This window comes from Ranitomeya imitator, chromosome 8 (assembly GCF_032444005.1).
Source record: "Ranitomeya imitator isolate aRanImi1 chromosome 8, aRanImi1.pri, whole genome shotgun sequence".
Lineage (NCBI taxonomy): Eukaryota > Metazoa > Chordata > Amphibia > Anura > Dendrobatidae > Ranitomeya > Ranitomeya imitator.
This window is the reverse complement of record NC_091289.1, coordinates 44,766,587-45,002,090: the sequence shown is the minus strand read 5'-3', so window position 1 is coordinate 45,002,090 and position 235,504 is coordinate 44,766,587. Positions and strand designations below refer to the sequence as shown.

The 235,504-nt window shown below is 47.1% G+C and overlaps 4 protein-coding genes and 2 non-coding genes across 13 annotated transcripts; 4 read left to right on the top strand and 2 right to left on the bottom strand.

The window, feature by feature from the left end:
• Positions 1-23,069: 23,069 nt before the first annotated feature.
• Positions 23,070-150,075, bottom strand: PBRM1 (polybromo 1). Of its 8 annotated transcripts, none has more exons than XM_069736835.1 (31): positions 149,918-150,075; positions 137,606-137,761; positions 137,429-137,526; positions 136,496-136,643; positions 134,256-134,402; positions 133,386-133,502; positions 129,388-129,456; positions 129,202-129,300; positions 123,124-123,209; positions 106,376-106,467; positions 101,329-101,551; positions 94,212-94,353; positions 72,582-72,682; positions 65,362-65,638; positions 64,103-64,208; positions 62,354-62,996; positions 60,530-60,741; positions 59,799-59,984; positions 58,434-58,591; positions 58,065-58,331; positions 57,501-57,646; positions 56,345-56,502; positions 55,167-55,350; positions 53,293-53,503; positions 50,338-50,541; positions 49,713-49,914; positions 44,965-45,135; positions 41,088-41,237; positions 31,534-31,604; positions 23,868-24,084; positions 23,274-23,591 (listed from the first exon to the last, which is right to left on the bottom strand). In XM_069736835.1, the coding sequence occupies exons 2-31, from the start codon at positions 137,744-137,746 to the stop codon at positions 23,419-23,421; spliced, it is 5,199 nt and encodes a 1,732-aa protein (XP_069592936.1). In that variant the 5' UTR covers positions 137,747-137,761; positions 149,918-150,075; the 3' UTR covers positions 23,274-23,418. The 8 variants fall into 8 exon arrangements, with proteins under 8 accessions (XP_069592931.1, XP_069592930.1, XP_069592932.1 ...); XM_069736827.1 differs by having other exon boundaries at positions 59,799-59,981; positions 149,918-150,074; XM_069736830.1 differs by lacking the exon at positions 50,338-50,541 and having other exon boundaries at positions 23,070-23,591; positions 149,918-150,074.
• A 257-nt stretch (positions 150,076-150,332) lies between these two features.
• GNL3 (G protein nucleolar 3) lies at positions 150,333-171,155 on the top strand. Its single transcript, XM_069736826.1, has 15 exons — positions 150,333-150,428; positions 150,995-151,053; positions 153,219-153,359; positions 153,522-153,629; positions 154,713-154,793; positions 162,845-162,977; positions 163,176-163,279; positions 165,300-165,438; positions 165,733-165,820; positions 166,098-166,272; positions 167,549-167,691; positions 167,778-167,908; positions 168,827-169,023; positions 170,587-170,617; positions 170,879-171,155. Exons 1-15 carry the CDS (start codon positions 150,416-150,418, stop codon positions 170,965-170,967), a joined length of 1,632 nt encoding a protein of 543 aa, XP_069592927.1. The 5' UTR covers positions 150,333-150,415; the 3' UTR covers positions 170,968-171,155.
• Positions 163,019-163,092, top strand: LOC138648515 (small nucleolar RNA SNORD19). The gene has a single exon (XR_011315128.1). It is a non-coding gene; the product is annotated as a small nucleolar RNA SNORD19 (small nucleolar RNA).
• Positions 165,586-165,660, top strand: LOC138648514 (small nucleolar RNA SNORD19). The gene has a single exon (XR_011315127.1). It is a non-coding gene; the product is annotated as a small nucleolar RNA SNORD19 (small nucleolar RNA).
• Positions 171,156-194,695: 23,540 nt separating the features above from the next.
• Positions 194,696-210,385, bottom strand: GLT8D1 (glycosyltransferase 8 domain containing 1). Its single transcript, XM_069736825.1, has 11 exons — positions 210,286-210,385; positions 209,438-209,489; positions 204,292-204,350; positions 203,616-203,714; positions 203,252-203,456; positions 200,935-201,040; positions 200,767-200,851; positions 199,730-199,842; positions 197,949-198,115; positions 195,716-195,828; positions 194,696-194,995 (listed from the first exon to the last, which is right to left on the bottom strand). The coding sequence occupies exons 3-11, from the start codon at positions 204,305-204,307 to the stop codon at positions 194,805-194,807; spliced, it is 1,095 nt and encodes a 364-aa protein (XP_069592926.1). The 5' UTR covers positions 204,308-204,350; positions 209,438-209,489; positions 210,286-210,385; the 3' UTR covers positions 194,696-194,804.
• An 871-nt stretch (positions 210,386-211,256) lies between these two features.
• Positions 211,257-231,250, top strand: SPCS1 (signal peptidase complex subunit 1). Its single transcript, XM_069736824.1, has 4 exons — positions 211,257-211,413; positions 212,518-212,577; positions 220,339-220,425; positions 230,870-231,250. Exons 1-4 carry the CDS (start codon positions 211,378-211,380, stop codon positions 230,984-230,986), a joined length of 300 nt encoding a protein of 99 aa, XP_069592925.1. The 5' UTR covers positions 211,257-211,377; the 3' UTR covers positions 230,987-231,250.
• The last annotated feature ends 4,254 nt before the right edge of the window (positions 231,251-235,504 follow it).

Genomic DNA, 235,504 nt, shown 5'->3' with positions numbered 1-235,504 from the left:
AAATTTCTGCACCATTTCTGCATCTCTTGGCAGGAAAAACACAGCGTCAAAATACCTGTTTGTGCCCTGCATTTTTGACTGATTTGAGTGAAGTCAATGGTGAAAAACACAGGGTAAAAACGCAGAGAATTGACGCGCTGCAGATTATTTTCTGCACCAAATCTGCAAGTCACAAATAAGCAACGTGCGCATGACACTTCAGGTTTCTCATTCACGTTGCTGGCATCAGGTTTTGCTTCAGGTTGTCACAAATCTGGCCAGAAAAAAACACTACAAAAACGCACCAAATCTGCAACGGGTGCACACAGCTTAAGGCTGGTGGCCAAAGCCTCCTCACCTTTAGAGGTACCTTTGGGACCAGGGATAGTTAGAGCCCCAGTTCTAGTGACGGTTCAGGGCTCCTTTCCCTAATCACGAACAATCACAGCATAACACCCCTAGAGGAGTTCTTTGAGATGTGTAGTTTCCAAAATTATTATTATCAGTTATGACTTGTATTGTTTAAGATTATTGTACTTGTTTTCATTATGTATACCCCTCCTCACATGTAAAGCGCCATGGAATAAATGGCGCTATAACAATAAATAATAATAATAATAATAATTATTTAGTTATATAGCACCATTGATTCCATGGTGCTGTACATGAGAAGGGGTTACATACAAGTTACAGATATCACTTACAGTAAACAAACTAACAATGACGGACTGATACAGAGGGGCGAGGACCCTGCCTTTGCGGGCTTACATTCTACAGGATGGTGGGGAAGGAGACAGTAGGTTGGGGGTTGTAGGAGCTCCCGTGTTGGTGAGGCGGTAGCTCCGGTAGTGATGAGGTGGCAGCGGGGTCAGTGCAGGCTGTAGGCTTTCCTGAAGAGGTGGGTTTCAGGTTCCGTCTGAAGGATACGAATGTGGTTGATAGTCGGATGTGTTGGGGCAAAGAATTCCAGAGGATGGGGGATATTCGGGAGAAGTCTTGGAGGCGGTTGGGTGAGGAGCGAATAAGTGTGGAGAGAAGGAGGTCTTGGGAGGACCAGAGGTTACGTGAGGGAAGATATCGGGAGATTCGTTCAGAGATATATGGAGGAGACAAGTTATGGATGGCTTTGTAGGTTAGTATTAGTAATTTGAACTGGATACGCTGAGGGAATGGGAGCCAGTAGCGAGGAGAGAGATGAATTAGTCGGGCAGCAGAGTTAAGGATGGACTGAAGAGGTGAAAGAGTGTTAGTATGGAGGCCACAGAAAAGGATGTTGCAGTAGTCAAGGCGGGAGATGATGAGGGCATGCACAAGCATTTTAGTAGGTTGATGGTTGAGGAAAGGACGGATTCTGGAGACATTTTTGAGCTGGAGGCGACAGGAGATGGAAATGGGGTCACAATTGAGGGTTTCTGCTGTTTTGGCATCTCAAGGGCTCTGCCAATGTGGCATGACAATTTGAGCAAAAATTGTGCTCCGTAAGTCAAATGGTGCTCCTTCCCCCTTGAGCCCTGCCATGCGCCCAAACAAGAATTTCTGACCACATATGGGGTATAGGTGTACATAGAAATTGCTCAACAAATTGTATGGTGCATATTCTCCTGTTACCCTTGTAAAAAATTAAACATTTGGAGCTAAAACAACATTTTGACAGAAATGTTCTTCTACATTGCTTTAATTACTGTGATGCCCCTAAAGGGTTAATAAACTTCCTGAATGTGGTTTGGGCACTTTGAGGGGTGCAGTTTTGAGTGTCATATAGGCCATGAAAGTCACTTCAAATGTGATGTGGTCTCTAGAAAAATAGGTTTTGTAAATTTTCCTGGAAAAATTAAAAATTGCTGATAAAATGTTAACCCTTCTAACTTCCTAACAAGAAAAAAATTATGTTTCAAAAATTATGCAGATGTAAAGTAGATAGGTGGGAAATGTTATTTATTAACTATTTTGTGTGTTATCACAATCTGATTTAAGGGTATAAAAATTACAAGTTTCAAATTTTTGATGTTTTCATAAATAAATGCAAATCATATCTACCAAAATTTACCAATAACATGAGGTACAACACGTCACGAAAAAGCACTCTCAGAATCAGAGGCGTAGCTATGGTTTTGGTTCAGGGGGGTGAAGCTTCTGAGTGGGCCCCTAACCAGGTAACCTTGATTACAGATAGGTGATGCGCCCTAGTAGTGGAGGAGAACCTCAGCAGATGACCGCGCTATTACTGAAGATAATCTCTATACAAAGACCAACATGGATATTACCGCCATATGGTCAGTGGTAGATACCAGTCCTACAGAACATGTAAGAGATCACTGCACAGTTATAGATAATGACTTACTGCTGACGTCCTTTCTGATGGAATCGTTCACTTTTTCCGTCTTTTCCATCTGGCCCAGACCAACATGACAACTTCTTCCAGCCAGGACTTGTCTGCAGAGAATACAACAAAGACACATTTCATTTCTCATATTCCTGCCCCATCACCATCTATACCCAACCTGCACAAACTCCTCATCCTGCTGATACCCCAATACTGAGCTGCTGCTGCCGTATGTGTCCTATTACTGCACCTGATACCCCAATACTGAGCTGCTGCTGCCATATGTGACCCTATTACTGCCCCTGATGCCCCAATACTGAGCCGCTGCTGCCGTATGTGTCCCTATTACTGCACCTGATGCCCCAATACTGAGCCACTGCTGCCGTATGTGACCCTATTACTGCCCCTGATACCCCAATACTGAGCCGCTGCTGCCGTATGTGTCCCTATTACTACACCTGATACCCCAATACTGAGCTGTTGCTGCCGTATGTGTCCCTATTACTGCCCCTGATACCCCAATACTGAGCCCCTGCTGCCGTATGTGTCCCGATTACTGCCCCTGATACCCCAATACTGAGCCGCTGCTGCCGTATGTGTCCCTATTACTGCCCCTGATACCCCAATACTGAGCCGCTGCTGCCGTATGTGTCCCTATTGCTACACCTGATACTCCAATACTGAGCCGCTGCTGCCGTATGTCCCTATTACTGCACCTGATTCCCCAATACTGAGCCGCTGCTGCCGTATGTGTCCCTATTACTGCACCTGATACCCCAATACTGAGCCGCTGTTGCCGTATGTGTCCCTATTACTGCACCTGATACCCCAATACTGAGCCGCTGCTGCCGTATGTGACCCTATTACTGCACCTGATACCCCAATACTGAGCCGCTGCTGCCGTATGTGACCCTATTACTGCACCTGATACCACAATACTGAGCCGCTGTTGCCGTATGTGTCCCTATTACGGCACCTGATACCACAATACTGAGCCGCTGCTGCCGTATGTGACCCTATTACTGCACCTGATACCACAATACTGAGCCGCTGCTGCCGTATGTGACCCTATTACTGCACCTGATACCCCAATACTGAGCCGCTGCTGCCGTATGTGACCCTATTACTGCACCTGATACCACAATACTGAGCCGCTGTTGCCGTATGTGTCCCTATTACGGCACCTGATACCACAATACTGAGCCGCTGCTGCCGTATGTGACCCTATTACTGCCCCTGATACCCCAATACTGAGTCGCTGTTGCCGTATGTGTCCCTATTACTGCCCCTGATACCCCAATACTGAGCCGCTGCTGCCGTATGTGTCCCTATTACTGCACCTGATACCCCAATACTGAGCCGCTGCTGCCCTATATGTGTCCCTATTACTGCCCCTGATATCCCAATACTGAGCCGCTGCTGCCGTATGTCCCTATTACTGCACCTGATACCCCAATACTGAGCCGCTGCTGCTGTATGTGTCACTATTACTGCACCTGATACCCCAATACTGAGTAGCTGTTGCCGTATGTGTCCCTATTACTGCACCTGATACCCCAATACTGAGCCGCTGCTGCCATGTTTCCCTATTACTGCCCCTGATACCCCAATACTGAGCCGCTGCTGCCGTATGTGTCCCTATTACTGCCCCTGATACCCCAATACTGAGTCGCTGTTGCCGTATGTGTCCCTATTACTGCACCTGATACCCCAATACTGAGCTGCTACTGTCGTATGTGTCCCTATTACTGCCCCTGATACCCCAATACTGAGCCGCTGCTGCCGTATGTGTCCCTATTACTGCCCCTGATACCCCAATACTGAGCCGCTGTTGCCGTATGTGTCCCTATTACGGCACCTGATACCACAATACTGAGCCGCTGCTGCCGTATGTGTCCCTATTACTGCACCTGATACCCCAATACTGAGCCGCTGCTGCCGTGTGTCCCTATTACTGCCCCTGATACCCCAATACTGAGCCGCTGCTGCCGTATGTGTCCCTATTACTGCACCTGATATCCCAATACTGAGCCTCTGCTGCCGTATGTGTTCCTATTACTGCACCTGATACCCCAATACTGAGCCGCTGCTGCCGTATGTGTCCCTATTACTGCACCTGATACCCCAATACTGAGCCGCTGCTGCCATATGTGTCCCTATTACTGCACCTGATACCCTAATACTGTGCTGCTGCTGCCGTATGTGTCCCTATTACTGCCCCTGATACCCCAATACTGAGCCACTGCTGCCGTATGTGTCCCTATTACTGCACCTACTCTGTGGTTCTCTGTGCCGTCTAAATTCTAAAGCACCCCTCTATAATATAGTAATGCCGGGTGCAAGTCCCTTAGAAAACAGTGCCCATATTTTGCCCCCTAGAAAGTAATATTGCCCTCTGTGTGCCCCTTTGAAAGTCACAGTAACCTGAGTTCCCCTATAACAATAAGTGCCCACTTTACATTTAATAATGTCCTGAGTCTCGCCCTGTACATTTCCCCTATACACAGCATGATGTTCTCTTATACACAGTATAATGCCCCCTCGCTGTATAGTACCACTCACACAGTATACTGGCCCCTTAGTAGCCTCCAAACTGTTTGATGGCTCCAACGCAGTATGATGGCCCCATCACTGTAATCTCCACACTGTATGATGGCCCCCTAGATAGCCTCCATATAGTATAATGCACCAGATCATTCTATAGTATAATGCACTCCCCATAGGCCTCCATATAGTATTATGCACTTCCCATAGGCCTACTATATATTGTAACATGCACCCCCCATAGGCAGACTCCATAGCACAAGGCAGCACCCATAGGCAGACTCTGTAGTATAATACAGCACCCCCTATAGTATAAAACAGCACCCCATAGGCAGATCCTGTAGTATAAAAAAGCACCCCTATAGGCAGACCCTGTAGTATAAGACAGTACCCCTATAGGCAGATCCTGGAATATAAGGCAGCACTCCTATAGGCAGATCCTGTAGTATAAAACAGCACCCACAGGTAGATCCTGTAGCATAAAACAGTACCCCTATAGGCAGGCCCTGTAGCATAAGACAGTACCCCTATAGGCAGACCCTGTTATATAAGGCAGCACCCCTATAGGCAGACCCTGGAATATAAGGCAACACCCCTATAAGCAGACCCTGTAGTATAAGACAGTACCCCTATAGGCAGACCCTGTTATATAAGGCAGCACCCCTATAGGCAGACCCTGGAATATAAGGCAACACCCCTATAAGCAGACCCTGTAGTATAAGGCAGCACCCCTATAGGCAGACCCTGTAATATAAGACAGTACCCTTATAGGCAGATCCTGAAATATAAGGCAGCACCCCTATAGGCAGACCCTGTAGTATAAGGCAGCACCCCTATAGGCAGGCCCTGTAATATAAGACAGTACCCCTATAGGCAGACCTTGGAATATAAGGCAGCACCCCTATAGGCAGATCCTGTAGTATAAGGCAGCCCCTCTATAGTCAGATCCTGTAGTATAAGCCAGCCCCTCTATAGTCAGATCCTGTAGTATAAGGCAGCCCCCTATAGGCAGATCCTGTAATATAAGGCAGCCCCTCTATAGTCAGATCCTGTAGTATAAGCCAGCCCCTCTATAGTCAGATCCTGTAGTATAAGGCAGCCCCCTATAGGCAGATCCTGTAGTATAAGGCAGTACCCCTATAGGCAGACCCTGTAATATAAGGCAGCACCTGTAGTTTAAGGTAGCACCCATAATAAATAATAATCTCTCTTCCTCCGCAGCTCTGGCCGCCCACTCATCTCCTGACAGCAGGCGCCGGCTAGTGACGTCATCACACCCCGTCAGTGTCTGCGTCAGTGACGTCAGACGCTGAGAGGGCGATGATGGGAGAAGGAGCGCAGCGCTCAATGCCGGTACAGCTGATCTTCCGATGAAGGCGGGGGGGCCCACTGCTGTCATTATATACTTATAATAATAATAGTAGCCACCTTTTGCTTTGATGACTGCTTTGCACACTCTTGTCATTCTCTTGATGAGCTTCAAGAGGTAGTCACCGGGAATGGTCTTCCAACAATCGTGAAGGAGTTCCCAGAGATGCTTTGCACTTGTTGGCCCTTTTGCCTTCTCTCTGCGGTCCAGCTCACCCCAAACCATCTCGATTGGGTTCAGGTCTGGTGACTGTGGAGGCCAGGTCATCTGGCGTAGCACCCCATCACTCTCCTTCGTGGTCAAATAGCCCTTACACAGCCTGGATGTGTGTTTGGGGTCATTGTCCTGTTGAAAAATAAATGATGGTCCAACTAAACGCAAACCGGATGGAATAACATGCGCTGCAAGATGCTGTGGCAGCCATGCTGGTTCAGTATGCCTTCAATTTTAAATAAATCCCCAACAGTGTCACCAGCAAATCACCCCCACACCATCACACCTCCTCCTCCATGCTTCACGGTGGGAACCAGGCATGTAGAGTCCATCCGTTCACCTTTTCTGCGTCGCACAAAGACACGGTGGTTGGAACCAAAGATCTCAAATTTGGACTCATCAGACCAAAGCACAGATTTCCACTGGTCTAATGTCCATTCCTTGTGTTCTTTAGCCCAAACAAGTCTCTTCTGCTTGTTGCCTGTCCTTAGCAGTGGTTTCCTAGCAGCTATTTTACCATGAAGGCCTGCTGCACAAAGTCTCCTCTTAACAGTTGTTGTAGAGATGTGTCTGCTGCTAGAACTCTGTGTGGCATTGACCTGGTCTCTAATCTGAGCTGCTGTTAACCTGCGATTTCTGAGGCTGGCGACTCGGATAAACTTATCCTCAGAAGCAGAGGTGACTCTTGGTCTTCCTTTCCTGGGGCGGTCCTCATGTGAGCCAGTTTCTTTGTAGCGCTTGATGGTTTTTGCCACTGCACTTGGGGACACTTTCAAAGTTTGCCCAATTTTTCAGACTGACTGACCTTTATTTCTTAAAGTAATGATGGCCACTCCTTTTTCTTTACTTAGCTGCTTTTTTCTTGCCATAATACAAATTCTAACAGTCTATTCAGTAGGACTATCAGCTGTGTATCCACCAGACTTCTGCACAACACAACTGATGGTCCCAACCCCATTTATAAGGCAAGAAATCCCACTTATTAAACCTGACAGGACACACCTGTGAAGTGAAAACCATTCCCGGTGACTACCTCTTGAAGCTCATCAAGAGAATGCCAAGAGTGTGCAAAGCAGTCATCAAAACAAAAGGTGGCTACTTTGAAGAACCTAGAATATAAGACATATTTTCAGTTGTTTCACACTTTTTTTTGTTAAGTATATAATTCCACATGTGTTAATTCATAGTTTTGATGCCATCAGTGTGAATGTACAATTTTCATAGTCATGAAAATACAGAAAAATCTTTAAATGAGAAAGTCTGTACTGTATATTGCCCAAACATTTTGAAAAATACATTTAACACGTCAATATGATTCAAACAGTAAGTAATTTTCTGATGATTGCTTCCTTTTAAAGGGAACCTGTCACCTGAAAAAAAAGCTATTAATCTGCAGATATGGGGTTAATCTGTAGGTAATTAGCATTATAAACCTGCCCTGCACTTAGACACCTGCTGTCAGGAGGAAATTAACTTTATTCCCCCCAGCAGCACTCGTGATCCCGTCATAGGGGAGGCACCGGCGTGGGTTCAGTCACCGTTCTGTGTATAGAAAGTGGCGGTGGTAACCGCCCTCGGCACTGACTGAAGGCTGAGGACAAAAAGCTCAGAACCTTGCAGGTTAATGGTCTATTTTGGATCAGAAATTTAGGTCAAAATTAATCCACTTGAAAAGTAAGAGAAACTTGCACTACGTCAAATTTGACAATATGTAGTAAAAAGCAAAGAGCATTTCTACAGCAGGATGGAGGGACAGAAAAACAGGGCTCCTGAAAAAAAAACAAAAAAAACCAACACATCCATCGGATGATGGATGAAGATAGCACAAGATTAAAACTCAGACCCTAGCATGACAGGCCAGCACTTTTGCAATCAACCACAGGCTGCACTGCTAAGTTTAGGAGTATTTTCTCTGCCTAAAAGAGGTCTAAATGGTATTTTTCTTTTTCTACAGGTATATTGTACTGGTAATTTAAGATACGTCTATATACCATTAGATCTGTATATACTTCTATACTAGACGTAAAAGAAACATTTCCCTTCAAAATTACTACAAAAAAAAAATAAAAATGATTAATTATGATTAGAACATTCTTTACACACTTTTTAGAAATGAATATCAGAAACCAGTAAATAACACAGGACATATTTAGTATCTCTGTAATTATAAGAACCAGAACAATACAGTGACATTAATTTACGGTGATCGGTAAATGGTGTAATAATGTCGTGAATGTCTTATTTTGTCCATTAAATTTATTAAAAAAGCAGAAATGTAAAGGTACTGTCACACTAGACGATATCGCTAGCGATCCGTGACGTTGCAGCGTCCTCGCTAGCGATATCGTCCAGTGTGACAGGCAGCAGCGATCAGGCCCCTGCTGGGAGATCGCTGGTCGGGGAAGAAAGTCCAGAACTTTATTTCGTCGCTGGACTCCCCGTAGACATCGCTGAATCGGCGTGTGTGACACCGATTCAGCGATGTCTTTGCTGGTAACCAGGGTAAACATCGGGTAACTAAGCGCAGGGCCGCGCTTAGTAACCCGATGTTTACCCTGGTTACCATCCTAAAAGTAAAAAAACAAACACTACATACTTACCTACCGCTCTCTCTCCTCCAGCGCTGTGCTCTGCACTCCTCCTGCTCTGGCTGTGAGCGTCGGTCAGCCGGAAAGCAGAGCGGTGACGTCACCGCTCTGCTTTCTGGCTGCCCGGCGCTCACAGCCAGACCAGAGAAGCAGAGCGCCGAGGACAGACAGCGGAAGGTAAGTATGTAGCGTTTGTTTTTTTACTTTTTAGGATGGTAACCAGGGTAAACATCGGGTTACTAAGCGCGGCCCTGCGCTTAGTTACCCGATGTTTACCCTGGTTACCGGGGACCTCGGGATCGTTGGTCGCTGGAGAGCTGTCTGTGTGACAGCTCTCCAGCGACCAAACAGCGACGCTGCAGCGATCCGGATCGTTGTCGGTATCGCTGCAGCATCGCTATGTGTGACGGTACCTTAAGGCTTACATTTGTGTCTGGCAAAATGGCACTTCGAAAACAACAGCTCGTTTGCTAAAAAACAAGACCTCATATAGTGAAGCTGACGGAATGTGAACATGTGAATCACAAAAATGTCCTTGTTCCTGTACATGTGTTATGTGCATGTGTGGATTTTAGATATGATTGTGTGCATGTTTGTACAGTTGTGACCAAATGTCAAGGCCGATACAAATTTTGTCCGGAGCTGAAAGTGTCCGCCCCGCCCCAATGCATCTGCAGAGTGACTGGCCACGGGGCTCCTGACCTGGACTTGACCGCTTCATATTTGAGGATTGACCACAGGTTCTCCATGGGATTGAGATCAGGGTAGTTTCCTGACCATGGACCCAAAAATGTAAATGTTTTCTTCACCGAACCACTTAGTTACCACCTTTGCCTTGTGACTTGTTCTCCGTCATGCTGGAAATAGCATTGTCCATCTCCAAATTGCTCCTGTTACCTGTTTTCTACTAATTATCTCTATAAACAGAGGCTTGGATGCCAGAGGCAGGGGAGGTCCCGGGGTGCCAGTGTTGTGCCAACAACTCTACAATAAAGCCACTGGACAAAAAGTACATTTCAGAGAAATCCCATGTCGTATTAGTTCGGGTTTAGACAGATTTTTTTTTTGTGTTAAAAAAACAAGTTGATAGCGGTATTTTTGTACCAGAGATTTTCAACATGTATTGAATAACTTATGAGGAAAAAAAAGCCTTATGGAAAAAATGTTATTAACCCCCAATTACCATTTGTCACTAGATTTCACAATATAAATGGCATATATTATTAAGCATATGTTAGACTTGATGGGGCCAATGTACTTACTTTGAAAATCCAGGTCAAAATAGTTCTGTAATTCTTTCTGAAAGATTGACTAAAGTTGCAGATATATATATATATATATATATATATATATATATATATATATATATATTAATGTGTCCTATTTTTAATGCATATTTAATAAAGACATAATTTTAAGCAGGGAATTTTTCTACGTTAGTTAAAGGTGAAGGAAAGCCTGGCGACACTGCAGTAAAGAAGAACTCTGCCAACTTGTCAATAGTTTGGTGACGTGATGAATAGGCATTAAAAAGCTGACAAATTACCGGGTATTTGGGTGATATTTTCCTTGTTGCTGTCCTGCCCCCAGTGACTCCGGAGCTTACTTTATAATAAGTTTATGGCTTATTATGAACAGAGCTTGTAACTGGGGTGAAATAATGGAAATCCTGAAAGAACGATTATTAAAAATAAATATTTATTTTCATTCATTGTGTAGGAGTTTCATTGTGGAGTTTCAGCTTTGGCCTTTTGCGTCCATTAAAGCTTTTTCTTCATACCTTCTCTCTGACTGGCGTCTTCTGTACACGTCATCTGAAACAAATCAGATCCTAAAATTAGAAGTGAGTACTATAGATATGGCAGCTGGGAATGTACTGATGCCATAGCTGAAATGGATGGCATAAATCGCGAGGGTATGTACACAGGGGTCGGTAGAGGACAAGCGGAAAACAGCACCATGAAAAGAAATGTAGTTTATGAAATGGTATTCTTGCTCACAAATTGTGGAAAAAAAAAAAAACATTTTCATCTTAAAGGGACTCTGCCAGCACAAAATGACTGTTCAAACCAAGCACAGGCGCTGGGTGTACCCTTGGTGTGACCAAACAGTTTTCTGCTCGGCCACGCCAAGGGTGCACCGAGTGCCTGTGCTTGGGCTAATCCCTTTAAGGATTAAAGATTTTTTTGTCTCCCTTGCATTATATCAGGCGTAATTTTGTGGCACATACAAGTAAATGATCATTAATAGTGCAAAACTTCTTAGACAAAAATACAAACTAAGACCTCATTCAAAGATCCGTTTGTTTTTCTATTGTGTACACAAAAGAACAGATCATTTTTCATGGGATACATTTTTCATCCGTTTTTTTTATCCATTTTTCTGGATTACAAGAAAAATTAAAATAATAATAACAAAAAATCTATGCTTCTATCACCCATTAAGTAGTAAAAAATTGGCAGCACTTGGATGACCTCTCGGCGCTACCCGCGTTTGTCACTCATCTATTCGCTTCAATGGGCGGGTTTGATACGAAAATCGAATAAAAAAAATGAATGAGATTGTGAGTGATCGGTCTGAAAAACAATGGACACGTGAACATTATAATGAAAAAACGTGGATAGAACGCGATCATGAAACACGGACGTCTGAATGAGGCCTGAAGGCTTAAGGAATCTGTGAGACAAGTTGGATTTTCAGAAATCCCGCTGTGATGACGAGGGTGCTTACAAAATGTTTCTTTGCCGATTCGAATATTGATCATAAACCATTCCATGGCCCCTCCGAGGACGAAGAAGAAAGGTAAGAATCGGTACATGCCGAATCTCTTCTTCCCCGGGACCATGTCCATCAGCGTACTCAGCGTGCTTTTCTGCCTCATGGCTGCCGATCTACAAGAGAAGGAACATGTTCACATTAACACTTTATAAAAGGCAAGAGAAAAGTATCTGCGTTCAGGGACAAGTGACGGTGGTCGGGCACTGGGGCATTCCCAGCTCTCCTGCGCAGTCGGATGGCTAGGGGTTCAATGTGAGGTGCTTCATTTTAAGGAATTGGTGGTGGTGTCACTGGATGGACGGCCACCGATCACCATGCCAGCACGTGCATAGCAAAGAAGAGAAATGGCAGGTGCTCCTAGTGTAGATCAGACAGCTGATGTGGAATATACAGTGGGTACAGAAAGTATTCAGACCCTTTGACATTTTTCACTCTTTGTTTCATTGCAGCCGTTCGGTAAATTCAAAAAAGTTCATTTTTTCTCATTAATGTACACTCTGCACCCCATCTTGACTTAAGAAACCACAGAAATGTAGTAATTTTTGCTAATTTATTAAAAAAGAAAAACTGAAATATCACATGGTCATAAGTATTCAGACCCTTTGCTCAGAATTGAGTAGAAGCCCCCTTTTGAGCTAGTACAGCCATGAGTCTTCTTGGGAATGATGCAACAAGGTTTTTACACTTGGATTTGGGAATTCTCTGCCATTCTTCCTTGGAGATGCTCTCCAGTTCCATCAGGTTGGATGATGAACGTTGGTGGACAGTCATTTTCAGGTCTCTCCAGAGATGCTCAATTGGGTTTAGGTCAGGGCTCTGCTGATTGGCATTATCAAATCATTGGATATCTTTTTGTATCCCTTTCCTGTTTTATACAGTTTAACTACCTTTTCCCGTAGATCCGTTGACAATTCTTTTGCTTTCCCCATGACTCACAATCCAGAAATGTCAGTGGCTGGATGAAAGATGCAAGAGTCTGTCTGGATCCCAGAAACTCACTCAGCTTTTATGCACACACACTGTTTACAAGAAAACAGGTCACAGGTGAGGATGTTACCTTTAGTAGCCATTCAAATCCATTGGTGTCAACTTCTGTGCATGTTATCAGGCCAAAATCACCAGGCTATGTGAACTTTTGATCAGGGTCATTTGGATGTTTTGGGTTGTCATTATGAATTAAAAAGAGAAAACACAGTAGTTTGACAATAAATGGCTTCACCCAACCACTAACCATGAGTGGACCACTAACCATGAGTGGAGAAAAAGTTTTGGTGTTATCATTCATATTCTCTGAAAAAAAGGCCAAGAAAAATTCTGCTGGGGTATGTAAACTTTTTAGCATAACTGTAGATGCTCAGTAGTGACCAGTGCTGTGGGGTCGTAGTTGAGATGAATCTGAGCAGCACTTTATGTACATGCTCAGTAGTGACCAGTGCTGTGGGGTCATAGTGATAAATCTGTGCTACACTTTATGCACATGCTCAGTAGTGACCAGTGCTGTGGGGCCGTAGTGGAGATGAATCTGTGCTGCACTTTATGTACATGCTCAGTAGTGACCAGTGCTGTGGGGTCGTAGTTGAGATGAATCTGAGCAGCACTTTATGTACATGCTCAGTAGTGACCAGTGCTGTGGGGTCATAGTGATAAATCTGTGCTACACTTTATGCACATGCTCAGTAGTGACCAGTGCTGTGGGGCCGTAGTGGAGATGAATCTGTGCTGCACTTTATGTACATGCTCAGTAGTAACCAGTGCTGTAGAGTCGTAGTGGAGATGAATCTGTGCTGCACTTTATGTACATGCTCAGTAGTGACCAGTGCTGTGCAGTCGTAGTGGAGATGAATCTGTGCTGCACTTTATCTACATGCTCAGTAGTGACCAGTGCTGTGCAGTCGTAGTGGAGATGAATCTGTGCTGCACTTTATCTACATGCTCAGTAGTGACCAGTGCAGTGCAGTCGTAGTGGAGATGAATCTGTGCTGCACTTTATGTACATGCTCAGTAGGGACCAGTGCTGTGGAGTCGTAGTGGAGATGAATCTGTGCTGCACTTTATGTACATGCTCAGTAGGGACCAGTGCTGTGGAGTCGTAGTGATGAATCTGTGCTGCATTTTATGTACCTGCTCAGTAGTGACCAGTGCTGTGGAGTCGTAGTGGAGAGGAATCTGTGCTGCACTTTATGTACATGCTTAGTAGTGACCAGTGCTGTGGGGTAGTAGTTGAGATGAATCTGAGCAGCACTTTATGTACATGCTCAGTAGTGACCAGTGCTGTGCAGTTGTAGTGGAGATGAATCTGTGCTGCACTTTATACACATGCTTAGTAGTGACCAGTGCTGTGGGGTCGTAGTGATGAATCTGTGCTGCACTTTATGTACCTGCTCAGTAGTGACCAGTGCTGTGGAGTCGTAGTGGAGAGGAATCTGTGCTGCACTTTATGTACATGCTCAGTAGTGACCAGTGCTGTGCAGTTGTAGTGGAGATGAATCTGTGCTGCACTTTATGTACATGCTTAGTAGTGACCAGTGCTGTGGGGTAGTAGTTGAGATGAATCTGAGCAGCACTTTATGTACATGCTCAGTAGTGACCAGTGCTGTGCAGTTGTAGTGGAGATGAATCTGTGCTGCACTTTGTGCACATGCTCAGTAGTGACCAGTGCTGTGGGGTCGTAGTGATGAATCTGTGCTGCACTTTATGTACCTGCTCAGTAGTGACCGATGCTGTGGGGTCGAAGTAGAGATGATTCTGTGCTGCACTTTATGTACATGCTCAGTAGTAACCAGTGCTGTAGAGTCGTAGTGGAGATGAATCTGTGCTGCACTTTATGTACATGCTCAGTAGTGACCAGTGCTGTGGAGTCGTAGTGATGAATCTGTGCTGCATTTTATGTACCTGCTCAGTAGTGACCAGTAATGTAGGGTAGTAGTTGAGATGAATCTGAGCAGCACTTTATGTACATGCTCAATAGTGACCAGTGCTCTGGAGTTGTAGTTGAGATGAATCTGAGCAGCACTTTATGTACATGCTCAGTAGTGACCAGTGCTCTGGAGTTGTAGTGGAGATGAATCTGTGCTGCACTTTATGTACATGCTCAGTAGGGACCAGTGCTGTGGAGTCGTAGTGATGAATCTGTGCTGCATTTTATGTACCTGCTCAGTAGTGACCAGTGCTGTGGAGTCGTAGTGGAGAGGAATCTGTGCTGCACTTTATGTACCTGCTCAGTAGTGACCAGTAATGTAGGGTAGTAGTTGAGATGAATCTGAGCAGCACTTTATGTACATGCTCAATAGTGACCAGTGCTCTGGAGTTGTAGTTGAGATGAATCTGAGCTGCACTTTATCTACATGCTCAGTAGTGACCAGTGCAGTGCAGTCGTAGTGGAGATGAATCTGTGCTGCACTTTATGTACATGCTCAGTAGGGACCAGTGCTGTGGAGTCGTAGTGATGAATCTGTGCTGCATTTTATGTACCTGCTCAGTAGTGACCAGTGCTGTGGAGTCGTAGTGGAGAGGAATCTGTGCTGCACTTTATGTACATGCTTAGTAGTGACCAGTGCTGTGGGGTAGTAGTTGAGATGAATCTGAGCAGCACTTTATGTACATGCTCAGTAGTGACCAGTGCTGTGCAGTTGTAGTGGAGATGAATCTGTGCTGCACTTTATACACATGCTTAATAGTGACCAGTGCTGTGGGGTCGTAGTGATGAATCTGTGCTGCACTTTATGTACCTGCTCAGTAGTGACCAGTGCTGTGGAGTCGTAGTGGAGAGGAATCTGTGCTGCACTTTATGTACATGCTCAGTAGTGACCAGTGCTGTGCAGTTGTAGTGGAGATGAATCTGTGCTGCACTTTATGTACATGCTTAGTAGTGACCAGTGCTGTGGGGTAGTAGTTGAGATGAATCTGAGCAGCACTTTATGTACATGCTCAGTAGTGACCAGTGCTGTGCAGTTGTAGTGGAGATGAATCTGTGCTGCACTTTGTGCACATGCTCAGTAGTGACCAGTGCTGTGGGGTCGTAGTGATGAATCTGTGCTGCACTTTATGTACCTGCTCAGTAGTGACCGATGCTGTGGGGTCGAAGTAGAGATGATTCTGTGCTGCACTTTATGTACATGCTCAGTAGTAACCAGTGCTGTAGAGTCGTAGTGGAGATGAATCTGTGCTGCACTTTATGTACATGCTCAGTAGTGACCAGTGCTGTGGAGTCGTAGTGATGAATCTGTGCTGCATTTTATGTACCTGCTCAGTAGTGACCAGTAATGTGGGGTAGTAGTTGAGATGAATCTGAGCAGCACTTTATGTACATGCTCAATAGTGACCAGTGCTCTGGAGTTGTAGTTGAGATGAATCTGAGCAGCACTTTATGTACATGCTCAGTAGTGACCAGTGCTCTGGAGTTGTAGTGGAGATGAATCTGTGCTGCACTTTATGTACATGCTCAGTAGTGACCAGTGCTGTGGGGTCGGAGGTTTCCCTTACAGACTCCACGCTGCCTATGTGCCACAAAAAAATATACTTAATCGTGTGAACATTCCAGAGAGAAAAAACATTCGAGTCATTAAATGGCTGGTCCTGAGGTTCTCTACCATTGATGACATGGGTTTTGTGACAGAATTACATGATTGCTTAACTAAAAATACATTTTGTAATTCAATTTCATTAACCATGTTGCAGAATTTGCCTTCTATTGTCTCTCCGTTGCTGGCTGCAGAATGAGTGAACTGAGAATCCGTCAGTGAGCTCCTCAGCTGATTTATGACCACATCACAGTTGAATGTGATGGAAACAAAGAGCCTGTAAAAGCCTAAAGGAGCCTAATACTGTCAATCAAGAAAAACAACACAACTGCAGCCTGAGACCCCCGAGCAGGGCCGTCACCGTCAGGGGACACAGCGGTGCGGCTGTCACGGCAGTGGTGCCAGGTCCCACGTACTGTGGCGGTCCATGCACCGGACACTTCCACATCCGCTGTCTGAACACACGTCTATCACTACACGTGCCGGCGCTGAGCCGTCCCCTCCTGGTGGTGGCGCTGTCTGCTCTTACCACAGTCACGTCCGGGCCGGTGTCCGTCCCCTCCTCCTATGTCCTCGTGCTGAAGGTCGGAGCCAGCATTACTATTCCCTGGGAAACGGCGACATAAAGAACAAACACGAGCTCACCCGAGGAAACAACACGCATGCGCAGTGTAGTGAAGGTGTGAGCGGACAGTCTCCCTGATAACCCCGGAGCTGTGGTTACGTCCTCGGTCATCTGTAATGTGCAGTGGACGCCAGCAGCATCCTCATCACACAGACCCCTGTAATAGTGGCGTGCGCCTCATAACGCCAGTCCAGGAGCCCGGTCACAGTGTATGCCAGCTACAGATGGTCTACCATACTAGTGTGTGCGACCACTGATGCCCCATAACAGTACATGCCAGCTCCCAATGCCAACCTGTGCTAGACATATTCACCTATAACAGTATATGCCAACCACTGACCCCCCCCCCCAATTACATGCCAACCACTGACCCCCTCCTGAATATATGCCAACCACTGACCCCGAGTATATGCCAATCACTGACCCACCCCTAGTAGATGCCAATCACTCACCCGAGTATATACCACTCACTGACCGCCCGAGTATATGCCAACCACTGACCCGATTATATGCCAATCACTGACTCCAAATATATGCCAACCACTGACCCGATTATATGCCAATCACTGACTCCAAATATATGCCAACCACTGACCCAATTATATGCCAATCACTGACTCCAAATATATGCCAACCACTGACCCGATTATATGCCAATCACTGACTCCAAATATATGCCAACCACTGACCCGATTATATGCCAATCACTGACTCCACCGAGTATATGCCAACCACTGACTCCAAATATATGCCAACCACTGAGCCCCCCGATTATATGCCAACCACTGACTCCTCTGAGTATATGCCAACCACTGACTCCTCAGAGTATATGCCAACCACTGACTCCTCAGAGTATATGCCAACCACTGACTCCTCAGAGTATATGCCAACCACTGACTCCTCAGAGTATATGCCAACCACTGACTCCTCAGAGTATATGCCAACCACTGACTCCTCAGAGTATATGCCAACCACTGACTCCTCAGAGTATATGCCAACCACTGACTCCTCAGAGTATATGCCAACCACTGACCCCTCAGAGTATATGCCAACCACTGACCCCTCCCTGAATATATGCCAACCAATGACCCCTCCCCGAATATATGCCAACCACTGACACATCAGGTACATGCCAACCATTGACCCCTCCTTGAATATATGCCAACCACTGACCCCTCCCGAATATATGCCAAACACTGACCCCCTCCCCAAATATGCCAACCACTGACACATCAGGTATATGCCAACCACTGACCCCTCAGAGTATATGCCAACCACTGACCCCTCCCTGAATATATGCCAACCAATGACCCCTCCCCGAATATATGCCAACCACTGACACATCAGGTATATGCCAACCACTGATCCCTCCTTGAATATATGCCAACCACTGACCCCTCCCGAAAATATACAGTTAGGTCCATATATATTTGGACAGAGACAACATTTTTCTAATTTTGGTTATAGACATTACCACAATTTGTTTTAAACAAAACAATTCAGATGCAGTTGAAGTTCAGACTTTCAGCTTTCATTTGAGGGTATCCACATTAAAATTGGATGAAGGGTTTAGGAGTTTCAGCTCCTTAACATGTGCCACCCTGTTTTTAAAGGGACCAAAAGTAATTGGACAATTGACTCCAAGGCTATTTCATGGACAGGTGTGGGCAATCCCTTCGTTATGTCATTCTCAAGCAGATATAAGGCCTGGAGTTGATTTGAGGTGTGGTGCTTGCATTTGGAAGGTTTTGCTGTGAAGTAAACATGCGGTCATAGGAGCTCTCCATGCAGGTGAAACAAGCCATCCTTAAGCTGCGAAAACAGAAAAAACCCATCCGAGAAATTGCTACAATATTAGGAGTGGCAAAATCTACGGTTTGGTACATCCTGAGAAAGAAAGAAAGCACTGGTGAACTCATCAATGCAAAAAGACCTGGGCGCCCACGGAAGACACCAGTGGTGGGTGATCGCAGAATAATCTCCATGGTGAAGAGAAACCCCTTCACAACAGCCAACCAAGTGACCAACACTCTCCAGGAGGTCGGTGTATCAATATCCAAATCTACCATAAAGAGAAGACTGCATGAAAGTAACTACAGAGGGTCCACTGCACGGTGCAGCCACTCATAAGCATCAAGAATAAAAAGGCTAGACTGGACTTTGCTAAAAAACACCTAAAAAAGCCAGCACAGTTCTGGAAGAACATTCTTTGGACAGATGAAACCAAGATCAACCTCTACCAGAATGATGGAAAGAGAAAATTATGGTGAAGGCGTGGTACAGCTCATGATCCAAAGCATACCACATCATCTGTAAAACACGGCGGAGGCAGTGTGATGGCTTGGGCATGCATGGCTGCCAGTGGCACTGGGTCACTAGTGTTTATTGATGATGTGACACAGGACAGAAGCAGCCGAATGAATTCTGAGGTATTCAGAGCCGCCATACTGTGTGCTCAGATCCAGCCAAATGTAGCCAAACTGATTGGTCGTTGTTTCATATTACAGATCGACAATGACCCAAAACATAAAGCCGAAGCAACCCAGGAGTTTATTAAAGCAAATAAGTGGAATATTGTTGAATGGCCAAGTCAGTCACCTGATCTCAACCCAATTGAGCAGCATTTCACTTGTTATAGACCAAACTTCAGACAGAAAGGCCCACAAACAAACAGCAACTGAAAACCACCGCAGTGAAGGCCTGGAAGAGCATCAAAAAGGAGGAAACACAGCGTCTGGTGATGTCCATGAGTTCAAGACTTCAGGCAGTCATTGCCAACAAAGGGTTTTCAACCAAGTACTAAAAATGAACATTTTATTTAAAATTATTGAATCTGTCCAAATACTTTTGGTCCCTTTAAAAGCAGGGTGGCACATGTTAAGGAGCTGAAACTCCTAAACCCTTCATCCAATTTTAATGTGGATACCCTCAAATGAAAGCTGAAAGTCTGAACTTCAACTGCATCTGAATTGTTTGGTTTAAAATTAATTGTGGTAGTGTCTATAACCAAAATTAGAAAAATGTTGTCTCTGTCCAAATATACATGGACCTAACTGTACCAACCACTGACACATCAGGTATATGCCAACCACTGACACCTCCTTGAATATATGCCAACCACTGACCCCTTTTCGAGTATATGCCAACCACTGGTCACAACTCAATACAAGTCTGTAAGAGCCTCGTTCTGTCTCATGGACATTGAACAGCCGCACAGCCAGCTCTTCCCTCTCCTAGTGTTCCATCACCCATCCCCTGCAGACTGTGAGCCCTCGCGGGCAGGGTCCTCCCTCCTTATGTACTCGTGTGCCTTGTTATCTGCTCATGTTTAATGTAATTGTCTATATTTGCCCCGTATTCACATGTAAAGCGCCATGGAATAAATGGCGCTACAAAAATGTATAATAATAATAATAAAATGGACTTGCACTTAGAGCTTGTGACGTAACATCTGACTTCCGGCCAGTCAGAAGCTGCACTCACAAGATGGCGTCGCGGGACCAGAGCGGCGTTGAGAAAAGGTGAAGATGCCAGAAGGTAAGTACGTTACAATCCACGGCACGGAAGCTAATCTCTCTGGTCGTGGACGGCAGCGAAAAACTGATGAAAGATTGCAGCACAGGATAGTCCGGATGGTGGATAAGCAGCGTCAATCAAGTTCCAAGGAAATTGCGGCTCAGGGTCCATCGGTGTCAGTGTGAACTATCCGCTAACATTTGAAGGAAATGACGCGCTCTGGACTAGCGAGGGGCATAGCAAGAACGTATCCAAGTACTGGAAAACTTCTTTAACCACAGACATTAGATGCTTTTCAGACGTTGGAGCCGATTACATTACTAAGGAAGTCACAGGATGGAGAGACATGTTAATTATTTGCAAATGATAAAAAAACAGAATTTTTTTTCCAAAACATCTCGATTTATTCAGTGTGGAGTATGAACTCCACGTGCAGAAATCCCCTCACTTACAGCCTTGGCTGCTATCAGTGAGGCTATGAATGAATGAATGATGATAAATGAAATTGGGGAAATCATCAAGATCCGTTGCTGGCAGCTCCTTTGCAATTGCCATCCAATGATGACACAGATGTTCTCGATGGAAGAAGAGTCCAGGGACGCTGGTGGCACATTTAAGGTCACACATGCTGCACAATAGCAAGATCAACATATGGCCTGGTGTTGTCATGGTTAAAAACACAGCTCCTTGGACACTTTGGAGAAACGGCCATAGCACGGTTTGCACGAGTAAATGAATGTAACTCTGAGATGTGGGTGCACCTGGAACAAAGACTAGAGGGTTCTGGCTACCCTGCATTATGCCATCCCCCCACACCATAATCCTTGGAGTAGGACCGGTGTGATGCTCCCTGGTGAAGGTCTCTTCATGGTGCTGCCCACGTGGGTCACATCAGACTCAAAAAGCAGGAGAGTAGTTATCTATTCAGTAAGTGAAATTAGGCGTCACATACCTATCCTAAGGCATCAAGCAGTGTCTACACAAACCATCAGAAGGCACTTGCACGGCATTGGGCTACTAACCAGACGTTCAGGTGTTACATTGACCACACACAACTGATCTCAAAGGCCATCATGGTGCAGAGCAAGATGGCAATGGAGGTGTATTCTCTTTAACGAGGACTACATCATGAAGAGCCCTTCATGAGAAAACATGAAAGTATTCCAGGAGCTGTTTCATCAACACAATGCCAGGCCTAAACGTGCTATCATGAAGGGCTGTGGAGTCGGTAAGCCAAACCTCCGACTCGGACTCCTCAATTTTCATGACACTGACTCAGACTCCACCAAAATGGGCTCCGACTCCGCGACTCCAACTCCACTGCCCTGCAGCATCTGTGGCGTTTTCTCCCCTCAATCACCGATGGAACGTCATTGGTTGGCAATTGAAAAATGGAGCTGCCAGCAGCGGATCTTGGTGATTTCCCCAAGTGCACTCAGCGTGACAGAACATTCCTCAGACAGCTATTAATAACCTGAACTGATAGCACCTAAGGCTGTAAGTGGGGGGATTTCTGCACGTGGTGCTCCTAACTCAATACAGAATTAAGATGGTTTGAAAATGTTGTTTCTAGTTTCCCATCAGTTGCTTATTATTACCATGTCTATCAATCCTGTGATTTCCATAATTCCACCACTTTTCCTTTTTGATCTTGGATATCAATGCTGAGGAAGGTATAAATGCAACATTCATGTTAGGTGGTGGACATCTCTGAACTCTTCCCCCTCTCACTGCTAAATCTTCAGTGGAACAGATACACTGGAGCAGCAGGGCACACGTGCGACCAAACGCGGTATTACTCCTACGCTCTGGTCTTACATTCTGGCAATCATCAGGGCGCCCAGTGGTGACCAACGTAGATCTAAATATTATTACTAGGGATGAGCGGACCTGTGGATGTTCCGGTTCGACGAACTGTTTGCGCACCAGAACGCAACCCGAACCCCACAGAAGTCAAGGGGGAACCAATCTTTGGTGCTGTAAAATAAACTTAGTAAGGGTTAGGGGGCTGCCAAAGAAAGCAGAGGGTCTCTCACTCTCCTCCCGGAACTCTGAACACTAAAACGGACTTCCGGGAGAAGTCCATGATTGGAGTCCAGCAGCGGACACGGTACAAACCCGAACTTTACAGTTCAGGTTCGCTCTTCTCTAGTGGATAGGTGATAATTTTTGCAGACTAGATTGGCCCTTTAACAACTGCCGTCCTAAGCATGTCCACAAAATAGAAGCTAAAAAAAACAAACAACACATACGGAGGCTAAAAAACGGTAGAATAGAAAAATAAAATCTTTCACTGATTTAAAAGGGAGTGTTCCAAAATTAAAACATTAAATAAAAGCTGATCCATTTCTGGGTTGACAGCCACTGGCACTCAGAATCATCAAGAGACTGCGGATCTCAGAGTCCCCTGTAGGAATAAACAGCGGATCCCTGCGGTTCCATGGTGAAAATGGATAATTTAGAGAATTATTATCTCCGCTAGATGGATAAAAGGAAGGTATTCAAAGTCCAACGTCATCATACGTGTGTGCAATTCTCAAATAAGTGAAATCCGCGCTGATGCGCAACTATGGGGAGTAAACGTACATCACTGCAGTAAGATCATGGACCAGAGTCACGTGGCAAAGACATTTAATTTAAAACAATGGCGGTGCGGGGTACAGCCGATCCCACTATAACAATAAAAAACAATGTATCCAACACACCCGCCATCAATGAGCATCACTGACACTAAACACCAAAAACACAACTGAAAAATATGTAAAAATGTTGCATTTCACAACTTTGACAAGTTAATAAAAAAACAAAACACAACCAAACTAAGCATTTTTTTTAAATGTTTTCATATCAAAACGCTCTTACAATGTACAGAAATGCAATAAAAACATTGGCCTCCAGTCTCTAAAAACATTAAATGATCCACAGAAAAAAAAATGATCTTGGTATGAAAGGGAGAAGAAGGGTTAGACGTTCTCGATGTTGTACGCCTGGCGAATGTTTAAGGTGTCTCTGAGCATGAGATCGCGGAGGCGCCACAACGCGTTCGCCATGGTCGTGTGGGCCCCTTTGCTCTTCAACCAATGAGAAGGCAGACGGCTCTCCTGCTCTTTGGATAAGTGGACATCTCGTCTCCGAGCTGAAAGGGAAATCAAGAGTTAGTAAGAATCAAGAGGTGACGTCTACGGAAGAACCTGGATTTTATACTCCACCCAATCCCACGGTTCACATCAACAGTCCATGGGGCATTATAGACCAACAACACCCCCCTAATGAAACCCGTCTTAGTCACTAAGTGTATGTCATGATACGGACACTCATGTGGTCACTTTTCGTCAAGGGTCAGAACGGGGGGGTGTAATAATATGCAATTATTCAGCCCCCTAAACAGAACGGATCTTCTTTGACATCTCACCTGACAATGTCTGGTCCCATTTGCTGATGCAATTCGATTCTGCAGTTAACCCTTCAATATATTTCAAGTAGGCTTCTGAGTGGAGTAACCTTTGAGTCCTGGGTGGGGGTGCGACAAATATTGGGGTTGTCGGCTGTTGTATGACAGGCTGGCTGCTTTGAGCCTGACCTGGGTAAGGTGGTGGCGCTTGCTGTCCTGGCTGGATTAGGAGACTCATCTAGAAGTCAAGAAGAAAGGTTATTGTAGGTAACATTATATAAAAAAATTCTTATGAAAGCGGCGTTCCCAGGATCACAACCTCCATACAATTCCGCACAATAGGTGATAAGTGCCCCACTAATCATGAGAAAAGGTGCTCCACATTCCCCCATATCAACAGCGCAGCAGTGGAGCATGTTCTGTGCCGTTACTCGGCTATCTCCGTCCACTCAGTGAATGTAGCGGTGGTCACCCATGAGCTTTACTGAGGACTCAGGGACCCCCATTGTCGAGAATGGTGGGTGTCCCAAGAGTGGATAGGTAATAGGTTTTGCTTCTGAAAACACCCCTTTACTATATCGGAAACCAAAATCTGACTTCAGAGATTGAACGTACGTGATCAGATCGTGCCGAGATCTGATATCAAAGTCTACAGAAGGAATACAAGCGATATATAATGTCCGTATATGTGTGTATATGTATGTACATGTGTGTATGCATGTACAGTCATGACCGAAAATGTTGGCACCCTTAAGCTGAGGGTGCCAACAACTTTGTCTGGCCCATTTTTGGAGCCTAGTGTGAAATTATATCTAATTTACCTTTTTCTGTTTTTTTTTGTGTTGTTCCAATACACGAAGGAAATAAGCATGTGTATAACAAAACGTGTAATTGCGATAATTTTCTGCAAGAAATACTTAATTTTCTGGAGCAATGTAAGGGTGCCAACACTTTCAGCCCTGTCTGTATGCATGTGTGTGTGTGTATGTATATGTGCATGTATATGTATGTGTTTCCATATGTATGTATATGTGTGTATGTAAATGTGTATATGTATGTGTATGTTTATGTGTATGTATGTATGTATGCATGCATGTGTGTATTATATATATGTGTGTATGTATGTATATAGGTATGTGTGTATATATATATGTATGTATGTAAATGTGTATATGTATGTGCATGTGTATGTTTATGTGTATGTATGTATGTATGTGTGTGTATTATATATATATGTGTGTATGTATGTATATAGGTATGTGTGTATGTATGTATGTATGTGTGTGTATATATATATATATATGTATGTATATATATATATATATATATATATATATATATATATGTATGTATGTATGTATGTACAGTACAGACCAAAAGTTTGGACACACCTCATTTAACCCCTTCATGACCTTGGGGATTATCCGTGTTGGTTTTTTGCTCCCCTTCTTCCCAGAGCCATAACTTTTTATTTTTCCGTCAATATGGCCATATGATGGCTTATTTTTTCCGAAACAAGTTGTACTTTTGAACGACCTCATTGGTTTTACCATGTCGTGTACTAGAAAACGGGAAGAAAAATTCCAAGTGCGGTGAAATTGCAAAAAAAGGGCAATCCCACACTTGTTTTTTGATTGGCTTTTTTACTAGCTTCACTAAATGCTAAAACTGACCTGCCATTAAGATTTTACAGGTCATTATGAGTTCGTAGACACCAAACATGGCTAGGTTCTCTTTTATCTAAGTGGTGAAAAAAAAATTCCAAACTTTGCTAAAAAAAAAAACAAAAACGCCATTTTCCGATACCTGTAGCGTCTCTATTTTTCATGATCTGGGGTCGGTTGAGGGTTTATTTTTTGCGTGCTGAGCTGGCGTTTTTAATGATAGCATTTTGGTGCAGATACGATCTTTTGATCGCCCGTTATTGCATTTTAATGCAATGTTGCGGCGACCAAAAAAACGTAATTCTGGCGTTCTGAATTTTTTTTCTTGCTACGCCGTTTAGCGATCAGGTTAATCCTTTTTTATTGATAGATCGGGCGATTCTGAATGCAGCGATACCAAAGGGGGTGATTTAAACTTATTTTTTTTCACATTTTTTTTACTTTTGCCATGCTTCAATAGCCTCAATAGAAGCTGGCACAACGCGATCGGCTCTGCTACATAGCAGCGATCATCAGATCGCTGCTATGTAGCTGAATTGCAGGTGTGTTATGAGCGCCGACCACAGGGTGGCGCTCACAGCAGGCCGGCATCAGTAACCATAGAGGTCTCAAGGACCTCTATGGTTACAATGCAGAAGCATCGCTGACCCCCGATCAAGTGACGGGGGTTGGCGGTGCGCTCATTTCCGGCCACCCGGTCGGAAGCGCCGGTTAAATGCCGCTGTCAGCGTTTGAGAGCGGCATTTAACTAGTTAATAGCGGTGGGTGAATCGCGCTTTCACCCGCCGCTATTGCGGGCACATGTCAGCTGTTCAAAACAGCTGACATGTCCCGGCTTTGATGCGGGCTCACCGCCGGAGCCCTGCATCAAAGAGGGGGATCTGTCCTCAGACGTACTATCCCGTCCGAGGTCAGAAAGAGGTTAATGATGTTTCTGTATTTTCATGACTATGAAAATTGTACATTCACAATGAAGGCATCAAAACTATGAATTATCACATGTGGAATTATATACTTAACAAAAAAGTGTGAAACAACTGAAATTATGTCTTATATTCTAGGTTCTTCAAAGTAGTCACCTTTTGTTTGATGACTGCTTTGCACACTCTTGGCATTCTCTTAATGAGCTTCAAGAGGTAGTCACCGGGAATGGTCTTCCAACAATCTTGAAGGAGTTCCCAGAGATGCTTAGCACTTGTTGGCCCTTTTGCCTTCACCCTGTGGTCCAGCTCACCCCAAACCATCTCGATTGGGTTCAGGTCTGGTGACTGTGGAGGCCAGGTCATCTGGCATAGCACCCCATCACTCTCCTTTGTGGTCAAATAGCCCTTACACAGCCTGGAGGTGTGTTTGGGGTCATTGTCCTGTTGAAAAATAAATGATGGTCCAACTAAACACAAACCGGATGGAATAGCATGCCGCTGCAAGATGCTGTGGTAGCCATGCTGGTCCAGTATGCCTTCATTTTTGAATAAATCCCCAACAGTGTCACCAGCAGAGCACCCCCACACCATCACACCTCCTCCTCCATGCTTCACGGTGGGAACCAGGCATGTAGAGTTCATCCGTTCACCTTTTCTGCGTCGCACAAAGACAACGTGGTTGGAACCAAAAATCTCAAATTTGGACTCATCAGACCAAAGCACAGATTTCCACTGGTCTAATGTCCATTCCTTGTGTTCTTTAGCCCAAACAAGTCTCTTCTGCTTGTTGCCTGTCCTTAGCAGTGGTTTCCTAGCATCTATTTTACCATGAAGGCCTGCTGCACAAAGTCTCCTCTTAGCAGTTGTAGAGATGTGTCTGCTGCTAGAACTCTGTGTGGCATTGACCTGGTCTCTATTCTGAGCTGCTGTTAACCTGCAATTTCTGAGGCAGGTGACTCGGATAAACTTATCCTCAGAAGCAGAGGTGACTCTTGGTCTTCCTTTCCTGGGGCGGTCCTCATGTGAGCCAGTTTCTTTGTAGCGCTTGATGGTTTTTGCCACTGCACTTGGGGACACTTTCAAAGTTTTCCCAATTTTTTAGACTGACTGACCTTCATTTCTTAAAGTAATGATGGCCACACGTTTTTCTTTACTTAGCTGCTTTTTTCTTGCCATAATACAAATTCTAACAGTCTATTCAGTAGGACTATCAGCTGTGTATCCACCCGACTTCTGCACAACACAAGTGATGGTCCCAACCCCATTTACAAGGCAAGAAATCCCACTTATTAAACCTGACAGGGCACACCTGTGAAGTGAAAACCATTTCCGGTGACTACCTCTTGAAGCTCATCAAGAGAATGCCAAGAGTGTGCAAAGCAGTCATCAAAGCAAAAGGTGGCTACTTTGAAGAACCTAGAATATAAGACATAATTTCAGTTGTTTCACACTTTTTTGTTAAGTATATAATTCCACATGTGTTAATTCAAAGTTTTTATGCCTTCAGTGTGAATGTACAATTTTCATAGTCATGAAAATACAGAAAAATCTTTAACCCCTTAACGACCGCCGATATGCCTTCTAATGGCGGCAGTTAATGGTACTGAAACCACAGTGCCGTTAATTAACGGCGCTGTGGAAAAAGTGTATAGCGCTCCCCAGAGTCAGATTTTCTCTGGGGTCTCGGTTGCCGGGGCTAGCCGAGGCCCCAGAGAACATGATTCGGGTCAGTTTTTACCGACCCCCGAGATGCGATCGCCAGTAATTAACCGTTTACCGGTGGTCGCAAAAAAAAAAAAAAAAAGGCAATTTGCCATTTAATTTCTCTGTCCTCCGATGCGATTGCACATCAGAGGACAGAGAAATGGCGTCCCCGATCGCCCCCCGATACTCACCCGTCTCCTCCGGTGCTCCTCGTGGTTCCCCATGGGTGCCGCCATCTTCTTCCGGCAAAAAAATGGCGGGGGCATGCGCAGTGCGCCCGCCGGCTGGCACCCGGGAGACGTTTAGCGTCTCAGCTGCCCGGGGTAGCCGAGACCCCAAAGAACATGATCGGGGGTCGGTTTTTACCGACCCCTGTTTTGTGATCGCCGGTAAATAACCGTTTACTGGCGACCGCGAAAAGAGGACAGAGAAATAGGGGGATCGGGGACCCTGTTATACTTACCGGTGTCCCTGGGTCCTCCTGCTTCTTCTTCTGGCCGCCAGCATCTTCCTCCAGGAAGAAAATGGCGGGCACATGCACAGTGTGCCCGCCGTGATCTGACGGCCGGCAGAGGAAGATTCTTCCTCTTGTTTTATTTTGGTCACTGTGAGATCCTATCACAGTGATCAAAATAAAAAAAATAGTAATTAACCCCCCCACCCTTTATCACCCCCTTAGTTAGGAACAAATAATAAAATATGTATGCATTTCCATTTTCCAATTAGGGCTAGGGTTAGAGTTGGGGCAAAAGTTCGGGTTAGGGTTGGGGCTAAAGTAAGGGTTAGGGTTGGGGCTAGGGTTAAAGTTAGGGTTGGGGCTAGGGTTGGAGTTGAGATTAGGGTTGGGATTAGGGTTTGGCTTAGGGTTGGCATTAGGGTTAGGGTTGGCATTAGGGTTACGTTTGGGATTAGGGTTACGTTTGGGATTAGGGTTAATGTTAGGGTTGGGATTAGGGGTGTATTGGGATTAGGGTTAGGTTTGAGGTTAGGGTTGAGATTAGGATTGGGGGTGTTATGGGGTTAGGGTTGGGAAAATAAAAAAATAGGGGCTAAAAAATCATTTTTGTGGAAAAAAAATATTTTTTATTTTCACGACTCTGCATTATAAACTTCTGTGAAGCACTTGGGCGTTCAAAGTGCTCACCACACATCTAGATAAGTTCCTTGGGGAGTCTAGTTTCCAAAGTGGGGTCACTTGTGGGGGGGGGGGGGTTTCTACTGTTTAGGTACATCAGGGGCTCTGCAAACGCAACATAACTTCCGCAGACCATTCTATCAAATTCTGCATTCCAAAACGGCGCTCCTTCCCTTCTGAGCTCTGCCATGCACCCAAACAGTGGTCCACCCCACATATGGGGTATCAGCGTACTCAGGACAAATTGCCCAATAAGTTTTGTGGTCCAATTTCTCATGTCACCCTTGAGAAAATAAAAAATTGCGAGCTAAAAAATTATTTTTGAGGAAAAAAAAAAAGGATTGTTTATTTTCACAGCTCTATGTTATAAACTTCTGTGAAGCACTTTGTGCTCACCACACTTCTAGATAAGCTCCATAATTGGTCTAGTTTCCAAAATGGGGTCACTTGTGGGGGGTTTCCACTGTTTAGGCACATCAGGGGCTCTCCAAACGAGACATTGAGTTCGATCTCAATTCCAGCCAATTCTGCATTGAAAAAGTCAAACGGCACTCCTTCTCTTCCAAGCTCTGCCATGCGCCCAAACTGTGGTTTACCCCCACATATAAGGTATCGGCATACTCAGGAAAAATTGCTCAACAACTTTCGTGTTCTAATTTCTCCTGTTACCCTTGTGAAAACAAAAATTTGGGGGCTAAAATCATTTTTGTAGAAAAAATGTGATTTTCTTATTTTCACGGCTCTACGTTATAAACTTCTGTGAAGTACCTGGGGGTTCAAAGTGCTCACCACACATCTAGATAAGTTCCTTAAGGGGTCTAGTTTCCAAAATGGTGTCACTTGTGGGGGGTTTCCACTGTTTAGGCACATCAGGGGCTCTCCAAATGCGACATGGCGTTCGATCTCAATTCCAGCCAATTCTGCATTGAAAAAGTCAAACGGCGCTCCTTCACTTCCATGCTCTGCCGTGTGCCTAAACAGTGGTTTACCCTCACATATGGGGTATCGGCGTATTCAGGAGAAATTGCACAACAAATTTTGTGGTTGATTTTCTCTTTTTACACTTGTGAACATAAAACAAATTGGTTCTGAAGTAAAATGTTTGCAAAAAAAAGTTAAATGTTCATTTTTTCCTTCCACATTGTTTCAGTTCCTGTGAAGCACGTTCCAGAGTTATAACCTCAAAAGGGACAGTGGTCAGGATTGTAAAAATTGGCCGGGTCATTAAGTACCAAATTGGCTCTGTCACAAAGGGGTTAAATGAGAAGGTATGTCCAAACTTTTGGTCTGTACTGTATATATGTGTGCGTGTGTGCGTGCGTGCGTGCGTGCATATACGTGTGAGTGTTATCCAGTGTTATGGGACAAAGACTAAGGGTACCGTCACACTATAACATTTCGATCGCTACGACGGTACGATTCGTGACGTTCCAGCGATATCGTTACGATATCGCTGTGTCTGACACGCAGCAGCGATCAGGGATCCTGCTGAGAATCGTACGTCGTAGCAGATCGTTTAGAACTTTCTTTCATCGCTGGATCTCCCGCTGTCATCGCTAGATCGGTGTGTGTGACACCGATCTAGCGATGCGATCCAGCGATGCATTCGCAAGGGACCTGACGGACACCAGAATGTAAGTATGTGCTGTTTGTTTTTTTTTAGTTTTACGCTTGTAACCAGGGTAAACATCGGGTTACTAAGCGCGGCCCTGCGCTTAGTTACCCGATGTTTACCCTGGTTACCCGGGGACCTCGGCATCGTTGGTCGCTGGAGAGCTGTCTGTGTGACAGCTCCCCAGCGACCACACTACGATTTACCTACGATCACGGCCAGGTCGTATCGCTGGTCGTGATCGTAGGTAAATCGTATAGTGTGACGGTACCCTTAAACTGTTCCTACAAAGTTGAAAGCTACAATTATCTAAAATGTCTTTGATTTCCCTTCACTGGAACTAATGAGCTGAGACCGACACCTGAAATACAGCCTCATTATCCCTCCACCATCAAATGTTACAGCGGGCACAATGCAGCCAGGCGGGTAACGATCTCTTGCCATTTGCCAAACCCAGACTGCTCCATCAGAAGCCAGCTAGAGACGTGTGATCTGTCACTGCCCAGAACATGCTTCCTCCAGAGTCCAATGGTGACCGCTTTACACCCCTCCATCTGACGCTCAGCATTGTGCTTGGTGATGTACGGCTGCATGCAGCTGCTCGGCCATGAAGCTTTTTAACAACGGCACATCCTGATACCAGACTTACCTGCTGATTGTAAGGGTTATTTCCAGCTGCCGGCGATCCCACCATGGAAGATACACCTTGTGCCAGGACTCCTGTGTTTGGAATGAATATACAGAGGATTAATTAACCCTATATAGTTATGAGGTCCAATATAATTATGCTTTGAATGCCTTAAATGGAATCCGCTAAGGCGACCTATCCCCTAAAGCAGCTTGTATGGACATCTAGCTCATGGAAAGATAATGTCATCCACATGTTTACTGATGAAATATGTTGATTTATGTTATAAATCTCTTTTATAATCCATATGTTAATAAGGTTTAAGTGCTCTAGGTGTGTCAAAGCACTTCCTGAGCCGATGCCTCACAGGCTCTACTCCCAGCTCACTGGCTATAGTCCGGCTACTGAGCTGTCAGCCAAGTAGAGGACGGTGGGGCTGGCTGGTGAATACAGCCTGGGAAGCAGAGGCTTGGTAAGAGCTCTGATCACACCCAGAGCACTTAAGGGTACCGTCACACAGTGCAATTTTGATCGCTATGACGGCACGATTTGTGACGTTCGAGCGATATAGTTACGATATCGCAGTGTCTGACACGCTCCTGCGATCAGGGACCCCGCTGAGAATCGTGCGTCGTAGCAGATCGTTTGAAACTTTCTTTCGTCGTCTAGTGTCCCGCTGTGGCGGCATGATCGCATGGTGTAACATATATCGTATACGATGTGCGCATAGTAACCAACGGCTTCTACATCGCACATACGTCATGAAATTATCGCTCCAGCGTCGTAGATTGCAAAGTGTGACAGCAGTCTACGACGCTGGAGCGATATTGTTACGATGCTGGAGCGTCACGGATCGTACCGTTGTAGCGATGAAAATTGCACTGTGTGACGGTACCCTAAGCCTATATGAATTTAAACAGCAATCTTTTAGTTAGAACCCAACAGATTGCATCAGTAAAGATGTGGATGAGATTACCAGAGTGGAACGTGACCATATGAAACTTTGGGGGGACTGGATCGTTCTGAAAGATTCCCTTTAAAAAAAAAAAAAGAGCTACTCCTGTGCTCCATTATAAGGTTTCATGCTGTTTGACTGTAGCTGTAATACAGGAACGGTTCGGAGACGTCTTGCTATAAAGCTATAGTCGCTTGTTCGGGTGCCAACCTGTCGGAACTTTGTGATAATGTTTTTTTCCATGAAAAAAAAAAAAAAATCTACAAATCACAGTAGATTTTTACTATAAGTACAATGAGCAAAAAGTAACAAGATGCAAAAGCAGATGGCTACAATTCCCTCCATTCACAGGAGTTATAATGTGTTTGATACACTGGCAGCCAACCTATGGGGAAGATATTGTCAACCTCTCTGGGCTGGTGATATAATGTGCGTCCTACGGCCAGTAATCCTGGCTAACCAGCTCCCACAGAGCAGCTAAAGAAGCGTTCACATGGCACGATGCTTGGGAATCGAGCAATCCTAGTGACGCTCATTCCCAGATCATCGCGCAGTGTAAAAAGGCTGAATGAGAAAATGCTTGTTCGTCAGGTGAAATGATCTTTTGGCTTGGGTCAAGAACAATGGCAGCCTACCTACACTGATCTATTAAGGTACCGTCACACTAAGCGACGCTGCAGCGATACCGACAACGATCCAGATCGCTGCAGCGTCGCTGTTTGGTCGCTGGAGAGCTGTCACACAGACCGCTCTCCAGCGACCAACGATGCCGGTAACCAGGGTAAACATCGGGTTACTAAGCGCAGGGCCGCGCTTAGTAACCCGATGTTTACCCTGGTTACCATCGTTAAAGTAAAAAAAACAACCACTACATACTTACCTACCGCTGTCTGTCCTCCAGCGCTGTGCTCTGCACTCCTCCTGTACTGGCTGTGAGCGCCGGTCAGTCGGAAAGCAGAGCGGTGACATCACCGCTCTGCTTTCCGGCCGCTGTGCTCACACAGACAGTACAGGAGGAGTGCAGAGCACAGCGCCGGGGACAGACAGCGGTAGGTAAGTATGTAGTGGTTGTTTTTTTTACTTTAACGATGGTAACCAGGGTAAACATCGGGTTACTAAGCGCGGCCCTGCGCTTAGTAACCCGATGTTTACCCTGGTTACCAGCGAAGACATCGCTGAATCGGCGTCACACACGCCGATTCAGCGATGTCAGCGGGAGAGCCAGCGACAAAACAAAGTTCTGGACTTTCTTCCCCGACCAGCGACATCACCAGCAATTTTTTTTCCAACAATTAAAAAAATGTAAAATATTAATCTTTTAATGTAAAAAACACATTTTTATTGGAACAAAATATGAAAAATTTAAAAAGTTCTCATATTTTCCACCTTTAAACACTAGGGGGAGCAGCTGCTGAAATTTGCCATGAAAACCTAGTGTACGAGTCGCATAATGACTGGGGTAAGACGCGCAGAGCGTATCATGTAGTGGGGTAAGATACACAGAGCGTATCACGTAGTGGGGTAAGATACACAGAGCGTATCACGTGGTGGGGTAAGATACACAGAGCGTATCACGTAGTGGGGTAGGACGCGCAGAGCGTATCACGTGGTGGGGTAAGACGCGCAGAGCATATAGCGTGGTGGGGTAAGACGCGCAGAGCGTATCACGTGGTGGGGTAAGACGCGCAGAGCATATATCGTGGTGGGGTAAGACGCGCAGAGCAAATCACGTAGTGGGGCAAGACACGCACAGCGTATCACGTAGTGGGGTAAGATACGCAGAGCGAATCACATGGTGGGGTAAGTCCCGCAGAGCGAATCACATGGTGGGGTAAGTCCCGCAGAGCGTATCACATGGTGGGGTAAGCCCCGCAGAGCGAATCACATGGTGGGGTAAGTCCCGCAGAGCGTATCACGTGGTGGTGTAAGATGCGCAGAGGGCATCACGTGCCGGGGTAAGACACGCAGAGCGTATCACGTGGTGGGGTAAGACGCGCAGAGGGCATCAAGTTGTGGGGTAAGATACGCAGAGTGCATCACGCGTCAGGGTAATAAGAAGAGCAGAGCACATTACGCACCGAGGTAATAAGAAACGCAGAGCACATCACGCGCCGGGGTAAGATGCGCAGAGCGCATCACGTGCCAGAGTAATAAGAAGAGGAGAGCGCATTACGCGCCGGGGTAATAAGAAGCACAGAGCACATCACGCGCCGGGGTTAAACACGCAGAGCGCATCACGCGCCGGGGTAACATGCGCAGAGCACATCATGCGCCAAGGTTATATGCACAGAGCGCATCACGCTCCGGGGTAAGACGTGCAGAGCGCATCACGCGCCGGGGTAACATGCGCAGAGCACATCACGCGCCGGGGTTATATGCACAGAGCGCATCACGCTCCGGGGTAAGACGTGCAGAGTGCATCACGCGCCGGGGTAAGACGTGCAGAGTGCATCACGCGCCGGGGTTATAAGAAGCGCAGAGCACATCACGCGCCGGGGTAAGATGCGCAGAGCGCATCACGCGCCAGGGTAATAAGAAGAGGAGAGCGCATTACGCGCCGGGGTAATAAGAAGCACAGAGCACATCACGCGCCGAGCACATCACGCGCCGGGGTTAAACGCGCAGAACGCATCACGCGCCGGGGTAACATGCGCAGAGCACATCATGCGCCAAGGTTATATGCACAGAGCGCATCACGCTCCGGGGTAAGACGTGCAGAGCGCATCACGCGCCGGGGTAACATGCGCAGAGCACATCACGCCCCGGGGTTATATGCACAGAGCGCATCACGCTCTGGGGTAAGATGTGCAGAGCGCATCACGCGCCGGGGTAACATGCGCAGAGCACATCACGCTCCGGGGTTATATGCACAGAGCGCATCACGCTCCGGGGTAAGACGTGCAGAGTGCATCACGCGCCGGGGTAAGACGTGCAGAGCGCATCACGCGCCAGGGTTATAAGAAGCGCAGAGCGCATCACGCGCCGGAGTTATAAGAAGCGCAGAGCGCATCGCGTGCCGGGGTAATAAGAAGCGCAGAGCGCATCACGCGCCGGAGTTATAAGAAGCGCAGAGCGCATCGCGCGCCGGGGTAATAAGAAGCGCAGAGCGCATCACGCGCCAGAGTAAGACGCGCAGAGCGCATCACGTGCCGGGGTTATACGCACAGAGCGCATCACGCGCCGGGGTAATAAGAAGCGCGGAGTGCATCACATGGTGGGGTAAGATACACGGAGCGCATCACGTGGTGGGGTAAGATACACAGAGCGCATCACGTGGTGGGGTAAGATACACAGAGCGCATCACGTGGTGGGGTAAGATACACAGAGCGCATCACGTGGTGGGGTAAGATACACAGAGTGCATCACGTGGTGGGGTAAGATACACAGAGCGCATCACGTGGTGGGGCAAGATACACAGAGTGCATCACGTGGTGGGGTAAGATACACAGAGTGCATCACGTGGTGGGGTAAGATACACAGAGTGCATCACGTGGTGGGGTAAGATACACAGAGTGCATCACGTGGTGGGGTAAGATACACAGAGTGCATCACGTGGTGGGGTAAGATACACAGAGTGCATCACGTGGTGGGGTAAGATACACAGAGTGCATCACGTGGTGGGGTAAGATACACAGAGTGCATCACGTGGTGGGGTAAGATACACAGAGTGCATCACGTGGTGGGGTAAGATACACAGAGTGCATCACGTGGTGGGGTAAGATACACAGAGTGCATCACGTGGTGGGGTAAGATACACAGAGTGCATCACGTGGTGGGGTAAGATACACAGAGTGCATCACGTGGTGGGGTAAGATACACAGAGCGCATCACGTGGTGGGGTAAGATACACAGAGTGCATCACGTGGTGGGGTAAGATACACAGAGTGCATCACGTGGTGGGGTAAGATACACAGAGTGCATCACGTGGTGGGGTAAGATACACAGAGTGCATCACGTGGTGGGGTAAGATACACAGAGTGCATCACGTGGTGGGGTAAGATACACAGAGCGCATCACGTGGTGGGGTAAGATACACAGAGTGCATCACGTGGTGGGGTAAGATACACAGAGTGCATCACGTGGTGGGGTAAGATACACAGAGCGCATCACGTGGTGGGGTAAGATACACAGAGTGCATCACGTGGTGGGGTAAGATACACAGAGCGCATCACGTGGTGGGGTAAGATACACAGAGTGCATCACGCGCCGAGGTAAGACTCGAAGAGCGTATCACGTTGTGAGGTAAGACGAGCAGACACATCACGCGCCGGGGTAAGACATGCAGAGCATATCACACGCTGGGGTAAGATACGCAGTGTATCAAGCCCAACTCTGTGGGTTGTATCACACATTATGAGTTTAAATACGAGCCTTGCAGGCTGTATCACACCTGATGGGCATTGGCTATGTGGCTCTGAGGATTGTATCACACATGATGGGCATTAGCTATGCTTCCTGCAGATCTCTGTAACACAGGGACATCTGAATGAGGCTGACACTGACATATCAGAACAACAGTTCGAGGATTACACTGCGGTGCTCAGAATACTGCAGACTAACAGTGGAGGTCAGCACACTGACATTGTAATATTACGGTCAGGCTACCGAGCTGTTCTCACCGCTGGAAGACGTCACCTCTGTAGTCCTGGCCTTGCCGCTGAGGGCAGTGCTGCGCAGTGACTTCTAGCTGTGAGAACACCTCCGTAGCCCAACAGCAGTATAATGTCAGACTGCTGCGGGGCTCAGCTCACCACCCCACGCATCCCGGAAACCTTATGTCACCACTTGTGCTGAACACTGAGCGCTGCCAGGAGGAAGCTGTAGCTCAGAGCACCGCTCTACACTACCAACAGGACAGACCAGATCACAGCTGGAGGCAGCCACAGTGTATGAGATTGACAGTAATGCATTTTTTTTAACGCACTCATCCGCATGCCTGCGCATATTTGACTGATTTTTGACACTTCCAAAAATGCAACAGGTTGCGTTCGCTGCACACCACGAAAAAACGCATGCGTACGCAAAATCATGCAAACGCATGTCCATGCGTACACCATGTTAAAGATAGGTACACAGGACGCATGCGGATCGTACGCTGCACACACAGATGCAAATGTGAAACCAGCCTAATTGTGGTGTTTCATCGGGCATAAAATGATCCTCCAGGCTTTTTTTTTTGCTTTTAGGTTATGTGCACTTTTGAACACCGTTTTGTATGTCGGACTTGTGATGTATCGCCTTAGGGTTTGGAGATTTCCTTATCTGCAGTTGTGCTCAAAAGTTTTTGTTTTTTTTTCAAAGGATTTTTTGCTTCCTTGGCCTTTTTTCAGATAATATGAATGATAACACCAAAACGTTTTTCCCACTCATGGTTAGTGGTTGGGTGAAGCCATTCATTGTCAAACTACTGTGTTTTCTCTTTTTAAATCATAATGACAACCCAAAACATCCAAATGATCCTGATCAAAAGTTCACATACCCTGGTGATTGTGGCCTGATAACATGCACAGAAGTGGATACAAATGGGTTTGAACGGCTACTAAAGGTACTGAGTGAGTTTCTGGGATCCAGACAGACTCTTGCATCTTTCATTCAGCCACTGATGTTTCTGGATTGTGGGTCATGGGGAAAGCAAAAGGATTGTCAATGGATCTATGAAAAAAAGGTAGTTGAACTGTATAAAACAGGAAAGGGATACAAAAAGATATCCATGGAATTGATAATGCCAATCAGGAGCATTCAGACTGTGATTAACAAATGGAAAATCAGGGGCTCTGTAAAAACAAAACCATGGTCAGGTAGACCAACAAAAATGTTGTCCACAACTATCAGGAAAATTGTTCTGGGTGCAAAGAAAAACCCACATGGTCGAGTCGCCAGAAGAAAGCCATTACTGCGCAAATGCCACAAAGTATCTCACCTACAATATGCAAAACAGCACACAGAGACAAGCCTCAAAACTTCTGGAGCAAGGTAATTTGGAGTGATGAGACTAAAATTGAACTTTTTAGCCACAACCATAAACATTATATTTGGAGAGAAGTCAACAAGGCCTATGATGAAAGGAACACCATTCCTACTGTAAAGCACGGAGGTGGGTCACTGATGTTTTGGGGATGTGTGAGCTAAAAAGGCACAGGAAACTTGGTCAAAGTTGAAGGAAAGATGAATGAGGCACGTTATCAGCAAATACTGGAGGCAAATTTGCACTCATCAGCCCGTAAGCTGCGCATGGGACGTACTTGGATGTTCCAATATGACAATGATCCAAAACACAAGGCCAAGTCGACTTGTCATTGGCTACCGGAGAACAACGTGAAGGTTCTGGAGTGGCCATCTCAGTCTCTAGACCTCAATATCATTGAGCCACTCTGGGGAGATCTCAAGCGCGCAGTTCATGCTAGACAGTCCAGAAATTTACAGGACTGGAGGCATGTTGCCAAGAAGAGTGGGCAGCTTTACCATTGAAAGACAATAAAGAACCTCATCCACAACTACCACAGAAGACTTCAAGCTGCCATTGATGTTAGAGGGGGCAAGACACGGTATTAAGAAATGGGGTATGTAAACTTTTGATCAGTGTCATTTGGGTTGTTATGATTTAAAAAGAGAAAACACAGTAGTTTGACAATAAATGACTTCACCCAACCACTACCCATGAGTGGAGAAAACATTTTGGTGTTATCATTCATATTCTCTGAAAAAAGGCCAAGAAAGCAAAAATTCTGACGGGGTATGTAAACTTTTGAGCACAACTGTATAAGCTTTGGGAGCCAGTAAAACCAACACATGTCTAAGCTTAGGGGAGCCTTATAGAAGACTATCTGGGGGCACCACAACCCTTTAGTTGATTTTTTTTTTAGATTGGGCTAAAAGAAAACTGGCGACAGACCTTTCTACCTAAAAGGCTACGACTAAAAATCAACCATGAAATCCTCCACTCATGAGCGCAGAGCTCACATGACTAGAAGGTTCAAAGCGGTTTACAAAAAAAGTAGCAACTTTACTCTTTACCCCAGTGTTTCCCGCGAATCCTGGGGCGCCTTCATTCCTGGTCAGGCGTTCCCCAAAACAAGTGACAAGGCCGATGATTCTCTTACAATTGAGGAGACAGACTGATTTCCGATTATTCTCAAAGAAGTAAATGTATCGGAGCCAAATGTTTACCCTGGATAATTACTGAACAATGTGTTACCCGCCCGACACCAAGCTTCTCTGGGGCGAGAAGGCATTGGATGTTCTCCAGGGGTGGAAATATTTTTCTATATGGTTCTACATAATCAAACTAAATCCATTTCTGATGACTTAGCACCTTGTACTACAATCATGACCGTCTCATTCCTGATCTCATTCTGATGACTAATATGAAAACTAAATAGTCACAGTGAGTCTATCGCCCCCAAAACGCACACTAAACTAAGGACCCCTCGCCTGAGAAATGTACTCTTCATTCAAATGCGGGGGCTTTGGTGCACCCTATGTGTGGCCGAAAGCTTATTGCACCATTAAGCCCCCTCAATTTGTATTTTGGGGTCCTCTGCTTCTGATTGACAGAATCACATCTAGGTGAATATGCATTCTGGGGGTGACAGACTCCCTTTACTACAGAAGTGTATGATGATGTAAACCAAAGTTTCTCCACCTATGGAACATGGGGTTACGAGAGGTTACATGGGGTTGTCAGAGGGGGAGAGGTCACTGACTTTTCGGCCAGTCTCACTTACACCTGTGCAACACAGATGTGCGCTTGTACTGCAATACCTGCTCCGACTTTGGTTTACATCGACTTACACTTCAAAAATCCAGACAATTTTGGGAAGTAGAAAATGAGGTTTTCTTCTAAAAGTCAAGATCGAATTAACAGGAGTTTGTTGGCTCCAAAATGCAAACTAAAGTAGCCGTGTAGGCAGGGCTGTGGAGTCCGAGTCGTGGAGTCCGAGTCGTGGAGTCCGAGTCGTGGAGTCCGAGTCGTGGAGTCCGAGTCGTGGAGTCCGAGTCGTGGAGTCCGAGTCGTGGAGTCCGAGTCGTGGAGTCCGAGTCGTGGAGTCCGAGTCGTGGAGTCCGAGTCGTGGAGTCCGAGTCGTGGAGTCCGAGTCGTGGAGTCCGAGTCGTGGAGTCCGAGTCGTGGAGTCCGAGTCGTGGAGTCCGAGTCGTGGAGTCCGAGTCGTGGAGTCCGAGTCGTGGAGTCCGAGTCGGAGTCGGTGCCATGGAAATTGAGGAGTTGGAGGTTTGGCTTACCGACTCCATAGCCCTGCATGTAGGTACAGTCTACTCATGGAGACTTTTATGGATTTTGAGAACCGTCTAGAGTAGACATCCTAAGTGATTTCGAGTATATTTGGTGGTCTGCATGCACAAGGGTCTCGTGAATGAAAGTGCACGATAAGGGTCGCCTTTTCAAAGTGGTCTGCTCATCCAAGATCTAATATCTGTGCTTGGATACAAATACAGAAAATGTTTTTCCCTTCAAATTTTAACCTGAGAACTCGAGAAAAAAAAAAAAAAAAGTGAAAATCATTAGTGAAGCGGTCACGATAAAGTGGCTAGCGGTGGTCGTGCGCACACACAAGCATCTGAGAGGTGGCATGGAAGAGAGTGAATGAGGCGATGACGTTCTTACCCTGCAGCGGGATGCCCGAGATGCCTGGTGGAAGGAGGTGTGGAGGTGGTAGCACCCCATGAAGATGAGGCGGCATGCTGCCCATGCTAATAATGCCATCAACTGGGCCCGACATGGGTGGCAGGCCAGGCGGATAGCCCCCTATCATGCCTTGAAGAACAAACATGCATCAATATCATGCGGTATAATGGATTAATACAAACGTGCACTACCATGAAACAAAATAAAAATGGCGTTAGTTTTGTGATATTAATGTTGTGAACATACAAAAAATAAAATACAGAAGTTAGAATTTTACCAACAAAAATCAAAACAAGTGACGTTAATAGTGACATGATGAGAGGATGGGAATTATTTCATGGGCTAAGAACGCTCCATAGGAACCAATGACTCAAATATATTAAGAGGCATAAAATGGGAAGATAAAGAAGCAGAGTCTCCCAAAAAAAAACAAACAACAACAACAACAACAAAATTGTAGTGTCCCAGATCATTCGCTCCGTTTCTACAGATTGGTCTTAGGGGGGAGTTCTGAATCTGGAACTCCTCAAACTGATAAGATTCGGATTGGAGTTCACATTGCCATTTATATTGGGCCAAGACCATCCAGGCAGCTTACTACAGGGTCCTGCGGTGATCGAGTTCTGACCTTAATCACAGTGACGGTATTAAAGGGAATCTGTCAAGTCGTATAATCCTATTAACCTGCAGTTAAAGGGTTAATCCGCAGGTTAATAACATAATGTAGGTGCATGGCTGCTGTACTGAAAGTGCAGCACCCGGGAGAAAATGAACTTTATTTCTCCCAGGAGCCGTCGGCTTTCAGTCACGCGCGTATGCCGGTGTGGCTACAGACACGCTCACTATAATGCGAGAGGTGAACAGCCCTGACTGACAGCCGGCTCAGCAGTACATAGATCGGAGGTGTCTGTCAGTCAGAGTACCAGGACGTGCTTACAGCGGCCGCTTACAGTAGAGTGAGTGATAACTGTAGCTACATCAGCATACGCACGTGACTGAAAGCCGGCGGCTCCTGGGAAAAATAATGGTAATTTTCTCCAGGGTGCTGCACTTTCAGTACAGCGGCCGGGCACTATATGCAGGTTAATAGCCTTATTCAAGCAGACGGGTTCCTTTTAAGCCTATATAGAAAGAATACTTTCCTCCTCCTAAATTTATATTCCTCTTTAACAGACTGTCAAACAAAATGGTCAACCCCCTCCTAGCATAACGAATAGTCTATAGGGCAGTAATGCACTAAACATTTCATATATTAAATGTTTGCATATATCTTGGTGCCCAGTATGCTCTTGAATTATAGATTCCCTTTAACAAGTATGTAAACTGTAAAAAAACAAAAAACAAAAAAAAAAACATAGAATCTGTCTTCTGAAAGGTAAAAATCCACAACAAAGGTGGAAGAGAAATGTAACTACAATATGTAACATTAGTCTCAAAGCGGCTCAATCAACAGATTTCACAATACAAAAGGCTTACATTGTACACCAGCTCTCTTAAACTTGATGAAGCAGGTGTACTTACCACATAGCCTGACTAACAGATACAGTGTTCACTAAGCTGAGTGAGATCACAGCAGTAGGAAGGAACACTGAGGAGCCGACAATCAGTCTAGGTGGCCGGAAATGTGGTTAAACTATTAAACAGCCATACTGACATGCATTTTCAAAGTAAGTATAATGGCCTCAACAGGTTGATGATCTATGTAAATAATGTATTCAGTTTGTATTGTGAAATCTGCTGACAGATCCGCTTTAGTTACTCTTTATTCAATTACAATGTGATTTTCTTTCTTCCACTAATGTGACAGTGTGACATCTGCATCAATCTGTAGACAATGGATTCAGCACAAGATCATTGGTTTCCTTCTGCCATAACGGAGACTTTACCCCAGATTGCTAATCCCATTATACAAGATATTCAACCATAAGACAGCAGCAATTACTGCCAACACAAATAGTGACACTGCAATCGGAAAGCAAAAATATTCCATGCTTGACGGGATTCGGTCACTGGGTTTTTGATATGTAATCAAAAAACAGCATGCTGTAGGGACAGAGACCCTTATTCCAGCGATGTGGTTTGCTTGCCGTCATTATGGTACAATCACTGTTTTCTCTGCTGCAGATCTAGCAGTTCTCTGAATGCTGAGCTGTGCATAACTCCGCCCACACCTCTGATTGGCAGCTTTCTGTGTATATTATGCATAGGCAGAAAGCTGCCAATCAGTGGTGTGGGCAGGGTTACCCACAGCAGTTGACTAAAGGTACCTTCACATTAAGCGACGCTGCAGCGATACCGACAACGATCCGGATCGCTGCAGCGTCGCTGTTTGGTCGCTGGAGAGCTGTCACACAGACCGCTCTCCAGCGACCAACGATGTCGGTAACCAGGGTAAACATCGGGTAACTAAGTGCAGGGCCGTGCATAGTAACCAGATGTTTACCCTGGTTACCATCCTAAAAGTAAAAAAAAACAAACACTACATACTTACCTACCGCTGTCTGTCCTCCAGCGCTGTGCTCTGCACTCCTCCTGTACTGTCTGTGTGAGCACAGCGGCCGGAAAGCAGAGCGGTGACGTCACCGCTCTGCTTTCCGGCTGACCGACGCTCACAGACAGTACAGGAGGAGTGCAGAGCACAGCGCTGGAGGACAGACAGCGGTAGGTAAGTATGTACTGTTTGTTTTTTTTTTACTTTTAGGATGGTAACCAGGGTAAACATCGGGTTACTAAGCGCGGCCCTGCGCTTAGTTACCCGATGTTTACCCTGGTTACCAGTGAAGACATCGCTGGATCGGTGTCACACACGCCGATCCAGCGATGTCAGCAGGAGTCCAGCGACGAAATAAAGTTCTGGACTTTATTCAGCGACCAACGACATCACAGCAGGGGCCTGATCGTTGGTCGCTGTCACACATAACGATTTCATTAACGATATCGTTGCTACGTCATAAAAAGCAACAATATCGTTAACAATATCGTTATGTGTGAAGGTACCTTAAGAAGCACCAGATACCTAGTCCTGAAATGATAATCTCCTGCTGATAAAACATTGATTGTACTAAAACAGCTCAGTAAGTGACACATGTAAACAAGAACCTAGCACTCAACTGATGCTTTAGTGCAGCTTTTATTGTAGTGGTACACAAAACGTTTCGGTCCAGTCTACGGACCTTCGTCAGTAACGTACTACAGAATTATAAGAGGGACCATAGGGTCAGAAGTCACTAAAGCATCAGTTGAGTGCTAGGTTCTTGTTTACATTGTACAAAGGTGTGGGAACCTAACCTTAGCACCACCCCTTCCAGTAGTGCACACGGTATATTTTGTACAGTAAGTGACACATGACTGGAATCAGGATTTCTGCCCCTACATCATTCTGCTCTCAGATTATATAACAAAAACCTGCTGACAGATTGTTTTTAAAGTGACTGTCAGCACAGAATTGTTTTTCCAACTATCCTCTGACTTGTAATCCCAGAGCTGTCAATCAAGGAATATGGGGGGTTGAGATAGATGCAAACAAGGAGGACACCCAATAAAGGGCTGCAACACCGATAATTTTAGTCATACCTTAAAGGGGTTGCTGAAGATTCGAAAAACGTGAATGTTTTCTTCCAAAAACAGCACCAAACATGTCAACAGACATCGGGTGGTATTGTAGCTCAGGAACAATGACTTGCAGAAAAAGAGGAGCTGCAGTACCAGGCAACATATAGATAGGCGCAGTGCTGTTTTTGGATGAGAGCTGCAATGTTTTTCTTATCCTAAATGACCCCTTTAATGGTGCCTATTTTTTTTTGTTGCAAATAAAGCCATGTACATCTGTCACTACACATGCTCATGGAGGGTATACCTGAAGCCGGTGCCATCTGTGGGTTCAGCATGCCCATGGGTGTTGGCGGAGGTACAACTCCCATTAGGGCTCCCACAGGAGTGCCCGCTCTGGGAGAAGAGTTCTGCTGCTGCTGTTGCTGCTGCGCGGCTCGCTCCCTTTCCTGCTGCTCGGCAACTTTGGCAGCTCGTTCTGTGAAAAACAAAATCAATCAAGTTTTATGTCCTAGGTTCTGAGCCAAAAGTGACCTGCTATGTTCGTGTACCCAATACAGAGGATCAAAGCCCTTTCATTGTGCTAATCCTCAGGAGCCCTAGGGTTAGACCCACACGCATCCTAAAGACAGGCAATCCTAGGAAAGCCCCTCATGTCAAAGGCCGAGACCCGATTCATCAAGCAGGTTTTATCACAAATATGGTTTGGAAAGTCATTTTTTGGCTCAATTATAGTTGTGCAAACATTTTGCAACCTTTGCATTTTTACGGCAGTTCCGCCAACTTTCTGGAAAGAGGGTAAGTGGTCGACCACGACCAAAAAAAAATTAACGAAACTTACGCCACAAAGTGGTGTAACCTACAATGGAAATGTATTCCAGTCCATGGCAGTGGAGAGATGCGCCATGTTCATCAGGAGGCCTGCTTATACTGAAGCCATAGTATTAAGCCTACTAAAGGGGCCATGGGACAGGTGGCAATGATCATGTCATCAGTGGTTCATCTGATAGGATCTCCACCGATCCAAAGAATGGGGCTCTGACATGGCAGGGACAACCTTCAATGTTGAGCAACTCCAATTATGATCTCGCAGCACTTGCAGAAGATCAGTGATTGGCTGCAGCACTGCTGATGTGGTGTCACCACTGCAGCCATTCAAAAAAAAAAAAAAAACCCAAACAAGCCATCTCCAAGAGAACGCCATAGGGCACCTACATGAGGCCCTTTTGCAAAACAATAAAAATGTTTCTTTTCTTCTAGAAGCTTTGGGCTATATTTTTTTTATACAGCAGAAATGCTGCAGATTTTCCATCCGGATTTGTGGCGTGAAAAGTCCAGATATAACAAAAACAGCAAAGTGGATTCCATATTAACAAATCTCATTACTCATTCACGTGCTACAAAAAAAAAATCTCAGGCTAACGATCCTCATCACATGACTTTCAATAAGACGACAAACCAAACATTACAGGAAGGTAAAGGAATCAAAACCACTACAATGTTTTGGTTTCTTTTTATCTTCACCCCCATACTACTCAATGTTTTCAAGTTTCCTGTAATCCCTCCACCAAGTAGTCATTTCTCCCTCCATCTCACCTCCTCCTCTGAACTGTTCCTCCACATACAATCCTTTTTCTCCAGGCACACACGGCCTCACCATGTCCTATCCTGCTCCCACCTTCTAACGCTCTGTCTGCTGCTCCTCATCTCTGGTGACTTATCCCCTAATCCTGGCCCTCCTCAACACATTTCTAACACCCTACCACGATCCTCTACACGTTTTCGCAATGGTGATAACCTCATACCCATTCATCCAGCCCCCACTCCCCTTACCTGGAGCACTATGGAACGCACACTCTGTCTGCAACAAACTGTTGTTTATCCATGACATCTGTATCACCAACAAACTCTCCTTTCCTTGGCATCACGGAAACCTGGCTCACCCCCTCTGACTCGGCCTCTCCAGCTGCATTTTCCTATGTGGATTCCATCTGTCCTACATCCCCCACCCCAGCAACAAACGTGGTGGAGGAGTTGGCTTGCTCCTGTCCAATACCTGTTCCTTTACCCCAATTCCACTACCCCCCTCTGCTACTCTCCCCTCGTTTGAGGTGCACTCCGTCCGCATCTACTCCCCCTCCAACCTCCAGCTGATTGTCATCCACCCCCCCCCAGAACTAGCCATCTCCACCTTTCTCGACCACCTCACCACCTGGCTACTTCATTTCCTCTCCGCTGACATCCCCACTATCATCATGGGTGACTCCAACAGCCCCTTTGACACTTCCACCTCAGCTGCCTCTAAACTTTTGTCACTGACTGCCTCCTTCAGCCTCACTCAATGGTCCTCCGCAGTCACTCACAAAGATGGCCACACACTGGACCTTATCTTCACCGATTCTGTTCCCTTACTAATCTCACTAACTCACCCCTCCCCCTGTCTGACCACAACCTACTGACATTCTCTTCCCTCTCCTCTCCTAGTGTGCAACCCCCACTCCACAAACTCACTCACCCTCGCAGAAATCTCAAACACCTCAATTTACAATCACTCTGAGTCCTTTCTCCCTCTTACAGCCATAGTTTCCCTTCATAACACAGATGCTGCTGACACTTTTTATAACACCACAATAACAGCAACACTTGATGCCGCCACCCCCTCACGCACAGCAAAATTCGTACAATCAACAGGCAGCCCTGGCTGACTAGCCTGACCAAAGAACTGAGACGGGCTTCCAGGATCGCTGAGAAGAAATGGAAGAGATCCCACTCTGCCGAGCACTTCATCGCATACAAGCAGTCCCTCGCCAGCTTCAAGTCTACACTCACTGCCACAAAACAAACTTCTCATCTCCTCCCTGTCTCACAACCACAAACAGCTTTTCAACACTTTCAATTCTCTACTCCGTCCCCCAGCACCTCCTCCCTCGCCCCTCATTTCTGCCGAAGACTTTGCCTTCTTCTTTAAGCAGAAAATCGATACGATCTAAGAAAGCTGTGGCCCACAGCCCCCAATGCCACCCTTAGCTTCTCAGCCCTGTTCCTCCAAAACCAGCTTCTCCACCATGACAAAAGATCAGCTCTCCACCCTCCTGTCAAGATCACATCTCACCACTTGCATGCTTGACCTGCTCCCGTCCCACCTCATCCTTAACCTCACCAGTCTTCATCCCAACCCTCACACCTCTTCGACCTCTCACAAATGATGTCTTCCCCTCATCCTTCAAGCAGGCCTCGATCACACCCATTCTCAAAAAGCCATCCCTCGACCCATCCTCTGTATCTAGCTATTCCCTGATATCTCTCCTCCCTTATGCCTCAAAACTACTGGAACAGCATGTCCATCTTGAACTTTCCTCCCACCTTTCTTGCTGCTCCCTCTTCGACTGCTTACAATCTGACTTCCGACCGCATCACTCAACTGAAACTGCCCTAACTAAAGTCACCAATGACCTACTAACCGCCGAAAGCAACCAACACTACTCTGTCCTCCTTCTCCTGGACCTGTCTTCTGCCTTCGACATTGTTGACCATTCCCTTCTGCTACAGATTCTCTCATCTCTTGGCATCACCGACGTGGCCCTATCCTGGATCTCATCATATCTAACAGAGCGAACACCCAGTGTCTCCCTCTCACACACCACCTCCTCACCTCGCCCTGTCTGTCGGTGTTCCTCAAGGCTCAGTTCTAGGGCCCCTGCTCTTCTCCATCTACACCTTCGTCCTGGGACAGCTCAGAGAATCCCACGGTTTACAGTATCATCTCTTCGCCGACGACACGCAGATCTACCTCTCTGGACCTGACCTCACCTCTTTACTGACCAAAATCCCACACTGTCTGTCTGCTATCTCAGTCTTCTTTTCTGCTCGCTTTCTAAAACTGAACATGGACAAAACAGAATTCATCATCTTTCCCCCATCTCACTCTACCCCTCCACCCGACCTATCCATCAATGTCAATGGCTGCTCACTTTCCCCAGTCCCACACGCTCGGTGCCTCGGGGTGATCTTCGACTGTGCCCTCTCTTTCAAGCCACATATCCAAGCCCTTGCCTCCTCCTGCCGACTCAAAAATATTTCCCAGATCCGTACTTTCCTTGATTATGAAACCACAAAAACACTAGTACATGCCCTTATCTCCCATCTCGACTACTGCAACCTCCTACTCTCTGGCCTCCCCTCTAGCACTCTGGCACCACTCCAATCCATCCTACACTCTGATGCCCGATTAACCCACCTGTCTCCCCGTTACTCCCCAGCCTCTCCTCTTTGCCAGGCCCTTCACTGGCTTCCTATTGTCCAGAGGCTCCAGTTCAAAACCGTAACAATGACATACAAAGCCATCCACAACCTGTCTCCTCCATACATCTGTGACAGGTCTCCCGGTACCTACCTACACGCAACCTTGAAACCTCAAAAGACCTCCTTCTCTACTCCCCTCTTATCTCTTCTTCCTACAACCGCATACAAGACTTCCCCCGTACTCTGGAATGCTCTACCACAACATATCAGACTCTCGCCTACCAAGGAAACCTTCAAAAAGAACCTGAAGACCCACCTCTTCCGACAAGCCTACAACCTGCAGTGATCCTTAGTCTGCTGAACCGCCAACAACCTGCCCTACCCTCTCCTAGTGTATCCTCACCCATCCCCTGCAGACTGTGAGCCCTGGCGGACAGGGTCCTCTCTCCCTCGGTACTTGTGTGTGCCTTGTTTTGCACGTTTATTGCACTTTTCTATAATTGCACCTTCCATGTGTAAAGCGCCATGGAATAAATGGCGCTATAAAAATGAATAATAATAATAATAATAATAATAATAACATTCCATTTGCAGATACGTGTTTCACGGTTTTTACACCTCATCAGTGCAAAGCAAAAGTGCTAGTTTGGCAGGATGAGAGGCCTCTGGCAAGTTAAATAAAGAAAATTTATCCTTGAGAAAAGTGGGGTCAGAGGAGGGCTGCATGGCACAGAAGTCTACCTACTTGGCACTCTCCAAAGCACTGATGAGGGGCAAACAACTCGAGACACGTGTCTGAGTTCTGTATTTTACCTTCGTAATCCGCCTTCTTCGTTGCCTCAAGGTTCCTCCACTCTGTTCCTACCAATCTGCTAAGTTCACCAAAAGAGTAGTCTGGATGTTGGGCTTTTATAACCGCCCTCATTTCACTACTGAAAAGGATGTAACCGCTCATGTTAATCTTCCTCTTGCCTCCTTCCTTCTTAGCGCTGTTCTTGCCAGACTTAGGCGTGGACTAGAATGGAGAAAACGTTAGATATTTCTTTCACATGCCCTAGGCTACAAATATTGCCATTATTAAGTATAATTATGTAGAAGTGCTGAAACCCAGTGAAAAAAGGACATATATACATATATTTTTTCGGTGGCTGTTGCTGACACCAGGCAGTCGTAGGCTATCTGTGGTTAGAGAGTGGACAGTTTCGGTATGGTTCTATGTTAGATGAGGTCTAGGAAATGGAGACACGTAAAGGAAAAAAATAAAACAAACCACCAGCAAGCTAGGAAGACATTCAGCAGAAACGCAAGCACAGCCACGACAAAGCAGCAATACCACGCAATCGGCCCTCCCACCCCAGAGAGAAGAGGTTACTAGCCATCTAAATACTGGAGAAAAACAAAAACAAAGTGGGGCCTGACCGTGGCGCTCCAAATTTACCTTTCCGTTGTCTAAACACTGTTTGGGTAATTTGCTGTCCACTGTCTCCCCTGGTTCGCCGTCTTTCGTTTGTCTGTCACTGGGTGTCTCAGTGGGCGCTGCCTCTGTTAGGTTTTCCCCTTGCGTCAATACGGAAGGGGAGGGCAGCCTGACCGCCGGCGTCAGGTCGTTGGTGCATCGGGGGGAGCTTGGTGGTGCGGCGGCCTGATTTAGTGTTTTAAAAACACCAATTGCAAAAGGATTAACAAATGATAAAAAATATATATATATATCTGCATTTGTCAGAGAGAAATTCTTTGTTCAGACAGGGAATAAACATATATAGGTATATATATACGTGGTATTGCTGCTTTTCTTTAATCTGTCCAAGCGGCAAAGCTTCTGCAAACCAGAAGTCTGCAACAAACATGGAACCCCCCCCCAACTTATAATGAGCAGAAAGCACCCTGCTAATGACAGCGCGTCACACAGAAAATGGAAAAGCTTCTTAAAAGGAATCTGTCAGCAGGTTTTTGCTATGTAATCTGAAGGCAGCAGGAGATAGAGTCTGAAACACAGAATTCAGGGATGTATCACATGTGGCTGTTTACTAACTGAAGGATTTATCACGAAGAGATGAACATTACAGTACTACACTAGTCAGGCAACGCCCTCTGGACTTTGTACACAGAGGAGAGCCTGGAGTGGGCGGGGTTAGCTGTGGTGTGGGCGGGGTTAGCTTCATCAGCTCTGCTTCATGCTAAATCTAAAAGCTCAGATTGTGTCAGAACGGCTGTCCCCGATAATCTAAGTGATATATCGTTGGAATCAGCTTCTCTTTGCCTACATTATGCTGCTCTCAGATGAGGTAGCAAAAAAATGCTGACAGATTCCCTTTAATTCACCAGTATTCTATATGCAGTTCTCAGTTTTTCTACTATTAAGGAATCACCACCCAACAACCACAGATATTCTGGGCTGAGCGGCCTAGGGACCTGTGCTACGGATATGAGTCTTGTTCATGGTCCCCATTATAAATTACGCTAAATGTAAGAGGATTGGGAGCCAGCACATCACTAACAGGACTCCTCTAATCAATGCTCCTCTTAATTCCCTAACTCCCTTATCTGCGCTTGCCTTTTCTTCATTTTCAGTCCAAGCACATGCCCAATTAAAGGGGTTTTCCCCTTTTGGAGACAACTATTTTTTTTTAAGTAGATTTATTTAGGGCTAAATGTTTACAATTCGGTTTCATTAAAAATGGTGGACAGTTTGCCTTAGCGTTTCATGGGTTAAAGACGACAGGTCAATCAATGTTATCCAGAGAAAGGCAAAAAAATAAGCTTCATATTAGGGGAACAATTCCCTCCCGACTCCACGTACGGAAATCAGAATAGTTCTCTGGATCACAGAATCTAGTGCCTATAACCTGTAATATTATATTCATCAAGAAAGGCCCTCTTGAACTTTTTTTTTTTTTTTTTTATAAACCAGCCAATATAACATTTTGTGGAAGAGTGTGTCATAATCTCACCGCTTCCATAGCGTCTTTTTTTTGTGCTGTGTATTGTTGGCTGCGCGATGAGTTAACGGAGAAAACCATCAGTGAACTCTTTCTTACAGAGTTTGTAACTTTTTAATCTGTCTTTTCCTAAAAGCTTCTCTCAGCTGTTTTATGATTATACATTATATCAAAGTGAAATAAAATGTCCGGAAAAGCAAAAAAAAATAAAAAAAAATGTATGAAACAAATTGCAAAAATATTTTTAGCCCCAACTATATTAATTTCAGCAAAACACATACTGGCACAAATTTTCAGAACAGGTATTTTTGAGGGGTTAGTAGATTTCGGAGCTTACACTCATAAAGCAAGTTAAAATTAAAAGGTAGAATACAGGAAAATACCTATATTTCTCTCACTAAAATAAAATCTGTTCCTGTATTAAAAGAACATTTGTGTGTCATTTATTGCTAGCTGGTATCATTAAGGGGTTACACTGTTAAAAATGCTTCTCATTACACTTCCTTCCCCTTTGGATCTCAGTAACTGCTGCAGTTGTGTAAACCTTGCTCTGGGGTTGCTATGGTAGCGATTTCACGTGTCAGAATGTAGGCGTTACTTTGTTGATTTTACCATAGTAACCTCCAGAGCAAGCACAATATGTATATATTACTGCACTAATATACAATGGACAACATAAAATCTAATCAGTAAGTATAGTAGGCATTAAAGGGACTCTGTCATCAAGTTTTTGCCACCTAATCTGAGAGTAGCATAATGTAGAGACGGAGACCCTTATTCCAGCGATGTGTCACTTACTAAGCAGCTTCTGTAGTTTTCATAATCTCCTGCTGATGATTTTATCATTAGAGGATTAGTAAACCTGCTGCTGGGTAGATCAGTATTATCCAACCCCCACCACTGATTGGCTGCTTTCTGTGTGCACTAAGCAGCCAATCAGTGATGTGGGCGGAGTTATACAGCGCTCAGCATTCAGAGAACTGCTAGAACTTTAGCAGATAAAACAGGGATTTTTCAAAACTGCAGCAAGCAGCCCAGTAAGTGATACATCACTGGAATCAGGGTCTCTCCCTCTCTATCATGATACTCTTAGATGGGGTAGGAAAAACTTGGTGACAAGACCCTTTAAAAACTGAGGCTTTTTGTAGAAGAAAAAAAAATACAATTAAAAAGTCCTTGGTCCATTTTCAGTGTGAGCGCGACAGACAAACACAATAAAAACGTTACCTGCACAATGAGTAAACAGGGGGAACAAAACATAGAACCATATCACTTCCAATATCTAATGTTAAGTCCACTTTAAGGTCCTGGGGGATAAACATATGTTAAACCTGGTCTGAAATTCCGACGGTAAGGTATCTGGACATTACAGAAAGTGCCTGATGAGGGCGACACGTGCTGCTCGGCAATGTAAGCCCATCTGTGTGTATTCTCCTGCGCGCCCGTCCCTTTACCTGCTGGGGAGGGTACTGCATGGGATCTAATTCACCGGCCAGGGGAGGTTGGAGCAGCGGATTAGAGGAGGCGTCCATCATATCCGTGTCATCATCCCCCATATCGTCTATGTCTTCATCTGCACCCTCCAGCTCGGCAAATTTGGCCTCTAAATCTTGGATCTTCTTTTCCAAGAGTGGAGAAGGTTCTTTTTGGGGAACAATGGGTTTCCTAAGCAGACAGACCGAATTATAATCAGAGTCACTTGCATCTGTTTCCATGACGGGAGTAAGATAATGCACTCGGGTTATAGAAAGGTCCACTGATTTGTCTACATTATGAGAAAGGTAGAAAGATGGCACATCTAAAACGAGGCACCACTTGTATGAAGAGCATGAACTTTTTAGGAGCAACTTCTAAAATCCAGCTGAATGGGGTTGTCCCCTTTCAGAAAATCCCAATTCCCAAAGTATATGTGTATGTATATATATATGTATATATATAAGCTCTATTCAATGTCCCCAGGTCCAATAGTGAGTACCCACCACCCCCATGTCGACAGCATGGCAGTCAGTGATCTCAGCAACTTTCAGTCTGCACAGGATGATTGGTCGCAGCGCTGTCGACGTGACGTCAGCACTGCAGCTAATACCAGACAGCGGGAGCAGCGGCAGAGACATCACGTTGGCTCCAGGGACAGTGAGTAAATTTTATTTACCGTATCTATTTATTTATTAAGGAAACTGCGCCCGAGGACTTTCTAAAAGCGGGCCACCCCTTTAAAAGACTGGTGGTCTTCAGTGATGTGAAATATATGTCAATCAGCTACTATATTGATTAGTTAGAAAATGTCATTGCCGAATATTACATGAACAACTAATCGGCTCCTGACATTTTAATAAAAGGGAGTTTGTCAGCACAAAATGACTGTTCAAAGCAAGCACAGGCACTTTGTGCACCAGCAGTTCAGGGCACCTTTCCATCTGTTTCTGTAAAGTCAGAACTGTCAACCAAGAAAAGGAAAGGGGAGATAAGATAAAAAACAAGTAGGTGAGAAGCCGCACTGCACTGTTGGCCCCACCAAGTTGCACTGAGCGCCTGTGCTTGGTTTGAACAGTCATTTTGTGCTAACAGGCTGCCTTAAAATACCATCACTCTTTTCCAGCCTAAGGACATACTGCAGGAGGGGCCTATTGTAACATGTCCACTCGTGATGCATCATCATTTTAAAGGGGGTAGCCATGCAGCCTATATGGATGACCTATTCATTTTAAAGGGGGTTTCCATGCAGGCGATACGAATGACCTCTTCATAGGGCAGATCATCAATATCAGATTGATGGGGGTCCAACCGATCAGCTATTAACAGAGTGAACACAGCCCTGTGAACTGCGTAGCAGTCGCTCTAAGGTGCTGCAGCTCAGCTCCCATTGAAGGGTATAGGACCCGAGGCGCCTTGTTGAGTCATAAGGAAAAAGTGTGTGTATTGCATGTGAAATGGTGAGCCGGGCAAGTACATCAGGTGCATGTTGGTGCAAATCGAGCCAAAATTCCAGTGCATGTAGCTTTATAAACACTGAACGTTGTGCGGCATCAGATCAGCAATTATGTCTACATTCACATTCATGGACAGAATTACAAATCTGCTGGGTAATTAGCATAAACTCAAAATATAAACCTCCTCCTAATACAAGAAAAGGGCTTTCATATCTCCCGATCATGGATACATAAACTCAGCCTGTGTGTAATTACTTAAGACCGATGTTTTGATGTCGGATCCTTTGTCCTTTGCATCCTGGAAAGTTTCAGAGAAATTCTGGAAAGTTTTGTGACATCGGGGACACTCACTTACACAAGGGCTGCAGGGAGGAGGGAACGCAGCGGGTGTATTTTACCTGAAATAATAAATTTCGTCATCCACCACTTTGGCCGACAGAGAAAACCTTTTCAGCCCTTTAAACCTCTTCATCTGCTTGTCGCTCTCGTTGTAGCGACTTTCGCACAGGAGCACGTCGTTCTCGGTGATTTCCGTCGGACGACAAGACAGGAAGTCCTTGAAGGATAAAACACCACACTTTCCTGGAAAAGACAAGAAAATAGTAGAAGCTCTGACAAAGGGAGTATCATCCCCCCAATCCAACGCACATCAGTATAGGGGAATTCGGCCCTATACAAGTCACCCCCGCTTCAGCTCCTTGGTGCACTCTTGGAGTTGCCGAGAGCTCACTGCACCGCTCCACCTGTCAATCAGCGTGCGCCGCACCTCCGCATGGCCTGATTGACAGCGCGCATGCATGCCGTGACCGAGCGCTGTATGAACTGAATTGCTGGCCCTGTAACGGCTTGCTATTGGTAAGTGAGCGCTGTCAATCAAGAAAACGTGCGCTGCATGCTGATTGAGGGGGCACGATAGCGGTCACACCGACAGTACACCAACAAGCCCTCATTTATATAAGAAATAAAAAGTTTTGTGTTTTTTTCCCCAGAAAAACTAAAAAAACTAAAAAAAAAAAAAAGTGAAATTTAATTTGTATTGCAGGTATGAGTTTTGTGGGAGCTATGTCCCTTAACCCTGCTGTTCTGTTGGTCAAAAATGACCGACTTTGAACTTCAATATTCTTTAAAATATTCAAGATGCGGCTCTGAAACCCGTGGCCGACCGACCCATCCTCATTTAAGTCAATCAACCACAAGTTTCAGAACCGCATCTTGAACACCCCAAAAAATACCAAAGTTCAAAATAGGTCTCCCCAGACCGAACAGAACAGCAGGGTTAAAGAAGTTTAAACTGAGTTTTGGGAGGAAACACATTGATCCTCCATCAATATGACAGATATCATTCCAGAACCTCCCTTTCCCCATCAGATGTTATAAGAAAAAGATGCAAATCGGGGAAGTGAAGTCAGCCAGACAGCCGGCGGGTATCATGTAAGCGTCCTATTCTAATACCCAGAACACAAGCAAGATAGCTGCAAGGCAACTGATGTGGTCTTGGTCACAGACCCACCTGGCCTGATGCAGAAACGAGAGCTGCTGCACATCCCCTTTAAGTAGAGGTACAAGGCATACTCACCTAAAATGCAGGTCATGGGGCAGGCCTCTTCTAGGTTACTCAGGAACACTTCTTTCTTGTAAAACATTTTGGTTGGTTCATGAATGGTCTCCTCGGGGTGAATAAATATTGGTCCAAAGAAATATGCTGCACCGTCTCGAAGCCACATTTTTTCGATCCTAAAAGAAGAAAAACAACAAAGTTTGACTGATTAAAGCTTTTTTGTCAAGATTCAGATATAATGGTGTTGAAATGACAAAAGGGTAAATCGGGTTCTTTACGAGATTTGTATAGCCTCTAAATGAGGAAATATTTAATACAGAATGTTATTTATCACACATGTAACAACACATCCCAGAAAGAGGACACAGCTGCTTCTAAAAGGCTGATCTGCAAAAGGAGGACATAACTGTATCAAAATGGCTAATCTTGAGCCGCTCAATATATACATACGCAGCCAGCGACTACGACAATTAAGATGGCTGGCAGGATTTTTTCTGAAGCTTCTAGACACTTCCCGCTGCTCCATAACACACAGCAATCCATCTTACATAACTACATTCAGCATCAAATAACACTGCAGCACAAATCTCCTGTGTTACATGCTGCACACTCAGCTTCTCACACTCGATAATATCTCTCTAAAGCAGGAAGTCTCAGAGCTGTCAAAACAGTGAAACAGTGGAGAGCCTGACTTCAGTCCCCCTTCTCTTAAAGGGCCACAGCTTTCATAATCAGACGAGATACTTACTTTTTTTTTTTTCTTTACTAACAATATATATTTTAAAAAATGTTTTATAATTTAGTTTTCTTTTACGTCATGAACTTTCCCAAAGGTCTTAAGGTTGGTTGTTGTATTCATTGAGGATAGGGGGCCGTCACCTATCACTTATCAGCTGGCAGCCTGCTAGTATCAGAGCCGCCAACCTAGATTGATGCAACAGTTTTCTCTGTCACTTTGAGCCTTTTATGTGGCCAGATGTAACAACATTTTGATGTAGGTCTTCACAAGGTCTGAATTTTATGCAATTCCTGGTGATGGAACCCTATGGAACTTTCTGCACGTATATTTTCGGCATTTTATAACTTTTTTTTTTAATCAACTAATTTTTTATTAAAGTTTTCAAACAAAACAAACACTGGCTCCATCCATTTTAGACACTACAGGTTTCTTTACCTGCCCACTCTTGGCCTTACTAATCCGTGAGACTTGATAAACACACAATCCCCAACCTTCAGCCACATGTCATTGTACCGGAGCTGCTCGTAATAGTAGCAACCAGGTTCTCCATTGGGCATATCAACAGGCACATCTTCTTTCTCCTGGAAAGAATAAAAATAGATTGAATATTGTAAATACTTCTATAGATGAGATTGATTAATATAGAGAGTTTTCAGAAAACCTGTCTGTTGGCCTGCAATTTGAATAAACTGCGCTTTACTCACCCTCCCCAGGTCCGTTGCGGTGTCTCCGTTCCTCCTCCCAGTGTCTGTTATTGGCTGCAGTGCTGAAGTCACATTGAGAGAACTGCAGCCATGAGTTGAAGTGAAGAGCCGCTCAGTTATTGACTGCAGTGTCGTCGATGTAACGTCGGCGATGCAGCCTATAACAGACACTGGGAGCAGTACAAGAACACCGGACTCGGGTGAGGCCAGGGGACGAAGGATTTCTCGAAGATAGGAAACCTGTTTACACAAATATACAAAAGGTTCCTCCAATCTACAGGAAGAGGACACAAACCTTTTCCAGGCAGATTGTGATATCCTCATCCTTAGTGTCCTCCATGTTTTCAGAGGCGGCATCTTCATCCACCTTATCTCTATGTGCAAACACCGAGGCCACCCTCACCACCGGCAGAGGGATGTCTCTGGGCCTGAACCGCACAGAACTGACGGGCATGGTCCACAACTTAATCTTCTTGAAGGATTTGGTCTTGGCAGAATACCGGGATTCACAAACATACACGTCCTCGTCTCTGAAGCTGTCGGGGCAGATTTTGAAGTATTCCTGTGCAGATAGAAAGGGATTACTAGTCAACCAAAGACAACAGCCCCTTGTAACTTTACAAACGCAGGAGCAGACGCCAGAGGAACGAGATGAAATCCTCACCTTCACAAACATCACCACGCATTTGCCGAGGATCTTATTTACAGGCACCTTGCTGTAATAATCGCTCTTGAACACTTCCTTCTGTAAGAACTTACGAGTGGCCAGATGAAAGGTTTCTTTAGGACGGTAGAACCAACAGCCGTACAACCACTTCTCACCTGCCAAAAAGAGATCATTTATTTATTTATTTTTTACACAATCACAGTTTTTCATGCTGCAGTTCTCTGAATGCTGAGCTCTGTATAACCCTGCCTACATCTGATTGGCCGCTTTCTGTTTACACTGTGCATAGGCAAAAAGCTGCCAATCAGTTCAAGGATCAGAGAAATCAGTAGTGACAAAAGACATGGAGGCCGATACACTATAAAGTGAGTTTTGTTGCAATGCTCGTCTCGTAAATATTATGTTGTATCATTGCATGCTTTGTTCTTGAATGTATATGCCTCTTCTGCAGTGTGTCGTGTCCTTTGACTAACCATGTATAAAAGCCCCTACACCCTATTCCGGGGCCACCACTTTCTTGTCTGGACACCTCACTGCCGTCTATATCTGCTCTGTTGCGTCTCTCTAATAAACCTCAATCCCTGCTTCAAGAACTATCTACAGTGTCTTCTAAGACTTTCCTACAATCTCCTCCTGATAAAGTACTGATTTTATTGAAACAACACATAGCCTAGTAAGTGACACATCACTGAAATCAGGGTCTCTGCCCCTGCATTATGCTGCTCTCAGATTACTTGGCAAAATCCGGCTGATAGATTCCCTTAATGTCAGCAATATCAGATCAGTGGGGGCCCGACACCAGGCAGCCCTCAGCGGTGGCCAGATGTAAGCAGTGTACGGAGTCAGACAGCACACTTCCATATCCTTTGTTGTGATGTGATCTGCAGTACCTGAGAGTGGAAACTACACAGTACAGAGCTGTGGTGATCCGGCTCTGTGTACTGTGCACTTCTGACCGTCACTGGACCTTGTAACAGGTGATCGGTAAGAGATCAAGGGGACATCGAAATCAAAGTTCTGGACAATGCCTCCAAAGGGTTATTTTAATTTATATTAATAGAAAATGGATATCTTGCTGATCACTGGGATCTGACCACTGGGACCTCCACTATTCCAGTGCCATGGACTCTGTACAGAACTGGTTCAGTGCATGCGCAGCAACCACTCCATTAAAGTGGGGTCCCTGTTCAGAAGGGGTCCCAGATAATGACTGCTAGAGATAAAAAAAAAAAAATTTTGTGCTGCCAAACATCTAAAATAATCATGCAATCTGAAAACAGCCCTTGAGTTTTCTGTAAAAGAGATATGTATCCCAGTATGGCCGTCCTCCTGTCTGGGAACGTCCATGACTGACTTCCGTACCTGCGTTGTCCTCCCAGAGGCGCTCGATGCAGACAATGTGCGGCTGGAGATTGGCCTCCGCGGGCTCCACATACACATAGTCGCCCACGTGGTACATGCTGTTCTTAAAGCTACAGTCTTGGCTATAGGTTCGGTATTGTCCAGACTGGCCAGAAACCCCTCCGGGATCTTCACTTTTTTCAGCTTCTTAACAAAAGGAGGATAAAAAAAAAAAAAAAAAGAAATTCGGAATCGCCATTATCGGTCACGTCATGAATATGCGGAAAGACTAACTGTTGCGTACATGTAAATGCTGAATCAATCCAGAGCCAAATAGATCTTATCTTAGATTTCAGGACCCCACTACATATAGTGATTATACATTGCATTAAAGGGCTTTTCATTTTCCAGAAAACCTAGTCTTCTGGCTCCAGTTTGCTAAAAAATAAAAATAAAAAAAACTGTGCTTTACTCACTCTCCCCAGGCCTAGTGATAAGTTGCTGCCACTGCTCCTAGTGGCTACTTTCTGCACTGCTGACACATCGACAACACTGCAGCCAATCAGTGAGCTTAGTGGCTTTTTATACTGGGAGCAGCAGTGGACCCATGGAGGGTGAGTAAAGCACAATTTTGGTTAATGGTTTGGTTAATGGTCTCTGAGCGTCAATTGTGGGGGTTTGCAGCCATGGAACAGACACAGACCTAGCAATGACCATGGTGCAAAAGATGGGCAATACACTGATGACTGTACCTTTCTTCTCCTCCTCTCTCTTGACCTTGTCTTCTTCTAATTCTCTCGGCAGCTTTTCTTTCTTCTCCTTTTCTACGTCATTGTGGAGGTGCTTGGTTGTGTAGCTCAAGGCTGGAGAAAGAAGGATCTCGCCATTTTTGCAAAGCTCGTCTCTTATTTTAATAAAGAACTGCTGAAGCTCCACAGAGTCCTCATAGATCTCAGAGTCCGTCCTTTGTAGAAAACAGGAAGGTAATAAGCACATTGAGGCCGCGCTATGATTACACCGGTCAGCGGAGAGGGGGGAATCCAGCACCTCTCACTGTCACATAGGGAGGTGACATGGTTTCTATGGCCACATTTCATCCTAATTACTAGGGTAAGCTTAAGATACCAGGGTGTGCAGGTGGAGAGGTGGCCACGCACACATGCAGATGGAGAGGTGGCCGCGCAAACAACAGGCAGCGAGGAAGCCGCGCAAACAACAGGCAGCGAGGTGGTTGCGCAAACAACAGGCAGAGAAGTGGCCGCGCAGGCGGAGAGGTGGCCGCGCAGGCGGAGAGGTGGTCGCGCAAACAACAGGCAGCGAGGTGGCCGCGCAGGCAGCGAGGTGGCCGCGCAGGCAGCAAGGTGGCCGCGCAGGCGGAGAAGTGGCCGCGCAGGCGGAGAGGTGGTCGCGCAGGCGGAGAGGTGGTCGCGCAGGCGGAGAGGTGGTCGCGCAGGCGGAGAGGTGGTCGCGCAGGCAGAGAGGTGGTCGCGCAGGCGGAGAGGTGGTCGCGCAGGCGGAGAGGTGGTCGCGCAGGCGGAGAGGTGGTCGCGCAAAGAACAGGCAGTGAGGTGGTCGCGCAAAGAACAGGCAGCGAGGTGGCCGCGCAGGCAGCGAGGCGGCCGCGCAGGCAGCGAGGCGGACGCGCAGGCAGCGAGGCGGCCGCGCAGGCAGCCGCGCAGGCAGAGAGGCGGTCGCGCAGGCAGAGAGGCGGTCGTGCAGGCAGAGAGGCGGTCGCGCAGGCAGAGAGGCGGTCGCGCAGGCAGAGAGGTGGTCGCGCAGGCAGAGAGGTGGCCGCACACAATGACCCTCGATCCAGAGATGGGCGCGAGTCCTAGTGGTGGGACCTGTCTTTAACAGACATTTGCCATAAATTGTTCCACTGACTGTACAGTGTTGACTATAGCCGCATGCCCACCCTCCACATATCCCACCCATCGAGTCTTTACTTTAATCATATCAAGCAACTAGAGATGGTCGCTTCTACTGGCGGGACCCTGAAGCGGCCATATCAATATTCAGCGGCCGCTATACAGGAGCCTTGCGATCTGCCTCCTACCTGCAGGCATCCCCGATTAACTGGCTGGTGTGATTCCACTGCTGTGGCGTCACGCACCCTCGCCATTGCGCAAGGCCGGATAATCAACGGGGATGTCGGTAAGTAGGAGGTGGTTGGTACGGGTCCTGGACAGCAGCCGCAGACCTGGTCCCTTCATCAGGAGCCTGAAAATCAATTCGCTCATCTCAACCATCAGATGTTTGAAGCGACTGACAAATCTCCTTTCCGTTCACTAAGCCTTATAATATACGAGGCATCTCTCCCTCACTGCTGCTGCAGAATCTCTTTGTCATGAATCACCCCCTTCACTTCAGAAAGGGGCTCGGCATCAGCTGCAGTGTCTTTTATAAAGCATGGTATTTGGTCCCAGCTGTTGTAGGTCTTTGAGAAGATGAAGGGGGAGTTTCATGTTCTATAAGGTGTACTATTAGATACAGCATAATGCCTTCTCTGCTGCATAACATCTTTGCGAAACGAGATGAAAAGATGTGCTTATATGTAAAAACGGCGACACATTTACCGATTCATTCGCCGAGCCCTTTCCAGAACCTCAAACATGTGCTCCTGGAAGAGATCGAGCCTTCGGTATCGATTGTTTTCGACATTTTTTCGGATAATCTCAAAAGTCAGAGGAGGCCTCTTCGGAAATTTCGCATCGACCGCAGGAATTTCCGCCAGAGAATCGCTGTAACATCGTCCTTCATCGTCTTGATGGCTCATCATGGACACAAACAGGTTGTGGATCAGCTCCTGGATGAGCAACGTTACATTAGGGACATGGGAGTCCTCGTCTCCTTCGATGTCCCTTCGGGTCTCCAGTAGGACCTTATGGAGGACTAAGGCGTCCTTGTAAATCAGGGACTCGGGCTCATTGTAGGTGCAGGCGTTATTAAACATGGTGACAAAGTCCTCGCACATGGCATCAATATCCTGGTACTTGTTGGCCATTATGTGACTCCGGATCTTTTCCATGTCGATGGGCCTTTTGATTGTCACATAGTAGTCCGGGAGCTCGGAGCGGGAAGGAAGACGCAGAAAGATGGCGCTGAGACGCCGGCCACGCTTGTCTGTGTAGTTCTTCACGGCTTCGCAGACTTCGTTCAGTTTCTGCTGCATGGGGCTCAGATATTTGGTTTTCTTTGGAGATACACCACTTTTTCTACCTAAATAAAAGAGACATTTTTACATTTTGGATAATAGTAGACATAAAAAATAGTGTTCCTGTGTAGAAGAAGTCGGGCGAGAAAGCGGTCGGCCAACGCATCCTCACCGGTCCAGCAGCAATAACATCACATCTGTAAAGTAATTGCTGCCGCCCATCACTGGCCTCAGACATCCCTCCTTCACGTAACACCCATGACCGCCTGCAGCGGTCACAAGAATCATGGAGGGAGAGCAGTACTTACAAGCTCTTTGCTATAGAGTTTGTAAGCGTTGCTCTAGAGCTGACCTTATAGTTCAGCATCGAAGGGTGCACAGTTCAGCCCAATGGTGCCGCCATGTCGTTGGCTCGAACTGTCAATCAGAATCACATTGCGGGAAGCTGGAAGGACTGGGGTGCCGTGAGATTGTGACGATACATTATGAGAAAACCCCTTTAAGGTTGTATTCTAGATGTTAGACCTGAAGCCCCCAGCACAGCTCTACTGAATCATGATCCAATCTGCCAGAAAAAAAAAAAAAACTTAAAAGAGAACTTGTCACCTTGAAAAACTAAATTTACCTCCAGATATGGGGTTAATATGCAGGTAAATAGTGTTATAATGCTGTCTGGCCGCCTTACTAAAACAATGGCTACTGGGAAAAAACAAAGTTATTTCCTCCCAGGAGCGCCGGCTTTCAGTCGTGCATGGAGCGGCTTAATCACCGATGACAGTGGCGGCTATAATAACACCTAGCACACTGATCGACAGCTTACTTTACATGGATGTGCTACAGAGCTGGCTTGTCAAAGATCAGGGGCGTGCTTACAGCCCCCACTCACAGCACGCCCGCGTGACTGAAAGCCGGCAGGTTCCGGGAGGCAATAATTTCATTTTCTTCCAGTAGCCGCTCTCCGGTACAGTGGCCGGTCAGTATCGTAATGCTATTTACCTGCAGATTAACCCCATATGTGCAGGTAAATATAGTTTTCCGCACTGACAGGTTCCCTTTAAGTGAGTTTTATTCTGGGACGCATTTTTACCTAGACAGCGCCATCTCTTCCCAATAAGGGGTCACACAATCTGTCTGATGACACTTTACTACAAAGCAAGCACAAACCACTCACTTAGCTTGAGTTTTGGGGATGCCATATCTTCGTCATCTTGTAAGTTACCAAGTTCCTTCCTTTTCTCCTTGAGGATCTTCTCCAAGAGGTGTGCATCATTGTAGACCTAACGTTGCAGTGACAGCATTTAGTGCTTCAGAGCGAAACTCTAATAAACACCACAGAAATGGGAAACTACTGGAGCGCGGTACAGAAGTGTGTTCTTTGCAAGGCAGATGGATTTACATTACACATCTGCACACAGTTCACTAACTTATCTATGACGTCACGCTGCGCTCAATGATATATGTGATGCCCCCATAACGATGCAATCACACATCATTAGCAAAGTCAGTCTCTATCTCCTTAATTGAAACGTATTTTCACCCCTCTTCCAAAAAAAAGGAAATAACGTCAGCAAGTTTTTGCTGTGTAATCTGACAGCAGCATTTCGAAGAAGCAGAGACCCCGATTCCAGCGATATATCACTTACTGGGCTGTGTTTTGCCGTTTGATTTGTATTGAATGTTTTATCAGCAGGAGATTATCATTTCAGGACTAGGTGTCTCCTGCCTTTTAGTCAATTGCTGTAAGTTTAACCACGCCCCCAACAAAGACTAAACCACAGAACGTTGCCAATCAGTGGTGTGGGCGGAGCTATACACAGCCCAGCATTAGAGCTCTGCTAGATCTGCAGCAGAGAAAATGGGGGTTGAATCACAACTGCTGCGCCCAGTAAACTAAGTGACATCACTGGAATCAGGGTCTCTGTACCTACATAATGGTGCTGTTGTCAGATTCTCTTTCAAACAAAGTTTTACATACAGTATTTCTTAGCTGATATCCTTGGAAAGTCAAGTCCTTGTTCTCCTCCTCCTCTCAATTCTATGTCTGGCTGTGAGACAACTGACTGCAGTCCCTAGCTACTGTAAGAATCAGTCCTCACATCCTATTTTATATCACATAATTCCAATTAGGAAATGCTCCAGATACGTGTATGGATGATTTTAGCGGAAGGTCTTTACTTTTTAGGATCTACTTTTGGAGCTCCGATACCAGTTATTGCCTTCTTTAAAAAAAAAAAAGTAATATGGGTCATGACAATGGATCTGCTAGCTCTTACTTTCCGGACATGTCTGCATTTACTGTGTGCTGTGCCATTTCTCTGCTATTCTGCCTGGAAATAATATGAACAGTATGTCCTTTACCCTGTCGGCACTCATTGGAAAGTGTTGGGCGCGCGCTCTACCAAGTGTTCGGTGGGTCTGAGACCATCTTACCCGTGAGCCTTCTTCGTTATAGTGCCAGGCGTTGCGGAACATCAGCTTCATGTCGTCCATCATGGCGTCTTCGGTGGTGTATTTGTCGCTGCGAATATTGTGTTCAATTGTTTTCAAGTCCATGGGCTCCAGAATGATCTTATAATAATCCGGATAGTCTTTTTTGGATGGCTTGAACATAAAAAGTTCACAAAGGCGACGATTGCTCATGGGCTCCCGGGCTTCCAGGACGGCATTGAACAAAATCTTCATCCGCTGTTTCCTTACATTTTTCTTGCTGAATAAAACGAATAGGATGGTTATGGACAAGACATTACAAATAACGGCTCAAGGGGAAAAGCAAAGTCACGGCGTCAGTGGTGCCAGATGACCCAATTTTGCAGTTTTAAGTGGTAATCATTTCTTATTAAGAAGGTATACTGCAAGATTATGTGAAAACTTGCTTAGTGGTGGTGACCTCTACCAACCCCGAGAAAGACGGAGATGCAGAGATAGTCTAGTGCTACATCCTTTAACCATTTCCCCGGCACAGTGGTGCTGAGCCCCTTATTGTGTCCGAAGCCGACTGCCCAATTGTCTCCGTGCAGGAAAACAGAGGATGACGCGCCATACTGTGGATCCTTTATTCCCAGGAGCGGTCGTGGTCCCAATAGTCCGACCCTGCCAATCAGTAAGTGATGCCAGGTGGATTTTAGCATTCTTCATACTTTGCCGGCAATGCACAAGCTCGCCAATGCAAATCAATGGGTCTGTGAAAAAAGGTAAAGCACTCAATGGCATCGGCTTGTCATCAGAGAAGTGTCCCATTTTTTTTTTACTTTTTAATAAATATAAGTGTGTATCATACAAGTGTGAAGATCAGAATTAATTCCAGAACGATGTATACAGACTGCCCTGCCATCTGCCACTATCGCACTCTAGGTAGCATGTCTATTTTCTCTACAGGTACGTCACTCAGCTTTCCACACAGACTTCTTACCTCTGCTCCTAGTATTCACTTGGTACTTTATCAACTAACTCCAGCTTTACCCCGGGGTTATTTATGACCTTGTTTACTTTGGCTTGATCATATGCATCTGGCCCACTCTTAATTCTCTGACCAAGACAAGCACAGACCACTCCTCTCTAATTCACACCGTGATCTACAGTCACTCTCTGAAACCCTTCTCCCTCTTACAGACATAAGTCCGCTACACAATGCGGATTCCGCTACACAATGCTGATGCCGCTCTATATAACACCACAATAGTTGCAGTTCTTGAATCGGTTGCCCCTCTCACACATACCAAAGCTCGCAAAATCAACAGACAGCCCTGGCACACCAGCCTGACCAAAGAACTGAGGCGAGCTTCCAGGGCTGCTGAGTGGAGATGGAAAAGATCCAACTCCAACGAGCACTTGATCGCATTCAAACAGTCCCTCACTACTTTCAAGACCACACTCGCCACAGCTAAACAAACCTACTTCTCATCTCTCATATCCTCCCTGTCTCACAACCCTAAACAGTTATTCAACACCTTCAATTCTCTCCTCCGTCCCCTAGCACCCCCTCCCTCCCACTCATCTCAGCTGAAGACTTTGCCTTATTTTTCAAGCAGAAGATTGATAACATCAGAAACAGTTTTGGTCGACAACCCCCAGAGCCCTTTCTCCCAACTACCCAGCCCTCCACCTCGAAAACCAACTTCTCCACCATTACAGAAGATCGACTCTACACTCTACTCTCAAGATCACATCTCACCACCTGTGCACTTGACCCGATCCCATCCCCCTTCATCCTAAACCTCACCACTGTCTTCATCCCAACCCTAACCCATTTCTTCAACCCATCACTAACAACTGGTGTTTTCCCCCCAAGCTTTAAACATGCCTCAATGTCACATATCCTCAAAAAGCCCTCTCTTGACTCATCCTCTGTATCTAGCTATTGCCCTATATCACTTATCCCCTATGCCTCAAAACTACTGGAACAACACATCCATCTTGATCTGTCCTCCCACCTCTCTTCCTGCTCCCTCTTCGACCCCTTACAATCTGGCTTCCGGTCACACCACTCCACTTAAAGGGACTCTGTCACCTGAATTTGGAGGGAACAATCTTCAGCCGTGGAGGCGGGGTTTTCGGGTGTTTGATTCACCCTTTCCTTACCCGCTGGCTGCATGCTGGATTGAAGTTCATTCTCTGTCCTCCGTAGTACACGCCTGCGCAAGGCAAGAGGTGAAGTGTTCGCTTTAGATAGTTTAGGTTGGTGGAAGGAGGCGAAAAAAGGAAAAAATTAGGAACCTAAAGTGGAACCAGAAGAAGGGAATCAGCCTCCATTAGTTCTCTGCAGCTATAAAGAAATCAATTAAACTGTTGGAGGAAAGCTAGCAATGATTCGCTGGGGCAGTATTTTTAGACAATTTATCTGGAATGGATTGTTGCATACAGACCCTTTTTTTTTCTTTTTTGCTATTTGAGATGCTGCAAATCTGGTAAGATGCAACAACACCCTTTACTTTCATGTTTTATTTCAGCTGCTGATATACACATAGTCTGCATTATTTCACCTTTATCGCTTGTCCTGTGGTGTTGGCACTACTGCATTTTTTGCTAATATTTTGCAAGGGAGATTTGTACTTGTCAGAAGCAGTGATGAGCGAACGTGCTGGGATAAGGTGTTATCTGAGCATGCTCGGGTGCTAAACGAGTATCTTCGGCGTGCTCGAATAATATGTTCGAGCACCTGCATGTCTTGCGGCTGTTCCAGGCAATTCATGCATGTGTTTCACCTGACAAACAGCTGCAAGATATGCAGCCACGGGGACTCGAACATATTATTCGAGCAAGGCTAATTTGTGGGGCTTATAGAGAAAATGTCACTAGCTCAATGACAACAGAGTTAAGATTCGAGGCATCCACTGCGTCTAAAGGGCTGCCAATACGCCCCGTGGATACATACCCTTACACATTGCAGAAGCTTGCATCAGCTACAAAAGGCAGATATGATCTCATTACGGGGAGGTATGAGCCTACCCTTATTGCCGCCGTCATATCTCATGGTATCGCGCTACCAATAGAGAGGGACAATCAGAGACTGTATAAAAGCCGAGGCATGGAATGCAGCAGCCATTTTAGGGTGATTTAGGATAGTGATGGGACGTCAGAGCTCAGATGAGGGTAAGTAATCATAAAACGGCTGTTACCCATTTCCACACCATGTAACTATCTTCCATTGTATTGTATGCATTTATTTTGGAAATAAAGGACGTTTTTTATGCAGCACGATTGGTGCCATAAGCCCTTCTCTTATTATTGCATATTTACACATGGATGCTCTTCTGGGGTCTGCTAAGAGCAAGAACTTGTTTAGGAGTTGTACTAGGGGCCTTATTTGTTATCTACAGGGAACTTTACAAATTGGCATCAACTTTGTTCCTTAGACGGTGATCTGACAAAGAAAATTTGGGGGCGAAAAATCAACTACATATTGTAGAGGAATGAAATGTCCCATATGTTCTCCCAACCTGGATGGGCGCTGGCTCTACTATTGGATGTAGTGCATTTGCTGATCTTTGATGATTTGAGGTATTGAACGTTGTGTCCTGGCAATAGGCGCTCCCAACCAATACCGCTACTGAAGTTTCTCAATCTCCTATACTGCTGTGTAATCCACGCGCACCACATTGTGCACTTATCTCCGCACCATCAGAGACATTCAATATGAAGGGAGAGGAAGCTTTAAATAGATTAGACTTGAAACCTTTATCCACCCATTGGCAATCATTTTTCGGAAGAGAAAGAAAAACTAATTTTAGGGTTCCAAGGTGGATACCCACCAAAGTAAGGCCTTAAAGGGACCCCGTCACCCCCAAAATGTCAAGTAAACTGCATAAACATTTATACAGTGGACGCAGCCACTATAAAAATCATAGCAGGCATACACAGCTTCGTGTAATGTTTGCAGACATGACCTATGCCTTGGTGCACCGTCCTGACCTCCTATTTGCAAATTAATGCCAGTTCCTCAACTTGATTGACAAGCTCTCTGCTGGTAGGAGTAAGCAATGTCAAAAATCAGTCTGTGCTTGCACACTGACACTGGAGTGCTGCTAGTGTCAGTGTGGACAGTCACACAATGTGGCTGCGGGCAAGCTCTGGTGCCTGGTTCTTGCCCGTCTGCGGCCTCAGCCGGATGCACCCAGGCGTTGGCTTTGTACCATGAGCTTGCAGTCTACATACTTGATCCTCGCTGAAGCCGCTCGAGGAGCGTTCAAAGACGGGCAGGAACCAGGCGTCAGAATGCAACCATGGGTATGTTATGCGGCGCCAACACTCACAAATGAAACTATTTTGGAGCGCTGTCCATCAAGACCATTGGACTGTCTGTAATATGGAAGGGTCCTGCTGCTCGCAGCTAACAATCTATAAGGAAATAGGGGGGAAAATGGGTAGAAAGTGCTCGTCATGTGAGGTCCAATCAGCAGTATAATAAATTGGGGTTATGATATAAAGCTGCATGATCCGATAATTAGCCGGTATATGTATAAGTGCAGTCACCAAGTGCTATTAGGTGCATGATAGTGCACTTAAAAATGTGGGAGCTAGGTAATAATTGGATTGTCTGATTGTACATACTAGAAAACTGATGCAGCACAAAAGAAATCATGGAGACGGAGGTGCAAGATTCAGATTATGGAGGATGTTTGTCTTAGATCAGTTGTGGTGCGGAGAGTACGGGTAGTGTGATAGATAGAGATGAGCAAGGAGATACAGGGTGGTGAACAGTGTGGAGGACATTGTGGGTGAGAGAGAGAAGTTTTTACTGTAATCTGTAGCAAATGGATAACCAGTGTAATGACTGGCAGAGGGTGGAGGCATCAGTATAACGGCTGGACAGAAAAACCCTGGCTGCCACATTGAAGATAGATTGGAGAGGAGAATGTTTGTCTATCGAGAAACCGATTAGTAGAGTGTTCCGTTAGTCCAGATGAGAATAAATGAGAGCGACACTATGCGATTTTTAAGTTCTATAGGAAAAAAAAAGGAACATGAGCGAGGGAGCAATTGGATATAGGGAGTAAAGGAAAGTTCTGTGTCAAATATGACCCCAAAACAGCGAGCGTTCTACTTGGGAGTTATGGTTGAACCACCCAAAGCAATTGCAATATTGGATATATATAGGTTAGGAGAGGGAGGAAAGATCGGCAGTTTTGGAGAGATTTGGTTTCAGATAGAGGGAGGACATGATGTTAGAGACAGTGGACGGACAATCCTTCATATTTTGTATTACGGTGGGGGTGATGTCAGGAGAAGAGGTGTATAATTGGGTGTCATCAACATAGAGATGGTACTGGAAACCAAATCTGCTGTCCAATAGGGGCTGCATATAGAGAGAAGAGGAGAGGGTCTAGGACTGAACCTAGAGAAACACGAATAGTAAGGGGAAGATTAAAGGAGTAAGAGTCGGCAAAAGACACAGTGAAGGAGCGGTCAGAGGGATAGGAGGAGAACCAGGAGAGAACGGCGTCCTTGAGGCCAAAAGAGCGGAGCATAGTGAGGAGGAGCTGGAGATCCACAGTGTCCAATGCTGCAGAGAGATCCAGGAGGATCAGCAGGGAGTAGTTACCATTAGATTTAGCTGTAAGTAGGTCATTAGAGACTTTAGTGAGGGCAGTTTCAATAGAGTGCAAGAAGCAGAAACCAGATTGTAGAGAGTCAAGAACAGAGTGATCTGAGAGATGGCAGATTACACAAAGCGTTCCAGGGAATACAGGGAAGATTAGAGACAAGTCTGTAGTTTGCAGCGCAGTTATGGTTGAGGGACTTTTTTTTAAAATATAAAATGTTTACATGTGACAACAGGCTGACCTAGAAGAACAAATCTCAGGCCAACACCATGCTGTTATCAGAGACGGTAGAGCAAGATATCAAGCTTTCTAGAAGCTGGGATTCCCTCACTCTGCACCAGCTAGTCAACCACTGGTACAACTGGTCCATAGCAAACTAAAGCGGCCTCAGTTCAGGGAGGCATTTAGAGGGTCCGGCTATCCCTGCCCTCCGACACTGCACAAGGAGAATTTCTCAATCAGAAGAGGTGGGCGAGGTCAGCACGCGGCACATGAATGCCGAGGACTCCTGACTCTTCTCTCACAAGCAATGCCTGTGGATAAAACTAAAAGATACAAAAAAATCAGCCTATTACTACTTTACGTTGCCCTTAGATAAAACTGTAAAAAATGTCATGCAAATCAATACCCAAACAATTCAAGAGCAGTAATACTATTATAAACTGGACAGAGCCACAAAATGAGAACACAAAGCCGCAGAATTCTTAGTCGCAGTACGCGCAGAGTGGCCGCTTCCTCGTTGCGTGTGCGCCTCTTTTTCTGTAGTAAATTGTAATTGTTTTAATAGTATTTTTTTTTAATTCAATTTGCACCTTTAAAAAGGGAAGGTGCCATCAAATGAAAAAATTTTCAGCAATTGAAAAAACGTAAAGAATTAATGCAAACATTTTCTTAAAAAAACTTTACCTGATTTTAGCGTTATTTCATTTTTATCTATATTTTTTATGGCCATGCTATTTTGGTTATCCAAATGTTTTAGCCCAATGCATCATTGCAATATGAGAACAAAATAAATTTTTTCTTTGCACACGTGTGCGACATTTTACAGGATTGTCCCATTTTTTTTTTTTACTCTAAAAAAAAGGTACAAAAAATAAATAAATAAATAAAATAAAATTAAAATACCCCCCAAAAAACAGCGTCTTTGAATTTGGGCAGAACTGATCAAACATTGTGTGCCTGATTTGGTGCAAGACCAGACAGAAAAAAAAAAAAAAGAAAAATATATATAAAAAAAGATTTTTTTTTTTTATTTATATATATATATTTATATATATATATATATATATATATATATATATATATATATATATATTATAAAATATAATATATATATATATATATATATATAATATAAAATATATATATATAAAAAAAAAGAAGCAAAATGATGAATCAGCGCAATAGTATTTTGCACGTAGGCTTATGCTTCCTGAGCTCCATGATGACCTGCTCGTTGTGATTCATGATACTATTAGCAGCGTTACCGTCCCCTTATCTGAGAATAAAGGATCCACCTCCGGAACAATTGAGTGAGACCCCGGCCTACGGGCTGCAGCCTGATGACAATGGATGCAGAGATCCTGGAAATTCCGGCGGTGGGAAACGTACCTCTTCCTCTTTGCGCTGCCGGTATCAGATGTGGCGGAGGAGATCATGCTGTCGCCGTCCTCTATGTCGAGGTCTCTGCGAGCCAGCTCTTTCTTTTTTGCCTGAAAATAAAGAACAAATCTCCAGAGTCAGCCTCGCTCTGCCAAACGTTCCCGGAATACATGAATATTAAACAGCTGCATAGATCAGTTTCACTCGGAAAAAAAAAAAAAAAAAAGGCTACAACTGGTGTCAGTATATAAATATTAAAAGCGTCACGGATCTGCGATACAGCAGCTTAGAAACATTTACATCTTGTCAGGTGCAACAACGCCAGCGCCGCTTGTCAAATAGTGGATTGTGTGCGTTGTGCCTCTCCTCCGGCTGCAGGCAAAGCCATAAAAATAACTCCCGGCTGACAAAAATCCAGAAAGCCTCAACTATTATCATGAAAGGGGGACTCCGGTCATGATATTGACGACCAATCAGCATCAATATCACACTGCTGGGGGGTCCGACACCCAACGCTGCCACCGATCATCCGTAAACACCGACTGGAGCTGCACTGCGCTGCTCTATTCAATGTGTAGCAGCCGCTGCCGAGTGCTGAAGGTCATCTCCTATTCTCCAGAGCGGATAATCTGAATCTGTCATCAATATCATATGAACCCTTTAAGAATGTTGCAAAAATAGAAAGAGCCCACTTGTCAAGGTGTTCACACAGAAAAGACCCCCAAAGCGCGACGCACAGCCCTGCTGGACATTGGAGGACACTGTGTAGTGGGCAAAATAACATAGTGTAAGTACAGAAATTAAATCCCCTTCCACAAAAACTGGATCAAAACGATAAATCTTTATTCCATTTTCATAAAAGGTAGTCGACATCAGCATAGGGTGATCAATGAGTGGAACAGGCTGCAACGAGAGGCGGTGAGTTCTCCTTCAATGGAGGTCTTGGGATGGGTTTAGTGACTCCTGCACTGAGAAAGGGGTTGGACACGATGACCCTGGACGTCCATTCCGACTTCACCTTTTCTATGATTCAATAATAAAAAGCACTGACGCGTTTCAAGCAGTCTCACTCTTTAAGATAGCGAGTAGAAGGTGCACCATAAGAACATGTGACCACCCCTTTATGTGTCTCCTACAGAGCACATCTTGCTCACACATCACACAGGATTAAAAGGGAAATTGTCACTTTGTTCATTCTGCCCAAATAACGGGCAGCATGAATAGGAGCCTGGCTATAGAAGGTATAGCCTTCCCTGAAACGCACCGAGGTTTCAGTCAGACTGTAGTTAAAGGATCGGGTCAGGGACCATAGCAGAGAGGAGAGAACACCAGCTGACTGATAAGGATCTCGGTATGGGAGAGACCTGTCAATCACCTAGAGCAGTGCTGGGGTGTCATAGGCAAAAATCTGCCAACCAGATAATTTCCTGCTGATAAAACAATGGTTTTCGGATATCTACAGCAGGCAGTAGAGTAAATGATACATCGGTGGAATCAGGGTCTCAGTCCCTACATTATGCTGCTCTCAGATTAAATTGCAAAAACTGGTGACAGATTCCCTTTAAACAAACACCAAAAAGAGTTATATATTTTTTAAATTATTGGTTCCTGAGAACCGTAGATTTACTTTTTTTTGTAATCAATGGAGCTGTGTAAGGGCTTTTTTTTTCGTAGTGAGGTGAAGTGTTTACTGATACTATTTTGGGGCAATACAATGATTTTGATCTATATTAAATATTCACTTTTTTTTTTTTTTTTAAATCAGAGGGAAGCGTAGTGACTAAAGAATGTCAATTGTGCAGTTTCTATTTATTTTTCCTTTACTGTGTTTACGCTATGGGTTCATTTTCTTTTTATCTATTTTTGATAGATCTTACTTTTATGGACGCGAAGCCCCTCCTGAGCGCGCTCCATACATCCACACGCAACTTGTGACAAACTGCACTCGAATCTCGTTACTGTCTTTACTGTTGAGCTCATGTACACTGTGGCCTTTATAAAACATGGAGTAAAAATTTATTATTTTAACTTCTGAATGCAGAACTAATTTGTGTTCTCAAATCTTTAGCCCCATGACATCTACGCAGAAGAAGGGACCATGAAAGGAGATTTCAGCGCTGAGCCGGCACCATTTCTTGTCCCTGTGTACAAAAGTCCCTTCTGCAATTTCTTATAATTCACTTTCTTGGTCGACTGTAATTCAGAGACATCAAGTGGTCTTGTACTCTTCCATAATAAGCAACTACAAGAAAACTACTGCACAAGTAATATCCAGCAAAGGAGCAATTCTTACATTATTAGGGTCCTATCCGCAGACATGGGTAGGTAATTCTGGACATATTGCAGATATGAGCATGATGGGGTGAGATGGGATCATGATGATGAATGGAGGGCGAATGAAGGCAATGGAAGGCGAATGAAGGGCGGTGGAAGACGCATGGAGGGAGGTGGAAGGCGAATGAAGGGAAGTGGAAGGCGAATGAAGGGCGGTGGAAGGCGAATGAAGGGCGGTGGAAGGCGTATGGAGGGAGGTGGAAGGCGCATGGAGGGAGGTGGAAGGCGCATGGAGGGCAGTGGAAGGCGAATGAAGGGCGGTGGAAGGCGAATGAAGGGCGGGTGAAGGCGCATGGAGGGGAGGTGGGAGGCGAATGAAGGGCGGTGGAGGGCGAATGGAGGGCGGTGGAAGGTGAAAGGAGGGCGGTGGAAGGCGAAAGGAGGGCGGTGGAAGGCGCATGGAGGGAGGTGGAAGGCGAATGAAGGGCAGTGGAAGGCGAATGAAGGGCAGTGGAAGGCGAATGGAGGGAGGTGGAAGGCGCATGGAGGGAGGTGGAAGGCGCATGGAGGGCAGTGGAAGGCGCATGGAGGGGAGGTGGAAGGCGAATGAAGGGCGGTGGAGGGCGAATGGAGGGCGGTGGAAGGTGAAAGGAGGGCGGTGGAAGGCGAAAGGAGGGCGGTGGAAGGCGCATGGAGGGAGGTGGAAGCCGAATGAAGGGCGGTGGAGGGCGAATGGAGGGCGGTGGAAGGTGAAAGGAGGGCGGTGGAAGGCGAATGAAGGGCGGTGGAAGGCGCATGGAGGGCGGTGGAAGGCGCATGGAGGGCGGTGGAAGGCGAATGAAGGGCGGGTGAAGGCGCATGGAGGGGAGGTGGAAGGCGAATGAAGGCCATGGAGGGCGAATGGAGGCCGAATGGAGGGCGGTGGAAGGCGAAAGGAGGGAGGTGGAAGGCGAAAGGAGGGAGGTGGAAGGCGGTGGAAGACCAATGGAGGGCGGTGGAAGACCAATGGAGGGAGGTGGAAGACCAATGGAGGGGAGGTGGAAGACCAATGGAGGGAGGTGGAAGGCACATGGAATGCGATGGAAGACCAATGGAGGGAGGTGGAAGGCACTTGGAATGCGATGGAAGACCAATGGAGGGAGGTGGGAGACCAATGGAGGGTGGTGTAAGACCAATGGCGGGCGGTGGAAGACCAATGGAGAGCAGTGAAAGACGAACAGAGGGCGGTGAAAGACGAACAGAGGGCGGTGGAAGACGAACAGAGGGCGGTGGAAGACGAACAGAGGGCGGTGGAAGACGAACAGAGGGCGGTGGAAGACGAACAGAGGGCGGTGGAAGACGAACAGAGGGCGGTGGAAGACGAACAGAGGGCGGTGGAAGACGAACAGAGGGCGGTGGAAGACGAACAGAGGGCGGTGGAAGACGAACAGAGGGCGGTGGAAGACGAACAGAGGGCGGTGGAAGACGAACAGAGGGCGGTGGAAGACGAACAGAGGGCGGTGGAAGACGAACAGAGGGCGGTGGAAGACGAACAGAGGGCGGTGGAAGACGAACAGAGGGCGGTGGAAGACGAACAGAGGGCGGTGGAAGACGAACAGAGGGCGGTGGAAGACGAACAGAGGGCGGTGGAAGACGAACAGAGGGCGGTGGAAGACGAACAGAGGGCGGTGGAAGACGAACAGAGGGCGGTGGAAGACGAACAGAGGGCGGTGGAAGACGAACAGAGGGCGGTGGAAGACGAACAGAGGGCGGTGGAAGACGAACAGAGGGCGGTGGAAGACGAACAGAGGGCGGTGGAAGACGAACAGAGGGCGGTGGAAGACGAACAGAGGGCGGTGGAAGACGAACAGAGGGCGGTGGAAGACGAACAGAGGGCGGTGGAAGACGAACAGAGGGCGGTGGAAGACGAACAGAGGGCGGTGGAAGACGAACAGAGGGCGGTGGAAGACGAACAGAGGGCGGTGGAAGACGAACAGAGGGCGGTGGAAGACGAACAGAGGGCGGTGGAAGACGAACAGAGGGCGGTGGAAGACGAACAGAGGGCGGTGGAAGACGAACAGAGGGCGGTGGAAGACGAACAGAGGGCGGTGGAAGACGAACAGAGGGCGGTGGAAGACGAACAGAGGGCGGTGGAAGACGAACAGAGGGCGGTGGAAGACGAACAGAGGGCGGTGGAAGACGAACAGAGGGCGGTGGAAGACGAACAGAGGGCGGTGGAAGACGAACAGAGGGCGGTGGAAGACGAACAGAGGGCGGTGGAAGACGAACAGAGGGCGGTGGAAGACGAACAGAGGGCGGTGGAAGACGAACAGAGGGCGGTGGAAGACGAACAGAGGGCGGTGGAAGACGAACAGAGGGCGGTGGAAGACGAACAGAGGGCGGTGGAAGACGAACAGAGGGCGGTGGAAGACGAACAGAGGGCGGTGGAAGACGAACAGAGGGCGGTGGAAGACGAACAGAGGGCGGTGGAAGACCAATGGAGGGTGGTGGATGGAGAATGATGATGAATGGAGAATAAAGGATAATGAAATGCACCAACGAACTCATATCTATGGAGACTGGCAGAAAAAAAAACTTACATCTGTCACTAAGGAAGATGGGCATCAGACAAAACTAACCTAGATATATGCATTAGTTTTACGTTGGGTGAACCTAACAGAATCGGTGGGACCCGCCTAGGCTTTCTAACAGAAAAACAGAGCAGTTGGATTTCAACATGCCTGAACATTTATTTCTAAGAGGAGGCAAGCCGTTGCTAAAAGTGTCAAAGGAGTCCATTGGTCAACTTCATCTGTCTTATCATATAAAGAAAACGAGAAAATGAAGGTGCACATGTATGGTGGATTCGAGGGAAATTACTACTGGTAAATAGTTTATTTTAAATCATATTTCCTGTTAATAGTGTTCGAAACCCTAAAAGAATCTCCAATCGGAGGCCGTGAAGCACAGACACGTGGTATATAGCACAGACACGTAGTATATAGCACAGACACGTAGTATATTGCCCAGCCACATAATATATTGCACAGCCAAGTAGTATATAGCACAGCCACGTAGTATACAGCACAGAGTATATAACACTGCCCATGCAGTATATAACACAGGCCACTTAGTATAGAGCACAGCGATGTAGTATATAGCACAGCCACGTAGTATATAGCACAGCCACATAATATTTTGCCCAGCCACGTAATATATTGCACAGCCAAGTAGTATATAACACTGCCCATGCAGTATATAACACAGGCCACGTAGTATATAGCACAGCGATATAGTATATTGCCCAGCCACGTAATACATACCACAGCCACGTAGTATATAGCACAGCCCACATAATATATAGCAAAGAGATGCTGCGCACGGTGGCGCAGTGGTTAGCACTGCAGCCTTGCAGCGCTGGGGTCCTGGGTTCTAATCCCACCCAGGACAACATCTGCAAAGAGTTTGTATGTTCTCTCCGTGTTTGCGTGGGTTTCCTCCGGGCACTCCGGTTTCCTCCCACATTCCAAAGACATACTGATAGGGATTCTAGATTGTGAGCCCCATCAGGGACAGGGATAATGTGTGCAAAACTGTAAAGCGCTGCGGAATATGTTAGCGCTATATAAAAAAAAAAAAAAATAAATAAAAAAATATATATAACAGCCCACGCAGTATCTAACACAGCCCATGTTGTATATAGCAATGTGGGCACCATATCCCTGTTAAAAAAAAAGAATTAAAATAAAAAATAGTTATATACTCACCTTCCGTCGGCCCCCCGGATCCAGCCGAGGCGTTTACCGATGCTCCTCGCGACGCTCCGGTTCCAAGAGTGCATTGCGGTCTCGCGAAATGATGATGTAGCGGTCTCGCGAGACCGCTACGTCATCATCTCGCGGGACCGCAATGCATGGATCGGTCACCGGAGAGTCGCGAGGAGCAGGAAAGGCCTCGGCTGGATCCGGGGGGCCAACGGAGGGTGAGTATATAATGATTTTTTATTTTTTTATTATTTTTAACATTAGATCTTTTTACTATTAATGCTGCATAGGCAGCATCAATAGTAAAAAGTTGGTCACACAGGGTTAATAGCAGCGTTAACGGAGTGCGTTACACCGCGGCATAACGCGGTCCGTTAACGCTGCCATTAACCCTTTGTGAGCGCTAACTGGAGGGGATTATGGACCGGGCACTGACTGCGGGGAGTAAGGAGCGGCCATTTTGCCGCCGAACTGTGCCCGTCGCTGATTGGTCGTGGCCGTTTTGCCGCGACCAATCAGCGACTTGGGATTTCCGAGACAGACAGACAGAAAGACGGAAGTGACCCGTAGACAATTATATAGTAGATGCTATTGAAATTGAAGAGGATCATTGTATTGTGCTATGAGGACCTGTTTTGGTTTTGTTTATGTAAGCATGGAATATTGACTTGTAAGCTGATATTTGATATACCATAGTGTGCTCTTATCCTTGATGAACAGTGAGGTCGACTAATGTGCTAATGATACATTGTCTAGGCCAGATAGTTTGTTGACTTTTAAAACAGAGGAAAATCTATGTATATAGTTTACATAAACAAGGCAACTTGGTCATCACCATTCTTCCCGTTATCTGTGAGGGTGGACTGAATAACACTGGGTAAATCTAAAAATAGGGCGAGCTTCCAGGGCTGCTGAGTGGAGATGGAAAAGATCCCACTCCAATGAGAACTTAATTCAAACAATCCCTCACTACTTTCAAGGCCTCACTCGCTGCAGCCAAAAAAACTTACTTCTCATCTCTCATATCCTCCCTGTCTCACAGCCCTAAACAGTTATTCAACACCTTCAATTCTCTCCTCCGTCCCCCAGCACCTCCTCCCTCCCCACTCATCTCAGCTGAAGACTTTGCCTCATTTTTCAAGCAGAAGATTGAGAACATCAGAGACAGTTTTGGTCGACAACCCACAACCAATCAGGGGGTGACGAAGGAGCTGTGCGTCCGAAACGCACGTCGGGGTGCACCATACACTATTTGGCAACCAGTCTAATCAGCCCATATACCCCAAAGTAAGTGGCTTCATATGTGAATCTATTGCACTTTATTTTTATAATCTTTTGAACTTTATGCAGTTGCACTTTTCCTTCAGATAGTGCTCTTATTTGCTCTTGTTCCTGATATGCACATTGTTGCACTTTATTATGAGCTTTTATATACACTTTTTAAAAAAAATTTCTTGCGTTTTTTTTTCACAAAGATTTTTTTTTATCATAGTAAGTCCTTACGGGTACTAACATACTTATATAATATTGCAGCCAAATAGGTATGGGCACTAATTTGATGTTACATACGGTACATGTATATTAAATGATATAAGTTTTTGGTTTTTAATATCAAAATAATATTTTTAAATTGATGTATACCATGCAATAAATAAAATATTAATGACACATCCTTTGCTGTGAATGATTTCTTGGGCTTAACATTACAAAAGATCGACTTTTCACCCTACTCTCAAGATCGCTTCTCACCACCTGTGCACTTGACCCGATCCCATCCCACTTCATCGCAAACCTCGCCACAGTCTTCATCCCAACCCTAACCAATCTCTTCAACCTATCATTAAAAGGAACCTGTCACCCCCCCAGGCGCTAGTAACTAAAAGAGCCATCTTGTGCAGCACTAATGCTGCATTCTGACAAGGTGGCTCTTTTAGTTATTGTTCGTTGCACTGCAGAAATAATCGCTTTTTAAATTTGTCCCTCATACCTTCAAATCGCCACGGGGGCAGGTCTTTCCTCCCTAATCCAGACACACCACATCCGTCACTCTGCGAGCTGGGCACTGCCTCCTCAGCGTTATTCAATTCTCCAGGCGCCTGCGCTGTCATATTCTGCCTTGGGCATGCACAGTTCGCGCTGCCCGACCACTGACATCACTTGATGTCATGCTTACTGCGCCTGCGCGCATGCGCAGACCGAGATCCCGCCCCCCAGTGTGAATAAATCATAAGAGACTGCGAGGCGGGATCTCGGGCCGTGTGTGCGCGCAGGCGCAGTAAGCAAGACATCAAGTGATGTCAGTGGTCGGGCAGCGTGAACTGCGCATGCCTAAGGCAGAATATGACAGCGCAGGTGCCAGGAGAATGGAATAAGGCCGAGGAGGCGGTGCCCGGCTCGCAGAATGATTGATGTGGTGCGTCTGGATTAGGGGGGAAAGATCAGCCCTATGGCGATTTGAAGTTATGAGGGCCAAATTTAAAAAGCGATTATTTCTTCAGTACAACGAATAATAACTAAAAGAGCCACCTTGTCAGAATGCAGCATTAGTGCTGCACAAGATGGCTTTTTTAGTTATTAACGCCTGGGGGAGGGGACAGGTTCCCTTTAATAATAATAATAATAATAATCTTTATTTTTATATAGCGCTAACATATTCCGCAGCGCTTTACAGTTTGCACACATTATCGTCGCTGTCCCCGTTGGGGCTCACAATCTAAATTAACATCTGGTGTTTTCCCTTCAAGCTTTAAACATGCCTTAATCACACCTATCCTCAAAATGCCCTCTCTTGACCCATCCTCTAGCCATCGTCCTGTATCACTTCTCCCCTATGCCTCAAAACTACTGGAACAACACGTCCATCTTGAACTGTCCTCCCACCTCTCTTGTTGCTCCCTCTTCGACTGCCGGTCACACCACTAAACTGAAACTGCTCTAACTAAGGTCACCAATGACCTATTAACCGCCAAGGCCAAGCGACACTACCCTGTCCTCCTCCTCCTGGACTTGTCCTCTGCCTTTGAGACAGTGGACCATTGACCATTACTACAGACCCTCTCATCTCTTGGCATCACAGATTTGGCCCTATCCTGGATCTCATCATACCTAACAGACCGGACATTCAGCGTCTCCCACTCGCACACCACCTCCTCACCTCACCCCCTATCTGTCGGAGTCCCACAAGGTTCAGTCCTTGGGCCCCTGCTCTTCTCCATTTACTCCATTGGCCGGGAAAGCTCATAGAATCTCACGGTTTTCAGTATCACCTCTATGCTGACGACACACAGATCTACATCTGTGGACCAGATATCACCACCCTACTAACCAGAATGCCTCAATGTCTGTCTGCTATTTCATCCTTCTTCTCCGCTTGATTTCTAAAACTTAATATGGATAAAACAGAATTCAGCATCTTTCCCCCATCTCACGCGACCCCCCAATGAACCTATCCATTACAGTAAACGGCTGCCCACTCTCCCCAGTCCCACAAGCTCGCTGCCTTGGGGTAATCCTTGACACTGATCTCCCTTTCAAACCACATATACAAGTTTTCCCCACTTCCTGCCGACTTCAACTCAAAAGTATTTCACACATTTGTACATTCCTCAACCAAGAATCTGCAAAAGCCCTAGTCCATGCCCTCATCATCTCCCGCCTTGACTACTGCAACCTCCTGCTCTGTTGCCTCCCCTTGAACACTCTCGCACCCCTCCAATCTATTCTAATCTCTGCTGCCTGACTAATCCACCTGCCCCCCGCTATTCCCCGGCCTCTCCCCTCTGTCAATTCCTTCACTGGCTCCCCATTACCCAGAGACTCCAGTACAAAACCCTAACCATGACGTACAAAGCCATCCACAACCTGTCTCCTCCATACATCTGTGGCCTTGTCTCCCGATACTTAGCTGCACGCAACCTCCGATCCTCACAAGATCCCTCTTATCTCTTCTTCCCACAATCGAATACAAGATTTCTCTTGCGCATCACCCCTACTCTGGAACTCTCTACCACAAGACATCAAACTTTCGCCTACCATCGAAACCTTCAAAAAGAACCTGAAGACCTACCTCTTCCGACAAGCCTACAACCTGCAATAACCACTGATTGACCAGCTCTACCCTCACCCATCCCTTCTAGATTGTGAGCCCTCGCGGGCAGGGTCCTCTCTCCTCCTGTACCAGTTATGACTTGTATTGTTTAAGATTATTGTACTTGTTTTTATTATGTATACCCCTCCTCACATGTAAAGCGCCATGGAATAAATGGCGCTGTAATAATAAATAATAATAATGCCTCTGTATAAAGAGACTCAGAGACAGAGAAAGCGAGAGACAGACGGAGATTCTGCCAAACATGCAAAGGTCCACAGACAGGACAGCAGGCATTTTACATCATAGCTCCATCATGAGGGACACAGATCTATCATTTTACAGGAAACAACCTAGGAGTTTTCGGCTCCGGTTGGAAGAATACAGGTCTGCTCCATTGACCAATGCCGGACCATGGATACGTTTGGAGAAAGCCAGGATTGGGACAAGTGGGTCGCCTGGCTCCATGCAGATGTTCGGATAAGCCAGGTTGTGATTCACGTGTCAAATCGCATTGTACCTTGTATGGACTCAATGGACGGTCATCTTCCTAAGCTTGTCGTTACCTCCTCTGTGTGTGTACCACTGGGGGGTAGCAGACACTGGGAGTTCTGACGTAACATGTGCCATTACCCTGGTGGGTCAGCGTAAGGGCGAGACTCTAATGTGCACCATCTTGAGGAATTTTGTTGGGACTGTTTTAAGTGTTATCTGCCTGTTTTCTGGTTCAGTTGCCACACTGTTTACCCTCACCCTTGTGTTGTCTGAGTAGCGTTATGCCCACGTTAACGGGAGAGCGGGCGTTAGGCGGGACAATCCCTGGTCCATGTGGTTCCGGCTAGCGGACCTGGGCGCCCACCGACAAGACAGCTGATATGTGCCGAAAAAGATGCTGGAGCCCACATCAAAGGGAGGATGTCTGACATCGGCTTACTACTACGCCCGATGACAGAAAAGGGTTAAAATAATTCTTTCTTGTAAAACCTATTTGCGATCCCCTGTTGTAATGTCTGTCTACTCTTTTCCTTCCCCCCCACCCAGGAGCTGTGGTATGATCAGACCATGTCCCTGTACGGTCAGACACGGCCATTACACAGTACACAGCAGGGGCACATTTATAAGATTATCTCAGCACAGGAATATTTTTTTAAAACACATCCAATTGTGGAAATTATTATTATTCCAAGAGCTATTGATTAAAATGAACTTTGCTCATGGGAAATCCCCTTTCAATGAAAGCTAACTGGATTGTCGAGATTTCCGTTGGAATATTTTTGGGGGGATCCTGACTTAGATCACTGTATAATTGTGAACCTGGACTAAAAAGCTACAAGGGTAAGTGACCGTGTGTCCAGGTTACACGCACAGTGATCACAACTGACCACGACAGTCTGTGACTCCAAAATGATCGGGCCTGTCACGTCCACCTAGATGGGTGCAGGAGCTGCACTGTTATTCTCTGTAAACCAAAAGCTAATAGTCCACACTGATTTTGCACGAACATTATAAATATTAATGGCAGCTTTTTTCTGGGGTCCCATAAAGCAGTCGGTGTGAAAATTACACATGTATCAGGTGTGGCTGCTTCATCAGAATAGGTCATCAATATGGAGATCGGTGGAGGTCCAACGCATGGGCAATGAAGGAGAGATTTTTAGCTGATTGGTGGTATGTTGCACACTGTCAGTAAACGCTGAGGGTTGGAAGCGGTGTACCTCCGAAGCGTCCAACCCGCAGCGGCCAGATCTTACAGCATAGTGGATGGGATTTCAAGAAATCCCATGCCCATGATGCCTCCATAGATGCCAGCGGCTCACCTGCAGAGACTGACATGCTTCCTTCCAGACCGCAGCATGTCTATTTATCTTGCGGAGACACTAGTCTCCGCAAGATAAATGTCACCTTTACAATGTATAGAACGCGGTGATTCCGATCGGTTCAGTGAACACATGGGAATCACCTGCGTTCCACAGCCGGCAGCAGACGTGAGCTGCGCCCAAAGCGCTGCTGATTACTGACCGTGTGCACACACCCTAATACAACAGAAAGCCTCGGCAGCTTTTATGAATTGTGTTGCTCCTCAACAGCACACAAACAGATTTGTGGCACTCTAGCCTTAAAGGGAATCTGTTAGTAGGATCAACCCTACTAAGCCGTCTATATGGGCATGTGGGTCATAGAAGGATGAATAAAATGATGAGATGAAATGATCCAGCTTCCAAGCTTGCAAAAATGTATTGGATTAAAAAATATTAACACATTCCATCATGAGTGTAGACACGGCTACGCGTTTCGAACATCCATTGCGTTCCTTAACAAGAACGCCAATAAATAAAAATGATACCTTGATATCAGAGATCCGATGTCTTATTCCAGCAAAATCCTTTCATTTAAAATAAGATCTATGTCCGGCCCATAGATCTTAACAGCTCATTTACATGCGAGGAAAAAAAAAGTGGATTTCTCTAAAATAAAATATCGGATCGTAGGTATCGATATATCATTTTATTCAGCTTCCTATGACCTACATGCCAATATTTATGGATTAGGAAGCTTGATGATACTGACAGATTCCCTTTAATTTGCACTTACAAATATTTTTCAGAAATGCTCATTCGCGATCATTTTTCAGTGTAAATGTAAGGGGTTGTAATATATGTAGCACCTTTTCCCCAACCCCTTGAAGTATTTTTGCCATGCTGCCATGATGTGTATATTTAATGTTACGGTTATGTAAAATGTGTATAATATGCATGTTATATTTAGGGAAAGTGCGTTCCTAGATGGGGCACAATGTAAAAGGGGAACATTGCTTCAGATGGGGAGTTGTGGTGCATAACATAGAAATGGTTAACATGTATTCTCTGCAGTGTTGGCACCTCAGGTGCTCTGCAAGTGTGACATGGCGTCAGAAATATATTCCAGCCAAAATTTGCATTCCAAAAATCAAAATTGCTTTTTCTTCTTACTGAGCCCTGTCATGTGCCCAAGGAGCAGTTTATGACCACATATGGGATATTGCCGCGATAGGAAAAGTTGCGTAACAAATTGTGGGGAAAATTTCCTCCTATCATCCCTTGTGAATATTATAAGTTTGAGAGTAAATCATTATTTTAGTGTATCGGGAAAAAAAATAAAAAATTATATAAAATACAGAACTTCTAAATTTCCTTTAAAAAATGAAAAATTGCTCCTAAATTTGAACTCTTCTAACATCCTAACAAAATAAAAGAAATTAGAAAAATGACACTGACATACGATAAATTACATATCCCATGTGTCTACTTTATTAGTTTGTATGTTAGGACTATCTGATCTAAAGGGAATCCGTCAGCATGTTTTTGCACCTATTCTGAGAGCAGCATAATGTACGAACACAGACCTTGAGTCCAGCGATGTGTCACTTATGGGGCTGATTGCTGTAGTTTAGATAAAATCACTAATATATCAGTAGGAGACGATCACTAGTGGAGTAGTAAGCCTGCTGCCATGTAGTCCTCCATATTCATGAGCTCGGAATAACTCGGAACCTACCGCTGATTGGCAACTTTCTGCCTATGCACAGTGCACACAGAAAACTGCCAATCGGTGATGTGGGCAGGTTATATAGGGCTCAGCATTCAGAGAACTGCTAGATCCGCAGCAGAGAAAAAAAAAACCACAAAACAGGTTGACCATCAGGGGCTTATCTACAGCATTCTGCAATGCTGTAGATAAACCCAAGATGTAACCTGAAAGATAAGAAAAATAAGTTGGATTATACTCACCCAAGGGCAGTCCGGTCCGATGGGCGTCGCCGTGCGGGTCCGGCGCCTCCCATCTTCGTATGATGATGTCCTCTTCCTTGGTTCCTGTTGCAGCTCCTGCGCAGGTGTACTTATCTGCCCTGTTGATAGCAGCGCAAAGTACTGCAGTGCGCAGGCGCCGGGAAAGGTCAGAGAGGCCCGGCGCCTGCGCACTTCAGTACTTTACGCTGCCCTCATCAGGGCATATAAGTACGCCTGCACAGGAGCCGAGACAGGAAGCAAGGAAGAGGACGTCATCATATGAAGATGGGAGGCGCCGGACCTGAACCGCGGCGCCCATCGGACCGGACCGCCCCTGGGTGAGTATAATCCAACTTGTTTTTCTTATCTTTCAGGTTACATCTGGGCTTATCTACAACATTACAGAGTGCTGTAGATAAGCCCCTGATGGCAGTGGCCGCAGCTTACAGGCAAAAAATGGGGTAACAGATTCCCTTTAATATCTCATTTCCAAAAAACAGGATTTTTGGTTGCTTGATTTTTGGGGGACACAGGAACCATGGGTGTATGCTGCTGCCACTAGGAGGCTGACACTATGCACAAAAAAAGTTATCTCCTCCTCTGCAGTGTACACCCCACCGACTGGCATTCTGAGCTTCAGTTAGTGAGAAAGCAGTAGGAGAACAAACAATAAGGTTGAACATAATCTCAAACAAGAGAACTGTAAACATGAGAGCAGTCCTAAAACATAGAACAACAGAAACTGAATAATATGAGAGGGAGCAGTTTCCCTCAATGAAGGCTCCGAGAAACAGATTTTACGGTAAGCAACCAAAAATCCTGTTTTCTCTATCTCCTCATTGGGGGACACAGCTACCATGGGACATCCTAAAGCAGTCCCTGGGGTGGGAAAACAGACTTCCATCAGGTCAGAGGACTCACCACTGCCGCCTGCAAGATCCTTCTGCCTAGGCTGGCGTCCACTGAAGCGTAGGTATGGACCTTGTAAAATTTGGTGAACGTGAGGATGGAAGACCAGGTTGCCCCTTTGCAAAACTGTAGGGCGGAAGCCCTGTGGTGCACCGCCCAGGAGGCGCCAACTGCCCGGGTAGATTGAGCCTTAATCCCAGGAGGGGGCACTCTGTTCTTGACCCAGTAAGCCTCCAAAATTGCCGTTCTGATCCAGCGAGCAATATTCGCCTTGGAAGCCGGCAGCCCTCTACGCGTGCCATCAGTAATGACGAAAAGAGAATCCATCTTCCAGAAAGCCGGGTAGATCCTCACCGCCCTGACGAGGTCAAGCTTGTTCAACGATCGCTCCAGAGGAGGAGTCAGAGCTGTACAAAAGGAAGGTAGGACGATGTCCTCGTTGAGATGGAAGGTGGCTACCACCTTAGTAAGAAAGGAAGATGGAGGCCTCAGGACCACCTTGTCTTGGTGGATAACCAAGAAAGGAGGTCGACAAGAAAGGGCCGCCATCTCCGAAACACGCCGGATAGAGGTGATGGCCACAAGAAAGACCACCTTCCAAGATAGAACTGACAGGGAAACCTCCCTGAGAGGCTCAAAGGGAGGACCCCTCAGAACCTCCAGAACAAGATTAAGATCCCATGAATCTACAGGAGCCCTGTATGGGGGAACAGCATGGGCTACTTCCTGAAGGAAGGTCTTGACCTGTGGCCGAGAAGATAACGTCTTCTGGAAGAGAATGGAGAGCGCAGAAACTTGGCCCTTTAGGGAACTAGGGGCCAGACCCGCATCCAATCCTGCCTGAAGGAAGGCCAAAATGGAAGGAAGGGAAAAGGACATAGGTGAAACGCGGTTGGACTCACACCAACGGAAGTAAGCCTTCCAGGTACGATAGTAAGCCCTGGAGGACGAAGGCTTCCTAGCCTGGATCATAGTGTGAATCACCCGATCTGAAAGGCAGGACGCTCTTAGAACTGCGGTCTCAACAGCCACGCCGTTAAACTGAACGACCGAGAATTCGGGTGGCAGATTGGACCCTGAGACAGAAGATCAGGTCTGTCTGGCAGCCGCCAGGGGGCGTCTGCGAGAAGATTGACGATGTCCGCAAACCAAGATCTCCTGGGCCAATCTGGGCAATCAGAATGACCGGCACCCCCTTCCGCCTTGATCTTTTTCAACAGCTTAACAGCTTGGGAAGCAAGGGCAGGGGAGAAAAAAAAGATAGGGGAGTACGAACTGCGACCAAGGAATGGCCAGAGTGTCGACACCGACTGCGAGAGGATCGCGGGACCTGGGGACGAACCGAGGGACCTTCCTGTTCATTCGAGACGCCGTGAGGTCCACATCTGGAGTCCCCCATCGAAGACAAATCCGATGGAAGACCTCCTGATGCAAGGACCATTCCCCCTGCCGCGAGACCCTCGCGACTGAGGAAGTCGGCGGCCCAATTGTCCACGCCGGGTATATGCACCGCGGATATCACCGGGACCGTTGCCTCTGCCCAAAGGAGGATCTTGGATACCTCAGCCGAGGCCAGAGAACTCTGAGTCCCCCCTGGTGGTTTACATATGCCACTGCTGTGGTATTGTCCGTCTGGATTCGAATTGGCAGACCCCTGAGAATCCTTTCCCGGTGAAGAAGAGACAGAAAGATGGCCCAAATCTCGAGGACATTGATCGTCAGAGATGAGTCCTGCACCGTCCAACGATCCTGAACAGTCAGGTGACGAAACAAAGCACCCCAACCGAGAAGGCTGGCATCTGTCGTCACCACCTGCCAGAGAATTGGAAGGAAGGACCTGCCCTGGGAGATGAGAGGTGACGCCAGCCACCAATTGAGGGACTGTTTGACTCGGGGCGAAAGCCGAATCGGGCGATCCAGGGAAAGGACAGACCTGTCCCACTGTGAAAGAATAGCCTGCTGAAGAGGTCTTGAGTGAAATTGGGCGAAGGAAATCGCTTCCAATGTTGCAACCATCCTCCCCAGAACCTTCATGGCCAATCGGAAGGAGGGAAGCCGAGGACCCTGGAGCAAGTGAACTTCCCGACGAAGAATGGTTCTCTTGTCTTCGGGAAGGAAGACTCTGGTCTGACGAATGTTGAAGAGCATGCCCCGAAATATGAGGCGCTGAGAGGGAATAAGGCAGGACTTCTTCCGGTTGACGAGCCACCCGAAACGGGCTATGGTGTTGAGAACGATGGACAGACTTTCTTAAGCATGAGAAAAGGACTTGCTGAGGATGTCGTCGAGGTACGGAAAAGGTACCAGGCCTCTGACCCTCAAGATGGCTATAAGCGATGCCATGATCTTCGTGAAAACCCTGGGAGCGGTTGCCAGGCCGAAAGGCAGGGCGACAAACTGATAATGCTCCTGATGTACTGCAAAACGCAGGAATCTGTGATCCGAATAGTAACCTGTGAACCGTTCTTTCTGGAACGGGAACGATTACCCCAGATTTGAGGAGGGAAGCGTTGGCTGCAAAGAAACCCGGAACTAGAGCGGGGTCTCTTGGAGGGCGGGATTCGAAGAAGCGATCCCGGGGCCGTGAAATGAACTCTATTTTGTATCCTGGGGATACAACTTCCCAGACCCATGCGTCCTCCACTGAGGAGATCCAGACGTCCTTGAAGAAGAGGAGACGGCCGCCCAGCTTGGGAGGTGCGCTGGGGTCTTGCTGTGAGTCATGCCGAGGGAGATCTTCCAGTCCTAGGCCTAGAGGATCTACCTTGGGAGTAGCGGGAACGCCAGGAAGGAGTGGGTCTAAAGGATACCTTCTTCTTCAAGGATACCTTATTCTTCTCTTAACTCGCCTGTGGCTTCTGATGTTGGTAAAAGGAATCTAACGCTGTGAAACGATGAAGAGGCCGAAAGGACCGAAATTGCCGCCTAGGAGGAGGTCGGCGAGGTTTGGACTGGGGATTTTTTTTTTTCGAAGACAAATCCACCTGCCAGGCCTTGAGCCAAACGGTGCGGCGTATGGCAACAACATTACTGGACGCCTGAGCAGCACAAGAAGTGGCGTCCAGGAAGGCGGAAACCAAGTATTCCCCAACATGAGAAATCTGGGTGGCGAGTTCCGCCAGCTGTTCTGGTGGAGCTCTGGCCAGAATGCCCCGACGGAGTTGTTTGGCCCATTTGGATACAGACTTTGAAACCCAGGTGGAAGCAAAGGCCGGGCATAGAGAAGACGCGGCCGCTTCGAAAGCAGACTTCGCGAAGGATTCAATGATCCTGTCATTGGAATCTTTCAGAGACGCCCCTTCAGACAGCGGAAGTACTGTGTTGGTGAAAGTCTAGAAACTGGCGGATCCACAGAGGGAGAAGAAGTCCAGTTGGCGATGAGATCCGGGGAAAAAGGATATAAGACGCCAAGGTGCTTTCCTCTTTGAAAACGTCTGGTCGGATTCTCTCTTTCTCTGGCCAAAAGTTCATCGAATTCAGGATGATGAGCGAAGGCCTTGGGAGGTGGTTTAGACCGTCTAAACAAAAAACCACCTGATCTGCAGGTTCCGTAGAGGAATCTTTGATGCCACAGATCTGATAGATCGCTCCAATGAGACTCTGAACCATATCCCTCATGTTAGCGATTTGGTTCGAATCCAGATCTAATTATCCTCCGAAGGCGCATCAGAGAACGCCTCACCTGGCTCTGAGGAGGAGAACCGGGGAGATGCCGATCGCAGAGAAGGACCATGGGGCGAGATGGAACGGGAAGAAGACTCAGTCCGACGTTATACCAAGGAAGGTGACGGGCACAAGGGGAAATTCTTTGCGTCTGGAGGAGAGAAGGTTTTTCCACCAACATAGAAGAGGATTCTTTACTGTTAGGGCAGTGAGAATCTGGAATTGCTTGCCTGAGGAGGTGGTGATGGCAAACTCAGTCGAGGGGTTCAAGAGAGGCCTGGATGTCTTCCTGGAGCAGAACAATATTGTATCATACAATTATTAGGTTCTGTAGAAGGACGTAGATCTGGGGATTTATTATGATGGAATATAGGCTGAACTGGATGGACAAATGTCTTTTTTCGGCCTTACTAACTATGTTACTATGTTCCTGTCTGCATCTCTTGCGGCCTATAGTGGAAGGCTCGGACGGAGCTTCCTGCGACCCGCTGGCTACTGCGGGAGTCTGCAGGGGTAACCGATCAAGCATGGACACAAGGGTTTGGGACCCCCGTGTCAGATCCGCTACCGATTGTGACAGAGAGGAAGCCCAGCCTGGAGTGGGGTCTTCACTCTCAAGCGGAGCAGCGGGGGGATCCTGGAAGGTGGGCATAATGGGGTTGCTGCAGGCCGGACATAGGGGAGAGGACTGACCTGAGGGAAACTTGCAGTTACAAGACGAACACACAAAGTGTTTGACTATAGCAGAAGAAGTAGAGGAAGAAGTAGGAGGACGAGAGCGACCTCCTTTAGAATTAGACATGACGAACGGCCCCTGAGAAAAATGCCAGAAGGTTAGGGGACAGGAGGGCAGAGGAGAGTGTAAGTCTGCAGTGCAGAGCTACTCACGGCAGACGTCCTGTAGCTTCCCGGCTGTAGGGGCTGCGAAGTTAGCGCGGGTCCTGAAGAAGAATCAGCGCTGAATCCCACGCCGAAAGGGCGGGAGCCAACCGTGCGGTCGGGAGCCAAAATCGCTGGGAGACTCAAGTCCGGCGTATCTGTCTAGCGCTGGATTAAGGGGAAGCGGGGAGCTGGCCGCAAACACCCGAGCGACCAATAAGGAACTGCGCAGCAGGAGAGCCCGCATCTATGCTGTGAGGAGTGGGCGGGGCTAAATGCGAGGTCCGGGAGGACAAAGATGGCGCCGGTGAGCGGAGCTCGCCTAGATCATAGGAGGCGCTAGTCGGGCAGGAGAAAGCCCGCCCGAGGCAGAAAGGAAGGGGGCGGAGCCGGAACTAGACCCGAGCAGAAACCGGGGCCTAAATTAGAAAAACCGGCGACCGCCGGAAAACGGAGACAGTGCGGCAGCCGGCCGCCGATGAAGGAAAACAGCGCGGCCGCCTACAAAAATGTGTCCGCGCATGTGCAGCAGTGAACCCCCTGTGCGAACAGGCCAGAGAATCGCGGCGCCGGAACCAGGAGTAAGGCTGCCGGGGAGGGAAGTAACGCGGCTGCCTGCAAAGGCCGCCGCGCAGATGCAACGACGACCCCTGCCCGTGGAAAGTGGGCGAAGGAAGTTCACAAGCGGATCAGAAAAAGATAGAGCGGTACAGTGCCTGGGATAGCTCTGCGCCCCCTAAGTAAGACTAGAGCTCCCGGGGAAAAGTGCCTAACTTCCACATCTGGGACGGGCGGGGGCATATGAAATACTCACCTACATATCCCACGCCGTTAGCTAGTATGAAGGCCTGGCTGTCCTGAAGTCCTGAGAAATAGAGAGAGGTACCTCAATCTAGGAAAGGTATCAGACATCCAGGGAGCTGCTGATTGACATCCTCGTCTCCGTAACCGACAGGCTCTGGTGGGCGAGTGGGTGGGAGACTGAGCTAGTACCGGACTTCTGAGCACGCTTGTGTGCTAGAATCTTGGTCCTGCTGTGGGATCTATCAGGATACGGGGTGGCAGTACAAGCCGTACTCATAGACCGCATTGTGGGAATACAGATGTGACTATTCACACTGTATCCCTCCGGAACCTGAAAGAGAACGACGCACAATGAGGTAGATAAGGGTCTACTAAAAGACCCGTGTCCACCACCTACTGACGCTAAGCTAAACTGAAGCTCAGAATGCCAGTCGGTGGGGTGTACACTGCAGAGGAGGAGATAACTTTTTTTGTGCATAGTGTCAGCCTCCTAGTGGCAGCAGCATACACCCATGGTTCCTGTGTCCCCCAATAAGAGGCGATAGAGAAATAGTGTATTTCTATGGACTCAGACAATTGATATGAAGATTTCTTTGAAAGACAAACACAGATTAGGACTAGTGATTAGCGAGCATGCTCGGAGAGCGCTATGTGAGCATGCTCGGGTGTTATCCAAGTGTTTTAGGTGTGTTCAAGTCCCTGCGGCTGCATGTCTCGCGGCTGTTAGACACGTGCACGGATTGTCTGTGCTTCAGACAACCCCTATATGTGTAGCGGCTGTCGAACAGCTGCGGGAACTCGAACATATAACTCAAGCACGCCTGAGATACTCAGATAACACCCGAGCATGCTCACATAGCGCTATACCCGAGCATGCTCGCTCATCTCTAATAGGACCAAATAACATCATGTGCCCAAAAACTGAGAAGGTCAAATTAAACATATTAAACAAATAAAAAATATACATTATACAAATATGCACAAGTAGTCATCAGCCACATAACAAAGGGCAGAAAATAAATACTAATGGTGAAGCCAAGCCTTCTCCATCCATTTAGAGCTGCCATTTTCTAAACCACACGTACAATCACAATTATCTACTACGTAGAACATTTCTACTTTCACAAAGATTTTCTTATCCACATCAAAGAACAATTAGAAATACAAACAAGCTCAGCAATAACCACCTGAAATAATCCAATATGTTCCAGTCACAACAGCCAAGCTGACGGCTGGTTACAACAGCACATTTTAGCATTTGCACAGTGTAAAGGTGTCTGTACAGGTTGGGGTGTTGTGCCATGGAGCTTAGAAAACGGAGATAATTTACAAGTAAAAGCTGCGGTATTCCGGTGTGCGATTTTAGGCAGCGCAGTTCTCTTCCGTGCAACCCTGACCGCCAAGTGTGCGGACAGCTTCAATAAGCGGGAACAAATCTCCAGACATTACACAGACCTTTTACTTTCCATCAGTTGTGATACTAAGACTTGTGTGAGGTCGGAGGGGCGCTTACCTGCATCAGCTGCTGCAGCTTGAAGACCCGCTTGTAAATTGCAGAGTTTGGGACATTGTACCGTTTCGCATTTTCAAACATCAAATTTAGGTCGGCCTCCAGCTGGTCCAGACTATCATAGTCCTGGTTCTTTAGTTTAGTTCTGCAAAAAATATGGAAGACATCTGTAACTAGGAATTGCTGCTGTAATGCACATTACTTAAAGGTAACCTGTCACATTATACGTGCACAGCGCGGTATAGAGGAGACGCCGAGCTGAATACATAGGATTGATGGAAAAGATTGAGTTTAACTTGTATTTTATTAATTGAAGTCTCTGGTGTCAGTATATACGAGTCCAGTGGGCGGTGCCACTAAGGATTGACAGTTATAATAGCGCCATTTATTCCATGGCACTTTAAATGTGAAAAGGGCATACATAATAAACATGTACCATAATCATGAACAAGTCACCGACTGGTACAGGAGGAGAGAGGACCCTGCCCGCGAGCGCTCAGTCTACAAAGGAGGGGTGAGGATACAGTAGGTGAGGATAGAGCTCGTCGTGCAGTAGCATCATGGGGGGGGGGTCGGTGGTTACTGCAGGTTGTAGGCTTGTCGGAAGAGGTAGGTCTTCAGGTTCTTTTTGAAGGTTTCGATGGTAGGCGAGAGTCTGATATGTTGTGGTAGAGAGTTCCAGAGTAGGGGTGATGCGCGGGAGAAATCTTGTATGCGATTGTGGGAAGAGGAGAAGAGAGGGGAGTAGAGAAGGAGATCTAGTGAGGATCAGAGGTTGCGTGCAGGAAAGTACCGGGAGACGAGGTCACAGATGTATGGAGGAGACAGGTTGTGGATGGCTTTGTATGTCATGGTTAGGGTTTTTAACTGAAGTCTCTGGGTAATGGGGAGCCAATGAAGGAATTGACAGAGGGGAGAAACCGGGGAATAGCGGGGGGACAGGTGGATTAGTCGGGCAGCAGAGTTTAGGATAGATTGTAGGGGTGCGAGAGTGTTAGAGGGGAGGCCACACAGCAGGAGGTTGCAGTAGTCGAGGTGGGAGATGATGAGGGCATGGACTAGGGTTTTTGCAGATTCTGAATTAAGGAATGTGTAGATCTGGGAGATAGTTTTGAGATGGAGTCGGCAGGAAGTGGAAAGGGTTTGGATATGTGATTTGAAGGAGAGATCACACACAAGGGTTACCCTGAGGCAGCGATCTTGATGGCTCTCCCTGAAATACTTCTTAAATTTCAAGCCATGTTTAGGGAATTGACATGGAAAAGAGGTATAGGCTGAATCAAGTATGAGATGCTGGAGAAGGAGGGAGGTCTGGCTGTCGCTAACCCGTGGATGAACTATTTGGCCTCGCAATTACAACTTAAACTGTTACAGGGCTCCTCAGTTGCTATATGTTTGGATCATATGCAATGATTTCCAATTTTGCCCTTCCTGGAGTTGGGATATCAGAGTGATTTCGAGAACAAGCTTCCAACAGTAGTCCATATCATTAACCCCTTTACCCCCAAGGGTGGTTTGCACGTTAATGACCGGGCCAATTTTTACAATTCTGACCACTGTCCCTTTATGAGGTTATAACTCTGGAACGCTTCAATGGATCCTGGTGATTCTGACATTGTTTTCTCGTGACATATTGTTCTTCATGACAATGGTAAAAATTATTTGATAGTACCTGCGTTTATTTGTGAAAAAAACGGAAATTTGGCGAAAATTATGAAAATTTCGCAATTTTCCAACTTTGAATTTTTATGCAATTAAATCACAGAGATATGTCACACAAAATACTTAATAAGTAACATTTCCCACATGTCTACTTTACATCAGCACAATTTTGGAACCAAAATTTTTTTTTGTTAGGGAGTTATAAGGGTTAAAAGTTGACCAGCAATTTCTCATTTCTACAACACCATTTTATTTTAGGGACCACATCTCATTTGAAGTCATTTTGAGGGGTCTATATGATAGAAAATACCCAAGTGTGACACCATTCTAAAAACTACACCCCTCAAGGTGCTCAAAACCATATTCAAGAAGTTTATTAACCCTTCTGGTGCTTCACAGGAATTTTTTGAATGTTTAAATAAAAATGAACATTTAACTTTTTTTCACAAAAAATGTAATTCAGCTCCAATTTGTTTTATTTTACCAAGGGTAACAGGAGAAAATGGACCCCAAACATTGTTGTACAATTTGTCCTGAGTATGCCAATACCCCACATGTGGGGGTAAACCACTGTTTGGGCGCATGGCAGAGCTCGGAAGCGAAGGAGTGCCATTTGACTTTTCAATGCAAAATTGACTGGAATTGAGATGGGACGCCATGTTTCGTTTGGAGAGCCCCTGATGTGGCTAAACATTGAAACCCCCCACAAGTGACACCATTTTGGAAAGTAGACCCCCTAAGGAACTTATCTAGAGGTGTGGTGAGCACTTTGACCCAACAAGTGCTTCACAGAAGTTTATAATGTAGAACCGTAAAAATAAAAAATCATATTTTTTCACAAAAATTATCTTTTCGCCCCCAATTTTTTATTTTCCCAAGGGTAAGAGAAGAAATTGGACCCCAAAAGTTGTTGTACAATTTGTCCTGAGTACGCTGATAGCCCATATGTGGGGGTAAACCACTGTTTGGGCGGATGGGAGAGCTCGGAAGGGAAGGAGCGCCGTTTGACTTTTCAATGCAAAATTGACAGGAATTGAGATGGGACATCATGTTGCGTTTGAAGAGCCACTGATGTGCCTAAACATTGAAACCCCCCACAAGTGACACCATTTTGGAAAGTAGACCCCCTAAGGAATTTATCTAGAGGTGTGGTGAGCACTTTGACCCACCAAGTGCTTCACAGAAGTTTATAATGTAGAACCGTAAAAATAAAAAATCATATTTTTTCACAAAAATTATCTTTTCGCCCCCAATTTTTTATTTTCCCAAGGGTAAGAGAAGAAATTGGACCCCAAAAGTTGTTGTACAATTTGTCCTGAGTACGCGGATACCCCATATGTGGGGGTAAACCACTGTTTGGGTGGATGGGAGAGCTCGGAAGGGAAGGAGCGCCGTTTGACTGTTCAAAGCAAAATTGACAGGAATTGAGATGGGACGCCATGTTGCGTTTGAAGAGCCACTGATGTGCCTAAACATTGAAACCCCCCACAAATGACACCATTTTGGAAAGTAGACCCCCTAAGGAACTTATCTAGAGGTGTGGTGAGCACTTTGACCCACCAAGTGCTTCACAGAAGTTTATAATGCAGAGCCGTAAAAATAAAACAAAATTTTTTTCCCACAAAAATTATTTTTTTAGCCCCCAGTTTTGTATTTTCCTGAGGGTAACAGGAGAAATTGGACCCCAAAATTTGTTGCCCAATTTGTCCTGAGTGCGATGATACACCATATGTGGGGGGAACCACTGTTTGGGCACATGGGAGGGCTCAGAAGGGAAGGAGTGCCATTTGAATGCAGACTTAGATGGAATGGTCTGCAGGTGTCACATTGCGTTTGCAGAGCCCCTAATGTACCTAAACAGTAGAAACCCCCCACAAGTGACACCATTTTGGAAAGTAGACCCCCTTAGGAACTTATCTAGATGTGTGCTGAGCGCTTTGACCCACCAAGGGCTTCACAGAAGTTTATAATGGAGAGCCGTAAAAATAAAACAAAAATTTTTTCCCACAAAAATTATTTTTTAGCCCCCAGTTTTGTATTTTTCCGAGGGTAAAAGGAGAAATTCGACCCCACAATTTGTTGTCCAATTTGTCCTGAGTGCGCTGATACCCCATATGTGGGGGGGAACCACTGTTTGGGCGCATGGGAGGGCTCGGAAGGGAAGGAGCTCCATTTGGAATGAGGACTTAGATGGAATGGTCTGCAGGTGTCACATTGCATTTGCAGAGCCCCTAATGTACCTAAACAGTAGAAACCTCCCACAAGTGACACCATTTTGGAAACTAGACCCCCTAAGGAACTCATCTAGATGTGTTGTGATAGCTTTGAACCCCCAAGTGTTTCACTACAGTTTGTAACGCAGAGCCGTGAAAATTAAAAAAAAAAATCTTTCCCCCCAAAATTATTTTTTAGCCCCCAGTTTTGTATTTTCCCGAGGGTAAGAGGAGAAATTCGACCCCAAAAGTTGTTGTCCAATTTGTCCTGAGTACGCTGATACCCCGTATGTTGGGGGAAACCAACGTTTGAGCGCATGGCAGAGCTCGGAAGGGAAGGAGCGCCATTTGGAATGCAGACTTAGATGGAATGGTCTGCAGACGTCACATTGCGTTTGCAGAACCCCTAATGTACCTAAACAGTAGAAACCCCCCACAAGTGACCCCATATTGGAAACTAGACCCCCCAGGGAACTAATCTAGATGTGTTGTGAGAACTTTGAACCCCCAAGTGTTTCACTACAGTTTATAACGCAGAGCCGTGAAAATAAAAAATCTTTTTTTTTCCCACAAAAAATATGTTTTAGCCCCGAGTTTTGTATTTTCCCAAGGGTAGCAGGAGAAATTGGACCCCAAAAGTTGTTGTCCTATTTGTCCTGAGTACGCTGATACCCCATATGTTGGGGTAAACCCCTGCTTGGGCACACGGGAGAGCTCGGAAGGGAAGAAGCACTGTTTTACTTTTTCAACGCAGAATTGGCTGGAATTGAGATCGGACGCCATGTCGCGTTTGGAGAGCCCCTGATGTGCCTAAACAGTGGAAACCCCCCAATTATAACTGAAACCCTAATCCAAACACATCCCTAACCCTAATCCCAATGGTAACCCTAACCACACCTCTAACCCTGACACACCCCTAACCCTAATCCCAACCCTATTCCCAACTGTAAATGTAATCTAAACCCTAACTGTAACTTTAGCCCCAACCCAAACTGTAGCCCTAGCCCTAACCCTAGCCCTAACCCTAGCCCTAACCCTAACCCTAGCCCTAGCCCTAACCCTAGCCCTAACCCTAACCCTAGCCCTAACCCTAGCCCTAACCCTAACCCTAACCCTAGCCCTAACCCTAGCCCTAACCTTAGCCCTAACCCTAGCCCTAACCCTAGCCCTAACCCTAGCCCTAACCCTAGCCCTAGCCCTAACCCTAGCCCTAACCCTAGCCCTAACCCTAGCCCTAACCCTAGCCCTAATGGGAAAATGGAAATAAATACATTTTTTTAATTTTTCCCTAACTAAGGGGGTGATGAAGGGGGGTTTGATTTACTTTTATAGCGGGTTTTTTAGCGGATTTTTATGATTGGCAGCCGTCACACACTGAAAGACGCTTTTTATTGCAAAAAATATTTTTTGCGTTACCACATTTTGAGAGCTATAATTTTTCTATATTCTGGTCCACAGAGTCATGTGAGGTCTTGGTTTTTGCGGGACGAGTTGATGTTTTTATTGGTAACATTTTCGGGCACGTGACATTTTTTGATCGCTTTTTATTCCGATTTTTGTGAGGAAGAATGACCAAAAACCAGCTATTCATGAATTTCTTTTGGGGGAGGCGTTTATACCGTTCCGCGTTTGGTAAAATTGATGAAGCAGTTTTATTCTTCGGGTCAGTACGATTACAGCGACACCTCATTTATATCATTTTTTTATGTTTTGGCGCTTTTATACGATAAAAACTATTTTATAGAAAAAATAATTATTTTTGCATCGCTTTATTCTCAGGACTATAACTTTTTTATTTTTTTGCTGATGATGCTGTATGGCGGCTCGTTTTTTGCGGGACAAGATGACGTTTTCAGCGGTACCATGGTTAGTTATATCTGTCTTTTTGATCGCGTGTTATTCCACTTTTTGTTCGGCGGTATGATTATCAAGCGTTGTTTTTTGCCTCGTTTTTTTTTTTTTTTTCTTACGGTGTTTACTGAAGGGGTTAACTAGTGGGCCAGTTTTATAGGTCGGGCCGTTACGGACGCGGCGATACTAAATATGTGTACTTTTATTGTTTTGTTTTTTTTATTTAGATAAAGAAATGTATTTATGGGAATAATATTTTTATTTTTTTTTTCATTATTTTGGAATATTTTTTTTTATTTTTTTTTTACACATTTGAAATTTTTTTTTTTACTTTTTTACTTTGTCCCAGGGGGGGACATCACAGATCAGTGATCTGACAGTTTGCACAGCACTCTGTCAGATCACTGATCTGATAGGAGTGCAGGCTGCTTCACAGTGCCTGCTCTGAGCAGGCTCTGTGAAGCCACCTCCCTCCCTGCAGGACCCGGATCCGCGGCCATCTTGGATCCGGGGCTGGAGGGAGCAGGGAGGGAGGTGAGACCCTCGCAGCAACGCGATCACATCGCGTTGCTGCGGGGGGCTCAGGGAAGCCCGCAAGGAGCCCCCTCCCTGCGCGGTGCTTCCCTGTACCGCCGGCACATCGCGATCATCTTTGATCGCGGTGTGCCGGGGGTTAATGTGCCGGGGGCAGTCCGTGACCGCTCCTGGCACATAGTGCCGGATGTCAGCTGCGATAAACAGCTGACACCCGGCCGCGATCGGCGGCGCTCCCCCCGTGAGCGCTGCCGATCGCATATGACGTACTATTGCGTCCTTGGGAAGTAAAGCCCACCCCACATGGACGCAATAGTACGTCTAATGGCAGAAAGGGGTTAAAACTTTGGGAAAAAATGAAACAAGTTCTAGATGTTGGTGAATATACTCCGGGGTCACGCCTATTTGGCAAAAAATCTAAAATTACTGGAGGTTTTTAGGCTGGAGGGATTCAGCCACTGGATAAAGGCCGGTGTTATGTTTCTAGTTCAAGTGCAGTCTAATGGGATTCTTGATAGTTTCCAACAAATCAGAGATAAGTTTCCTCTTTTTATAAATGCTTTTATCAGTATCTCCAATTGCATCATGCTCGTAGAACACCTCTATCCACCTTCGGAGCACTGTCAGCACTAGCGCGCCCTGGGAATAGCAATGTTACGCGATCCATATAGCTAATCAGCGGCGCCTTCACTTTTCCATCCTTCAGACAAATCAGACATCCAGAGGAAGCGAGAGCGGGCCGAGGCTCTTGCCTTTTCTGGATGTCAGCCATGTGTGAAGGATCGGTCAAAAAACAACATTTAGTAAGAGGGATATAGTAATACTGAATCTCATATTAATATCTGGAACATGGGGTTTACCTAATCTGCTGCAGAGATACGGGATTCTTGATTTGCTGGTAATAATCTCCATATTTTTTCTTTGATGGCAGGTGGAAGAAAGGTTCAGCGATCAGCTGACCCTGGTTATTCCGACAAGACCTCACCGTCTCATAAAGCTGATATAGCGGGCTGGATATATCCATGAATGAGGTTATGCTTTCCCCTTCAGACTCTGCCTCTTCATAGCGAATGGATGATGCGGCTATAGAAACAGAAAACACCAAGTTATTAACCTCAGTGAATGCGGAGAAGACGAACAGCAGACAAGGAGCTCAGCGCCTCTGCCTGAGCGAACATCAGGAGCAATAGAGTTAACAGATCGGCCGCAGCGCTGTCGATATTACATCAGTGCTGCAGACAATTACTGAGCAGCTGCAAAGACTCAGTCTTGGACCCAGGCAGAGTGACCAAAGGACTCAGCCCTAGACCCAGGGACATTGACCAAAGGACTCAGCCCTAGACCCAAAGACAGTGACCAAAGGCTCAGTCTTGTACCCAGGGACAGTGACCAAAGGACTCAGCCCTGGACCCAGGGACAGTGACCAAAGGACTCAGCCCTGGACCCAGGGACAGTGACCAAAGGACTCAGCCCTAGACCCAGGGACAGTGACCAAAGGACTCAGCCCTAGACCCAGGGACAGTGACCAAAGGACTCAGCCCTAGACCCAGGGACAGTGACCAAAGGACTCAGCCCTAGACCCAGGGACAGTGACCAAAGGACTCAGCCCTAGACCCAGGGACAGTGACCAAAGGACTCAGCCCTAGACCCAAAGACAGTGACCAAAGGCTCAGTCTTGTACCCAGGGACAGTGACCAAAGGACTCAGCCCTGGACCCAGGGAGAGTGACCAAAGATTCAGCCCTAGACCCAGGGACAGTGACCAAAGGACTCAGCCCTAGACCCAGGGACAGTGACCAAAGGACTCAGCCCTAGACCCAGGGACAGTGACCAAAGGACTCAGCCCTAGACCCAGGCACAGTGACCAAAGGACTCAGCCCTAGACCCAGGGACAGTGACCAAAGGACTCAGCCCTAGACCCAAAGACAGTGACCAAAGGCTCAGTCTTGTACCCAGAGACAGTGACCAAAGGACTCAGCCCTAGACCCAGGGACAGTGACCAAAGGACTCAGCCCTAGACCCAGGGACAGTGACCAAAGACTTATCCCTAGACCCAGGGACAGTGACCAAAGGACTCAGCCCTAGACCCAGGGACAGTGACCAAAGGACTCAGCCCTAGACCCAAAGACAGTGACCAAAGGCTCAGTCTTGTACCCAGGGACAGTGGCCAAAGGACTCAGCCCTAGACCCAGGGACAGTGACCAAAGGACTCAGCCCTAGACCCAGGGACAGTGACCAAAGACTTAGCCCTAGACCCAGGGACAGTGACCAAAGGACTCAGCCCTAGACCCAGGGACAGTGACCAAAGACTTAGCCCTAGACCCAGGGACAGTGACCAAAGACTTAGCCCTAGACCCAGGGACAGTGACCAAAGCACGGTTTGATGTTTGTTTTTTAAACAAATTGGCCTGGGAACAGGAGCTTTCTGAAACCTTTAATAAAGGGGCTTGCAACTAAACTCAAACAGATATATTGTTTCCTGGGGCATAACAGCAGGAAAAGGCAGTTTGCAACAACTTATCCATTCCTCCTATCACAAGCTTTCAGTTTTTGACATTTATGGGAAGATTTGGGGTGGTTTTAAAATGACATCTCTCTTCCCTTCAAAAGGTCAGCCATTAATGAATGAAGAAAGTAGAGGTCTGCTGGACTCGTGGGATGTTCTGATCAATGTTTGCCATGTTACAGATACAATGTAACAAGCAACAATTCTACAAGCCTTTACTTCTCCCCTTCCTCGCACACTGGGTGCTGATGCGGCTGTGAGCACAGGACCTCGGCAAGTTTCCTTTACAGAGAGACAATGTATCCATGCTTAATGGAGATATTCAGGCTAGATTAGATATCTCTCTTGCAAAATTAATTCTTTCCGTGTTTGGGTTGCAAATTCTAGTGTATTTAACAGAAAAATTGAGCAGCACACTAGGCCGTTTTGGTTCCTAGTAAAATGATTGATGACATGACAGAAACCCAACAGATCTGTATATCTGAATAGGGTCCATCTCCCACTGCTGGTGATGGATTCTTTCCCATCTTGGAATCAATTTTAAGGTGATGAAAAACCAAAGAAGATGCTACAGACGTCAATATATTACCATTAAACTTCATGTAAAGTACCGTTATGCTTTTTCCATCTACTATATAATTGTCTAAGGGTCATTTCCCTCTGTCTGTCTGTCTGTCACAGATATTCATTGGTCGCGGCCTCTGTCTGTCATGGAAATCCAAGTCGCTTATTGGTCGCGGCAAAACAGCCACGACTAATCAGCGACGGGCACAGTCCGGCGGAAGAATGGCCGCTCCTTACTCCCCGGCGCCCGCTCCATACTCCCCTCCAGTTACCGCTCACACAGGGTTAATGCCAGTGGTAACAGACCGCTTTATGCCGCGGGTAACACACTCCGTAACCGCTGCTATTAACCCTGTGTGTCCCCAACTTTTTACTATTGATGCTGCCTATGCGGCATCAATAGTAAAAAGATCTAATGTTAAAAATAATAAAAAAAACAAAAAACCTGCTATTCTCACCCTCTGTCATCCGACTATGCGCTTGCGCCTGCCGCCATCTTCCAGTCCAAGAGATGCATTGCGAAATTACCCAGAAGACTTAGCTGTCTTGCGAGACCGCTAAGTCATCTGGATAATTTCGCAATGCATCCTGGGAACGGAAGATGGCGGCAGCCGCGCGTATCGCCGGAGCTTCGCTGGATCCTAGGGGGTGAGTATATAACTAAATTTTTTTTAACAGGGATATGGTGCCCACACTGCAATATACTGCGGGGGCAGTGCGCGATATACTGCGGGGGCAGTGCGCGATATACTGCGGGGGCAGTGCGCGATATACTGCGGGGGCAGTGCGCGATATACTGCGGGGGCAGTGCGCGATATACTGCGGGGGCAGTGCGCGATATACTGCGGGGGCAGTGCGCGATATACTGCGGGGGCAGTGCGCGATATACTGCGGGGGCAGTGCGCGATATACTGCGGGGGCAGTGCGCGATATACTGCGGGGGCAGTGCGCGATATACTGCGGGGGCAGTGCGCGATATACTGCGGGGGCAGTGCGCGATATACTGCGGGGGCAGTGCGCGATATACTGCGGGGGCAGTGCGCGATATACTGCGGGGGCAGAGCGCGATATACTGCGGGGGCAGTGCGCGATATACTGCGGGGGCAGAGCGCGATATACTGCGGGGGCAGTGCGCGATATACTGCGGGGGCAGAGCGCGATATACTGCGGGGGCAGAGCGCGATATAATGCGGGGGCAGAGCGCGATATACTGCGGGGGCAGAGCGCGATATACTGCGGGGGCAGAGCGCGATATACTGCGGGGGCAGAGCGCGATATACTGCGGGGGCAGAGCGCGATATACTGCGGGGGCAGAGCGCGATATACTGCGGGGGCAGTGCGCGATATACTGCGTGGGCTGTGTTATATGCTGCGTGGGCTGTGTTATATACTACGTGCCCTGTGTTATATACTGCGTGGCCTGTGTTAGGCTACGTTCAGACTAGCGTTGTGCGCCGCTGCGTCGCCGACGCAACGCACAACGCACGCAAAAACGCTGCGTTTTGCGACGCGTGCGTTGTTTTTTGCCGAAAATCGGACGCAAGAAAAATACAACTTGTTGCGTTTTCTTGGTCCGACGCTTGCGGCAAAAAAGACGCATTTGTCGCAAAACGCAACAAACAAAAACGCATGCGTCCCCCATGTTAAACATAGGGGCGCATTACGCGTGCGTCACCGCTGCGTCGCCCGACGCACACTAGCACAACGCTAGTCTGAACGTAGCCTTATATACTACGTCGCCTATGTTATATACTGCGTGGCTGCTATATACTGCGTGGGCTGTGTTATATAGTACATGGGCTGTGTTATATACTGTTTGGGCTGTGTTATATAGTACGTGGGTTGTGTTATATACTGTTTGGGCTGTGTTATGTAGTACGTGGGCTGTGTTATATACTGTTTGGGCTGTGTTATATAGTACGTGGGCTGTGCTAAATACTACGTGGCCTGTATTAACGCATCGGGTATTCTAGAATATGTATGTATGTATATAGCAGCCACATAGTATATAGCACAGGCCACGTAGTATTTGCTATATACTACATGGCTCCTATATACTTCGTGGCCTGTGCTATATACTACGTGGCTGCTATATACATACATACATATTCTAGAATACCCGATGCGTTAGAATCGGGCCACCATCTAGTTGTACATAAGCATGTAATGAAAGTAATGTCGCTCCGTAAAGGTTGCCATACATCGTCAATAATGATCAGGCGACTGATCAGCCATTCCTCTTAACCATCCCATCACGCTCTGCTTGGCACGCAGTGAATGTGTTCTCAATGTTCAAAGGAGAATAATCTTTTTTAATTATCTTCGGTCAGTGCAAAGGTTTGGGCATGTTTAATTCCAACATGCCCCCACCTTCATCTCCTAAAGTTAGGGTCACATGACAGCATTTTCTCTCATTTGAGAAAATCGGTCTGATCACACCCTGATCACATTTTCTCAAATGAGGAAAAGATGGATAAAAAATGTCTCCATCATGTCAGTCTGTGAAAATTGAACTGCACTCAGATGTCATCCGAGTGTGGTTGATTTTTTTTCCACAGGCTCATTGACTTGCATGGCTGAGCGCGATCCAAATAACGGATGCAAAGCATGCATGCTGCGATTATTTCCTCGGACATGTGTACAGCCCCATGGACTAACAATGGATGGAGAGCGATATAATCTTTGGTCCGATCACACGCAAACCGAGTATACGTCTGTCTGCATGAGTCCTTAAACATATCTATTTTGATCTACCACAGTCAGTAAGTAGTTAAAATGGCGTTCAATGGTACACAAAGCTGAGAAAATACAAAATTGTTCTGTTCTGGGAGGTCTTACCGTTTAGAGAAGCATCCTCCTCACTCTCTGAGCCATACTGGAGTGCCATTGTGATGGCAGACAATCGATCTCCTTGTGCCGGACGCTTGTTCCTAAAAAAATTGGATAAGTGTAATAACGAGTCACCATACATAAGCTTATTCACAGGCAATATTAATCACTAAAAAGGGAAAATACTCATTCCTAGTAGTGTCAGACAGTAAGCAGTAGGGTCAGGACAAAAGAGGAATTTTTGGTTCTTACCGTAAAATCTTTCTTGGAGCCTTCATTGAGGGATACAGGTTATCATGGGTGTATGCTGCTGTCTCTAGGAGGCTGACACTATGCAAATAAGGAAACGTTAACTCCTTCTCTGCCGTATACACCCTCCGACAGGCACAATGCAACTCAGTTTGGTGCTAAAGCAGTCGTAGGAGTAAGTATAAGGAACTCACTCTATGTACCAACCGAAGACAACGGCCAACACGGTACAAAATAAAGGGAGAGTGCTGTGTCCCCCAATGAATGCTCCAAGAAAGAGATTGTACGGTAAGAACCAAAAATCCCTCTTTCTTTCTCGCTTCATTGGGGGACACAGGTAACCATGGGACGTCCAAAAGCAGGCCCTAGGGTGGGAAAAAAAATAGTCTGAGAAAAGAAGACTTAGGTTGGCCGGTGGGAAACCGCCGCCTGCAGTATCTTCCTACCCAGGCCTGCATCCACAGAAGCCCGAGTATGCACCTTGTAGAACCGTACAAAAGGTGTGAAGGGACGACCAGGTTGCAGCTTTGCAAACCTGCAAAGCAGAAGCCTGGTGACGAACGGCCCGGGAGGAGGCTGTTTATCCTGAAAGCGGTATGCCTCCAGAACCGCCGAACGGATCCAACGAGCAATAGTGGATTTAGAAGCGGGGAGCCCTTTTCGACGACCTTCAGAGACGACAAACAGAGGATCAGACTGGCGAAAAGAAGCAGTTCTGGTAAGACCAACTCGGAGAGCCCTGACCAAAACCAGCTTGTGGAGAGATTTCTCCAAAGGATGGACCGGGGAAGGGCACAAGGAAGGAAGGACGATGTCCTCGTTGATGTGAAAAGCCAAAACTACTTTTGTTAGAAAGGAAGGAACAGGCCGCAGGAGTACTTTGTCCTGGTGCAGAATTAGGAAAGGAGAACGGCAGGATAATGCCGCTAACTCGGATACCCTCCTAATAGAGGTGATGGCGACCAGGAAGGCCACCTTCCAAGATAGGAGAGAAAAGGAAATGTCCTGGATTGGTTCAAAAGGCGCGCGTTGGAGGGCACCGAGAACGAGGTTGAGATCCCATGGCTCAATCGGGGAATGATAAGGAGGTGCTATGTGGGCAACACCATGGAGGAAGGTCCTGACTTGTGGAAGGGAAGCTAAGTCCCTTTGGAAAAGGATGGACAGGGCGGAGACCTGGCCCTTTAAAGTACTCAAAGAAAGGCCTGAATCGAGACCCGCTTGAAGGAAGCCAAGGATTGAAGGAAGGGAAAAAAACCATAGGGAACAAGATGTTGTCGTCACACCATCAGAAAATGGCCTTCAAACATCTATGATAGATGCGAGAAGACAGTTTCCTAGCTTTTATCATGGTCTGTATGACGCTGTGAGAAAAAACCTGCATCCCTTAGGACCGCGGCCTCAACGGCCATACCATTGAGTTCAGAGACCAAGAATTCGGGTGGAAGAGGGGCCCCAGCGATAAAAGATCCGGACGGTCTGGGAGTCTCCAGGGGGCGTCCGACAGCATGTTTACGAGCTCCGCGTACCAGGCCATGCGAGGCCAATCTGGAGCTACTAAGAGAACGGGGATCCTCACTGCCTTTATCTTTTTTACGACCCTTGGGATCAAGGGAAGAGGAGGAAGAAGATAGGGCATGTGGAACTGGGCCCACGGAATCACCAGGGCGTCGCAAACGACGGCCATCGGGTCCCGCTACATACTGGGGAACCTTGTGGTTCGTTCGGGAGGCCATTAGGTCAATGTCCAGAACGCCCCATCTCTGACATATTTGGTTGAAGACGGTGGGATGGAGAGACCACTCACCTGATACGAGGCCCTGACGGCTGAGGAAGTCAGCTTCCCAATTGTCCACCCCTGGAATGTGGACAGCTGAGATGGCGGGAACGTGGTTCTCTGCCCAGCATAGAATGTTTGACACATCCCTTATGATCTGCTTGCTGCGAGTCCCTCCCTGATGGCTTATGTAAGCCAAGGCCATGGCATTGTCCAAATGAACGCGGACAGGATTTCCCGCGAGGAGGGGCTGCCAGCGGAGGAGAGCGAGGAAGATCACTCTGATCTCCAAGCGATTGATGGGGAGAAGGGTCTCCTGAACCTTCCAGCGACCGTGCGTTGTGTGATGGAGAAAGACCGCACCCCACCCCTGAAGACTGGCGTTGGTGGTGATGATCTGCCAGCGGAGGGGGAGAAATGACCTCCTGCGCAGGATGGAGGCGGAAAACGTCCACCAAGTGAGAGACTGTCTCACATTTAGAGGAAGGCAAATTGGTCAATCTAGGGAAAGTGCCAGCCAGCTGGAGAGGGCGAGAGTGAAATTGAGCGTAAGGTAATGCTTCCATGGAAGCGACCATCTTCCCTAGAACTTTCAGACAGAGCTGTAGAGGTAGAGGAACCGGGCGCTTTAAGGCTTTGATGCCCTGGCAGAGAGAGAAGAACTTCTCCTTTGGGAGGAAGACCCGAGCATGGATGGTGTTGAATTCCATGCTCAGGAACTCGAGGCGTTGAGTTGGAATCAAGGTCGACTTGTTCCTGTTGATTATCCAGCCGAGGCGGATCAGCGTGTCTAGTGTGATCTGGAGACTCTGGTCGCAGTCCCGGTGAGAAGGACCCTTGACCAGAAGGTCGTCGAGATAGGGGATTATGAGGATCCCCTTTGAACGAAGGATGGACATGACCGCTGCCATTACTTTCGTAAAGACCCTGGGGGCGGACGCTAGGCCGAACGGGAGAGCTGTAAACTGGTAATGTTGTTCCTGGATCGCGAAAAGAAGGAACCTCTGATGCTGCTGACAAATCGGAATGTGCAGGTACGCATCCCGAATGTCCACAGAGCACAGGTATTCCCCCGGTTCCATGGAAGCGATCACCGAGCGCAGTGACTCCATCTTGAAGTGTTGAACCCGAAGGTGGCGGTTCAACTGTTTGAGATCCAAAATCGGGCGGAAAGAGACGTCTTTTTTCGGAACCACGAACAGATTTGAATAAAAACCCGAAAACCGCTCACGGTAAGGAACAGGAACGATCACTCCTGAGGTGAGGAGGGCATCGACGGCCTTGATGAGCCCTGGGGCATGGGACGGCTGCTTGGGTGGACGGGAGAGGAAGAAACGTCTTCCTGGGGGAGAAGAAAATTCTATTTTGTAGCCTGATGTGACCATCTTCCTGACCCAGGCGTCGTCGACTACCGATAACCAAGCTTCTGTGAACAGAAAAAGCCTGCCTCCCACCCTGGAAAGATTTCCAGGTGGGGGTTACCCATCATTTTGAAGAGAATCTGTGGTCGCGAGATCCAAAAGGTTTAGAGGAGCGGCTCTTAGCTCTCCAGTGAGGGGTAGGCCTGAAGGAAGGCTTTCTCCGTTCCCCCTGAGCAGAAGAACGCTCCTGCTGGGAGGAACCGCTAGAGAAGGAGAAGGGCTGGAAGGGACGAAAGGACTGGGGTCCCCTACGATTAAAGGGGTGCTTAGGCCTGGATTGAGGGAGAGAGGTGCTCCACCTGTAGCGTCGTAGATGATCTGGTCTAACTTAGAGCCGAAGAGCCTGGAGCCCTGGAACGGAAGGCCAGTGAGAGACTTTTTAGAAGTGGGGACAGCATTCCAAACCTTCAGCCAAAAAGGTGAATGGCAATGATGTTGCTGTTTGCTCTTGCGGAACAAGCAGCAGCATCCAAGGAGGCATTTAACAGATATTTCCCCGCGTGTGCAATCTGGTCCGCTAAATCAGCTAGTTCCTCTGAAAGAGCCGAAGCAACGATGCCCCTGCGAAGTATCTTGGCCCAGGCAGACACGGCTTTCGCCACCCAAGAGGAGGTGAAATTCGGGTAGAGGCACCGGACGCCTCAAAGGCTGACTTGGTTAAAGCCTCAATTTGCCTGTCCGTAGCGTCCTTAAGAGACACTGCATCAGGGATAGACAGAACTGTCTGCGAGGATAGACGAGAGACAGGCAGGTCTACCTTAGGGGAATCAGACCATTTGCTGACTAGGTCTGGATTAAAGGGGTACAAGATATCCAGACACTTTCTTCCTGGAAAACGTTTTCTGGGTTATTCCCAGTGTCTAGAGGTAGTATTCTCAAACTCTTTGGGAAAAACTCTAGAGGGCCATTTCACCTGTTTGAATGAAACTGGGAGGTGGAATCCTCCTCCTTAAGTTCAAGGGTTTGAATAATAGCCGAAATAAGGCTATCTACCATGTCCTGTGTGCCAGAGGTCTGATCTGTATCTAAATCAGACTCTGAGTGCGAAAGTACATCCGACTCGACATCCGCCTCAGAGGAGGGGGAATGGGTGGAGAGGGGTATTCTAGATGCTTCCGCGGGTTCCGGAGAGCTGGATGAGGAGCTAGACAGAGTCCTCTTTCTGGATCCTTTCTCCAATCTGACCCTGTGCTGGTCGTGGTCAGGTGCGAGCGAATCGCTGTGGGAGGCGTTCGTGGCACTGGTGGCAGAAGATAGAAGCGGCAAGCGTTCCAGGACCTGTACTAGGGACTGGGACACTTTTGTCAGATCTGAGACTGACAGACATAGCAACAGCCCACTCCGGGGGAGTGGGGAGTGCGCTCATCCCGAGCATTAGGAGCTTTCTGAGGTACAGACATGGTGGAAGGACTGCAGGACAGACAGAAAGGCGATGGCTGGCCTGAAGCCCACTTTCTCTTACAGCGGGCACAAGCGTAATGGGTCACCGTGGGTTTGTAGCCGGAGGCCTGTGTGGGGTTGGGCATAGGTAGAGCCTGAATGAGGACTGCAGCAGGACGCTATAAAGAAGAAACTGCTGAAGAGGGCTGTAGCAGAACGCTATGCCGGCGATACTGCTGAGCCGAGGAAGGAGGCAGGGAATGCACAGCCTACCAGACACCCAGCGACTGCAGAAGCAGCGCAGGTACTGTGTCCCCCTCCAAATCCTGAAGACGCTGCAGGAGCCAGCCAAGATGGATGCAGTTCTCTCTGGCCATGCGACGCTTGACCGAGCGGTGGGCGGGCAAAGCTGTGTTCGTACACAAGAAAAAGAAACCGGCGTCCTGATAGGCTAATGCGCCTGGGGAGGCGTGTCAGAGTGGAGAGCCGAGGCGGTGCACAGCAGAGGGGGCGTGCGCGGCAATGGAGAAAATTAAAGTGCGGCGCTGATAGGCCTAGACCGGCAACCCCTTACAAGAAGGGGGGAGGTCACAATAGATGACCACCGTCTTCCTCTCAGCCCTCTCCGAGGAGAAGGGTTAGGAGGGGAAAAGGCGAGGACTGGCCACCAAGAAGTCACCCTGAAACACCCATAAGGGTGACAGGGGACAAAGTCCTGCCAGCGGGTCCGAGAGTGGGCAATGCGGGGAGTACCACACTGCTCTCTCGGTCGATTAAATGTGGGAAAAACAGGGTGAGAAGCTGCACCCTGTTACCCGAAGAAGTGAATCTGAAAGAGACATGATTAATAAAACACAAAAACCCTGTAAAAGAAAATAATGCAGATCTGATGTTAGATCCAGGTCTGCCTCCTACAGACACTAAGCAAAAACTGAGTTGCATTGTGCCTATCGGGGACACAGGACCGTGGGGTGCATGCGGCTGCCACTAGGAGGCTGACACTATGCAAATAAAAAAAATTAGCTCCTCCTCTGCAGTATACACCCTACCGACAGGAAGTAGGATATTCAGTTAGTGAGAAAGCAGTAGGAGAAGCAACATGTAAAGATAGGAAACTCAAACTGTAACAATATAAAAATTAAACAGAGCTGTTCAACTTGGGAGGGTGCTGTGTCCCCCAATGAAGGCTCCGACAAACAGATTTGATGGTAAGCAACCAAAAATCCTGTTTTCTCTATCGCCTAATTGGGGGACACAGGAACCAGGGGACGTCCCAAAGCAGTCCCTGGGGAGGGAACAGCAGAAAAACTCCATTCAGGTCGGAGAACTCACCACTGCCGCCTGCAAGATCCTTCCACCTAGGCTAGCAACTGCCGAAGCGCAAGTATGGAGCTTATAACATTTGGCAAATGAGTGAATGGAACACCAGGTTCCCGTCTTGCAAAGTTGTAGGGCGGATGGCCCATGGTGTACCGCCCAGGAGGCGCCCCCCGGCCCTCTTAAACCCAGGAGTCTTAAACCCAGGAGGAGTCACTCTGTTCTTGACCCGGTAAGCCTCCAGAATAGCGGTTCTGATCCAGAGAGCAATTGTAACCTTGGAGGCCGGCAGGCCTCTTGGCACACCTCTGGAATGACAAATAGATGGTCCGTCTTCCTAAAGAAGGCGGTCCTAGACAGATAGATCCTCACCGCCCTGACCAGGTCTAGCCTGTTCAGCGAACGCCCCAGAGAATAGGTCGGAGCAGGACAAAAGGTGGGAAGGACGATCTTATTCAAGTAAAAGGAGGACACCACCCTGGGAAGAAAAGGCGTCAAAGGCCGTAAAACTACCCTATCCTGGTGAAGAACCAAGAAATGGGGCGACAGGAGAGAGCCACCAACTCCGAGACGTGCCTAATGGAGGTGCTGGCCACCAGAAACGCGACCTTGCTGGACAGAACAGACAGTGAGGCCTCATGGGGAGGTTCAAGGGGGGAACCCCACTGAGCCTCCAGAACAAGATTGAGGTCCCAGGGATCCACGGGAGTCTGGTACGGGAGAGCCGCATGCGCCACTCATTGAAGAAAAGTTCTGACCTGAGAACGGAACGGATATAAGTCTTTGTACCATGATGGCCAGTAGATAGACTAATATTTAGAATTGTATTAGTCTATGCCTGATGAAGAGGCCTGGGAAGTCTCGAAGGTTTGCAATTTGCTACCATCTTTCCAGTTAGCCATTAAGAGGTATCAACCACCGAGGACTCTCAAATCTAAATATCTGACATAATATCTGAACGGGAAGCTAAGGACTTCTGAAAGGGACTTAAGAAAGAGAATGGAAAGGTTTGCTACCTGACCCTTTAGAGAACTAAGGGCAAAGCCAGCATCAAGTCCCACCTTGAGAAAAGGCAAAAATGGAAGGTTTCAACACCAAAGCTGTTAAATTGAGCAACCAAAAACTCTGGTGGCAGTTCGGTCCTTGGGACAGAAGATCTGGCCTGTCTGGGGGCCTCCAGTGGGAGTCCGCGAGGAGATTGACGATCTCAGCGAACCAGAACCTTCTGGGCCAATCTGGTGCGATCAGAATGACCGGCACCCCCTCCGCATTGATCTTCGACAGCCTGGAAAGAAAGGGAAGGGGAGAAAACAGATAGGGAAGTACAAATTGCGACCCAGGAATGGACAAAGCATCAGTATCCACATCAAGAGGATCGCGGACCTGGAAACAAAACGGTGGAACCTTCCTAACCAGTCGGGACGCCAAGAGATCCGCATCCGGAGTTCCCCATCAAAGGCAAATTTGAAGGAAGACCTCCAGATGCAGGGACCACTCTCCTGCCGCAAGGGCCTCGCGGCAGAGAAAAACACTGATGCCTAATTGTCCACGGCGGGAATATGCACTGCGGATAGTGCCGGAACCGTCGCCTTTGCCCAGAGGAGGATCTTGGATACCTCGCCATTGCCAAGATACTCCCTAGTGATTGACATATTCCAAAGCCGTGGCATTGAAATTCTGGATTCTGACTGGCAGACCTCAGAGAAGCCTTTCCCAGTGACTCAGGGACAGAAGAATGGTCCTTATCTCAAGGATGTCGATCGGCAGAGAGGACTCTTGCTCCGACCAACTCCCCTTTCACTGACAGATGGCGAGAAGCCGCGCCCCAGCCAGGAAGGCTGGTGACCATCGTCACCACCTGCCATGGGCGAGAAGGAAAGACCGGACCTGGGGAATGAGAGTAGATGACAGCCACCAGCTGAGAGACTATTAGAATCGGACGGAAAGCTGAATCGGACGATCCAGAGACAGCACAGACCTGTCCCACTAAGAAAGGATGGCCTGCTGAAGTGGAACAGCACAAAAGGGAAACCTTCCGATGCGGTCACCATTCGTCACAGGACCTTCATTGCTGAATGGAAGGAAGGCAGCCGAGGGCCTTGCAGAGAGCGAACTCTGTCCTGGACAATTGCCCGCTTCGCCTCGAGAAGAAAAGCCCTCGACTGACGGATTTCGAACAGCATGCCTAAGACGAGGCGCTGACTCGGAACAAGACAAGACTTTGTTCTGTTGACAAGCCACCAGAAACGGGACAGGGAGTCGAGGACGATGGGCAGACTCTCCTGGGCCAAAGAGAGGGGCAGAGCCTTTATGAGGATGTCTTCGAGGTATGGAATGAGCACTAGGCCCCTGATCCTCAAAATGGCCATAAATGTAGCCATGATCTTTATGAAGACACTGGGAGCGGTCGCAAGACAGAGCGGCAGAGCAACAAACTGAAAATTACTCTTCTGCGCCGCGAAATGCAGGAAACTCAGGTGTGCTGGGAAAATCAGAACATGGAGATAGGCGTCTTGGATATCTATGGAGCACAGGAGTTCCTGTGGTTCCATGGAAGCCAATACTGAACAGAGGGACTCCATCCTGAAATGCCGCAGGCGGAACCTTCTGTTCACTAACTTCAGAACCAGGATGGGTCGAACTGCGCCGCTCTTCTTTGGCACTACAAGCAGGTTCGAATAGAAACCTGTGAAGCGTTCCTGCTCTGGGACGGAAATGATAACCTCCAAACAAAGAAGAAAGGTAATGGATGCAAAGAAACTTGGGATCAGAGTAGGATTATTTAGAGGGCGGGATTTGAAGAAGCGATTCCAGGGCCGCGAAGCGAACCCTATCTTGTATCCAGAGGATACCACCTCCCTGAACTAAGCGTCCTCCACCGAGGCAAGCCAAACATCCCTGAAAGAAACAGGAGATGCCCGCCCAAACTGGGAGGAACGCTAGGCCCTTAGCACGAGTTATGCCGGCGAAGATCTGCCAGGTCTGGGCCTGGTGGGCCTACCATGGGAGTTGGGGACCGTCAGGAAGGGGTAGGCTTGAAGGAAGCCTTTTCTCTAGCCAGGCGAGACCGTGGTCTGTGCTAGCCAGAGGAATCTTCCGACGCCACGAAACAGCGAAAGGACAAATGGAAGCTGAACTGCCATTTCAGGGGAGGCGGCGAGGCTTTGAGGGAACTCGTGCCTCCCGTGGCGTCCTTAATAATTTGTTCCAGCATGTAGCCAAAGAGACAGGGCCCCTGGAAGGGGAGGCTGCTAAGGGACTTCTTTGAAGACAAGTCCGCCTGCCATGTCTTGAGCCGAATATTCCGCCGGATGGCCACCATACTGCTGGACGCCTGAGCTGCACAAGACGCACATCTAGGGATGCAGATACCAAATATTTCCCTGCATAGGAAATCTGCTCCGTCAGGTCGGCTAGCTCCCCCGGAGGAGCTCCAGCCAGGGTGTCCTTACAAGGCTGTTTGGTCCATCTAGCTATGGTCCTTTAGACCCAGGTAGAGGCAATGGCCGAGGCACAAAGCTGGTATGGTTCACCTTTCCCCTGGCAAGTACCACCACAAATTCAGTGTGTGGGGCAAAGACCTTGGAAGTTGGTTTTGACCATCTAAAAGAAACCGCCTATTCTGCGGGTTCCATAGAGGTATCCATGATGCTTAAGGTCTGGTTGACCGCAACAATAAGGCTTTGTACCCTATCACTCTTGCTAGAGGCCTGTAGTGAAACCAAGTCTGAATCTTCCTCTGAAAACATGACCGAGGACGCCCGTCTGACTCGGGAGAGGAGGCAACTGCGGGGGGCTGGGAGGGACAATCTGTCAAGCACGGACACCAGGGTCTGTGACATCCTGGTGAGGTCCGCCACAGACTGAGAAAGAAGGAATGCCCACCCAGTGATAGGGGTCTCGGTCTCACCCGGGGTAGGGACTCCTGGACGGTGGGTACAGTGGAGTTGCTGCAGCTGATAAGAGGAAGCAGGAGAACGAGAACGCTCTCCTTTAGGATTAGGCCTGGTGAGCAGACCCACTAAATGATGTCCGAAGGTTAGGGGAACAGGTGAGATGCAGAGGGGAGTAATAGACTGCTAAGCAGAGCTACTCACAGCAGAAGTAGAGTCCCGTAGTCTGCTCCCGGGCTGTAGCTGTGACATCAGGCATCAGGGCACAGGTCCAGGGCACCAGTAGGGAGACGGCAACCTAAGGGGGATGCAGGGGACCCAGCCGATGAAAGCGTGCGCTGGAGAAAAGGACCCGTTCTCAGAAGTCGGGGGGGGGGGGGGGGGGGGTCAGGTTAGCCACCGGGTCTGGAGGAGCAAAATGGCGGCGATCCCAGGGCGACTGGGAAAGCTAGGAGTAGTGGGCGGAGCTAGCGCCCTGCGCAGGAAGAGGCAGAGAGTGATGGGCGGGAGAAAAGCCCACCCGAAAGTTGAGAGGACGGGGGCGGAGTCAACTCTGTAGCTAGGCCCGAGAGAAGCTGGATCCGAGATTTTTTTGAGGACTCAAACCGCCGCGGTGGAATGCCCAGTGCCCCCACTTCTTTCGTAGTGACAGGAAAGGCTACCCAAGCTAAAAACCTCTAAAAAATTTACAGGACGGAGGACAGAAGGGCACCGCAAAGGTATGAAAGAAATAAAGATTTTTTTTTTTATTTAAATAGATTTTTATTGAAAATAAACATGAACATTACATTTTATGCATTTTCCAATATATTACAGAGTTTCTTCATTTTCCATACCCCCAACATTCCCAACAAACCCCAAACCTCCCCCTCCCATGACAGCTCCTTCCCAATTATACTTTTATTACCAGTATTGATGGCTCTTTGAGCCGCTTGACTCACTTATGACCGCTTATTCCTCTAGCAATCTCCCCCCTTCAAAGGTCTTCATTCGCTCATTTCCCATTCCTACTCATCCCAGCTCGAGCCACGGAGACCACATTTTGTCAAACATTTCTGTTTTCCCACGTCTTTTATAGACCCCCTTTTCCAAATTGAGACCATGTTTAACATATTTCAGGAATTCACCCCTTGTAGGCGGCTCCTCCTTGATCCAGTTCCTTGCTATCACCTTCCTAGCCATATATAATAGCCTAGCTATTGCTATCTTCCAGGTGTTATCCACTCTAATTTCCTCCACATATCCCAGTAGGCACACCATCGGATCTCTCGGCACTCTGCATTTATACGCCCCTTCCACACGGCTCAGTACCACCAGCCAAAAAGCAGCCAGTCTTGGACATGTCCACATCATGTGGTATATTCCTGCATTCTCAGTCCTACATCTCGGGCATTCGGAGTCAGCACGTAACCCCGCTCTGTGCAACACTTCCGGTGATTTATAGACTCTGTGCAAGATGTACAGCTGCGATAGTCTATACAGCTCACTCAGTGACACTCGTGGAACCCACTCCAACACCGACTCCCAGGTTTCATTCTCCATTGGGCCTAAATCTCTTTCCCACTTAGCTCTCGCTTTTAGAGGGAAATCCAGCAAATATGTATGCAATAGGTCTTTATACAGGGTGGAAATGACTCCCCTTGTGGACCCTTCCCCACACACGTATTCCAAAACTATGTCCTCTTGGATCTCAATACCATCGCCCTTGTTTTGAGCTTTAAAAGCGTGCTTCATCTGGGCATATTGATACTCCCCAGTCGGTCTCAATCCAAACTCTCCCTGCAGCTGCGGAAAGGACTTTAACACTCGTTGTTGAATTATCTGAGCAACCAAATGGATTCCTTTGGCCTGCCACTCTGTCAGCACTCCAAGAGCCGCAAACTCTACCAAATTATTATTAAGCCATATCGGTGTAAATTTAGTCAGTCCCGTAACCCCCCGAATCTGTCGCAGTCTGGTCCATAGTTTATGTATCAAAAACATAGTTGGATACAATTTCCCCAATACTCCCAAGGAGCCATCCTCCAGACACTGCGCCACCGGTCGTCGGTTTGTCACCCCCTCCATCAAGTGTTGTACCGCACTGGAAGACGCCTCCCGCGCCCAGCCCTTCAAATGCTGACTCTGGGCTGCAAGAAAATATAACTCAGGGTTGGGCAAAGCCAACCCTCCATCTTCCTTGGGTCGCTGAAGTGTCTCCAGGCCAATACGTGGGTACTGCCTCCCCCATATCAGGCTTCTAAAAAGAGCATTAATCTGCCGGAACTTCCCACGTGGAATCCAAACTGGCACGTTATGTAGGACGTAGAGTATTTTGGGCATCAGAACCATTTTAATAAGATTAACCCTACCCACCACCGATAGGTGTAATTTGTTCCACGCATCTACTTTTGCCTTAAGCACGCCCATGAGAGGAGTCAAATTCCTATACAGAAACTCCGTAACTGGCATCGAGATCCATATTCCCAGGTATTTAAAAAGGGATGCCACCTTAAGCCGCCCCTCTCCCAATGGCGCACTCCCACTCTCCTCCACCCCATCCACCTCAAAGAGAACCGATTTATCCCAATTTATCCTCAGTCCCGACAAGGCTCCAAATTTTTCAATGATCTCGATGGCCCCTTTCAAGGCGTCATCCGGGTCCTCCAGGAACAGTAAAATGTCGTCTGTATATAACGCAATCTTCTCCTCAACACTCCCATATCTGAACCCAGGGACCTCATCCGACTGTCGGATCTTGGCGGTCAGTGGCTCCACAGCTAGGGCAAACAGAAGGGGCGACAGTGGGCATCCCTGCCTCGTACCTCTGGCCAACTTTATAGGCTGAGAAAGTTCCCCATTCACTCTGATTCTAGCTGTTGGTAATGAATATAGCAGTTGAATCCACGACACAAATTGCGGTCCAATACCCATACACTTCAACACCCGCCAGAGATATCCCCACTCCACACTGTCAAACGCCTTATGGGCATCCAAGGACGCAATAACCCTTTGGCCACAATTGTCAGACTTCAGCTGCAGATTCATATACAGCCTCCGCAAATTGACCGCTGTAGACCCGTCAGGCATAAAGCCGGACTGAACCGGATGTACAAGATTAGTAATGACACTGGACAGACGGGAAGCTAACACCCTGGCCAAGAGCTTGACATCGATGGTCAACAGAGAGATTGGGCGATATGACTCAGGTTTCCCCAGATCCTTGTCCTCCTTCGGAATAACCACTATAATAGCCTCCCTCATAGATGCTGGGAGATACCCCCGACATCCAGCCTCCTCCAGTACTAACTTTAATCTGGGAATCAACACTTCCCCCAAACTTTTATAGATTTCGGCTGGTAGCCCATCAACTCCAGGTGCCTTCCCATTGGCCATAGACTTCAGCGCCAGACTCAGTTCCTCCTCGGTGATAGGGGCATCAAGGCTCACCCTATCCTCCTCACTCAATTTCGGAAGACCCAGACTCTCCAGGAAAGTCTCCGTATCTCCGACTGACTCATTGACCCTGGAGGAATATAAGTCCGCAAAGACCTTTATAATTTCAGGTGTTTCAGATATCCTGCTCCCCCCATCTGAAACCAACGAATGTACATACGAGGTACTACGCTGAGCAGAAGCTACCACCAATAGCATGTGTCCCACTGTTTCTCCCTCCTGAAAATAAGTCACCCTTTGAAACTCCCGCTTCCTTTCAGCTTTTCCCAGCAGAATCTTCTCCATATGAGTTTGCGCTGTTCTCAACCTTTTCTCTGCCTCGGAGGTCCCCAACACCATCTCGTCCTCTGCAGCCTTCAGCTCCTCCACCGCCACTCTCTCTGCCTCCCTTGTCTTCCGCTTACACCTACTAATGTCTCTAAATAGTAGCCCTCTCAGGCACGCTTTCATTGCATCCCAAACAGTTAGAGCATCTGTACTCCCATCATTTAAAGCAAAGAATTCCGTCACCTCCTTCCCTATACCCTCCAAGTCAATACTCTGTAACCAGTTAGGATGGATCTTCCATTCTCTCCCGCTTGCGGTCCGTGTCCCCAGCAACCTAACCTCCACCTCAATTGGACTGTGGTCCGAAAGGGCCCTCGGCAGATAACGCACCTCCCCCACCATTGTGTCTAACAGGCGGTTACCCAGCGCCATATCAATTCTGGATAGCGTAGCATGAGCCGGCGAGTAGCACGAGTACCCTCTCTCCCCAACATGTCTAACTGTTCTGGGTGTTCTTATTTTTATCCCAAAAGTCGTCACAAATATTGTTCAAATCCCCAATAATTAAAAGTGGTAGCGGTCCCCATCGTTCCACCTTCTCCAACACCTCCCTAATCTTCTTACTTGAATATGGAGGTGGAATATACATTGCCGCAACACACACTCTCACTCCATACAGTATACACTGTATCACCACATACTGACCCTCAGCATCCACGCATACCTTCACCTCTTCATACTGCACTCCCACCGGCACCAACACTGACACACCCCTTGAGTACGTCGAAAAGGTAGAGTGATACCCCTTCTGAATCCAACGTCTATTCAGTACGTCCACCTTCTCCCGTATCAAGTGCGTCTCTAGCAAACATATCATAGAGGCCCGTTGATCCTTCGCATATTGCAAGCTCGCAGCTCTCCTAGACTTATCCGCCAGACCTCTCACAATCCAACTCAATATCTTAAAGCGGTCCCCTATTATGTGACTCATCAACTTTAGTTATGTCATTACTCCCAGTTCTGAGCTGTCTAACTTCCCTCCCTTGTTGAGATCTATCCACTGGGTAGCGTCCTCCGGCGTCTGGAAAAAATGAATCTTATCCAACGCTACCACTCTCAGTCGTGCCGGAAACATCATGGAGTATTGCACTCCCAGTTCCCTCAGCCGCCTCTTGATACCCGTGAACATCATCCGTTGTTTCTGCACCAGGGCGGAATAGTCAGGGTAGATAGCAATTCTTTGACCTCCAATTGTCAGATCCGTCATGTCTCTAGCCTTCCTCAGGATAATGTCTCTGTCTCTGTAGTTTAGGATTTTGGCAAGCATGGTACGGCGACTTGCTCCAGGGACAGGTGGTTTTGGTGGGACCCTGTGGGCTCTTTCTACCGCAAATACTTTTGTCAGTGCTGCATCACCAAAAGTCTCAAGGAGCCAGCTTTCAATATACTCCGTGGGATTTCTCCCCTCAGTTTTTTCAGGGACACCCACTATACGAATGTTATTTCTTCTGGACCTATTTTCCAGATCCTCATTTTTTGCAGCTAGTTCCGATATTACTTGAGTAAACTTCCTCTCCGCTTTCTGCAGCTGCACTATATGATCTTCTGCCGTGCTCACTCTTTCCTCCACAGCCCCCACACGTTTGTCAATCTTTTGCAGGGCTGCATTTATCTGGGCTGTATCCCCTTTGACCTCCTGTAGCTGCTGGGTCAGGGATTGTTTACATGATGACACCAGTGCAAAAACGTCTCTAAGGGTGGGCTCTGCTCCTGGCTCCTTATCTTCAGATCCCCCTACTACCACCGCCATGTCACCATCCCTGCTCCCCTGCTGTACCTCCTGCTCCTCTGCTGGGCTTTCCTCCTCTCCTTCTGTGTCTGTGTCCGCTCCGGCGTCCTCCTCTGCTTTTCCTGCGCTCCCTGCGGCCTCCACTCTAGCAAACTGCTGGAGCTTTGCCGCCGCCGCCATTCTCTTCTGGCATGCAGCGTTGTCCTTTTCCGCCTTCTCCCTGGCGTCGGCGCCATCTTGGCCGGTCCCAGCCTCGCCGGCTCCGGCGTCTCTTTGCCTCCTCCTGGTCATATTTGCTGACCTCGGGGCCGCCGCTGTTCACCGCCGCACTCCCGGGACTCTCCTGCAGCCGGTAAGCACCGCAGATCGCCGCTCAGCTGCGGCTTTTAAGGATAATTAGAGTATTAGCAGCGGGAGCGCTCTGCCACACGTCCGCTCACATGGAGATTCAGGCCACGCCCCCCAAATAAAGATTTTTCCTGAACTTCTTTTCTTCTTCCTGACATCGCCACAACCTGGCGGGAAAAGAGAAAGTACCTCGTCTGCGATATGGGATGTCCGCGTCTCCCCAGACCGACAGGCTCTGGTGGGCGAGTGGGTAGGGGAACGGAGGCAGGACCGGACGAATATCTTTCAATGGGGGACATCCGCGTCTCCTCCAACTGACAGGCTCTGGTGGGCGAGTGGGTGGGAGACAGAGACAGGACTGTCATGGGTCCTGCAGGACAGAAGTATGAGGATACGGGGTGGCAGTACATGCCGTACTCAGTCTCTGCGTGGGAGTACAGTTGTGACCGTTCACACTGTATCCCTCCGGAAACCTGAAAAGAAACGACGCACACTGAGGTACATATGGGTCTATTGAAAGACCCGTGTCCATCTCCTACTGACACGAAGCTAAACTGAATATCCTACTTCCTGTCGGTAGGGTGTATACTGCAGAGGAGGAGCTAACTTTTTTATTTGCATAGTGTCAGCCTCCTAGGGGCAGCAGCATACACCCCATGGTTCCTGTGTCCCCAATGAGGCGACAGTGAAAGAAAAGGTCTCACGACATGAACACCCTACATCTAAACGCCGCAGCTCCTTTATGCTTCAGGTGCAAAAATGCAATCTATAAAAGGGAAAACTAAAATGTAACCACCCCCTTCCCTTGAAGGATATGCGGTGTGTTTGTCTATCAAGTATAAGAACTACCGGTATATAAGTGATAATTCCCGGGCTCTCACCTGCTGCGGAGACTTGATTTCGAGTATTCTGTGTAGTCAAGTTCTGACTTTTTCAGTGCAAACAATTTCTTGATTGTGTTGGCATCCTAATAGAAAACACCAGATTAGTAAATACGCAAAATGTATTAAAAAACGATACATGTCAAAGCAAAAACTGCTATAATTAAAAATAGGGATTTTTGTGTACTCACCGTAAAATCCTTTTCTCCGAGCCAATCATTGGGGGACACACGACCATGGGAGTTATGCTGCTGCCACTAGGAGGACACTCCCCTGCAGTATACACCCTTCTGCTGGCTCTAAGTGAACCAGTTCGGTAACAAAGCAGTAGGAGCTTAACATTTAACAAGAATGAACTATGTCAAAACCAAGTCAACACAGAAAAAAAACAAAGCCAATAGGCTAACAGGGTGGGTGCTGTGTCCCCCAATGATTGGCTCGGAGAAAACGATTTTACGGTGAGTACACAAATATCCCTATTTCTCCTACGCCTCATTGGGGAACACAGGACCATGGGACGTCCTAAAGCAGTCCATGGTTGGGGAACAACCAACTGGAATTGCTCCTTGTACCAACAAGTTACAAATGTGGCCCTGCCGCCTGCAAAATTCATCTGCCGACGGACGCATCTGCCGAGGCCTGAGAATGGACATGGTAATGTTTTGTAAACGTATGCAGACTGGACCAAGTCGCAGCTCTGTAGACTTGTGCTGCCGGATGGTCCAAGACGCACCCACCGACCGAGTAGAATGAGCCTTAATCCCTGCTGGGACGGGGTGATCTAACTCGGTACGACTCCTGGATAGCTGAACGAATCCACTTGGCTATCGTAGCCTTGGAAGCAGCTAGACCTTTCCTTGGCCCTTCTGGGAGCACAAACAGGGCATCTGACCTGCGGAAAGACGCCGTCCTCGAGACGTACCTCCTAAGGGCTCTCACCAAGTCCAGTATGTGAAGAGCCTTCTCGGCGCGATGTACTGGTGCCGGGCAAAGTGAAGGCAAGACAATTTCCTCATTGAGGTGGAAAGATGAGACAACCTTCGGTAGAAAAGACGGGGATGTTCTCAAAACCATCTTATCTTGATGAAAAATGAGGAAAGGAATTTGACAAGACAAAGCCGCCAGCTCTGAGACTCGTCGGATGGACGTGACCGCAACCAGGAAGGCAACTTTCCATGACAGAAAAGACAGGGAAACAGTCTGCAGAGGTTCAAAAGGAGCCTCCTGCAAGACTCCGAGGACAAAATTAAGGTCCCATGGTTCCAACGGCATCTTATAGGGTGGCACCACATGGGAGACTCCCTGAATGAACGTCTTCACCTGTAATCTGTTGGCAATTCTACGTTGGAACAGGACTGACAAGGCTGAAATCTGCCCTTTGAGAGAACGAAGGGCAAGACCTAAATCCAAACCCGACTGAAGAAATTCGAGGATGGAAGGAATGGAAAATTCAAGTGGAGAGCGTCCTCGGCCTTTGCACCATGAGAAGAAGGTTTTCCAAGTGCGATGATAAATACGCATAGATGTAGGCTTTCTTGTGCTATCATGGTAGAAATGACTTTCTGAGAGAAGCCTGCCTGTGTTAGCACCCAGGACTCAACGGCAATGCTGTCAAACACAGGGCCTTGGAGTTCTGGTGGTAAATGGGGCCCTGGGACAACAGGTCTGTGCGATTCAATAATCGCCAGGGAACATCGGCGACTTGTTGAACTAGTTTGGCGTACCAGGCCCTGCACGGCCAATCTGGCGCAATCAGGATTACTGGTATCCCGTCCGCTCTGATCTTCTTGATGACTCTCGGCAGTAAGGGAAGCGGGGGAAATATGTACGAAAGCTGGAACTGATGCCACGAGTGAACGAGTGCATCTGCCCCGATGGCTGACGGATAGTGGGACCAAGCTATGAAGTCTGGAACCTTGGAATTTAGCCGTGATGCCATCAGATCCATGTTCGAGGTTCCCCAACGACAGCAGATCTGGTGGAAGATCTCCGAATAAAGAGACCACTCTCCAGAGACGAGTCCTTGAAAGCTGAGGAAATCTGCCTCCCAATTTTCCACTCCCGGGATGTGAACCGCAGAAATCATCGAGCGGTTTTCCCCGGCCCAACGGAGAATGTGGCCTACCTCGGTCATGGCTGCCTTGCTGCGTGTTCCCCCCTGCCGGTTGATGTATGCCACCGCCGTGGCACTGTCGGACTGAAACTTGATGGAACGACCCGCCAGGAAGGGATGGAATTGGAGAAGAGTCAATCTGATTGCCCGTATTTCCAGGATGTTGATGGGCAGGCATGCTTCCTGAAGAGACCAGCGGCCCTAAGCAGTGTAATGGTGGAACACTGCTCCCCAGCCCAGAAGACTGGCATCTGTTGTCACAACTAGCCAATGTACTGGGAGAAAGGACTTCCCTTGATTCAGGGAGGACTTCAAAGTCCACCACCTGAGAGACTATCTGACTCGCTGGGGAAGGAGGAAACGACGATCGAGAGAGAACGGGTTCCTGTCCCACACAGCCAGGAGAGCATGTTGTAAGAGGCGGAGGTGTAGTTGAGCGAATGGGACCGACTCCATAGCTGCTACCATCCTGCCGAGGACTCTCATACTGAAACGCAGAGAGTGAGTATGCGATTGGGAGAGCTTCTGGGCTTCTCCGGGGGAAGAAGTACCAACCCCTGGAACGAGTCCAGTATCATTCCTAGAAAGGAAATTCGCAGAGCCGATACTGGGGAAGATTTTTTGAAGTTTATCTTCCAACCCAGGCGAGAAAGAGTATCTACTGTGATATTCATGGCCTCCTTGCAGGTGTGGAAAGAGGGGCATTTGATGAGGATATCGTCTAGATATGGTAGCACCACCATGCCTCGGGTATGAAGGATGGCCACGGTGGTCGCCATAACCTTGGTGAACACCCTGGGAGCAGTGGCGAGGCCGAAGGGCAGAGCAACAAATTAAAAGTGATCTTCCTGAAGTGCGAAGCGAAGAAACCTTTGGTGAGAAGGTAAAATAGGAATGTGGAGGTACGCGTCCTGGATGTCTATGGACGCCAGGAACTCGCCTTTCTCCATGGAAGTGATGACAGAACTAAGCGATTTCATCCGGAACCGTCGCACCCTTACGAACTTGTTCAGCAGTTTTAGGTCCAGTATGGGCCGTACTGTACCATCCTTCTTTGGAACAATGAACAGGTTTGAATAAAAACCTTGTAACCTTTTGCTTTGAGGGACCGGGATAATAACCGCGTCATCTTTTAGAGAGCTTAAGGCCTGGAAGAACTCTGATGCCTTTGCCCTGGGAGGAGAAGACAGGAAAAAGCAATTTGGTGGAACAGAGGAGAATTCTCTCTCGTTTCCGGAGGACAATAGGTCGTGGACCAATTTGTCATGAACGACCGAGAGCCACGCATCGCTGAAGGAAAGCAGGCGGCCGCCTACATTGAGGGTGTCCTCCGGATACCGCAGGGAGTTATTGTGTGGAAGACCTGCCCAGTCTGGACCCCCTGGATCCTGACTGCCCAGGCCTGCCTCTTCAAGAAGTGGAAGGTTTGTAAGAGGTCTGAGGACTTCTATCACTACTTTGAGCCCGGCCAGGTCCGGAAGACGTGGAAGCAAAGGACCAACCAATTTGAATTGAAGCAAAAAAAATCGTGACCGAGCCTACTGCTGCTGGTTTTGAAAGGGCCGAAAGGGTCTCTGTTGTGGAAGAAACTTACTCTTCCCTCCAGTGGCGTCGGAAATTAATTGGTCGAGCTTTTCGCCAAAAAGGCGACCGCTTTGATATGGAAGAGAAGTCAATGACTTTTTGGAAGCAAAATCCGCACGCCAGTCCCTGAGCCATAAGGACCTCCGGATGGTGATGGCGTTTGCTGCATGCTTGCAAAGCACAGTTAGCAGCATCCAGGGATGCGGTCACTACAAAATCTCCGGCTCTGGCTATTTGAGTAGCGAGGTCTGCTCTCTCGGGGGGGGAAGAGATCGGTATCCAGCACCGCTGCAGACAAGACCTCAGCCCAGTGGGTCATAGCCTTAGCCACCCACATAGCGGCAAAAGATGGGAAGAGTGCGGCTGCCGAGGCTTCAAAGGCTGAACGCGCCATATTGTTGATCTGACGATCGGTTGGGTTTTTAATAGAGGCGCCCTCTGAAGAGGATAAAATAGATTTAGTAGCCAGGCGTGATACCGGAGGACCTACCTGGGGAGAATGCGACCAATCTTTTCTTTGATCCTAAGCAAAGGGATATTTTGATTCCATAGGCTTCTGCCCTGTGAATTGTTTATCTGGATGGATCCTGTGAGATTCAACGATTTCCTTAAATTCGGGATGAGAGGCAAATACTCTATGAGCTCGTTTAGTCCTCTTAAAGGACACGGCATGATCCGTTTTAGATAAAGGTTCCTCCTCTAGTTTCAAAGCCTTATTCACTGAGTCAGAGTCGAGAGTCTCCTGATCGTGATGAAATTCCTGATCTAGGGACGTGTCAGAATCGACCTCTGAAACAGGTTCTCTACTAGCCCTAATGGAAGGGGAACGAGAAATGGAGCTCTCAGAACCCGAAAACCGGTGATGGTCTGGGGATATGACAGGAGTCCTTTTCCTGGAAGAGCGAGAGCCCTTTGGCAAGGTACCACCCCTAGAGTACGAGGGGTTTTGACGATCGGAAGCGTCATCTGTAAGAGTGCCTTGGATAGAGGAGGGGTCTCGGAACGATTCTAACGCTTTTGCCAGGGATGCCATAGACCGGGTAAGGGAGGTAGCCCACTCAGGGGGACCAGGCTCACTAGGTTCGGTATCAGTAACAGGTGGTTCCTGAACAGTCACCCGTTCACAAGCTGTGCACAATGCAGTATTGTGACCCCAGGGTAATGAGACCTTACAAGAGGTACATGCAGCGAAGAATACAGTGTGGGTTTTCCCAGACTTTTTGTGAGGCTTTGATTGAGACAGTGTAGCCTTGAGGAGAGCGCTTACTAGCAGGGGAAGGCTTAAGCTATGTTTCTGCAGCTTACCCAGGTCCTGTGTCTTGAGTCCCCAGGGAAGGTCCGTAATGTATGGTCCTGAAGGCTGTGATTAGGAGAGCTGGAGCAGCGCTGCGGCATCGGCGCTGTGGGTGTCCCAAGATGGCCGCAGAGATCTGTGAGAGCGCTTCTCAGGGAACTAGAAGCGCTAGAAAAGATGAGCGGAGGTAATTGCCGGTGGGCGTGGCCAAAAACTAAAACTGGCGGTTGCGGCCTCGCGACCGCTATTAGTGCCATCACTCAGCCGCGCTCCTCCTTAGAAATGCCGCACTGCTGACCACCCACAGACCCGGGCTTTATGCCCTGTCAGAGGTGCGGACCTTCCATACCCCGTGGACCAGGACCCCCCAGCGCCTTGGCCCCCGCAGTGTACTCATGGTAGATGTGGTGGGCCGGTGCTCAATCCACCGTCGCCATAATCAGGGAGGGGTTGGAGAGCTTCTGCCGCCTTGCGTCATCCGCTATATCAGTGGTGATGCAGTGGGGGGCTGCACGGACGCCATAAACATCATGTCTGGCTATGCACATGGCTCCAGGAGAGGTAGATGGAGGGCTACTCCATGTGGTCGCCTACTATGGAGGGGGAGATCGTAACACGAAGGAACAGTCGCCCGTAAGGTGAGCTCAGGCCTGGCATCCAACGTTGCAGGAAAGGATACGGAAGGAACGCTCCACATACTTGCCTGTTAATGATTCGGGGGAGATCGGAACCTAGAAAGGATCAGTCGCCCCCATTCGCTCCATTAAGGGAAAAAATAGAATAAAAATAAAAAATGAAAATAAAAACGGTGGGGTCTGAAAGCAGACCCAAGTGCCTCCTACAGACACTAAGCAAGAACTGGTTCACTGAGAGCCAGCAGGAGGGTGTATACTGCAGGGGAGAAGCTATTCTTTATGTGTTAACTTAGTGTCCTCCGAGTGGCAGCAGCATAACACCCATGGTCCTGTGTCCCCCAATGAGGCGTAGGAGAAAGTAAAATTAAAAAACCTGAGAACTACAAGTCATCTGGAAAACAAACAAACTTATTTTAGTGCAGAAAATAGACAAAGCAGAATAATGTACTCACCTTGAAGACTTGGGACCCTGGCTCATTATAGGTCTTGGCGTTCTTTGCTAGGAGATCAATATCCTTGGCTATGGCGTTTACATTTTTATAATGACCCGACTGCAAATGAAAAGAAGCAACGAGTCATTCTCCTTTAGAATAAGCCCCGACTGAGGCAACAGTCTGCTAAACGCTCAGTGTACACACCTGGATCCTTTGGGAAATGGTTTTCAGATCAATCGGATCTTTTATTATAGCGTAGTAGTCCGGGTAATGCTGAAAAATACAAATGGAAAATAATGATCAATCGGTAAACAGGTCTCCAAACAATTAACATCATTTTGTTTGTTTTTAAAAAAGCTGGTCTTGTCTTGGTGTTGAAGGTGTTTTTTAGGATATAAAATTGATGGTTCTTCCTTAGAGTAACAGATTGCTGGGGATCTGACTACAAACAATCCCCTGGCAATGGTTGCTGGGCAGAGCTGTGTACATTTTACAGTACTGGTGCCTAATTCTGCAGCCCAGCAGCATTTGAGTTGCAGTACCTGGCAGGCCACTATAAAACATACATCAAAGTCTGATCGGTCGGGGTCCGACTCCTAGCACCCCTTCGATCAGCAGTTCTCAGTGTCGGCCCGAAGTGCTCAATTTTGGAGCTTCTCTCTGTCCCCTGGTAGTGGCTGCAGGTGGGTACTGTACATCCGCTCCCTATTCATCCGCACCTCCTCCCTCCTCTCTCATTTCTGCTGAAGACTTTGCCTCCTTCTTTAAACAGAAGATCGATACGATCAGAGAAAGGTTTGGCCCACAATGCCCCTCTTAGCTGCTCAACCCTGTTCCTCCAAAACCAGCTTCTCCACCATGGCAGATCAGCTCTCCACCCTCCTGTCAAGATCACACCTCACCACCTGAACGCTCGACCCGCTCCCGTCCCACCTCATCCCTAACCTCGCCACAGTCTTCATCCCAACACTAACACACCTCTTCAACCTATCACTCACAACAGGTGCCTTCCCCTCATCCTTCAAACATGCCAAGATCACACTCAAAAAGCCCTCCCTTGACCCATCCTCTGTGTCCAGCTATTGCCCGATATCTCTTCTCCATTATGCCTCAAAATTTCTGGAACAACGTCCATCTTGAACTGTCCTCCCACCTCTCCTCCTGCTCCCTCTTTGACCGGTTAAAATCTGGCTTCCGACCCCATCACTCAACTGAAACTGCCCTAACTAAAGTGACCAACGACCTTCTAACCGCTAAGTGTCGATTACACTACTCTGTCATCCTTCTCCTGGACCTGTCTTCTGCCATTGACACTGTGGACCACTCCCTCCTGCTACAGATTCTCCCATTTCTTGGCATCACAGACTTGGCCCTATCCTGGATCTCGTCATATTTGACAGACCGAACATTCAGTGTCTCCCTCTCCCACACCACCTCCTCACTCCGCCCCTTGTCTGTCGGAGTTCGTCAAGACTCAGTTCTGGGACCCCTACTCTTCTCCATCTACACCTTCGGCCTAGGACAGCTCATAAAATCCCACGGTATGCAGTATCATCTCTACGCTGATGACACGAAGATCTAATGTCTGTCTGCTATCTCAGCTTTCTTTTCTGCTCGCTTTCTAAAACTGAACATGGACAAAACAGAATTCATCATCTTTCCCCCACCTCACTCTACCGCTCACTTTCCCCAGTCCAACACGCCCAGTGCCTTGGGGTGATCCTCGACTCTACCCTCTCTTTCAAGCCACATATCCAAGCCCTTGCCTCCTCCTGCCGTCGCAAACTCAAAAATATCTCCCGGATCCGCGCATTCCTTGACCGCGACACCACAAAAACACTAGTGCATGCCCTTATTATCTCCCGCCTCGACAACTGCAATCTTCTACTCTCTGGCCTTCCCTATAGCACTCTGGCACAACTCCAATCCATCCTACACTCTGCTGCCCGACTAATCTACCTGTCTCCCCACTATTCCCCAGCCTTTCCCCTATGCCAAGCTCTTCACTGGCTTCCTATCGCCCAGAGACTCCAGTTCAAAACCCTTACTATTACATACAAAGCCATCCACAACCTGTCTCCTCCATACATCTGTGACATGGTCTCCCGGTACTTACCTGCACGCAACCTCTGATCCTCTCAAGATCTCCTTCTCTACTCCCCTCTCATCACTTCTTCCCAAAACCGCATACAAGACTTCTCCCGTGCTTCCCCCGTACTCTGGAACTCTCTACCCCAACACATCAGACTCTCGCCTACCATAGAAACCTTCAAAAATAACCTGAAGACTCACCTCTTCCGACAAGCCTAGAGCCTGCAGTGATCCTCAACCTAATGAACCGTCACATGACCAGCTCTACCCTCTCCTAGTGTATCCTCACCCATCCCCTGCAGACTATGAGCCCTCGCGGGCAGGGTCCTCCCTCCTTATTTACCTGTGTCACGGATCCCTACTCCGTGGTGTCACTAATTTGTCACGTGCCTGCTCTCACACGTGACTTGGGGTTGTGCCTCCAAAGGTTAATCTATCTCCCCACTCTCAGTCCAGTATTCAACCTCTGTCCCATGCTGTAATGGGAGCATAAATCACACACCGACCCAGGCCACACACCCGCTCATACGCGCTGCCACCACTCACCGAATACACGGGCGATGAGTCCCAGAAATAGTAATGCTAATAAAAATATGTCTATCACTCATAAGGCTCACACACCTTAGGCTATGGATTCTTTTAGAACATTCAAGGTTCAACTTGTTAAAGTTTTATACTTTAATAACAAAAGGGTCAGTGCTTACAATAAAAAAGGTATAAAATATGATAATAAAAAGACATACAACTTATGCAAAACAGTATCAAAATAAACAGGAGAAAACTTACAGAAATTATCTAACTGGTAGTTGCTTTCTGCTTCCTGAGGGGGGTGAATGGAGTTGGTGGAACACATCAGCTTCTCAGGCTGCCCTCACATGTGAACACAATTCTCTGTCGGCAGCCTAAATTTATAACTTTGGTCTGAGGTCAGGTTTCTAAACCGGCCCCTCAGGTTAAAATCATAATTGCGGGCTCTTTGATTGGCCACGGCCGCTCTACTAATAAATATATTATTTTCTCTTTTGAGACACTTGTGAAAAGTTCTCAGGAATAGATCACCTCAGGCCGCAATTAGCATCTCCCCTCCAAGACCTAAGAGGTGTCAAATGTTACCTTCTTCTTGGCTCTAGCTAGACCTCCTGGTGAGATATGGAGACAGAATTTCTACTAGTCCCAAGGAAGTACCTATTAACACCTAGGTGCGACTTGCCTTCAGGACAGATGTTACATTATCACTAGTCACACATATAACCCTAGACATATGTCACTACACACATATAGATATATATATATATACACATATTTCACCACAACCTGTATGCCTTTTTTCTCACGTTTAATTGTATTTGTCTATATTTGCCCCCTTTTCACATGTAAAGTGCCATGGAATAAATGGCGCTATATAAATGAATAATAATAATATAAATGTGCAGTACCCAGCGGCGCCCACTATCAGAAGACGCAGAAGCTCTGCGGTTGATCATTCCCGTCCGGGGGCGCCGCCGCCAACAGCTAATCAGCGAGGGTGCTGGATATCGGACCCTGGCTGATTAGACATTGATGACCTAAGGATTGGTCATCAATGATATAGCACTGGACAACATCTTTAATTTGGCGGAAAACTCTTTCACCGTACAAGCAGCATATTTTCAGTTCGAGTGCTGTCCATGAAAAACTAGACGGGACCCTGACCAAAGTTTTCCAATTGGGCAGTGCAGATGAGCAATGGTGTTTTACGGGCTGAATCTGCTGAAATATGCACTAGCTCCTTCCATGTATCGGATCAGATTTGCCCATTAAAGTCCATGAGTGCACAAAAAAAAAAACAGATCCCATACAGAACATCCGTACAGCATCTATATTTTTTACGGGTACAATGTAATTCCTTGCCAAAGAAACTGTAAACGGGCTTGTAAATTATTAGTAGTCATTACTGATGACCGAACATGCTGGGATAAAGTGTTATCTGAGCATGCGCGGTGCTAATCGAGTGTCTTCTGCATGCTCGAATAATATGTTCGAGTCAACACATGCAGGTATTTCCTAACAGCCATGTTCATGAATACTATCGGTGCGGGCAGAGCATATTCCCGTCACATCACATCACTTACCACTTTAGAAGGAACTTTCTGAAACAGCTCACTTATCAACCTGCCATTAGGATCTGCAGCAGAGGTTACAGATTCCAGCAACTGTTCCAAGATTGGCCTTAAATAATTCTGAGACGTCTAAAAGGAAAAAAAATAAATAAATAAGAAAATTTAAAAAATTGCAGCTAAAAAAAAAAAAATTTACTACTACTTTATTTTTTTTTCTTGGTGCACTTAAAATAATAAAAAAAATATATAAAAAAAAAATGGAACCATAAAAGTGAACGTCCCTCCCACAAACAATACTCTAAAAAGAAAACAAAAATGTATAGGTCAACTTTTTGTTACATAAGGGATTTGAACCTGGCATTGCTGTACAGAGTATAACCTTAGTATTGCACAATGTAGCAAAAATCGCACTTATCCCATAAGAAGCCTGTGGCCGAGCTTCATAGGGGAAGTAACCTGGCTGTTACGGGGGCCTTCATCAGGTCCTGGTGTCAACGATCGCTCATGGAAGCCAGTGACCACGTATGAACCAGTAATGGATGGTGAAGCTTAAATGAAGCTGTCAGCTGTATTTCAGTGAATAAACTGCAGAACACTCTTGTCGCTGTAGTTACAGGCAGATGCCGGCTATGTAGCACAGCCGGCATCTGCCTCGTATGAAGCAGGATCAGCTCCTGAGCCAGCTTCTTACTTTGCTTAAGATATGTGACACAATCCCTGGGACAGCCACCGGAGGCGAGTATAGGTGTTATTTATAAGAGGGAAACGTACAGATTGAGAAGGGGTTGCCCGAGTAGTGGATAACCCCTTTAAGACTGTCATATACAATTACGAACTTAATGAATTGTGCACTCATGCACATAACACACGCTGCCAACTAACCTCTGCTTCCGCCGTGGAAGTGTCCAGCGTATCCTCGTCATCATCGTCGTCGTCCTCTTCACAGTCGCCCTTCTGAACAAACTCATTCCGTGTACGCAGGTAAAGGTCCCACAGCTTACACGCAGCTTTGTATTCTGGAGCATCAAACTGGTAGGACGCAGAGAAAAAGTCAGTGTGATAGGGAAAGACTCATAATGCTCCATTACCTTTGTTTTACTGTGGCTTGCAAAAGTAATCACACCTACGAGTGGTAGATTTGAATGACACCATTCACAACGTGCTGTAAAGCATGACAAAAAAATCCAAAGTATGGTGAAGTTGCAACAGAACGAAGTAGTTTTTTAGATTTTATTTCTACGGTGTTCATTGTGTGAAAAAAAATGATCCTCCAGCTCAGTGTGACTAATGAGATTACCAAACTAATGATTATATTTTTTATACTTTAGTTGTGAAAAAAATATTAAAAATAAATACTTTATTTTTTTTATTGATTGAGTGAGGTGACTTTTTTCTGCGGTCCAAGATGATGGTTTTAGTGATAGCATTTTGGAGTAAATACATTGTTTTTAATCACTTTAATTGCACTTTTTGCTGGGATGTGGTGACCCAAAAACGTCAATCCTATATTATTGTTCTTTTGGGGTTTTTTTTAGCCTTGCAGTCTTTAGCACATGGGTTGAATAATCTTAGATTTTGATAAAACCTCAATTGTAAAGATCGATTTATCAAGTATTTTTTTAAATTTGATATATCATTTTTAACGGCGAAAAAGGGAGCGATTCAGATTTTTTTTTTATTTTAAAGTCACCTAAGGGGGACTTATACCTGTAATTGTCTGATTTCTTCTTCTATTTACAGCATTAGATCAGTATAGAGAAAATCATGGTCTCGTATGGAGAACAAACTGTGGCTGGCCTTTAAAGGCGTATGATACGATAGGCACCCCCTGACTGATCTCGTTGTGGGGTAAACTATGGAATGACGAACCAGCACGTGCCCAAGATGCTGCTGTCAGAGTTTGACAGCAGCATTTAAGGGATTAACAGCAGTGATCAGAACTTGGCTCCAATTGCTGCTGTTAGGGGGCTTTCACACTGTGCTCAGGTACCCATTCGCTCGTGCTGTCAGGACTTACGTCTGGACCCCCCCCCACATTAAAAGGATTCGGGCGTATGCGATGACAGGGTCAAAAACTATAATGGTGCCAATAGTGAACGTGGGCTCTGTCGTGCATTATCTTCTGGCGTGTAGGCCTACTGGAGACATCCGAGTGTCAGTAGATGGCCACATGTGGGTGTCCATCTCCAGTAGGCATACACACCAAAAACTTATGCACAACAGAGCTCAAGTTCACTGCCGTCACCATTATAGTCTAAGGTGCCCCGTCTGCGCATATGCGCAAATCTCATTTTGCGGGGGGTTCACATGCAAGGCCCGACGGGACCCACTAACAGGTGCCTATGCAAGGCCCGACGGGACCCACTAACAGGTGCCTGAGCGCAGTGTGAAAGCACCCTAAAAAGGCAGCTACTGGCAGTATAACACAGCCAGCATCTGCCGGGTATGGTGCGGGATCAGCTCCTGAGCAAGCTCCATACTCTTGCACACAACATGCGTCATACACGCACGGAGGATGTCAGCAAAACGATGTGAATGGCTTCCCTTTCCTCATTTTGTCGCTCAGGCAACTCTCATTCACTTAAATGGGAGAAATCTGCAATTCCCAGCACAACTGCCACCATATGTCTGACGTTTCACCATTCACTGAAATGGAAACAACTAAGAGGCAGCCGTGCTCACCACAGCATTGTGACCCCTTTAAAAAGTTGATTAAAGAAGAGGGTGTCAAGAATAGAACCCCCACCGATCTGATACTAGTGGCCTACAATAAATAAACTTCTTTGGGCAACATTAGGACACAATCTTCATCCTTTACACCGGAGGTTCACAAACTTTTGCATTTTCTGAGCCACATGCATCTTTCAAGAGGTTGTGTCATTTCAATTAATTTCTACCCTTGCTGCAGTTAGTTCTAGAAAAAAAACTGGAGTTGTAACCACCTTCCCCGGGTCCACCGTCAAGTCTCCGCCATTGCTCCCGGTGCTGACATCAAGTCGGCAGCGCAGCAGCCAATCACTAAGTTCACTGACTGAATGCCAGCCGAGTGTATACGGCCATGTTAGAGGACTCAAAGCCGCACGTAGCGAGCTATTGGGTGGGAATCACTGCATGACACGCACCTTGTAATAGGTCTTTGCATTCTGGAAGAGTAACTGGAAATCTGCCGTCAGCAGGCCGACGTCGTCATACTCGTCCATCTTTAACTTCTGCTGGATTTTCATCAAGTCAATGGGCTGCGAGATAATGTTGTAATAATCTGGCTGGTTCCTGTCGGCAAGATCACGTTTCACTTAATGCAGAAGACAAATCTTCATAAAGTCATAAGTAGTCAATATTTATCTCTAGAAGTGCTGAAAAGGCATTTTTTATAGAAAAATAAAGCACCTATTATACATGGCAAACTCTGAAACCTCCTCCGTATGGGAACAGTCAAAAACTATAAAGGGTTTAGTCTGAAACTTTTTTGTTTATGGGTTATAATTAGGATCACGGGTTTTGGGCCAAGGGCAGAGCAAAGTACTGTAATGCACATATGCGGGGAAAGGCCATAGAGTGTTGGCGCATGCGCGCTACAATACTTTGTGTGATGCCAAGGACACTGTGTGGATGTACTAGGATGCGCAAGCCACACGAAGCAAGAAGAGAGGATGTGCCGGATCAAGACCAGAGACGCCTATCGGACAGGACTGCGCCGTTTGCGGGTGGAATAAAAGCTATTTTTTGTTTTATGGAGAGCGCATTGGGGACATACAGACAGCACTCTAGAATGCTGTCACATAGGACTTACAGGTGCTGGGCCTGATTAGTATGGGATATGCCTGGTGATTACTCCCTTTAATCAGCAGGGATGCCTGGAGTGGGACAGAAAACAATCTGATATTGATGGCCTATCCAAAGAATAGGCCATCAAGATTAAAGTCCCTTTAATTAGTATACGGTAGTTGGGGCTATAACAAACACTGAGCCCGCCATCAGTGACTTACCTAGAAAACAAAAAAATAAGACCCCCAAACATCTAAAACAATTTAGAACCATCTAATAAAGTTCATTACCTGCGTTTTGGTGCTCTAATAAAAAGCTCGCACAGAATACGACCCTGATCATCTTTGTAGTCCCGGACTGTGTTGTAGAGCTCTTGGCACACGGCGACCTAAGGACACAAACGTAAGGGACAGTTAGTCTTATATACCATACTGATTGCTCATCTTCGTGCCTTAGTAGAATCTTACCGGATCTACATTTGACACGTTGGCAAGTCTCCTCCGCTTCCGGCCAGAGTTTGGGGTGCTTGTAGTATGTGGGGAATCATCAAAGTCCCCACCGCTGACACTGCTGGACGGGGACGTGGCTCTGCGCCTCTTAGAGCTCATTGCTTCAATATTGTCCTGTCACATAAAACACAGTAATATGGAAGGTTAGTGAACGGGTCAAACAAAGTGGTGCAAACATGACATAAGAAGCGAACCATGAAAAAATATATATATTTTTATACATATACAAACAATTCCAAAAAAGCTGGGATACTATGTAAAGAAAACAAGAATGTAATGACTTGGAAATCTCCTATAACCATATTTTATTCACAACAGAACATAGGACACGGATCAGGAATTGAACGTTTCAAAATCAATGTCAGGAACAGGAGTTTAAGAAGTCGGGCAGGCAAAACAAGTAAAAAATAGTAAGTGATAGTAGTGAAAAACAGTCACGTGACTGTGTATAAAAAGAGCATCTTAGAGAGGCAGAGTCTCTCAGAAGCAAAGATGGTCGGAGGTCACCAATCTGTGATAAGTGCATCTAAAAACGGTTTCTCAACGTGAAGACTTTAATTATCCCACTATCTACACATAGAATATCATCAAAAGATTCAGAGATTCTGGAGAAATCCTTGTGAACAAGGGACAAGGACAGCAGTGAATATTGGAAACTTCTGATCTTTAGGCCCTCAGGCAGCACTGCATGAAAACCAGACATGACTCGGTTGCGTACATCACTGCATGTGCCCAGGAATACTTCCAAAAATCCATCTGTGAACACAGAGCAATTCAAAAGGGCAAATGAAAGAAACCGCCATATAGCAACACAATCCAGAAACACTGCCGTCTTCTCTGGGCCAAAGCTTAATTACAATGAACTGAGGCAAAATGGAAAATTGTTCAGACATATGACAGACAGGCTGTGTGTGCAGTGAGCCGACAGTCATAGTGCTGGGGACAGGCTGTGTGTGCAGTGAGCTGACAGTCATAGTGCTGGGGACAGGCTGTGTGTGCAGTGAGCTGACAGTCATAGTGCTGGGGACAGGCTGTGTGTGCAGTGAGCTGACAGTCATAGTGACGGGGACAGGCTGTGTGTGCAGTGAGCTGACAGTCATAGTGACGGGGACAGGCTGTGTGTGCAGTGAGCGGACATTCATAGTGACGGGGACAGACAGGCTGTGTGCAGTGAGCTGACAGTCAGTGTCGGGTACAGGCTGTGTGTGCAGTGAGCTGACAGTCATAGTGCTGGGGACAGGCTGAGTGTGCAGTGAGCGGACAGTCATAGTGACGGGGACAGGCTGTCTGTGCAGTGAGCTGACAGTCATAGTGCCGGGGACAGGCTGTGTGTGCAGTGAACTGACAGTCATAGTGCCGGGGACAGACAGGCTGTGTGCAGTGAGCTGACAGTCATAGTGCCGGGGACAGGCTGTGTGTGCAGTGAGCTGACAGTCAGTGTCGGGGACAGGCTGTGTGTGCAGTGAGCTGACAGTCATAGTGCTGGGGACAGGCTGAGTGTGCAGTGAGCGGACAGTCATAGTGACGGGGACAGACAGGCTGTGTGCAGTGAGCTGACAGTCATAGTGCCGGGGACAGGCTGTGTGCAGTGAGCTGACAGTCAGTGTCGGGGACAGGCTGTGTGTGCAGTGAGCTGACAGTCATAGTGCTGGGGACAGGCTGTGTGTGCAGTGAGCTGACAGTCATAGTGCCGGGGACAGGCTGTGTGTACAGAGAGCTGACAGTCATAGTGCTGGGGACAGGCTGTGTGTGCAGTGAACTGACAGTCATAGTGCCGGTGACAGACAGGCTGTGTGCAGTGAGCTGACAGTCATAGTGGCGGGGACAGGCTGTGTGTGCAGTGAGCTGACAGTCATAGTGGCGGGGACAGGCTGTGTGTGCAGTGAGCTGACAGTCATAGTGTCGGGGACAGGCTGTGTGCAGTGAGCTGACAGTCATAGTGCTGGGGACAGGCTGTGTGTGCAGTGAGCTGACAGTCATAGTGCTGGGGACAGGCTGTGTGTGCAGTGAGCTGGCCATAGTGTTGAGGGGGTCATTACACCCTCGCTCCCGATATCGCGCCCCTGCACCGCTGCATTTTCGGATCTGTGTCCTATGTTCTGTTGTGAATAAAACATAACTATAAGGCTGCCGTCATACTAGCAGTACTTGGTCAGTATTTTACATCAGTATTTGTAGCCAAAACCAGGAGTGGGTGATAAATACAGAACTGGTGCGTATGTTTCTATTATACTTTTCCTCTGATTGTTCCACTCCTTGTTTTGGCTTACAAATACTGATGTAAAATACTGACCACATACTGCTAGTATGACGGCAGCCTAAGACATTTCCAAATGATTACATTCGTGTTTTCTTTACATCTAACGCAGTATCCCAAATTTTAGGGATTTGGGGTTAATATATATATTAGCCTAAAAAAGCAAAATGATTCTTCTGTGTCAGACAACACCTTGATAAGTACGTCATGGGATACTTTCCTTTATATAGAAAATATAAACTGTACAAAGTATTTAAAGGACAAAAAAAAGGTTTCTAGACATTATTCGCTGCGGAATATGTTGGCGCTATATAAATAAAAATTATTATTATTATTATTATTCTGTCAAAGGGAACACCTGGCATAGACGGATCCACTGATCGGGCACATCACAGGATGAGGCATGATTAGCATCTTTCCTGCCAAATTGTAGCCTACTGATGTGGCCAGTACATGGCTTCCTGATGGCAACTGAAGAGGGTCAAGGGAGTCACAACATAATCGGAATGTGCCCGTCCAATAGTGTACGCACCAACGAAACAAAGTCGATCGAACCAGTCAATATCCTTACCAGCTATTCAATATTAAGCAATGAGTATGGGGGGCACAGGCTCTCCCCAGCAGAGAATGTGTGCGGGGGGCTGCTCTGTAATGCTCAGGGCATGTGGGCCAGGCATCTCTGGGGCTCACCTCCCTCTGGCAGCACCAGAAATCTCAGAGAGATGGAGGGCAGAGACATCACCATCGGACAGACAAGCGTTCAGCCAACAGGGGCATCAGCGGTTACTGGCAGAGCCCCTGACACCACTGGCAGAGCCCATGTAACCACTCGCGGAGCCCCTGACACCATAGGCCATGCTGAGGACTCAATCTTCCGGTCTACTACTGTAGCCCGGGCACACAGGAGGCATCAGATGCTCCTGACATTGTTCTGTGGTCTGAACACCTAATTGCACAGAAAAAAAAAACAGTACCTGCTGTAAGAGAGCGAGAAAGAGGGGGAGAGAGCGAGAAAGAGGGGGAGAGAGCGAGAAAGAGGGGGAGAGAGCGAGAAAGAGGGGGAGAGAGCGAGAAAGAGGGGGAGAGAGCGAGAAAGAGGGGGAGAGAGCGAGAAAGAGGGGGAGAGAGCGAGAAAGAGGGGGAGAGAGCGAGAAAGAGGGGGAGAGAGCGAGAAAGAGGGGGGAGAGAGCGAGAAAGAGGGGGAGAGAGCGAGAAAGAGGGGGAGAGAGCGAGAAAGAGGGGGAGAGAGCGAGAAAGAGGGGGAGAGAGCGAGAAAGAGGGGGAGAGAGCGAGAAAGAGGGGGAGAGAGCGAGAAAGAGGGGGAGAGAGCGAGAAAGAGGGGGAGAGAGCGAGAAAGAGGGGGAGAGAGCGAGAAAGAGGGGGAGAGAGCGAGAAAGAGGGGGAGAGAGCGAGAAAGAGGGGGAGAGAGCGAGAAAGAGGGGGAGAGAGCGAGAAAGAGGGGGAGAGAACAAAAGAGGGGGAGAGAGCAAAAGAGGGGGAGAGAGCAAAAGAGGGGGAGAGAGCAAAAGAGGGGGAGAGAGCGAGAAAGAGGGGGAGAGAGCGAGAAAGAGGGGGAGAGAGCGAGAAAGAGGGGGAGAGAGCGAGAAAGAGGGGGAGAGAGCGAGAAAGGGGGAGAGAGCGAGAAAGAGGGGGAGAGAGCGAGAAAGAGGGGGAGTGAGCGAGAAAGAGGGGGAGAGAGCGAGAAAGAGGGGGAGAGAGCGAGAAAGAGGGGGAGAGAGCGAGAAAGAGGGGGAGAGAGCGAGAAAGAGGGGGAGAGAGCGAGAAAGAGGGGGAGAGAGCGAGAAAGAGGGGGAGAGAGCGAGAAAGAGGGGGAGAGAGCGAGAAAGAGGGGGAGAGAGCGAGAAAGAGGGGGAGAGAGCGAGAAAGAGGGGGAGAGAGCGAGAAAGAGGGGGAGAGAGCGAGAAAGAGGGGGAGAGAGCGAGAAAGAGGGGGAGAGAGCGTGAAAGGGGGAGAGAGCGAGAAAGGGGGAGAGAGCAAAAGAGGGGGAGAGAGCAAAAGAGGGGGAGAGAGCAAAAGAGGGGGAGAGAGCAAAAGAGGGGGAGAGAGCAAAAGAGGGGGAGAGAGCAAAAGAGGGGGAGAGAGCAAAAGAGGGGGAGAGAGCAAAAGAGGGGGAGAGAGCAAAAGAGGGGGAGAGAGCAAAAGAGGGGGAGAGAGCGAGAAAGAGGGGGAGAGAGCGAGAAAGAGGGGGAGAGAGCGAGAAAGAGGGGGAGAGAGCGAGAAAGAGGGGGAGAGAGCGAGAAAGAGGGGGAGAGAGCGAGAAAGAGGGGGAGAGAGCGAGAAAGAGGGGGAGAGAGCGAGAAAGAGGGGGAGAGAGCGAGAAAGAGGGGGAGAGAGCGAGAAAGAGGGGGAGAGAGCGAGAAAGAGGGGGAGAGAGCGTGAAAGGGGGAGAGAGCAAAAGAGGGGGAGAGAGCAAAAGAGGGGGAGAGAGCAAAAGAGGGGGAGAGAGCAAAAGAGGGGGAGAGAGCAAAAGAGGGGGAGAGAGCAAAAGAGGGGGAGAGAGCAAAAGAGGGGGAGAGAGCAAAAGAGGGGGAGAGAGCAAAAGAGGGGGAGAGAGCAAAAGAGGGGGAGAGAGCGAGAAAGAGGGGGAGAGAGCGAGAAAGAGGGGGAGAGAGCGAGAAAGAGGGGGAGAGAGCGAGAAAGAGGGGGAGAGAGCGAGAAAGAGGGGGAGAGAGCGAGAAAGAGGGGGAGAGAGCGAGAAAGAGGGGGAGAGAGCGAGAAAGAGGGGGAGAGAGCGAGAAAGAGGGGGAGAGAGCGAGAAAGAGGGGGAGAGAGCGAGAAAGAGGGGGAGAGAGCGAGAAAGAGGGGGAGAGAGCGAGAAAGAGGGGGAGAGAGCGAGAAAGAGGGGGAGAGAGCGAAAGAGGGGGAGAGAGCAAAAGAGGGGGAGAGAGCAAAAGAGGGGGAGAGAGCAAAAGAGGGGGAGAGAGCAAAAGAGGGGGAGAGAGCAAAAGAGGGGGAGAGAGCAAAAGAGGGGGAGAGAGCAAAAGAGGGGGAGAGAGCAAAAGAGGGGGAGAGAGCAAAAGAGGGGGAGAGAGCAAAAGAGGGGGAGAGAGCAAAAGAGGGGGAGAGAGCAAAAGAGGGGGAGAGAGCAAAAGAGGGGGAGAGAGCAAAAGAGGGGGAGAGAGCAAAAGAGGGGGAGAGAGCGAGAAAGAGGGGGAGAGAGCGAGAAAGAGGGGGAGAGAGCGAGAAAGAGGGGGAGAGAGCAAAAGAGGGGGAGAGAGCAAAAGAGGGGGAGAGAGCAAAAGAGGGGGAGAGAGCGAGAAAGAGGGGGAGAGAGCAAAAGAGGGAGAGAGTGCTGTTATTATACTGTCAGCCCCCGCAGTACAGCGCTCAGTATATTGCACCATGAGCTACAGGGCAATCCCACTGATTAGCGGACATTACTCTCATGGAGAACGCACTGCCCGTCCTAAAACAGGAGATGCCACACTGGGGGTAGTAGTAGTACAGGAGATGCCACACTGGGGGTAGTAGTAGTACAGGAGATGCCACACTGGGGGTAGTAGTAGTACAGGAGATGCCACACTGGGGGTAGTAGTAGTACAGGAGATGCCACACTGGGAGTAGTAGTAGTAGTACAGGAGATGCCACACTGGGGGTAGAAGTAGTACAGGAGATGCCACACTGGGGGTAGAAGTAGTACAGGAGATGCCACACTGGGGGTAGTAGTAGTACAGGAGATGCCACACTGGGGGTAGTAGTAGTACAGGAGATGCCACACTGGGGGTAGTATAGTACAGGAGATGCCACACTGGGGGTAGTAGTAGTACAGGAGATGCCACACTGGGAGTAGTAGTAGTAGTACAGGAGATGCCACACTGGGGGTAGAAGTAGTACAGGAGATGCCACACTGGGGGTAGAAGTAGTACAGGAGATGCCACACTGGGGGTAGTAGTAGTACAGGAGATGCCACACTGGGGGTAGTAGTAGTACAGGAGATGCCACACTGGGGGTAGTAGTAGTACAGGAGATGTCACACTGGGGGTAGTAGTAGTACAGGAGATGCCACACTGGGGGTAGTAGTAGTACAGGAGATGCCACACTGGGGGTAGTAGTACAGGAGATGCCACACTGGGGGTAGTAGTAGTACAGGAGATGCCACACTGGGGGTAGTAGTAGTACAGGAGATGCCACACTGGGGGTAGTAGTAGTAGTACAGGAGATGCCACACTGGGGGTAGTAGTAGTACAGGAGATGCCACACTGGGGGTAGAAGTAGTACAGGAGATGCCACACTGGGGGTAGTAGTAGTACAGGAGATGCCACACTGGGGGTAGTAGTAGTACAGGAGATGCCACACTGGGGGTAGTAGTAGTACAGGAGATGTCACACTGGGGGTAGTAGTAGTACAGGAGATGCCACACTGGGGGTAGTAGTAGTACAGGAGATGCCACACTGGGGGTAGTAGTAGTAGTACAGGAGATGCCACACTGGGGGTAGTAGTAGTACAGGAGATGCCACACTGGGGGTAGTAGTAGTACAGGAGATGCCACACTGGGGGTAGTAGTACAGGAGATGCCACACTGGGGTAGTAGTAGTACAGGAGATGCCACACTGGGGATAGTAGTACAGGAGATGCCACACTGGGGGTAGTAGTAGTACAGGAGATGCCACACTGGGGATAGTAGTACAGGAGATGCCACACTGGGGGTAGTAGTAGTACAGGAGATGCCACAATGGGGGTAGTAGTAGTACAGGAGATGCCACACTAGGGGTAGTAGTACAGGAGATGCCACAATGGGGGTAGTAGTACAGGAGATGCCACAATGGGGGGTAGTAGTAGTACAGGAGATGCCACACTGGGGGTAGTAGTACAGGAGATGCCACACTAGGGGTAGTAGTACAGGAGATGCCACACTAGGGGTAGTAGTACAGGAGATGCCACAATGGGGGTAGTAGTACAGGAGATGCCACACTGGGGGTAGTAGTACAGGAGATGCCACAATGGGGGTAGTAGTACAGGAGATGCCACACTGGGGGTAGTAGTACAGGAGATGCCACACTGGGGGTAGTAGTACAGGAGATGCCACACTGGGGGTAGTAGTACAGGAGATGCCACACTGGGGGTAGTAGTACAGGAGATGCCACACTAGGGGTAGTAGTACAGGAGATGCCACACTGGGGGTAGTAGTACAGGAGATGCCACACTGGGGGTAGTAGTACAGGAGATGCCACACTGGGGTAGTAGTAGTAGTACAGGAGATGCCACACTGGGGGTAGTAGTAGTACAGGAGATGCCACACTGGGGGTAGTAGTAGTACAGGAGATGCCACACTGGGGGTAGTAGTAGTACAGGAGATGCCACACTGGGGTAGTAGTAGTAGTACAGGAGATGCCACACTGGGGGTAGTAGTAGTACAGGAGATGCCACACTGGGGGTAGTAGTAGTACAGGAGATGCCACACTGGGGGTAGTAGTACAGGAGATGCCACACTGGGGTAGTAGTAGTACAGGAGATGCCACACTGGGGATAGTAGTACAGGAGATGCCACACTGGGGGTAGTAGTAGTACAGGAGATGCCACACTGGGGATAGTAGTACAGGAGATGCCACACTGGGGGTAGTAGTAGTACAGGAGATGCCACAATGGGGGTAGTAGTAGTACAGGAGATGCCACACTAGGGGTAGTAGTACAGGAGATGCCACAATGGGGGTAGTAGTACAGGAGATGCCACAATGGGGGGTAGTAGTAGTACAGGAGATGCCACACTGGGGGTAGTAGTACAGGAGATGCCACACTAGGGGTAGTAGTACAGGAGATGCCACACTAGGGGTAGTAGTACAGGAGATGCCACAATGGGGGTAGTAGTACAGGAGATGCCACACTGGGGGTAGTAGTACAGGAGATGCCACAATGGGGGTAGTAGTACAGGAGATGCCACACTGGGGGTAGTAGTACAGGAGATGCCACACTGGGGGTAGTAGTACAGGAGATGCCACACTGGGGGTAGTAGTACAGGAGATGCCACACTGGGGGTAGTAGTACAGGAGATGCCACACTAGGGGTAGTAGTACAGGAGATGCCACACTGGGGGTAGTAGTACAGGAGATGCCACACTGGGGGTAGTAGTACAGGAGATGCCACAATGGGGGTAGTAGTACAGGAGATGCCACACTGGGGGTAGTAGTAGTACAGGAGATGCCACACTAGGGGTAGTAGTAGTACAGGAGATGCCACACTGGGGGTAGTAGTACAGGAGATGCCACACTGGGGGTAGTAGTACAGGAGATGCCACACTGGGGGTAGTAGTACAGGAGATGCCACACTGGGGGTAGTAGTACAGGAGATGCCACACTGGGGGTAGTAGTACAGGAGATGCCACACTGGGGGTAGTAGTACAGGAGATGCCACACTGGAGGTAGTAGTACAGGAGATGCCACACTGGGGGTAGTAGTACAGGAGATGCCACACTGGGGGTAGTAGTAGTACAGGAGATGCCACACTGGGGGTAGTAGTACAGGAGATGCCACACTAGGGGTAGTAGTAGTACAGGAGATGCCACACTAGGGGTAGTAGTACAGGAGATGCCACACTGGGGGTAGTAGTACAGGAGATGCCACACTAGGGGTAGTAGTACAGGAGATGCCACACTAGGGGTAGTAGTACAGGAGATGCCACACTAGGGGTAGTAGTACAGGAGATGCCACACTGGGGGTAGTAGTACAGGAGATGCCACACTGGGGGTAGTAGTACAGGAGATGCCACACTGGGGGTAGTAGTACAGGAGATGCCACACTGGGGGTAGTAGTACAGGAGATGCCACAATGGGGGTAGTAGTACAGGAGATGCCACACTGGGGGTAGTAGTACAGGAGGTGCCACACTGGGGGTAGTAGTACAGGAGATGCCACAATGGGGGTAGTAGTACAGGAGATGCCACACTGGGGGTAGTAGTACAGGAGATGCCACAATGGGGGTAGTAGTACAGGAGATGCCACACTAGGGGTAGTAGTACAGGAGATGCCACACTGGGGGTAGTAGTACAGGAGATGCCACACTGGGGGTAGTAGTACAGGAGATGCCACACTGGGGGTAGTAGTACAGGAGATGCCACACTGGGGGTAGTAGTACAGGAGATGCCACAATGGGGGTAGTAGTACAGGAGATGCCACACTGGGGGTAGTAGTACAGGAGATGCCACACTGGGGGTAGTAGTACAGGAGATGCCACAATGGGGGTAGTAGTACAGGAGATGCCACACTGGGGGTAGTAGTACAGGAGATGCCACAATGGGGGTAGTAGTACAGGAGATGCCACACTAGGGGTAGTAGTACAGGAGATGCCACACTGGGGGTAGTAGTACAGGAGATGCCACACTGGGGGTAGTAGTACAGGAGATGCCACACTGGGGGTAGTAGTACAGGAGATGCCACACTGGGGGTAGTAGTAGTACAGGAGATGCCACACTGGGGGTAGTAGTACAGGAGATGCCACACTGGGGGTAGTAGTACAGGAGATGCCACACTGGGGGTAGTAGTAGTACAGGAGATGCCACACTGGGGGTAGTAGTACAGGAGATGCCACACTGGGGGTAGTAGTACAGGAGATGCCACACTGGGGGTAGTAGTACAGGAGATGCCACACTGGGGGTAGTAGTAGTACAGGAGATGCCACACTGGGGGTAGTAGTACAGGAGATGCCACAATGGGGGTAGTAGTACAGGAGATGCCACACTAGGGGTAGTAGTACAGGAGATGCCACACTGGGGGTAGTAGTACAGGAGATGCCACACTGGGGGTAGTAGTACAGGAGATGCCACACTAGGGGTAGTAGTACAGGAGATGCCACACTGGGGGTAGTAGTACAGGAGATGCCACACTGGGGGTAGTAGTACAGGAGATGCCACACTAGGGGTAGTAGTACAGGAGATGCCACACTGGGGGTAGTAGTACAGGAGATGCCACACTGGGGGTAGTAGTACAGGAGATGCCACACTAGGGGTAGTAGTACAGGAGATGCCACACTGGGGGTAGTAGTACAGGAGATGCCACACTGGGGGTAGTAGTACAGGAGATGCCACACTGGGGGTAGTAGTACAGGAGATGCCACACTGGGGGTAGTAGTACAGGAGATGCCACACTGGGGGTAGTAGTACAGGAGATGCCACACTGGGGGTAGTAGTACAGGAGATGCCACACTAGGGGTAGTAGTACAGGAGATGCCACACTGGGGGTAGTAGTACAGGAGATGCCACACTGGGGGTAGTAGTACAGGAGATGCCACACTAGGGGTAGTAGTACAGGAGATGCCACACTGGGGGTAGTAGTACAGGAGATGCCACACTGGGGGTAGTAGTACAGGAGATGCCACACTGGGGGTAGTAGTACAGGAGATGCCACACTAGGGGTAGTAGTACAGGAGATGCCACACTGGGGGTAGTAGTACAGGAGATGCCACACTGGGGGTAGTAGTACAGGAGATGCCACACTGGGGGTAGTAGTACAGGAGATGCCACACTAGGGGTAGTAGTACAGGAGATGCCACACTGGGGGTAGTAGTACAGGAGATGCCACACTGGGGGTAGTAGTACAGGAGATGCCACACTAGGGGTAGTAGTACAGGAGATGCCACACTGGGGGTAGTAGTACAGGAGATGCCACACTGGGGGTAGTAGTACAGGAGATGCCACACTGGGGGTAGTAGTACAGGAGATGCCACACTGGGGGTAGTAGTACAGGAGATGCCACACTGGGGGTAGTAGTACAGGAGATGCCACACTAGGGGTAGTAGTACAGGAGATGCCACACTAGGGGTAGTAGTAGTACAGGAGATGCCACACTGGGGGTAGTAGTACAGGAGATGCCACACTGGGGGTAGTAGTACAGGAGATGCCACACTGGGGGTAGTAGTACAGGAGATGCCACACTGGGGGTAGTAGTAGTACAGGAGATGCCACACTGGGGGTAGTAGTACAGGAGATGCCACACTGGGGGTAGTAGTACAGGAGATGCCACACTGGGGGTAGTAGTAGTACAGGAGATGCCACACTGGGGGTAGTAGTACAGGAGATGCCACACTGGGGTAGTAGTAGTACAGGAGATGCCACACTGGGGGTAGTAGTAGTACAGGAGATGCCACACTGGGGGTAGTAGTACAGGAGATGCCACACTAGGGGTAGTAGTAGTACAGGAGATGCCACACTAGGGGTAGTAGTACAGGAGATGCCACACTGGGGGTAGTAGTACAGGAGATGCCACACTAGGGGTAGTAGTACAGGAGATGCCACACTGGGGGTAGTAGTACAGGAGATGCCACACTGGGGGTAGTAGTACAGGAGATGCCACACTGGGGGTAGTAGTACAGGAGATGCCACACTGGGGGTAGTAGTACAGGAGATGCCACACTGGGGGTAGTAGTACAGGAGATGCCACACTAGGGGTAGTAGTACAGGAGATGCCACACTAGGGGTAGTAGTAGTACAGGAGATGCCACACTGGGGGTAGTAGTACAGGAGATGCCACACTGGGGGTAGTAGTACAGGAGATGCCACACTGGGGGTAGTAGTACAGGAGATGCCACACTGGGGGTAGTAGTAGTACAGGAGATGCCACACTGGGGGTAGTAGTACAGGAGATGCCACACTGGGGGTAGTAGTACAGGAGATGCCACACTGGGGGTAGTAGTAGTACAGGAGATGCCACACTGGGGGTAGTAGTACAGGAGATGCCACACTGGGGGTAGTAGTAGTACAGGAGATGCCACACTGGGGGTAGTAGTAGTACAGGAGATGCCACACTGGGGGTAGTAGTACAGGAGATGCCACACTAGGGGTAGTAGTAGTACAGGAGATGCCACACTAGGGGTAGTAGTACAGGAGATGCCACACTGGGGGTAGTAGTACAGGAGATGCCACACTCTTGGTAATGAGCCGTCACCAGGGCACACTGCAGCCGCTCTGGGTTATGAATGGAATAACGTGTCTGTGACGGACGATACACACAAAGGAGCCGGCACCCGCCGCCACAACATTCCCTCCTCCCCGGCCCCCGCACTCACTGAGCGCCGCCGCCATCCGGACAGACGCTGCCGCTGCCACGCAGGAGTCGCCAGGGCTGCAGAAAGCACCGACCGGTACCGTACACAGGACCGGGGCAATGAGCGGAGAGCAACGAACAGGCCGCGAGTTCCGCACCGGCCAACCAGCAGAGGGCAGCAGAGCGCTGGGGGAGGAGCTACAAGGCACCTCATTCAGCAGGTGGGCGGGGCTACATACGCCTGACCATCAGTTCTGTCTATAGAAGGGGTGGGGCTAAAATATGGAGTTTGATTTACCTGTTGTTACTGCACTGGACTCGACGCTACACATTAGCGCCCCCTGTCAGCCGGACATAGTAATGACACCGAGCTGGTGTATACTTAGCCCCGCCCCCTAGTGTACTGTCGCGTGAACGTCACATCCGGGCGCGGCCTCGGCGGGGAGCCGGATGTGACGTCAGTGCTCGGTCCTGCGCTCTCTCTTTTCGCACGTGTCGTTGGCGAGGCAGGGTCGCAGCCATGAAGCGCCCCAGTAAGTGATGGCCGGTGTGGGTGAGCGGTGATACTGAACCCGCAGGGAGCGGCCTAAGTGTGGCCCTAAGTGCTGCCTCCATGAGGGGACACGGCTGTTAGCAGCGGCTGTAGTCCGGGGGCTGTCTGTTAGTGCTGGACCCCTGACCAGTCACTTCAGAGTGGTCTCCTCAGGGAGTGGTACTATCCTTGATGAGTTATGAGTCTGTTACGTGACCGCTGCTGACAGTCAGTGACCACTGTTATGGAGTGCTGATTGTCTGCAGCGGTCATGTAATGTAACCCGCTGTTAACAACACGTGACCGCTCTTATGTAGTACTGACGGGTGGCTACTGATTGGCTGCAGTGGTCATGTCATACAATTTAATGTGACCCTCTGGGAACAACAGCTTTCTGTCAAGTGACCACTGCAGACAGTCTGGCTGTGCTTATGTGAGACTGCAGATTGGCTGCAGCGGTCATGTGACAGAGCAATGAAATGAACCTGTTAAGAAAACCAGCGGCTGTGAGGTGTAGACACATCGCTGGGCCGGGAGATATTAATCTGATTTTATTTTTTCCCCCAGAGCTGAGGAAGGCCAGTAAGCGCATGTCATGCAGCAAACGGTATAAAATCCAGAAAAAGGTAAATGTTAAAACTGTCCAATGAAAATAATCACAGGATGGGGGAGAAATGGATGACAAAAAAAAATGACACTTTGATTTGGTCGTCAGTCCGGTTAGAAGAAAGTGCAGCGGATCATGGAAGAGGGCTGGATCCTGCCGCCAGATGTGTCTGCTGCAAATTAGCCCCGAAGTCTATGTACTGTGATCCGCAAAGGCTGTAGAATTTAAGAGGTCCAAAACTTGTAAGGCTACGTTCAGATTAGCGTTGCACGCCGCTGCGTCGGCGACGCACGGAAAAACGCGTGCAAACGCACGCAAAAACGCTGCGTTTTGCGACGCGTGCGTCGTTTTTTGACGAAAATCGGACGCAAGAAAAATGCAACTTGTTGCATTTTCTTGCGTCTGACGCTAGCGTCAAAAACGACGCACGTGTCGGAAAACGCAACAAGAAAAACGCATGCGTCCCCCATTTAAACATAGGGGCGCATGACGCGTGCGTCGCTGCTGCGTCGCCCGACGCAGCGTCGGGAAACGCTAATCTGAACGTAGCCTTAATGAAACCCTATGGGGAAAAATGATTTTCGCCCCAAATACATGTATTGCCCTTCAAGGTGTTCCTGACTTCATGGAAACTCCAGACAGCATGAACCCATCGCAGCTGTTCATATTTTACTTTGAAAGAAGCAGCATTTTAATATGCTGTACAGTGACATGAAGACCGACGTTATACATGCCAGCCTTGATGAGATGTGCTGGAGTAAGACGATCCTGATTCATGAATCTGGAGCCTTTGATGAGTGGCAAGCTCCTCGCCACAAAATGTTACTACGCCCCCTGCTGGAGTTAGGCTACGTTCACACTAGCGTTGCGCCGCCCTGCGTCGGCGACGCAACGCGCGAAAAAACGCGCACAAACGCATGCAAAAACGCGCGCGTTTTGCGACGCGTGCGTCGTTTTTTGACGAGAATCGGACGCACAGAAAATGCAACTTGTTGCATTTTCTTGCGTCCGACGCTAGCGTCGTAAACGACGCAAGTGTCAAAAAACGCCACCCAAAAAACGCACGCGTCCCCTATGTTAAACATAGGGGCGCGTCGCCGGCGCAACAGCGACGCACATTGGCGGAACGCCAATGTGAACGTAGCCTTAGATTGGTTGCGTTTCCAATGCTGCCACTCATCATTAAAGGGAATCTGTCACATGAACAAAATCTATTAACCTGCAGATATGGGGTTCATCTGAAGGGTTATAGCATTCTGAATTTGCCTGGTGCCGGCACTTAGATCCCTGCTGCTGGGAGGAAATTAACTTTATTCTTCCTGGTTGTGTTTGAGTCATATGGGTGGAACCGGTGTAAAGAGAGCGGCGGCTGTAGTCGTGCCGCCTTCCAGGACTGATTGACAGCTGACGCTGCTGCTGGCAGTCAGGGCGCTGTTACAGAACATAATTTGCACCAGGATTATATAACTTTTCAAAGCTTTTTACCCCATAATACTGGTGCAGAAGCTTTGATGAATCAGGGCCCCATGTGTCTGAGTCTGGTCCCTGTCCTGCTTCTCCCTGCCCTATTCCAGTGGAATATACACAGGTACAGGAGTAGACCGGTCAGTCGCCTGGGGTGGGGAGAAACACTCGGGTGCTGCATCAGACTAGTCACTCACCTGCTTTTTACACTATTCTTGCTCTGGAGAGTAAAACCCACCTGGCTGCAGTCACGCAGGCTTAGTCTGATCAATACTGCTGGCAGGTTCCCTTTAAAGATGGCGGTAGACAAGATGTTTATTGCAAAATATTGTTAGATTCAGCGAACTTGGTGATAATCTATGTAGTGGTCATTAACATAAATGTGTCTGTACACACTCATTCTGAGGATAGCAGTCTTCCCCATGTAATGCAAAACATGGATGCTCCGTTTGTAGAGGTGCATGTATTTAGGATAGGGACATGAGATTAATCTTCTGCCAAACTGAAAGTAATCAATTAGTTATAGTAGATGCTACTAAAATGAGCTGGATCTGCAGATGAACGTCTCGTGGTGAGGATAGAGAACTGACGGCTCCGGGGATTATTGTAGTAACCACACAGAACTGTGATATGGCGCAGACCTGACGTAGCACCGATCTGTCCCTTCTGTGTGACCGGAAGTCGAGGCAATCTGTATAACTGAGAATCCTGTTCTTTAAGGTCCGAGAACATAATCGGAAAGTCAGGAAAGAAGCAAAGAAAAAGGGTGGAAACCGGAAGCCGAAGAGAGATATCAGCATTCCTAATGCTGCCCCTTTCAAGGAGGATATCTTACGGGAGGCCGAGCTAAGGAAACAAAGGGTTAGTATCTGGCGTGTGGTTTGTTTGTCTCGGTTTTTTTCCCTCACTCATTTGGTGCATAAATTTGAGTGGAAATCTGTTCATCTCATTGTCTGTGATCTTTTTTTTTTTTTCTAATTCGCTTTGGAACATTAAAAAAACTGCCACCTCTTTATGCTTTAGAGAGAAGAGTTAAAGAAACAACAGAAACTTGAAAGACAGCAGGAAGTTGCCAAGAAAAGAAACCTGGAAAAGAAAGATAAACCCGACAATAAAAAGCAGGAAGTAAAGGTATCTGGGCCTCGCCCCCTCCCCTGTGCCTGCGCGGGCCTCGCCCCCTCCCCTGTGCCTGCGCGGGCCTCGCCCCCTCCCCTGTGCCTGCGCGGGCCTCGCCCCCTCCCCTGTGCCTGCGCGGGCCTCGCCCCCTCCCCTGTGCCTGCGCGGGCCTCGCCCCCTCCCCTGTGCCTGCGCGGGCCTCGCCCCCTCCCCTGTGCCTGCGCGGGCCTCGCCCCCTCCCCTGTGCCTGCGCGGGCCTCGCCCCCTCCCCTGTGCCTGCGCGGGCCTCGCCCCCTCCCCTGTGCCTGCGCGGGCCTCGCCCCCTCCCCTGTGCCTGCGCGGGCCTCGCCCCCTCCCCTGTGCCTGCGCGGGCCTCGCCCCCTCCCCTGTGCCTGCGCGGGCCTCGCCCCCTCCCCTGTGCCTGCGCGGGCCTCGCCCCCTCCCCTGTGCCTGCGCGGGCCTCGCCCCCTCCCCTGTGCCTGCGCGGCCCTCGCCCCCTCCCCTGTGCCTGCGCGGCCCTCGCCCCCTCCCCTGTGCCTGCGCGGCCCTCGCCCCCTCCCCTGTGCCTGCGCGGCCCTCGCCCCCTCCCCTGTGCCTGCGCGGCCCTCGCCCCCTCCCCTGTGCCTGCGCGGCCCTCGCCCCCTCCCCTGTGCCTGCGCGGGCCTCGCCCCCTCCCCTGTGCCTGCGCGGGCCTCGCCCCCTCCCCTGTGCCTGCGCGGGCCTCGCCCCCTCCCCTGTGCCTGCGCGGGCCTCGCCCCCTCCCCTGTGCCTGCGCGGGCCTCGCCCCCTCCCCTGTGCCTGCGCGGCCCTCGCCCCCTCCCCTGTGCCTGCGCGGCCCTCGCCCCCTCCCCTGTGCCTGCGCGGCCCTCGCCCCCTCCCCTGTGCCTGCGCGGCCCTCGCCCCCTCCCCTGTGCCTGCGCGGCCCTCGCCCCCTCCCCTGTGCCTGCGCGGCCCTCGCCCCCTCCCCTGTGCCTGCGCGGCCCTCGCCCCCTCCCCTGTGCCTGCGCGGCCCTCGCCCCCTCCCCTGTGCCTGCGCGGCCCTCGCCCCCTATGTCGCACTTTATGCAGCTTGTTTGACTTAATTGATTTTTCTCCTAGGAGAGAAGAAAGTCGGTCCTAAAACCGAAGAAACCAACAGCTAAGAACGCGACCCGATCTCTCTGCAGAGAAGTGAACAAGGCACGTATAGAGAAACGATGACTGTATTCTGCCGGCGGGGCGCATGGGGGGCCTGCTGGTTACACACAATCGTCAAGGTGCAGCAATAATAATAATTTTTATTTCTTTATCGCCTCTCATTGGGGGACACAGGAACCATGGGTGTATGCTGCTGCCACTAGGAGGCTGACACTATGCAAATAAAAAAGTTAGCTCCTCCTCTGCAGTGTACACCCCACCGACTGGCATTATACTCTTCAGTTTAGCTTAGTGTCAGTAGGAGGTGGACACGGGTCTTTCATTAGACCCTTATCTACCTCAATGTGCGTCGTTTCCTTTACAGGTTTTTTCCGGATGGGATACAGGGTGAACAGTCACACCTGTAGTCCCACAAAGCGGACTATGAGTACGGCTTGTACTGCCACCCCGTATCCTCATAGATCCTTCACCAGACCAAGATCCTAGCACACAAGCGTGCTCAGAAGTCCGGTCCTGGCTCCGTCCCCCACCCACTCGCCTACCAGAGCCTGTCGGTCGGAGGAGACGAGGACGTCCATCAGCTCCCTGGACGTCTCAAACCCTTTCAAGGTTAGTACCAGCGTGGGATGTTTGGGTGAGTATTTTCCCCCTTCCCATCCCGGATCTTTGTTAGGGGGGGTTCTTGTTAGGGGCTCCCTGTCGCCTTTCTTCTTCCCTTTTACCAAGGGCCTTCTGTCTTCAGCGAGGGGCACCCCTTTTAGGCCACCGCGCTCTATCCCCCCAGCACTTTCCGCGGCGCATTACCAGCGCTGCGGTTCTTACTCTGGGCACATCTTCTGGCGCCGCAGCTCAGCTTCCTCAGCGCGGCAGCCCTGTGGGCTGTCGTGCCGCGTCTCCCTGCGGCGCATTGCTCTGGCGCCGCAGGAGGTGGTGTTCTGCGGCGCCCTTCAGCGTCGCAGCCCTGCAGGCTGTCGCGCCGCGTCTCCCTGCGGCGCATTGCTCTGGCGCTGCAGGAGGTGGTGTTCTGCGGCGCCCTTCAGCGTCGCAGCCCTGCAGGCTTTCGCGCCGCGTCTCCCTGCGGCGCATTGCTCTGGCGCCGCAGGAGGTGGTGTTCTGCGGCGCCCTTCAGCGTCGCAGCCCTGCAGGCTGTCGCGCCGCGTCTCCCTGCGGCACATTGCTGGCGCCGCAGGTGGGTGTTTTTTCTGCGGCGCCCTTCAGCGGCGCAGCCTAAGCAGGCTGCGGCGCCAGCCTTCCTCACGCCGCGTTGTTCCGGCGCTTTATTTCGGCGCCGCGGCTCTTTTTCTCGGCCGCCGGTTCCAAATTTCCAGAGGACAAGTTGGACATTCCAGGACCGGGTCCGTGAGTAGCTGCACTGCAGTCTGACACCCTTCTCTGCCCCACTGTCCCCTAACCCACTGGCATCTTCAGGGGTCTCTCAAAATGTCTTCTAAAGGGGGCCGTTCTCGCCCCCCTACCTCTTCATCTTCTGCCTTAGTCACGTACTTTGCATGTTCATCCTGTAACAGCAAACTTCCCTCAGGTCAGTCCTCCCCGCTGTGTCAGTCCTGCAGCAACCCGATTGTTCCCACCGCCCAGGATCCCCCGGCTGTTCCACCCGAGAGTGATCCCCCCCATCCCAGGCTGGGCCGCCTCTGTCACAATCGGTGGCCGATTTGACACGGGTGTCTCAAACCCTGGTGTCCGTCCTGGATCGGTTACCTCTGCAGACCCCTGCAGTGGCCAGCGGGTCGCAGGAACCGCCGCCCGAGCCCTCCTTGATAAGCCACAAAAGGTCCAGACAGGAACGTCGGTCTGAGTCCTCTTCTCGTTCCATCTCGCCGCACGGCCCTCCCCTGCGGTTGGTGTCCCACCGATCCTCCTCCCCTGAGTCAGGCGAGTCATTATCTGATGCGCCCTCAGAGGATATTTCGGAGCTGGATCCTAACCAAATCGCCACCATGAGTGAGACGGTCCAGAACCTCATTGGGGCTATAAACCAGACCTGTGGCATCAAGGATCCCTCTACGGAACCCGCAGATCAGGCGGTTTCGTTTAGACGGGCCAAACCACCTTCAAAATTTTTCGCTCCTCATCCTGAATTCGAGGAAATCTTGTTCAGAGAGAGAGAGAATCCGACCAGACGTTTTCAGAGGGGAAAACGCCTGGGGGTGTTGTATCCTTTTTCACCAGAACTTACCGCCAATTGGACGGTCTCTCCCTCGGTGGATCCCCCTGTTTCCAGGCTGTCCACCAACACGGTGCTTCCACTGTCCGGCGGAGCATCTCTGAAGGATTCTAACGATAGAGTTATAGAATCCTTCGCGAAATCTGCTTTTGAAGCGGCTTCAGCAGCTCTATGTCCAGCTTTTGCTTCCACTTGGGCTTCAAAATCCATCTCAAAATGGGCCAAGGATCTACGGCGAGGTATCCTGGACGGGGCGCCTCCCGCGCAATTAGCGGAACTTGCCAACCAGCTTTCCCACGCTGGTGAATACCTGGTTTCCGCCTCCCTGGATGTCGCGTCTTGTGCGGCTCAGGCTTCCAGCAATGCCGTTGCCATCCGCCGGACCGTTTGGCTCAAGGCCTGGCAGGCGGACTTGTCCTCCAAAAGGTCCCTCACTAGTCTGCCCTTCCAGGGCTCTCGTCTCTTTGGTTCCCAACTGGACCAAATCATTAAGGACGCTACCGGGGGTACAAGCTCTCTTCTCCCCCAGGCTAAACCTCGTCGCCCTCCTCCTAGACGGCAGTTTCGTTCTTTTCGGCCTTTTCGTCGCTTCGCTGCATCAAACTCCTTTTCCCAGCAGCAACAGAGGCCACAGGCACGTCAAGAGAAGAAGGCGGTGTCCTTCAGGCCCACTCCGTCCTGGCGTCCTCGTTTTTCCCAGGGTAGATCATCCAGGCCCAGGACTGGAAGATCCACCTCCGCATGACTCTTGGCAGGACTCCAGCCCAACTCCCAGGTTGGGCGGCCGTCTTCTCCGTTTCAGGGACGTCTGGATCTCCGCAGTAGAGGATGCATGGGTCAGGGAAGTTGTATCCTCGGGATACAAGATAGAGTTCGCCTCCCGACCCAGGGATCGTTTCTTCCAATCCCGTCCTCCAAGAGATCCCGCTCTAGTGCCGGGCTTCTTCGCAGCCATCGCTTCTCTGCTCGAATCCGGGGTAATCGTCCCCGTCCCAGAAAAGGAACGGTACACGGGTTTCTACTCGAACCTTTTTGTGGTACCGAAAAAAGACGGCAAGGTTCGTCCCATTCTGGACCTCAAATTGCTGAACAGGAGGGTTCGCCTGAGACACTTCAGGATGGAATCCCTTCATTCAGTAATTGCTTCCATGGAGGCTCAGGAATTTCTATGCTCTATAGATATCCAGGACGCCTACCTACACGTTCCGATATTTCCCGGACATCTCCGTTTCCTGCGATTCGCAGTGCAACGAGATCATTTTCAGTTCGTCGCCCTGCCGTTCGGTCTCGCAACCGCGCCAAGGGTGTTCACGAAGATCATGGCGGCGCTGATGGCCATCTTGAGAGTCAGAGGTTTGGTCCTGTTTCCATACCTCGACGACATCCTCATCAAGGCTCCGTCCTTTGCTCAGGCCCACGAAAGCCTGTCCATTGTTCTCGACTCCTTAGCCCGTTTCGGGTGGCTGGTCAACCGGAAGAAGTCCTGCCTTATTCCTTCTCAGCACATCATCTTTTTGGGCATGCTTTTCGACACTCGCTCAACTGGTGGCTGACGTCACCTCTCATCTCCCAGGGCAGGTCCTTCCTTCCAGTCCACTGGCAGGTGGTGACTACGGACGCCAGCCTGATCGGCTGGGGTGCGGTTTTTCGCCACCTGACTGTTCAGGGCCGTTGGTCGCCGCAGGAGTCTTCTCTGCCGATCAACGTCCTCGAAATTCGGGCCATCTTTCTGTCCCTCCGCCACTGGGAAAGGATCCTCAGGGGCCTTCCAGTCCGGATCCAGACGGACAACGCCACGGCTGTGGCATATGTCAACCATCAGGGGGGGACCCGGAGCTCCTTAGCTCTTGCCGAGGTATCAAAGATCCTCCTTTGGGCAGAGGCGACGGTTCCAGTGATATCCGCGGTGCATATCCCTGGCGTGGACAACTGGGCCGCCGACTTCCTCAGCCACGAGGGTCTCGCGGCAGGGGAATGGTCCTTGCATCCGGAGGTCTTCCATCGGATTTGTCTTCGATGGGGGACTCCGGACGTGGATCTCACGGCATCCCGAATGAACAGGAAGGTTCCGTAGTTCGTCTCCAGGTCTCGCGATCCCCTCGCAGTGGGCGTCGATGCTCTGGCCATTCCTTGGTCACAGTTCGAGCTGCCCTACCTGTTCCCACCCCTTCCATTACTTCCCAAACTGTTGAAGAAGATCAAAGCGGAAGAGGTGCCGGTCATCCTGATCGCCCCGGATGGGCCCAGGAGAGCTTGGTTCGCGGAGCTCGTCAACCTTCTCGCGGACGCTCCCTGGCGCCTTCCAGACAGGCCCGATCTGCTGTCCCAGGGTCCGATCTGCCACCCGAGTTCTCGGTCGCTCAGTTTAACGGCGTGGCTGTTGAGACCGCGGTTCTAAGAGCGTCCGGCCTTTCGAACCGGGTGATTCACACCATGATTCAAGCTCGGAAGCCTTCGTCTTCCAGGATCTACTACCGCACCTGGAACGCTTACTTCCGTTGGTGCGAGTCCAACCGCGTTCCGCCTATGGTTTTTTCCCTGCCTTCGCTTTTGGCCTTTCTTCAGGCAGGACTGGATTCGGGCCTGGCTCTTAGCTCCCTGAAGGGTCAGGTCTCTGCGCTTTCCATCCTCTTTCAGAAGTCCTTGGCCTCTCGGCCTCAGGTTATGACCTTCTTTCAAGGAGTAGCCCACGCTGTCCCGCCGTACAGGGCCCCTGTGGACGCATGGGACTTAAACCTGGTACTGGACATTCTGAGGGTTTCTCCCTTTGAGCCTCTTAGGGAGATTCCTCTATCGGTTCTTTCTTGGAAGGTGACCCTTCTTGTGGCCATCACGTCTATTCGCCGCGTTCCCGAGTTGGCAGCCTTGTCTTGCCGTCCTCCGTTTTTGGTCATTCACCAGGACAAGGTGGTCTTCAGGCCTCCACCTTCCTTCCTTCCTAAGGTGGTTTCCACCTTCCACCTCAACGAGGACATCGTTCTTCCTTCCTTTTGTCCAGCTCCGACCCATCCTCTGGAGCGATCGTTGAACAAGCTAGACCTTGTCAGGGCAGTGAGGATCTATCTGGATAGAACATCCTCCTTCCGGAAGACGGATTCTTTTTTCGTCATTCCTGATGGCACGCGCAGAGGCCAGCCGGCTTCCAAAGCGACCATTGCTCGATGGATCAGAATGGCAATTTTGGAGGCTTACCGGGTCAAGAACAGAGTGCCCCCTTCTGGGATTAAGGCTCACTCTACCCGGGCAGTCGGCGCCTCCTGGGCGGTGCACCACAGGGCTTCCGCCCTACAGCTTTGCAAAGCGGCAACTTGGTCTTCCATCCACACGTTCGCCAAATTTTACAAGGTCCATACCTACGCTTCGGCGGACGCCAGCCTAGGCAGAAGGATCTTGCAGGCGGCAGTGGTGAGTCCTCTGACCTGATGGAAGTCTGTTTTTCCCGCCCTTGGGACTGCTTTGGGACGTCCCATGGTTCCTGTGTCCCCCAATGAGAGGCGATAAAGAAAACAGGATTTTTGGTTGCTTACCGTAAAATCTGTTTCTTGAAGCCTCCATTGGGGGACACAGCTCCCTCCCAATGTTTGTTATATGTTCTCTGACTGTTCTCAGTTTACAGTTCTCAAGTTTGTGGTTATGGTTCTTCAACCTTGTTCATTATCTCCTACTGCTTTCTCACTAACTGAAGAGTATAATGCCAGTCGGTGGGGTGTACACTGCAGAGGAGGAGCTAACTTTTTTATTTGCATAGTGTCAGCCTCCTAGTGGCAGCAGCATACACCCATGGTTCCTGTGTCCCCCAATGGAGGCTTCAAGAAACAGATTTTACGGTAAGCAACCAAAAATCCTGTTTTATATAGCGCCAACATATTCCGCAGCGCTTTACAAATTATAGAGGGGACTTGTACAGACAATAGACATTACAGCATAACAGAAATACAGTTCAAAACAGATACCAGGAGGAATGAGGGCCCTGCTCGCAAGCTTACAAACTATGGGGAAAAGGGGAGACACGAGAGGTGGATGGTAACAATTGCTTTAGTTATTCGGACCAGCTATAGTGTAAGGCTCAGGTGTTCATGTAAAGCTGCATGAACCAGTATGTAGCAGTACAGACACAGAGGGCTAATACTGCATAAAGTGTAAGAACATGATGCGAGGAACCTTTTTTTTTTTTTTTTTTTTTTAAATAGGCCACACAGGGATCGTTAGGTTAATGCATTGAGGCGGTAGGCCAGTCTGAACAAATGAGTTTTTAGGGTACGCTTAAAACTGTGGGGATTGGGGATTAGTCGTATTAACCTAGGTAGTGCATTCCAAAGAATCGGCGCAGCACGTGTAAAGTCTTGGAGACGGGAGTGGGAGGTTCTGATTATTGAGGATGCTAACCTGAGGTCATTAGCGGAGCGGAGGGCACGGGTAGGGTGGTAGACTGATACCAGGGAGGAGATGTAGGGTGGTGCTGAGCCATGGAGTGCTTTGTGGATGAGGGTAGTAGTTTTGTACTGGATTCTGGAGTGGATGGGTAGCCAGTGTAATGACTGGTACAAGGTAGAGGCATCGGTGTAACGGTTGGTGAGGAATATGATCCTGGCTGCAGCATTCAGGACAGATTGGAGCGGGGAGAGTTTGGTAAGAGGGAGGCCGATTAGTAGAGAGTTACAATAGTCCAGACGAGAATGAATAAGTGAAACAGTCAGAGTTTTTGCAGAGTCGAAAGTAAGAAAGGGGCGAATTCTAGAAATGTTTTTGAGATGCAGGTAAGAAGAGCGAGCCAATGATCGGATGTAGGGGGTGAATGAAAGGTCAGAATCAAGGATGACCCCAAGGCAGCGGGCATGTTGCTTTGGAGTAATGGTGGAACCGCACACGGAGATGGCAATGTCAGGCAAAGGTAGGTTAGTAGAGGGAGAGAACACGAGGAGTTCAGTTTTTGACAGGTTTAGTTTCAGATAGAGGGAGGACATGATGTTAGAGACAGCGGTAAGACAATCACTGGTGTTTTCTAAAAAGGTCGGTGTGATATCAGGAGCAGAAGTGTATAATTGGGTGTCGTCAGCATAGAGATGGTACTGGAAACCAAATCTACTGATTGTTTGTCCAATAGGGGCAAGACTATTGTCAGTTGCACAGAAGACGTTTGGTTTAGCTGACCTTATTTTCTGCTGGGCTTCTTGCTGACCCTGATCACCCGGGTATTGGCCCTTCAGTACTTTTTGAATACCTCCTAGTCTGTATAGAAACCTTCAGTTACTCTCCACCTTAAGCATTACCTCTAGCAGAAATGACAGTGCCTTTAGGTGACGCGGTACTGCAGCACCCAGGATACCTACTGGTTCATACTCTTCCTCCACTGCTGACTCTTATGAGCATGCTTTGCACTTTAAGAAAGGTCTAATGTATAGCAATCACTGCACGAGAGAAGCTGCAATGGACTATTAATGAAACCTACAAAAAGCTGGAGCGCTGTTCCCCAAAAGATAATGCTGAAATAACAGCCATGATAGTAATAGAAAATATACCCTTTATTGAGCAATATTTAATACAAGATGGTAGATGGTGAGGACACAGAGAATGTCACCCCGGGTACTGATGAGTATGATTAACGCTCTTACAGGGGCAAAAAAAACAGGCATGTAGATTTGTACAGAAAGACAGCTCAGTACCTAAGAGAATGAATCCTAGTCAAGGGAAAATAGATGCACATAAATACTCGAACATATTACTCGACCACCCACAATACTCTTAAGATCCGAGCATGCTGAGATAACGGTATGTCCAAGCACGCTCTCATCACTAATCCTTACCAGTATGACTTGTATATCTGGTGGCGGAAACCAGTGACTCACAAATTCAGCCAAGTGCGGTAAATCCTGACACGTGTACTAACCTCATCCACTTCTGCCCGCAGGTGATTGAGGCGGCCGAAGTCATCTTGGAGGTGTTGGACGCCAGAGATCCTCTGGGCAGCCGGTGTTTGCAGGCAGAACAAGCCATACTCCAGTCTCCTAACAAAAAGCTCCTGTTCGTTCTCAACAAAATCGGTAAATGTTCTGCGCCGGACGTTATTGTGAACGGATACCGTGAGAAATGAGGAAAATTCACTGAGTCCTATCTCATTATGAAGACTTCAGATCCAACTCTGATCTCCTCTATCTGTCCTCCATTAATGTCACACAGGAATGTCATCTGCCATTTAATGTTGTATTTCTTTTTTATTCATCTAAAATGTCCTGTTCTAGATCTGGTGCCCAAAGACAACGTAGAGAAGTGGCTACAGTTTCTCAACAAGCAACTTCCGACTATCGCCTTCAAGTGTTCTGTACAAGTGCAAGAAAAAAACCTGGTAAATACGTTGTAAACGGACTGTACATGACGTCTATGTGGCGATGTATACGTGAACTGATAAGAATTAGAATTATTGGTAACCCCTTTCTCATAGGGTCATAGTCTCCAGAAAATGCAGATGGGAATGAAATTTGCTCCGGCGGTGAGCCCACATCAAAGCCAGGACATGTCAGCTGTTTTGTACAGCTGACATGTGCGCGCAATAGCAGCGAGTGGAATTGCGATCCACGCGCTGCTATTAACTAGTTAAATGCCGCTGTCAAACGCTGACAGCGGCATTTAACTACCGCGGCCGGAAATGCGCTCATCACCGACCCCCATCACATGATCGGCGGTCAGCGATGCGTCGGCATAGTAACCAGAGGTCTCCTTGAGACCTCTGGATGCTGATGCCGGCTTGCTGTGAGCGCCCCTGTGGTCGGCGCTCATAGCAAGCCTATAGTTAAGCTACATAGGAGTGATCTGATGATCGCTGCTATGTAGCAGAGCCAATCGGGCTATGCCAGCTTCTAGCCTCTCATGGAGGCTATTGAAGCATGGCAAAAGTATAGAAAAAAAGTTTTAAAAAATATGATAAAAATAAATAAAAGTTTAAATCTCCCCCCCTTTCGACCCATTCAAAATAAAGCAATAAAATCAAATATACACATATTTGGTATCGCCGCTTTCAGAATCGCCCGATCAATAAAAAAAGATTAACCTGATCGCTAAACAGCGTAGTGAGAAAAAAATTTGAAATGCCAAAATTACTTTTTTTTGTCGCTGCGACACTGCATTAAAATGCGATAAAAAGGACGTATCTGCACCAAAATGGTATCACTAAAAAAGTCAGCTCGGCGTGCAAAAAATAAGCCCTCACCCCGACCCCAGATCACGAAAAATGGAGACAGGTATCTGTAAATGGCGCAATTTTTTTTTATTTTTTTTTATCAAAGTTTGGAATTTCTTTTCACCACTTAGATAAAAAATAACCTAGTCATGTTAGGTGTCTATGAACTAGTAATGATCTGGAGAATCATAATGGCAGGTCAGTTTTGGCATTTAGTGAACCTAGCAAAAAAGCCAAACAAAAAACACGCATGGGATTGCACTTTTTTTGCAATTTCACCGCACTTGGAATTTTTTTTCCCATTTTCTAGTACACGTCATGGTAAAAGCAATGATGTCGTTCAAAAGTACAACTGGTCCCCCAAAAAACAAGCCCTTACATGGCCATATTGACGGAAAAATAAAAAAGTTATGGTTCTGGGAAGGAGGGGAGCGAAGAATGAACACGGAAAATCCCAAGGTCATGAAGGGGTTAAGCTACAGATTGACAAATAATGGAGATAATAAACGAGTTATCACAATCCCCCAGTGATCTTGAGGTTTTTTTTTGTGGATCAGGCATTTTTAATTGTTTTCTACTTGAGCAACCAGGGCTTGGCCTAAAATGCTCCATACCTTTATATATTAGAAGTAGAATCTCTTCAGGTCACCAATACCATGTGAACACCATGTCGGGGTTATAGGTGATAATTCAGTGTACGTGCTGTGTGATGAACCCTCTGTTCTGACTCTTTGATGAGTACAAGATCCAACTCTGAAATCAGCACATAAAGGGGTATTCCCATCTCCAAGGTCCTATCCCAATATGTAGCAGGTGTAATAACAATATTAGTAAATATCTTCAACTAGAAATGTATAGTTCTTCTGATTCGCTATGACCCTTACTCCATGTGCAGGGCATTACAGTAGCTTTGGTATAAATAATTACCACCACTAATAGCTGTCACTGGTCGTAACCGTAGATACCTAAACTACTGCCCTGCACGTGGGGTAAGCAACATAGCGAATCAGAAGAACTATACTACGCATATAATTGGAGATATGTGCTAATATTATTATTATTGTACCTAATACATATTGGAATAGAATCTTGGAGATGGGAATACTCTTTTTAATGGAACAAGCTTCTAATCTCACAGATTTAGTAACCTAATGACTGATAACCGATTTCTTTTATTATAATGCTGAAGCCAGTTCTTGGAAAGAAGCCGAATCCAAAGTGTATCGACATTTCTAAAGGGACTGTGTCCTACGGATCTGCAACCCTACTAAAGATCCTTCACAGTCTGCGCCCCTCGGGAACTGAAACGATGAAAGTCGGCTTAATAGGTAAGAGCGCAAGATAACCCGCACAAAGTAATGGTTTCTCGATCAGGGAACTAAAGGCTGACAATTCCCAATATTTCTCTGGTTGAATATAATCCTGTTATGTGAAATATATTACAATATATATGGTACTTGTCCCGTCTATAGGTGGAGATATGAGGAAAAACCTTTCACAGTCTGATGTTTCTGATGACCGTCAGATCCAACTCTGATCTCTTTCCACCATGTGTTGTAGAATTTTCTGCCATTTTTTTTCTAGCTACACAAATGTAAATTTTGTTTTTTTTATTTTTTTAGGCTTTTCAAATGTAGGAAAGAGCAGTTTAATAAACACATTGAAGAAATATAAAGTCTGCAATGTGGGGGCTTTAAGAGGAACAACAAGGTAAGAACCATGAGGGACGTGGTCTTTTACCCCGGGGGGCTTCCCAGCTGTTGTAAAATACAACTCCTGAGATGGTGGGTGTTGTAGTTTTACAACTGGACTGCTATGGGTTGGGCGTTCATTGGTTATTAATCCCTAATATATATGATGAGTGAGTGGAGCTGACATCCCCATGGAGCGTCCGTTCAATCCAACTCTGAATCTCGTGTGACTTCTGTGCTACTTTGTTTCGCTCTCTTGCTCACTAACACTACAGATTTACTCCTTTTACCTTCAGGATAATGCAAGATGTGAAAATTGACGAACAAATCAAGATAATTGACAGTCCCAGCCTCGTCGTGTCCCCCGATAACCCGCCTGTTACCGTCTTCATGAGAAGTGCTCATCAAAGTGATGACGGCGACTGTATGGACCGAGTGGATAAGATCTTACAACTTTGCGATAAACAGCAGGTGAGTGGTCCCCAAGTCATGACAAAAGCTGTATTCCTAATCTATTACTCTACATCGCCATATTGCTTCCTATATTACTGTTGTCATCTCGTAATATGAAGACTTCTGCCATTAGACTTGATAAATGTGGGGTTTAAGGGTGTGTTTTATTAGCTTTACTTGGCCGATGCATCAAAGCTTTTACTCCAGAAAACTGGTGTAAGAACTTTGAAAAGTTGCCAAATTTTTGCAGAAAAGAGCTATGCAAAATTTTCCACTTTAGGCATTTTCACTTCAGTTTGAAATAGGAGTTTCTACTTACCTGCCTGTTGTGCCCGGCGCCGTTCTTTACCGGCACAAATTGGTCACAGACTGCTCCTGCCAGCGATTCAGCTGCCTTTGATGATTTTCCATTGACAGAGCAGCAGCTTCTATTCCCTGCACTGTCGACGGGGCTTGACTTCCAACGTCATTCTGATTGACAGTTGGTTCCACCAGTTAGGCAGCGGGAATTCGGCTGTCAATCAACGACTTCGTAAGTCCTGTGAAAAGAGCAGAGCGAAAAGAAGCCTCCACTCTGACGTGCTGGCAGGAGCGGTCTGTGCCGGTGAAGCACCGCAGGTAGGTAGTAACTATGTGCCTGTTAGTGCCTAGGCACATTTTCAGTTTTTTTTCACAAAGTCCCAGATATCCCCTTTATGTAGTGTGTGCCTCTTGATGAATTTAAGGCCTTTTACTCAGAAAGACTAGCATGCACCACACCAGTCTTTTTATGCTCTAACATTAGGGAGGAGACCTCCTTATTTCTAGATTCTTGCTGCGTCTTACTGTTCCCGCACAACTAACCAGTCTACCATCAGTCAGACCTGCTCGGAGTCTCGCCGACCGGAGACACTGATCCGTTTTTAAAACGATGTGTATAGGGATCAATGAAACTGTATGGATCTATGTGCTGTCCTGAGAACAAAGAAAATGGACTTGTGTGAATGCATCTTACACGAGTTTCCCAAAGTTCACCTGAATGTCGGGGGGGACAAGGAAAGTCTCTTAGCACGAGATACAATTGTAGGCTTTGCATTAAATATCTATTACTGAGAACATAAGTGCCGTGTATTATGGTACATCCTATGTGAATATTCTATTCATAGGGGGTCTAACATAATGACCACCAGGGAGGTTGTAAATATTGGGATTTTTTTTTTTTTTTTTTTTTTGCCGTTTTCTGTTCTTTACACCTGGCTGCATCCTCTATCCAGGGACTTCATTAAAAGGAGGCAACACTTTTCTCCTTTTGCAGGTGATGTTGCGGTACAATATTGCAGATTACAGAAATCCACCGGAATTCTTGGATTTACTCGCCCATAAACGAGGACTATTGCAGAAGAAAGGTGTGGCCGACCTGGAGGCGGCAGCAAAGCTCTTCTTGAATGATTGGATGGGGTAAGATGAAATTTAGGTAGCGTACTGTCAAGATGAACACAATTGTTTATTCAGGGTTAGACAATGAAACCCTTGTGTTTTCCTAGAGCCAGACTCTGCTATTATACACTGCCACCTGCATCTTTCACTTCCCACATCGGTGGTGAGCAGACAGCTGCAATGAAGAAGGCCATCGACTGTAAGATCCTTAATAACGAAAATAAAGAAAATATTAAAGGTACATTTGTTGGTAAATTTTTTTTAGTAAAATATGGTTGCCATATTTTCCAGCGTATAAGACGACCCCCCAACTTTTCCAGTTAAAATATAAAATCTTCTTATATGCCGTGTGTCATCATACAGGGCCGTTGCGGACCAATCTGCATATGGTGGGGGGAGTGTACACGATGACGAAGGGGAGTCTCACAGGGAAGGTGTAAGTGGAGTATCCTCCTTATTACCTCATTGTTGCAGCGATGCTCTGTGTTGGGAGGCAACGGCTCTTTGTGCAGCGTCGGGGCTCCGTCGGCATTTCCTCAAAGTCCAGAGGCCCCGGAAGCTCCATTGCTGCAATGCGGTGGCCTCTGGGAAAATGGCTGCTGGGGGCGGCGCATGCTCAGATTCAGAACTTATCCCGAGAGCTCGGGAGATGAGATCTGAAACGGAGCATGCGCCACCCCCAGCGGCCATTTTCCCAGAGGCCACTGCATCGCAAAAATGGAGCTGCCGGGGCCTCCGGGCTTTGAGGAAATGACAGCGGGGCCCCGACACTGCACAAAGAGCCACCGCCGCCCCCACGCTGCTTAAAGCGGAGCCACCACTGCCCCCCAGCACAGAGACCCGCAGAGAGCATCGCTGCCACAATGAGGTAATAGGGGATACTCCACTTACACCTTCCCTGTGAGACGCCCCCTCTTTGTCATCGGGACCACTCCCACCCACCATAAGCACATTGGTCCGCACCCGGCATATAACACGACCCCCGACTGTTAAATTTTCAGGGGTTAAAAGGTCGTCATATACGCCGGAAAATACGATAAGCCCAAACTACATGTGAATAGTCATGTATATGTCCAGCAACATGGAAAGGACTGACTGCACGGTGTCCCATTGCAAAGCCAGTTTCTGATGAGCCTTTTTTTTTTTTTATGTATAGTTGTGAGAAACCCAACTCCTGCCAACAGTATTCCTTTCCATTTTTCCCAAATAACCAATGGTATAATTGATGAGAATGAAATAAAAGATCAAAGCCAAGAGTCTGCCGAGCTGGAGAGTGAGACAGAAGAGATGGATGAGATTGTTGTGGACAAGGATGAGATTATCAGCGATCGGGATATTGGTGAAGATGTAGAGGCAAGTTAACATCTAGTTATCCCATTTGGCCATGCTGCAAATAACCGCAGGGACCGATGTAGCACTCGAAAAATCATAAATCATTCGATCATGCATCTCAAGAAGGAAAGGTAGAAAACACCGGGCGCTCCACTATGCAGAATCTTCAGTTAAAGAGGTTGTCCACTACTTTAACATTGATGGGCTATCCTTAGGATAGGTCATCAGCCTGATCTGGGGGGAGCAACATCCTGCAGCCCCGCTGATACTGACCACTTACGGAGCTGCACAATGCAACTCCGTCTACTGTATACTGGCCGTGGTCGGGCACTGCACTGAATAGGGGGCGGATGTGCAGTCAGCTGTTAAATAGTAGATGGGGCTGTAGTGTGCAGCTCCTTAACTAAGCAAGTCCGTCCAACATCGGGAACACCTGATCGGCGGGAGTTCTGGGTGTTCTTACCCCCACGATCAGGCATTTATGATCTACCCTAAAGATAGACCATAAATTTTAAAATTTTGGACAACCTCTTTAGGGATTAGTTGGCATCAAGGCTCATATAACCGTAGTTTAAAAAAAAAAAAAGTGCTACTGATTTAGAGAATTGGTCCTGGGTATTTGCCACATTTATTGGACCAGCAAGGCTACTTGTCCATGTCGTACCGACAGCTTCTTCAGGCCAAAGAAGGTCTGAGGAAGACGTTGGTACAACACTGAAACTTTTCCTTTTTTTTTTTTTTTTTTTTTTTTTTTTTTTACACTACAGATTATATAGTTTATGGCCTAGATTGTAAAGTCTCAACATTTTTATGTAGCCCTGCGTCCATTAAAGGCATCACACTGACAATATGGTGACTGTGCCGTGCCGTCATCTGCCACCTGGAAGTTTAATACTTACGTTTCCACCAGTGAGAAGAGATGGTGTCTGTTACATGTCATAACATGAAAAAAAAAAACTAAAGAAATGATCTGGGATATAAGTTGGTGTGCATGCAGTAGTATGTAAGTGCATTGGTCACACTGGCCACTAAACAGAAAAAAACAAGACTAAAAGCAGTAAATACCCTGCAGTAAATGAATAAACCGCAATAGTTCATGAAAATAATATACGGCACTTAGTTAACATAATTTTGATCAAAAAAGCGAAAGCATCCCACCACTTCACGGTGACCCTAATTTGAGGTCCCAACCTCAAATTGTAAAACCTTACCGTTTGTCAAATGACATGCGTGTGTATAAGACCTGAGGTTTTGTCTGTTGTCCCGCTCAGCCCTTATCCACACGTACGCCACTTGACAAACAGTAATGTTTTAATATTTGGGGTTAGGTCCCGATTAGGGTCAGCGTGACGTGGTTGGATGGCTTCTGCCGTTTTTTTTTTGTATTTTAATTAAAATTGTTAACCAAGTACCCCATGTTATTTTCATGCACTATTGCTTTTTACTTACTGCATGGTATTTGCTTATTATATTTTTATCTTGTGTTTTGTTTGGAATAACATGAACCTATGGTTTTGGAACTGGGAGTTAAACTTTAATTGTAAAAAACAAAAACATTAATAATTTCTTAATTGTGTTTTACAGAAAGAGACACCAGAGGCAGTAGAAAATTCTGGTATGTATTACTTCTCTCCTGCTTGTTATAGAAAGTTTCTCCCTATAGGGGGCGTCACAGACCAGCTTTACCAATTTAAAGGTCCAGATTAAGCTCCCAGTTCATATGTCAGATGTCTATAAGGCAGCACAGTGGATCATTGCTTTCCAGCGCTGGGGTCCTGGGTACAAATAGTGCTGTGGAATATGATGGTGCTATGTAAGCAAGCAGAAGAATTGAAATGTTAATTATATTTTCTCTTTTTTTCTTTTTTCTTTCTAGTGCAAAGAGAACAAGCTGTTAAATCGGTCAGCTTTGATAAACCAGCCAAAGCAGAGGATGACTATGACTTTAATGCTGATTTTAACTAAAGCGCGAATAGGACTCTGTTCTTGACGGTTGTTAATGGGAACTCAAGGTTGCCGTTTATTAGAAGACAACAGCCAATGTATATAGAAAGGCAATCTGTAATATCAGTAATATGGATTCTGTGAATCTGTTTGCAAAACACAAATATTCATAGTAAAGTCTGCTATGTAATAAATATTTCTGTATCGAAGTGTGTGTCTGATGCATCAGCATGATTGTATGTAACTAATGCAGATTTATTGGGTGTACGGTGATCGGAAGGTGAAAACAAGTAACTTAAAGGGAACCTGTCACCCAAAATCGGCGATGAGCGAAGACCACCAGCATCAGGGGCTTATCTACAGCATTCTGTAATGCTGTAGATAAGCCCCCGATGTAACCTAAAAGATGAGAAAAAGAGGTTGGATTATACTCACCGGGGGGGACGGTTCGATCCGATGGGCGGCGCAGTCCGGTCCGGGGCCTCCCATCTTCTTAAGATGTCCTCTTCTTGTCTTCACGCTGCGGCTCCAGTGTACTTTGTCTGCCCTGTTGAGGACAGAGCAAAGTACTGCAGTGCGCAGGCGCCGGGAAAGGTCAGAGAGGCCTGGTGCCTGCGCACTGCAGTACTTTGCTCTGCCCTCAACAGGGCATATAAGTACGCCTGCGCCGGTGCCGCGGCGTGAAGACAAAAAGAGGACGTCATCGTAAGGAGATGGGAGGCGCCTGACCGGACCGCGATGCCCATCGGACCGCAGCGGGACCGCCCCTGGGTGAGTATAATCTAACCTCTTTTTCTCTGATCGCCCATGACGGCACCACGGAGAGAGGGGATCCGCCCACCAAGGACAGGAAACCTACGGATAAAAAGGCGGTACCACTCTCCTGCATCAGTTGGTTTCCTGTCCTTGATGGGAGACCTACGGACTTACCAGTCAGCGTTGGAATTCCGGGGCCAACCAGTCCGATTCAGGCAGCTGGGGTCCCTCTGCCTCGGCTGGGGTGGTGACCCGAGGCACCACCGCTGGGGGCTAGTGGGCCTCAAGGGTGCGTGGAGGAGGTGACAAGGAGTTCGCGGTCACCTCCTCAGGTAAGATGCAGCAGCGGCAACATCCAGGGGGGTCCCTCTGTGGTTGCGGGAGGTGCGGCGTGGCCCTCCCCTAGCTCGCGTCAGCCTGCACACTGCAACGCCATCGGGCTTGCAGAGCCGCGCAATAAGGGTCTGCATAGGACCGGGGGTGCCGGTCAGCAGCGCCATATCTGTACTCCGGGCGCCATCTTGGAAAGTCGGCGCATGCCCGGAACTGCGCTGGTCTCGCGAGACGCCGGGGCGCCGCGGAAGCGACTGCGCAGGCGTCGGCGCTCCTCGCCGTAGCTGGACGCTCCATAGATCCCGACATGACGCTTAGGCGTTCTACAAGACGCAGGAGCGTCTGCGCAGGCGCCAGCGTTTCAGCGCTCCTCGTGCCGGCCGGGCGCTACTGCGCAGGCGCCGGGAAGTAAAAAAAAAAAAAAAAGAGGAGCAGCGGGAAAGTTTAAATGGGAGGATTTACTTCCCCCCAGTGGCTCTGCAGTATATTGGCAGGAGCCTCAGGAGCAGTCGTGTCAGCGCCAGCGTAGCAAGTGTTGTTTTGCGCAGACCAGCAGCAGCAGTATGAGCGACCCGGCATCTCCCTTGCCTGAATCACCTCCACCTATAGCATCGCCGCAGCAGCAAAAAAGGCGGCAGCAGAAAGGTTACCAGGACACCAGCAAAGAACGCCAAAGGTCTCAACACAGCAAGGAGTCCCGCACGGCGTCGGGGAAAAAGCCAGAGGCTGAGAATTCCCAACCGGTATTTATGGGTCCTGGAGGTGGTAAGTTGATCTTCGTGAAAGTTAGAGACAGTAAGATTATTATTTGTCTCTTTTAGGGAAGGAAAAGCGTAGGTAAAACCAAGCACAAGGTCTGTGCCATCTGTAAAGAGGATCTTCCACTCGCCTGGGAGAAGCAGCTATGTAATTCCTGCATACAGCAGACGGTATCAGAAAGCCTGCCCGGGTTTGCAACAGATCTTAAAAACCTGATTAAAGAGCAGGTGGAAGACACCTTTAAATCCCTTAAAAGGGGAAGAAAACGGAGAAGGACCAGACACAGGTCCCCGTCCCCAGTCTCTAAATCTGACAGCGATAGTGCGAGTTCGGTATCTTCCGACTCCTCCTCCGCGTCTTCGTCATCCACTTCTTCCTCAGGAGGTCACAATTGTTTCCCATTAGAGGACACTGATGGCCTCATAAAGGCAGTGAGGAGTACTATGGGGTTAGTAGACTCCCACCCTAAAAAATCAGCACAAGACATTATGTTTGGGGGCTTAGAACAAAAAAAGAGGAGAGCTTTTCCGCTTAATGAAACAATTGCAGCGCTAATCAAAAAGGAATGGAAAAAACCCATGAAAAAGACTCTCCTAACTCCCAAAAGGAAATACCCCTTTGAGGATGAATCCTGCTCCTTTTGGGAAAAAGCCCCCAAATTAGATGTAGCAATAGCGAAAGCATCAAAGAAATTCGCTCTCCCGTTCGAGGACATGGGGGTCCTAAAAGACCCTATGGACAAGAAGGCGGATGCCTTCCTCAAGGGCTCTTGGGAGTCAGCGGGAGGAGGCCTGAAACCGGCAGTGGCAGCAGCATGCACATCTCGCTCCCTAATGATCTGGTTGAATCAACTAGAGGGTCAATTAAAGGGGAAAACTTCCCGAGACTTGATGCTGAAGACATTACCCGTAATAAGGGGAGCTGTGGCCTTTTTGGCTGACGCCTCGGCAGACTCTATAAGATTAGCTGCCAGGTCGGCAGTATTTGCTAATGCGGCCAGGCGTGCCCTCTGGCTTAAGAATTGGCCTGGCGATCTACAAACAAAAACAAAATTGTGTACTATCCCCTGCGAAGGGGAGTTTTTGTTCGGTTCCACATTAGATGATATCTTGGAAAAAGCAGGGGACAAGAAAAAGTCCTTTCCCTCTCTAGGTCTCCCCTCTTACCGGAAGCCCTTTCGGAACAAGAGGTTTTTCCGTAAGAACCCTGGGAGAGGCCAGGGAAAGTGGGAGGATAAGAGGAACAAGAACAAGGGGTTCATCTTTAACAAAAACCCCAGCGATACCAAGAAGCCTTCTCAATGAAGGTTCGCCCCAGGTGGGAGGGAGATTATCTCTCTTTCTCCCAGCCTGGAAAAAGATTACCTCCAGTCAATGGATTCTAAACATCATAGAATCAGGTCTGAGGCTGACATTCAAAAAATGGCCCCGTCCCTCTTTTACGATGACATCTATAAGATCTTCGGCAGAAGAACAGCTGGCACTGGAAAACGAGGTCATCGGGCTAGTAAAAAAGGGAGTACTCCTGGAGGTTCCCCCACAAGAAAGAGGGCAAGGGTACTATTCCCCTCTATTCCTGAGGAAGAAACCAGACGGTTCCTTCAGGACCATTATAAATCTAAAAAAACTAAACGATTACTTGGACGTTCAAGCATTCAAGATGGAAACGATAAAATCATCTATCAAAATGTTGTTTCCCCAATGCTTCATGGTGGTCCTGGACCTAAAGGACGCATATTATCACGTCCCAATACACAAGGATCACCAGAGGTTCCTCAGGATGGCAGTTCACATCAGGGGAGTCCTAAATCACTTCCAATTTTCAGCTCTACCATTTGGCCTTGCCATAGCCCCGAGGGTTTTCACAAAGCTGACAGCAGAGGTAATGGCTCACCTCAGGGAAGAAAATACCCTAATCGTTCCATATCTGGACGATTTCTTGGTGATAGGCTCCTCCCCGCAACATTGCGAGGATCAACTGGCAATAGTGATGCATTCTTTAAAGGAATTGGGCTGGCTAATAAACGTAGGGAAATCCAGACTAATGCCTTCTCAGGTCCAGGAGTACCTAGGTCTCACTCTAGACTCCAAAAAGATGGAGTGTCGGCTCCCAGAGAACAAGATACAAAAACTAAAAAGTTTAGTATCAAGAACCCAATCTCTCCCCTCCATAACACTCCGTCAGGCCATGTCCCTCTTAGGCTCCATGACCTCTTGTATTCCAGCGGTCCAGTGGGCCCAATTACATTCGAGAGTCCTTCAATGGCAGATATTATCGGAGCAAATCCATCTAGGAGGGCATTTAGACGGGCAGTTGACTCTATCTCCTCGCACCAATCACTCTCTAACATGGTGGAAATCGCAGGAAAATCTTTCCCAGGGAGTCCCATGGGTAATTCAGGTCTCGAAAGTCCTGACTACAGACGCAAGCCCTTCAGGGTGGGGGGCCCATCTGGGCGACCTAGTAGCTCAGGGCATTTGGTCTCCATCTCTGGTAAACAAATCCTCCAACATGAAGGAACTCCTTGCAGTAAAATTTGGCCTTCAAGAATTCTTGGGGGTCCTTCACTCTCACCATGTAAGAGTAATGTCGGACAACCGGGTGGTAGTATCTTACCTAAATCACCAGGGGGGTACCCGTTCCAAAAATCTAATGGAAGTGACCGACTCAATCCTGCAAATAGCCGAGAGCAATCTCTTATCCCTAACAAGCCTACACATAAAGGGAGTAGACAATTACAAAGCAGACTTCCTCAGCCGGTCCAGCCTAAAACAGGGGGAATGGGAACTAAATCGGTCAATATTCACCCAGATCACAGAAAGATGGGGTGTTCCCAAAATAGATCTCTTTGCGAGCCATCTAAACAAAAAAGTAGCCTCCTTTTGCTCCCTATCTCCTCTGGGGAACCCAGTAGCGGTGGACGCTTTCCTGATATCTTGGGGTCACCATCTTGTCTATGCCTTCCCTCCTCTTATTCTGATTCCAGCAGTGCTGAGGAAGATTCGGGAGGACGGGGCGCTGGTCATCCTAATTGCCCCGTTCTGGCCGAAGAGACCTTGGTTCTCATGGATGAGGAAGATGTCAATATCCGACCCTTGGGTATTACCAGACCTTCAGGATCTATTGTCGCAGGGCCCAGTCTGTCATCCACGAGTCAAGAACTTGCACTTGACAGCTTGGCTCTTGAAAGGAAATTATTAGAGAGCAGAGGGTTCTCTCCGGGGCTAATCTCAACCCTGTTACAAAGTAGGAAGCCGGTTACAACAAAACAATACGGCAAGGTATGGAAAAAATTTCTGTCTTCTTCAGGTGTAAGAATAGGGAAAGAAATTCCCCTTACTTCCATACTAGAATTCCTACAAAATGGGTTGGAGATGGGGTTGGCCACTAGTACCCTAAAAGTTCATGTGGCAGCTTTGGGAGCCCTATTCAATTTTGACTTGGCTTCAAACAGATGGGTCTCTAGATTTATCAGGGCAGCAGGAAGATCGAGGCCTCTTCCAGTAAAAGTTGTTCCTCAATGGGACTTAAACTTGGTCCTTAAAGCCCTGACTAGTACTCCATTTGAACCATTACGCGAAGCTTCACTGAAAAATGTATCTCTAAAAACTGCTCTGTTAGTCGCCCTCACTTCTGCCCGTAGGGTTAGCGACTTACAGGCTCTCTCAGCTAATCCTCCCTACACACAATTTCTAGAGGATAGAGTCATTTTAAAAATAGACCCAGCATATCTACCGAAAGTGGCTTCAAAATTTCACAGGTCCCAAGAGATATCTCTCCCCTCCTTCTGTCCCAACCCTAAAAATAAGGAGGAACAAACATTACATACACTAGATGTAAAAAGGTGTCTCTTACATTACATAGAAGCCACTAGAGAGAGTAGGGAGGATCCCTCTCTGTTTGTGTGTTTCCAGGGTCCCCGGAAGGGGAAAAAAGCATCCAAAGCCACCATAGCAAGATGGATCACGGACGCCATCAGTCTCTCATACTCGACAAGTGGGATGTCCGTTCCCGGGGAGGTTAAGGCTCACTCAACAAGGGCAGTGGCAACTTCCTGGGCGGAGAAAGCCGGAGCTTCCATAGACCAGATATGTAGAGCTGCTACCTGGTCTTCACCATCCACATTCTATAGGCACTATAGATTGGACCTAATCTCCTCTTCAGACCTTACTTTCGGTAAAAGGGTTCTGGAGGCGGTGGTCCCTCCCTGAATGTACTATCTATGCAATTCTCTCCGTGGTGCCGTCATGGGCGATCAGAGAAAAATATAGTTCTTACCGATAACGGTATTTCTCTGAGCCCATGACGGCACCCGTACATTCCCTCCCTTCACTTATGGGTGCGCACATCAAATTAGTGCCATAGTCTATTTATAGTCTTTAAACACGCGGTATCTCGTTATGATAAACAGTTAAAATTTACAAATGTTTTAGTAGTCTCCCATCGTTCTCTATGTAAAACAACTGATGCAGGAGAGTGGTACCGCCTTTTTATCCGTAGGTTTCCTGTCCTTGGTGGGCGGATCCCCTCTCTCCGTGGTGCCGTCATGGCCTCAGAGAAATACCGTTATCGGTAAGAACTATATTTTTCTCATCTTTCAGGATACATCGGGGGCTTATCTACAGCATTACAGAATGCTGTAGATAAGGCCCTGATGCTGGTGGGCTTAGCTCACCTTCGACTTTGGGGGTGACAGGTTCCCTTTAACGGTACTTCAGACAGATTAAAAATGTATGTATGTCAATTATAAAGCCTTACATCTATAGTTCTTCTTTCGGTCTTCACAGTATGTGTTCACCTTTGGTGTATAAGAAGCGGTGCTTGAATGACAGACGGTCAGGATTCAAATACAGTACAGTAGATAAGAAGGCAGAAACAAAACACTGGCTTTATTGAAAGACAGAGGATTATATGCTGGGAAATGGTAAGGCTGTGTGCACACGTTGCTGATTTTTTTGCGTTTTTCGCTATAAAACCGCAAAAAAGCATACTTTAAGCATCCCATCATTTAGAATGAATTCTGTAATTTTTGTGCACATGATGCGTTTTTTTTCCGCGAATAAAATGCATCACTGTAAAAAACGCAGCATGTTCATTAATTTTGTGGGGGGGGGGGGTGTTTTGCAGATTTCCCACTATAAAATGCATTGGGAAATGTCCGGAAAAAAAACACACCAAAAACGTGGTAAAAACGCATGCAGATTTCTTGCAGAAAATTTCATTTTTTTTCTCAGGAAATTTCTGCAATAAATCCTGAACGTGTGCACATAGCCTTAAGGTACCGTCACACTCAGCAACTTTCCAACGATCACGACCAGCGATACGACCTGGCCGTGATCGTTGGAAAGTCCTTGTGTGGTGGCTGGAGAGCTGTCACACAGACAGCTCTCCAGCGACCAACGATGCCGAAGTCCCCGGGTAACCAGGGTAAACATCGGGTTACTAAGCGCAGGGCCGCACTTAGTAACCCGATGTTTACCCTGGTTACCATTGTAAATGTAAAAAAAAACAAAAAAAAAAAACACTATATACTCACATTCCGTGCCTGTCACGTCCCCGGCATCAGCTTCCCTGCACTCCTCCTGCATCCTGTGTAAGCGCCGGCCGTAAAGCAGAGCGCGGACACTGGATGCAGGAGGAGTGCAGGGAAGCGGATGCCGGGGACGTGACAGGCACCGGAATGTATGTGTTTTGTTTGTTTTTTTACATTTACAATGGTAACCAGGGTAAACATCGGGTTACTAAGTGTGGCCCTGCGCTTAGTAACCCGATATTTACCCTGGTTACCATTGAACACATCGCTGGATCGGCGTCACACACGCCGATCCAGCGATGACAGCGGGTGATCCAGCGACGAAATAAAGTTCTGGCCTTCTAGCCCCGACCAGCGATGTCACAGCAGGATCCAGATCGCTGCTGCGTGTCAAACACAACGAGATCGCTATACAGGACGCTGCAATGTCACGGATCGCTATCGTTATCGTAATGTTGTTCAGTGTGAAGGTACCTTTACTGTTCTTGTAATGATAACAGCAATAATAGATACAAGGAGAGAGAGCTTGAATGTGTCACACAAACTGCGCTCCATGTCCAATATAAACAATTTCTACAAACGTTTAAGTTCCTATCTGGCTTCCAATAATCGGAACGCGCTGCTACAGCTCCCACAGTTTTACACTGGTGTCTCACTAACAGTTCTGTGGAGATTAGAAGAAATTCTGGTAGTTTTGGATTGTTCCTGATGTAGTGATGCCGAGTTTGTTGTGTTGAGTGCTTCCTTCAGGTTAACAAATTCATTTTCTTCTGGGTCCGGGCAAGTCTTGTTCCTACTTTCAATGTTTACTGGTACAACAGCGTTGTTTTGAACCACTTTGGCTGTGCAATGCGATTCTTCTGACACTGTCCTGGTGATTGATCATGCGGTAACTGGGCAACTTTTCCCTTGAAGCCGATTAGTTCATTTTCCAGTCTCTGTGTTGGGATACACTCATTGTCCTGTCTCTCTCACCCAGGCACAAGTCCCTCTCTTCACTACCCAAAGCAGACACTTCATGATTCTTGCTCAACCAAATACAGAGAAAACTGCAGGGGATAGAAGGACTAGTCAAAGTGCACACAAATCAGGGGGGAGCATCATCTCTTAAAGTCACAGTGTAATTCAGTTCTTGGCAGGGGCTGCCCCCTATATATAGGACAGGGCAGAGCTAAACCATTATTAGCCCTGAAATGCACCTACTTTATGCAACATTCATTTGAACACGTTTCCATCCAAAGTGACGTAAACATTACATGTAAACTGAGCACACAAACTACGTGGCGTACAAGAGAACAGAAAGCTGATCTTAAATCTTAAAGGGACACTGTCACCTGAATTTGGAGGGAACAATCTTCAGCCATGGAGGCGGGGTTTTGGGGTTTTTGATTCACCCTTTCCTTACCCGCTGGCTGCATGCTGGCTGCAATATTGGATTGAAGTTCATTCTCTGTCCTCCGTAGTACATGCCTGCACAAGGCAATCTTGCACAGCGCAGGCGTGTACTATGGAGGACAGAGAATGAACTTCAATCCAATATTGCAGCCAGCATGCAGCCAGCGGGTAAGGAAAGGGTGAATCAAAAACCCCAAAACCCCGCCTCCATGGCTGAAGATTGTTCCCTCCAAATTCAGGTGACAGTGTCCCTTTAAGAGGCACCTTGACATTTTTATTTCTCTAGAACAGTGATATAAAAAATTTAGAAGGCAAAGAAAGCTTGTTCAATTCACAGAAAATACTCTTGTCTGTAAAGTGCTGTGTAATTAATGGCACTAATATAAATTTATAAGATAAATATTGTTTAATCCAATACATCCCAAAACCTATGCAAGTTGTCTCTTCAGAGACGAAGAGGGCTTGAACCCTAGTGCCACTTACTTGAAATAGCAATCCTAAAATTCAATATCGACCCCTTAAATGGAAAACCGCATCAGTAGAATCAATCCTCCTACACAGTCTATATGGGCATGCTGGTAAGGCCGGCGTCACACACAGCGTAAAACAATACGGTCCGTATATTACGGCCGTAATACGCTGAAAAGTCCCCCAAAAAATGGTCCGTTGCTCCTCCGTAGGCAGGCTGTGTCAGCGTTTTTTGCGCATGGCATCCTCCGTATGTAATCCGTATGGCATCCGTACTGCGTGGTTTTCTCGCAGGCTTGCAAAACCAACATACCGCTATAGAAGTGATCCATGTGTCCCAAAAAGAAAAGAATATATATATATATATATATATATATATATATATATAATATGTCAGTAGACACATATATGCATATATATTAATACTTATTCCAGCGCTATACAGCTTGAAAGCCGGTAATTCAATTACCGGCTTTTTCTTTCTCCTTCATAAAACCCGACATGATTTGAGACATGGTTTACATACAGTAAACCATGTCTTCTCTCCATTTTTTTGCAGATTCCACACTACTAATGTCAGTAGTGTGTATCTGCAAAATTTGGCCGTTCTAGCTCTTAAAATAAAGGGTTAACTGGCGGAAAAAATTGGCGTGGGCTCCCGCGCAATTTTCTCCGCCAGAGTAGTAAAGCCAGTGACTGAGGGCAGATATTAATAGCCTGGAGAGGGTCCACGGTTATTGGCCCCCCCCTGGCTAAAAATATCTGCCCCCAGCCACCCCAGAACAGGCACATCTGGAAGATGCGCCTATTCTGGCACTTGGCCACTCTCTTCCCATTCCCGTGTAGCGGTGGGATATGGGGTAATGAAGGGTTAATGCCACCTTGCTATTGTAAGGTGACATTAAGCCTAATTAATAATGGAGAGGCGTCAATTATGACACCTATCCATTATTAATCCAATTGTAGTGAAGGGTTAAATAAAACACAAACACATTCTTTAAAATTATTTTAATGAAATAAAAACAATGGTTGTTGTAGTATTTTATTCAACGCCCAATCCAGTCACTGAAGACCCTCGTTCTGTGAGTAAAGAAACATAATAAACCAACAATATACTTACCCTCCGCAGATCTGTAACGTCCAACGATGTAAATCCTTCTGAAGGGGTTAAAACATTTTGCAGCAAGGAGCTGTGCTAATGCAGGCTGCTCCTCGCTGCAAAACCCCAGGGAATGAGGCTAAAAATAGATCAATGATCTATATTTAGCATCATTTGCGGTGAGGCGCCCTCTGCTGGCTGTTCATAGATCGTGGGAAATTACCTAGAAAGCTCCCTGGCTCCCTGGCTTTCTAGGTAATTTCCCACGATCTATGAACAGCCAGCAGAGGGCGCCTCACCGCAAATGATGCTAAATATAGATCATTGATCTATTTTTAGCCTCATTCCCTGGGGTTTTGCAGCGAGGAGCAGCCTGCATTAGCACAGCTCCTTGCTGCAAAATGTTTTAACCCCTTCAGAAGGATTTACATCGTTGGACGTTACAGATCTGCGGAGGGTAAGTATATTGTTGGTTTATTATGTTTCTTTACTCACAGAACGAGGGTCTTCAGTGACTGGATTGGGCGTTGAATAAAATACTACAACAACCATTGTTTTTATTTCATTAAAATAATTTTAAAGAATGTGTTTGTGTTTTATTTAACCCTTCACTACAATTGGATTAATAATGGATAGGTGTCATAATTGACGCCTCTCCATTATTAATTAGGCTTAATGTCACCTTACAATAGCAAGGTGGCATTAACCCTTCATTACCCCATATCCCACCGCTACACGGGAATGGGAAGAGAGTGGCCAAGTGCCAGAATAGGCGCATCTTCCAGATGTGCCTTTTCTGGGGTGGCTGGGGGCAGATATTTTTAGCCAGGGGGGGCCAATAACCATGGACCCTCTCCAGGCTATTAATATCTGCCCTCAGTCACTGGCTTTACTACTCTGGCGGAGAAAATTGCGCGGGAGCCCACGCCAATTTTTTCCGCCAGTTAACCCTTTATTTTAAGAGCTAGAACGGCCAAATTTTGCAGATACACACTACTGACATTAGTAGTGTGGAATCTGCAAAAAAAATGGAGAGAAGACATGGTTTACTGTATGTAAACCATGTCTCAAATCATGTCGGGTTTTATGAAGGAGAAAGAAAAAGCCGGTAATTGAATTACCGGCTTTCAAGCTGTATAGCGCTGGAATAAATATTAATATATATACATATATGTGTCTCACTGACATATATATATATATATACCTATTCTATGTGTACACATTTATTATATCTATTGGACTGGAAGCTGTCAGTGTGATTTTACTGTACACCGCACTGAATTACCGGCTTTTCTCTCTAACAGCGCTGCGTATTTCTCGCAAGTCACACTGCTTGTCCGTGTGTAATCCGTATTTTTCACGCTTCCATAGACTTTCATTGGCGTATTTCTTGCGCAGTACGGTGACAAACGCAGCATGCTGCGATTTTGTACGGCCGTAGAAAGCCGTATAATACTGATCAGTAAAATACGGCAAATAGGAGCAGGGGCATAGAGAATAATTGTGCCGTATTTTTTGCGAGTTTTACGGACGTAGATTCTGCGCTCTTACGTCCGTAAAACTCGCATGTGTGACGGCGGCCTAATACAAAATTGAATAAAATTATATTTTGATATATGCGATCCAAAATCTACAATTTTTTTCCTTAACATGTAAATAAGATTCCAAGTCTTCCCAGTGATGCTGTTCTAGGGTAGGGGAAGGCTTTTCCTCTTCCTCCCTGGTCAAGAATTTCATCCAGCCACTGGATTCTAGGTACAGTGGAATCGGGACTGATGTTGGAATTTTGGACTGTTCCTCCACAAACATTCTTAGTGACATACACCAACCCCGGAAATCTTGGGAGGAACAGTTATTCTCATACAAGTATCTGGAAGAGGGAAAAAGGGGCTTATATTCCCCCTTTTCTTGATAAAGAAGCCAGATGGCACCTTCAGAATCATCATCAATTTGAAGAACCTGAATAAATTCCTGATATACCGACCTTTCACAATGGAGTCAATAAATCTTCTGTTCCTAGATTGTTACATGAAGGTGCTGGACCTGAAAGATCCATACTACCAAGACCAAATTTCTAAAGGTGGCCCTATTCATAAACGGGTCAAGCATTTTCAGATCAAGGCCTTGCCTTTCGGTCTACCCATAGCCCAGAGTTTTTACAGCAAATGATACTGGAAACGACAGCACATCTTCGGGAGAAGGATACTCTAATTTTAAATTCCGTACCTGGACGATGTGCCGATTGTTGGCAGATTAGTAGAACACTGCAACTTCTAGCCAGCAAGGGTCCGAGCCATCAAAGCGAATTCCATCAAAATTTCAGTCTTTCTTTGGCTGCAATGTAGGTAGGGAATTTTCCAGATGGCAGAAAAGCATCTGGTCATTAACCGCGTTGCACATAAAAGGCAAGAAGGCCAGGGCATACGTCTTAAGCTGCAGGTGACTTAAGGTGTGGGAAATGGTCCCTGAATCCGACAGTTTTCTGCAAATATTAAGCCAATGGGGCCTTTCGAGTATAGAAATGTTTGCAAACACATGGAACTGGAAGGTAAAAAAAAATTCAGCTTGCTAAACCCAAGGGAAAAACCTTATACGGTAGATTGCATGGAACTTCAATCTATTCTATGCCTGTCTCCAGTAATGATGATCCCAGCAGTAATAAGGAAGATCAGGCGAGAATAATCCTTATTGCCCTAGTCTGACCCAAAAGACCGTGGTTTTCATTAATGAGATTGATCTTGATCTCTGATCCATGGATCTTACCACATATCCCGGATCTACTCATCTAAGGTCCAGTCTGGCATCCACAAGCAGCAGGCCTTCACTTGACAAACTGGAATTTGAAAGGTTGTTATCCAGAGAGATCTGTTGTGACTTCTTGGGAGAAGTCTATCAACCAGATTTGTAGGACACAACATGGTCATCTCCTTCGACCTTCTATAAGCACTCTAGGTTTGGTCTGACCTCCTCTACTGATCTATCCTTTGGGAGAAAGGTTCTACAAGTGGTGGTCTCGTCCTATGGTGGATTTGTGTTTTTTGTAAATCTCTCGTATGGTGCCATCATGGGGGAAAGGAAAAGACAAAATTACTTACCGGTAATCGGATTTTCTGGGGCCCATGACGGCACCCTTATATTTGCCCGTCACTGGTATTGGTATGCACTAATAACATTTTAGGTGTATAGATTTAGATGGTGTAGCTTATTGACTGGTGACGGTATGTACATATAACTGTCTAGAGGTCATCTCATGTTCTGTAACCCAACTGATGCTTGTGAGAGGTTCTGCCCTTTTATTCAGTCCCTTCCTGTCCTTAATGGGCGGATCCCCTCTCTCATGTGATGCCGTCATGGGTCGTGGGAAATCCTATTGCGCATTGACCCCATTCCAGTTGAAATGGGTTTACGATCAGCAAATCGTTTACATTACAAATTGTTTTTCAAATATTATTATTTATTATTATAGCGCAATTTATTCCATGGCGCTTTACATGTGAGGAGGGGTATGCATAATAAAACAAGTACAATAATCTTGAACAATACAAGTCACAACTGGTACAGGAGGAGAGAGGACCCTGCCCGCGAGGGCTCACAATCTACAAGGGATGGGGATGGGAAATATGATAAAAATTACATGGACAGGAGAGATTTAGCACTAACATCCACTTCTAAAATTCATGAATTGCTGCAAAATAGGAATTACACTTCCAATATAAGATATTGGCATTAAGAACACTGGCCACATTTAGAATTTCCTTCTGGAATCCAGTGTCCATATTTTTAATGGTCTTTTTAACCTATTTGAGGATCTTTTGGCTTTTAAACTAGAACATCTTTAACAAATTGTAACAGTAGTTTTTCTATCATTTCTTTTATATCGGAATCTTATTCTTGTTTACACTTACCATTACGTTTTAATAGCTCATTTAATGAGGTTATCAATGGGGCAAGGTTTAAAACAAAAGAAATAAAAATTATTATATTATGCAATATATTTTGTCAATTTAACTTATTCACGGCTTTAAAGAAATCCGCTATGTCAAAATATTTGGACACCCATCTGATCCTTTGATAATAGTAAGTCTTTGTCGATAGTGGTATTTGTAAGATTGGTCATTTGTTTATCATCCTTGCTTTTATGTTCTGATGTTAACATCAAGACACTTTTCACCGACTTGTTTTTTGAAAATTTAATTTTTCTGTCCCCTTCTGACTCTTTTCTTAAAGGGATGACTTTTTATTTGTATTAGAACAATGCTGAAAGGGTGACAAAAAGGGCACAATGGGGCATTAACTGGGTCCACCGGGCGTTATGCACTGCGGTATTGCTCACCTTGCCAAGTTGTGTCTTGCACAGCTCCTGTAAGGGCATAGATAACCAGCTGCCGCTTCTCCGTGTGTTGGGATAATCCATAATGAAACTTGAAGTTGTGAAGAAGGAATACACGGATGTGATGTGCTGCTGGTAAATAAAGATGTCCAATGGAAGCAGGAATATGAAGATCATACATTTTGTTTACTCGACAATTTTCTGTGTCAGACAAGGTCCTTCCTCAGGATAAACCACAATCCTGAAGAACAAGTCTGTCTGTCTCGGAAACTCATAGAGAGAAAGAAACTGTATGATCTTCATATTCCTATGCCGAAGCTTTACGGTTTCCCTTCACTTGGACTATGAAGCCTAGGCTGACCCTTGCAAGACAACCCCATAGTGTTATGCCTCATCTGCCAAATATTCCAGTTGGCACAATGCAATCAGGCAGGTAACGTTCTGGCAATTGCCAAACCCAAACTTATCCATCAGTTGTCCATCAGAGAATTGTGATCAGTCACTGCCCAGAATAATGTGTTTCTAATGTTCCAATGGTGATGTTGTTAACACCATTCCAACCAACAATTGGATTTGTGCTTGGTGATGTGTCACGAGTGTGTCATATCCTCCTGGGAGAGCTCGGGGGTTAGAAGACGCATATGAGAAGACTACATATTGTGAATCGCAGATCTTCATTTAGCCTGTGTGCTTGTGTCCCATATTAAATGGATTTTGTTTCCTTTGGTGCTGAAGAGGTTAATGACCCTTTCTATGCTGGTCAGAAACTTGCAGCTCCATTTTCAGCTGCTTCTGATCTGGTCATTACCTCTCCATATAAGAGCAAGTTCATCTCCATCGTCCAGCAGTTCCATGATGGCATGATGGTGAAGGTTCTGAACGATGGAGACGAATCGGAGGCTTTCCCAGTAACAAACGGCATAAAACGAGGCTGTGCGCTTGCTCCATCCCTGTTCAGTATGCTGTTCTCTGCAATGTTAAGTGATGCCTTTCACTACTGTGAAGATGGAATCCAGGTTAGGTACAGGACCGATGGCAAGCTATTCAACCCAAAACGCCTGAAGGCGGTTATGAAAGTGCATGAGACTGTTATCCGTGAACTATTATTTGCTGATGACTGTGCACTTAACGCTAGCACGCAACAGTAGATGCAGAATGAAATTGTTTTTCCCACATTAGAAAAACCGAAGTCATGTATCAACCTGTTCCAGGAAAACTATACAAGGAGCAACGTATCACGGTGAAGGAGCAAAACCTCAATGCAGTCGATAACTTCACCTACTCAGGCAGCACACTTTCCCGTGAAGTATCCATAGATGCTGCTGAGGTTAACAGAATTGCCAAAGCCACTGCCGCCTTCGGGAGACTGCGTAAGAACATCTGGGAACAAAGGGGACTCAGCCTTACCACCAAGCTGAAGGTCTACTGTGTGGTGGCCCTCACCACACTTCTCTGTTAGCGAGACCTGGACAGTCTACAGCCGGCATGCTAAACAGCTTAATCATTTTCACGAGTTGCCTCCGCCGACTCCTCCACATCAGATGGCAAGACAATGTCCCGGACACGGCAATTCTGGAACAAACTGGGCTCTGCAGCGTTTACACTCTCCTGCTGAAAGTCCAAGCCACGTGGGCTGGACACGTGGTCTGAATGCCTGACAGCTGACTACCAAAACAACTGCTGTACGGAGAGCTGTGCCAAGTAAAGCGAGCAGTTGGGGGGCAGAAGAAGCGCTATAAAGACTGCCTTAAGGTGTCACTCAAAAACCTGGAAGTCAACACCAATGAATGGGAAGAGCTTGAGCCGGATCGTCCAGGTTGGCGGGGCAGGATCACCTCAGGAGCATGTGCAGCTGAAGATAGTAAAAAGAAAGCGTGCTGTACGCAAGGCACAAGTAGAATCTGGTGTACTGACCACATCTGCTTCCTTATGTCAAGTATGTGGGCGAACCTTCAGGGCCCGGATTGGAATCATCAGCTACCTCCGGACCCATAACTACTAATTCTCTTCTAACCCTGAAGTCATGGTCATCTTCGACTACAAAGGATGAACATCAAAACCTGGCCAAACCTTTTGTCTTTCAGTGAATGCTTTGCTTAGCTCCTTGGAGAGGATGTTCTGAGTAGACTGTAGCTGCTACTGGTGATTGTAGCGTGCTGTTTTGGGGTATATGCTTTCCTCATTGTCCTATTCCATTTAGTGGGTATATTCCTATTCTTCCCTATAAACCTCTACAGGGTGGGCCATTTATATGTATACACCTAAATAAAATGGGAATGGTTGGTGATATCAACTTCCTGTTTGTGGCACATTAGTATATGGGAAGGGGAAAACTTTTCAAGATAGGTGGTGACCATGGCGACCATTTTGAAGTCAGCCATTTTGGGTCCATCTTTACTGTTTTCAATGCGAAGAGGGTCATGTGACACATCAAACTTATTGAGAATTTCACAAGAAAAACAATGGTGTGCTTGGTTTTAACATAACTTTATTCTTTCAGGAGTTATTTACAAGTTTCTCTTTACTTACGTCGCAGAGGTTAAAACATAAGGAGCAGATAGAAATTGTGTTGATGTCTGGTGAACGCAGTACCCGGGTCATTACAGCAGATTTCAATGAAAGACACCCTACGAGACCACCCATCTCCCATTCTACAGTTAGCAAACTGCTTGCCAAATTTCGTGAAACAGGTTCAGTGTTGGATTTGCCAAAATGTGGACGCAAGAAAACTGTCACTAAAAAAGAAACATCAGTGGCTGAAGATGTCATGTTCCCTGAGTTTTTCCAGCAAGATGGTCCACCACCACATTATGGGTGTCAGGTCCGAGCATTCCTACATGAACAGTTTCCTGGAAAGTGGATTGGTCTTCGTGGGCCGGTTGAATGGCCACCAAGGCCTCCCAATCTGACCCCCTTAGACTTATCTTTTGGGTCATCTGATGGCAATTGTCTATGCTGTGAAGATACGAGATGTGCAGCATCTGAAACAACGGATACTGGAAGTCTGTACTAGCATTTCTTCTGCTAGAGTTTGTATGTTCTCTCCGTGTTTTCGTGGGTTTCCTCCGTATACTCCGGTTTCCTCCCATATTCCAAAGACATACTGATAGGGAATTTAGATTGTGAGCCCCAACGGGGACAGTGCTGATAATGTGTGCAAACTGTAAAGCGCTGTGGAATATGTTAGTGCTATATAAAAATAAAGATTATTATTATTTCTGCGGTGTTGCTATCATGGTGTCAAGAAGAGGGTTGCATTGACAATCCAACACAATGGGCAGCACTTTGAACACATTTTATAAGTGGTCAAAAATTTGTAAATAACTCATGAAATAAAGTTACGTTAAAACCAAGCACACAATTGTTTTTCTTCTGAAAATCTCAATAAGTTTGATGTGTCACATGACCCTCTTCCCATTGAAAATAAAGTTGGATCCAAAATGGCCGACTTCAAAATGGCCACCATGGTCACCACCCATCTTGAAAAGTTTTCCCCTCCCATATACTAATGTGCCACAAACAGGAACCATTCCCATTTTATTTAGGTGTATCTATATAAATGGCCCACTCTATACCTTTGGTGTTTGTATGTTGCTTTCTGTTATCCCTGTTTTGTCTTTGTGTCTTGTTTACCTTCCATTTCTGTCCCATGCCTCATGCCTTACAGGCGCATAGTAAGTTTGGAGACTCAGGCCTCTCCACCTTCAAGAGTACCCCTGGGACAGGGATAGTTAGGGTACTAGTTCCAGGGACAGTTTGAGGCGCCCCTTCCTTACCGAAGGTCGTGACAGTAAGACTTGCAAGCAGCTATTTGGCCATGGTAACTCATGTCATGAAGCTTCTGGTATGGTTTTTGTGCTGATGTAAATACCAGGGGAGGTTTGGACACAGCAGTTCTCGAGTCAGCAGAGCGTTGGTGACGTTTATCCCATCTGCTGCTCAGCACTTGGAGACCCCACTGTATGGTCTCTACGTCCTGGCCAAGTTCCACTTTTCAATATTACCATTCCCAATTGATTGTAGAAAATGTAGGAGGGAAGAAATTTCACTACTTGACTTGTTAGACCAGTGGCTCCTATTACAAGATCGCGTTGGTGTCCGGGAGCTTCTTAGAGGCAGCCATTCTGTCACTTGTTAGTAAAAACAGATGGCATGGCGGGGGCATCTGACGTTACACACCGATCCAAATCAGACTGGATTTAAAACATGAATTCAATGATCAAAACATATGTCCTAATACGTTTGTCCTATAGTGCATGTCTACATAGATGCTTCCTCGATCTGTACACCAAGACCCCAATTCATCAATTGCATTTTTTTTTTAAGTCACTTTTGTTTTGTGCTTTTTATTTACATATTTTTTGCACCAAATTCTTCAAAAAATGGCACACCCGCTTCATGGATTTAGAGCAAAGTTTAAATTGTCTTTGTTTTTTTCTTTGGACTCTTTTACACTATTTAGCACAAAAAGATAAGCAACATTTGCACCAAAATTTTTGGTATATGTGAAATCCTTCCTTCCCTGAACAAATTTTGCAACTTTGATGAATCAGCTGCAATTATCTGGAAAAGTCAAACGCTGCCCGTAATTCCCTCCCAAAAAAACCATTACAGAATAGACTTTAAAATAAGTACAAATTAAAAGAACTAGGCGCAAATAAAAAAAAACAGATTAAAAGAAAAAATCCCACAAAAAAAAGGTGCAAATTTACAATAAGGAATCAGGCCCAAAATGTTCAGCACAATTTTATGAACTTGTAGAACAATCCCATGCACCACTAGTTGGCCTCCATGCTTACTCAGGTTCGGCCTCCTTCTAAGATGATATATCATGTATAATTCAAAAGTTAGTCTACGTTCACATTGGCGTTCCGCCAATGTGCGTCGCTGTTGCGCCGGCGACGCGCCCCTATGTTTAACATAGGGGACGCGTGCGTTTTTTGTGTGGCGTTTTTCGACACTTGCGTCGTTTCCGACGCTAGCGTTGGACGCAAGAAAATGCAACAAGTTGCATTTTCTGTGCGTCCGATTTTGGTCAAAAAACGACGCACGCGTCGCAAAACGCGCGCGTTTGCGCGCGTTTTTCCGTGCGTCGCGCGTTGCGTCGCCGACGCAGGGCGGCGCAACGCTAGTGTGAACGTAGCCTTAGAAGCATCAGAGCTTCTTTTTGGGAAAAAAACTTTTATTTAAACTTTTTTTTTTGTGCCTGTAACTTTTGGATTATGCACCACAATTGTAGGAACCTAACTTTATACTTCCCAGAAACTTTTCTCATAAAGTAGAAGTTCCTTTAGAATAGAGCTCTCCTTTAGGCCTCATTTGGACGTCCGTTTTTTTCATGTTCGAGAAAAACAGACCGATTATTTTGATCTGAGTTTCATCAAACAATTTTTTTTCCACCTTCTGACAGTCCGAGAAATCGAACTGAAGTTGGATGGCATCCCAACGCGGTAAGATTTTTTTCATGGACCCATTGGCTTGAATTGCCGATTTTGATCTGACCCTCCGCTCAAAAGCAGACATGTCTCATTTATTTAACCCCACGGAGTGTGCTTCGGTCTAGTCATTCATTATAACAACGTTCATAGGAGCAAACATAGATTTTACTTCACATAAAATTCTGTGCAATAAATCTATTGGTGCGGACAGAAATAAGAAGTGGTTGAAGGTACAATCAAGTGCTAATAATACAGGCTAAGTAACGCGTGATCATCGCTGCTTTATACAGGACACAAACTGCAAAAAAAAAAAAAAAAGACAAAATAATAATTCTAAAAATCGGTTGAAAGGCGATTTCTATTGACCTAAACGACATATCGGAAGAATGTGGTCCCATTCCTAATCCTGACATCCGCGCCACTCTTGACCGGGCCTGGTATCATAACTTATAAGCTTAGGGCTACAACGTGACAGTCCAAAGATGGCTGAATGTTGTTATTACATCACAGGTGAACGGGGTGGCATTACGACCTGCATGGTAACACAAGCAACTTGCAAAAAATCCAACCAGTTCCAACTATTTACAACTTTCTTGTTGTGGGTCCTTGCGGGTCTCAATTCCACCCCATTCATTCAAGTGGCAAAAAGCCAGAACTCGTTGGACTTTTTCCAAGTTGCCTGGTGGGTCGTAATGCCCACCTATTCATTTGGACTATGCAATCATTTAGCAGCAGAATACAGCGATCTTTGGCCATGTAGCCTGCATCACAGCCAAAGTTGCCACGTAGACTTTTCCAAAATCACGCTCATCACTGACTATAGTTGTCTCAGGAAGAGCCTGAAGAAGCCACTCTAATGACAACCAGGGCCCATTTTTTTCTCCAAGCCAGCGGCCTCCTGCTAATCAAGCACTGATTGCGGTATTTTACACATACCAGTAGTGGTAAGGAAAGCAACATCGCCCAGCACTTTAGAAAATGCAGTTTTTCAGCAATCTGTGGCTTAATGTAAAGGCGCATGCCCTAAGCTGGTGTATACAGAGGCCCAGTAGGGCCCCCTAAACTTCATGGGTGCTGTACTATAAGTGACCACCCTTCAAAGTCCAATACAGTCATATGCATTAAAGGGAATCCGTCAGCAGGATTTTGCTATGTAATCTGAGATGTAGGGGACAGAGACCCTAATGGGATGTGTTAATACAATCAATGTTTTATCAGCAGATTATCACTACAGGACTAGATGTCTCCTGATCTATGTAACCATGCCCACACCACTGATTGTACACTGAATAGGCAGAAAGCTGCCAATCAGTGGTGTGGGCATGGTTACACAGAGCAGGAGGCAGGAGACATCTAGTCCTGTAGTGATAATCTCCTGCTGATAAAACATTGATTGCATTAACACATCCTAGTAAAGGTACCGTCACACATAGCGACGCTGCAGCGATACCGACAACGATCCGGATCGCTGCAGCGTCGCTGTTTGGTCGCTGGAGAGCTGTCACACAGACAGCTCTCCAGCGACCAACGATCCCGAGGTCCCCGGTAACCAGGGTAAACATCGGGTAACTAAGCGCAGGGCCGCACTTAGTAACCCGATGTTTACCCTGGTTACCATCCTAAAAAGTAAAAAAACAAACGCTACATACTTACCTACCGCTGTCTGTCCTCGGCGCTCTGCTTCTCTGCTCTGGCTGTGAGCGCCGGGCAGCCAGAAAGCAGAGCGGTGACGTCACCGCTCTGCTTCCCGGCTGACCGACGCTCACAGCCAGAGCAGGAGGAGTGCAGAGCACAGCGCTGGAGGACAGACGGCTGTAGGTAAGTATGTACTGTTTGTTTTTTTACTTTTAGGATGGTAACCAGGGTAAACATCGGGTTACTAAGCGCGGCCCTGCGCTTAGTTACCCGATGTTTACCCTGGTTACCAGCAAAGACATCGCTGAATCGGTGTCACACACGCCGATTCAGCGATGTCTACGGGGAGTCCAGCGACGAAATAAAGTTCTGGACTTTCTTCCCCGACCAGCGATCTCCCAGCAGGGGCCTGATCGCTGCTGCCTGTCACACTGGACGATATCGCTAGCGAGGACGCTGCAACGTCACGGATTGCTAGCGATATCGTCTAGTGTGACAGTACCTTAAGTGACACATCATGGGAATCAGTGATGAAACACTGATTGTATTAAAACAGCAAAACACAGCCCAGTAAGTAACACATGACTGGAATCAGGGTCTCTTACCCTACACCATGTTGCTCTTAAATTACATAGGAAAAATCAGTTGATAGATTCCCTTTAAAAACCTCATATTGAATGATTTTTCTATTAACTACATCATCATGGCAGTGGTCATTTTCCATTAGTGGATTTCAACACTAAACTACGGCTTTAGAATAGGATTATGAGATGCAGGTTGGCTCTTAATTGCCAATTGCAAAGCTTACAGTTTCCATGTCCCACTTGTTGTATAGAAGGTTGTCATACGGTAACACCAGAGTGACGGTGGTCACCATATTCATCTACTTCTTACAAATTGGAGGATTCTTACACTTCCCTTGGATTATTATACATTGTACATGCAGTCAAACAGATCTAAATGTAACAAATATTAGATTTCTGATCCATAAATTGATCGCTGGACCAATAAAATTAATGTTTTTACTGGTCATGACACTTATGAAGTGAAGGATATAGAATAGTCCTTATGCTCAAATATACAGAAATAGCGTAAAAAACCTTGTCATATAAAAAACGATCCTTTCGCAGTGCCCCGGATCCATGCCAGATGAAATGAAACCCCTCTGCTGGCGTAATGCATCCATCTAGATGGTTTGCAGAATTTGGATTTTTCACACACATCATTCATACAGGACCGGCAGATATGTTTAGCTTTAGTCCCGTGTTCCTCTGCTGGGATCAACATCCAGCGGTGGTGACGCGTCAGCGCTGCAGTCAATCAGCAGCCACTGAGCGGCTATAATAAACAGAACCCATGTACGACACCCGCCGATCATACACGCCAGCTGGATGGTATTAGTACACGTGATGTCACCAGCCCCGATCACCTCCCAATATGGACGTTACCAAACCCAGAATATCCCTTTAATGCAGCACAAGCTAGGGTATTTCAGATTATCTCTGAGGAAGATGGGGAAGGGCAAAACAATGATCTAACATTTCAGAAGGAAATTTGGGGAAGTATGGCACTGACTTATGTATGGAAACCCCCAAAAAATACTATAGGACAGTACCTAATGAATTAAAGAAAACAAACTCTTAAAAAACAAAACCTATATATGATTTACATAAACGGAGAAGGACCAAGGTCTGCTGTAGTGTCTTTCTTGTAACAGTAATAAAAAAAAAAAAAAGACATATATACAAATCTATGGATGGTAGGCTAGCGGGAAAAGACAACTTTTTTTCCTAAGCTGTATTCTTAGCGTCCGCCACCAGGTGGCAGCAGTAGATATAGATATATATGCCGCCACCTGGAGGCTGACGCTAATGATGAATCTAAAAAAAAAAAAAAACTGACTTCGCCCTCTAGGCTACCATCCACATATATGAAAAAAAAAAAACAACTATTATATATATATATATATATATATATATATATATATATATATATATATATAGTTGTTTTTTTTTATTATATATAATCTTTCAGCTCCACATTCCTGAGAAAATACTGTGTGTCCATGTTCTGCCACAGAGTTCTTGATATTCCCTGATTAGTCCGATTTCTTCACTTGGCTCCATCAGTTTCGGTGTGCCGTCTAATGATGGAAAATTTACCAGTGGGGTCGGGAACATACCATTTTTCCCAAATTTCAGAGTATGAAGCTGCCCGTCCCCATGGTTTAAAATGTCCATTCCAGTGAAGAAGCCTGGCAGCATTCACAAACTGGAAGGAATAACGCTTCCCGGTACTTGAACCTGAAAAAATAAATTTATAAGTCAATAAAAACTAATCATATTGTGAAGAAATTTTTGCAGTTTAAACTAGATAAACATTGTCTTTACTGGTCCTCTACCAATTGCCTGGTGAAGTTTTCGCCTATCTGTAGGATAGATGATCAGAGGGGTCCGACCACGCGGATCTGCACTGATTGGCAGAACAAAAAACTTTTATCCGTTAGAATGGAACAGTGCACATGCTCGACCGCCACTCCAATCATACCCTATGGAGGAGCCAAGTGATACGCTCAGCTTTTCCTTGCACCTCCAGAGAATGAATGGAGCTGCAGTTGGGCAGCCGACCTGCCTCCCCAATACGTAACGGGAGTTAATAATCCCCGTTCTGCAGATCTGTGCCGGCCCCAGCACATGGACACCCATAGATCAGCAAGTTATCACCTATCCTGTGGATAGGCCATACGTTGTTTTTTATTGGACAACCCCTTTAAGTATCGGAGTAACTTTAAGTAAGTGTTTCTAGGAATACTTTCATTTGTGTTTTTTTCCTGCAGTTTATACCCAGCACTGACATTAAAAACTGCTTTCCAAATGCGGGCTATGGGGCAGACATGTTGGCCCACATCAGTATCACCAACTATTACATTTGTAGTTTACCCCAGGGAGAAAGACAAGAAATAGAGGTAAACTGGACTTCAATGCAAGATGTCTTATGAGGCATGAGACATCAGTCAGCCTTACCCAAATGCCTGACGTGCCACATCGGGTCAATACTAGAGTGCCCCTTATAGAACACGATGAGCAGTGGTGGTGCGGTGATGCTGCCAGCGAGGGTCTTGCTATACAGTTCTTCCCTGTAATAAGAAATTAAAAGGACTTATCAAGTTTGAGAAAAACATGCTGTGATGGTAGGCTAGTGGGAAAAGTCCATTTTTTTTCTAAGATGCATTCTTAGCGTCAGCCTCCAGGTGGCAGCACATTAACCCGTGATTCCTGGGTCCCCCAATGAAGCGACGGAGAAAATGATGTAACTGCACCAGAAATAGTTAAAAATCAATGGATTCACTTAATATTTTGGTAAGCTGCTGCAACATCAGCAAACTGGATCTTGTGCAAATCATGAAACAAATTCACCATGTTACTAATAATATCAGGCTGGTCTAAGATGTTGCCATCCGTCTAAGGCTATGTTCACACGTTGCGTTTTTGCAGAAAATTTTAGCTGCGTGTTACAATACCAGGAAAAGTGATTCGATTTCAGAAATCTCAGGCACACACATTATTTTTTTCTGACTAAATTGGAAACCTGCTGCGTTTTTTCAAATTGCAGCATATTACTTCTTTCAGCGTTTTTTCACCCATAGAAAGCAATGAGTAAAACGCAGTAAAAAAAAAAAACGCAGATATCGGGTTCTGATGCGTTTTTATTTAAAAAAAAATTTTTTTTAAAAAAGCAGGTAAAACAGTATGTTAAACCCATTTATTTTTGTGATTTTCCCAAATGTAAACCATAATGTCTTGGTCTCCTCACCGGAGGATGACTGTTTGGATTAGAACAGTTTAATTAAATGGGTGATGTGTAAAAAAGTAACCATTGGTCGACCAAGGTGTGATACTAAACAATGACTGACCAACTCAAGGGCTGACCAAAGCGCGAAAGTAAACAGTGCCCTACAAACTCAATGCTCTGTCCATGTCTTAGGTAAACTATTCCCGACCAATTCCACCGCTGTTACGTTTGTTATTGTGTTATTTTTTCATGAACTCGAGTGATATTTTTGTTCAGAAGTCACTATATATTTTTTCAGACATAAAAATCTTTTTCCACTAAATAATTTGATCAAATTGCCCTTTTTTTTTCCCCAAAAATGGTTTCACACATTGCTGACCTGTCTTCATGCTTCTGTGGTGGAAGCAAAGCTGAACTTTGGGATCCTGAAAAACCTCTCTTTTTGTAAGCAGCTTCTTTCCTGCCAAGAGAGCAGGTTTTGCCTGCAGAAAAAAACGAAATGTGTGAACATAACCTAAGGCTACGTGCAGATGGAAGTTGTCGGAAGAGTTCAAAACAAATGGAAACTCCTTTTCTGGAAGCATCTTTCCTTCTTTTCTTGCAGCCTTTTGGTTTGACAGTGTCTAGTTTGGAGAGGTTTCTTTCAGGTTCTGTTGTAAAAGAAGAAACATATACTTCATTTTTCTTACGCAAGGAGGAGGTCCTCAAAAACTTTGCAACTTTCATTTCTCGAGTACTTTTGTCTGGCCTCCGGCAGGAGTAACTACCTGGGGAGTCTTCCCATTGGCTTGTGTTGGAAAGTGTAGAGCATCTTCGGAGAGGATAAAGCCTGAAGAGCTGTCAAGTGAAGTCGCTTCTTTTATCCCTCTGGAGTCATTAGAAACCTGAAGAGGTTACAAGACGCCTAAAATTCTGAGCATATGAGCAGCGGGAGGTTTGCATACAGAAATGCATGTGTTCTCTGTTGGTGGCATTTTGTTGGCGCATTTTTCAGGTGGGTTTGAAGTGGGAAAGTGCATGTGACTTTCATAAGGCAGATTCTGAAATTGGGAACTTTCCCCCAAAAAATTGTTTCAAGAAAAACAGAAGAAAAAAACCTCTTACAAAATGCTTAAAAAACTCTTCAAAATTGCTTCAGGAAATGGAAAACTCCCCAGAGAAGAAGGATTTTCAAGATGCTGCTTCCACTCATGTTTGACCTCCTCAAAGCAACGCCATCTGCACATGCCAAAATAGGCCAGGTGCTGCTCCCCGGAAAAGGATATGCAAATGAGCTCTCCTCCAGGAGGAAGAAAACGGCCTTTCTAGGGTAGCTCCTCCGGTTAGGAAAACCAGGACAACCCCTAAAGGCTTCATCTCAGTGCCAGCCTCCTGCGGAAGGACTGATTTCCAGGATGTAAAGCAGTGAGGGTGAGAAGTAGCAATGTCCAAAATGACGCCTAGAAATGACACTCGATTACTTACGCAATATCCAATTCCATCCATTTTTCGATCTGCCTGGTAATATTCTGTCGCTTCCATTCGGTCAGATTGGCAACAAAAACACCTGGATTAAAAGAGCAGGTACTCGCTTTCATGCCCAGCTTTCTGATCGTCTCCTTCTTGTAGTCAAAATATCCGATGTAATTGTACTGAAAGAGACAAAAATAGGAGGGTGCCATCACTTTCACCTTAGACACTCTGTAGGAGAGGTCATCAATCTCAGGTCTCTGGGGGTCCATCAGCCCACCAATCAGCAGGCATCTTCTCCAGCAGTGGTCGGAGTCTATGATGCTGCACTCCATCACTGTGTATACCCGACCACTGCTGGAGCAGACATTAGCTCATCAGTGGGGGGCCGGGTGTCAGACCCCCCACCAATCTACTATTGATGACCTATCTGCCAGATGTAGATCATCAATGTTAGTCCTGAATGACCCTTTTACTCACAAATCACATGACATTGGTTCTGCATTACTGAGAACGAATGGTAGCTCAGTAGGGGAAAGTCATTAGCAGGCGTCTGCACTTTTTCCACTTCTTTATAAAGAAGAAACTCCGCACTATTTAGTATTAGGCTGTGTTCACACCTTGCATTTTTTGCAACTTTTTTTTTTAAATGCAAATTAAAAGCTGCTTTTTACAGTACCATCAAAAACTATGAGATTTGACCCTTTGTGTGTTCAAAATTTTCAGAAAATTTAATAAAAATTTATTGGTTAAAAAAAGAAAAAAAAAAACACTGAGATTTCACAATTCTCATGCACATGATTGTTTTTGTTTTTCCTGACTGTATTGGAAATTCTTTCAGGCTACGTTCCCACGATGATTTTTTCGGGATTTTTTTTTATGCAGCATATTTTCGAGAAAAAAAAAATGCAAATAACCTGTTATACGTAATGGGTGTAGAAAATCTGTAACGTCAAAAAACGCTCCAAAATCTCATGGTGGGAACGTGGCATCGGTGTTTTTACAGCGTTTTTGCAGCAAAAAATGCGCCATGCGTTTTTGCTGCTTTTTCCTTGAATTAATTAACTTTATTAAACTGGAGACAAATGACACATATAAGCGGCACCCAAAAAAAAAAATGCAGCAAAAACGCAACGTGTGAACATAGCCTTAGTCTTTACAGAGTTGCACCTTTCTCTCCATTTTAAATATTTATGTATTAATAGTTTGCAACTCATTTTCGGTAATGGGAATTCCAGAACTGTATTTTATGGGGCCTTTTTTTGCTAACCGTGCTTGAAAAATATGTTCGAGTCCCCGCGACTGTTGGTCAGCCACAACACATGCAGTGATTGCCTTTTTGTTAGGACTGTGTGTTACAGTCGTAGAACGGCTGAGTATTATATTTATTTAGTGCTAATTTTGATAGTTCTTACAAGGGGCGGGTCTCACAAAGTAATAATGTAGCGCGGCCTAAAGTCACACCCCCAGAAAATTCAGTAAGTCACGCCCCCTTGACAAAGTCTAGAAAATTAGCACTAAATAAAAAGGCCCATATCTCTGGAACCGTATGTCGGATTTACAAAATAAAAATAATAAAGAGAAATTAATACTCATGGGAGCTGCAGGAATAAAATAACAGCAAACAACAATCCTCCTGATAGGTTAATATCCTCCTTTTTTTTTCTCTCCCACCAATCTTGTGTTTTCTTTCTATGTTCATTGATATATGAACTGTTAACATATAGAAATTATTTATCGGACTTATGGTCACTATACAGGACCGATGGTGGCATGGATACAGAGAACTATTATACCTGACTACCAGCTCCTCTGACCAGGTATTTCGAGGTGACTGAATCACAATCTTCAGAGAAAGCTGCAGCGAATCCCACTTTTATTGGGGTTTTGTAGAGTTCTAGAATGTCCCCTATATGGAACAGCATCAGATTCGAAAAAGAGAAAAATACAAATAAAATGGTCCATTATCTACACAAGGCAATCACCATCAACACTGCACTAAATCTGGAAGTTATGATAAAAGAGTGGTTTAAAGGGAACCTGTCATTTAAAAAGCACTATGAAGCACTATGAGGTTAATCTTCATGTTATTATTGTTTTGAAGCTACTCGGCGCAAGCCCCGAGAGCCCCTCTGCCGGGAAGAAATTAACTTTATTCCTCCCGACAGCCTCGGGCTTTCAGTCACAGAGGCATGTCAAATGTGGCATAGTGAGCAGTGGCTGTAACCTCGCCCAGGCACTGACTGACAGCAGACTCGGTATTAGAGCTGGCTTTCAGTCATTGTTGGGGCACAGTTACAGCCTGTGCTCGCTATGTGCTGAGCGGTGACTGTAGCTGCACTGGTTGCGCCTCTATGACTGAAAGCCCAATAGTAGCACTGGGAAGACATGAAATAAAGGTAATATGTATTTACCCCTGCAGTTCCATCTACTGGCAAGTTGTTCAATTCAATAAAATTGTGCAATAAATTTTTTTTGAATTTTATTACGGGGTAATTGTGCACATTTTTTTCTTATTTCATTTGTAATCTCTAGGACTAAAAGTCAGAGGCAGTCAGGGTAAAACAGAGCTCATTTACTCCCGGCAGCGGGCTTTCAGTGCGAGCGCCATGCAGATTCAAAAAGCTATTAACCTGCAGCTTAATCTCGATATCTTCAGGTTAATGGCATTTTATTGTTTTACAACATGTTCCCTTTTAAGTATTTTTTGGTCTCTAACTAACTTTTATGGGAGTGCAGCTGCTCATGGAAGGCGCTGTGCCTTAAAAATGCTGTCGAGCTTAATCATTTTTATAGACTGAAATACCCCAAAAAGTGAGACAGAATACTTTACCTTGAACAATAATATCATCATCCAGATATATGACTTTGTCTACTCCAGGGACCAAATCAGGAAGGTAGAACCGTGCAAACGTTAACTAAGGAGGAAAGAATACAAGTGATGATATGACTAAAACCAAATTATATATATGTCCTCGAGAAGTAATCTGCATTTACTTACTGGTTTTAATCGCTCATCCACTCTTATTTTCCCCTCAAGGACCCGAGGGTCAAAGTCCAGAATTTTATATTTGACATTTTTAAGCTTAGAGTCCATAAGCCAGGTCCTTAAGAAAGGAAAGAAAAATGATTAGCAAACTTCTGCTCAAATTTCAGATATATCAGCATGGCTGTGGAGTTGGTAAGCCAAACTACCGTGACTCCTCAAATTACCTGACTCCGACTCCACAGCACTGGTCACTACTGAGCATGTGCATAAAGTGCAGCACAGATTCATCTCCACTACGACCCCACAGCACTGGTCACTACTGAGCATGTGCATAAAGTGTAGCACAGATTTATCACTATGACCCCACAGCACTGCCTCACTACTGAGCATGTACATAAAGTGCAGCACAGATTTATCACTACGACCCCACAGCACTGGTCACTACTGAACATGTACATAAAGTGCAGCACAGATTCATCTCCACTACGACTCCACAGCACTGGTCACTACTGAACATGTACATAAAGTGCAGCACAGATAAATCTCCACTAAGACCCCACAGCACTGGTCACTACTGAACATGTACATAAAGTGCAGCACAGATTAATCTCCACTACGACTCCACAGCACTGGTCACTACTGAACATGTACATAAAGTGTAGCACAGATTTATCACTACCACCCCACAGCACTGGTCACTACTGAGCATGTACATAAAGTGCAGCACAGATAAATCTCCACTAAGACCCCACAGCACTGGTCACTACTGAGCATGTACATAAAGTGCAGCACAGATTCATCTCCACTACGACCCCACAGCACTGGTCACTACTGAGCATGTACATAAAGTGTAGCACAGATTTATCACTACCACCCCACAGCACTGGTCACTACTGAGCATGTACATAAAGTGCAGCACAGATTTATCACTACCACCCCACAGCACTGCCTCACTACTAAGCATGTGCATAAAGCGCAGCACAGATAAATCTCCACAGCACTGGTCACTACTGAACATGTACATAAAGTGCAGCACAGATAAATCTCCACAGCACTGGTCACTACTGAGCATGTACATAAAGTACAGCACAGATTTATCACTACGACCCCACAGCACTGCCTCACTACTGAGCATGTGCATAAAGCGCAGCACAGATTTATCACTACGACCCCACAGCACTGGTCACTACTGAGCATGTACACAAAGTGCAGCACAGATTTATCACTATGACCCCACAGCACTGGTCACTACTGAGCATGTACATAAAGTGCAGCACAGATTTATCACTATGACCCCACAGCACTGGTCACTACTGAGCATGTGCATAAAGCGCAGCACAGATAAATCTCCACTAAGACTCCACAGCACTGGTCACTACTAAGCATGTACATAAAGTGCAGCACAGATTCATCTCCACTACGACCCCACAGCACTGGTCACTACTGAACATGTACATAAAGCGCAGCACAGATTAATCTCCACTAGGACTCCACAGCACTGGTCACTACTGAGCATGTGCATAAAGTGCAGCACAGATTCATCTCTATTAAAAGCGGAGATCCTTAGATCAGGAACAGAACAGACATTTATAGGACATTTCATAACTTTCCAAAATTCTTATGAAAACATTTACAGCACATCCTGCACTGAACTCAATTTATTATATATTTTAGGAGTCGGTCCATTTTATACAGACCCCATCAAAATGGACACAGACTCCACAGCCTTGTTTATCAGTATATGGTCATTTGTACATTGATCAAATAATTAAGAGAACACTTACACATCAGAGAATAACCCCAAGTCAATTAGCTTCAAGGATCTGAATCTGACCAGTTAGGAAGCAGAAGCGATTATCCAAGAGCTCACTCATGGACCTGATCTAGTTCTGGGAGGAGATCCTCCAAAACTCCATCCACCAGCTCATTAAGATCATGCCCAGCTATTATACAGGCACGTGGGGGCAACCAAACCACTGAGACACATGACGTGTTGCCATCATGAATTTATGCAGAATGGTGCACCTTTAATTTCATTTTTTTGCTTTGCTTTTCGGATGATTTGGAATCCCATCCTTATTGGATGATGATTTTGGTCTCCATTGACCGCTGATGCATCAATTACACAATAAACGATTTTCAACTTGAATCTTTTATTCACCGAGATCCGATGTGCGATTTAGGCGTTCCCTTTTTTTTGAGCAGTGCGGTTTTTAGCGTTTATTTCTACGTTTTAGCTCTTAAAAATTTGTCACCTGAATCCAATCCTGCAAATTGTGAAATGCCCCAGCGACCTAGCCCCAACCTTCCCAGGTGGAGACCGTTATACCTGAGATGTTCCTTGGTATCATTCATAGTCACAATGTAGAAAGTGACACTGGACTGTGTGTTACTGGAAATACTGTTTATTGCCGCAATGACGCCTCCGAGTCGGCTTTCTACGGCAGTAATAACCACAGGGACCTCCGCATTATTCTTCTCCTCTGGAGCCTCAGGGAGGAAATCGATACGCTGAAATCCTACAGGGCTGGCATCTAGGCAAGAAAAAGATGGAAAATATGGAAAATCAGCGGAGAGCAAAGATGTAGATGGGGAAAAACTTCAGAAACCAAATCCAAAAAAATGCAGAATATAGTTCTAGTAAAGGCAGAAAAAAAAAACAAATTCAGAGAGGTTTCTGAAAATGATCTCACCTGAACCTTGCCTCTTTAATATATCGCTCAGGCCCAACAGATTATGGTGCAGGATGATGAGGAAGATGACCGCCGCCAATACTATAATCACTATGTTTACTAGGAGATACGAGTTTATAGAAGTGTGTAATTCATCAATGACGCGACATGTTTCAGACAAGCATAAAATTCACCAATAGCCATAATAATTCTGATTTTAAAGGGTTTATCCAGCACTATTTTATTTATTTGTTCGCTATTGTCCTATCTGCCTGCCTGTTGTGCCCGGCGGCGACCACTGCAGTCACTGACCACTCGCGCAGGCATCACTGTGGTTTCCGCCTACAGAGCAGCGGGTTCTATTCTGTTCTACTGCAAGGGCGTGATTGCTGATGTCATGCTGATTGACAGTCGGCTCCCTGCTGCCTAACTGCAGGGAGCCGGCTGTTAATCAGCATGACAACACCAGTCACTCCCTTTCAATAGTCTTCCTCTTCTGGTCAGCTCTGTTGACATGAAACAGTAGAATCGCCGGCAGAAACTTTCAAAGACCTTTCTGAACCGGCCAAGAGTAAAACATTCAAGTAGTTGGCGTTAGTTCGTAAGACCATAGTTATAAAATACAATTGTCCTGAACAACCCCTTTAAGCAATACAATAAATCAATGAACTTCAGAAAAGTATGTAAACATTTGTACCTTTGCGGCATGACATTTTAGATGATTAAGTTTGGTCTTTTTATGGTTAATTTTCTATCCTGCAATGCAAAAAAAAAAAAAAATACATGTCGGTATCTTCACAATATTTAACAATTTAGAAAAATCAGTTCTGCTTGTATTCCATACGAAATAATTCTGGAACATCTTAGTCTAGAACTGTGCATCATGCTGTCCCTCTGTTATTCCTCCTGAAAACGTGCGACTAACCAACAACTAAAAACTGTCTGGTACGGTTCAATCAAGGATGATTGTGTCACAGAACATAGGAAAAAAGAAACAATTAAAAATGGAAATAACATATTCATTTCCAAAAGGATCCACACAATAAAGAATTCCAATTGAGAAAGGTTAAGGTGAACTAGCTCTCCCGACCCAAGCATGACAGCCAGAAATACATGGTGTCCCCCTCGGGTCGGGAGAGCTGACAGCCAGTCCGGGCATTGTGTTGTGACCCTCGTCCCAGTTATACGGCCGTCTGACATTAAGAGTTCACTGTCAATCACAGAGTAGGACCACCCATGGATTCATATAAAAAAAATTACATGATATACTGGTCTTTTCCCCACAATACTGCATTAGTAGACGCTCACTCTCCTGCTCTCTAAGGGTATGTGTCCACTTTCAGGATGGCCGGCGGTATCGCCGGAGCGGCTTAGCCGCTCTGCGGTAAGCCCCGCTACCCTTTCTGGGACGCGATGATGCCGGATGTGTTCATAGCACACATCCGGCATCATCGCTCCCCACCACAGGGCCCTGTGCTATATCTTGCGGCGACGCAGCGTCGCCGCAAGATATACGGACATGCTGCGATCTGAAAAGACGCGCAGCATGTCCGGAGTCGCAGGGCCGCCGCGTGCGTGTTACCACGCATAGTGGAGACGGGATTTCATTAAATCCCCTCCACTATGCTGTAACATCTGGACGCTGCGTGTCTGACGCTGCGGCTCTATGCAGCGTCAGACACGCAGCGTTTCCTGCACGTGGACACATACCCTAACAGGCTGCCCGCAGATACAGCATCTTCTCGAAAGTGAAAAAATGGCCAAAAACAAAGTTTTAAAGGGAATCTGTCAACAAGTTTTTGCTGTTACCCCACCTGAGAGCAGTATATTACAGAGACCCTGATTCCAGTGAAGTGTCACTTTCTGGGCTGCTTGCTGTGGTTTTTATACAATCATTGTTTTATCAGCAGGAGATTATGACTAGACGACTAGTAATCCTGCTGCCATGCAGTGCAGGATACACAACAAAGCCCCCACCACTGACTGGCAGCTTTCTGCCTATGCAGTGTAAAGAGAAAGCTGCCAATCAGTGGTGTAGGCGGGGTTACACAGAGCTCAGCATTCAAAGAACTCACAGACTTACAGTAGACAAAGTGACACATCGCTAGAATCAGGTTTTCTGTCTCTACATCATGCCACTCTCACATGCCATAGCAAAAAACTGGTAACAGATTCCCTTTAAATCAGTCATCGGAATGTTGCTACTTCATCTGACAGCAGCATGATGTAGGGACAGAGACCCTAATTCCAGGACTGTATCAAAGTTGTGACACAATCACAGTTTATCTGCGCAAGTCTACCAGTTCTCTGAATGCTGAGCTCTGTATAACCCCGCCCACACCACTGACTGGCAGTTTTCTGTGTACACTGCGCATAGACAGAAAACTGCCAATCTGTGGTGGGGGTTGGACTAAGAGGTACAAAACATCTAGTCCTGTAGTGATAATCTCCTGCTGATAAAACACTGATTTTAGTCAAATGACAACATGAAGCTCAATAAGAGACACATGGATGGAATCAGGGTCTCTGTCCCCACAACATGCTGCTCTCAGATTATATAGCAAAAACCTGCTGAAAGTATCCCTTAAATACTAACATAGTAGAGCTGAATTAATGTCCTTTCCACTTCATGGAACAGAGCAGGTGCAGGTGTACGGAGCAGGTTCAGAAAATGTATAGTGTCAGCACTTGTCGCTAACAGCAGCGATTGGTAATAGCATCATTGATGTTGAAAGGGGGTTGTCTGACGAGAAAGAAGTTACACCTATTCACATTAAAAAATTTCTGATTTAAAAGATAATTAGCTTAAAAAAAAAAGGTTCAGAAACCTCGCGTCCCCCCTCCCCCCCATCTATTGGTCACTACTACAGTTCTCCAAAACATGCAATACAAAGCATTGAAAGATGGCACCTTTAAAAGAACAGCTCATAATAGAAAAAAAACTAAAACAGCTTTTTTTGATGGAAAAATATTTTAAAAAAAATAATAAGTTATGGGTCTCAGTAAACCAAAGTTTACATTTTTTATTTATTTTTACAAACTTTAGAGTTTATTTTGATAACTCCTAAAATAAAATAATAAATAATCATCTATATAAGTTTGGTATCGCCGTCACCGTAATGACCTGAAAAATCACAATGCCTGGTTAATTTTGACGCTGAAAAAAACAAAACCCAAATGACGTCTGTAGACTTTTGAATGCACACGTCCAACTGTTCAAAGTTTCAGTACTTTTTGCACAACTTGCTGTTCTCTAAGGCTACGTTCACATTTGCGTTGTGTGGGACTGCGTCGGCGACGCAACGCACAACGCAAACAAGAACGCATGCAAAACGCATAGTTTTGCGACGCATGTGTCCTTTTTTTGCCTGATTTTGGACGCAAAAAAAATGCATCTTGCTGCGTCCTCTGCGCCCTAACGCTTGCAGCAAAAAAGACGCATGCATCGCAAAACGCATGCAAACGCATGTCCATGCGCCCCCATGTTAAATATAGGGGTGCATGGCGCATGCGTCGCCGCGGCTGCGCCCGACACAGCCCGGCAAAACGCTAATGTGAACGTAGCCTAACAAGGAGCTTAATGTCAAAATTCACAAACAGGTGTTTGATCCATGAATCGGCCAATAAATTTCAGGGATCAGTTAGACTTGGTATTAATCAGTCCTCGTCCTCCTCATGAGACCAAGACGATACCTAACAATTGATCAGCAGGACTTAACCATTGTGAGGCCTCAAGCAGGACGTTCTCAGACAGAAGTGACCACTGAGTTCAGAGTGTCAGAGTCATCAGCAGGTGACAACAGAGATAGAGCGGCTGGAAGAGTCATGGAAAGGCAGAGAAGTGGACGTCCTCTGCTACATCCCACACTGATGACCTCTCCATTGTGACTGATGCCCTGCAGAACCGGATGATGAATCCCACACAACTCCAGGCACATTTAAAGGAGGCAAGAGGCTCCCAAGTGTCACCCCAGACCATTCAAAACCTTTTACATCAGCGTGGTCTGCGTGCTAGACGACCGGCAAGGTATCTGACCACACTACCAGCCACCGGCGTCATCATCTTGCATAGCTAAGCTGGATGAAGGACCTGTGGGCCTCAGTGCTGTTCACTGAGCAGAAATGATGGTCGCCAACGAAGTTGGAGACGTCAAGGAGAGCGCTAAGCATCAGCCACTGTTCTCACCAGACAAGTTTTTGGTGGTGGTGTTAGTGTGGGCGGGTGTGTCTAGTCAATATAGGATGGTCCTAGACTTTGTGACAAACCACTATTACTTGAATAACACCATTAATCCAGTCATTGGGCGTCTGCACAAACACCGGCCTAATTTCATCTTCATGGACAACAATGCTCCAGGTCATCGAGGTCACATCAGTAGGGAGCGGCGGCTGCTGGAGACTGGGGGACCTCAAATGGAGCGGCCTTCCCCTTCTCCAGTCCTGAATCCCATAGAAAACCTATGGAACCAGCCAGTGGCGTAACTACAAAGTTAGGGGCCCCGATGCGAACTTCCAAATGGGGCCCCCCCCCTGCAGCCCTGCCATACAACTCAATGTAACCCCCATAGAATAATGGCCACACATGATGCTCAATACTGTATAACGGCCACCACACATGATGCTCCATACTGTATAACGGCCACACATGATGCTCAATACTGTATAATGACCCCCCTCCTGTATGCATGGCTCATCTCCCTCCTATCCCAAATACATAGCTCATATTACCCCTCCTGTATGCATGGCTCATATTCCCCCCTGCATGGCTCATATCCCCCCCTGCATGGCTCATATTCCCCCCTGTATGCAGGCTTAGCTCTCCGCTCCTGCTCGGCGCGCCGGCTTATGTCCTCCTTCATCCCCCCCACCCCCCCCCCCCGTTCCCCCGTTCCTCATACTCACCTGTCTTCCCACTGCACGGCCGTGCCGACATCCCTCGCGCTCTGTCCCGACTCCAGACGGCGGCGCCGGCGCAGCACCTTCCTCCTGCTTGAGCGGTCATGTGACACCGTTCATTAAGATCATGAATATGCGCATATTCATGATCTTAATGAGCGGTGTCACGTGACCGCTCAAGCAGGAACGAGCTGCAGTGCAGACGCCGAGACCATCGCTGGAGCAGGGTGAGTATTCAAGGCGGCGGCGAAGGGGGGGGAGGCCCTGGAGCGGGGGGAGGCACTGCCAGTCCGAGCCTGCCTGCCGGGCCCGGGCCCCTGACCTGCCGGGCCCGGTCGCACTGGCGACCGCTGCGACCGCGGTAGTTACGCCACTGGAACCAGCTGAGTGGCCATGTAGAGGCTTGTAACCCTGCACCCCAGAACCTCAATGACCTGAGGGCCACCCTCCAAGAAGAGTGGGATGCCATGCCTCAGCAGACCATAACTCCACTTGTGAGAAGCAGGAGACGTTGTTGTAAAGCTGTGATTGATTCTCAAGGACATAGGACAAGTTATTGAGACATTTACTTTATTTGGGGGGGGGGGGGGGGGATATACCCACCGCTGCTGTTGGCTTTGATTTCACTAATGTTTTTGAGATGAGGAAATCACCATTGTTGGGTCTACTTAAATGCTTGACTTTAATGATAAAAAAATATCACTGTAGCGGGAAATATTTCCATAAATGTTGCCCGAAAGTCAAATATCCCTAATCGTTCGTGAGTAGTGTATACATACATGCATGTAATACTCCCACACCACCTCCTCATCCCATCCTCTCTCTGTTGGAGTCCCCCAAAGCTCTGTTCTAGGACCCCTACTCTTCTCAATCTATACCCTTGGCCTAGGACAACTCATAAAGTCACACAGAAAAAAGTTTGGGCGTGAAAGCCCTAGCCAGCTCACCACTCCAGCCGCAGGTGCACCGGACTTCGTCTGAACCCGACGTGTAGTAGCACTGAAGAAAAAAAAATGGTGTTGTCCCAGCTCCTTAAACGAATTTCTTTATTGAAGACACATTTAAAATTACAAAAGCGGCTCAATCCTCATACTGTGACGGTGTGCTAAGCATACCAATAGTCCAGCTCTCTCTCTCTACACACACAATATAACCATGTGTACTTACCCTATGTTTCTGCATGTGTGTATATGTATTACATACTCACACACATAAATATATATCTCCACACACATTATTGATGTATATATGCAAATACACACACATTACATACATGCACTTTACACAAATATAAATACAGGCATATTATGCAAATCTCACAGATTATGCACATTACATATATCATGCACATACAGATATTCTGAACATTATACACAGACACGTACACGCACATTACACGCTTACTATGCACATTCTACATACACATATGCACACATATTATACACACATATTATACACACACACACATTATACACATTACAGCTATATACACACATATTATACACACATATTATACACACACATTATGCACATTACAGCTATATACACACATATTATACACACACACATTATGCACATTACAGCTATATACACACATATTATACACACATATTATACACATTACAGATATACACACATATTATACACACACATTATGCACATTACAGCTATATACACACATATTATACACACATATTATACACATTACAGATATATACACATATTATACACACACACATTATGCACATTACAGCTATATACACATATTACACACACACATTCCCCCTATACATACAGTGCAGCGGCCGCAGCGCACTCTCCGCCTCTCAGCACTGAACTACATGCAGCCGAATTGCCAACTCAACATCAGAGGTTAGCCCGCTGCGAGCCACGCCCACCCCGTCAGGTGACTAGAAGACGGGACCACGTGACCAGATTAGACTTCTCCAATCCGCGGTCGCCATCTTTGTTGTGGTGCTTTCATTTTTCTACCGGTATTATATTTCCAAAAATTTTAATATTAGAGAAATACCATTAAACAGTAAAAGGCATTATTTCTGCACAGTTTAATTTGGCAACGTTGACTTGTAAAGCGATAATCAGTGAACGAAATTTGCCCTTAAAAAACATGGCGTTCCCGAAGCTCTCCCCCCTTCCCAGCCCCCGCAATCCCTGAGGCACTGTGCAATATTCTAGCTTTGGTTAGTATTAGTATTATAGGACCGGCTGCTTGTATATTAGTGGCAGACGTCGGTTGGTCAGTGGCAGCGCTCTGAGTTATCAGGTAGAGACCCGCGTCGTATCAGGCGATGTGAGGGCAGCCCCGGGGGCCTGTGACTCGCGTCTTGTCAGGCGGTGTGAGGACAGCCCCGGGGGCCTGTGACCAGCCTCTTCGTCTTTTCAGGCGGTGTGAAGACAGCCACAGGGGCCTGTGACCAGAGTCTTTATCTTGTCAGGCGGTGTGAGGACAGCCCCGGGGGCCTCTGACCAGCGTCTTGTCAGGCGGTGTGAGGACAGCCCCGGGAGCCTCTGACCAGCGTCTTGTCAGGCGGTGTGAGGACAGCCCCGGGGGCCTCTGACCAGCGTCTTGTCAGGCGGTGTGAGGACAGCCCCGGGAGCCTCTGACCAGCGTCTTGTCAGGCGGTGTGAGGACAGCCCCGGGGGCCTCTGACCAGCGTCTTGTCAGGCGGTGTGAGGACAGCCCCGGGAGCCTCTGACCAGCGTCTTGTCAGGCGGTGTGAGGACAGCCCCGGGGGCCTCTCACCAGCGTCTTGTCAGGCGGCAGGAGGACAGCCCCGGGGGCCTTCGTTAGCTGACGCTGCTCCGTGGTCTTGTCACTGTGTTTCCGGTTTGCAGCCAGTGTGTGGCAGACCGAGCAGCTGGCATCATGTTGGACATATTTGCTTCTATCCCGACCCAGATGGTGAGTGGGGGGCAGTCAGAGGACAGCTGTGCCCGGGACCACTATAATGCTATCCGTACTGTTGTATCGCCAACACATACCATAGTGCGAGCTCCATAGCTGCATCCTGTAACTGCCAGGACAGAAAATAACGACATAATGTCACCATGTCAGTAGGGACTAACCAGTAAGGGCTGAACAAAGCCGATCTGCTCTCGGATGTCGCAGTACAAGCTGCAAACAGTTCTTCAATGCTTAGACCTGATGAGGCCGGTGTCATTGCTTTGAAAATCCATGTTATTTTGGCACTTCAGAAGTTATCTTCTCTGCAAAGAGTTTGTATGTTCTCCCCGTGTTTGCGTGGGTTTCCTCCGGGTTCTCCGGTTTCCTCCCACACTCCAAAGACATACTGATAGGGAATCTAGATTGTGAGCCCCAATGGGGACAGTGATAACGATGTGGAATATGATAGTTGTATATTAGCAATGCAAAATAATCCTCCTTTATTGGGATTGTCAGGTGCTGGAGATCCCCTCCTTAATCACATTAGGGCCACACAGAAAGTACAAATCTATTCTCCCCCCACAGTGACGTTGGTGCTGCTATTCCCAGTGGGGATCGAGACATCGCTGTGTAATGTGACCGCTGCAGCTAATCAGCCGCCGCTCCTCAATGTTCCTGCCGGGTGTTTCACACAACGTTTGAAGTTAATAATGGAGCAGCCTCTTCCATCCGGATTTTGTGTCGCCTTTTGGCTGCGATTGATTTTGGTCATGGAGAGAGCAGCGTTTAAAGGGAAAAAAAAATGTTTTACGTTAGTGTTCGGCGGTGGATTTGCAACAGGTTCCTTGCTGAAGTTCTGCTTCATATTACCGTACAATACAAAGGAAATGGGTTTTCTCCAATTCACATAGGGTTAAAAAAAAAATCTGCAGATTTTGAAAAATGTCTTGCCTGCCCTTTGCCTCAGCGTTCTGTGGGGAATTATCCCAGATGTAATCCACGGTATAGAAATCCACGGTATAAAACTTGTGTAACAGACGCTGATTTTTGCCTGTTGTGAGCGAGGTCTAATGTGTGTAATTTGTGGCATCTATCACATATTTATTTTATTTTTATTTGCAGGACTATAAAGGTCAAAAACTTGCCGAACAGATATTTCAAGGAATTATCCTATTTTCTGCAGTAAGTATTATTTTTCCATTCTTAAAGGTTTTGTCCCGCCTTGAGGTACAAGTCTACATTCTGACCGCAGACTTGGGAATCCTCACAGTGCGCAAACTACATGCTGCCTGGATTCTCCGGTGCCGGCAGAGGACGGCTACGTGTCTGCAGTATGTAATTTGCAAACTCCCGGCCACATTCCAACTAGACGTGTCCAGCCTCTGTCAATACACTTGCTCACGTCTAGTCTGCATGTATGCCAATCGTATACTTGCGGTCACATGTCTGCCTACTCCTGGCGTCGAAGAATACTGACAGCGTGCAGTGTGTGAGGATTCACGTAGTGTAACTGCAGACTTGAACCCCAAGCCTGGACAACCAGTTTAAGACAAATATTTCCTATTTCTGTTCTTATTTACAAAAGATACATAAAATTCCCCCTATGTCAGATGCAATTATGTGATCACTGCTATTAGTCTTGCATGGCAGCATTCAGAGGTTGCAATACAGAGTTCACAGCAGGATACAAATGCTGCCCAGGTAAACTTTCAGACGTTTTACTGGCCACGCGGTAGACCCTCTCACCCACTGACTCTACACTCTAGCTCTACAGTGACTAAAGGTACCTTCACACTGAACGATATCGCTAGCGATCAGTGACGTTGCAGCGTCCTGGCTAGCGATATCGTTCAGTTTGACAGGCAGCAGCGATCTGGATCCTGCTGTGCCATCGTTGGTTGGAGCAGAAAGTCCAGAACTTTATTTCGTCGCTGGATCACCCGCTGACATCGCTGAATCGGCGTGTGTGACGCCGATCCAGCGATGTCTTCACTGGTAACCAGGGTAAACATCGGGTTACTAAACGCAGGGCCGCGCTTAGTAACCCGATGTTTACCCTGGTTACCAGGGTAAACGTAAAAAAAAACAAACACTACATACTTACCTTCCGGTGTCTGTCCTCCGGCGCTCTGCTTCTCTGCACTGTGAGCGTCGGCCAGCCGGAAAGCAGAGCACAGCGGTGACGTCACCGCTGTGCTTTCCGGCTGGCGCTCACAGTCAGTGCAGAGAAGCACAGCGCCGGGGGACAGACACCGGAAGGTAAGTATGTAGTGTTTGGGTTTTTTTACGTTTACACTGGTAACCAGGGTAAACATCGGGTTACTAAGCGCGGCCCTGCTCTTAGTAACCCGATGTTTACCCTGGTTACCAGGGGACCGGCATTGTTGGTCGCTGGAGAGCTGTCTGTGTGACAGCTCTCCAGCGACCAAACAGCGACGCTGCATCGATCGGGATCGTTGTCTGGATCGCTGCAGCGTCGCTAAATGTGACGGTACCTATGGGGGCGTGTCCTAGCTGGCCATGTGAGTGGAAGCAGGGAAGAGTGCTCCCGCTGCCAGAAAGACAAAAATCCTGCTTTAACCCCGATTTTCGGGTAAACTCACCTAAATCCGGCTGGCTGAAGGTCCGGAGAGTGCAGCGGTGCGGAGCAGCAGGTCCGGAGTCGGCAGCGATGACCAGGAGGCGGCAGAAAGACGCTGGCACCAGCGGTTCAGGAGCCAGCCAAGATGGCTCCGATGCTAGGAAGGACGCCGAGAAGGAGAACGCCGCATGTCAGCGGCGCATGGAGGTGGCCGCAAAGCTGCAGCAGTATGCCAGAGTGGAGGCTGCTGAGGAGGCAGAACCAGGAGCTGGAGCTGACCAGGAGGAGGAGGAAGCAAGCACAGCCGAGCAGCATGAGGTACAGAGGGGGAAGGAGAGAGGCAGCATGGCTGGGGCTAGTGGGGGACCTGAAGCCATATCACAGGGAGAGGAGCCGACTCTTAGAGATGTTATCACACTGATCTCCTAGTGCCAGCAATCCCTGAACTCCTTGGCCCAGCAGATGCAGGAAGTTAAAGGGGACACGGCACAGATTAATGCGGCTCTGCAGAAAATGGACAAACGTATAGGAGTGGTGGAGGAGAGGGTGAGCACGGCAGAAGATCACATAGTGAAATTACAAAAAGCTGAAAAGAAGTTCGCCCAAGCAATGGCCGAGCTCGCTGCTAAAAATGAGGATCTGGAAAATAGATCCAGAAGAAATAATATACGTATAGTGGGGCTGCCTGAAAAGACTGAGGGGAGAAATCCCACTGAGTTTGTGGAGAACTGGCTGTTGGAGAAGATTGGGAACACAGTGTTGACAAAAGTCTTTGCTGTTGAACGTGCTCATAGGGTCCCGCCGCAGCCCCCTGCCCCAGGAGCGAATCCCCGTACCATGCTTGCTAAAATACTCAATTACAGAGACAGAGACATTATCCTTAGAAAGGCTAGAGAGATGGAGGATCTGACGGCTGGAGGTCAAAAAATCGCCATTTATCCGGATTATTCCGCTGCGGTTCAGAAGCAGCGGATGAAGTTTACTGGAGTCAAGCGGCGACTGAGGGAGCTGGGAGTGCAGTACTCAGTGATGTTTCCCGCCAAGCTGAGACTGGTGGCTTTTAATAAGACCCACTTTTTCTTGACACCGGAGGACGCTACCCAGTGGCTTGATACTCATGAGAAAAAACTTAAGGGAATGGGCGACTGACATTTCGGCGAGATCCAGTTGGGATTTGTTTTCTCTGTCGATGGAGGAGAGTTCTGCGCTCGTTAGCAATGGTTAAAGAGTTGAGCAACTGTTGGGGGTTTGGCTGGGCCATATTGAAGGAATGGCCGGAGGGGACAGTACCAACTACTAAGTACGGGGGAGGAGGGTTATGCTGGGTACTGTGAACTGGTTTGGTACTTTTTCTATATGTTAATATAAGTTGAAATGTTAAGATACAATAAAGTGAAAGTTGGGGGGGAAATTGTGATTGCTATGGCAGCGGGACGCGAATGGAGAGGGTTAAGTAAGGGAGAGTGTTCGCAGTGGGCAGTGGAGCCCCACTCTTGCTGAGAGGAAGAATGCGTTACAATGGGGGGGTTAGGGGGGTAAGTTGGGAGGGGGCAGGGGGGTGGGAGGGTTGGGGCAGCTCATACTTGGGAAATTGGATACTTTAAGAAATGATGAGCCACATGATGGGAGATTGTATTAAAATATTGAGTTGGAATGTGAGTGGTCTGGCGGATAAAACACGGCGAGCGGCAAGTTTGCAGTATGTCCGAGAGCAGAAGGTCTCAATGATATGTCTGCTGGAGACACATTTAGTGCGGGAGAGGGTGAACGTATTGAATAGGCGCTGGATACAGAGGGCGTATCATTCTACTTTCTCGACGTATTCTAGGGGTGTGTCTGTGTTAATACCTGCGGGGGTGCAGTATGAGGAGGTAATGGTAAAAGAGGATGTGGATGGTCAGTATGTGGTGGTGAAATGTAAAATGAATGGAGTATTGATGTGTATAGTGGCAATGTATATTCCGCCCCCATACTCAAGAAGATAAGAGAGGTGCTGGAGAGGGTAGAGCGTTGGGGACCATTACCATCTCTAATTATTGGCGATTATTTCGGCCGGTGGGGACACGGATCGGGAGCAGGAAGGAGTGGAAGATTCACCCTAATTGGCTACACAGTATGGACTTGGAAAAGATAAAGAAGGAGTTGGTGGAATTTTTTGAGATCAACGAGGGAAGTGTAGATGTTCTTACTGTGTGGGAAGCCATGAAGGCGTACTTGAGGGGACTGCTGTTCAGGGATATTAGCAGGTGTAAGAGGAAATGAAGAGAGACAGAGAGGTTGGCGGTTGATGGGCTGAGGATAGCCGAGGATGAGATGGTAATAGCGGGTACTCCGGAAGCTGGGAGGAGGCTAAAGGCAGCTCAGAGTCAGTTGGAGGAGGTATTGCTCGGTAAGGCTGAAAGGAAGAGGGAATTCATGAATCTGGCTTTTTACCAGGAGGGCGAATCTGTGGGTCATTTGCTATCGATGGTGGCTTCTGCCCAGAGAAACACTTCCTTTGTTCATTCTTTGGTATCGGGGAGCGGTGTGGCTGTCTCTGAGACTTCAGAGATTTTGGACATTTTTGCGGATTTTTATGCGGACCTATATTCCTCTCAGGTAGATGGGTCGGTGGAGGACACGGTGGCGTTCCTTGAGGAATTGGAGCTCCCAAGGCTGAGTGACATAGAGAAGATTTGGAAGCTCCCATCACGGAGGAGGAGTTGGGTCGGGCACTGCAGTCTATGGCAAATGGGAAGGCACCTGGCGTAGATGGATTTCCTGCTGAAATTTATAAAAACTTTGGGGAAGTGCTGATCCCTAAATTAAGGGTACTTCTGGAGGAGGCTAGGAGTGGCGGTCGTCTACCGGCATCTATGCGGGAGGCCATAATAGTGGTGATTCCTAAGGAGGGGAAGGACCCGACACAGCCGGATTCATATCGGCCAATCTCCTTGCTTACTACAGACGTTAAACTTCTGGCTAAGGTGTTGGCGATGAGGTTGACAAGTGTTATTTCCGGACTGGTGCACTCAGACCAGTCCGGCTTTATGCCTGATCGGTCCACTGCGATCAACTTACGAAGGCTGTATATGAATTTGCAACTCAGATCCGACAACTGTGGCCAGAGAGTTATTGCATCTTTAGACGCCCATAAGGCATTTGATAGTGTGGAGTGGGGATATCTCTGGCAGGTGCTCCGGAGTATGAGGTTTGGACCGCAGTTCATATCCTGGATTCGACTGATGTACTCGATGCCGATGGCTAGGGTTAGGGTAAATGGGGAGTTATCACGGACCATACAACTGGCTAGAGGGACGAGACAGGGGTGTCCGCTCTCTCCTCTTTTGTTTGCTCTGGCTGTGGAACCACTGGCTGCTAAGCTTCGACGGTCTGATGAGGTGACTGGGTTTAAATATGGGATGATTGAAGAAAGGGTGGCGTTGTATGCGGATGACATTCTGCTATTTCTGGCTGACCCGGGTATGTCCTTGGAGGGAGCCATTGGGATTATTGAGCGTTTCGGATCGGTGTCGGGACTTAGGATAAACTGGAGTAAGTCTGTCTTGTTTAAGGTGGATGATGATGGTGGGGAGCCACTGGAGGATGGGCGACTGGAGGTGACTAGCCAATTTAAGTACCTTGGAATATGGGTATCTATGCCTGTTACTGACTATATACATAGAAATCTGACTCCAATCTTAGGTGTTCTTAAAGCGAAAGCGGATGCTTGGCTTAAACTGCATTTATCTGTGGTAGGTAGGGTGAATCTTATTAAAATGATTTTGATGCCAAAAATACTGTATATTCTTCATAATGCGCCAGTTTGGATACCACGCGGGAGATTTAGACAGATTAACTCTCTGTTCAGGAATTTGATATGGGGGAGACAGCATCCGCGTATCAAACTGGAGACACTTCAGCGACCCAAGGAAGATGGGGGATTGGCATTGCCTAACCCTGAAATATATTTTCTTGCAGCCCAGAGTCAGCATTTAAAAGGCTGGGCGCATGAAGGGTCATCTGGGGCAGTACAGCGGCTGATGGAAGTAGTGACAAAAAGAAGGCCAGTGGTACAATGTTTGGAGGATGGATCCCTGGAGGCTCTGGGGAAATTATACCCGACTGTGTTGTTGATACGCAGGCTGTGGGGTAGGCTGAGACATATACGGGGGGTCACGGATTTGACTAGATTCTCACCGCTATGACATAACAGCAACTTACAGGAGTTTGAGGCACTGGGGGTACTGACAGAATGGCAGGTCAAAGGGATTCAGTACGTGTATCAAATAATTGAGCGAGGTGAATTGAAATCATTTTCCCAATTACAGGCGGAATTTGGTCTTGGGACTGTGGGGGAATTTCAGTATTTGCGGATGAGGCATGCTTTTGGAGCTCAGAGTAGAAACGGAGGTATTGGAATTCAGAGGGATATAGTACTGGAGTATGTGTGTAATGATGGGACTACTGGGGGAGTCATATCTACTTTGTATAAAGATCTGTTGCACACTTTCCAATTGGGGTTTCCAATAATGGTGAGAGCTAAGTGGGAGAGGGATCTGGGTCCAATGGAGAATGAGACTTGGGAGTCGGTGCTAGAATGGGTCCCACGATTGTCACTGAGCGAACCGTATAGACTGTCACAGCTCTATGTGATACACAGGGTTTATAAGTCTCCGATGGTGCTATATAAGGCTGGTTTGCGTGATGATTCTGAATGCCCGAGGTGTAAAACTGCAGATGCTGATATACTCCATATGATGTGGACGTGTCCGAGACTGGCTGCTTTTTGGGTGGTAGTTTTGAGTCGTATGGAAGGTGCGTATGGATGTAAGGTGCCAAGGGATCCTATAGTGTGCTTGTTGGGATGTGTGGATGAGATTGGAGTGGATAACAACCTAAAGATAGCTATTGCCAGATTGTTATACATGGCTAGGAAGGTAATAGCTCGAAATTGGATTAGGGAAGAACCGCCGTCAAGAGGAGAGTTCCTCCAGTATGTGAAGCAGGGCCTGACACTAGAAAAGGGGTTTTATAAAAAAAAAAAGAGGGAAAATCGAAATGTTCAATAAAATGTGGTCTCCGTGGATTGCTATGGGATAGGGGTATTATAGAGGGAGAGTTAATTAAGGTTCCTAATTAATGGTAATGTTAAATGTGGCTTATATTATTGGCCGAGGGATTAGATAGTATATTGGTCTAATGATGGAAGTGCTAACCAAGGTCAGCTGCTTTGTTGGGTGGGGTTGGGGGGTGGTGGGATTGAAGGGGAATGTTTGAAGGGGGAGAAAAAAGCTTTGTATTGAAAATGAGAATGTAACATGTCATTTATCTTGTTATTCTTAATAAAAATTTAGTTGAATCAAAAAAATGTGACGGTACCTTTAATTACAGTGACTGCTGCACACCTTTGCTTCCCCCCCACATAATTTGTAATTGTGCCAAATCTTTCTCATGAGAACAATAGCTGATCTGCAGTGTGTGGCAGCGGTCACTACACATTGAACGTGCTTTGCTTTTGAGCTCCATTCAAAGTGCTCATCCGCCGGGCTTTGGGGTATATACACATTCTAATTTGGGATCAGCGCAGAAGAATTGATGCAGTATTGCCAGTTTTTTTTCCAGATTATAGTTCCTCAACTTTTTATGCAGATTAATTCTATATGGAAGACTTGTTAAAAGCTAAAAGTAAAATTCAAAATATGCCAAACATTGACCCAAATGATATTGAGTACATGGCCAACCTTTGTTTAGGCGTTGGCTTGTTAAATGGGAACTATACATCCAACAAACTTTGCATAACTCAATAATGTAGGTGAACATCAGAAACTTTCTAATATAATTTATCAGAGAAATCTGCTTCATGTTCCTCTTATCAGCTGCTTCTTCCTCCTGTCCCTCTTCCTCCTGAACTTATCAGCCACTCTGTACAAATAACTCAACTGCAGCCCACTGTGGTGTCATGTGACATAGCCCATTATACTCTCCGGAGAGTGGAGAAAGAGTTAGGAGTAGGGCGAGGAAACAGGCAGAGGGAGACATAGAAAAATCACGGTGAGCTTTCTAACAAGTCTTTTACCTCAATGCAGTGTCTGATTCATAACTAAACTGATCTCTATTGCTGTATAATTTCCTACACGCTTGTGTTTGTGTGCTGTAAAATGAATGAAGAGCAGAACTTCATTTCTATCTGCTGTGCTGTGCATGGGAGAAATCACTGCAGCTAGCCTCCTTCCACCAGCTTAGGGTAGAGTGTAAATCAGAGATTGAGCTTGCCTAGAGTAAAACTGGTGAAAATGCAGATAGGTCATATAATGGTCAGAAATGGTTATTCATCAAACAGCTAATTCTAAAGACTTAATTTATTTTTTTATCTCTTCTAGGTGATTGGCTTTATCTATGGCTATGTGATTGAGCAGTTTGGCTGGACGGTGTACATAGTCATTGCAGGCTTTGCTGTGTCTTGCTTGGTATGTTACTTTAGTGTTGTATTATTTTTAAGAACTAAATATGGTATTTTATGTTTTACACATCAGGTTATCTTCTCTTCTTATGGTAGGACATTGGTGATGGTCCATTTTCCATTGAATTTGTCATTTCATGAATTGCACTACCAGGGTACATCTGCATAGACGTTTCTTTTGTGGCAATATCCGCACCAAACCAGTGCATTTTTGTTGCAGAAATGCTGCTTATTTATCTGAATTAACCCTTTGTTCCTTGAGTATCCTCAGCTTAACCCCTTCACCACCCCTCCCCAAGCCAGTTTTTACCTTAATGACCAGGCCAAATTTTAGGCTATGTGCCCACGGTGCATATTCGCCTGCGGATATTTCTGCACCATTTTTGAAAAATCCACATGTAAAACGCATTGCTTTTTACCTGCGGATTTCCTGCAATTTTTTTGTGCGGTTTTACACCTGCAGATTCCTATTTTGGAGCAGGTGTAAAACGCTGCGGAATCCGCACAAAGAATTGACATGCTGCAGAAAATACAACGCAGCGTTTCCGCGTTGTATTTTCCGCACCATGTGCACTGCGGATTTGGTTTTCCATAGGTTTACATGGTACTGTAAACCTGATGGAAAACTGCTGGGAATCCGCACCGTGTGCACATAGCCTTACAATTCTGACCAGTGTCACTTTGTGGTTATAACTCTGGAACATGTCAATGGATCCCACAGATTCTGAGATTGTTTTTTTCGCAACGTTTTGTACTTCATGATAGTGGTAAAATTCGTTTGATATGACTTGCGTTTTTGTGAAAATTTTGAAAATTTGGTTAAAGTGTTGAAAATTTTGCAATTTTCACACTTTTAATTATTATGCCCTTAACCCCTTTCTGCCATCGGACGGAATAGTACGTCCGAGGACAGAACCCTTGCTTTGATGTGGGCTGCGGCAGTGAGCCCGCAGCAAAGTCGGGACTTGTCAGCTGTTTTGTACAGCTGACATGTGCCCGCAATAGCAGCGGGTGGAATCGCAATGCACCCGCCGCTATTAACTAGTTAAATGCTGCTATTAATGCTGACAGCAGCATTTAACAAGCGTTTCCGGGCATCGGGCCGGAAATGCACTCACCGCTGAGTCAGCGATGCGTTAGCATAACAAGCAGAGGTCTCTTGAAGACCTCTATGGTTGTTGATGCCAGATTGCTGTGAACACCACCCTGTGGTCGGCGCTCATAGCAATGCAGCAATTCTACTACATAGGAGCGATCTGAGCATCGCCTCTATGTAGCAGAGCCGAACCGGCTATGCCAGCTACTAGCCTCCCATGGAGGCTATTGAAGCATGGCAAAAGTAAAAAAAAAAAAAAAAAATTACTGTCGCCTCATTGGGGGACACAGGACCATGGGTGTTATGCTGCTGTAAACTAGGAGGCGACACTATGCATAATCTGAAAAAGATTAACTGTGGCTCCCCCTCTGCAGTATACACCCCTGGACGGCGTCAGCCTTCTTCAGTTTTTGCTTAGTGTCGCATAGGAGGCACACCTAAAAAAATTTTTTTTTACTCCGTTTTTTCCGACGGGATTACAGATGAAGAAAAGTGGGTCCCCTGCGAGACTCCCGGCATGGCTCCTTCCTCGGCCCCCTATTACGGTGTGCCCGGTTGAAGTCAAGATGCCTATTCCCCATGTCGCTCCTTTCCCAGTCCCTCGGGTACTGGTTCGAAGTCGAGACCCCCCCCCCCCCCTCCTTCCCCAATTCCTTTTGGTTTCTGGGTTGAGGTCTTGGCGAGGATAAAGCCCCCTGATGGTGACAGCAGCACCCTCCCTAAGGCATCTTTCACACGTCAGTGTCTCCGGTACGTGTACTGACAGTTTTCTCACGTACCGGAGACACTGACACACGTAGACCCATTCAAATGAATGGGTCTATGCACATGTCTCTGTGTTTTCACGTACCGTGTGTCCGTGTACAAAACACGGAGACATGTCCGCTTTTCTCCGGCAGCACGTACCACAATACGTCCCGCACGTGTGCACGTACCGCCCGCAGGAGAGACAGCGCTACAGTAAGTGCTGTCCCCTGCTTTTGGTGCTGAAGCCGGCATTCATTCCTTCTCCCCAGCAGCGTTCACTGGAGAGAAGGAATGAAATATCATGTTGTTTTTTTTTTAGTTAAAAATAAAGTTTGTGGGTCACCTCTCACCTCCCATCCCCTGTGCTCCCGCCGGCTTACAGAGAAATACTCACCCAGCTCCCGCGATGTCTCCTCTCAGTGGCCGCCGGCAGCTTGTCCTGTGTGAGCAGTCACGTGGTACCGCTCATTACAGTGATGAATACGCGCATATTCATCACTGTAATGAGCGGTACCACGTGACTGCTATTCCTAGAATAGTTTTGTGCACTCCCTCCTCAAGTGACCCCATTTTGGAAATGATACCTCTTGGGGAATTTATGTACGGATGTAATGATTTGACTTCATGGGTGTTTTCCAGAAACAGGTAGTAGTGGATGTTCCTGAGTGAAAATTGCAAATCTGCCAGTGTAGTGCCCAGTACATTATGCCCAGCTCATGCGTCTGGAGACACGCACTAAACTAGGTGGCGCTCTCAGCGCATCAGAAATGCTAAACATGAGGAAGATAAATGTGGTTTAGGCACACTGGAGCTCACTAGTATTTGCATCTCCATATTTTCCTATCGCCACGACAGCACCCACAACGAGAGAGGGGATCCGCCCACCTTCCGGACAGGAACCTACAGGTTAAAAAGGGGCGGTCCCCCTCGCCCTCCAGTTTGGGTTCCTGTCCGGACGGCGGGAGCCTACAGGTCGTTTCCTCTTACCCGGGTCCGCCAAGCCTCTGTGCGGTGTCCGGGGAGAACGGCAGAGTCGGGGGCCCGGAAGCAGCGTCGGGGGAAGTCCTGTGTCCAGCTTCCCCCCTCGTCTGGCAAGGAGCGGTGACGTTCCCGGGGGAAGGCATGCCACCCTGGGTCGTTCACACGCGCGCGACGCTGCAGGAGCAGGTCGGCGCTTATGACCCGGAAGTAGAGTGAACAACTTCTGGAGGAGACCGGGAGGAGGAGCGCGGGACTTTTGAAAAGGAGCAGCGCTCAGGTGAGATGTGTGTGCGGCAACATGTCTTCAGCAGGAGACGCCGAACACCGACAGGCAGGAGAGCACAGGTCTCATAGCGGCGAACGTGGGCAGCAGGACCCTGGCAAACCAGCGTCATGTCGCACCTCACCCCCTCAAAAACCGGTACTCTACATTTTCCAGCAGTGGTGAGTGTAATATGTAGACCATTGCCTGATACAGCTGTTTTTTCTACACTATGCTTTATTGTAGGGGAAAAAGGTCTCCAAATCTAAGCATAAGCAGTGTGCTGTATGCACAGAGCCTCTACCTGACACATATGTAAAGAAATTATGCCAATTATGCATATGTCGTATGTTAGAAGAAGAGGCCCCTCTCCGGGTATCGGATTTGAGGGAGGTAATTAGGGAAGAAATAAAATCATCCCTTAAAACCAGACGGCATGAAAAAAGCAGTGTGGAGTTGGTGTCCGATTCCAGCCCTTCGGTACAAGAGGGCGAATGTTCGGAAAGTTCTTCGGCATCCTCTTCAGATGAGGAGGGAAGACCTTGCTTTTCCACGGATGGTATGGAAACCTTAATTAAAGCAGTCCGTGCAACTATGGGGGTTGCAGAGAGTAAAGAACCGAAAACAACCCAGGAGATCATGTTCGCAGGGCTGAGCCAGAGAAGTCGGAAAGCTTTCCCAGTGGTGGATTCCGTTAAAGATCTGGTCAAACGGGAGTGGGACAAGCTGGATAAAGGGTTTTTACCTTCAGCGGCAAAAAGAAGGTACCCCTTTGAAGATGACACTTTATCCCAGTGGATGAAGGTTCCGAAAATAGATGCGGCAGTAGCCTCTACTTCGAAAACAGCCTCACTTCCGTTAGAAGATGTAGGGCTCCTCAAAGATCCTTCAGACAGAAAGGCTGACATGCTCCTTAAAAAACTATGGGAGTCATCATCTGGAGCCTTTAAGCCTGCTATCGCAGGCACCTGTACGGTCAGATCAATCATGGTCTGGGTGACTCAGCTGGAGGAGCAGCTTAAAGCGAAGGTACCCAGGGATAAGTTGTTGAATTCCCTGTCTCAGGTCAGAGAAGGAGCAGCTTATCTAGCAGATGCCTCAATTGATTCTCTGAAATTGGCCGCAAGATTGGCAGGTCTTTCGAATGCAGCCAGACGGGCACTATGGCTTAAGACCTGGAAGGGGGATGCTCAGGCTAAAGCCAAATTATGCTCCATTCCATGTAGGGGTGAGTACCTATTCGGCCCGGTGCTGGATGACATCCTTGCAAAGGCAGAAGATAGGAAGAAGGGATTTCCTAAAACGTTTAATCCCACTTTTAGGAACGCCTTCCGAAGACGCATGCCCTTCAGGAGATTCCAGGCAGACCAGTGTATGTGTGTATATATATATATATATATATATATATATATATATATATATATATATATATATATATATATATAATCGCGACTGGGATACATCAGATCAAAAGAAGAAAGGTGGATACTATAAGAACCCTCCATCTTTCTCAAGACGTAGGCGTAATTACAGATAAAACAGATCTACCAGTAGGGGGAAGGCTAAAGTTCTTCTCAGATAAATGGAAAAAGATTACTTCTAGTGCCTGGATAATGGGGGTGGTTGAGTCCGGATTAAAATTAGAATTTTTGAGAACTCCCCCAGATCATTTTGTGATAACATCACTGGACACTCCGGCCCAACAACAGGCCTTAGAATTAGAGATTCAACAATTGCTTACAAAGCGAGTTATTGAAGAAGTACCAAAACATCAGGAGAAGACGGGTTTTTATTCTCCGCTATTCTTAATCGCTAAACCTGATGGGTCCTTTAGAACTATCATAAATTAACTTAAATTGAATAAATATCTTCAGTACCACGCTTTTAAGATGGAATCCATTAAATCAACAACTAAGCTTTTGTTTCCTAGGTGCTACATGTCGGTCTTGGATCTAAAAGATGCGTACTACCATCTTCCAGTTCACAGAAATCACCAGCAATTCCTCAGGATGGCAGTATGGGTAAACCATCAGATTAAGCATTTTCAATTTTTGGCAATGCCCTTTGGCCTGTCCATGGCACCTAGAGTTTTTACTAAGGTTGTTTCGGAAGTAATGGCCCATATCAGAGAGAGAGAAACCCTTGTGGTGCCCTATCTAGACGATTTTTTGATAGTAGGAAATTCAATTGATCAGTGTACGTCTAGGGTAAATGCCATAATATCATCCCTACAGGAGCTCGGATGGATTATCAACTGGGAAAAGTCAAAACTGGAACCCACAAGACGTCAAATGTTTCTAGGAGTTCTTCTAGACTCAGAAGATCAGTCATCCTTCCTACCAGAAGAGAAGAAGCGGAAGATCGTTCAAAGGATCACGGCTGTAAGGAAAGCTCCAAACTTAAGTCTAAGAGACGCAATGTCTCTACTAGGATCTTTGACTGCGTGTATATCGGCGGTAAGATGGGCTCAGGCTCATACCCGAATGCTTCAATACGAAGTTCTTCAAGCAGAAAAAGATCTTCACGGTGCTCTGAGCAGAAGGTTCAAATTATCACCCGCCACTCTTCACGATCTGAGATGGTGGCTCAATCCAGCACATTTGTCAAAAGGAGTTCTCTGGACCATCACTCCGGACAACATAATTACGACAGATGCCAGTCCGTTCGGTTGGGGGGCCCATATGGGAGACATTCTAACCCAAGGGCGATGGTCGATTCAAGAGTCCCAGAATTCCTCAAATCTAAGAGAGCTTACGGCAGTCAATCAGGCTCTTCTTTCCTTACTACCATCCCTGAGGAATATGCATGTACAGATACAAACAGACAATATGACTGTGGTAGCCTACATCAATCATCAGGGGGGGACAAGGTCTCGATCCCTGATGACCACTACAGCACAGATATTGTCTCTGGCCGAGAAACACTTACAATCCCTGTCGGCAGTTCATATAAAAGGGGAACTCAATATAGAGGCGGACTTCCTCAGTCGCCATTCCCTTCGTCAGGGAGAGTGGTCCCTAAACCAACAGATATTCGATCAGATAGTCAATCTGTGGGGGTTGCCGACAATAGATCTCTTTGCTACGAGGAAGAACAGGAAGGTCAGAAGGTTCGCATCTTTACACATAGCAGACCAACCATTTATAGTGGATTCCCTTCGAGTCCGTTGGGACTTCCAGCTAGCATATGCCTTTCCCCCTATATGTCTGATTCCGATAGTTCTCAGGAAGATCCGGGAGGAAAGAGCCAGAGTGATCTTAATCGCCCCCTTCTGGCCCAGGAGGCCTTGGTTCTCTCTCCTCAGGACAATGTCTGTGACCGATCCCTGGGTGTTGCCAGTGGTTCCGGAACTCCTTTCTCAAGGTCCATTTCGTCATCCAAATTTGGAGACTCTTCACTTAACGGCTTGGAACTTGAGAGGGAGCTTCTGAGGGAGAGGGGGTTCTCTAATGCTTTAATAGCCACCTTATTGAAAAGCAGAAAGGAGGTCACTACAAAAATCTATACGAAAATTTGGAAAAAATTCCTTTTGTTTTATCAGCAACCATTAGGAGATAAGGCTCCGATTTCAGCGATTTTAGAATTCCTTCAGAAAGGCTGGGAATTGGGTTTAGCAGTCAACACTCTAAGGGTTCATGTTTCAGCCTTGGGAGCTCTATATAACAGTGATATAGCTGGTAATAGATGGGTTGCTAGGTTTATTAAGGCATGTCAGCGGTCTAACCCAATCCATATTGTAAGAATACCCCCTTGGGATTTAAATTTGGTACTTGAGGCGTTGACTGAACCTCCGTTCGAGCCATTAGACTCTATTTCAATAAAAAATTTAACCTTAAAAACAGCTCTACTCTTAGCATTAACATCTGCCAGGAGGGTCAGTGATATACATGCGTTATCGGTAGATCCTCCCTATCTGATAATTCTCCAGGATAAGATTGTCTTAAAACCTGATCCCGCATACTTACCGAAAGTAGCAACTAAATTTCATAGAAGTCAGGAGATTTATTTACCATCTTTCTATGAAAATCCAGGTTCAGAAGAGGAGAAAAAATATCATACTCTAGATGTAAAGAGGGCGATATTAGAATACCTGGATAGGACACAAAGCTGGAGACAGAGTAGGGCTCTGTTTGTTTCTTTCCAGAATCGGAAAAAGGGTTCTGGTGTCACGAAGAACTCTATCGCTAGATGGATTAGAGAAGCGATATGCCTGGCTTACTCTGCCAGGGGAGTAACACCACCAGAAGGCATCAGGGCGCACTCCACTCGGGCCATGGCATCATCCTGGGCGGAGAAGGCAGATGTCCCCATTGAAATGATATGTAAGGCGGCAACTTGGTCATCACCTTCCACCTTTTATAAGCACTATCGCCTTGATCTATCTGCTAATTCCAGCTTACAGTTTGGCCGTTCAGTACTTAGTGCTGTGGTCCCTCCCAGTTAAATAGTCTTTGAAAGTCTCTCGTTGTGGGTGCTGTCGTGGCGATAGGAAAACCGGTTTTTACGTACCGGTAATAGGATTTTACAGAGTCCACGACAGCACCCATACATTCCCCCCCGTATTTAGTTACTTATTCCTGCACTCTGTTGGAAGGTGTGCCTTAGAGATCACTCTATAGAGGTGGTGGTATTTAGTAGTGTTTAAGATAATTTTGTCATGTACTGATGCATTGGCGGTATCCCTTGTACTCTGGAACACAAACTGGAGGGCGAGGGGGACCGCCCCTTTTTAACCTGTAGGTTCCTGTCCGGAAGGTGGGCGGATCCCCTCTCTCGTTGTGGGTGCTGTCGTGGACTCTGTAAAATCCTATTACCGGTACGTAAAAACCGGTTTTGAGAGCTATAGGGTTTTTTTATATTTATGACGACACTCATTTGAAGGCGTGTTTTTTTTTTTCTGCGACGAGTTGGTTTTTTGGGCACACACAATTTTTTCATAGCTTGCTATTCTGAGTGTTAGGAGGCAAAATGAACAAAAAACTGCAATCCAGGAATTTTTTTTAATTTATTTTTATTCCTCGTGTGGTAAAATTTGATTAGGCAGCTTTATTCTTCGAGACAGTGTGATTACAGCGGTACCACATTTTTATATCACATTTGTGTGAAAGAGCCCATACACATTTTATAGAAAGTAGAATTATTTTTGTATCTCAGTATTATGAAGGCTATAGGTCACGGTGTACCGTGACATTGTGGAGCCAGAAGATAGCAGCGTCTGATTGCTCCTCCTCTGGCGCGTAGAATAAGCACGTATCCATTTTGAATGTTTGTTTCTTCTGGCAGAACAGGGGTTAATCGGCCATGTTGGAAATCCCTGTGCTCACAGCTGAGCTCGGTTAGCCACCCCTTTATAATCTGGGCTATGTTACTAATCATTGTCATTTGCCGCATGGCTAACGGTGGGAGAGAAGCACATATGAGAAGGAGAGGTGAAGGAGTTATTAGTGACTGTTGCTTGGTTTGCATGTGTGGTAATTCCTTATCCTTCTCTGTTTTTGTTTATTCCCCTACCTTCACACCCCGGTGCATTCCTCTGTTATATGTGAGTGAATATTTTGTATGCCTGGAGTTTTCTGTTAACCCTTGTCTGTGTTGCCTTGTTTGTTGGGTTGGTGTACTACAGTGCACAGTAGTGCCTCTTCTTTCCTGGGTGGAGGAGGAGAACAGATGGAGGGCTAACTCAGGAGATAAGGCAAGGGTGGAGGCCCCGGCATCTTCGCCATCTGAACTATCCTCCCGGGGAGCAGGGTGAGCTAGGGAGCCCCCTAGTGTTAGGGATATCGGGAATCGGGATGAATATTCATGTGTAAAATAAAGAATAAAAATAAAAAATATGGATCTACTCACCCTCGGACGCGCCCTGGTTGTAACCGCTGCAACCGGCAGCCTCCGTTCCTAAGAATGAGCGAGTGAAGGACCTGCAATGACGTCGCGGCTTGTGATTGGTCGCGTGAGCGGTCACGCGACCAATCACAAGCCGCGACGTCATCGAAGGTCCTTCACCCGCTCATTCTTAGGAATGGAGGCTGCCGGTTACACCGCTAAGGTCCAGGGTCCGCCGGAGGGGTGAGTATATCCATATTTTTTATTTTTATTCTTTATTTTTTACATGAATATGGATCCCAGGGCCTGAAGGAGAGTTTCCTCTCCTTCAGACCCTGGGAACCATTCCAGGATACATTCCGATATTTGTGTCCCATTGACTTACATTGGTATCGGCAATATCCGATATTTTTTGGATATCGGCCGATACAATCCGATACCGATACTTTCAAATATCGGACAGTATCGCTCAACACTAGTCGTGACACTATAACTTTTTTGTTCTTCCCCTGAATGGCGGCTTATTTTTTTTTTGTGGGACAAGATGTTTTCAGCGATACCATTTTTATTTACATTCATCTTTTTGATCGCGTTATATTCCACTTGGTCCCTCTGGGTGACTTTCACGTTTTTCACTTTGATTGCTGTTATAAAGCATTGCAACGCTTTATAAACCTTCAGTTCTGCTCTCACACAAGCTTCTTAGACCATGCTCTGAGCTGGGTGTCAGCTGACATATTTGCTGAACACCCGGCAGTGATCTCACACTTCTAAGTCATAGATCGGGAAGTTCATCCCTGCTGTATTGATACGTCACCAGTTTTTTGCTACCACATCGGAGAGCAGCATGATGTAGAGTCAGACACCCTGATTCCAGTGATGTATCACTTGCCGCAGTTTTGATGAAATCAGTTTTCTCTACTGCAGATCTAGCAATTCTCTGAATGTTGAGTTCTGTATAACTCCGCCCTTATCTCTGATTGGCAGCTTTGTGTACACTGTGCATAGGCAGAAGGCAGCCAATTTGTTTTAGGGGTGGGGTTATATATCGCTCATGAATATGGAGGACTACACGGTAGCAAGATTACTAGTCCTCTAGTGATAATGTGCTGTTAAATCAGTGGTTATACGTATCACAGCTACAGCAAGCAGCCAAGTAAGTGACACATCACCAGAATCAGCGTCCCTGTATCTAAATGTTGCCGCCCTCAGATTGGGTGGAATAAACTTGGTGACAGATTCCCTTTAAATTGTCATACTGTAATACCCAGCATGTCTGAGCCATGTGTGGCATGGACAACCTCGCAACATTTGCTGTAAGCGATATTATTTTTTATTTTTTGACTCCACTTGATCATCAGCTTTCTTCTTTTAGAGACCATTACAGCTCCTCTCCGTATCTATGTATATTGGTGCAAGGTTTCATCTTGTGCATCAGTATTGCCTTCATTTGCTTTCCACTTCTAACCTTTTAGAAATAAATGTAAACGTGAGCAACAGAAGACCCCTGACTCCAGACTTTCCCCTTGTTTCATCTTACAGTTAACTCTTCCTCCATGGCCAGTGTATCGCCGTCATCCATTGAAATGGCTGCCGGTGCAGGACTCTGGTACAGATGACAAGAAACAGCAGGATAAAAAATCCAAGAAGCACAAATAACAGCCCACCTAAGGACCTAACCACCAATTCGGAGGACCACCTATGGAAAACAGGCTTGAACTGATTGGTTTTCTGCTGAGCAGAACATTGTGGGGATAGGATTTGTGTTCCAGGTATTGTCTAAATGTCCAATAAAGATGCTGAGCTGTTACTTGTTTTACACGTTAACACTTTTTTCTTTTTCATGTGTTGCTTTGCTATATTTAGTGATGTTTTCCCTATGAATACCTATTCATTAAAGCTACTTTGAGGTGCCATCCTTTATTTCGGGCAAGAATTTTAAATGATTTTGGTCACTTTAAAGCGTTCGCTTACATTGCACAGATTTCATTGCAAATCTTAAGGGTTTTTTTAAGTTTCTTTTTAGAATAGTAATAGTGTCATCATCTCTGCTGCATTTTCGGGGGTCCATCTGGTGTATGATGACGTGGGATATTGGGTGAAAAATTGCTGGGCATACAGGTTCGTCTGGGCCACCATAAGATTTATTATTTCATCACTGAAAAAGAATTTGAAGAAGTCAATTTCAGTGAGGCCAGTGGTGTCAAACTGGATTCCTGAGCTGCTGCTGAAATCCGGAATGACGGGCTGAAAATTTTCAGGGGGTGCAATCCATACAGGATCGATTGCTGCAGGAGTCGCCTGGGTCCTAGGGCGCCTTGCTGGGGGTCCTTCCTCACCAGATGAGGAGGCGGAGGAGGATGATGAGGAATGTGGGATCTTCCTCATTGGCTGAATCCGTGTTGGACGCAAGGATGGCGTAAACCTCCTCTGGTGAATAGCGCATTGTTGACGAATGGGCCATTTTCACTTTTTTTTCCCAAACCCTGGGGATGTGTGTGTAAGTGGCGCTTTTACACGTGTAATGTGTGGGGCTTGTGTAATAGGGTACTCTTTATTATAACAAATCGGAGAGAAGAAAGTAGAGAGATAAAACATAGAAAAGAAAAATCAGATGTTAAAAAAAAAAAAGTTTTGTAAAAAAAAAAATTAAATGTTCACTACACTAATGCCCTCCCTATAAATTTACCCACCGCTAATAATTCTTTTTTACAAAAGAAAAACAGATGTCAGCAACGATGTGAAGTCCGCTCCCCTAATGCACTAGAAATTACCCGGCGATAGCAACAAACACTGACACCGGCAAAACCAAACACACTACCTATAAAACTACTCTATACGATTTTGTTTTCTATAAAAGATCGGTCGTCACTAACTCTGTGACGCCGGCTGTGCTACCTCGCTACGTCTAAAACTACGCTGTACTAACAACTATAATTTAAAAAAAAAAAAAAAAAAATCGGACGTCAATTAGACTGTGATGTCCCTATGCTAACTAGCTAAAAAGAGAAAAATCCCTGTGGCGCAGCCTTTGATCAGCAGCGATACTGATCAGAGCGCTGCGGACACAGGAAGAGCACAAATGCTCTGCGCAGGATGCAGCGCACACAAAGAAGCGCAAAAAAGTGCGCTAAAAATTCAGTTGGGGGGAGTGGGTACTGGAACAGGGAGGGGGAATGGGAAAGGGGGCGTCACCAAACACTGACGCCGGCTACGTCTAAAACTACACTGCATTAAATACTATTATTTAAAAAAAAAAAAAAAATTGGACGTTTCTTAGACTGCGAAGTCCGCTATGCTAACTATCTAAAAAAAAGAAAAATTCACGTGGCGCAGTCTCTGATCAGCAGCGATACTGGTAAGAGCGCTGCGGACACAGGAAGAGCATGAATGCTCTGCGAGGGACGCCGCGCACAGGAAAAAAAGTGCGCTAAAAAATCAGGTGGAGGGGGATACTGGAACAGGGAGGAGGGATGGGAAAGGGGGCGTCACCAAACACTGACGCCGGCTACGTCTAAAACTACACTGCACTAAATACTATTTAAAAAAAAAAAAAAAAAAAAATTGGACGTTTCTTAGACTGCGAAGTCCGCTATGCTAACTATCTAAAAAAAAGAAAAATTCACGTGGCGCAGTCTCTGATCAGCAGCGATACTGGTAAGAGCGCTGCGGACACAGGAAGAGCATGAATGCTCTGCGAGGGATGCCGCGCACAGGAAAAAAAGTGCGCTAAAAAATCAGTTGGAGGTGGAGGGGGATACTGGAACAGGGAGGAGGGATGGGAAAGGGTTGGGGGAGGTGCTGCTGCTCTGCTATGATCACAGGAGTCACACAGCAGGCAGATCGCACAGCTGGAGCTGGAGGATGAAACAGGAGATCGCCGGGTTGATCACACTGGTCACCAATGGATTCTCTATATGAAGGTACACAGAGGGGCTTAGACCACCGCTCTACACGCCAAATCTGAGGTAAAGCTGGCGTGCAGGGCGCCGATCGCTATTTTAAATGAACCCTTTTGGCGCTGATTGGCTAGAAGCTATTGTTCAGCCAATCGGCGCCCTAGGGGTTAATCATGTGAGGTGACGTGGTAATCACCCCACCTACTGTGAGGGTATGTGCACACGTTCTGGAATTTTCGTGTTTTTTGCACGTTTTTCTGCGATAAAAACGCATGCAGATGCATCCTATCATTTAGAATGTATTCCGCAATTTTTATGCACATGATGCATTTTAAATAAAACGCATTCTGGAAAAAGAAGCATCATGTTCATTTTTTTTGCGGATTTCCCATTATATTCATTGTCTGGGAAAAATCAGCAGCAAAAACGCGAAAAATCTGCATGCAGAATTCCTGCGGAAAACCTCAGGTTTATCGCAGGAAAATTCTGCATGCATTCCGGACGTGTGCACATAGCCTAACGGCTGTGCTTGGTGCTAGTTCACTCAGCACAGATCACAGCCGATTACATACTTTTTTTTTTTAAATAACTATTGTTTAATTGCTGTGATTGGCTGGTCAGAATTGACAAGCCAATCACAGCGACCGCCGATGTGGGGGGGCAGTGCAGCCCCCCCGGGGCTTCGTGCGGAGATGGTCTGCTGTCATGGATGTGTGGTGACCGGAAAATGGCGGCGCCATACTTGTACTGCGCTGGTCAGAAATGCACCTCCCGCAGTGCAGTACGGCAGCGGTCGGAAAGGGGTTGTCCAGGTTTGGGTTCAACTTCGCAGCCACTCTGTGACTTCTGATTTGTGAATCCTCACAATGTCCTCACTGCCAGGATTCTCTAGCGCTGGGGGAGCGCATGAACTCAACTCTGCAATTTCCAGTCCTGTGCTCATGTGCCGGCTAGACGTATGTGACCTCACTCAATACAAGTGAATTGAGCAATGCTGGAGACTAGGCTTGAGCGAAACGGATCGGACAAATTCAAAAGTAGCCGGTGTCCACAGCGCTTCCGGTCACATGCTCCCGCAGCGCTCTACATCTGAGCGCTTGTCACAGATAGCTCTCACTACTCTACAGCGCCGGTCACAGCTTAGACACGGGAGTGTCGGCACCGACTGTCCTTAGGAGCGCCAGCACCAGCCCCAGCTCAGACACGGATGTGTCACTAGCATCGCTCACCACCTCACAGCACCAGGCATAGCATGTGAACGGGAATATCTACACTGGCTGGCCCAAGAAGTACCAGCACCATCTTGTGCCCTGACACGGACTTATCGGCTTCACACTTCCATACCATCCATGGACGTATGTCAGACATACCAGCTAAGTACATTCCTATTACGCCTAGATACCACTCATCTCACTGTCTCTAAATGCTATGTATCCATATTTTTGTGTTTCCAGTTAGTGTTGTACACATGAGAGCCTTACCTTATGAAGCATTAAGTGTATACGCCTATTCTTGGACCTCACATCGTTGTGGCTTGTTGCTACTAAACATACTCACAGGTCAGGCTTTTTACCATTCAAGCTATACCATCACTTTGCTAGTAACATAGATCCTCACTATTATGCCTTTTTACAGGCTCCTGGCACACGACCTCTATATTTACTTATTTCTCCTTTGCCTCATTGGGGGACACAGACCGTGGGTGTATGCTGCTGCCACCAGGAGGCTGACACTAAGTAATACAAAGAAAAAGTTAGCTCCTCCCCTGCAGTATACACCCTCCTGCTGGCTCCCAGCTAACCAGTTCTTGCTTAGTGTCCGTAGGAGGCACACGGACGGGTCTGCTATTCAGACCCAAAGAACTCTTTTTTACCGTTTTTTACTTTTTACTACGGTCGAATGGGGCGACGGATTCTTTCATGTTCCGATCTCCTCGAACCAACAACAGGCGAGCACGGGAGTTTTACCTCTCCGTATCCTCTCCTGCGACGTGGGAAGCCACTGCCTGAGCTGATTTTAGGGGCGACGGGCCCCTTCAAGGGCACCGATCTCCCCCCTCCCTTATCAGACGAGCACTGGAGTTTCACCTTCAGTATCCTCTTCTGCAGCCAGGCCTATTGCCGGACATTCAGCCCTGTCCACCAGGTTTTACCCTCGGCTGTACAGAGGCACCTTCCAGCGTGGCGTCCGAGCAGCCCCCACTGCATCACCACTGAAAAAGCGGATGATGGAAGGAGGCAGACGGTTCCTCTCCACCCCTCTTCTGCAGGGATGGTGG

Excerpts from the sequence above, each read along its gene's own strand:
- PBRM1 (XM_069736835.1), bottom strand. The coding sequence starts at position 137,746 with ATGAGCTCTAAGAGGCGCAGAGCCACGTCCCCGTCCAGCAGTGTCAGC. Across the intron at positions 62,997-64,102 it reads ATCCCCAAAACTCAAGCTAA|GTAGAAAAAGTGGTGTATCT; the intron begins GTGAGTGGTTTG and ends TCTTTTATTTAG. Across the intron at positions 55,351-56,344 it reads CCCCATGACCTGCATTTTAG|GAAAGTGTGGTGTTTTATCC; the intron begins GTGAGTATGCCT and ends TGTCTTTTCCAG.
- GNL3 (XM_069736826.1), top strand. Across the intron at positions 153,360-153,521 it reads CCGAGCTAAGGAAACAAAGG|AGAGAAGAGTTAAAGAAACA; the intron begins GTTAGTATCTGG and ends TTTATGCTTTAG. Across the intron at positions 162,978-163,175 it reads GTTCGTTCTCAACAAAATCG|ATCTGGTGCCCAAAGACAAC; the intron begins GTAAATGTTCTG and ends GTCCTGTTCTAG.
- GLT8D1 (XM_069736825.1), bottom strand. Across the intron at positions 199,843-200,766 it reads TGATGATATTATTGTTCAAG|GGGACATTCTAGAACTCTAC; the intron begins GTAAAGTATTCT and ends TGTTCCATATAG. Across the intron at positions 198,116-199,729 it reads TCAGAGGAGCTGGTAGTCAG|TACAATTACATCGGATATTT; the intron begins GTATAATAGTTC and ends TGTCTCTTTCAG.
- SPCS1 (XM_069736824.1), top strand. The coding sequence starts at position 211,378 with ATGTTGGACATATTTGCTTCTATCCCGACCCAGATG. Across the intron at positions 212,578-220,338 it reads GAATTATCCTATTTTCTGCA|GTGATTGGCTTTATCTATGG; the intron begins GTAAGTATTATT and ends TATCTCTTCTAG. Across the intron at positions 220,426-230,869 it reads GCTTTGCTGTGTCTTGCTTG|TTAACTCTTCCTCCATGGCC; the intron begins GTATGTTACTTT and ends TTCATCTTACAG.